Source organism: Schistocerca cancellata, chromosome 4 (assembly GCF_023864275.1).
Source record: "Schistocerca cancellata isolate TAMUIC-IGC-003103 chromosome 4, iqSchCanc2.1, whole genome shotgun sequence".
Lineage (NCBI taxonomy): Eukaryota > Metazoa > Arthropoda > Insecta > Orthoptera > Acrididae > Schistocerca > Schistocerca cancellata.
Window position 1 is genome coordinate 335,674,434 of NC_064629.1, and position 288,358 is coordinate 335,962,791.

General features: G+C 39.9%; 1 protein-coding gene across 1 annotated transcript; it reads right to left on the minus strand.

The window, feature by feature from the left end:
• Positions 1–14,031: 14,031 nt before the first annotated feature.
• On the minus strand, positions 14,032–145,626 carry LOC126185060 (uncharacterized). Its single transcript, XM_049927817.1, has 5 exons — positions 145,509–145,626; positions 121,219–121,288; positions 97,603–97,675; positions 38,289–38,364; positions 14,032–14,143 (listed from the first exon to the last, which is right to left on the minus strand). The coding sequence occupies exons 1-5, from the start codon at positions 145,534–145,536 to the stop codon at positions 14,064–14,066; spliced, it is 327 nt and encodes a 108-aa protein (XP_049783774.1). The 5' UTR covers positions 145,537–145,626; the 3' UTR covers positions 14,032–14,063.
• Between the last annotated feature and the right edge of the window lie 142,732 nt (positions 145,627–288,358).

The window sequence follows — 288,358 nt, forward strand, 5'->3', positions numbered from 1 at the left end:
GGTACACAATGTGGCGATCCGATGGTAGGGTATGGGTATGGGTGTGGCGAATGCCCGATGAACGTCATCTGCCAGCGTGTGTAGTGTCAACAGTAAAATCTGGAGGTGGTGCTGTTATGGTGTGGTCGTGTTTTTCATGGAGGGGCTTACACCCCATGTTGTTTAGCGTGACACCCATCACGGGCCTACATTGATGTTTTAAGCACTTTCTTGCTTCCCACTGTTGAAGTGCAATTCGGGGATGGCGATTGCATCTTTAAACACGATCGAGCACCTGTTCATAATGCACGGCCTGTGGCGGAGTGGTTACACGAGAACATTCCTGTAATGGACTGGCCTACACAGTCCTGACCTGAATCCTATAGAACACGTTTGGGATGTTTTGGAACGCCGACTTCGTGCCAGAGTGCAGCAGTCCTTGAAGAATGGGTTGCTATTCCCCAAGAAACCTTGCAGCACCTTATTGAACTTATGCCTGCGAGAGTGGAAGCTGTCACCAAGGCTAAAGGTGGGCCAACACCATATTGAATTCTAGCATTACCAATGGAGGGCGCCACGAACTTGTCATTTTCAGCCAGGTGACCGGATACTTTCGATCACATAGTGTATCTGTGAACCTATTTCACATGCTCGTATATTCAGGGCGCTAATGACCATTGAAGTTGTGCGCCCTAAAACCACAAAAAAAAAATGCTCGTATCCTCATTAGCAGCCTGCCATGGTTCACCGTGTCAAATGCTTTCGGGAAATTTAGAAATGCGGAATCTGCCTGTTGCCCTTCATCCATAGTTCACACATCATGTCAGAAAAGACAAGCTGAGTTTGCCTTCTAAAACCATGCTGTTTGGTGGACATAAGCTTCTCTGTCTCAAAGTTTATTATATTCAAACCGAGAACATGGTCATGGATTCTGCAGCAAACAGAAGTTAGGGATATTTCTTTGTAGTTTTGCGGGCATGTTCTTTTACGCTTTTTATTTACTGGAGTCACCTGCGCCTTTTTCTAGTCGCTTGGAACTTTGTTCTGGGCGAGAGATTCGCGACAAATGCCGTAGAGTACTCTTTGTAAAATCGAACTGGCATTCCATCCGGACCTGATGATTTGTTTGCTTACAGACCTTTCAGTTATTTTTCTATGCCAGGTATGCTTACTACTATGCCTTCCACACAAGAGTCTGTCCGATGATCAAATAACGGTATGCCAGTATGACGTTTGTAGCTTACTGCCAGTGTAAGCCCTTCCGTAATCTATGAGCTCATTAAATTGTTGCAACTTCTCTTCCCTATAACTGCTTTAGCGATCAGGAAATAGTTGTTAAGAAAAGTATTCGATACGTTGCACCATTTCCGAGTTAATTAATGTTGAAGTTGGCAAATCATGCCGTTGCAGGCGAAAATTCAAGCAGCCCGCCAGATACAATTAGTGTCAGTTGTTCTCACAGAGTAGATGACAGCGCACTAGACCGCTCAGCGTTTGGCTCGGGTTAGAGCCTCACTACCGTCCCACGTCCAGTTTTTGTTATCACTCTCTTCTTCAGTGTTAGGAAACCAAAGTAACCAAGCGTTTGGCGACACCGTCATTGGCGGGCCGCTCGAAGTTGCGCGCACAACCGCCTGATTGGCTAACTTCAGGCCTAGGTAACTCGGAAACTGCGTAACGTATCGAATTTTTTCTTAACAATTATTTCTCAGCACAACCTACCGTGCAACATCCTTACAAGCTTTTCAGTGTCTTTCTCATCACTCTCTATACTCGGAACCGGACGGGGAAATGTATGGACGAGACCGTAGCCGACATAACCGCTAACTTTTTAAGAAAAACTATTTACAGTCTGAAGGGACAGCCGACAATGTCATTTACAACAAAAATTGTCAATGACATCTTAACCCTGTTGAACACCACAGGAGACATCGCTGTTACGAACTCAGAATTAAATATTATGCACTATAAAACAAATTGATGAGTAAGATCGAAGTAACTAGTTATATCAACTTTTAGACGTTGCAAGAAAGGCAAAGGATTGGATTCACAAGTTCAGAATTTTTCGGAAACCTGAAACCAGACACATTAATCAGTAACGGATAGTGAAACCAAATTAGCCACAAAATGGCACTTATCACGCAACGTTAAGGAGAATGATAAATTTTCGGGAGGATGAAGACGGGGTTAACAATGGAACAGAAATCGTAGAAAATTCACCCAAACCAAACGATTTTGAGTCGCAAATAATTAAATAACTGTATGAAAAGAAGTTAAAAAGTTAAACAAAGGCTGCCAATGACACAATTCTAGAGAAACATAAATATAGTGCGTGCAAAATATACTGGCCTCTAGATGCGCAGTCGGCTGGGGAAGCGTGGGGAGAGCGGCAGTGGTGTGGTGGTAGCTCAGAGCGCAGTAGGGGAAATGCATACCGCTGGAGAGGAATTGCCGTTCTAAACTGAAGCCTACGCTCACATTTTTTCTAAATATCAAGTGGAGCCCCTCAACAAACACACACACACACACACACACACACACACACACACACACACACACACACACACACACACACACTTGCATGGTAACCATTCAAAAAGGTCTACTGTCATCTCTGCTGTCGTTAGTTTCTAAAAAGAATTCCGCCGAACATGCAGCGATTTATTTTCGACTGGAATGTTAACTATTTGTAACTTCCAGAGAAGCGTCATGAGTGGCGAATTTTGAGTAAACCCTACACATACCTCTGGTTGCCATGTCAAAATTTGCTTCCTTTGCGAAAACAAAATGGAGTTTACACTGTCTCACCTCACTAACATCTTTTGCAGACGAAATTGCGACAGAATTCTGAAAGAGTGGTTCATTAAGGTTATTAAGTCAGATGTTCAGACTGTGAGCTCCTGGAGGTCGGTGTTAGTAGTGTTAGTGTCGCGACTTGGGTTAGGCGCCGGTAGCGGAATGGCGACGTAGGATGGAAACACAAGCATCAATATGCATTACAGTCGCAGACAGTCAACATAGGTCTAGACAAAGTGAGCACGCCTTTAGTTGTAAAACTGGTTTATCAAAACATCAATAGTGCTGCTGCTTTTCCCGAGTATCAAAGCATGAAAGGAATACGGAGAGGTCCTCCTTCCGCACCGGGGTTGAAGAATATGCTTCGAAAGTTCAAATTAACTGATGACTTGGGTCTTGCTGCTGGCAGGGGCCGATGGTATATTGAAGAATATACTGTACCCATGGCTCAGAATGCTGGGCGCAGTGTGCGATGTTCAAGCAGTGTACGAGCCGTGTCACGATAGTTGAGCGTTCCATGGTCCAGCTTTCGAAAAGTGCTACGAGCAACTGGGAAGAGGTATCTCTAGTGCAGTTCCAGACTGTCGTGGAAGTAGATGGACGTCACATTGAGAAATGTTTGAAACCTTCAACGCAAACATGGTATGCAATTAGCGAATGTTACCCTCTCATGTAGAAATTAAAATTTGTTTCCTTCAATCATTTATTCTATATTTCTCTTGTCCTTACAAATGTTTCCATAAAGTTTCATTGTCCTACAGTCACTCGTTTTTCATGGAGGCCATCTTAAGTAGCGAAAGTTTAATTATAACCACCCTGTACTGTTAACAAAATACTAAATCTTTTAAAATCAAGAGTATCAAAATTGGTCTTCGCACCGAAAATAAACAACGTAAGAGAATAAGTAGGACACAGCAGACATGGAACGGAACTATTAAATACACTGAGATGACAAAAGCCACTGGAAATCTTCTAATGTCGTGTCGGACCGCCTCTACGTGGCATGAACTCAACATGTCTCTGGAAGTCCCCTGTAGAAATATTGAGCCAAGCTGCCTCTGTAGCCATAATTGTGAAACTATTGTCGATCCATGATTTTGTGCACAAAGTGACCTCTCGATTGTGTCCCACAAATGTTCGATGGGATTCATATCGGGCGATCTGGGTGGCCGAACCATTTGCTCGAGACATGACGTATTGTCCTTCATAAAAATTCCATCGTTATCTGGGAACGTGAAGTCCATGAATGGCTGCAAATGGTCTCCAAGTAGCCGTATAAACAGAGGACAGAGTCCATTCCATGAAACACGACCGACACACTCTGGAGCCGCCACCAGCTTGCACAGTGCCTTGTTAATAGCTTTGTTCCATGGCATCGTGGGGTCTGCGCCACACTCAGACCGTACCATCAGCTCTTACCTACTCAAATCGCGACCCCTCTGACAAGGCAACAGTTTTCCAGTCGTCTGCGATCCGGCCGATAATGACACGAGCCCAGGAGAGACGCTGCAGGCAATGTCGTGCTGTTAGCAAAACACTGGCGTCGATAGTCACCTGCCATAGCCCATTAACACCAAGCTTTTCCGCGCTGTCCCAACGGATACGTTAGTCGTATTTCCCAAATTGATTTCTGTGATTATTTCATACAGCGTTGCTTGTCTGATAGCACTGACAAATCTATGCACACGCCGCTGCTCTCGGTAGTTAAGTGAATGCCGTCGGCCAACGCATTGTTCGTGGTGAAAGGTAATTCCTGAAATTTGGTATTCTCGGCACACTCTTGACATTGTGGAATATTGTATTCCCTAACGATTTCCGAAATGGAATGTCTCATGTGTCTAGCGCCAACCACTATTCCACTTTCAAAGCCTGTTAATTCCCGTCGGTGGTCATAATCACGTCAGAAACTTTTTCACATGAATCACCTAAGAACAAATGGCAGCTCCCCCCGTGTACTGTCCTTTTATACCTTGTGTACGAGATGATACCGCCATCTGTTTATGTGCATATTCGCTTTCCCATGACTTTTGCCATCCCAGTATGTGTCAGCTTGGTACAGAATTTGCCGCGACGATTATGACGTTGTACAGATCGGGCTATCCGGGAAGAGCTTTCGGGTTCGTTTTAAAGAAACACTCGAAACCTAAAGTGAATAACGTGCATCTCGTGAAAACGGTACATACGTATAGAAATATTATTGATAACCTCCAAATCCTCCACAATGCAAAGAAAGTGAGCTAAATTAACGTTCTAGAAGATATCGAAATATTTAAAACCGAATTAACAGTTCCACTTTTAGTTTATAATGTGATAAGTGGCATTATTATATCGTACATACTAGGCTGAGACGTTCAATCTTTGAATATTTTTATGTTGCACATAGAGATGTTCTTATGTCAGCTTCCATAGGCATATGTGCAATGTGTCTGCTATGCAGCGGACCCGCGTTCAAATGCTGATTTGTCGCGCGGGGTAGCCGTGCGGTCTATGCGTCTTGTCTCGGTTCGCGCGGCTCCCCTCGTCGGAGATTCGAGTCCTCCCTCAGGCATGGGTGTATGTGTTGTCCTTAGGGTAAGTTAGTTTAATTAGTGTGTAAGCCTAGGGACCGATGACCTTAGCAGTTGGGTCCCATAGAACCTTACCACAAATTCGAAATTTCCAATTGCCGATTTCTGGTACTGCCAGGAAGTTATTCTTGGTGAGAGGACTGGATTTGGGTGCACTCAGCCTCGTGATGTCAGTTGTATGACAAGTAGCGGCCCCAACTTCTAAGAAACTGATAACGGCCGGCAATCTGTGTGCTGAGCCCATGCCCCGCATCCGCACGACGCCTTTGGCAGGGAATGACACGACGGCCGGTTTTCATTGGATGGCTCGTAGGGACCAGTATACGGAGCTGTTTCCATTTTTAGTAGCTCTTATTCAGGTATATGCATAAATAGACGTGTACAGACCTTTGTAACTTTCATCATATCATCAGTTTTATGCTTTAGCTAGTGTTATATCTTTCTACATTTTACCAGCCCTAAATGCACCTAATATGTGTCAAACTTTCAAGAACAGTAAAATTTGTTAACCAACACGAGGTTGGCACATTGTGAGAATACGCTGCCATTTTCATGGATATGGCAGCTTACACTATACCTCTGACAAGTTACGTGCACATAATCGAGTTCTCGTTTCGTGGCGGTAATGTAGCGTGCTTTTTGTAAGTTAAACACAAGATAGTTGCTTAAAAATTGTTGTTTGACAAGGAAGAAGACTAAAATCCAGTCGTAAGTGGAAAACTAATGGTTGTGGCGCCCACTGTGAAGCAGTGCGTTAGTTCCGTGATTGGAAGCAATGTTTGTAACCACAACTTCGCTGACATGGTGAGAAGCAATCGTCACATGGTCACATGACAGCAGCCCTAGGGTGATGGCGACACTGAGAACAGCGGTTGAATCCTCGTCTAGCTACTAGACACACTGAAGGCTTTCTTTGTTTCTTGAAATCGCCGAAGAATACTCTCGCGATGATTCCTTGGAAAAGGAAACGGATGTTTTCCTACCCCACGTGAAAGTCTGATGACCTTCCAGCAACGTGACACAACCAAGCATTATACTCGCTATGGGCATCACAGGCCCCTTGTCTCCAATATGCCGTCTACCTGCAGTGCTGTTAATTATGAGTGCACATGATCGAATGCTGAGCCTGATGACACCAACAGTCTGTTTAATGATGCGCCCGGAATAATTTCGTCACATGGCGTGTGTTGATACTGCAAGGAAAGCACTTCTCAATGATACGTGACTATTGTTTGTGGCTATTAAGGTCTCTAGAAATGAAAAGGTGGTGGGTGGAGTGTTTTGTAGTAACATTAGTGTCAGTTTTTTAGGAGTGCATATGCTTCAAAAAACGAGAGCTATTTGTTTTTTAACCTCCGATCGGTCGTGAAATTAAAACCGCAGTGAAAATCCGATGAAGCTTTGCGCAGGTAAGTTGCACAGTGTCTATAGTTGGGTTGGGTTGTTCGGGGGAGGAGACCAGACAGCGAGGTCATCGGTCTCATCGGATTAGGGAAGGAAGGGGAAGGAAATCGGCCATGCCCTTTCGAAGGAACCATCCCGGCATTTGCCTACAGCGATTTAGGGAAACCACGGAAAACCTAAATCAGGATGGCCGGACGTGGGATTGAAGCGTCGTCCTCCCGAATGCGAACAGTGTCTCAAGTATGTCTTTCGATCGTGTCATGTCGCACTTTTCAGTTCGGAGCTCATAGTGAACACACAAACGTGCTTAGAAAAATTATTTCCCGCAAACTGTGAAGAGCCTGCTGAGGTGTTCCGCCTGTTATCATGCAGACCACATAAACAAGCTGTCGTGCGTTTCCATATTCATGATAATGCTTGGACGCACACAGCAAGTGCAACAATGTCGCTCCTGTAGCGTTTCAGACGCGAAGTATTTGATCACCTACGAAATAGCCTAGACTTGGCTCCCCCCGATTTTCATCTCTTCACCCATCTGAACTGCTGGCTATGAGGACATCATTTTGGCATACACAGCGAGATGAAGACTAGCGTAGGAAATTGGCTGAAAGAACATGGGACTGCCTTCTATGACGAGGGTATTGGAAATTTGGTACCATGCTACGACAAATCTCTTAGTCAGAGCCGCGACTATGTAGAGAAGCAGCTGGAAGGTGTAGCGAAATGTTGCAAATAAAAATTATTATTTTCATTGCGGTTTCCATTTCGCGACCGATTGCAGGTTGAAAAGAAATTGCCCCTTTATAAACACAACTTCGCGTCATAATATGCGAAATGTACAATGTAAGAGCAACTGACGCTCTATAGTCACATAGTGCTGTTATTTTTAATCAAAGGTCTAATTACAAAGCAAAAAGTAAACAATTACATAAAACTGCAACAGTCATCTTCGAGTGGTATAAATAATTTTACAGATATATCTACATAAATAATAAGGAATATTGGGGGAATCAGGTGTCATAGTGATACAAAAATATCCAAGAAGTACATTTTATTAACAAAAATTTTACACTATAAAAATGACGTTGAACTGTATATTTTCCATATTTTCTACCGACTGTAGTAATAGCCTGAAAAAGAGAAAGAAGTGTATAAGTACACAGCTTTACTAAATTTTTCAAATACACTAAAAAAAGACTTCATAGGCCTACTTCAGCCAAAGCTTAGGAAGGTGTGTGTATGTGTAAATCACTTCTGCCTGTATCACAAATGCCCGCAGGTGTGGGCGAGCGGTTCTAGGCGCTACAGTCTGGAACCGCGCGACCGCTATGGTCGCAGGTTCGAATCCTGCCTCGGGCATGGATGTGTGTGATGTCCTTAGGTTAGTTAGGTTTAAGTAGTTCTAAGTTCTAGGGTACTGATGACCTCAGACGTTAAGTCCCATAGTGCTCAGAGCCATTTGAACCATTAAGTGCACTTGTCTCATTCAGCTTACACAATGAAGGCAAGACTTTGGAGGAAAAAAAAGTTTGATACAATCTGTGGACAGCTCACCATTCGGTGTATACTTAAATGGCACGATGTCCACGGAAAATAAGTTTTAATACCCTGTTAATCAGGAAATAAATGATGCTGGAATATTTTCACTTGCTGTGCGAAGCTGCTCTTTTGATTTTTAACTCTACTTGCTTCTTCTCCAATTATTTCTTCCCAGTTGAATTTGATATGCAGATAAAGAAGCTATCAGTTTTCCCAGAATAGCTGATGACGTTATAAGGAATACAGCGTCACAACAGAATTTAAATCGAAACCCTTGTTTTAGCTCTAAAATCTGAACATTGCAGCTCTCAAGTCTGAAGTTCCATAGATAACTGTAAAATGAAATCGAATATTTAAGGGTTGAATTACGCTTAAGTATCCTTGCCATCTTTCAATTATTTGGTGGACAATAATATTCTAACAAGCAAACACATTCGTTTCTGACATCATATAGTCTTTTGAGTATATTTCTCAATTTCGATGTAGGCACAACTCGAGGAAACTGAATGCAACGTTGTGCCTTAAGCTCTTGTCATCATGAGAAGCTGAAGTAAGTAAATAAGTCTGCACCGATGCTTTTGTAGATTTTACTATATCTTTTGCTTAAATACACTCCTGGAAATGGAAAAAAGAACACATTGACACCGGTGTGTCAGACCCACCATACTTGGTCCGGACACTGCGAGAGGGCTGTACAAGCAATGATCACACGCACGGCACAGCGGACACACCAGGAACCGCGGTGTTGGCCATCGAATGGCGCTAGCTGCGCAGCATTTGTGCACCGCCGCCGTCAGTGTCAGCCAGTTTGCCGTGGCATACGGAGCTCCATCGCAGTCTTTAACACTGGTAGAGTGCCGCGACAGCGTGGACGTGAACCGTGTGTGCAGTTGACGGACTTTGAGCGAGGGCGTATAGTGGGCATGCGGGAGGCCGGGTGGACGTACTGCCGAATTGCTCAACACGTGGGGCGTGAGGTCTCCACAGTACATCGATGTTGTCGCCAGTGGTCGGCGGAAGGTGCACGTGCCCGTCGACCTGGGACCGGACCGCAGCGACGCACGGATGCACGCCAAGACCGTAGGATCCTACGCAGTGCCGTAGGGGACCGCACCGCCACTTCCCAGCAAATTAGGGACACTGATGCTCCTGGGGTATCGGCGAGGACCATTCGCAACCGTCTCCATGAAACTGGGCTACGGTCCCGCACACCGTTAGGCCGTCTTCCGCTCACGCCCCAACATCGTGCAGCCCACCTCCAGTGGTGTCGCGACAGGCGTGAATGGAGGGACGAATGGAGACGTGTCGTCTTCAGCGATGAGAGTCGCTTCTGCCTTGGTGCCAATGATGGTCGTATGCGTGTTTGGCGCCGTGCAGGTGAGCGCCACACTCAGGACTACATACGACCGAGGAACACAGAGCCAACACCCAGCATCATGGTGTGGGGAGCGATCTCCTACACTGGCCGTACACCACTGGTGATCGCCGAGGGGACACTGAATAGTGCACGGTACATCCAAACCGTCATCGAACCCATCGTTCTACCATTCCTAGACCGGCAAGGGAACTTGCTGTTCCAACATGACAATGCACGTCCGCATGTATCCCGTGCCACCCAACGTGCTCTAGAAGGTGTAAGTCAACTACCCTGGCCAGCAAGATCTCCGGATCTGTCCTCCAATGAGCATGTTTGGGACTAGATGAAGCGTCGTCTCACGCGGTCTGCACGTCCAGCACGAACGCTGGTCCAACTGAGGCGCCAGGTGGAAATGGCATGGCAAGCCGTTCCACAGGACTACATCCAGCATATCTACGATCGTCTCCATGGGAGAATAGCAGCCTGCATTGCTGCGAAAGGTGGATATACACTGTACTAGTGCCGACATTGTGCATGCTCTGTTGCCTGTGTCTATGTGCCTGTGGTTCTGTCAGTGTGATCATGTGATGTATCTGACCCCAGGAATGTGTCAATAAAGTTTCCCCTTCCGGGGACAATGAATTCACGGTGTTCTTATTTCAATTTCCAGGAGTGTATGAAACACTTGTTACGTAGAATGTAGACATTACTCGCGAAAACAAATCGTCAACCATCCAATGATCTACCTTATTCTTTCTAGAAATAGGTCATAAGAATGTCATTATTGAGATCAGTGTCAGTAAAAAGGTGAAATATAAGGGGCAGTCAAATCAAAACGAGACATATAGAAGAAAAGTGGCTCGTTCATTATTTGAAAAGTAGTCGCCATAAGTGTCAGTGCTTTTATCCCACTGTGCGAAAAGACGGTCAATTCCTTCATGTAAGAACATACGCAGCTGCCTACAGAAGCATGATTCTATCCGGCAGACGTGCGCCTCTTCAGCTGAAGCAGATCTATGGACACGAATGTCTTTTTTTCAGGGCCTCCAAAAATATGGAAATTGCATGGGAAGAATCGGGCCTGTATGGATGATTTGTTCCCAGTGAAACTTGGGCAGCATGGCCACGTGCTCCGGACCCACATGCTGCCAAGGCTGTGCGACTATGCTGTAGTACACACACAAAAAAAAGTTTTGCATCACCTCGATTCCCAGAGTTCCGAATACCGTACAGAAAATTGGAATAGAGATCAACATAAACATCATTTCCGCCCTTTTTGTTGCTCATGAAAACCACATATTGCATGTTGTACCACCATACAGTGAGACCTTCAGAAGTGGTTGCCCAGATTCCTGTGCACACCGGTACCTCTAATACCCAGTAGTATGTCCTCTTGCATTGATGCATACCTGTATTCGTCGTGGCATACTATCCACAAGTTCATAAAGGCACTGTTGGTCTAGATTGTCCCACTCCTCAATGGCGATTCGGCGTAGATTCCTGAGAGTGGTTGGTGGTCACGTCATCCATAAACAGCCCTTTTCAATCTATCGCAGGCATGTTCGATAGGGTTCATCTCTGGAGAACATGCTGGCTACTATAGTCGAGCGATGTCGTTATCCTGAAGGAAGTCATTCACGAGATGTGCATGATGGGGACGCGCGAATTGTCGTCCATGAAGACATCTACATCTACATCTACATTTATACTCCGCAAGCCACCCAACGGTGTGTGGCGGAGGGCACTTTACGTGCCACTGTCATTACCTCCCTTTCCTGTTCCAGTCGCGTATGGTTCGCGGGAAGAACGACTGTCTGAAAGCCTCTGTGCGCGCTCTAATCTCTCTAATTTTACATTCGTGATCTCCTCGGGAGGTATAAGTAGGGGGAAGCAATATATTCGATACCTCATCCAGAAACGCACCCTCTCGAAACCTGGCGAGCAAGCTACACCGCGATGCAGAGCGCCTCTCTTGCAGAGTCTGCCACTTGAGTTTGTTAAACATCTCCGTAACGCTATCACGGTTACCAAATAACCCTGTGACGAAACGCGCCGCTCTTCTTTGGATCTTCTCTATCTCCTCCGTCAACCCGATCTGGTACGGATCCCACACTGATGAGCAATACTCAAGTATAGGTCGAACGAGTGTTTTGTAAGCCACCTCCTTTGTTGATGGACTACATTTTCTAAGGACTCTCCCAATGAATCTCAACCTGGTACCCGCCTTACCAACAATTAATTTTATATGATCATTCCACTTCAAATCGTTCCGCACGCATACTCCCAGATATTTTACAGAAGTAACTGCTACCAGTGTTTGTTCCGCTATCATATAATCATACAATAAAGGATCCTTCTTTCTATGTATTCGCAATACATTACATTTGTCTATGTTAAGGGTCAGTTGCCACTCCCTGCACCAAGTGCCTATCCGCTGCAGATCTTCCTGCATTTCGCTACAATTTTCTAATGCTGCAACTTCTCTGTATACTACAGCATCATCCGCGAAAAGCCGCATGGAACTTCCGACACTATCTACTAGGTCATTTATATATGTTGTGAAAAGCAATGGTCCCATAACACTCCCCTGTGGCACGCCAGACGTTACTTTAATGTCTGTAAACGTCTCTCCGTTGATAACATGCTGTGTTCTGTTTGCTAAAAACTCTTCAATCCAGCCACACAGCTGGTCTGATATTCCGTAGGCTCTTACTTTGTTTATCAGGCGACAGTGCGGAACTGTATCGAACGCCTTCCGGAAGTCAAGAAAAATAGCATCTACCTGGGAGCCTGTATCTAATATTTTCTGGGTCTCATGAACAAATAAAGCGAGTTGGGTCTCACACGATCGCTGTTTCCGAAATCCATGTTGATTCCTACATAGTAGATTCTGAGTTTCCAAAAACGACATGATACTCGAGCAAAACACATGTTCTAAAATTCTACAACAATGCCTCGCCAATATGCTGCCGATATGGTGGTTGCAATATCGGTCGGAGGATGGTATTCAATTATCGTGCAGCCGTTCCAGCACCTTCCATGACCACCAGCGGCGTACGTCATCCCCACAAAATGCCACTCCAAAACGTCAGGGAGCCTCCACCTTGCTGCAACGGGACTGTGTCTGTGATACAATATCCACAGTCAACGTCTATCTTCAGGAGTTCTTGGAACCGAGGTGATGCAAAACATTTTTTGATGTGTGTATTTTCGCAGCCAAGCTTTTACACATTCTTCTTACAGTCCCTATCTCTCAGCATGTGATTTCCGTAATTTTGGAGCGCTTACGAAAGACATTCGTGCCCACTGATGTCTGAACAAGGACTTAGATGCCTGGGTAGAATCAAGGCTCAGTAGGCAAATGCAAACAGTGTAGTCAGTGTAAATGTTTGGATGTTATGAATGTTAAAGCTCGTTACACTCCGCATCCGCGGATTACCTCCTCTGCGTAAAGTTCCCTTGCCAATAATGATATTTATTGGAAAAACCACCTCACTTTAAGGAAGCATATCAATAAATTGCTTCTGCTTTTATTATACAATGAGCAGATTTCCCCACCATCTGCACTCAGACATCTTCCTACATCCCCTGGATCACTGAAATTAGCCCATCCTGCGTGAGAAATGATTACTGAACGTTTGATATAATCCATTCCCAGGACCATCGTATTAAAATTGTGATATAAATTTGGTTTGCTCAGCTAATATAATAAAATGGGCTATAATCTTTTAACCATTTCAAACAATGTTGCACTCAGTACAATCACGATATAATGAGACTTCGTCTATTCTCAATAGTTGAAAAACGAAAATGAGGACACCATTCAGTTTTCATCTCAGTCTGCTTAAGTGACTGAAGCCTCTGCCTTCACGTTTACCAGTACATTTCTTTGAAGAGATAAATTGACAAACAGCTGTCCTTAACATGTGTTGTATTACCACGTCATTTGAAAAACTATTATCAGAGTAATAGATATATCTTAGACAATGAATAAAGCATTTCAGTTTCTCCACTGTTAAAGACTGGATCTATGTGCAGTCCATTGCTCTCTGGAGATGCTGATGGAGATGCTGCTTCGAAAGACTCCATATGGATATAGCACTGTAGCTTGAGATACTGAAAGATAAATATGACGCATGCCTTTCTAAATGACTGCAAACATGTCGATCATGTATGCTGATCTACTTGCAAACCATTGATGTTATGTGATCTCAATGATATCCACTTCAGTTGATCCCTAGTCTTTATGTTTATATGTGAATGACTGTGAAAGGAGTTGAACTTCTTTGTCTTGATAGCGCTCAGGGTACACTAATTACAACATTTCAGTTCTGAAATATGTACTATGACTGCCACAAAATTAACGTTTTTAGTACTGTTTGTAAATTACCTGTTTGTTTCACATCCTTCTAGAATTGTCTTCACTCATCCAGTGGTGTCCGAATAACTTCAGGAAATACTAGAATGATACTGACTCCATAAACGTAGATGACGGCCAACACTGCAACAACATAATTTACTTCTTACATTTATGTTAACAAAATGTCACATATTCCATAGATGTAATATTAATTATTTGTTATAGATGCTATTGCTGTACTTGTACTCTTAATTATGAATTATAAATATGTTTATGCAAAAGCAGAAACAGTGAAAGGTCTCAAAAGTAACCATCCTGAAGAAAAACCATTTTATTACTGTCTGCTGCTGTAACAGTGTTGATATGAATTTAAACAACCATGCAGAACTTAATGGAGTGATGATAAAGGTCAACAAGAGGGCTAGAAATGAATTCACACTTGGTTTCTATTTTACTCTGTCTCACTTTTTGTTGTGTTAACCTATTGTGTAGTGCTATGAGGTCTAAGATTCACTGACACTGATAAATGCAATGCTTCTGAGTTTCCAATCGTTTAGACTATTCAATTTTCTGCCCAATATTTCCATGCCCCATTAGTCGCTTTTTTAGATGCTCTGAACAGTGGTTTTATTTGTCGTTATACCCTGAAATCAAATCAGGGTTGCAACTGATGTCTTGATCGCCCACAGTTGAACATCAGACTCCTTTATCAATGTTTAACAATTTCTCTTTCATTCTGACTTCCATCTCGAAATATTAATCAAATAACTTATCAAACAGATTTCACAAGCTCCTCTTTATCCTGAAATCCAATCAATCACATAGTGAAACGTCTTGCTGCTGATCAATTGGACTATCTTCAGCAACAAGACCATAAACAACTGAAACCACACACACACACACACACACACACACACACACACACACACACACACACACACACACACAGAGAGAGAGAGAGAGAGAGAGAGAGAGAGAGAGAGAGAGAGAGAGAGAGAGAGAGAGTGTGTGTGTGTGTGTGTGTGTGTGTGTGTGTGTGTGTGTGTGTGTAGTAATCTGATCCAACTTAAAATGTTTTTCTGTTAACATTAGAGTGCTGCAACTAATTTACTTCCCATAGCTGAATAAAATAAAGATGCTGCTATGGTTATGGGAGAACCTCATGGGAGCAGGTAACATTGGAGCTGGCCAGGCGCTTAAATAGACGACAATTGGCAATAGTACCCCACTTTTTATGGTACATGGAGGGACCCCAAATATCGTCTATTAATACCAAAAATAATTCAACCAAATACCAAAACACTGCTACAAAACCAAATTCAACCAAATCGAAATTCAAATTTTAATGATTTTATCATAAGTTAAATTGTAAATTGTAAATTTAACCAAATATGGAATTGACTGAAAATCAGATAATTATAAATTTTTTACTGAATAAAAAAATCATGTGCCTGAAAAATGTAAGAAACATAAACACTGAAAATATAAATATATAAATAAATAGAAAATAATCTTGTTTTCATTCTTTAAAAATTTATAATTTTTTCGTATAAATTAGCTTAGATATTCACAACCATAGTGGGAATTAGTGAAGTTCGGTGGCAGGCGGAACAAGACTTTTGGTCAGGCGAATACAGGGTTAGATATACAAAATGAAATAGGGGTAATGCAGGAGTAGGTTTAATAATGAATAAAAAAATGGGAGTGCGAGTAAGCTACTACAAACAGCATAGTGAACGCATTATTGTGGCCAAGATAGACACGAAGCCCACACCGACTCCAATAGTACAAGTTTATATGCCAACTAGCTCTGCAGATGATGAATAAATTGATGAAATGTATGATGAGATAAAAGAAATTATTCAGGTAGTGAAGGGAGACGAAAATTTAATAGTCATGGGTGACTGGAATTCGAGAGTAGGAAAAGGGAGAGAAGGAAACATAGTAGGTGAATATAGATTGGGGGAAAGAAATGAAAGAGGAAGCTATCTGGTAGAATTTTGCACAGAGCATAACTTAATCATAGCTAACACTTGGTTCAAGAATCATAAAAGAATGTTGTACACATGGAAGAATCTTGGAAATACTAGAAGGTATCAGATAGATTATATAATGGTAAGACAGAGATTTAGGAACCAGGTATGAAATTGTAAGACATTTCCAGGGGCAGATGTGGACTCTGACCACAATCTATTGGTTATGACCTGTAGATTAAAACTAAAGAAACTGCAAAAAGGTGGGAATTTAAGCAGATGGGATCTGGACAAACTTATTAAACCAGAGGTTGTACAGAGTTTCAGGGACAGCATAAGGGAACAATTGTCACAAATGGGGGAAAGAAATACAGTAGAAAAAGAATGGGTAGCTCTGAGGGATGAAGTAGTGAAGGCAGCAGAGGATCAAGTAGGTAAAAAGACAAGGGCCAGTAGAAATCCTTGGGTAACAGAAGAAATATTGAATTTAATTGATGAAAGGAGAAAATATAAAAATGGAGTAAATGAAGCAGGCAAAAAGGAATACAAACGTCTCAAAAATGAGATCGACAGGAAGTGCAAAATGGCTAAGCGGGGATGGCGAGATGACAAATGTAAGGATGTAGAGGCTTATCTCACTAGGGGTAAGATAGATACTGCCTACAGGAAAATTAAAGAGACCTTCGGAGAAAAGAGAACCACTTGTATGAATATCAAAAGCTCAGATGGAAACCCAGTTCTAAGCAAAGAAGGGAAAGCAGAAAGGTGGAAGGAGTATTAGAAGGGTCTATACAAGGGCGATGTACTTGAGGACAATATTCTGCAAATGGAAGAGAATGTAGATGAACACAAAATGGGAGATATGATACTGCGTGAAGAGTTTGACAGAGCACTGAAATATCTGGGTCGAAACAAGGCCCTGGGATAGATAACATTCCATTAGAACTACTGGCGGCCTTGGGAGAGACAGTCCTGACAAAAATCTACCATCTGGTGAGCAAGATGTATGAGACAGGCGAAATACCCTCAGACTTCAAGAAGAATATAATAATTCCAATCCCAAGGAAGCAGGTGTTGACAGATGTGAAAATTACCGAACAATCAGTTTAATAAGCCACAGCTGCAAAATACTAACGCGAATTCTTTACAGACGAATGGAAAAACTAAAGTGCGCGTCATTTATGTTAGCGGCCGAGTTTAGGTTCGTTCTGCGCATCTGACGTCAAAAAACACAGTCAGCCAATGAACAGAGAACGATGTTGCCACATCTCGACTGCAGTGCAGAGCATGGACGAGTGTCTTCAGTTTTAGAAACGTTCAGTCATAAATAAAGTAATAGAACAAAAGCAATGTCTTGATAGCAGACATTCTTTTATAGAAAGTTTGGAAAAAGCATTCTTTATACCAATTGCTTCATATTCTATTAATTAATTAAACCAAACAAGCAATAAGACTCCTAATTCAGGTGATAGCAAGGAATGGTGTTTGTATCACTCTCATGAACCGCTTTTTCGCAATAAAGAACAGCGGTAATTGTTTATTTCCTATTGTACTTCGACGAAGCGTGAGTAATTCATAGTCATACCAACAGTGTTTGTCAGTATTTTGCATGATGTGTTATAGTCCTCATGGCGTAATGTAGTCAGACGAGGTGCGTTAGCGTAACGGTTAAGGTGTTGGGCTGCTACGCGAAAGGTAATGAGTTCAAACCTTGTGCGGTGTTTAATATTTTCATTATTTAAAAACAATATCGAAGTGCCTTACTTCACGAATTATATTCGTTTGAATGCAATTTTTTTGAAATTTCTAGTGCTTTGTCTCTTCATTAACCCTTTCGCTGCTGCAGACACGTGCTCGCCGCATTCCTCGCTGTGCGCGATTTTGTTATCACTGCACTGCTCGCATGTACAGACACAAGGTGTCCCCACTGCTTTGACACACTTATCATTCGATCTCACAAAAACTATTTGGCCCAAAAATTTGATTTTTACATGTCTTCTTGACTGATACCTTCCCCCCATAAATGACTTAATTTTGTTTCAATGTTCAACGCAGTTATTATGCAGCATTAAATGTAGTAAACCATTGCACGAAATTTTGAAGAGTTTGCAGAGGTAGAAGTCCATAGCGTATACTTTCCGTATGATCGATTTTAGTTGCCACAATGTTGAGAATGAAATGTGGACAAGATACCTAAATTTCATATGAAATTTACTGTATGTAATATTGAGAAATATTCCATCTTTCACGACTGTAATAAAAGTATTATTTACACCGGACGCGTTTGGCTTTATTTTAAAGCATTTCAATCAAGGAAAGGTATGGCACATACACAACGGTACTCATGTTCTCTTTCTTGTTTTTGTTCCACAGTCGCAGTTTTACCAATGGTACTGAAATATATTCCTCTTCTGCAACTGTAATAAGGGGCTTATTTAGACCATATGCGTTTCTCTCTTTTGAAGCATCTTCAGTGGACAGTATTTTGTCTCCTCCATTGCCAAGTCACCTTTCGTAGTTTTGTGCTGCAGTAACACAATATTCAACGTTTGTGTTGGCAGATCAGTGTTATAGCAAATAAATGATGTTTGTGTGTGCCACACACAAAAATTATATTTGACATAGCTCAGAGCACTTTACTGATAGACGGTATATTCAAGTCCTAATGTTTTTGTAAGTCCACAGTTTTGTTTAATGTATTTTGTCTACTTCCTTTTGATTGATTGAAGTGCTTTAAAATAAAGCCAAACGTGCTCAGTGTAAATAAAACTTTTGTTAAAGTCTCAAAAGACGGAATATTTCGCAATATTACATACGACACCTATGTGGTACTTAAATGAGCTATTGTTATACAGTAAATTTTATATGAAATTTAGGTACCTTGTCCACATTTCATTCTCAACATTGTGGCAACTAAAATCGACCATTCTGAAAGTATACTCTATGGACTTTTACCTCTGCAAACTCTTCAAAATTTCGTGCAATGGCTTACAATATTTAATGCTGCATAATAACTGCGTTGAACAACGAAACAAAATTAAGTCATTTCTGGGGGGAAGGTATCAGTCAAGAAGATGTGTAAAAATCAATTTTTTGGGCCAAATAGTTTTTGTGGAATCGATTGATAAGAGTGTCAAAGCAGTCGGAACACGATGTGTCTGCACAGGCGAGCAGTGCAGTGACAAAATCGCACACAGCACGGAATGCAGGGAGCACGTCTTTGTAGCAGCGAAAGGGTTAATGCAGCCGAGGTGGCTTTGCTTCATGAACTGCACGCTCCCCCCTAAACATAAGCTTGCGAACTGTGCTATACTACGGCGCTGCTTCTATTGGCGCGTGCGTCGTGTGAAACTGGCAATGCAGCAATCTCCCGTGTCTGGGCGGGCATGCGAGAGCCGCCGAGATAAAAGAATTGAACTATAGTAGAAGCCGACCTTGGGGAAGATCAGTTTGGATTCCGTAGCAATATTGGAACACGTGAGGCAATACTGACCTTACGACTTATCTTAGAAGTAAGATTAAGGAAAGACAAACCTACGTTTCTAGCATTTGTAGACTTAGAGAAAGCTTTTGACAATGTTGACTAGAATACTCTCTTTCAAATTCTGAAGGTGGCAGGCATAAAATACAGGGAGCGAAAGGCTATTTACAATTTGTACAGAGACCAGATGGCAGTTATAAGAGTCAAGGAACATGAAAGGGAAGCAGGGGTTGGGAAGGGAGTGAGACCAGGTTGTAGCCTCTCCCCGATGTTATTCAATCTGTATATTGAGCAAGCAGTAAAGGAAACAAAAGAAAAATTTGGTGTAGGTATTAAATCCATGGAGAAGAAATAAAAAATTTAAGGTTCGCCGATGACATTGCAATTCTGTCAGAGACAGCAAAGGACTTGGAAGAGCAGTTGAATGGAATGGACAGTGTCTTGAAAAGGGGATATAAGATGAACATCAACAAAAGCAAAATGAGGATAATGGAATGTAGTTGAATTAACTCGGGTGATGCTGAGGGAATTAGATTAGGAAATGAGACACTTCAAGCAGTAAAGAAGTTTTGCTATTTGGGGAGCAAAATAACTGATGATGGTCGAAGTAGAGAGGATATAAAATGTAGGCTGGCAATGGCCAGAAAAGCGTTTCTGAAGAAGAGAAATTTGTTTACATCGAGTGTAGATTTGAGTGTCAGGAAGTCGTTTCTGAAAGTATTTGTATGGGTGTAGCCATGCATGGAAGTGAAACATGGACGATAAATAGTTTAGACAAGAAGAGAATAGAAGCCTTCGAAAGCCTACAGAACAATGCTGAAGATTAGATGGGTAGATCACATAACTAATGAGGAGGTATTGAATAGAATTGGGGAGAAGAAGAGTTTGTGGAACAACTTGACAAGAAGTGGAAACCAGTAGGTAGGACATGTTCTGAGGCATCAAGGGATCACAAAGTTAGCATTGGAGGGCAGTGTGGAGGGTAAAAATCGTAGAGGGAGACCAAGAGATGAATACACTAAGCAGATTCAGAAGGATGTAGGTTGCAGTAAGTACTGGGAGATGAAGAAGCTTGCACAGTATAGAGTAGCATAGAGAGCTGCATCAAACCAGTCTTAGGACTGAAGACCGCAACAAAGTTCAATGTAATATTTGCAATTATTATTTTAAACAATAAATCATTACAAAGTTTGAAAAGCACAAAACATAATGATGCTATTGATTATTTGAAAGAAATTTATGGAGAGAGTAAGAATACGAATTTTATGATTATGTGGATACATATACATATAATTGGGAAAAAATTGAAGAAAAAATAAATTTTCTCTTTAATATGACAGTAAAAAATTGCAAATAATTATTATGAGGTAATAAATACAAAAGTTTTATAGATATTTTAAAAAATCACTTATATATACAAATGAAAGAAATTGCTAATTTTGCAATTCACCAAAAATATGCAGAATAGATTTGTTTATATATTATTTTTAAAAGTGTATCACTCTACTATCCTAAAAATAAAACTATATTTGATAATATTGTATGCTATAAAAGCTAAAGTATCATTAGGAATTTTCTTATCGAAAGTAGCATATAATTTCATATTAGTTTATTTTGTTGCTACAATAATTTTTTGAGTCATATATATAACACAACTGGAATAATTTGTAATAAAATTATGTGGGTTTGTATCAGTGTTACTCTGTTACTCTGTTAAAATCACAAAATGTATCATAAGCTTTGAAAAGTTCAGTAATTTGATATTTTCTAATAATAAGTAACCAACAAACCAATTATTTCTTTGATTTATTTGAAAAACAGCAAAAATAACACAAGGCATAATAAACTCTGCTGATTTATAATGATTTGTTACATCTACCACAAAATTATTTGGAGTACTCAATCCAGCGATTTCAGAACTTTGTCATTAGTAGAAAAATATTTTACGATTTTTTATCTTTCTTCCTCGAATTTAAGTTCATTTCTGTTTCATCTTTAACAATAAGTACCACAATTTCTACATTTTCAACAGTAATTTAACTTTGTTATAGTGAAGCACCTATTATTTGAACTCCAGAGTTATTTAAAGTTATTTATATCAGCCTGTGTCAGTATGCAACCTTCAGCACTTGAAGACCATGTAAAAATTATAGTTAAAACTCCTTCCAACATTACTTTTTTATGATATTTAAAAAATCAACCTAATATTTAGAAAGGATAAAGAACTTCTATCTTATTTTTTATTTTATCATTATTAATAACATTTCCCATATACATTTTATCAAAAAGGGACAAAATTAATTTAATAAAACTGATGAAGGAATGGAAGGTTCTACCATTCCTGATAAAATATGATTTCCTTTTTTTTATAGTTATAAAACCAAATAATTTTCTGTGGTTTATCAGTTAACTTTTTGTTAGATTTTCCATCATGTACAGAGTAATCTCAACCATCGGCATGAACAATTTTGATGCTCATATGCAATTGAGATTGATTTGGGTAAACATTACCATCACAAACATTTATATTAATTTCAATATCTTAATTAAGAAGATTTAAATTTTTTTATTTTCCTCATTCACTGTAAAAGAATAAAGTTGATAGATGTCAGTCTTGATCATTCATAAAGATTAAAATTGAAAAGGATTAAATGTTTGGTTTGGTTATAAAGGTTAAAGTTTTTTAAGTTATTTCTAAAGATAAAACAATTTTAATCATTATAATCCATTTCTAAATTAACTGTCACATCAGTAACAAAACATATATCAAATTATTATTTTTGTTGGTAATATTTATTTTTAAATCCTTAATTGTTATGAAATGAATTGAAACAGGATTTAAATAGAAAGGGACAGGAATAATGAAGAGAAGTTTAAATAAATGAGGAAACAACTTAGAATATGACAGTTATAAAAACCAATTACTAATGCAATAGAAAAAGATAAAAAAGGAATTCACAGTCTTGGTGCGAATATCTTAAAAGTTACAGAAGAAAACAGAAAAGTCCCTAATCAAATAATTACTTACAATCATCAGAAGTATTTAGAAGAATTAAACAACATGATATTTGCATTGTAAAAATGATGAATTGAAGTAAAAAAATAAATAAAGAACTTTCAAAAAACAATTGCAAACATAGTAAAGATTTATTAAATTTAAACATATAACATCTTGCTGAGCAGTTAAAAATTTGGTTAATTTATTTGTGGTCATTTGTGTTCATTTAAGTAAAAACTACTATGAGATAGTTACGGATACAGTCCTAATACAGCTTTCGCTGTTGCTATATTTCAAAATTTAAATTTAATAATGGAACAGTTTCCGCAGTTTGAAAAAAATAAATTTATGAAGAATGAGAAAAATTTACAGAATCAGAAATAAATTAGAAACAGAACCAGAAATCAATAAAGAATTAGAATAAAAGATAGAAATCATAACTAAAGTGTTTTACAAAGAATTATCTAACGTTTTTAAGTAAACTAAAGGTTATATTGATTTCAAAAATAAATGGTCAGTAGATGTCAGTGATCCAGCTGATGAAAAGCTTGTAGTGAATGCGAAATATTGAGAAACAGAATTAAATAATCTTGTCATCAAAGCTCAATTCACAAATATATTTACACAATTTAACAAGCATGTTGTTAAGAAGTATATGAAACTGAATTAAAACATTTTGTTATAAAATCTTAAATACAAGTATTGTAATACAATTCAATTAAAGAAATACAATTTAGAATAGTGCTACAGAACATATAATAATAACTTAAATAGCTTCAAATGAACATGTACTTATTCTTTAGTTGAATTCAATGGACGAATAGAATGAGCTACAGGATAAACAAATAATTTAATTTTTATTTATAACTGGAATTAAACAAAACACATAATTTTGAATATGGATTTATTCTTAATAGTTTTGTTATTGGTAAAAATATGGATCAAGATTTATCATATTATGATTTTGATATTTCATTAAGTGTGTATGATGATATTTGTCACATAACTACTGCTAATCGATAAGTAAAAATATTGCATAAACAATTGTTTTAACCATAATATTAAAAGATTAAAGGAGATGAAACATCAGTTTTAGTTGGTGAAATTTAATTTTATGCTGATGGATAATCATGCATAACTTGTCCTTTTGTACAATTATATCTGGTTTCTGAATTCTAAAAATTTAGTGATATACATCTCTCACGCAAAACCCAACAAAAGTGGAAGACAAAGAAGTAAAGGGATTTGTAGTTTGTAAAAAAAAGGAAATAGGTTAAAAAATTGTAGATGCTGGGACCTAGTCTAATATAATTAGTGAAGAAATACTTGATGAAATATATAAACTGATAAAGAAAAGTTTTAAAAGAAGAAAAGTTTCTTTTGGTGTACATGGATTATAGCAGAAATATCTTCTGGTGACTTGATAGGTAACTCAGATAGAAATAAGGAATATAAATATTTACTAATTACAATTGATGTTTAATCAAAATTTGTTCCATCTATCACTATTAAATATAAATCAGGTTAAAGTATTTCAGAAGCTTTTGGGAAAAAGCATTTTTCTCAAAAAGTTTCCAAACTGATAATCATAAAGAATTTCATATTAAAGATTTTCAAGAACTTATTAAATTCATTTCTTATGTTTTTGAAAATTAAAGACTTCAGTTGTTGAAAGATTTACTAGGGCATTAAAAGAAAACAATTGGCAAGGTTTGCACTAAAATTAAAGAAACTGGTTGCTGAATATAAAAATAAAAAAACATTCAACATTAATAATGAAGCCTATAGAAGTTACTCACTCTATTATGGCATATTATAATGAACCCAGATATAAAATATGTATCAAAGCTTCGCTCACATATATATCTTGTAGAAAGAGCTATAAAATTGAAAGACAGTGAAGTTTTTGTTAACTGATTTGCTTTTGGCATATCATCTAATTGTTAGGCATCAAATAACAATGTTAATACATGAACATGAACCATGGACCTTACCACAACAGAGGGGTATCAGTAGAGAGGCCAGACAGACATGTGGTTCCTCAAGAGGGGCAGCAGCTTTTTCAGTAGTTGCAGGGGTACCAGTCTGAATGATTGACTGATCTTGCCTTGTAACACTAACCAAAACGGCCTTTCTGTGCTTGTACTGTGAACTGCTGAAAGCAAGGGGAAACTACAGCCATAATTTTTCCCAAGGGCATGTAGCTTTACTGTATGGTTAAATGATGATGACGTCCTCTTAGGTAAAATATTCCGGAGGGAAAATAGTTCTCCATTCAGATCATCAGGTGGGGACTACTCAGGAGGACGTTGTTATCGGGAGAAAGAAAACTGGCGTTCTACGGATTGGAGTGTGGAATGTCAGATCCCTTAATTGGACAGGTAGGTTAGAAAATTTAAAAACGAAAATCGATAGTTTAAAGTTTGATATAGTGGGAATATGTGAAGTTAGGTGGCAGATGGAACAAGACTTCTGGTCAAATGAATGCAGGGTTATAAATACAAAATCATATCATGCTTGAGTAGGTATAATAATGAATAAAAATAGGAGTGCAGGTAAGCTACTACAAACAGCTTAGTGAACATATTATTGTGGTCAAGATAGACACAAAGCCCATCCCTACCACAATAGTAAAAGGTTATATGTGAACTAGCTCCACAGATGACGAAGAGATTGATGAAATGTATGATCAGATAAAATAAATTATTGAGATAGTGAAAGGAAACGAAAATTTAATAGTAATGGGTGACTGGTATTCGATAGTAGGAAAAGGAAGAGAAGGAAACGTACTAGGAGAATATGGATTGGAGGTAAGAAATTAAAGAGGAAGCCATCTCGTAGAATTTTGGTCAGAGCATAACTCAATCATAGCTAACACTTGGTTCAAGAATCATAAAAGAAGGTTGTATATATGGAAGAGGTTTTAAATTGTAAGACATTTCCAGGGGCAGATGTGGACTCTGACCACAATATATTCGTTATGACCTGTAGATGAAAACTGAAGAAACTGCAAAAGGAAAGGAATTTAAGGAGATGGGATCTGGATAAACTGACTAAACCACAGGTTATAGAGTCTCAGGAAGAGCATTAGGGAACGATTGAGAGGAGTGGGGGAAAGAAATACAATAGAAGAAGAATGGGTAGCTTTGAGGAATGAAATATTGAAGGCAGCAGAGGATCAAGTAGGTAAAAAGACAAGGGCTAGTGGAAATCTTTGGGTAACAGAAGATATTTTATAATTTAATTGGTGAAAGAATAAAATATAAAATACAGTAAATGAAGCAGGAACAAAGAAATACAAACATCTCAAAAATGAGATCGACAGGAAGTGCAAAAAGGATAATCAGAGATGGGTAGAGGACAAATCTAAGGATGTAGACGCATATCTTACTAGGGGTATGATAGATACTGCCTACAGGAAAATAAAGAGACCTTTGGAGAAAACAGAACCACTTGCATCAATATCAAGAGCTGAGATGGGAACCCAGTTCGAAGCATAGAAGGGAAATCAGAAAGGTGGAAGTAGTATATAGAGGGTCTATACAAGGGCAATGTTCTTGAAGACAATATTATAGAAATGTAAGAGGATGTAGATGAAGATGAAATGGGAGATGTGATACTGCATGAAGAGTTTGACAGAGCACTGAAAGACCTAAGCCGAAACAAGGCCCTGGGAATAGACAACATTCCATTAGAACTACTGATAGCCTTGGGAGAGCCAGCCCTGACAAAACTCTACCATCTCGTGAGCAAGAAAGGCGAAATACCCTCAGGCTTCAAGAAGAATATAATAATTTCAATCCCAAAGAAAGCAGGTGTTGCCAGATGTGAAAATTACTGAACAATCAGTTTAATAAGCCACAACTGCAAAATACTAACATGAATTCTTTAGAGACGAATGGAAAAACTGGTAGAAGCCGACCTTGGGGAAGATCAGTTTGGATTCCGGTAGAAATGTTGGAACACATGAGGCAATACTGACCCTACGACTTATCTTAGAAAATAGATTAAGGAAAGGCAAACCTACGTTTCTAGCATTTATAGACTTAGAGAAAGCTTTCGACAATGTTGACTGGAATACTCTCTTTCAAATTCTGAAGGTGGCAGGGGTAAAATACAGGGAGCGAAAGGGTATTTACAATTTGTACAGAAACCAGTTAGCAGTTATAAGACTTGAGGGGAAGGAGTGGTTGGAAAGGGAGTGAGACAGGGTTGTAGCATATCCCCGATGTTATTCAATCTGTAAAGGAAAGAAAAGCAGTAAAGGAAAGAAAAGAAAAATTTGGAGTAGGAAGTAAAATCCATGGAGAAGAAATAAAAACTTTCAGGTTCGTCAATGACATCGTTATTCTGCCAGAGACAGCAAAGGACCTGGAAGGGCAGCTGAACGGAATGGACAGTGTCTTGAAAGGATGATATAAGATGAACATCAACAAAACGAAAACGATGATAATGGAAAAGCAAAATGAGGATAGTGGAATATATTCGGATTAAATTGGGTGATGCTGAGGGTATTAGATTAGGAAATAAGACGCTTAAAGTAGTAAATGAGTTTTGCTATTTGGGGAGCAAAGTAACTGATGATGGTCGAAGTAGAGAGGATATAAAATGTAGACTGGCAATGGCAAGGAAAGAGTTTCTGAAGGAGTGAAATTTTTTAACATCAAGTATTGACTCAAGTGTCCGGAAGTCGTTTCTGAAAGTATTTGTATGAAGTGAACGTGGACGATGAATAGTTAGGACAAGAAGAGAACAGAATCTTTCGAAATGTGGTGCTAAAGAAGAATGCTAAAAATTAGACGGGTAGATCACATAACTAAAGAAGACATATTGAATAAAATTAGGGAGAAGAGATATTTGTGGCACACCTTGACTAGAAAACTGATCGGTTGGTAGGACATGTTCTGAGGCATCAAGGGGTCACCAATTTCGTATTGGAGGGCAGCATGGAGGGTAAAAATCGTAGAGGAAGACCAAGGGGTGAATACACTAAGCAGATTCAGAGGGATGTAGGTTGTAGTAGGTACTGGGAGATGGAGAAGTTTGCACAAGATAGATTTGGATGGAGAGCTGAATCAAACCAATCGCTCGACTGAAGGCAACAACAACAGCAAGTAAATATTTAAAATTTATTTGTGAAAGGGAATAATATTAGAATTAAAATTTTTGAAGATGAATAACATTAAAATTAAAAGCTAGTATCATAACAGATTAGATTTGCTATGTCATCAGTAAATTTTTGTGGCTTATGTAACATGTTAAATTTGGAATGATATTCAATTCTTAAATTTTCATCTGCTCTTTGATATAAATTCATTGAATTCGGGAAAGAACGAAGTCTTAACATTTTTTCACATTTAGGCAGTCTGTTTCTATCTTTATTTAATTGTTTTTGATATCTTTTTCTTTGCCTCCTAATGATATAATAATTATATCTAACATTATAATAATATAATATTAAAATAACAATGCTGAACCTTAATCAACAGTATTTGTTAAGAAATCGTGTTTGGCAATATTCTTTCTATTTAATCATTTTCTACATCTATCTTCTCTGAAGTGGTATTAACTGTTTCTCTTTCATTTTCAATTTTTCGATCCACTAATTCAATTACTTCTTCATTCTTCAATTTATTTATTCATTGTTACTTATTTCACATTTTATTTACTTTTTGAATTTGTTCTATAAAATTATGTGTGTTCTATTTCGTTTGTTTATGAATTTATTATTTATTTTCTAATTTTACATTCACCATGTTTTCATAGGGATCGTAAGATATCATTAGTAACCCATTATGTAATATATGTAGCTTCTTTTTTTCTAGAAGATAAAATTAAAAGATACATATACTAGATTCATTAATGAACATAGTTTTTTCATTACTTTTAACTCTGTCTGGTGGATGCCCTTTAAATTTTCTTAAATAGTCATATTACATTCAGCAATATTATTGCTACCATCTTGATTTTTATCTTTATAATTTAATAATTCTGCTACTCCCTGTGTTTTAAACCAAGCATTATTTCCATCAGTTAACATCAATAATTCTTCATTACTAAATACAAATTTATTGCCTTTAATATGTTAATTCGTTTATTAGATAAAGTTATTTGAAATTTTTATTTTTTATTTTTCTCCTTCATTATTATTAATGTTTAAATTTATTTTTTATCGTTTCTATTAAATATTTTTCTAAATAAATGTAAGCTACCATTAAAAGAATTTTGGGCTGAAAATTGAATTGAAAATCTTACAGCATGGAAATGCACAAGAAATGATTCTAGAACACAGTGTTCAATTTTTTAAAATAACATCACAAAAACTGTATGATAAATGTTGTGTGTGTGTGTGTGTGTGTGTGTGTGTTTCTAAATATCATTACAAAGAACAATTGACATTAATTCTGAATGAAGTACACAGAAAAATATTATCATCAATTAAAATTCATCAAAACATGTACAAAAAAATGAAGAAAACAAATGCATAATCGTATAAATTGTCTAGAAATGATAGATTTAAGTTGTTGTTGTAAGGTAAAATACATATGTAAATAGAAAAAATACATTCTAGAATATAACAAAAATGAGAAAATGTACAATAGCCTTTAATTGTGATTTCTTATTTTATTAATAAAAGTTAAATGGAAAATTCTGTCAGGAAGAATTATTTATTTTATAGTGTCCATATGGTAATGCATCTCTTTTATATTCCAAGACACAATTTTTGCAAACATGAGGACATAAAGATTTTCTGCAAGTCTCAAAGGAGTAAATTTCATATTTCAGGCTTCCATATTAAAATCATAATTCTATCCTTTTTTATTGTTCAATAAACAAACTTTATAATGTTCCAAACTTACTTGATTTTAACAACACATTTCTGTCCTCCTGACTTTTTCTCTTCTATATCAGCTAGTACATAAGCATACATCATAAATCTTAAACCAGGAAATTCTTCTATCATTTTTCCACTACATTCATCTTTCATTCTTTCTATTACTTTGTCTATCTTAGGTATTTCATAAATATTTTCTTCTGAATAATCACTTGTATCAAAATAATCAATTATTGATATCCTGTCTTCATAAAAATCTTCAGTTCTTACAGATACAACTGTAGGTGCCTTGATAACAATATTCAGCATTTTCTCTATAATTCGGTTTCATAACATCACAAAGAAAATCATACTTTAATTCTTTTGATAAATCAAATACACACATTCGAATATAAATAGGTTTATTAACCAAAGTTTTATTTTTATTTGTATGTTAGCAACTATGTTTTCATTAAACATTGTCCTGCCTTTAATCTTTTGTTTTGCTACTAATTTACAACATTTATCCTAATTTGAAACTAATTTTACATCTACTCCCTTTGTTATATTTTCTATTGAGTTCACAAGTACAGAATTATTCATCAGTTTGTAGAAATCTCTTTCAGAATCACTTTTTGCTTTAGTCCTCATTTCCTAATTTAAAACTATGTACTTTTTTAACCAACCAGATGGTTAAAATTTTAAAACATTATGTTGTTGTTGTGAATTTTATCCCTAGACATAATTTTTAAAATTTCTATAGTGAAGTACATAATTTTTTTAATGTCTCAAGTCTTTAATAGTTTTGTTCCTTTAGTTTCCGGCACAAATTTATTTTGGGGGAAAGAGTATAATATTAACGTTTGTCATGTAAATTTTTTGGGTATTCTAAATCTGCTTCAAGTATATAATCAATTTTAGAAGTGTCTGAAATTTCACTTAACTTTTTAGAGTCAAACGAAGTTGGTTCATCCCATTCAAAACCTTCATATGACAAATATTGACCCATAGGATAACAATGTAAAGTATTTATGTCTAAATATATTATAAAATCGATGACATAGTTTTATCACAATGTTCCATGTATTAATTATTTGCTGTAGGGGATATACAATATCTTATGCCTTTTTCAATAATTACAACCATATCATAATCTTCTAAAAATTTAAGTGGTTTTAATGTTACTTTTAGCTTTGAATCTACAGATGAACCTTGAGCAGTAAAACAACAAGAACAGTCTAAATCATGAGCTTTTATACAAGTTTTTCTAAATCGTGATATTCTCCTAAATTTTTGTATTTAAGTTTTTCAAAATTAATTTAGCATGTTTATAATCTTCCTCACTAATGTTCCATTCATTTAATTTATTATTCAATTCTTCTTTTCATGGAAATTCTTTTTCTTAAAATTTTTCTCAGCTATATATACACAATCATAAGGATAAGATCCTTTTAGTTACTAATTTATTAGATATTCAGGGAAATGTTTTTAAATATTTCATATGTTTTTTATAGTTGAAGTTAGTTTCTCAACACTTGAAGCCCTAAATTTAAACGTATCAGTAAATCTCATTTTGAAATTTTCTTTTTCTTTGCTCAAGCTAATATATCTACTTCCATTATTTGGTGCTAAATCTCTGTTTCATTGTAGCCAATTTATTTTCAAAATAAATGAGAATAATAACCAGATAAATTATGTACATATATTGGTTCATAATTTGGACTGTTTAGTTTTAGATTTCAGTTATTACATTACATATATTTACAGGTTTTTCTTAACAATTTATGTGTTGAACAAATTTTAGATTTATTAAATGTTGACTGTTTGTCATACGTTCAAGATTTTATTCCTTTTCCTTTGGAATAAAGTCCACCTATTTCTTCAACTTTGTTTTGATACATTCTACATATTTGTAATGCAGTTTAGTTGTCAATATACTACATGATTTTCATAATGATCATTTATTTAATATAATAACATAAACCACTTTGTTCATGTTTTTGAAATGTTATAATTTTGTAGTATAAGTTTGTTTATTTAATCTTAATTTGATAGATTTACTTTTTCAACCATTTAATTATTTCCTGTAGAAGCCATTAATAGTATCACTTGATGTCAATTCTAGATATTTTATCATTTATTTTAATAACAATCCTTCAAATCTGCATGAATAACAAAATTACCTTTTTGTGTACTTTGATAATTTTTTAATTTTTTGTATTCACCATTTCCTAATTTCTACTTTTACTGGATCATTAATGAAATAATTTCTTGAGTAATCATCTGCTACTACTTTATCATTAAAATGAAATAAACAGAAATTCCCAAATAATATCATTGCTGTTAATTTGTCTTCAGGCAACTCTAACTAAACTTTCTACCAACAGTAGTGTAAGGTACATTTCCTTCTTTAAAATATAATAAATTAAGATGTTTTTTTCTTTTTTACATTTTTTTATTTTCAATGGGTGGGCTAGATATTTTTCATCAATGATATAAACATTAATAGATATATTAATTACAATTATTACAATATTTTGAACTGAAAAAGAAACAAAATGTTAGGTATATTTTCTTCATGCTTTGTACTGAAGTTTTTATAATCACTTGTTCTGTCTGCATTTTTACTGTCTACTGTATTTAATGTTATAGACCATAGGAAACATTTCGATCATTAATTTTATATTAATATTAAATTGCTTGGCCCTTTTTTTATATTCAATATAAGATGGACCTCTTAATGGAACATGTCTATTAGTTGCTAAATGCAATCCAAAAATACTATTTGATGTCCATTCTGATCCATGTATTTGAAAATTAGACATTTGTGTTAAAATATTTTGTTTCCTTTCTTAAATTTTTTAGATATATCCTTTTTATTTAATTTTAAAAATGAAAAATTTTGAGTTAATTTTTTGTATAGGTTGTGAATATTTGAATGCTAGAATGAGGAGATACTTATAAGATAAATAAATTATTAGATTTTTAAAATAAAAAAACGAGGTTGTTTTTAATTACGTTTATATTTTTTTTAAAAATTTATGTGCAGGTTTTCTTAATTAAGTTAAAAATTTATAACTAACTGATTTTCAAATTCAGTTTAGAATTTATAATCAGCTCATTTTCAATCATTTCCAAAATGAGTTAAATTTATACTTTTACTGACTTTTTTAACAGATTTGTTGATGGGATTCAGTTGAAATTTTTTTAGTAATAGGTGATATTTGGGTCCACCCCAATTATCATAAACGGTTAAAATCTATGAAAGTGGGGAGGGATGCCAAATATCATCTACTTGCTTACATCAGAAGTGACTTGCTGATGCAACAAGCACTGTCCCAACACATCAACATTTTACCATATGTCCTGGACCATCAGAGGAAACAAGCCATAATATCATTGACACAGCAGAAAGGCTGAGTCACTGTAATGTTTGTGGTATGGTTGTTTCACATCTGAGCTGTGGCTCTGTTATGGCTTCCATGATAGGAATGATGCCTTGGTGAAACAAGGACAGGCCAAGTCCATATAAATATGACTCATTTCTAGTTAGCAGTATGCAGTCTGACAGATGCCAGCAATGAGCGGACATCTCTGCGAGTCTTTGAGTCGAAATGAGTCTGGAGGCTGCCACCACCAGACTCTGCAGCTGCTAGCTGTGGCCCTGCTGCTGACTTGAAAGAAATCCCTTGACTGTGAGGTCAAAAGTGTAATTCCGGGTGTCTGGTCATTCCTTAGTAGTCTAAGATGAACAAGTCACATCTATCTAAATCAATATTTTATAGTTACATATATTTAAATATTTTTATTATAATTTAGATATTAACAAATACTGTTCCCTTTATTTAAATTCTTGTCAATTTGGTATTCATACAGTAGTCAAAATAAATGATGTACAATGCTTGAATGGCAATACTGAACATAACAGGTTACAAAACTGATTTTATTCTGTCATGTGCAGTCATAAGGAAACAAAAATAAAGAAGATCCAGATTTCTACTTGATAAACACAAACAAAAACCGAACCCTACAAATGATTTCACTCTAAACTCTACAGTTTCTTTTCACTTTCATCTTGCTCAACTCATTATTTATAAACCAATTGGCCCTCCTCATAATTGGAGCCACTTTTGAATACACATAGGAGCACTTCTTACCAAATTATCCAGGTGGGATATTGTACCATTCCATTGGCCTCTGTGAATCCCTGTAAGGTCTCTGGTGGGACAGGAAGATTAGAAAACTGCCCATTTTAGCATGGGCTCAGTATTGTCAAAGCTATTGAGATCTGGAGAATATAGAGGCCATTCATTCCAACTGATCATGTGCTGCACTAGGAAAGTGTTCACAACGTTGTGATGATGGGGAGGTGCATTGTCGTCCATAAGCGTCAATCCTGCTCCAATATGTTCACCAAACGGAGCCACAATGTTCGCAAGAATGTTGTCCTGATACATGAAACCAGTCGCCCTCCAATGTACTGGCACAAGGGGTGTCTTGCGGCCATACATGATTCCACCCAAAAATATGACAGAACCACCTTGATGAAGGTGGTGTTCTACAACACATTTAGGGTGTAAATATTGCCCAAGTTGCCTCCACACACGAATACCAGTATTGTCAAGGTTTACACTGATGTTGATCTCATCAGAAAAGTGCGTTGTTGTGTTCCACTGCTCCCTAGTCCACAACTGATTTCATGACCATGAGACATGAGCTCCTCACCAAATCCAGTTTAGTGGGAGGGCCTTGAGAGGTCTCATAGCACTTAATTGTTATTCGTGGAGCCTGTTTATCGTTTGTGTTGACACTTGCTATCCTGTAGCTCAAAAATGGTTCAAATGGCTCTGAGCACTATGGGACTCAACTGCTGAGGTCATTAGTCCCCTAGAACTTAGAACTAGTTAAACCTAACTAACCTAAGGACATCAAAAACATCCATGCCCGAGGCAGGATTCGAACCTGCGACCGTAGCGGTCTTGTGGTTCCAGACTGCAACGCCTTTAACCGCACGGCCACTTCGGCCAGCAATCCTGTAGCTGATTGGAACTGCCACCACAGACATGTGGCATTTTACTGTTATATACAGACATCGGTCCTGCACACCTGTTGTTTTCCTTCTGGGCTCCACTTCTGTAATTATCCGGAACTGATCCTGTCGAAGGTGACATGGTTGCCACAGATTGCACTTACTGCCCCCTCACAATAGAAAAAAATATTGTTTCTTCTATAATTACATTACAAACAAACCAATGTGTTCACATAATAACGTATATCTGGGTGTCAATGTTCATTAATAATGTTTTGGCAATATGCAACAGTAATTATGACTACTGTATGTAATACTGGATGACGCTTGCACAAAAGAAGACACATTTTGTCGTGTTTTGCAACTTCTTATATTACGCCACCATAGTTTCAGCTTACATTCTGATTTCACACTATTACTGTATTACTCTCTCAAAGATGTTAGTCGTGCGTTCTGGTGTGCTATGAAATAAAGTGATAAAAGGTTTCCGTTAGAGGGCTTTTCTGCAGCGTATATGCAACTCAGCACAACTCAGATAATGGTACAGAAGCACCGACACGTTGGTAAAAGATTAGTGTGGTCTTCGAACGGAAACTTTCTGATTACCCCTTAGACGTCAAGATCTAACATACAACAGCTAGATTAAGTGATGATATGGCACATAGATGATGAAACTTAAATAGATTACATGCTCACTATAAAGTTTCTCAGTGCACAATACTGACAATAGGACACTCCTTACTACAGGACAGGCTGTTTCTGTAATTTTTCACAGTATTTAAGGATGATATTTAGGTACAAATTGCAGGAAAGATCAGCATGGTTTGAGTGGGAATAGCGGACTATATCACCCAGTTCTTCCTTTAGCTTTTCTAGCTGTATCCAGATGTGAAGAGAGAAGAAAAATCGTTTCATACTTCAAGGATTATAATATTTGTATTTTCTGTCCTGAGTGCAGTATTTAGACATCCCCAGAATATTATGGTTGGTTTCTAGACAGTAACATTTAAAGGTTGTGTTTGTTTTAAGCTATTTCCAGCGTCAATGATGATCTGGTTAATGTCTCCCCGCTCTCTAACGCACTATGTGCCCTTCAGTTACATAATCTATACCTAAAACTCCATCCTTACATATTGTCAAAACTAATGAAATGCCTTAGATTATAGTTTTCTTTACATCGGCTTAAAAGCCCAAACAGTCATCTAGTGGGTGTTAATGAATGTTTATTTTTGACTAGCAGTTTACACGCTTGTGGTAACATGGTTTTAACCATTTAAGGATACCTTGACCCTCTGTTGTGTTGTAAATAGTGCCCTGTTTTCAACAAATGCGATGAAAAGCTCTATGTGTAACCTGGAATTTAATTAAAACATTTCCAATATAGTGCAGTGAGAAATTGTATAAATCATTAATTTACACTGTGTAACACAATTAAAGGATCACTTTTTGAAACTCCGTAATTGTCTTCCACTGCAACGCAGAAGTTAGAAATTTTGCTCAAACGTGCTTACAACCTTCCTCTGTGATGATACAAAAGCTAGGCACCCTGCGGCGCCACACTCAGGTTCGGCGTCTCTACAGACAGCAAAGTTTCCTCATATGCGAAGAAAAGGCCGTACCTCAGAAGTTTATGTATCGTGTAAGGTGTGTTAATGTCACATAAATGGAAGGGTCGTCACACCCTCTCTTGCCAACATTTCGTCCTTTCTTTTGATGCCTCCGCAATGTAGGTCAGAACCGCGACGCCCAGCGTTGAAATCACGCGGTGGCCGACATACGTATTTCAGACACTTTGCCGCTCAGAATCGACACGAAAATGTCTTAGGAAGTCGCATAAAGGACGTCACTGGAACCACCCATACCATGAGCCGCTGATTCCCACATAGTTTAGACTGCAACCTAATTAAAAGTGATCTATTTAGTTAGGGTTGTAGTGCGACCGCAGTTTTTGTCCCGGGATACGGGGTGGTACTACTGGGGGCCGTTTGAAATCCTTCCACGAAATTTGAACGTGATCTAATGCGGCAGATTATGTTATTGCTTTTTCAACCTTCCTGTGTTGCACGTTATTTCATGTAACAACTTAAATTACATGATGGTTGCACATACTTCGTTTCACTGTAGTCCTGAAGAAATTAATAACATCTTTTAAACAGCAACACCAGACATTGTGTTTGTAACGAGTAATCGAGGTTGTGTAAAAGAGAAATTGTGAACCAAGGTCAAAAGTCAAAAGGCTGTACTTTCTTATCTAATAGTTAGAAAGATTGATCAAGAACTCAGGCAACTTGGTTTTCAAATTTTTTTTCACTATCTAGGAGCACAGTCGTATTTGTGTGAATGCAGCACACGTGCTGGTACTCAGGCTGCCGTGTACCCCAATTTCAAAATCATTATCAACTTCATATGGATAGCTTCAAATTATTCTTTTAGTTTCTTCTAAAGAAGTTAAAAGGTGTTGGTTATAAGTGACGTGAACTCTGATAACTGCCTTTTACAGGCAGTGTACCAACACGTCACTCCATCTCGCTGATTGACCCGAAGCTTCAGATTGCAACAGACTCCTCCATATTCGTTACCAGACTGCATATACACATTCTCTGGCTATGGGCCAACACTTACAACAAAATGGATATAAAAGTGCTTTCTCAGTCGCCTTGGACTGGCTACTCAACATTGCGTAGAAGTGCGAAAGGGAACATGAAAACATCCAGCCTACTAAATGTTACCCCTTGAGGTGGGAACGGCAAATTCCATAACCTGATCTCCCACAAACTTGGCTCAGTGGAAGAGGAGTCCAAATAAGTGAACACGTATCTCGACATATCCGTATATACTAGAGTATTTCTGAGAAAAAGACAGTCAAAGCTTTCGAGGTAATTTAGGACTGTTTTAGTCGGAAGTAATTTCAGACTGTTTTATGGTACAGTGGCTGGCGTCGCTGCCTCTCACTTGTGCGCCCCATATTCTAAACTCGATTATTATTTTTATTTTATTTTCTTCATTTATCTGTCCATGTCCATAGCAGCTTACTACACGAATGTTGCTTGTCAAGTTGTAAAATTACAAGAAGTCTCACAGTAAGTGTCATACATTTATTATACAGTATATGTGTGTATAGTATTTTCAGGGGTTACAATCTTTCTAAAATCTCATATCCTTATATTTCATTCTCAAGTTCTCAAATTTTACATTTTAATCTTATGTTTATCTTCCAAGAAGATTTGGCGCATTCCCATGGAAGATACTGACCGCAGAAATATTCGAAAATAGAAATTCCAAACACCACGACCACTGCTTGAAGGCAGGCTCACCACGGTGATATTTCTTCGTATGAATCTCATTTGGAAAAGAACCGTCGTTAAAATTCCTGAAGATTTCAAGCGTTGGCTATAATTTCGCGTCAAACCACGCATAACTTTATCGAAAACCTCGAGGTTGCAACTGATTATGAATCAACATACAGTACAGGAATTTCACCGAAAACGATCGCAAATAAACATGGATAGATAAATGAAAAACAAAAATAGTTATAATCGGGTTCCGAACATGGGCCGCAAAAGCGTGAAGTCGCGACGCTAGTGACTGTGCCATCGCATTGGCTGAACTGTTTATTCGCTAAAAGGCGGACAAAGTACCTCAAAAATTTTGACCTGCGCTTTCTCAGAAACAGTCCTGTATCTACGTGTAAGCCAAGACATACTTTTGCTTATTTTGACCCCTCTTCCACTAAGCCAAGTTTCTGGGAAATCAGGTTGTGGCACTTGCCGTATTCTTCACGACAGTGGTGACGTTTATACTCACCACTCTGAACGTAATCAGACTGCAGTGGTGGTGCAAAATATTAATACTCAATAATAATAATAATAATAATAATAATAATAATAATAATAATAATAATAATAATAATGGTGTGGTGATGATGATGAAATAAAATACAGAAGTGCAAGAACAAGAAACTTATTTTTAAGAACAGTCGCTATATACTTACTAATCATTGTTCCTGAAAACACGTCCTCTGCTACTTCTGGTGCCAACGACATAAATGCGATAGTATTTATGACAACCTATAAAACAGAAAAGATGATTGCTGTGTTAAGCCACACACAGTCATTTCAATGAGGATAAAGGCAGTTAAATAGGAAAAATACCGGTCAGCTAGTGCTGGAATGTTAACATTAATGAAGGGCTGAGCATGTGTTGGGTATTATAATTCAAAATAACACAATAAGCCATGAATAAGAATGTACGCTACCATTTGTGAAAATTATAACACCAAAAATTAAATAGAATACGGTATCAAACGTACAGGATACTGAAAGGAGGTTCTGGATATAAACAGTCAGAATTATAAAGTCACAGCAGTTATGTGTGCTTATCAGCGTTGTTAGGAATGACGTTGTTAGTTGTACATCTTGAGGTCTCTGGACATCAATAACATCTAATATAAGGTTGAACGTATCGAGACAAAGATTTCGCCAAACGTTTTTTTCCACGGGACGGATAACTTTGTGTGTACAGAAAAGATATGAATATAAATCTACCAAGATACTAGAGCAACAATGAGCAGACTCGTGCATGTTGCTAATTTCTGCTAGTGTCTCGCGGCCTGAATGGGCTGGCTGATGCCTCTCAACAGCTGTAGAGAGGTGCAAGGGAACTTGGCCTGGTAGTCAACGTCGAAAAGACCAAAATATGGCAATGACCAACCAGCGAAACCTACCAAATCTCAGGATAGCCGACAAGGAGTTTGAAAGGGTGAGAGGCAACAAGTACCTCGGATCGACTATCACTGAGACAAATGACATCAGCAGCGAGGTGAAAGCTAGAATAGCAGCAGGCAACAGATGCTACTTTGCCACACTACCCATACTTAGGAGCTCACTTCTATCACGAAAATCTAAAATCTTCATTTATAAACAATTATAAGACGAAGTTTTATGTATGGTACCGTGACATGGACCATGACTGCAAATGGGGAAAGGATCCTTAGCATTTGGGAGAGAAAGGTTCTGCGTAAAATATACGGCCCAATATACGATCAAGAAGGTTGCCGCATCAGTAGGAATGCAGAATTAGAACAACTTTTTGAAGAACCTTACATTGTCACTACCATTAAAATAAGAAGACTGCGATGGACAGGACACATGGTCAGAATGGAGGAAGATAGAACATGTAAGAAGATTTTTGATCGCAGGGCTGGAGGTACACGATGGATGGGACGTCCCAGAGAGATGAGTGGACGGAATTGAAGAAGACTTGAAAAAGCTGGGTGTCAGAGGATGAAGACGAGAGCCATGGACCGGATAGAATGGCAGGATATTGTGATGGAGGCCAAGGCCCTCCAAGGACTGTAGAGCCGAGAAGAAAGAGATAGTTGTGTGTGCTTATCAGTGTTCTTAGGAATGACGTTGTTAGTTATAGACCCTGAGGTCCCTGGAAATCAATAATATCTAATATAAGGTTGAACATATCGAGAAAAAAATTTCGCCAAACTATTTTAGTCCACGGGACGCGTCACTATATGTACAGAAAAGATATGAATATAAATCTACCAAGATACTAGAGCAACAATGAGCAGACTCGTGCATGTTGCTAATTTCTGCTACTATCTCGCGGCCTGACTGGGCGGGGCATGGTCCAGCTCGCGTAGATCGCCGGACTACATAGCTGACAAGGGAACGGCCCAATCCGACATGTAGAAACCCACCCTGAAATATTTCATGCAGGAAATTCATTATCAAAATTTTAGGTGCTAAGGGGCACTGCAAGTATTTTTATAAAAATATTAAAGTTATTAATTTTTACTGCAAGAAGACCTCTTATAACAACGCACACTCCCACTCCCCCCCCCCCACACACACACACCACACCCCCAACGTACAGCCATGGTGTGCGAATCAGCGAATAAGCAGACGTACCGTGACAAAAGGAAGTAGCGCTGCATAGCTCAAAGCCAAAAGTGCACACGTGTGAATTTTGTGTACTTCAATCAGACCAGAAATATTTCAGACCATAATTTTTTTGGAATAATTTGCAGTTCATATAGACATATAGACAGCTGAACCGTTGTAGATGCAATTATTACACAAGTGACTAGTAGAGAAAAGAAAGAAAAATGTTACATTACAGACGACTCCCATCAATCGAGGCTTTAATCTGTTGACATTAAATAATTTACAACAATTCCTGTAGAACAGTTCTTCATCGTCAAACAGGTGAGCAGTTATGTGACGTGAAGCCTGTGCTTCTCTACATCACTTCGCGAACGCAGACGCTTCTGCCAACGTCGAAACACGAAATGCTGCCTTCCACCTTAGCATCTGAGCGCCAGGTGCATCCTGAACTTGACAGTCATCGCAAGGATATGACGTGAGGATCCAGCCATCTCTGCCCTCCGTGGGTTATCAACAGAAGATCAGTATGCTTTGGAGCCTGGAGCATGACGCAGCCCAACGACTTTGTAACCGCCGCCGTCAGTCTCATTCACTACGGCCAAGAGACACAGGAACTTGATGACGCGGCAGCAGCAACAGAACGTGTTGTCAGCAGCCGAAGACAGTCGCACTGTAGAAACTCCGTCATATTCATTGCACCGCCAACAGCTGATAGCGAACGAGCCTCAATACAGAATTCATTGTAACCATCATCGGGGATTCTTCACCTGTACCGCCAGCAAATGATAGCAAACAAGTCTCAATAACAGTCATTGTAACCATCATCGGTCTTTCTTCAGCTGCACAAAACCCAACCTCAGCAGACACTCCTCACTCCCAGCCCACACTAAAGTCATCCAAGAAACATGGGTAGGTAGGCTCCAGAAGACTGTCTTTCACTTCCAACTGCTATCAGACCGACTTCTGAGTATGAAGATGACGATAGATCTTCTGCAATAGAACAAATCAAGTAGCTCAGAGATAAGTAGAGTTACGGTAACTAAGGGAGGAAAGGAAGGAATTGTCACTTCATAATAAACCTATCCTGGACATCAACACCGTTGCATTGGTCAGCCCTTTATTTATTTATTTATTTACACGTCAAGTTCCGTAGGACCAAATTGAGGAGCAAATATCCAAGGTCATGGAACGTGTCAGTACATTAAATTACAACATAAAAGTAATAACAGATAAAAATAAATGTTTATGAACCAGAAAAAAGTCAGTCCATAAGTTAAAGCAAACGCAGTCAACAATACAATAAGAATCAGCTTAATTTTTCAAGGAATTCCTCGACAGAATAGAAGTAGCGACCCATGAGGAAACTCTTCAGCTTCGATTTGAAAGCGCGTGGATTACTGCTAAGAGTTTTGAATTGGAGTGGTAGCTTATTGAAAATGGGTGCAGCAGTATACTGCACACCTTTCTGCACAAGAGTTAAGGGAGTCCGAGCCAAATGCAGGCTTGATTTCTGCCGAGTATTAACTGAGTGAAAGCTGCTTATTCTTGGGAATAAACTAATACTGTTAACAAGAAATGACACTAAGGAATAATTATATTGAGAGGCCAATGTCAGAATACCCAGACTCGTGAACAGGGGTCGACAAGAGGTTCGTGAGATTACATCACTTATAGCCCGAACCGCCCGTTTCTGAGCCAAAAATATCCCTTTAGTATGGGAAGAGTTACCCCAAAATATAATACCATACGACATAAGCGAATGAAAATAAGCAAAGTAGACTAATTTTCGTATCGACCGATCACTCACTTCTGATACCGTTCGAATATTAAAAATTGCAGTATTTAATCTTTGAGCAAAATCCTGAACGTGAGCTTCCCACGATAGCTTACTATCTATCTGAACACCTAGAAAATTGAACTGTTCAGTTTCACCAGTCATATGCCCGTTCTGTAAAATTAAAATGTCAGGTTTCGTTGAATTGAGTGTCAGAAACTGTAAAAAGTGAGTCTTACTGTGATTTAGCGTTAGTTTATTTTCTACAAGCCATGAACTTAGCTCATGTACTGCACTATTTGAAACCAAGCCATTGTTGCACACAACATCCTTTACTACCAAGCTAATGTCATCAGCAAACAGAAATATTTTAGAGTTACCCGTAATAGTAGAGGGGGTATCATTTATATAAATAAGGAACAGGAGTGGCCCCAACGCTGATCCCTCGGGCGCCCCCCACTTGACCCCACTCAGACCCCACAACACAGCCGTTATCAACATTGTGAATAATGACCTTTTGCTGCCTGTTGCTAAAGTAAGAGGTGAACCAGTTGTGAGCTACTCCCCGTATTCCGTAATGATCCAACTTCTGGAGCAATATTTTGTGATCAACCCAATCGAATGCCTTAGTTAAATCAAAAAATACTCCAAGCATTCGAAACCTTTTGTTTAGCCCATCCAGTACCTCACAGAGAAAAGAGAATATAGCATTTTCAGTTGTTAAACGACTTCTAAAGCCGAACTGTACATTTGATAGGAAATCGTGTGATTTTTATAAAGCGGCTTTGCTAGTGAGTACTTTAATCGCTCAGGAAACTGACCATTCCTAAAGGAAAAATTACAAATATGGCTAGATACAGGGCTAACATGTGCAGCACAGTACTTTAATACTCTGCTAGACACTCCATGATAACCATGAGAAACGTTAGTCATCAGTGATTTAATTACTGACTCAATCTCCCTCTTGTCTGTATCACAGAGGAGTATTTCAGACATCAATCTCGGAAAGGCATTTGCCACGAAAGCTATACGATTTCTTGTAGAAACTAAATTTTTATTTAATCCACCAGCAATGCTCAGAAAATGATTGTTAAATACCGTAGATATATCTGATTTATCAGTAACAGAAATAATTTTACTGCGAACTGACTTTATATCGTCGACCTTGTACTGCTGACCAGACACTTCCTTCACAACTGACCATATGGTTTTAATTTTATCCTGTGAATTAGCTATTCTATTTGCATACCACATACTCTTTGCCTTCTTAATAACATTTTTAAGCACTTTACAATACTGTTTGTAATGGGCTACTGTAGCTTCGTTGTGACTCCTTCTAACATTTTGATATAACTGCCGCTTTGTTCTACAAGATATTCTTATCCCTCTAATCAGTCACCCAGGCTGCCTATTACTGCTAGTAGCCCGTTTAGAACATTCTAATGGAAAACAACTCTCCAAGAGCATGAGCAATGTGTTAAGGAAAGCATTGAATTTACGATCTATGTTATCGGCACCCTTGTTCCTTGACAAGGTTTTAAAAACTCTCTATTGCTGCTGGATTAACTTTCCTACATAGTTCGTGATTAAATATGACATTGGTTTGAGTACCAAAGCCTTTTAGTGTTAAAATTTGTGCACGTGGTCTGGAACTCCATTCTCGCTTTTACTACCAGAATGCCCATCTAGTAATGAAGAATGAATAAAAATGTTGTCTATGTCTGTGCTACTGTTCCACTGCACCCTAGTTGGAAAAAACACAGTCTGCATCAGATCATATGAATTTAGGAAATCTACCAACATCATTTTTCTTGCGTCATCATACACAAATTTAATATTTAAGTCATCACATATAACTAATGTCTAGTACTTCCTAAAAAGTGAATCAAGTACCCTCTCTAGCTTGAGCAGAAATGGTATGAAGTCGGAGTTAGGGGCGTATAAACAACAACAATTAGAAGTTTAGTTTCACTAAATTCAACTGCCCCTGCACAACATTCAAATATCTGTTCAGCGCAGTGTCGTGATACGTCTATGGACTCAAATGGAATAGTGTTTTTTACGTACATAGCCACTACCCCAACTCGCAAGGAGCTCCTAGAGGAACAGCCAGCTAATCTGTATTCTGATAAAGGAAGCCTCTGAATTGTCAAATTATTCAAGTGTTGCTCTGATATACCAATAATATCAGACTCAACACCTATAAGCATTTCACTAACTTTATCTGTAATACCTCGCGTATTTTGATGAAATATGCTAATGCCTTCTCTACTTGGAAACTTTACATCCTCGGAAGGTGAGCCCTTAGTTAGAGGGACTTCCTTTAAGCAGGTATACCTATCAGTTGACTTCAGTCTGAAAAAGGTGCAGCTCTAACACTAACTACTACAGGAATTTTTCCATGTGTGACCCCACCACCACAACCCACTACACTGTCACCTATAAGCTTAGCTGGCCTTCCCTTCCCATACCTATTGAGGGGCAGACCATGCCTAATGAAACTCGATCTACTGATAGACCCAACTGGCACCACTGAGATGTGACCCAAGCCCTCTGCCATCAGCGTCACTCCCCACCCAGTCCCATGTTAACGCGCCTAATAGCCGCATTAAGGTGAGGTCGATCATGACGCTGAAACAGTTGCACGAAATGAACATTAGTGCCACCAGTCTGAGTTGCTATCTTTATCAGGTCACCACCTACATCATATTCCCTGTCCCTATCAAGACTGTTCCCTGCTCAACCCACTATCACTATCTGATCCTCCTTCGTAAAATTCCTACATAATTCCCTTATGCTGTCAATCACTTGAGCCAACCCTGCACCAGGCTTCACAATGCTGGTGACCTGGTACTCACTCCCCAACACTTCCTGCAACTGCTGGCCCACACCTCTACCGTGAGAACTACCTAGCAGTAGAACCTTCTTCTTCCTGTTAGACTTTTCAGCTAACCTAGACCTCCCTACATCTACAGCTACACGAGGCTCCTCTCCACTCAACCCTGACAGTGAGTCAAATCTATTGCATATATGCAAAGTAAACCTGTGTGGATACCTCCTCCTCCTAGCTGCCTTCTTGCCAACAGCCAGTTCCCATTTCCCACCACCGTTCACCCGCCTCAACCTATCTAGTTCCTCCTTTGCGCGTTGTAACTGCACCTGAAGGGTACAGACCTTACGCTCCTGCTCCTCTATCAACTTATTTGTACTACAGATTCTGCATTACCAGGAGAGGATCTCAATAAAATGACCACTGGCTTCCCCACTGCATTCCCCCCAATGAAAATACTTTGAAGGAATCCCTTACCGTAACCCACTACTCATAAACCTACGACAGAGCGCACACTTCTCCCTTATGGTAAAATTTTACAGTTACTGAAAAAAACTATATATGTACGTTACCAAAGTTCAGTTACACCAGTACAACTATTTATAGAACTAATAATAATGGTCTCGAAATTACCTGCCTACTAAGAAAGCAAGTACTTGTATTAATACTACTAGACCACAGCTGACACCAATACCAACAAAACTTTACAAAATTATTAGCTAAAACCAAAAAATTCAAACGGACACTGGAACACTAAACGAAGTTAAAACACTGAATGAAAATTTTACTGAAATATTTCACCAGGAACAGTAAGAAACGTCAGTTGAAAAATAAAGCACGAAATTCACTAAACGACTTCAACGCCCAGAGAATTCTAAAAAACACAGCGAACGAACGTTTCCAAACTCACGGAAGGATGTCCTTGTATTTTCCTGTAATTTAGACACAGCCACTAAGTTGGAATAATGAGCAAATGCTAAGTTTGGTGAAGCTAAAACTAGCAGAGGGCGCTAGGACATATGCTATGTGACACAAAAAGTTGAGATGTCTTCAGGGAAGCGTTGGTCGGAAGATACAGGAGAAAGAATACGTCGAAATACTACCATAAGCATCTTAACAGTATGTTTCAAAAGCACAGGGAATCAATAGAGAGTTTTGTAGACTGTATTTGTGAAATTAATTTCAGTACATATGATATCACGGATGATGAAAATACCATCAAGGTCACCTTGCAGGAAGCTGAACAGAGAGCACGTGCCACGTTTTTACAGGGGTTACAGCCACAAATGTCAAAGAATTCTCATGGAATTCCCAACGACTCTGAGTGAAGCAACAGAAACCGCAGTAGCACAATCTGAGACAGATATGGTCACCAAGACATGGTGAAAGAAGGCAATATTTAATACGGGTGTTAAATGTTTTGGACGTGGTTGCACAGAGTATATGGAACGTAATTACAGAGAACAGCAGTGCCCTATATGCAAACGACTGGGACATTCCGGGCAGAATTGTAATGAGAGACATTTACAGAGTCATGGAAGATGCTCACACGGCGGACCTCGCACGTCGCAGTTAAATGGAGCGAGGGACATTGTGTAAACCGTACAAAGCTCCCAGTAAGAGTTAGCACAAGTGTGAAATCAGTGACAGACTTTTTCTGATTGGTTACGAAACTGAAAATTGTTTGAAATTTTATTTGACACTGGATCTCAGCTATGGGTGGCAACCAAAGGCATATTTGATAAAGTAAAAGTAAATCAGCGATGCTGGGCATTAAGCAGCCATAGGTGGTGGTCATTCAGATCCGCCCAGTTCAGAGGTAATAAGTTTCGGAGTGGGGGAAAGTAACTTGAGTGTTGATGTAGAAGTTCTTCCTACGGTTGGAAGTGGCTATAAATCATTCTTGGATTAGATTTCCTGGTTGCACATAACGCCAAAGTTGACGTGAAACGGCGTATAGTAGAACTGAATGGAGCACCATTTCACACTGGTTCTATGACCAGAAAAGCATAACTATCACAAGGTTCACCCCTAGACCAGGTACAGCTGCCTAAACTGCGTACAAAGCCTGTTAAAATTTCTTGAGATATTGAAAGGTACTGGAAAGACCTGAGATGATATAGGAGCTGATCTGCAAATGAATTCTTTATATATTATTGAGCCTTTGTCTGAAAATGAAGTATTGGGTAAGGTAAAATGCCTTGCATGGCGTAGTGTATCATATGTACAGGAAATTGATGGAAGCAAAGTAGTGCCTGTGGAATAAATATATAGCGTTGGTTGATCCTCGTGACCCACGCCAGTCACACCACTAGTTCAGCATTGAAAACGAAGTTCCTTTTCATAAGGAACACTATGTACCTCCTCAAAACGTAAAGCCTGATGAGGAATATTTTGTAACTCAACGGCTTCAAGATGCGATCACAGAAACAAGTAACGGCCGCTGGTCAGCACCTGTCAGCATCGCACCCAAAAAATCTCAGATGGCAGTGCAGCATAGCTCGATGCCAAATGTATCTGGGCCATTGTCAACATTTTACAGCTATGGAACTATGAAGTGGTACCATCAGTTACAGGTAGCACCTGAAGATCATCCGAAGACAGCATTCTCGACACCATCTGATGATCATCAATATCGCCACATGTCTTTTGGCTGAAAAACACATCACCTACTTTCCAGCGATTATTAAATGGTGTATTGCGAGGATTAGAACCGTAAAAATGCTTGGTCTATTTAGACGATATAATTGTGTTCTCCAACGATATAAAATAGTTCAAATGTCTCTGAGCACTATGGGACTTAACTTCTGAGGTGATCAGTCCCCTAGAACTTAGAACTACTTAAACCTAACTAACCTAAGGACATTACACACATCCATGCCCGAGGCAAGATTCGAACCTGCGACCGTAGCGGTCGCGCGGTTCCAGACTGTAGCGCCTAGAACCGCTCGGCCACTCTGGCCGGCTCCAACGATATAATTGTATTCTCTAAAGATATTCAGGAGCATATAGTGCGTTTACATGAAATTTTAAATCGTCTACGTGCAGCACAGTTTCGCCTCACTCTATAAAGTGCCATTTCATTTTACAGGAAGTCTCTTACTTGGGCCATATTATCCACCAAAATGGGGTCCGCGCCAATCCATGACTTGTGGATTCTGATAAATACTTTCCGACGACCACTACACTAGAGAAACTGCATTTACATTTAGGCCTCGTAACTTTTTATCTAAAACTAATGCCAAAATTTTCTGAAACTATGAGACCCCACTCTGTTGTTAAGAAAGGGATAAAATTTCATTGGTTTTAAGATTGTGAAGGAGAATTTCTAAAACTAAAATATTTATTCACGTCTACTCCAGTTCTTGCCCTTTTCTCACGTGACATACTGAGAACAATGGACGAAGGGCAACAGGCAGATTCCATATTGCTAGATTTCCGGAAAGCATTTGACACGGTGCACAATTGCAGGCTGTTAACGAAGGTACAAGCATATAGAATAAGTTAGCAGATATATGTGAGGCTCTTCTTAAATAATATAACCCACTATGCTGTCCTCGACGGCGAGTGTTCATCAGAGACAAGTGTATCGTCAGGAGTGTACCAGGGAAGTGTGATAGGACCACTGTTGTTCTCTATAAATATTAGTGATTAGTCGGACAGGGTGGGCTGTAATCTACGGTTGTTTACTGATGATACCATGGTGTATTGTAAGGTGTCAAAGTTGAGTGACTGTAGGAAAATACCAGACGACTTAGAGAAAATTTCCAGTTGGCATGATGAATGGCAGTTAGCCCTAAATTTGGAAAAATGTAAGTTAATGCGGATGAGTAGCAAGAACAAACCTGTAATGTTCGGATACAGTATTACTCGTGTCCTGTTTGACACAGTCAAGTCGTTTAAATATCAGGGCTTAGCGTTGCAGAGCGATATCAGGTGGAACGAGCGTGTGAGAACTGTGGTGGGGAAAGAAAGTGGTAGGCTTCGGTTTATTGGGAGAATTTTGGGAAACAGTGCTAGCCTGTAAGGTAGACCGCATATAGGACTCTAGTGCGACCTATTCTTGAGTACGGATCGAGTGTTTGGAACCAATTTTAGTTCGAATTGAAGGAATACATCGAAGCAATTCAGAGGCGGGCTGCTAGATTTGTTACCGGTAGGTTTGAACAACATATAAGTGTTACGGAGATGCTTCGGGAACTCAAATGGGAATCTCTGGAAGGAAGGCGGTGTTCTTTTCGAGAAATTATTGAGAAAATTTAGAGAACCGGCATTTTAAGGTGGCTGCCAAACGATTCTACTGCCGCCAAGACCATGAAGAAAGATACGAGAAATTAGGGCTCATACGGAGGCGTACAGGCAAGTCGTTTTTCCCTCACTCTATTTGCTAGTGGAACAGGGGGGAAATGACAAGTAGTGGCACAGGGTACCTTCTGCCACGCACCGTACGGTGGCTTGTGGAGTATCTATATAGATTTAGATTACTAGGTACAGTTTATACTGTCCTGCAACTCCTGCAGTTTGACCTTACGCTGTGTATTGAGTCAGGAAATACGTCGTCAGGAACACTGCACAGCATATACAACTATGAAACGTCCCCTTAGAAAAATTAATGAATTACTGTGCTGATAAACCTCTTACATTATTTGGTTTTCAAACTGCTGAGCAAAACTGAACGTACTCAGACATTTCGCTCTTTACTTATTCTGATCAACACTAAACTGACACACAATATTTTTAGCGCAACGCAATTTGACTTTCAAAAATCCTTACAAAAGAATGGCCCTGACTAACATTAACCTATACCTTTCACAAATCACTTACCTCACAAAAATCTTCGTTACTCGAACTACTGCAATACAGCGAGCACCACTACTGCCAGCTAAATAAAAGATTCTAACTACTGAATGCACTAACTACTGATAGGCATAGTTAGCAAATGAAAGATTTTGATAGAGAACAAACAATGAATTTACCTTAATAGTATTCAAAGGTCATAATATATAGCAGTTCATGACATCCAGTCTTGCAAATTTACTGTCTCTGATGGACACACGTCCAGATCATCCGCTCTCAAAACTCCGCCATCTCTCTCCCCACATCCACCACTACTGGCGGCTCACCTCCAACTGCGCAACGCTACGCGCTGTTAACAGCCAACAGCCCAACACTACAATAGCGAATATTACAACAATGCCACCCAGCCACAGACTGCACACAGCACAGCCAGTGATTTTCATACAGTGCGCTACGTGGCGTTACCAATATAAAAACCTAAACAGCCTACTTACACAACCAGACAGCTTATTTGGGCAGAAGAAAATTATTCAATAGCTGAGAAAGAATTTCTGACTTTATGTCTGATATTATTTGTAGATATGTCGTTTTAAGCAAATAACCGATTATGCAGCACTCAAATGTAGTCCAATTAGTAGGTTAACTAGATGGATACTGGATCTCAGCGAGTTCGATTTTGAAGGAACACACTGTCCTGGAAGGACACATGCAAATGCAGATGGCCTGAGTCACAAAGTACACATTGTGGATTGTGCTGGCATAGACGAGGATGAGTGGAAGGAAGCATAAAGGAATTATCCAGATTGTCAACAGTCTGTCAGACAGCCACAATTCATTATGGAGCACAGAGTGTTGCACAGGAAGACAAGGTGCGGGCTATGCATAGTAGTACCAGAGAAATTGTGAAACGAAATACTGAGTCAGGCCCATGACTGCATTTTAGAATTTGGAAATTGGTGGTAAGGTCTTATGGGACCAAATTGTAAGGTCATCGGTCCCTAAGCTTACGCACTACTTAATCTAACTTAAACTAACTTAGGCTAAGGACAACACACACACCCATGCCCGAGGGAGGACTCGAACATCCGACGGAGGGAGCCGCGCGGACCGTTACAAGACGCCTATGACAGCGCGTCTACCCCGCGCGGCTGTATTTTAGCAGGACACACAGGTTGGAGGGCAACATAACCCAGAGTAATTAAAAAATACTGGTGAGTAACACACGGACATGAAGTCGATTTTCACATACAGAATTGTATACTATTAGCACAAAGGACAGAGCATAGTCACCAAAGTTCTCTGGTCCTAAGGTTACTCAAGGCAGATAAATCATCTGAAATGATTAGGATGGATATTAATAGCCCATTCATGCAAACACAAGCAGGAAACCGTTACGTGTTCATAATAATCGATCGTTTTTCATGTTTCGTTCCATGATAGTCGTACCAAACAAACAGGCCTAAACAGTAGCACACGCAATGGTGAATCAGTAGATACTGAAATACAAAAAGCCTGAGACGGTTATAACTTAACAAATTACACTCCAGGGGGATAAAAATTAGTACGCCCCTTTAGAGGCTGTCAACTCACTCAAGATTTATTGTCGCCACAGTGCATATGGAGCGCATGAAATCCAGAACAATAGCAAGCGGGACTGAGGTGCCAGATATCGTCCCACGCTGACACACCAATATTAGTACGTGGCGTAGCCTTCAGGGGCAGTAGTGCAGGCACTCACTCTCGCATCCAACCGATCACATATAGTGAATACTGTCCCGGGAAATGTAACGCCATGCCTACTCAACCAGTTCACATACTTCTGTAAGAGTTGTTGGTTGACGAGTCATATGAGCCACTTCTTCTCCCATCATATCCCACACATGGTCAATTGGAGATAAGTCTGCAGGTCATGCTTGCCAGGGAAGTTGCTGCACGCCTTATAGTACACGTCGAGTTTCACGGGCAATGTGTGGACGAGCATTATTCTATTGGAACAACACATCACCTTACCGTATCAAGAATGGCAAAAGAATGGGTTTAATAACATTCTGTACCTACCAAGCGCTGGTTAGCGTCCGCTCCAGGAACACCATAGGCGAACGAGAGTTGTAGCTTATCACACCTCAGACCATAGGGCCTGGGGTGGGGCCAGTGTGTCTAGGATGAATACATTCTAAAAGACAGCACTCACGAGGTCTTCGTCGTACACACAAACGACCATCACTTGTTTGCAGGCAGAATCTGCATTCATCGCTGTAGACCACATTGCGCCATTTCATCTTCCAAGCGATCCTCTGACCGAGCCATGCACGTTTTGCCGTGGCGTCAGTGGGAGACGTGCTAGAGGTGTGCGTGACCTTAGCCATACATCTAATAAACAGCTGTAAGAGGTGCCATTGCTGCCGTTACAGTACGACGATCCTGGCGGGGGTCTGTGCTGTGTGGACGTCCAGAACATCGTCAAAATAGTATGAGAATGTTCACATGAGCACTGATAACAGCGTTGTTGCACAACTGACGCAGCATGTGCAACTTGTGTGGCAGTTCTCCAAAAGGACCATCCCGCCACACAGAAGGCCACAATTTGACTCCTTTCAAACCCTCTCAGTTGGTTGTAGGAAGCACTAGTGCATCTCTGTGGCATAGTTGCCTGCATGCTTCACATGTTTGCTTCACACGGAGGTCTCTGGCTGTGAGCAGTCCCTATCAAAGGATGGACACAAATGTCGCTCTGGTAGCTACGCCACTGCTCTATCTGTTGGCGTACAACGTTGAAACAATTATCAGTACTTTTACTACCCTCAGGTGGTATATGCCGTCATCTCATCAAAATCGAAGTCGTCTTTCCTGATGTACTAACTTTTTTTCCGGTGGTGAACATGTCCGAGCAGTTATGCCGACCATTGCACATTAAGTGACTTCAGACCAGTGCTTCACATTCACAGGCAAACGGTCGAACAGAGAGCGTTTAATCGACAACTGCAAAGATGCTAAGCTGCTGTGTTAACTTGCGGCATTATAACTGGGACGCTCTAATTGCATACGTAATGGGAGCGTATAATGCGAAAACCCAAGAGGGAACACGGTTCTTCCTGTATGAGATTGATTCTGGTCTGAGAGAGCTGTCTCCTTTTGAGTGTTGTAAGTGGCAGGTGGAAAAGATGAACAGCACAGCTTTGGAATGGCAAGACAGGATATATAATACAAAAGCAGTGTTACCTAGGTACCACGTAGATCAATGGATTATGATGACCAACCCGTATGTCCCGAAAGGAAAATCTAAAAAGTTTGTGACACGTTTTCAAGGCCCGTTTCAGGGGATAGAAATAATATTGTATGTTAATGCCAAGCTACAACTTCCATCTCTCCCCATCATAGTTCACGCCAGTGAACTTCGTCCCTTTAACGGGACCATAGAGGTTCTACCTCCACTGTCAGCAGCGTCCTAGAAAGAAGATGATAATCGAGGGAAAAGGGAAGGAAGAAAGGGAAAACAAAATGAAAAGCCTCGTCATAATAGGTCTATTGTGCTGGTGCAGGGGGACGGAAGCAATCAAAGTAAGTCCTCTAACATGTAGTGTCTGGTTTACATGACAAAAGGACGTGATACTGTCAGATCATCAGGATAGATTACAATATTAGGGTGTAGGGAACGAAATTAGGAGGGTGGAAGTTACAGCTCATGGACGTTACAGCTCCTGGTAGATATGGAGTGTGACGAAAAAGAGTTGACTAGGCGTGGCAAGTCGAATTTCGAAAACAGTTATCGGAATAGCGAGAAGCAGAGGACCTAGAAACTACTAATAAGGCGTAACAAAAAGTACAGGCCAATATAAAAGGCAGCAAGGATAGTGGTCTTGCACATTGGCCACCTCGCCAGTCTGGAGAAAGCCAGAATAAACATTGACGGCCGGCCGCTGTGACCAAGCGGTTCTAGGCGCTTCAGTCCGGAACTGCGTGACTGCTACGGTCGCAGGTTCGAATCCTGCCTCGGGCATGGATGTATGTAATGTCCTTGATTAGTTAGGTTTAAGTAGTTCTAAGTTCTAGAGGACTGATGACCTCAGATGTTAAGTCCCATAGTGATCAGAGCCATTTGAACCACTGACGAGACCATTAGGCATTTTGGCCGTAACGCTAATGACCCAAATTGAGGCAGCAGCCGATAGTACTAATCATGGCTTAGGCATACTCAGGGACCGTCTGGATATCATAGATACCCAGTTAATTTTTGCTAAATTACTCCATCACCTTGCCAATAGTGTTACTGACGCGCACACTGAGACCACAGCATTACAGGAAGCCTTATTACCCGCTGTTTGCGGGGATTTAACACCAATACTGCTATACAGCCTTGGAAGAGCCAGGCCTAACAAAACTCTACCATCCAGTGAGCAAGATGTATGAGACAGGCCAAATGCCCCCAGACTTCAAGAAGAATATAATAATTCCAATCCCAAAGAAAGCAGGTGTTGTCAGATGTGAAATTTACCGAACTATCAGTTTAATAAGCCACGGCTGCAAAATACTAACACGAATTCTTTACAGACGAATGGAAAAACTGGTAGAAACCGACCTCGGGGAAGATCAGTTTGGATTCCGTAGAAATGTTGGAACACGGGAGGCAATACTGACCCTACGACTTATCTTAGAAAATAGATTAAGGAAAGGCAAACCTACGTTTCTAGCATTTGTAGACTTAGCGAAAGCTTTTGACAATGTTGACTGGAAGACCCTCTTTCAAATTCTGAAGGTGGTAGGGGTAAAATACAGAGAGCGAAAGGCTATTTACAATTTTATAGAAACCAGAAGGCAGTTATAAGACTCGAAGAGCATGAAAGGGAAGCAGTGGTAGGGAAGGGAGTGAGACAGAGGTTGTAGCCTATCCCCGATGTTATTCAATCTGTATATTGAGCAAGCAGTAAAGGAAACAAAAGAAAAATTCGGAGTAGGAATTAAAATCCATGGAGAAGAAATAAAAAATTTGACGGTCGCCGATGACATTGTAATTCTGTCAGAGACAGCAAAGGACCTGGAAGAGCAGCTGAACGACATGGACAGTGTCTTGAAAGGAGGATATAAGATGAACATCAACAAAACGAAAACGATGATAATGGAATGTAGTCGAATTAAATCGGGTGATGCTGAGGGAATTAATTAGTAAATGAGACGCTTAAAGTAGTACATGAGTTTTGCTATTTGGGGAGCAAAATAACTGATGATGGTCGAAGTAGAGAGGATATAAAATGTAGACTAGCAATGGCAAGGAAAGCGTTTCTGAAGAAGAGAAATTTGTTAACATCGAATATAGATTTAAGTGTCAGGAAGTCGTTTCTGAAAGTATTTGTATGGAGTGTAGCCTGTATGGAAGTGAAACGTGGACGATAAATACTTTAGACAAGAAGAGAATAGAAGCTTTCGAAATGTGGTGCTACAGAAGAATGCCGAAGATTAGATGGATAGATCACATAACTAATGAGGAAGTATTGAATAGAACTGGAGAGAAGAGAAATTTGTGGCACAACTTGACAAGAAGAAGGGATCGGTTGGTAAGGCATATTCTGAGGCATCAAGGGATCACCAATTTTGTATTGGAAGGCAGCGTGGAGGGTAAAAATTGTAGAGGGAGACCAAGAGATGAATCCACTAAACAGATTCAGAAGGATGTAAGTTGCAATAGGTACTGGGAGATGAAGAAGTTTGCACAGGATAGAGTAGCATGGAGAGCTGCATCAAACCAGTCTCTGGACTGAAGACCACAACAACACTGCTATACCACCGGATCAATTCCTCGAAGGTTTGTGGAAAATCCAAGCTGAATTACCCACACCATCAGAATTACTAACAGCAGTGAGCAAAGAATTTCTGTCACTATAAGAACAAGCCATATTCAGCTACCATGAACGTGGAAGATCTGTAGATTTAAGTGTTATATTTTTCATGTAGACCTCTTGGCATGAAAGGCTCTACGAAAATTTGTTCAGTTAAAAGTGCAGAAAGCACAACTGATGGCATCGAACAGACATTCCCATCTCCTGCTCTTCACACAGGAATTACTACACCGGCAAGCTGGGCCATTCACCATCTGCTCTGCGAAACAGGTACATAACGGTTCGAGTTCATGTGAGTTTTCCTTGTTAAACAGCCAAAATTATGCTACAAAATATCTGAAAGATGTCATGTTGGACGAAGCAGAGCTTTTCCAGAGTTGGTCTATACTGGCTATATTCTGTAGCAAACCACAATGTCATTATCTGTCCTTGTTAAGAGCGAGGTCGACAAACTGGCACACAGCGAATAGAACTACATGGTCAAGTGTTGTTAATTAATGGTACCCAATGTGACAGACACATCGAGAGAGACATCCCGATTACGTGGCACCGTGACAAGAACCACTTCCCTGAATATAATCTACACAATGACTTATGTAGCCCACCTACCCCTTGAAATTTTACCCGCAGCAAACCTAACGTTTCTAAATAACACGTTAGACCCGACCCTACATGCCTCCCTAGATCGAATGTTAGCTACGAAGCATGGCTACATGTCAGTGGAACTCCATTTGGAACACAAAGAAAGGTACTGCGATCCTCATCCTCAGATGCCTGTATAATGTTCGCAGTAATAGGAATCGTGCACTAGCAGTTCAATAGGAAAGTAGACCAAATCCCATCCCTGACCGGCTTCACCTTGAAAGTTAAAATTAGTCATGATAGCACCAAACAGAAGCAATTTGACGACGGATGAAGTGAACCATAAACAATGATCTCTGTGTAGAGCTAAGTGGTAGTGAAGTCAGACGGCTAATGTACATTGTGCAAAGGACAAAGCGAAACCGTAGATGGAGGTGGAAAAGGGGAGTGTAAATAAGTTCCCGTCAGACCACCGAAGTTAAGCGCTGTCGGGCTGGACTAGCACTTGGATGGGTGACCATCCTGTCAGCCGAGCGCTGTTGGCAAGCAGGGGGCACTCGGCACTTGAGAGGCAAACTGAGGAGCCGCTTGATTGAGAAGTAGCGGCTCCGGTCTCGTAAACTGACATACGGCCGCGAGAGCGGTGTGCTGACCACATGCCCCTCCATATCCGCCTGTGGACTGAGAATGACTTGGCGGCCGGTCGGGACCGTTGGGCCTTCCAAGACCTGTGCGGATGGAGTTTTAGTTTTTTCAACAAGTGTTCGTATTTAAAGAAAATTCGAGGGAGAATTTTCTATGTGGATGGGAGAAATGTAACGTGGAAAAGTTATAAACGAGACTTAGGACCGGTAGTTGCAGTGTCAAGGCAGAATCAGGATACTGCATGGTCAGCGGCTTCACAACCACCTCTGTGCTGACGGAATACAAGCAATGAAATAGAGCGAGCTTTCAGGGAGGTATTGCAGCTCAATTAAGACACCTGAGTCGTCGGCACCAGCACAGAACAATCGGGGCGACTGACTAACGCCAACGTTACTGTGAAATCAGCATGAGAAAGGAGTATTTAAAGACAAAAGAACCAACTCGTCATCATCGAACAGCTGGCAGTTCTGTGACACCCACCCTGTGCTTCTCCACATCGCGCTGGTGACACAGACGTTTCTACCAGCGTCGGGACACGAACTCTGTCTGCCACCTAAGCATCCAGGCGCCAAGGGCAGCCCCACACTTGACCATCGTCCCGACAGTATGACATGTCTCGAGAGTATGAGAGTATGATGTGAGGATCCAGCCATCTCCATCCTCCCTGGGGTACCAACAGATGGCCACTACGCTTCAGACACTGGAGCGTGACGCAGCCCGACGACCCGTGGAGCCCATGGGAAATACGGGCCCTGCAACGAAATTGTCACGTCACGTTAGTTTCCTTGACTGACATATTTCGCGAACGTTTGGCTATGTCCAGGTTCAGGCGAGAAATCAGTATGTGCATGAAAAGGCACAAAATAAAGTCCTTTACTTTGTTATGTGTTATCGAGAGCTTCAACGTGTAGCTACGAATTATTAAATTGGTGTGAAATAGTACCTCGTTCCCCGCCGGAGACGGTCACTGCAACTCGTAAGACCTATAGCGTCATGTGAAGTGACGCACGCCATAGGGCCCGTACATTTCATGAGTCCTGGGGACCTCGTAACCGCCGCCTCCGGCACCACTCACTACGGCCAGGAGACCCAGGAATCTAGCGACGCAACAGCAACGACGGCGACAACAGCAGTGTATGCTGTCAGCAGTTGGAGCCAGCCACATTGGGGACACGCCGTCGAACTCACAGCACCACGAACCAATGGTTGTAAACAAGCCTCAACACAGAAGCCTTTATAACTGTCATCTGTCTGTCTTCAGCTGCGCGACATCCTTCCACAGCAAAGAATCCTAGCCTACATTAAAGCTATCCCAGACACATGGTTTTATAATTAACCGCAGAAGTGGTACTCTTTTATAGTATACAAATGCATATCGTATGAGAGAAACATACTTTGCAGCTAATCGATGAAGTTTACTGAAGGCTTATTTACATCGTATAAATTTATAAAGCTTTGCAGAATAAGTAATTAAAACATTGTTAATCAGCAGTGCATCTTATGTCAGAATGGAAAATCAGCACTGTGAATATTTAAGTCCAGCATGAATGCGATGCCGTATAGTTTTGTGTCTGTGATATGGTATGTTATTAGAAAGGAGTGAATCTTAGTCTGAGTGCAACGTGTAACCTGTCTTTGTTACACGGTGCTTTCTAAAACTTCGCACGAGGTGCAGTTGTCACCATCGCCTTCGTCATTTGTGTCTGTCAGTAGCAGTGAAGGAAAAGTTAGCGAAGAAAGAATTCTTTCTGTTCTCAAGGGACAATCAGTTGTCAGCTATATCGAAATATTCTTCGACCGTACATTGTGTACAGTCGAACGAATATGTTAGTTTTGTGCGATACAAATCATGTGATTTTGTCTATTGTATCAAGAAAGGGTCGTCGTCATCAACATTAATCACGCACAAATGCGGTAAAAGTGAAAAACTCTTGAGAGACACCTAGTTAATTACACCTGAACAAAACACACTGTTAGTAGTAGCAGTAACGCTCGACTCTGTACCCTGGACCTACCTTCGTATAATATTGTTAAAAGTGAATGGCTGAAGATGGCTCTGAGCACTATGGGACTTAACATCTGTGGTCATCAGTCCCCTAGAACTTAGAACTACTTAAACCTAACTAACCTAAGGACATCACACACATCCATGCCCGAGGCAGGATTCGAACCTGCGACCGTAGCAGTCGCGCGGTCCCGGACTGAGCGCCTAGAACCGCTAGACCATCGCGGCCGGCGAATGGCTGAAGAACTTTTAGACATACGTGCACAACATGTGGAATATGCCCGCATAAATATTTATGATCACGCACTGTTTCCGAAGCAGCTGAAATAAATTAAAGCAGATGTCCAGCAGGAAATCAAAGGTTCCTTAGTGACCAATTCACCTGCTTTTGAAGTATACTTAATGGCACGATACTATACTAAAACGGAATGTGTTACCATTGTTGGGCAGACTTCCGAAATGCAAATAAAATTACACGTTTTCCGCAGTATGGAGTTTCCTGTTAAAGTTACCAAGTCTGAACTCAATTTTCGGAAAGAAATTTTGTCTGCACTAGAAAGTTACAAATTTCTGTCACGAATTTAGAAGGTGCAACATTTGTAACAGACCAAGGCAGCCAACCAATATAAAGGCTGAACTTTTCCCTTTATAAGCGGCTCTTCTGTATAGCTCTTTTCATTGCAACCGTACTGCAACACGTGTTAAACGAAAACAAGTTTCTCAAAGAATTTGCACCACAGACAGTTAAATTAATAACTACTTCAACGAGTATCGCTAATTACCTTAACAAAACTGGTCTGAGTAAGCTTTCTACCAAACTGGTACAGCTCAGCATAGATGTTTGCTGGAATACTGTTGTCGATATGACAGCGTCGGTGGCGAATCGTATTGACGAGATGGGTGTCATATTAACACAACGAAAATAAACTCGACGATTAAAAGGACGGAATGGGGAGTTTGTTACCGCATTGACTAACTTCGAGACGTTTCTCATGAGCTTCAAACAAAGAAACACCCGGTACAGCCTTTTGACCAAGGCACGACAATATGCTAGCTCATTGCTCTGTTCCTGAAACTACAGAGTCAGTGCAATCGGAACTAGAGTTCTTGGTAGGTATTCAGGCTGATTCCTTATTTACGAGCATTTACTGCTGCCAAAGTAGATTATCAAGTTATACCGTATTTTGGACAGAGACAGCATCTCTTTAGCTAAGAACAGAAGCGTTATTGATAGGAACATCTTATTGCATCAGTTTTGTGCCCAGACGTGCGAAATTTCGAGAATCTGAAGCTAGAAGAAAGAGAGGAAATGCGTAGTACTGTGGGCATATCGTCTGATGCATAAGAGGAAGCTACGCAGTGCAAGGAAATATTTCCTTTCTGTTTCCTTTCCTCTAACTTTCTCCATAATTCCTCCCGTTTAACACCCACTTCGTTCTTTGTTACTTTTTTCTCCTTTCCTCCCCTCACCCTCTCACCATCTCCATATATTCGTACACTTTTGCGTTTCTTTCACTTGTAAACTGGTTGCCACAAACAGCCTCAAATCCGAAAAGAGTGAAGTTCTGTGTAATGTTCAGTTTCAGTGTCAGAAAGTGATTTGCCCTGCGCAGCGCCCAATAAAAGCAGATTTAGGAATCGGGTAGATGAATGAGATGGGTTGGGGGAACCCGGACACTCAAGACCGAGAAAAACTGAAGAATTATGCTCCGTCTGCATCCAGTTTTAATCCCCCCTCCCCTGTAAACTACGTGGGTTTTCGTAACACATACTTCAACAAGGGCGATATAAGTATTACACAGAGGCGCTGTAGTAAAGCAGACGGTACATTTGTATCCCAATCCAGGACTGTGTTCTCACACATGCAGCCGAATATCGGTATTACTGGTTATGGTTGGTTCTCACGAGTAATGTTGTTCCATAAGTGTTTAGGAGAAGAAATAATGTGTTTATCAGACTTTGTAAGTAGGCTGTTTATGTTTTCTTATTGGCAACGTTACGTAGCGCTCTGTATGAAAATCACTGGCTGTGCTGTGTGCAGTCTGTGGCTAGTTTGCATTGTTGTCTGCCATTGTAGTGTTGGGCAGCGGCAGCTGGATGTGAACAGCGCGTAGCGTTGCGCAGTTGGAGGTGAGCCGCCATCAGTGGAGGATGTGGGGAGAGAAATGGCGGAGTTTTGATATTTGTAAGAATGGATGTTATGAACTGCTATATATATTATGAATATTAAGGTAAATACATTGTTTGTTCTCTACTAAAATCTTTCATTTGCTAACTATGCCTATCAGTAGTTAGTGCCTTCCGTAGTTTGAATCTGTTATTTAGCTGGCAGTAGTGGCGCTCACTGTATCAGTAGTTAGTGCCTTCCGTAGTTTGAATCTGTTATTTAGCTGGCATTAGTGGCGCTCGCTGTATTGCAGTAGTTCGAGTAACGAAGATTTTTGTGAGGTAAGTGATTTGTGAAACGTATAGGTTAATGTTAGTCAGGGCCATTGTTTTGTAGGGATTATTGAAAGTCAGATTGCGTTGCGCTAAAATATTGTGTGTCAGTTTAAGCACAGTCATGTATAAATGTTCAAAGGGGACGTTTCAACTTTACCCCGCGGCGGGCGTGTGAAGGCATACAGTACCGCCAATTCAGTTTTCTTTCCATAATTAAGTTATTGCGCCAAGCACACAATTATGGTGCTAGATATGCTTCGACGGCATTATCAAGCGACAAGTTTCACTATTGTTGGATTATAAGACTCTTCATAATAGCCGTGGCTGATCTGTGGAGTGGACAACTACACTGAGGTGGGACTGCGTACCGCACGCGCCTGGTGATGTAAGTAATGTGGCGTAATGTCTGCTGTATGTTTTGAAGATCAGAAGCTATATTTCCCAAAAACATCCCACGTGAATGATTACTTAGTTACTGTGGATTAGTATTATACTTTTCCTATTGCTCTGAAGGATCGCACAAAGAAAAGCATTGACGCCACGCCTTCTGGAATAATCTGACGAAGAGGATTGTGCTGATTTCTTTGAAAGCGATGTTGAAGCGGAAATAATCGAGGCTGCAGATTATTCCAGTGAATCTGAACAACCGTACGATGGCGGGAGTGAAGTGAATGAATTACCAAATGATGAGTGCCACTTTTATATTGGTAAGGACCAGGAAACTTTGTGGATAAATAATCCGTTGGCGGTGCCGGGTAAAACAAAAGTTTATAATCAAGGTCTTACCTGGCCCGAAATGCGATGCTACATGAACTAAAATTGAAATTTTTCTCATTTTTTTTATTCTGAGATAATTGATTGTGTTGCTTCGAACACCAATAGGTACATAAATAACGAGAGATCATCATCGGGGAACTGAGACTGCAGAAATACTTCTACTTCTGAAGTAATTGCTCTTTTACGAGCACTGTTTCTCATTGCTGTACAAAAAGGAGGACGCGCAAACGCATTAGAGCTGTGGGCATCAAATGGCACAGAAATAATTATTCTCAGGGTGGTATTTAGCTACAAGTGTTTTCTGTTCTTGCTCCGGTCATTGAGGTTTGATGATACTTCGACGAGAAAAGAGCGACTTGCAATTGACAAAATAGCTGCCATCCGTGATCTCCACTCTGCATTTCTGAACAATTGCGGAAATAACTACAGCCCAGGTTAGACAATCATAGGCGAAATGCTTGTTCGTTGTCGCGGACGTTGTGGTTTTGTGCAGTACATGCCCAATAAGCCTGCCAAGTATGGTTTGAAGTTGTACCCATTGTGCCATAGCAAGACATTTTACACTTGTACCTTTGAAGTATACTGTGGCAGACTGAATCGTGGACCACATCTTGCCTCTAAGCAGCCTATGGATATTGTGAAGAGATTAGTTGAACCAATGAAGAGCACTCACAGGAATGTAACTACGGACAGCTATTATGGTAATCATCAAAAATGGTTCAAATGGCTCTGAGCACTATGGGACTCAACATCTTAGGTCATAAGTCCCCTAGAACTTAGAACTACTTAAACCTAACTAACCTAAGGACATCACACACACCCATGCCCGAGGCAGGATTCGAACCTGCGACCGTAGCAGTCCCGCGGTTCCGGACTGCAGCGCCAGAACCGCTAGACCACCGCGGCCGGCTTATGGGAATCATCCTTTAGGACAGTATGTTCTAGGAAATGAGCTAACCTTCGTACGGACACTGGAAATGAACAAGAAGGAAATTCCTCCGGAGTTTTTGCCAAAAAGATTGCGAGAAACTGGAAACTGTTTTTTTCGGATTTCAGGATGACTTTTGTCTTGTTTCGTGCCAAACGAAAAGAAGCAAGGCTGTACTTTTTCTGTCGTCACTGCATGAAACTGATGAAATAGACACATCTACAGGGCAGTCTGTTGTAAATCTGGACTACAATGCAACCGAAGGCGGCGTACATAATGTTGGTTACATGTGTACATCCTACTCCACTCAGGGGACAACAAGAAGATGACCCTTGGCCTTATTTTCCGGTATGTGGATATTGCTGGAATTAATTTCCAAGTGCTGTTCTTAGCAAATAATCCAGATAAAAGTTTCAGAAGAAGAACGTACCTAAAAAACGTGGCCTTGGCTCTAATGAAGAGCCAGTTGAGAGAAAGGGTTCAACTCTTTACTTTAACAAGGGACATCCAGGGACTTCTGTCACCCTATTGATCAATCCTGCAAGTAACGTAGAGGTTGTTAGGTGTGGAAGGGGCTATCTTTGTGGTGGTATGAAGAATAACAAAACCACCGTCACTTGCAATAGTTGCAAAGAATTTGTTTGCAAGCAACACAGCAACAATATCCTTTCTTTCAGGAGTGCTAGTTCTGCAAGGTTCGCAGGGGAGCTTCTGTAAAGTTTGGAAGGTAGGAGACGAGATACTAGCAGAAGTAAAGCTGTGAGGACCGGGCGTGAGTCGTGCTTCGGTAGCTCAGATGGTAGAGCACTTGGCCACGAAAGGCCAAGGTCCCGAGTTCGAGTCTCAGTCGGGCACACAGTTTTAATCTGCCAGGAAATTTCAACACAGCAACAACATTGTAACTTGTAATGAATTCAGAGCTTCTCCAGAGGAACAGTGTGTTCATGATTTTTTTTCTTAATTGGAAGTCTTGTTCTTTATTACGACTACACAGTATTTCCGTTTCTCTTCACTACACATTTTTGTAAGACTTGCTTTAATAAAGGCCTATAACAGCACTGAAATCTGCTGTTATAACTATCGTACTTGTGGCTCAAAACTTCTACTATAAATTCTACAAGAAAACTAAAAATATTGCCAGTTAAATCGTAATTGATGTTGGGAGGCACTGAGCGCCGCACCCGCCCGCTGTCGTCATTACCTTCAGCGCGCCTGCCACAGAGTTAAGCCGCTCCCAAACGTGTTCTGTAGGAGAGTGGGCTGATGCCTCATATATTTGCCTTACTAGTACGAGAAGAGTGTCCTCTAGATATGTGGTGTTAGGACGAAATTGCTATAATATCCTAAACACGAGCAAAACTACCTATCAGAGTCGTATGTTACATCTCCTTTGGCTACTGATTGTGGTGCTTACTCACTTGTAAGAAGTCACTGTTTCTTCATGTGCATTTTCGTGCAGCAGGGTGTGCGTGGTAACTCAATGTATCAATTATCGAAAATATTCATGTCGTTTTTTCCTCCCTCTATTTCCTAGCGAGACATAGCCCATCTATCAAAACCGCTACTACTATTAATAAGCACGACTGACGCGGGAAATGTGATTGAGGGTACCACGTTTCCGACTTAAAAAGACGTATAAAATCCATCAACTTCCTAAGAGACAGAACAGCAGTCTCCCCACTTCGTTCTAGTAGGTTTATAAGCAGCTTGAGCGGCGGATATACACCAATGATGCCTTCGCAGCGACGAACAGCTTGGTCACTCTGTAGGACACCAGATTAGTGTGGAAGGAAGTAGTTTTATCGTTGTAAAGTTTGTTCACGTGGTGATTGGGGTAGAAAACTTCGAGGGCGGTTACATGTCAGATGTTTCACATATATGTCCTGCATTAGAGCAGTCCGCACAGCTAATACTTCGCAAACCATATGGCTTTAACAATATATTGCTTTTAGGTGCAGAACCCTGCAGCCATAGCAGTGTGTGCTTACGCTCGGTACTGACTCCAGACGCTGGAATGATACTCCAGAATTCATAGCACAGTTGATTTACGTAAAATGTTTCAAACTCCATCCACCTGGAGTTCCAGCATGTACAAACAAAACATTTCTTCTTAACTGTCTTTCATATCGCGACACATTCTATAAGACTGATGTGGGACAGTCTTCAATGAACAGCAGTTACGGAAACAGCTCACTCTGGTGCTTCACGAGAGGTAGACTGTAGCAAGTACTTCTGGTCAATTGCCGATTAAATCGGCGACCATTTTGCAGGGACGGTTGGTCAAGAAAAATTTGGAGGGATTTGTCAATCTCCGACTTACTCGTATGAATGCGAGAATACTCTGTGACTCTCATCCACGCAGTGAAAGACGACCAGTCGTAATCGTAAATTACGCACTATGATCGATGTGCCAGAAATTAATAGATAACCCAACTGCATCGGTATAGGACGCTGCATGGTATACTGGTATACTTTGATGTAAATGACCGAACGTACGCACTCCGCGGGTGTCTATCTGTATTTGCAGTCTAGTATATGGTACTTGAAGAGTAGTGATGGGATGGTTTAGTGATGATACAGAAACTGGAAAGCTTTCTGCTGTGTCACTGGCTGTTGTTGAAACTATGGAAGAACTGGGAAAATTGCTAGAATTGATCGTGCCATCAACTGTATTGCTGATTACAGTACATCATCCCTTATTGAAGGTTTATTTTCTATCCCATCTGTCCACCGATACGCTGTTGATTACCGCATAACGATTGAGTGACACCAATTGTTTGAGATGGAGAGAGCCTTGGCGGAACATTGGACATCTGCTACTTGTCACCGTAGAACATGGGATTAAATGCCTATTGTGTCACCACCTTCAGACAGTTGTTCGGATGCATTCCTGAATAATGCAGATTTGTTCTATTTCCATATGCTGCGATGCCCTCCACAATTTTTTTTGTTTCACCAGTAAGATAACAGTACCTCTTTTTATTTCTACTATCCCGCACATGTTGTGAACAGCACCTTTCCATGACAGTAAACAGTGCCCGCCGCTCCGCTGCTCGACTCGCTGCGGCTCACTTCGTTACCGTCGCTCGCGCACGCCAACGCCACTAGCCCAACGCCATGCCGAGACGTAGGAATGGAGGAAGAGGCACGATTGCTGCTGCTGTTGAGCTCCTGCTAAACGCAGTCGGGAGCAACGGTTGCGGCAACAAGAAGAAGAAGCGGAAGCCTGTCGCACAATTACAGTGCTATAAGTGTCAAAAGCTGGGACACATAGCCAGGAAATGCGACGGCGTGGTTACGTGTGTTAAGTGCGGCGAAACCGCACGACACGCGAAACTGCACCAAACCAAGAGGTACTGCAGCGGCGTGCGTAAATTGTGGTGGCTCGCACGCCGCAAACGCGCGCAGCTGCAGCTGTCTGAAGACGTGGAAGCAGCGAAAGTTGGCCACCACACACGAAGAGGTGGCCCAACAAGAAGAAAAGGTGGACCTCCCGCCCTCCTACCTTAGTAGGGGAAGCGGGCTGCGCCACAAAGACGACGTGGACGCCTTCCGCCAAGCACTGCGGGAAGCCAACGAGGACGCAATCGCCGCGCTGAAATCCGCCATGGCGGAGGAGAGTGCGGCCCTGAGAGCGGAACTAGGAGAGACGCGTCGGGAGGTGACTCAACTAAGGGTCGCCTTGTACCTTGCGTCTCGCACGACGCCGGACGTGGCACCGACCCCCACCAGTACGGGGGTAGACGCGGCAACACAAACGACATCCTCCCTGGCCGACGCGGCAACGCAGGTTGCTAGGGAGGTGGTCATGCACTCGGGGAAAACCACCGACAACAAGGAGACTGCTCCCTCGGAAGCAGTCGTCACTCCTGTCTCTGCGGAAACGCAGACGACACAGGAAATGCCGATGGAAGCCGAGGGAGAAGGAGAAGACGAGCCGTTCGAGTGCCTCCCCCTCCCCAACAAGAACTGTGTGAGGGAGGTGCTCACCAAGATCGCAGATTCCCTGCGCGACGGTAGCTACCCCCACCATGGCCATCCCTACCCTTTCACAGTAGACAACATCCCTCCCCTACCTCATAAACCATATCCATTCCACTGGCGGTGCGAACCCTTAAATCAGAAGATTCACGGGAGGGAACTCGTCAGGCGTGCAGATCTGGAGCTGATAAATAAGCACCCGATCTTCACCGACGAGTACTGGCAGTACATGACTGACCAAGCAGTCCTGTACATCAAACAACTGACGCCACCAGTGGACTTCTCCCGCCTGAAGAAGATAGAATTCGGGCAGCCAGGAAGCAGCAAGAAAAAGAAGAGTAAGAAGCCGCCGGAAGCATCCGGCAGATAATTCTTCATCTACAGACACCAGAGACCAATCCAAACCGAGAAGAAAAACATTCCCAACAGAGAGGATTCAGGAGGAACAGTTTATCCAAGCTTAAACTCCTATACCTCAGGCCAAGGCAGGCCCGTCAATATAGTGAGTGAGTGAGTGAGTAAACAGTGGAACAGTGATCATGTACATGACTGCAAAATGAAGCAACAATGCTCTTCAAAACGGAATACCAAGACATCAGCTACGCTGTGACTCTGGAAGATGAGATTAACTGTATACATCATCACCTTTTGACATCTGTTTGGAGACGCTCCACAATGCAGCAAACTCTTCCAGTTCCTGTATGTTGTGATGTCTCAAACATTTTTGTCAGTAAGAAACATCGCCTCTGAAACTTCCTGACAGATTAAAACTGTGTGTTGGACCGAGATTCGAACTCGGGACATTTGCCTTTCGCGGGCAAGTGCTCTACCAACTGAGCTACCAAAGTGCGACTCACGGCCCGTCCTCACAGCTTAACTTCTGCCTGTACCTCGTCTCCTACCTTCCAAACTTGTCCAGAGTTCGAGTCTCGGTCCGGCACACAGTTTTAATCTGTCAGGAAGTTTCATATCAGCGCACACTCCGCTGCAGAGTGAAAATCTCATTCTGGAAACATCGCTTCTGTCTTTCATTTGTACCATCCTGTGTGTTGTGGGAGCAGCATAGTTTACACTATGCATGTCCAGATTTCTGTGAGAGCCAATGAATAGAAATGTGTTAATGTTGTTTTAGCAACTGACAGAGTCCTTGAAATCATGATAGAAAAACAAAATGTGTGATGATGTACAAAGCTGAAGTTACACGCTGCTTTGTTGTGTTATACTTGAAAAACAACGTATTAATGAAAGAAAAAGACAGGAACCCTCTCTTGTGAAGTATAGTCGTCTGTGCAAGCGACTTCGATCACCAGCCACCTGCTCCACTGCAGCAATACGTGTATAGGTAATATGCCAGATGTCAGCACACAGCCGGTATTTGTTTTTCGATGTATCGTAAGAGAGAGGAAAACAGTAAAATCTTATAGGATGTGCTATTAGAAGGAATGGTATGATTAAACTTCGGATGCAGATTGTTTATAGTTTTTTACCTACTCTGGATATTGAAAAATAACGATGATGAGTGCTCTTGAACATACTAAATGACTGCATAGATGCTGATCTGTATCGGTATATCATATGTTTGAATTGGATGTAATGCCCTTATGCATACTAATTTTTAATTTGAAGATGTGGAATGCTCTCAATCTACACCGATTTGGCTTATAAAACTAATAGAAATCGATTTACCTACTCTCATGGAATCATGATTTTTTAAATTATTATCGTCACTATAGCATGTTTAAAAATATATGTTACACTTCATAAGCTCTAATTAAAAATACCCAACACTTGAATTATAGCTGATTGTGGAACCTAGATATGATAGTGTTTGTCCCCACATGTGAGTAGATTACGTGAAACAGGCTGTTCTGTGATGACCAAATTGCTTACAAAACTACAACACAAGAATCTGCTGCTGTTGTGAATGATGGTCTGCTGGATGACAGAAACTTTACATACAGGTAGCTAGAGGCAACTTATGGAGCAAAAAATGTCAGAAGTCACCACGCATACGGTCCGGTGATGTTAAATACAGCTGTTATAGTGATTTCCTCGCAGAATGGCGATTGTGGTATGCTGGAGTCACGGGGGCGTGCTGCAGTTTAGACAATCAAGTAGCGGTCGGAGTAGCTGTCATTTATCTTACTTTGTTACGTGGCTCTGTGGTGTCACGGCATATTGTGTATGTCGGTATCGTTAGCCTAGACCACCAAGCCATGTGCTCCGCTGGGTGAAGCCACTGTCCACTTGCTGGGCCAATGCTGGGGCATGCAGAAGTGATAGCAGCTGTCGTTTTGAAAAAGCGGTCTGGAGAGTTCTCCAAAATTTCGTTGCTCTTCCAGGGGGGCTCCAGTCTTTCTGAGAAATATATTTAACAGATGGCAGGAGTCATCTATCTGTGACTGAGTTCTGCAGGCTGGAGACAGAATATCACTGCCACCAGATGGATCTCTTTGTCGGCCATCAGCGACGAGATAGAACAGGTCTGTATCCCTATCCCTACCTATGGTGGGGAGAGAGAGGGTTGAGGGGGTGTAGGGGGAGGTGGTAAGACTGGCTCTAAGTTGATTAGTTTGTGTGCACAAATCAAGGAGAACACATTTGCAACTACTGCCCTTGTCTCCTGGTGCCATCTTTTGGGACTACAATTTTTCCCAATCCCCAGTACATGTGCTGCATTGTGACCCAACGTTTACGAGTGCTGATTTGTTTCAATACGATTTTGATGTGTAATTACAACAGTGAAGCATTTTCCACCAGCTGTGGTAACATGTATTGGTATTCCTGAATTTAGATCAGCTGTGCTCCAGGGTGATTGCCAAATAATGCACCTGGAGGCGTCTGTAGGGAACTCTGACGTCAAACAGCGATAGACATAGTCCTCGGCAGTATGGTTACAGGTAATACACTTATTTAACTCCTCTCTGTCCAACAACAGCATCTCCTCAGTTGAACACAATTCTCGCCAAAAGTAAAGATAGTACAACTCCAGCCTTTTTACCTCCAGCTTGTAGGTGAGGGGATCATCCTATGTAGAGGTTGGCCAAGTCTGCCACTAGTTTCAACTGGTATTGTCAAAGTTTCTTCCGGCAGGATAACACCAGTTGTATGACATCGTCAGTTTTTGAGCTGTACTGCGATTTTAGGAGTTCCTAGTGTAGCTCCATGCATATAGTTCTGTAATTAAGACCAATATTTATGATTAATTACGTAATTAGGACCGATCTTTACTTCAGTTTTCCACCAAAAATAAATAAACTACAGTAACCTAATCTTCCTCTAATGCATCTGGACAGTTTCCATGTGTAGGGGGTGCATTTCAGCTTTCCACCCAAGAGGACTGGGATTTGAGTCCCAGAAAGGGCATCTGCAATTTTGAATTTCACGCCAATTCCCGGGTGGGGGATGGGGAGGGACATCAGCACAGCCTTGGGATAAAGAAATTTCCACCATTTTTGTAATTCTCGCCAGTTTTTGAATTTACTGCCAGAATTCGAAATTCCCACAAAAATTCCAAATTACCACCAATAGGATGGGTGTGGGAGGGGTAGGAGTGGGGATGGAGGAGGAGGAGGGGGCGGGGGCGTTGACCCATGTGCTGGCTGGGGAAAACACATGGCATAACCTGGGGATGGGGTGAGTGTGTCAGGGTAATTAATTGATCAATTCAATTAATTTGCATATCAGTTTGATATCAAAAGTGCACCAGGAGCCCCATTACTGCACTACTTCCCATGGTACAATGTTTGTTCCCCAGTGGATGCTGTGTTCCAAGAAGACAGGGCCCATGTTCACACAGCTCACATTGTCCAAGGCTTGTTTTGTGAGCACAAGAATGAATTTTCCCATCTCCCCTGGTTACCACTGTCACCAGATCTCAATGCCTTCCTGATTTGCATTGGAGACAAGGGTGTGTGATATCAGTCCACCTCCATCATCGTTACCTCAGCTTCCTACTATTTTGCAAGAAGAATGGTATAACAAGATCAGTATGTATCCATCCCAAGACGACTGGAAGTTATTATGAATGCCAATGGTTTCCTATACTATATTAGGCATGGTAACGTGTTGTTTTTTCACAAATTCATCCAAAGTTTTCACCAAGGACCTAACGGGGATCAGAAGGGATAGACTGAATTCAATTGGTGACGGTATGTTTTTCACTGTTAGTAGTAGTTGATCTTATAGAGAAATTGAACAAGATAGTTGCTGTTACACTGAGGAGCCAGAGAAACTGGTACACCTGCCTAATATCGTGTAGGGCCTCCGCGAGCACGCAGAAGTGCCGTAACACGACGTGGCATGGACTCAATTAATGTCTGAAGTAGTGTTGGAGAGAACTGATACCATGAATCCTGCGGGGCTGTCCACAAATCCGTAAGGGTACGAGGGGGTGGAGATCTCTTCTGAATAGCACATCGCAAGGCATCCATATATGCTCAATAATGTTCATGTCTGGGGAATTTGGTGGCCAGCGGAAGTGTTTAAACTTGGAAGATTGTTCCTGGGGCCACAATGTAGCAATTCTAGACGTGTGGGGTGTCGCATTACCCTGATGGAATATCCCAAGTCCGTCGGAACGCATAATGGACATGAATAGATGGAAGTGATCAGACAGGATGCTTATGTACGTGTCATGTATCAGTCGTATCTAGACGTATCAGGGCTCTCATATCACTCCATCTGCACACGCCCAATAACATTAAAGAGCCTCCACCAGCTTGAACAGATCACTGGCGTCATGCTGGCTTGCAGGGTCCATGGATTCATCAGGTTGCCTCCATACCCGTCCACGTCCGTCCGCTCGATACAATTTGAAATGAGACTGATCCGACCAGGCAACATGTTTCTAGTCATCAACAGTCCAATGTCGGTGTCGGCGGGCCCAGGTGAGGCGTAAAGCTTTGTGTCGTCAGTCATCAAGGGTACACGAGTGGGCCTTTGGCTCAGAAAGCCCATATCGATGATGTTTCGTTGAATTGTTCGCACGTTGACACTTGTTGATAGCCCAGCTTTGAAATCTGCAGGAATTTGTGGAAGGGTTACACTTCTGTCACGTTGAACGATTCTCTTGAGTCGTCGTTGGTCCCGTTGTTCCAGGATCTTTTTCCGGCCGCAGCTATGTCAGAGATTTGATGTTTTACCGGATTCCTGATATTCACGGTACAGTCGTGAAATGGTCGTACGGGAAAATCGCTACCTCCGAGATGCTCTGTCCCATCGCTCGTGCGCCTACTATAACACCACGTTCAAACTCACCTAAATCTTGATAACGTGCCATTGTAGCAGCAGTAACCCTTCTAATAGCTGCGCCAGACACTTGTTGTCTTATATGTGCGTTGCCGACCGCAGCGCCTTATTCTGCCTGTTCACATATCTCTGTATTTGAAAACGCAAGCCTATACCAGTTTCTCTGGCGTTTCAGTGTAGTATGGTCAGAGTTTATGCTTGACAACGAGAACAAATTAATGACTGGTACGTTTTGCTGAATCGTGGGCTCAGACGATAGTGTTGCTGGAAGGTTCAACGAAAATTTGAGACTCCTTTCGTACAGATAACCGATTTACACAATTCTAGTGGGCAATGACTTCAATCTACTTTCGAAATGTTGAAAAAAATACTTGTTTAAAGTCGATGATAGACAAAAAAATTGTACTAAATGCTTTCTCCGAAAGTTAATTTGAGTCATTAGTTCAGGAGCTCACTCTAAGTGCAAATGGTTGCGGTAACATAACTTGATTTGTTAGTGAAAAATAATCCTGAACAAGTAGGGAGAGTCTTGACAGATATGGGGATTAGAGACCACTAACTAGTTGTAACGAGACTGAACACCGTCGTCAGCAGCTTGTGGTTAACGTTGCTCACTGTCGATTACGAGATTCCGGGTCCGATTCCCGGGTGGATGGGGCTTTTTTCATCATCATCCATGCGCAGTTCGCCGACATGACGTCACACAAAAAGACGCAGCAGGCGACCGAACATCCTAAACATAGTCTCCCACCCAATAATGCCATACGCACGCTTTATTTTTTTTTAACACCATAATAATCAATTCCACCGAAAATGAACGCAAAATGTATCTACACTCCTGGAAATGGAAAAAAGAACACATTGACACCGGTGTGTCAGACCCACCATACTTGCTCCGGACACTGCGAGAGGGCTGTACAAGCAATGATCACACGCACGGCACAGCGGACACACCAGGAACCGCGGTGTTGGCCGTCGAATGGCGCTAGCTGCGCAGCATTTGTGCACCGCCGCCGTCAGTGTCAGCCAGTTTGCCGTGGCATACGGAGCTCCATCGCAGTCTTTAACACTGGTAGCATGCCGCAACAGCGTGGACGTGAACCGTATGTGCAGTTGACGGACTATGAGCGAGGGCGTATAGTGGGCATGCGGGAGGCCGGGTGGACGTACCGCCACTTCCCAGCAAATTAGGGACACTGTTGCTCCTGGGGTATCGGCGAGGACCATTCGCAACCGTCTCCATGAAGCTGGGCTACGGTCCCGCACACCGTTAGGCCGTCTTCCGCTCACGCCCCAACATCGTGCAGCCCGCCTCCAGTGGTGTCGCGACAGGCGTGAATGGAGGGACGAATGGAGACGTGTCGTCTTCAGCGATGAGAGTCGCTTCTGCCTTGGTGCCAATGATGGTCGTATGCGTGTTTGGCGCCGTGCAGGTGAGCGCCACAATCAGGACTGCATACGATCAAGGCACACAGGGCCAACACCCGGCATCATGGTGTGGGGAGCGATCTCCTACACTGGCCGTACACCACTGGTGATCGTCGAGGGGACACTGAATAGTGCACGGTACATCCAAACCGTCATCGAACCCATCGTTCTACCATTCCTAGACCGGCAAGGGAACTTGCTGTTCCAACAGGACAATGCACGTCCGCATGTATCCCGTGCCACCCAACGTGCTCTAGAAAGTGTAAGTCAACTACCCTGGCCAGCAAGATCTCCGGATCTGTCCCCCATTGAGCATGTTTGGGACTGGATGAAGCGTCGTCTCACGCGGTCTGCACGTCCAGCACGAACGCTGGTCCAACTGAGGCGCCAGGTGGAAATGGCATGGCAAGCCGTTCCACAGGACTACATCCAGCATCTCTACGATCGTCTCCATGGGAGAATAGCAGCCTGCATTGCTGCGAAAGGTGGATATACACTGTACTAGTGCCGACATTGTGCATGCTCTGTTGCCTGTGTCTATGTGCCTGTGGTTCTGTCAGTGTGATCATGTGATGTATCTGACCCCAGGAATGTGTCAATAAAGTTTCCCCTTCCTGGGACAATGAATTCACGGTGTTCTTATTTCAATTTCCAGGAGTGTATTTAAAGAAGCGGATAAAACTGTCGTGAAGTATTTCTAAGAGACAACCTCTAGTACTATGTAAGCGCAACTAATTATATTAGCGTAGAGCAGACGTTAGCTTAAATTATGGGAATTGGTACTGATGGAAGACGAGAGTATCACACTAAGTAAATTAATAAGACACGGAGCAGACGCTCCGTGGTACACAAAATAGGTCAGGGAACAACTGCAGAAGCAACGAAAAGATTATGCCAGATTTAAAGGAACGTAGAGCCTCGGAGTTGACAGCGGATTTCAATGTGAGATGCCTTTAACAGTTTCCACAACGAAATTCTGTCTCGAAATCTGGCAGAAACTTGAAAGAAACAAGTGTTAAAATGTATGTGAATTCCTAAGGGACCAAACTTCTGAGGTCATCGGTCCCTAGACTTACACACTACTTAAACTAACTTATGCTAAGAACAACACACTCACCCTTATCCAAGGGAGGACTTGAATCTCCGGCGGGAGGGGCGGGCCATCCGTGACAGGGTACCTCAAACCATGCGGCGACTCCGCGTGCCGAAACTTCAAAGAGATTCTGGTCATAAGTAAAGTATACCTACCCCAACACACAATCAATACCATCACTGCGTGATAGCAATGGTAAAGTTATCGATGACAGCGACACTAAAGGGGAGCAACTAAATGCAATTTTTCGAAATTCTCTTACCAAAGAAAAATTCAAATGAAGAAATGCTGATAATATGAGCACCTTAGAAGTAGATAGCCTCGGTGTAACGAAGCAACTTAAATCACTTAATAAGGGCAAGTCTTTCTGTCCAGGTTGTATACCAACTAGGTTCCTTTACGGAGTATGCTGATGTTATCGCTTCATAAGTAGGTATCACATGCAACCGCTCGCACGACTAAAGATCCCTACAGTAACTGAAGACTGGAAAGGTGGGCAGATTGCATCAATACACGATAAAGGAAACAGAAGTATGGACTTACGTTATAGACATCGTTTCTCAGTAGCACTATGGAACATATACTGTGTTAGATCGTTATGAAATTATGATGAAAACGATCTATTCTCAAATATTCTGCACTGATTCAGAACTTAAGTCCTGTGAAACACAGTTGGCTCTTTATTTCCACGAAGTAATGTAAACGCCGTATGTCGTTATTGGCTGGGATATCCCACAGCGTAGGTTCAGCCGCTTTTCGGAGAAGTGTTCATAAATTGATTCAACATTTCTAAATTTCCAGAGAGCTTTTGACAACATTCCTCACAAGCGATGGCCGCTACTGAAGTGAGTGTCTATGGAGTATCATAGCAGTTGTTCGACAGGAATCATCAAGGAGGTCGCTGTTCGTAATAACTGACGGAAAGTCATCGAGTAAATTGTAAGTGATACCTGGCGTCCAACAAGGAAGTATTATGGGCTCTCTACTGTCCACTAGGCTACAGGCATATACCAAGTAACTAAAAATTTGGAGGGCTATTATGCTAACCGCATCCTGGCGACCCAGATTTAGATCTGCCGTAGTTCACTCAGATCTCTTAAATCAAATGCACATGTGCACCTTTGAACACGACAAGGGCAATTTTCTTCTACATGCCTGCTCGACATAACAAGCTCTTCGTCTTCGATGACATCTTATAAGCCAGAACATTAACCTATAACGTTATTTTCTTCCTTTTGCTTACGAACTAGTGTCCCACGTTAGCATATAAAAGATAAATGAAGCAGGATAAGAAACTTGAAAGGTAAAAGATCAACAGTCAATACGAATGACCAATGAAATTACCCCAAAATCATAACGGAGACGCCTATATAGTGTGGAGCGGTGTCTAGATGACTTGTAGTGAGACAGAGATACTCTACCGGAGATTTACCGTCTTCGGAGATTTAACCAATCAGGTCATCAAAATCAATTGCAAAATCATCTAGACAAGCTATCTGTATGGACGAAAAATGGAAGTTGACCTTAAATTATGAAAAATGGGAGGTCATCCAAAATGGTTCAAATGGCTCTGAGCACTATGGGACTTAACATCTGAGGTCATCAGCCCCTAGAACTTAGAACTACTTAAACCTAACTAACCTAAGGACATCACACACATCCATGCCCGAGGCAGGATTCGAACCTGCGACCGTAGCGGTAGCGCGGTTCCAGACTGAAACGCCTAAAACCGCTCGGCCACGGCGGCCGGCGAGGTCATCCACATGAGTACTAAAAGTAGTCATCAAAATTTCGGTTACACGATAAATCACAAGACTCTAAAGGCTGTAAATTCAGTTGGATACAATTACGTCAATTACAAATACATTAAACTAGAACCATCACATAGATAACGTTATGGGAAAAACCAACGAAAGGCTGATCTATTGGCAGAACACATACAACATGCAGCACGTATACAAAACAGACTGACTACACTATACTTGACCGCTCTCTTCTGGAGTATTGCTACGCCCTGTGGGATCCGCATCAGGACTGACAGGGAATACAGAAAAGATCAAATAAGGCAATTCGCTTTGTATTAGCTAGAAATAGGAGGAAGATATGATATGCAAGAAGCGGTGGCACTCATTAAAACAAAGGGGTTTTTCCTTAGAACTGGATCTTATCTCAAAGTTTCGAACGCCAACTTCCTCCTCCAAATGTGGAAAATATTTTGCGGGCGCCCACCTAAACAGGGAAAAACAATCATTGTAACAAAAATATATTAGAGGTCGCACGGAAGGATTTAAATTTTCGTTTTTCCCACGGACTATTTGAGACTGGAACGACAAGGAAAAAGCTTCAAGAAGTTGGTTCCATAAAAACTCAACTGGGCACTTAATTGTGAGTTCAAGAGTGGTCATGTATGTCGATGTACAGACGGATGTGGATGCAGACTGCCAGTGGATATCATTCAGCCTTGTTTACCACGGGTGTTGATATCTGTGACCTCGGTGAGTGCGATAAATAAATCCGCTGCCACAGCGTTGCTCAGTGTTGCTCTTGCAGCATTGTCCCTGTCAGTTGTAACACCTATCGAGCGCCCGATGACATTGCGACAGCCCCAGTGGACGTCTCGTTGTAACCGATAACGTAGCAGTCCCCGCTGCGGCATCCGCTGTTGTCCAAAAAAGGAGGCCAAGTGACGGCAGTGCCACCCATTGCCACGAATTCCAAATCAGAAGATGGGCAGGTACAGCTGGCTGCATCAGGCCCCAGTGGTATAGGGTTAGAGTGACTTTAGTTGAAGCCCCGGGACATCTGAAGGTGGCTAGACTTTGGCCAGTAGACCCATCGACACAGCAGAGTACACGGATGAAAAGAGTGTGGGCAGTCAGGTACACTATTTGATCAAAAGTATTCGGACACCCCCAAAAACATACGTTTTTCATATAAGGTGCGTTGTGCTGCCACCTACTGCCAGGTACTCCATATCAGCGACCTCAGTAGTCATTAGACATCGTGAGAGATCAGAATGGGGTGCTCCTCGGAACTCACGGACTTCGAACGTGGTCTGGTGATTGGGTATCACTTGTGTCATACGCCTGTACGCGAGATTACCACAGTCCTAAACATCCCTAGGTCCACTGTTTCCGACGTGATAGTGAAATGGAAACGTGAAGGGACACAAACTGCACAAAAGCGTACAAGCTGACCTCGTCTGTTGACTGACAGAGACCGCCGACAGTTGAAGAGGGTCGTAATGTGTAACAGGCAGACATCTACCTAGACCATCACACAGGAATTCCAAACCTCATCAGGATCCACTGCAAGTACTATGACAGTTAGGCGAGAGGTGAGAAAACGTGGATTTCATGGTCGAGCGGTTGCTCATAAGTCACACATCACTCCAGTAAATGCCAAACGCCGGCCACAGTGGCCGAGTGGTTCTAGGCGCTTCAGTCCGGAACCGCGCGACTGCTACGGTCGCAGGTTCGAATCCTGCCTCGGGCATGGATGTGCGTGATGTCCTTAGGCTAGTTAGGTTTAAGTTGTTGTAAGTTCTAGGGGACTGATGACCTCAGATGTTAAGTCCCATAGTGCTCAGAGCCATTTCAACCATTTTTGAAATGCCAAACGACGCCTCGTTTGGTATAAGGAGCCTAAACATTGGACGATTGAACAGTGGAAAAAAGTTGTGTGGATTGACGAATCACGGTACACATTGTGGCGATCCGATAGCAGGGTGTGGGTACGGCAAATGCCCGGTGAACGTCATATGCCAGCGTGTGTAGTGCCAACAGTAAAATTCGCTGGCGGTGGTATTATGGTATGGTCGTGATTTCCATGGAGGGGATAAACCTCTTGTCGTTCTGCATGGCACTATCACAGCACAGGCCTACAGCAATTTAGGAATGGCGATTGCATCTTTCAACACGATCGAGCACCTGTTCAAAATTTTTTAAATGTTCAAATTTGTGTGAATTCCTAAGGGACGAATCTGCTGAGGTCATCGGCCCCTAGACTTACGCACAACTTAAACTAACGCATGCTAAGAACGACTCACTCACCCATGCCCGAGGGAGGACTCGAACCTCCGGCGGGAGGGGACGCGCAATCCGTGACATGGCGCCTCAAACCGCGCGGCCACACTGCGCGGCGCACCTATTCATAATGCACGGCCTTTGGCGGACTGGTTATACGACAGTTACATCCCTGTTATGGACTGGCCTGCACAGAATCCTGACCCGATACCTACAGAACACCTTGGGATGTTTTGGAACGCCGACTTCGTGCCAGGCTGCACCGACCGACATCGATACCTCTCCTCAGTGCAACACTCGGTGAAGAATTGGCCTCTATTCCACAAGAAAGCTTCCAGCACCTGACTGAACGTATGCCTGCGAGAGTGGAAGCTGTCACCAAGGCTATGGGTGGGCCAACACCATATTGAATTCCAGCATTACCGATAGAGGGCGCCACAAACTTATAAGTAATTTTCAGCCAGGTGTCCGGATCCTTTTGATCACATAGTGTAGCTCTACTGGCAGCTGGGATATGATTGTGTCGTACCACAGTGGTGCCACAGTTGATGAGAATTCTGATTCCCTGACTGCCTGGAGTGTTGGCTTACGGCCTGTTAATACACTCATTACCTTGTTCGACTGAATCGCCATTAACCAGCTGTCGAGAGTTCGGGAACTGGCTACGATGACTGCAGCTGCGTCATACGTACGTCGCTGTCTTCACAGAACTATCCGACACAGGGTTGGGCATCATAACATGGCCCAGCTATTCGCCGATGACTGACTGGCAACGGGGTATAAATATTGCCCTGTGGAAGCTGGTCACACGGAATTTTCTGTCACGTGGAAGATATCGTAGGGTGTTCAATGTTCGAGGACCCGGTCATTGTCTCGTGAAAGCAGAGTGAAGACTGGAAGCAGCTCGCAGTTGCTAGGGGTACTGTTTCGGTACAGGTTAATGACTGCTGCTGCGAGTGTCCGAAAAATGGCGCTGCCGATACAGTCATCATGTGGTTCATTACAATAGGAATGAAAAACTCTTTGCTTAAAATAGGAACGTGTTTTAAAGATAACGAAATCAGTATATTACACCCACGATGTGTCAGTCAAATTTCCACTATCGTTGTACGTAGTGTATTGTCTCTTGGTGAAGCTTCCTTATTTCATTTCTATCTTTGGTTGTGAGTTTTTTTTAATGTCACGTTTTGCACATAATTATTTGCAGAATGCCTTGTTATTAACATGTACCTTGCTCTGTATTCCTTTCTACATCCTGCTCATATGCTCGCATTTCTTTAATATGGTACTGGGAACTGATATACTTCATACATTACGTTGCCCTCTATTTGTTGTTTTATACGTTACTATTTATCTGCTCGTTTCATAAGCGAATTTTTTTTGCACTGATCAGTGTAAAGAAATGTATCCTTTAACGTTGTGCTTGCTATCCATGAGCTTGTAAAAATTAAATGAAAGATCATTATGTCTCGTGGACCAATGTGAATAAATGTAATTGACATGAAATGAAATCGTAGCTCCTATGGCAGGTAAAGCTGCTATAGTGATGACTGTCGGTAGCCATGGGCCCCATAAATGGAGAGGTGTTTTAAGACTGGCCATAGACTATGAAACAGGGTATCAGCTCAGGATGAAAGAAACTTAATCTGCATAGAAGTGGGGAACTGCAGCGCTTCATTTCCAATGTAGATCACTATCTGATCAACAGCAGCCGGACACTCATTTGTGGTCATCAATATGGGGTGTGTCCACCTTTCACATTTATGTTGGCTTGAACTCTGTCCGGGACACATTCAGTGAGGAGTCTTAATGTCTGTAGAGGAGTGGCAGCCTATTCTCCTTCAAGAGCCGAGGCCAGAGAAGGTAGTGATGTTAGACACTGGGGGCTCGAGAGAAGTCGCCGTTCTGACTCACACAAAGACGTTCCCTTGGAACCAGGTCAGGAATACTGGCAGGGAAATCTATTTCTGGAATTTTATTATCCACAAACCATTCCTTCCCAAATGCTGCTTTATGACCGGGTGCATTGTCATGCCGATATACACAGTCATCGTCTCCGAACTGTTCTTCTCCAGTAAGCAGTACACATTGCTGTAAAATGTGTTTACATCCTTCGGTATTTCGCGCTTTTTTAAGCGCAACAAGGGGACCACATCCCAACCACGAAAAACACGCCTATACAATAACACAACACCAGTTCCATGCTTCACTCTTGGGACTACACACGATGACAGGTAAGCATTCATTCGCCAAAACCCAAATCCTTCCATAGGATTGCCACAGCGTACAGCGTGATTCACGAGTTCCAAATCTCTTGTTTCCAGTCACCCACTAGCCAGTGGCGTCACTCTTTACATCACCTCAACCGTCACGTAGCACTGACTGCCAAAGCTCATCGTTCAATGTTTTCATTTAATTTCATGCGAATTTTTAAAACCATATTCCGCAAGGTTCAAAAGTCCCTGTCCATCAGTACATGAGAGCTTTTTGGTTTTGGTTTAGCTGTGGTTATTCTTTCGAGTGTCCACTTTACAATCGCATCACCAACGGTCGACTTGGGCAGCTTTCGAAGGGCTGAAATGTTTCATGTATTTATTACGTACAAGGGGACCATACGACAACCGGATTTTTGTGTTTTGTGGTAAATAAAGTTCAGAAGTTAAATATCAAACAGGCTCTGAGCACTATGCGACTTAACTGCTGAGGTCATCAGTCGCCTAGAACTTAGAACTAATTAAACCTAACTAACCTAAGGACATCACACACATCCATGCCCGAGGCAGGATTCGAACCTGCGACCGGAGCCGTCGCTCGACTCCAGACTGTAGCGCCCAGAACCGCACGGCCACTCCGGCCGGCTAAATATCAAACAGGTAAAGCATGTCAATACAACTCTAAAAAAATTCTCGAGAATATCGACCCAGTGTCTTTAATTTACTAAAACTAGGAAAATATTACGATGGTTCTTTTTTTTTTCTCTATGGGACTTAACTTCTGAAGTCATCAGTCCCCTGGAATTCAGAACTACTTAAACCTAACTAACCTAAGGACATCACACACACCCATGCCTGAGGCAGGATTCGAACCTGCGACCGTAGCGGTCGCGCGGTTCCAGACTGTAGCGCCTACAACCGCTCGGCCACCCCGGCCGGCACCCGGTTTTTTGACAAGGACAAATCCGCCATCTTACAGGCTGGGCACAGAAGCCGACCACCTCATACAGAGTGGCCTCCGAGTGTAACAGAACACGAAAAACAAGAGATGTACATTTTTGCAGATACTCAGATTATATGTCAAACGAACTGGAAAATTAGAATGCGCTTAATACTGAGTACAATATGGGAACATCGAAAATGGCACATGGATCGCTTAGAACTAGTGCACTTTATAAATACGTTTCTGTTATTCAAGTTACAACAGGTAGCGTCCCTCTGCCCCATAGCAGCTAAAAAAGTAAAGCAAATTTTTTCAGCCGGGGCATGGAGCATATGGTGAGCAAATATCCTTAAAACACCCTTCCAGATTACATCGACAGCAACCACAGTCAGATGCACTGCTCTACAAAATCCGTGGATTCATTTTTCGCATCATATTCGTAAAAGACACGTATTGCATTCTTCAAGCGAGAACAAATTCCGTCACAAAAACTTTAATGCTCCTGTTTAGACCTGCAGATGTTGCGAGAGAAACGCTTTAAAATCGGAATGACACCAGACCCGTATTGCACCAAGTGTACTCAAAAAGACACCATAAACAATGTTTCGTGTGCGCCTACCATAACAAAACGTGTTCGTGGGTTCGTGAAAGATTGACCCATTTACCTGCATGGCATCTTCAACAGTAGTAATAGAGAATTTACAATGAGCCGCCAAATGAAAACGAGTCGCGGAAAAAAAAGTAAGTGCGGGCGGGCCCAAATGTTGAAATGTTATTTCGATTGCGCTGCAAAAGTTTCGCAACGAAACCCTCACACATTCTTCAAAATGTACCGATCTCTCCTCACGTGATTTCCATATATTTAGAGAGCCCTGCCGAAAGACATTCGTGGCTGTCGATTTGCTTCGCACGGAGACATACACGTCTTGGTACAGTCATAGCTCCGTAGGCAACTGCAAGCATTTTTCATGAAAAAATTGACCGTATTGTCTCACATTGAGGTAAATTTAACAGGTATGCCGATTACTTTTGAAGCAATAAACAGTTCATTCACTGTTTAGATTTCTGTATTTCAATCGGTACAATCGGACCCCTTATGTGCTCACTTTGTTGTCCGTCTGTCTATCTTTCCGATTGTTATGACACCTTTTTATCAGGAATGGATAGAGGTAACACGCTGAAATTTATGTCACATACTACAGTCTACCCCGAGCGAGGTGGCGCAGTGGTTATCACACTGGACTCGTATTTGGGAGGACGACGGTTCAATCCCGCGTCCGGCCATCCTGATTTAGGTTTTCCGTGATTTCCCTAATTCGCTCCAGGCAAATGCCGGGATGGTTCCGTCCTTCCCTAATCCTATGAGACCGATGACCTCGTAGTTTGGTCTCTTCCCCCAAAACAACCAACCAACTACAGTCTACAGTTCCTTGGCGGTGTGAAAAAGTTAAGCTGCTAAGTCAATGCAATCAAAAGACGCGGCCATTTATGTCTCCTATTTCGACACCTGGAAACTCCACCATTAAAACCTGTGGGATACTGTCCATTGACCAACATAAAATTTAATTTACTGGAAAATTGTTATTTTGTGATTGTATCACTTTTCTTTTGTCATTTGTCGTCCGCCATTCTGTCTGTTTGTCTGTCTGCCCATGTGTTAACACCCCTTTTCCTCAGAAATGGTTACAGGTACAAAGTTGAAATTTATGTCAGATACTGAGGTCTACGGTTACTTGGATGTGTAGAAAATTTAACGCTCTAAGTCAGTGCAATGAATAGATACGGCCGTCTGTAAGGATCTCTTTTTCTCAGGTGTGGCTTTAGGTAAGAAATAGGTAACAAACTGAAATTTATGCAAAATACTAAGACACAAAATATTTAATGACATTATCTGCCAGTGAGTATGATTTAAATCAATGGGGAAAGCTGAAAATTTCAGCAAGACTGGAATTCGAACCTAGGCGTCAGGCTCACTTTTCTTTTACTGGCCTCCTTCCACCCGTTCAGCTCTTCCTTAACGCCTGCCAGAAGTGCCTACGTTGGTGTGGCTTTTTCGCCATTATTATTCATTTTTCTATAACATAAGCGCCTTGACAGAAATACTAAATTATCTCTTCTTGAAATAAAGAGTAAAGTCGTAAAAAAACGTAAACGCCTTCTTCTTGAGTAAATAGTTGCTGGTATAATGCTATAGCAAATAAAATTCTCTATTGCTTGAAAATAAAAAAGGAAGTTTTTCTTAAAATAAATAAATTCTTGAAAAAGTTGAAAAATACTATTACAATACTCTCGCTGAATGTAACAAAGAATGTAACCAAGAACTTCTTGCTATTCCATGAAATGAAGGAGCTTCTTCTCGATGTCCGTTCGTTCGGAGTTTACATGAAATACTTCGATTAGTCAGTACTCAGTCCAACATTTTGCTAACATAATGACTAACATATTCCCATACTTCTAAGAGTAGTACAGGTCAGGTTGGATTTTAAAATGTTCATATTCAGTATAAGAGCAGTAGTCGGTGAAAGTCGCTGTTAGATTTCGAATGACGTGAGCAATAGTGCGTAACCGTTTTTCTTTGTTCAGGGGTAGCGTAACTTCTGTGGCTTCTCGGTGGAGCGATAGATGATTGCGAATGCCCTGGATAAAAGAATAGTAATTTGTTTAGCAGGCCCACAGCTGAGTCGATGAATTATAGTGCCCACGAATCCTCAGGTAGTACACACAGGAGAAGCCGTGTTGCAGTTTGTCGTTAGTAGGTATCTTGTCATTGGCCGCTATGTACCAGGTGGATTTGACAGCGCTAGGCAGGAAGTCACTGAAGATATTCATCCAAATAATGTTCCATTTGTAACGCGGACATTTCTGTTCAACAGGGTTTCTTCTAGTAGTTTTTGTCAGGAAGTCATATATTACCTTATTCATCAGACCGGCGGAACTTGAATGGGGACGACAGTCTTTATACATGCAACTGAATTCTAAACAGTACGCTCTTACGTATGGCAACATACGAGAAATCGTTGATACATCAATGGAGGGTTCAAGTCGACTTGGGCCCCATCTTTCTAATAAGATACTGGTTGTGTTGTCTTTAGGGGTCTCAAGAGACTGCCTGAATCGATTGATTAAGAGGACCGTACTTCGCGTTCTTGCGTCGAGTAAGTTGAGACGTCCCTACGTATTTAGCAAAACCAGAGTCTCCAAGCCGACCTTGAAGATGTTACTCCTCGTGACAAAACCCAAACGCCGCGCGAGGTAGCCGCGTGGTCTGAGGCGTATTGTGACAGTCTGCGCGGCGCACCCCGTCGGAGGTTCGAGTCCTCCCCCGGGCATGGGTTTGTGTGTTGTCCATAGCGTAAGTTAGTTTAAGTTAGATTAAGTAGTGCGTAAGCTTAGGGACTGATGGCCTCAGCAGTTTGGTCCGACAAGATCTTACCACAAATTCCCAATTTTTTACCACAAACACGAACCAGCAGAAGGCCTTCTCAATGCTGGTAATTGCAGTGGGTGGCACGCGAAGGAATTGCACCAGGTAACTAAATTTGTTGGTAACTGTAAGTTTAATGTTTTGAACTTTTTGCGGTATAATGAGTTGCTTGTCCCCATTCGTTTAGTCGGCCACGGTGGCCGAGCGGTTCTAGGCGCTTCAGTCCGGAACCGCGCGACTGCTACGGTCGCAGGTTCGAATCCTGCCTCGGGCATGGATGTGTGTGATGTCCTTAGGGTAGTTAGGTTTAAGTAGTTCTAAGTTCTAGGGGACTGATGACCTCAGATGTTAAGTCCCATAGTGCTCAGGGCCATTTGAACCATTTTGAACCCATTCGTTTTAAGGGCAGTCCTAAACTGAGGTAACACGTCTGCCCTGTTTCTGGTGTTCATCCTCGCTGAGTCTGTGTCCAGGGGCATACCCAGTGACTTAAAATAACTGCCGGCGTTCCGCCAATCCATGTCCTCAACATTTCAGATGTGCATTTCGATGTCCATAAGAACGGTTTTTGTATCGTTTGATTTGGCCTCAGATGCTATCGCGAACTCCTGAGTGGCGTGGCCAACTGTTTCAAGGTCTTTTTGAGTTGTTACTCCAAGGCACAGGTCATGTGTGTAGAATATACATTGATACCTGATATTACCAATCACCAGCCCTGAAGTTTCTTCTGGTAATATGGTCAGGAGGGGTTCTACAGTGATGGCGTACAAAGCCGTCGATAAGGGGCGTCCCTGATGGATACATCGCTCGATTGTTACCGGTTGGCTTAAGTGTCCCTTTATCATAATGCGAGATGTTGCATTCGTGGTGACATTTCGAAGTATGTTCATGAACTGGAGATCAAAACTCACTGCTTGCATGGCATTTGGTAATTAATCATGACTGATGCGGTCAAAAACTTTGTCGAAGGCGAGGAAGAGCAGTGTAGCAGATTCCTTGGACTTTGCATAGGCGCTGGTAATGTCCAGGAGGGTACAGGCGGCGTTTATTATGCTCCTTCCAGGAACAGCACCATGTTGACGGTCACCCAGAACGTACATAAGACCCTTTGCATGCGAGTCTTCAAAGCTCTTGTCATAATTTTAAAATCACCATTCAATAAAGTCGCATTTTGTTTAGTTGTCTGTTATTACCCTTCCTCCGCACGTGTACGATAATCCCTTCTTTAAATTCTGGGGATATATCCCCTCCCATATGGAGGTCGTTTTCAATGGCCCATAATGTGTTCCCGAGAAGTTCTCAGTAATACTTGTAGAAATCCGATGTCAGTCCATACGATCCTGGAGTTTTCTTGTCTGTCGCCCTGTTAACGGCATAGTAGATGTCTTCTTTATCAAAAGGAGATTCAAGTGTATCTGCATCCTCCACAGTGAGACGGATGGATATCCTACACGTCAGGGCATCACACGTTTGTGCATCTACTGGCTGTTTCCGGTTGAGGTCACTGAAACGCTCTGAGAAGGTGGTATAGGGAGGCGGTTTCCTGAGACGCAGCGTTCTAGGATTGCCTGCGGACTAAGTGGCCTTCAAGTCTTGTCCTCTGAATTTACGTTATTCTTGCTTTACACCTCTTACTGTTGCGAGAAATTTCGGAACTGGGGCGGCTAGCGTCTTGGTATAGTCCTCGTAATCATTGGTAATACGTTTCAGTTCTGTGATTCCACCAAAATTTCTTTTATCTGGCATAAAACATAGTCGTGGATCTTTGTTTAGGCTCAGCTACCTTGAACCACCATTCAAGTGTCGTATTGTAGCAGGGGCGGGATCGGAGAGCTTGCTGTCAGAAGCGGTCTCTCTCCACATCCAGCTCCTCATGCCGTAAAAATCTAACACCGAGCTTCCAGTAACCCTTTACCCGGTGGAATGGGGAGCAGTGGTGGTTCACGTAGGCATGGTAGGTGCTGTGGTCGGAAATACTGTGAACTGTGCGAAACGTAAATTTTATCAATACGTCTCGTCGAGTCGTAGGTCACATAAGTGTAGTTTCTCCCACGCATCACTGAGCTGGAGGTCGAGAACAAGACACCTGAGTTCCTAGCAAATGTTGGTGTGAAGAATTTCATCCTTGGCATGGATCATACAGTTATAATCCCCTCCGAGAAGAACACTGGCGGTGTGCAGGCCGATTAACTCAGGTATATCCGCCCGAAAAAAATCATCCCACTCCCGCCGATGGCCACTACTAGAGGACGCATAAATATTTACAATTAATAGTCCGTTAGTTTTGCAGGATATTCCTCTAATACTGATTTCGGTGACATGTATACTCTCGCGGTACGTAACTGCGGTGTCAGCTGCGTCCTCTGTATTGATGTTAGTAGTTGCAACATAAAAAAATGGTCCAAATGGCTCTGAGCACTATGGGACTTAACATCTGGGGTCATCAGTCCCCTAGAACGTAGAACAACTTAAACCTATCTAACCTTAGGACATCACACACATCCATGCCCGAGGCAGGATTCGAACCTGCGACCGTAGCGGTCGCGTGGTTCCGGACTGAAGCGCCTAGAATCGCTTGGCCACAGAGCCCGGCAGTTGCAACGTAAACGGGAATGAAAATTTCAGTTAGAGCTTCTTGAAGGAGTACAGTGTCGACATACGTTCTATATAAAAGTTCCTGCGGGACACAGACCTTTACGGCATTCTGGATGCGATTGTTGTTAACTGTGGTTACCTTAAAAGTTTGGGACCTGTTCACCTGATCACCGATGATGAGGTTCTCAGTATCCACCCGTATCATCATCAGCTCACCAGGCCTCATCGCCTGGGGCTGGAGGTGGAGATGGTGGCTTAATTTCGGTTTCCACAGCCTTTGGGCAGTCTTCGCGGGAGCCTGGCGCGTGGCTGGTTCCCCGTCATTTAAGTTTTTCGACAACCCTGCTTACTTTCTTCTTTAGCTGTACCTGTAGCTCCGGTTCCTATTTTATCGCGACACGACTCTTCTTCGTAGTGGACGAAGATTGTGTGTCACGGTCCTCGGATTTTTCTTTTGTGGCTTTCTTGGGCATATTCAGAGCTGGAGCAGCATCCATTGGTGCGTACGTAAATTCGGAAGAAATTTCTGTGGGTTGCTGAATTCGTTCAGTCATGGAAGCTTCATCAACGGCAGTTGTGAAAACTGCTGTAGTCTCAGAAGGAGACGTCTTCTCGGTGTTCACTGACTATGAAACTGTTACTGCACTGGCATTGTCAGAAGGAGATGAACTTTTCAATAAGGCCGCGAATGTCGGTGGGACAGCGGCTGGCGCACCACTAATGACAGCATCAAAATACACTCCTGGAAATTGAAATAAGAACACCGTGAATTCATTGTCCCAGGAAGGGGAAACTTTATTGACACATTCCTGGGGTCAGATACATCACATGATCACACTGACAGAACCACAGGCACATAGACACAGGCAACAGAGCATGCACAATGTCGGCACTAGTACAGTGTATATCCACCTTTCGCAGCAATGCAGGCTGCTATTCTCCCATGGAGACGATCGTAGAGATGCTGGATGTAGTCCTGTGGAACGGCTTGCCATGCCATTTCCACCTGGCGCCTCAGTTGGACCAGCGTTCGTGCTGGACGTGCAGACCGCGTGAGACGACGCTTCATCCAGTCCCAAACATGCTCAATGGGGGACAGATCCGGAGATCTTGCTGGCCAGGGTAGTTGACTTACACTTTCTAGAGCACGTTGGGTGGCACGGGATACATGCGGACGTGCATTGTCCTGTTGGAACAGCAAGTTCCCTTGCCGGTCTAGGAATGGTAGAACGATGGGTTCGATGACGGTTTGGATGTACCGTGCACTATTCAGTGTCCCCTCGACGATCACCAGTGGTGTACGGCCAGTGTAGGAGATCGCTCCCCACACCATGATGCCGGGTGTTGGCCCTGTGTGCCTCGGTCGTATGCAGTCCTGATTGTGGCGCTCACCTGCACGGCGCCAAACACGCATACGACCATCATTGGCACCAAGGCAAAAGCGACTCTCATCGCTGAAGACGACACGTCTCCATTCGTCCCTCCATTCACGCCTGTCGCGACACCACTGGAGGCGGGCTGCACGATGTTGGGGCGTGAACGGAAGACGGCCTAACGGTGTGCGGGACCGTAGCCCAGCTTCATGGAGACGGTTGCGAATGGTCCTCGCCGATACCCCAGGAGCAACAGTGTCCCTAATTTGCTGGGAAGTGGCGGTGCGGTCCCCTACGGCACTGCGTAGGATCCTACGGTCTTGGCGTTCATCCGTGCGTCGCTGCGGTCCGGTCCCAGGTCGACGGGCACGTGCACCTTCCGCCGACCACTGGCGACAACATCGATGTACTGTGGAGACCTCACGCCCCACGTGTTGAGCAATTCGGCAGTACGTCCACCCGGCCTCCCGCATGCCCACTATACGCCCTCGCTCAAAGTCCGTCAACTGCACATACGGTTCACGTCCACGCTGTCGCGGCATGCTACCAGTGTTAAAGACTGCGATGGAGCTCCGTATGCCACGGCAAACTGGCTGACACTGACGGCGGCGGTGCACAAATGCTGCGCAGCTAGCGCCATTCGACGGCCAACACCGCGGTTCCTGGTGTGTCCGCTGTGCCGTGCGTGTGATCATTGCTTGTCCAGCCCTCTCGCAGTGTCCGGAGCAAGTATGGTGGGTCTGACACACCGGTGTCAATGTGTTCTTTTTTCCATTTCCAGGAGTGTACGTCGTTTGCACACGGCACTTGCGTGGACAATCTGCGCGGAAATGAAAGCCATTCTCTACATTAAAGACCCTGTTATTGCTAACGTTCACGTGTAATAGTGTACAGAGTACTATATACCTATAGAGCATCGTTAAGCCGCTGGTCTGCAATTTCAAAGGACAGGTTGCAGATCTTCCCGTTACGGAAGCCCAAACCAACAAAGGTAATTGGAACGGTACTCGTCACACCTTTACTTGACGTGTAACCAGCTGATCCGTTTGTCAGATTCATGACGCGAAGACACACTTCTCATTTCGTAGTTTCACGTAATATGCATTAACCAGGGAGTCATATTGCATACCAGTAACGTCTTCGTCATGGACACTGTAGCAGGATCTAATAAGAATGTAAATTATAAGAAAGATTGATAAAGGGATGTTATTTGATTATATAAATGAGAGTATATGTCTATATTTAAATGTATGGAGTTGGAAGTTGTGATACCTGTGGATAGTCCTATAATACCATCATTTAGTTCCCAATCGTAGCGTAATTAAACGGGCTTCCTACAGAGTATCTTTTTATACAGAGCTGTTCTTTAAAGTTTTGCTGATCAGTTACGACAGTACCTTGTATCTCTTATTTGTTCTAAGAGGGGATGACATATAAATTGTGCGTCGGATCCTGTGTGGAAGTTCGGTAGCCGTGCACTTATGCGGAGTTCATTTCCTCGTTGCAGAATCCTTTTTATGGAAGGCCCTTTTGGGGGACAACTTGAAACAATTCTTGATATGCATTTTTCTATTCTGTAACTTACTTATTATTTCACTTCATGGAAATACAAACTTTTAACATCAACTTCAAACCAGAACGCGCAATTGCAATTATATATAATACCAGGCGACATTACCTCCTATCTCCATACTACCGTGCTAACTGACAGCTCACGACTGACAGCCCGTGACGTCTGCCTGGTCTCAACAATCCCAACAAGAAGAGCTAGGCTCAGAGATATATCTGCCTTATTCAAAGATTACTCGTAAATCGTTCTTAATCCATGACAGCGTGGTTTTCCTGGGCGTCCTCGCGCTCAAGTTGATTATATCTACATACTATTTCGGATTATTTAATTTAATTACATTTCATTGATAAAATAAAAGTAATTATAGGAAGAATTACGTAGATAATTTGTCCTTAACCTATCTCAGCTATCCAGCGGCGGTTAGTGGACGTACATTTCAACTTGGAATCCGAACCACGCGTTACTTCTGCCAACTCCTCAACAAGTAAAGGCTAGGTTAAAGCGAAAACTGAAAAATTCATGGTCCGACCGATATTCGAACCTGCGACTCCTCGGTTTCCAGCAATTCACTTCATCGCTAGGTCAACGTCATGTATACAGGTTGGTCCATTGTAGTGACCGGGACAAATATCTCACGAAATAAGCATCTACTCTACATCTACATCCATACTCCGCAAGCCACCTGACGGTGTGTGGCGGAGGGTACCTTGAGTACCTCTATCGGTTCTCCCTTCTATTCCAGTCTCGTATTGTTCGTGGAAAGAAGGATTGTCGGTATGCCTCTGTGTGGGCTCTAATCTCTCTGATTTTATCCTCATGGTCTCTTCGCGAGATATACGTAGGAGGGAGCAATATACTGCTTGACTCTTCGGTGAAGGTATGTTCTCGAAACTTTGACGAAAGCCCGTACCGAGCTACTGAGCGTCTCTCCTGCAGAGTCTTCCACTGGAGTTTATCTATCATCTCCGTAACGCTTTCGCGATTACTAAATGATCCTGTAACGAAGCGCGCTGCTCTCCGTTGGATCTTCTCTATATCTTCTATCAACCCTATTTGGTACGGATCCCACACTGCTGAGCAGTATTCAAGCAGTGGGCGAACAAGCGTACTGTAACCTACTTCCTTTGTTTTCGGATTGCATTTCCTTAGGATTCTTCCAATGAATCTCAGTCTGGCATCTGCTTTACTGACGATCAACTTTATATGATCATTCCATTTTAAATCACTCCTAATGCGTACTCCCAGATAATTTATGGTATTAACTGCTTCCAGTTGCTGACCTGCTATTTTGTAGCTACATGATAAAGGATCTATCTTTCTGTGTATTCGCAGCACATTACACTTGTCTACATTGAGATTCAATTGCCATTCCCTGCACCATGCGTCAATTCGCTGCAGATCCTCCTGCATTTCAGTACAATTTTCCATTGTTACAACCTCTCGATACACCACAGCATCATCTGCAAAAAGCCTCAGTGAACTTCCGATGTCATCCACAAGGTCATTTATGTATATTGTGAATAGGAACGGTCCTATGACACTCCCCTGCGGCACACCTGAAATCACTCTTACTTCGGAAGACTTCTCTCCATTGAGAATGACATGCTGCGTCCTGTTATCTAGGAACTCCTCAATCCAATCACACAATTGGTCTGATAGTCCATATGCTCTTACTTTGTTCATTAAACGACTGTGGGGAACTGTATCGAACGCCTTGCGGAAGTCAAGAAACACGGCATCTACCTGTGAACCCGTGTCTATGGCCGTCTGAGTCTCGTGGACGAATAGCGCGAGCTGGGTTTCACATGACCGTCTTTTTCGAAACCCATGCTGATTCATACAGAGTAGATTTCTAGTCTCCAGAAAAGTCATTATACTCGAACACAATACGTGTTCCAAAATTCTACAACTGATCGGCGTTAGAGATATAGGTCTATAGTTCTGCACATCTGTTCGACGTCCCTTCTTGAAAACGGGGATGACCTGTGCCCTTTTCCAATCCTTTGGAACGCTACGCTCTTCTAGAGACCTACGGTACACCGCTGCAAGAAGGAGGGGCGGGGGGGGGGGGGGGGGGGCAAGTTCCTTCGCGTACTCTGTGTAAAATTGAACTGGTATCCCATCAGGTCCAGAGGCTTTCCTCTTTTGAGCGATTTTAATTGTTTCTCTATCCCTCTGTCGTCTATTTCGATATCAATCATTTTGTCATCTGTGCGACAATCTAGAGAAGGAACTACAGTGCAATCTTCCTCTGTGAAACAACTTTGGAAAAAGACATTTAGTATTTCGGCCTTTAGTCTGTCATCCTCTGTTTCAGTACCATTTTGGTCACAGAGTGTCTGGACATTTTGTTTTGATCCACCTACCGCTTTGACATAAGACCAAAATTTCTTAGGATTTTCTGCCAAGTCAGTACATAGAACTTTACTTTCGAATTCATTGAACGCCTCTCGCATAGCCCTCCTCACACTACATTTCGCTTCGCGTAATTTTTGATTGTCTGCAAGGCTTTGGCTATGTTTATGTTTGCTGTGAAGTTCCCTTTGCTTCCGCAGCAGTTTTCTAACTCGGTTGTTGTACCACGGTGGCTCTTTTCCATCTCTTACGATCTTGCTTGGCACATACTCATCTAACGCATTATGTACGACGGTTTTGAACTTTGTCCACTGATCCTCAACACTATCTGTACTTGAGACAAAACTTTTGTGTTGAGCCAACAGGTACTCTGAAATATGTTATCGCCACGAGTCGGTTCTCTGTTTAACTGCTCAAGGTAGTTTTCAGATAAAGCACTTTAAAAAATTTCACTGGATTCTTTGTCCCTGCCACCCGTTATTAACGTCTGAGTCTCCCAGTCTATATCCGGCAAATTAAAATCTCCACCCAGAACTATAACATGGTGGGGAAATCTACTCGATATATTTTCCAAATTATCCTTCAGGTGCTCAGCCACAACAGCTGCTGAGCCAGGGGGCCTATAGAGACATCCAATTACCATGTCTGGGCCTGCTTTAACCGTGACCTTCACCCAAATCATTTCACATTTCGGATTTCCGTCAATTTCCTTCGATACTATTGCACTTCTTATCGCTATAAACACGCCTCCCCCTTCACTGTCCAGCCTGTCTCTGCGGTATACATTCCAATCTGAGTTTAGGATTTCATTACTGTTTACGTCTGGTTTCAGCCAACTTTCTGTCCCTAGTACTATATGAGCGTTGTGACCGTTTATTAATGAGAGCAGTTCTGGGACCTTTCTGTAGACGCTCCTGCACTTTACTATTAGCACATTAATATTGTTATTCCCTGTTGCATTTTGCCTACTCCTACCCTGCCGCGTCTCAGGAGGCGTCTTGTCGGGCCTAGGGAGGGGATTCTCTAACCTAAAAAACCCCCATGTGCACTCCACACGTACTCCCCTACCCTTGTAGCCGCTTCCGGCGTGTAGTGCACGCCTGACCTATTCAGGGGGACCCTACATTTCTCCACCCGATAGCGGAGGTCGAGAAATTTGCACCCCAGATCTCCGCAGAATCGTCTGAGCCTCTGGTTTAAGGAAAAAACTACAAAGAACGAAACTCGTTTAGCTTGATGGGGGAATCCAGATGGCGCTATGGTTGGCCCGCGAGATGCCGCTGCCATAGGTCAAACGGATATCAACTGCGTTTTTTTGAACAGGACCCCCATTTTTATTACATATTCGTGTAGTATGTAAAGGAATATGAATATTTTAGTTGGACCACTTGTTTCGCTTTGTGATAAATGGCGCTGTAATAGTCACAAACGTATAAGTACGTGGTATCACGTAACATTCCCCCAGGGCGGACGGTATTTATTCGTGATACATTACCCGTGTTAAAATGGATCGTTTACCAATTGCGGAAAAGGTCTATATCGTGTTGATGTATGGCTATTGTGATCAAAATGCCCAACGGGCGTGTGCTACGTATGCTGCTCGGTATCCTGGACGACATCATCCAAGTGTCCTGACCGTTCGCAGGATAGTTACGTTATTTAAGGAAACAGGAAGTGTTCAGCCACATGTGAAACGTCAACCACGACCTGCAACAAATAATGATACCCAAGTAGGTGTTTTAGCTGCTGTCGCGGCTAATCCGCACATCAGTATCAGACAAATTGCTCGAGAATCGGGAATCTCAAAAACGTCATTGTTGAGAATGCTACATCAACATCAATTGCACCCGTACCATATTTCTATGCACCAGGAATTGCAAGGAGACGACTTTGAACGTCGTGTACAGTCCTTCCACTGGGCACAAGAGAAATTACTGTACGATGACTGATTTTTTGCACGCGTTCTATTTAGCGACGAAGCGTCATTCACCAACAGCGGTAACGTAAACCGGCATAATATGCACTATTGGGCAACGGAAAATCCACGATGGCTGCGACAAATGGAACATCAGCGACCTTTGCGGGTTAATGTGTGGTGCGGCATTGTGGGAGGAAGGATAATTGGCCCTCATTTTATCGATGGCAATCTAAATGGTGCAATGTATGCTGATTTCCTATGTAATGCTCTACCGATGTTACTACAAGATGTTTCACTGCATGACAGAATGGCGAAGTACTTCGAACATGATGGATGTCCGGCACATAGCTCGCGTGCGGTTGAAGAGGTATTGAATATCATTTCATGACAGGTGGATTGGATGTCGAAGCATCATACCATGGCTCGCACATTCACCGGATCTGACGTCCCCGGATTTCTTTCTATGGGGGAAGTTGAAGGATATTTGCTATCGTGATCCACCGACAACGCCTGACAACATGCGTCAGCGCATTGTCAATACATGTGCGAACATTACGGAAGGCGAACTACTCGCTGTTGAGAGGAATGTCGTTACACGTATTGCCAAATGCATTGAGGTTGACGGACATAATTTTGAGCATTTATTGCATTAATGTGGTATTTACAGGTAATCACGCTGTAACAGCATGCGTTCTCAGAAATAAGTTCAAAAAGATACATGTATCACATTGGAACAACCGAAATAAAATGTTCAAACGTTCCTACGTTCTGTATTTTAATTTAAAAAACCTACCTGTTACCAACTGTTCGTCGTATGTTTGTGACTATTACAGCGCCATCTATCACAAATTGAAAAAAGTGGTCCAACTAAAACATTCATATTTCTTTACGTACTACACAAATATGTAATAAAAATGGGGGTTCCTATTTAAAAAAACGCAGTTGATATCCGTTTGACCTATGGCATCGCCATCTATCGGGCCAACCATAGCGTCATCTGGTTTTCCCCTTCAAGCTAGACAAGTTTCGTTCTTTGTAGTCTTTTCGTTTGACGCTTATTTCGTGAGATATTTGGCCCGGTCACGATTAATGGACCACCCTGTAGGTACCGTACATGTCATATGTAGGTTCTGATGATGAGTGAGTTTGCAAGTGTCATAACATTTAAGTGGCCATATCTTCTGATTGCATTGATTTAGAGGCTTGTGTTATTTACACCGCCAAGGGACCATAGACTCTAGTATTCCATGTATGTGGTATCTGATCTCTGTGCATGTTCGAAATAACAGGCACGGTTTGATCCTGCAGCCACTATGAAACAAGACACAGCGGAATTAATGACGTTAGCACCCGGTGGGCATTGATTTAAATCAATGGGGAAAGTTGAAAATTTGTGCCAGGTGGACATTCGAACCCAGGTTTCCTCCTTACTACGCAGATGCTCTCACCACAGCGCCAGCTGGACACAGTGGTCAAGATAACTGTAGTGACTACGTTACCAAAACTTAAAAATAAAAGGCGCTTATATGGCGTCCAAAAGGAAGACTTGCACCAGGCTGATGAGCTACACGAAATTATTACTATTATTATTATTACAATTATCTATATACATAACGCATGGGTGTCTGGATACTTCTGATCAGATAGTGTAGTTCCCACATTAAGTAAGAGTGAGAAGATGAGAGTTGCCAATGCACAGAAGGATGTGCTGATCTTTGGCTGCACCGTATGATCTGTTTATGAGCGAAACGGAGGCACTATATTTCTTATGCTGGAAAATGTATATAGAGTCTTCATTATGTGACCAATAAGATCTGTTAAAAATTTTGACAGTAAATGAGTCAATCAACATAAAAAATTGTAAATAAAAAACATAAACATAACAAAGATAGGCTAGAGCACATAAACATTTTTAACTAAAGACAGTCAAACCTTTTGTGAAATTATTTGTCTATAAGTAAGAAATAAAATAGATTAGAGAAATATTTGACACGTCTTTGAATGATGCTCAGACTCATACAGAGCAGCTGAGATGCTCTTTCATTAGTGACGTGAAATTTCACAAGATAAATATCTTCTAGTAATCTTCAAAATTCAAATTTTTACGTTGACCAGCACCTCATTTGATGTAAGTGGTTTCGAACATCAGTCAAAGGCGCATCAAATGGCTCTTTAACAAATTTTATTTTTTATTTTTGGACAAATCATTTCATAAAACATTTCACTTATTTCAATTTTCTTTACTTTTAAGTTTTGTTCAGAATGTATGAGATATAGTACATGTCAATATCGATTGGTATTCAGTAAGTATTAACAATATGTACATGAAGAGAAGATAGACAGTTTCAATTTATGTTGTGATTTGATATGTTTTGACATTTCATTTACATAACTAGCAGCAGCTGTTCATGAAATATTTCAAATTTCCCTCAAGTCAATAAATAAGAGGTTCTTAATCACCCTGATTGCTTTCAAACAAATACAACTGGTCCATTTGATACCCCCATTTGTCCATTTCCCACTAGCATTTTTCTAAATTCAAACAAAAATTCACTGTGTAATTTCTGTGGGGTCTTGTTTTCGCTCCAGTCGAACATTTGACTAGTATGAGGGAGCATGGGGTACTTACCCATTTGAGGATTATCCCACGTCTTGTGATCAAAGACATGGCCAGACCCAGAATTACGCCTGGCTTTGGGTATCTGTCAACAAACATACGCAGCATGATGATGAAAAGTTAGGTCCAAATTATGCACATACACATACATGAAGTGTGTTACAAAACTGTATAGCACTAATTGCAGGACGCGTTCCTCACACGCAGACGAGGAAACTATATCGTATGAAAATGGGTCAGCAAACGTTTTGTTTCTATGTTACAACTCACTTTCTCCATCTCATTAATCATGGGAAACAAACAAGAACAGAACCTTAGAATCATGGGGAACATGCGCTCTTGGTGACGTCTGGTTACGTTGTGCACCGCCAGTGTCTCGTTTTAAATATCCCTCTTGCCATTGTTTATTTACGGGTAACAACTGTCCCAGCAATCAATATGACCGTTGCCAGCACACAGATTGCTACGTAGAGCTAATCGCTGACTTGGCTGGTGCTATGGCAGTGTACACAGACACAGAGGAGGCAGATGCCCATTTGATTTACGGATTAACTGATGGCAATGACGCTCACGCTCAGTGTTTATACCTGGAGAGATTTCCAGGACGACGGTTCCCCGACAGGAAAACATTTGAAGTTACTGATCTTCGTCTTAGGGAAAATGGAGCATTTAAGCCTTATTCTCGAGACCAGTGGAGGCCTAGAGGGACGAGGACAACGATGTGGGAGGCGGCAATTCTTCATACAGTCGACGATGAATCCAGCATCAGTACAAGACTTGTAGCTGCAACACTGAATATGACTGTCTGGCGAGTGTTACACAAGGACCAGCTGTATCCATACCACTTGCAGCGTGTGCAGGCATTATTAACAGCTGATTTTCCTGCACGGGTACCCTTCTGCGAATGGTTTATTCAACAAAGTGTCAACCCTAATTTTAGTGCGACGGTGCTGTTCACAGATGAGGCGTCGTTTCAACGAGATCAGATCGTAAATTTTCACAACCGGCATGTATAAGCAGACGTCAATCCTCACGCAACTGTTGAAGCAAATTATCAACAAAGATTTTGTCATTGTTTTGGCCAGCATTGTTGGTCACAGTTTGCTAGGGCCTCTCTTTCTTTCATCCAGGCAAAACATGTACTTCATGCACGATCGAGCATCTTCTCATTCTAGTGCTAATGTCCCTCGCTTCTAAATAACAGATTCGGTGACAGATGGACAGATAGAGATGTACCAGTTGCCTGGCCTCCACCACGCTCTCCGGACCTAAGCCCACTGGAGTTTGGGTTGTGGGAGTATTTGAAAGCTCTTGTGTATAGAACTCCAGTACAAGATGTTCAGTGTCTCCGTGTCCGTATTATGGAACGATACGAAACCATACGAAATACTCCATGGATACATCAGACACCCGAGATCCACTATGACGTGGGACTGATACATCTGTCAAAGCGCATGGAGGGCATATTGAACATCTCCTGTGAGAAAGAGTTGCATGTGGTTTGGTGGTGTGTCCTGTTCGTGTGTGTTTCCCATGATTAATGAGTTGGAGAAAATGAGCTATAACATGGAAACAGTTTCCAGACCCATGTTCATATAACATAATTTCTTCGTCTACGTGTGAGGAATGTGTCCTGCAATTTATGACGTACATTTTTGTTACACCCTGTATAAGACAAACTTTTCGGAAAATTTGTTGACACACTTGTTAGTGCATTATTGTACATTACATATCTGGGTTCCTCCCTGTCAAAATCTAAGCAAGTCACTGCCGCAAACCATACTGAGTGTGGGTAACAAGATGGACGCTGAGTCGATGGCCGAAAAGGCTGTAGAGGGTGAATGTTACATCTGAACGTAACGTGAATTTAAACCAGTGCCGACGAACAAAGACAGGAACGTAATAAACAATAACACACCACCAAATCGATCGGAACTATCCGTCGCGCAAATAGTATCGCTGCCATTCTCTGAGTCTGTTTCTACACTGCTAGGGTAAAGAACTGGTACATTACAGGCGAGCACGTAGTCACAGTATCCAACGAAATTTTTTATGATAAACTCATCCCATTTGCGTTCACTGATGCGGTTACCCTGCGGAGCTCTAAGAGAAGTAAAATGAACGCTATTTTGGCGCCAATTGACATGCTAATAGGCTGGCTCCATAAAAATACAGATTAATTGTTAAAGTAAAGTATATACAGAAACGAGCCATTGCTAAAATGGTATTTATGAAGAACAAATTATACTGGTACTGGTTTCAAAATGACAGGTTCATCGTCCTACAGTTGTTCACATTTAAAATTGCATTTACCTGATGTAAGTACGATGTTGGCAATTTTTCTTTGGGTCGAAAGTACCTTAGGGTAGCAGTGTTATCAAAGAAACTTTCGCCACAGTGAAAAACCATCATCGGTAGCAGTGTATCTATGCTGCTTCTGGATAACTTTGTTTGCAAGTGTAAAGTTGTAATTTAGTTGGTGAATGACGCAACCAGCCATAAATACTTTTTAATTATTGTAGTACCACAACCAGTTTCAGGCTTCCATGTTCATCTTCAGATGACTGTTATTTTCCATTACATAGATGTTTTGGTCAACAGCATGTCATTTGCTCCACAATGGCCAAGAATATTTCAATACTTAGTGCCACTTTACGCTAAAGTGCTTCATTTTTTATATGTGATACAAAATAGTTGTGTTCACCTATGTCAGTTACAGCCGCTGGCGATTTGTTCTGTTGTGGTCCATGTTTTTAGCGTTTTCTTTTTTTTTACTTTCAGTGGAAATTATTGACAAAATACTTTAAAATCAACTGATTGCTTATTATAATGTAGACATACACGTGCACACGTTTATATACCCATCAAACAAACGTTAAGGATATAATTGGTTCTCGTATCTTAAAAAGAGATTGATGTCTTATACTTTATGTTTTGATAATACAGAATACTACGCAAAGGTAAACTACACTGTATGTTATCATTGAACCGATTGTGAAATGCAAAAGGAACGTTATTTGAAAAAACAAAAAAATTGCAATGCCCCACAACATCAAAAAACATAAAATGGCTTGTTCATTGCAGTGTTCAATAACGTGTAGGTCCTCCACGAACCCTCAGACACTCTTGAAGGCAACGGGACATGCTCAGTACAAACTCACTGCAGGCCTCTTGAGGCACAATGTTCCACTCTTCAATGGCAACATTCCTGAGAGCTTCAACAGTTAACTGAGGATGCTGACGACTAGAAATCGCTCTTTTGAGCACGCTCCATGCATGCTCTATATAATTTATATCCGGTGAGCATGGTGCCCAATCCATTCTTCAGATTCTACGTACTGTCAGATATCGACACACTCTGCGAGCACGATGGGATCTGACGTTATGACCCAGAGTGAATCCTTCCCCTACAGTCTCTGGAAAGGCACTCACTATGGGTGGAAGAATGTTGTTTTCGTACACTGTAGCAGTCGTGTTGCTTTCAATTGGAACGAGTGGTGTGCGGCGGCCGTACATGATACATGCCCAGAATGCAATTGAGCAATCGGATTGCTGGTGACATTCCACAGTCAATGAGGGATGATGGCGTTCCCCTGTTCACCTCCATATCCACAGTTGTCGTCAGGGTGCAAGGCTATTCGTACCTCGTCTGTGAACAGCATTTTGGTCCACTGGTCTCGTTCCCAATGTTCATGTGCTCTAGTCTATCTTACACGAGCACCCCTGTGATGTGGACAGAGTGGTGTAGTCTTGAGAGGTCTTCGGCTGTACAACCTCCCATCATGAAGTCTGCTACGCACAGTGTAGGTACTTACGGTAACCGCTGTGTCTTCTTGAAGCGCGAGCCGCATAGTATTCGCTGTCTTTGTAGGGCGTCTGTGCAGATATCGTTACATACCGGTCCCTAGAACCTGATGTTTTGCCTGGACGGCCTTCGCGTTGTCGATCCGCTATTGAATACGTTTCCTGGAACTTTTTCCACAGTCTGGAGACAACATTTTGATTAACGTGAACAATATTTGCATTTTGTTTCACGTTTTATCCCATCAATCTACATCTACATCATACTTCTCCAGTCATCTAATGGTGTGTGGCGGAGGGTACATTCGGTACCACTATCTGATCCCTCCAACCCTGTTCCACTCAGGAATACTATGTGGGAAGAATTATTGTCGGTAAGCCTCTGCATTGACTCTAATTTCTCGAATTTTCTCCTCGTGGTCAATACGCGAGATGTAGGTAGGGGGAAGTAATAAGTTGTCCGACTCCTCCTGAAAAGTGCTGTCCGGAAATTTCAATAGTAAATCTCCCCGTGATGCACAACACCTCTCTTGTAACGTCTGCCAGTGGAGTTTGTTTAGCATCTCCGTAAAACTCTCTCGCCAGCTAAACGATCCCGTGATAAAACGCGCCGCTCTCCATTGGATCTTTCCTATCTCCTCTATCGGTCCTATCTGATAGGGATCCCAGAGAAGTTAACAATACTCAATAACCGGGCAAACAAGCGCCTTATAAGCCACTTCTTTCGGGGATGAGTTACATTTCCTTAAGATTCTTCCGACGAATCTGAGTCTAGTGACTGCTTTTCCCACTATCTGTTTTTTATGGCCATTCCACTTAAGGTCGCTGTGGATAGTTACGCCTAGACATTTTTTGACAGACGCTGTCTCCAGCTCAATAGTGTAGCTGTACAGTAGTGGATTTATTTTCCTATGTATGCGCAGTATGTTATATTTATTTACGTTCAGGGTCAACTGCCAGAGCCTGCACCATTCACCAATTCTTTGCAGGTCGTTCTGCTAATTCTTTCTATCTTCTGGCGTTGCTACTTTGGTATAGACAACTGCATCATCTGCGAGTAGCTTTAAAGAGCATCCGACGCTTCCTACTAGGTCATTTATATACGAGGGTAAGTCAATTATTATCCGCAGAGTAGTTATAAAACTTTATTGTAATCAAATAGGAATCCCCTAGAAAAACATAATTTTTCGACATAATCTACTTGCGTTTCAACACACTTGATCCATCGTTGTACAAGCTTCCTGATGTCCTCATAGAAGAGGGTTCTCGGTTGAGCCGCGAGCCAAGAATGCACCGCTTCTTTTACTGCTTCGTCCGAGGCAAATCGACGGCCCCTTACTGCCTGTTTGAGTGGACCGAACAAGTGACAGTCAGAAGGGGCAAGATCGGGACTATATGGACGATGATCCAGCAGTACTTCAAATTTGAGTTTCTGGAGCGTTTCAGCAGTGTGGGCAGCAATATGCGGACGGGCATTGTCGTGCAACAACACAACACCTTTTGACAGCAATCCTCAGCGTTTGCTTCGAATTGCAGGCTTTAGCCTGGCAGCAAGCATCTCTCTGTAAAGTACACTGTTTATTGTTGTGCCCCTTTCCCCATAATGTTCCAGTACTGGACCTTGTGCGTCCCAAAAAACCGTAAGCATCAGTTTTCCTGCGGACGGCTGGGTCTTGAACTTTTTCTTGCAAGGCGAATTTGGATGTTTCCACTCCATACCCTGCCGTTTACTCTCCGGCTCGTAATGATGGATCCATGCTTCGTCACCAGTAATGATCCTGTCTAAGAAGTTGTCCCCTTCGTTACCATACCGATCCAAATCTTTTTTGCAGGTGTTCAAGCGCGTATGTTTATTCAACTGTGTGAGTTGTTTTGGGACCCATCTTGCACAAACTGTATGAAACCCAAGTCTGTTGTGGATGATTTCGTAGGCAGAACCGTGACTAATTTGCAACGATGTGCCACTTCGTCAATAGTTAATCGTCTGTCTAAGAGGATCATTTCACGTGAACGCTCAGTGGTTTCTTCATTTGTGGCGGTAAACGGTCGTCCGGCTCCTTATTCGTGCGTAATACTTGTGCTACCATTTTGGAATTTTTCAGTCCATTCGTAGATACTCCGTTGTGGCAAAACACTGTTCCCGTACTGTTCAGAAAGTCTTCGATGAATTTCGGCCCCTGATACGCCTTCTGACCACTAAAAACGGATCACTGAACATTGCTCTTCTTTGGTGCAAATAGACAGCGGAGCAGCCACAGTAGCAATAACGAAACTAACCTAACAGCTTGAAAATTGCAACGATATAACAACAAATAAACAAAGCATGCGTCATCAGCGTAAAACGACAGTACTACAAAAATAAACAAAAATATAACTAAATTGCGGATAATATTTGACTTACCCTCGTGTATTGTAAACAGTAACGGTCCTATCACACCTCCCTGTGGTACTCCGGATATTACCTTTACGTCTGTCGACTTAGTTGCGTTAAGAGCGACGTGTTGAGTTCTATCTGCAAGAAAGTCTTGCAGGTCTGCTGCGATACTCCGTAAGCTCGTATTTTCTTCATTAAGCGGCAATGCGGGACGGTGTCAAATGCCTTAATGAAATTAAGGGACACGGCATCAACCTGAGCGCCGTTGTCCGCTGCGCTGTTTGATCTCATGGAGGAACAGAACGAGCTGAGTTTCGCGGGATCTCTGACGATTTTTATAGAAGAGATGTTCATTTTCCAAAATGTCATAATTCTTGAGCATAAAACATGTTCCATATTTCTACAACAGATTGATGTCAACGATATAGGTCTATAATTGTGTGGATTCGTCTTGCGGCCTTTCTTAAAAACGGGAATGACATGCACCTTTTTTGCAGTCGTTAGGTACCTTTCGTTGCTCAAGCAATCTACGATAAATTACTGCTAGAAGGGGAGCAAGTTCTTTCGCATAATCTTTATACAATCTTATAGGTATCTCATCTGGTCCTGAAGCCTTTCCGCTACTAAGCGAATTTAGCTGCTTTTCAATTCCGCGATCGGTTATCTCAATACCTGCCATTTCGATGTTCGTACGACGATTGACAGGAATGGTAGTGTTACGATCTTCCGCGATGGAACAACTTCGGAAGACCGAATTCAGTATTTCGACCTTCTCTCTGATATCTTCCGTTTCAGTGCCGGCGTGATCGCTAATAGATGATTTTTACCCATTTTCTCATTCCCTATACGACCAAAATCTCTTACAGTTTTTGCTCAGATCGGTAGAAAACGTCTTACTTTCAAAATCATTGAACGCTTCTCTCATTGCTCTCCTTACGTTCATTTTCGCTTCGCTTAGCTTTTGTTTGTCAGCTAGGTTTTTACTTCTCTTGAATGTGAGATGAAGTACTCCTTATCTACGTTTTCTAACACGGTTATTAAACCATGGTGGACCTTTCCCATCCCTTAAAACCTTACTTGGAAGATACTTGTCTATGGCATGTTGAACGATGCCTTTGAATTTCTTCCGTTTGTTCTCTACATCTTCGTCCTCATCACCGAATATTTGATGCTGGCTGCTGAGATATTCCGAAATTTGTATCCTGTCGCCCTTGCTCAGCAAATATATCTTCCTACCTTTCTTAAGATTCCTTGTAGGACCCGTCGTCACAGATGTTGTCACAGCCTTATGGTCGCGCTGATGATTTTGATACGGTCTGCCATGGAGAGCCTGTTCTGAGGCATTGTGCTGCACTACGAGGCAGACAGACAAATGTGAATTCACAAGAATTCAGCACTGGTGTACTATGTTTGCTTGGATGCCGTGATTGCACGGTCCCTGGTAAGGCAGAGTAGCAACGACGAAAGAGTTCGCATTATGTACACGACCACCTCCCTACGTAAGCACAAAAGGAACGTTCATAGTGATTGTTGGTGGGTAATTTGGAAATATGCTCAACTTTTTGTGATGAATGTAGATAAATTAGCCGGCCGGAGTGGCCGAGCGGTTAAAGGCGCTACAGTCTGGAACCGCACGACCGCTACGGTCGCAGGTTCGAATCCTGCCTCGGGCATGGATGTGTGTGAGGTCCTTAGGTTAGTTAGATTTAAGTAGTTCTAAGTTCTAGGGGACTTATGACCACAGCAGTTGAGTCCCATAGTGCTCAGAACCATTTGAACCATTTTTAGATACATTTATTTGATCATAACTACAGTTTATAAATGAGTTGCAAGAAATATAAAATTAGAAAGTTTGAGGATGGGATGAGAGCAACACATTTGTTCATCATGGTAGTTTATGTCTATACAATTTTATACTGGTATTTTGAATTGCAGTGCTGTGACTGTTAGGGTTGCAGTTTCTGTTCAATTTCTGTGAAGAGCCCTTGGAAATTATTTAGAAAACGTTTACTGGCTAGCTCCAGCTGCTCTTTTAGAATGTATGGGATGAGCTGAGGGTGAAAATATATATTTGTAGTTCCTCTAAGAGGTCCATTTTCTTGGCTTGCCTTTGTTAGTGATATGCAATATCTGTAAGTTGCGTAGACGTTAAAGACAGCGCATCCATATTCATTCATTTGGGTGGTTATTGCAGATTTATTTAAATTTTATAGTCTAAAGGCATCCATGTGTTCGCCATATCTTATACTGAAGCTTCTTCCGGTCTGTTCAAGATAAAAGCAAGGGCACTTGTCACAAATAATCTTGTAAATTCCTGATTTTTCTATGCCGAGGCTGGTGGTTTTGGTCTGTGGATAATGTTACGTTGCACAGTGTTATTGCAACTTATTTGAACGCCTGTCCTTAGGAAAGGATTGGCAATTTGGTAGAAAACTGTGCTCACCCCAATACACTATAAATGAATAGCTACAGCTAGCCAATAAACATTTTCTAAATAGTTTCCTTGGGCTGTTCACAGGAATCATACATAAGCTGCACCCCTAACAGTCATATACTGCATTGTAAGATACCAGTATACAGTTTTATAAATATAAACTACATCCAACTTTTTAATTTTTTATTTCCTGCAACAAACTCATAAACCGAAACGATAATAAAATATTTGTATATATAAATGTGTTTACATATATGTCTACGTTACAATATGCAATCAGTTAGCTTTAAAATATATCGTCAATAATTTCCACTGAAAGTAAAAAAAAACCACTAAACCAAATTGTTCTATTGTATTTTAATAATAACTCTTACAATGCAAATATGTTTCTGCTATTAACATGTTACATTTTCCACATCCCACTCATCATGTTTGCTCTGTTTATTCCCGTTGTCAGTATTTAATGAATGATAGCTTTGTATCTTTGATTAATGATAATTTTTCATTATAAACAAAAACATCAAGTATATATGACATGTATGATGCTCAACAGTCATTTTAAGAATATTATGAAGTGTGCCAGAGTATTTTATTTACAATATATGTGCTGTGTGGAATTCAACAATATAAACTTCGAGCTAGAAAAGACCCAGAACTCTTCTCTTCAACATGAATGTTTTATCTACCACTTGGAAAAAGTCATACTTATTGCCACCCAACGCCTTCACTTCATAACGTGTGGGCCATATACTGCACACAACTGATGATGAATGTCTACTGCTTAAACGTTTTGCGCCGAAAGAAATCTTATTGCTGCTCGCACTTCGAATTTCACGACATTTTGTTTTACAGTACTCACGTTTTGAGGTAACAACAAGCGAATACACGAAGAACAAGGTTCTTTCTTTCACAGCTGGCCACTTACTGAATTAAAGTACATGCTGATGTGACAATGGTGGCGCTCCGCACACAAATACTATTGCCATACTTCAGTGGTGGCTACTTTCCGAACTGCCCTGGTAACTGCTTTTTGTGAAGATATGATGTTTTCATTGTATAATTTGCTAATTCGCGGTGTACCTTCTGCTGTAAGTTAAATTACAGTAGTATCCATGTGCGTGTTTTGCAAACAATTTTTAAAATATTTAGATGAAATTTATGCTTGATGCAAAGATCTAAGTACAGTCGTCTACTAACTTATTGTTTATTTCACTAGGTCCAATAAACAAGAGAAGTGCATTTCAATAAGTTTTGGAGGCAATTTAAATGCAGAAATATTTACTTTGAAGGTCCATTGAGCTTGCAGATGTGTAGAATCTTACGTATTTCGAAAAGTAATACAATTTTATTTTGCTCGGATTTTCGTAGAAAACTATGCTTATACCTGCATATTATGATAAGCAGTGTGTGTTTAAACAAGCAGTCGTTCTCCAGTTTAAGTGATGTATCATAAAATACACCTTCTTGCTTGCTTCGTTAAATCATGTTTGACTATGTTATGTGTCAGTGTGTGTCTTACATCACATATTTTTATTATATATTGGTGTTATTTAGTAGCTGATTGTACGAAATACAATCTGTAAATAGTTTTGACGGTCATAGTTCCGAACTGGTACACGTTTTAGAGAAGCTTGGCACCATAGTTCTAACAACAACAGTTTGTATCGTACTTAACCTCGACTAGGCCCATTTTTTTTAAATTTGTAATAATTGCCCATCAGTATCATCGATTATATTTTTCTAGTGTACATTATCTTCAACCCCCCCCCCCCCCCTTACCTAAACTGGTAGTAATAAAGTTAGGTGATGAAAGTACACAGCATCAGAATGAACACACTTTACATTTTTAGTTACTGTAACACTTAAATATTTAATTTCAGGATGTTCTATCACGCAGAAGTAACGAAAATTGAAAATTATATTTGCTATTCAATTCCAATGTCGCATTTAAATTTCAGTTTCCGAATGTTACGTTCCGAATCCACTCAAAAGTGTGAATAAAATAACATATTTTTATTCATGTGGCGTTTTGTTCCAGTTTTGTACACTACAGTGAAGGGAATGTTTGCGTAGTACAGGATGGTTAAACTTCCGCCATTTGACAGGACCCTCGTGAGAAACGAGTGATCGTACAGCAATGAGACTTTGTGGAAATATTGGAAAGGACATGCGGAGGGGAAATAATGAATAAACGATTGAAAGCGATACATTTTAGTTTCCACATGAGAGGGTGTCATTTGTTAATGGCCTGCCATTTTTACGTTTCCGTTTACAAACGTTGCTCAATGTCACGACGATCTGCATCCACAACAGCCTGGAACCGCGGTTGAGATACCATTTCACAATTATTCGTAGCATTTGTCTATCGGTGGACCATGCAGTCGTGACACAGCTCGTGCACTGTTTGAACATCCCACATTGTCCCCTTCATTCTCAGCCATACCAACAGTAACTTCTTCAACAACTTGTGATGCTATTGGCCGTCAGCCTCTCCCTGAAGCAACTGCCAGTTCGCCAGTTAATTCAAACTTCTGAACCATGTTCTTGAACTCCATTACGGAAGGAGGGCATCTCCGTATTCCTTTAATGCGTCGTTACTCGCGTGGGGCAACAACACTACTGCTGTTTTCTTGATAAAACAGCTTTTTAAGTGAAGCCCTGCTCACCTTGCCCAGACCTTTGCTGACTGTCTGCAACTGTAATACACAAATGCTTGTGTTTCAACCCTACGTTGCTGTACCAGTGCCGGTGCCTAGAGGCAATTCATGGGACTAACACTACTAACAACGCAAATCCTGCAATGCCCAGACTTAGCATCATTACTATAAAGTTTGGTACCGCTGTGGTAAATGGCTCAGGCAGCGAAAGTTTAATAATAGCAACCTGTACATCAAGAAAGATGTGGAAGAACATTGCTGGTACCAGTGAGCTCTGTGCAGCTTGCATGTTGAACTTCATTTGCGGAAGTGCATTGGGAAAAGATCCTTATACTTCGTATCTTACCAAGTACAAAATAACGGCCACGAAGTGACACTAGAATGCAAAAGAAAATACTTTCCAATTCTGCGCTCGTAAGAGCCTGTTACGCTGCATCTTCCAGACTTTTCGAGAAGAACAAGGTGATATGTTTCAAGACTTCAGAAAGAAAACACAGTGATCTTTCTAGTGTATCTCTTGAGTTCCGAACACTAACAGATCAGAAAATTGATCCTGCATTATCTCACGTATGATTTAGTCACACATTCCTTTACTATGCAGAAAACGTCATGAGTTGCAGTAGAAACTAATAAATTAGGTACTATATCAGCCACACCTTTAAATAGGTGTAATTCGTAAAATCATATGTTGTAAACAATGCAGACTCCTCTTCAACAAACTAACATCTTTTCCTCATACATGTTACTACTAATAACTACACTGGAGTCCAAAATTAAAGTAAAAAACGAAATTTTTGCAAGGTTGCGTTTATTTTGCCATAAAACAGTGTAAACAGGTGCTAGTAATGCAGAAACAATGTAAAGAATACAAAACGTAAACAACTACAACATGCACAACGGCAAACAAAAATGGTCTTCGTTTTTTCCAACTTAACGGATTTGCACACACATTCCGACAACAGATTAATGTGTTCACTATGGGATGTGACCACTCTGGCAGCAACACAGGCCTGAAAACGACGGGACATGCAGTGAATGGTGTCATCAATCTCATGTTGAGGCAATAACGCCCATTCTTCCTGCAGAGCTGCTCGCAAGTCTTGGGGAGCGGTTGGTGGATGCTGATATGATGCAGCCGTCCCTATGGGATTCAGCGAGCGAGCCATGCAACATCTTCCGTTTCCAATAAAGCATCAACCATCCGTGCTCTATGAGGTCCAGCGTTATTGTCCATCGATACAAAGTCTGGGCCCATAGCACCTTACAACAACAGCGCGTGAGGTCCCAAGATCCCGTCACGATACCTGACAGCAGTGAAACCTTACCGACTCACCCGTAAAATTTCATAAAGAACTGTTCGGGAGGCCAGCATAATCCCTACGCACACTTTTAGGGATCCTCCTCGATATTGGTCTCTTTCCACAATGTTTGGGTCACGAAATCGTATTTCACGTTCCCTCCAGAGACGAATCGGTCGAGAATCACCCTCCAGACCAAATCGAGGCATCTATGAGAAGAACATTGGACCACTGTTCGACCGTCTAAAAATGCTTCAAATGGCTCTGAGCACTATGGGACTTAACTTCTGAGGTCATCAGGCCCCTAGAACTTAGAACTACTTAAACCTAACTAACCTAAGGCCATCACACACATCCATGCCCGAGGTAGGATTCGAACCTGCGACCGTAGCGGTCGCGCGGTTCCAGACTGTAGCGCCTAGAACCGCTCGGCCACACAGACCAGCGTTCCACTCTCTAGTTGGCATGTTGACGACTCCGCTCTAGACGTTCCCTTCTGTGAAGACTCGTCAGAGGTACAGATACAACAAGTCTCCGACAATAAAGGCCTCTCTGCCGAAGCCTTCTGTACAGCGTTTGCCTCGATGCGACGCATCCAGTGAATGCTGCGAGGTCAGATGCCAGTTGCCGTGCAGTACTAAGGCGGTCCATTGTACCCTTACTGCCAAATAATGGTTTCTCTTTCTGATGCCACATGTTGTCGGCCCTCCCCTGGTCTTTGGGATACAGTTTCGGTCTTTATAAACTGTCGCCACATCCGAGAAACAACAGAAAGATTCACTTTAAGGCATCGGGCCACATCATTTTGCCGTGCAGTTGCCGTGCAGTACTAAGGCGGTCCATTGTACCCTTACAGCCAAATAATGGTTTCTCTTTCTGATGCCACATGTTGTCGGCCCTCCCCTGGTCTTTGGGATACAGTTTCGGTCTTTATAAACTGTCGCCACATCCGAGAAACAACAGAAAGATTCACTTTAAGGCATCGGGCCACATCATTTTGCCGTGCAGTTGCCGTGCAGTACTAAGGCGGTCCATTGTACCCTTACAGCCAAATAATGGTTTCTCTTTCTGATGCCACATGTTGTCGGCCCTCCCCTGGTCTTTGGGATACAGTTTCGGTCTTTATAAACTGTCGCCACATCCGAGAAACAACAGAAAGATTCACTTTAAGGCATCGGGCCACATCATTTTGCCGTGCAGTTGCCGTGCAGTACTAAGGCGGTCCATTGTACCCTTACAGCCAAATAATGGTTTCTCTTTCTGATGCCACATGTTGTCGGCCCTCCCCTGGTCTTTGGGATACAGTTTCGGTCTTTATAAACTGTCGCCACATCCGAGAAACAACAGAAAGATTCACTTTAAGGCATCGGGCCACATCATTTTGCGACTGTCCTGCTTCCATTCTTTTTACGCCTCTCCACTCCAGAGTCTGGGAGGCTTCTCTGTGCCATAATGCACCGTGTGTGATTGTGTACACAGCGATTGTAGATGTGAAACTACACGACAAATACTACCCCGTTTGATGGGTGCCCTGACGGCACCTCTGGCGTGGTTGTCCGTTGATCGGAATGCCATCTTCCGATCGTACGAACACCTGTTGACAGTTTGTACGATTATATCGCGAATCACATAAAAGAAGGGGAAATAGCGGTTTGTTGCTTTAATTTTGGACACCAGTGTATGTCATATGAACAAAATGGCTATTACATCTCTATGTTAAGCATACTACATTTTTACGTATTTTGCATCTGAATTCCGCATTGCCTGCTAGCATTCATATAACTAGTCAGTCATAGAGACATGTACTTCAAATGCAACAATATACTTCCCTCAACAGAGCTTAAATAACAATTTTTAAGAAGTACTATCTGCATTTATGGGTGCTCTATACGTAGTCTATTTTATACAGTTACTTGTACAGAGTGACAGATTCCGGAAATGTTGGAATTGATTGTCAGCTTCCTGCAGGGTATAGGATACAAAGCACACGAATTATTTTTAGAGCACTAAGTTTCCTTTTACCATGTGCAGGAACGAAACCACAAGGGAGATTGTAAAATTCGTAGCATATGTAAAGGAAACAATTATTCTGCTTATGTACATCTCTTCTAATGAAGTACTGCAATATCCTTCCGATCTGTCAACTGTCTATTTGTTAGAAATGGAGTCGCTGACACAAGGTTTTTAATCTAAAGAATTGTACAAAAGAACTGTACAGAAAGACGTGCACTATTAAACTGGTTTCATTTTCAATGCACTTTCAACAGATCTGAAAAAGTGGTCAAATCCTAGCTGGAAGATTTCCTTGTGACACACTCCTATTCTGTAAAAGAGTTTCTAGCAGTAATAGATGACTTTTCTTTGTAATGTGTTATTCATCTGTATACTCTGCTTCCTCCGTGTTTTGTTAATTCTTTAATTATCTGTTTAGAAATTTTCTAATCAGCAATCTGTTAACTGTTTACTGATTTATTACAAGACGAAGGAGCTTTAGCTCACATGGTTCCACGAAACCAAATGAATAAATAAATAAATAAATAGCTAAATTATTCATAACCCGTACGGACCGATCGAAATTTTTGCCCAACTACAACATGGCGGACGATGTAAAGCAGATAAATCGGATGGTATGCGGAGTTCTATGCCCAGAGATGAAATTTATGTATCCAGATAATACAGATATCACTAGGTGCTACTGATTTTTTTTCTTTGCTTTATTGTGCCTGTTTACAAGTGGTTGTAAAGGAGTATCTTTTACAAAAATTGTGTGTGGACTATAATCTGCAGCTTGCCTTGTTCTATTAAAGCGCTTAGAAGGGTTAGGAAGTTTCGTGCTTTGATGTCATAAAGACTACTTGCAATCTAATCCAATAACCATGAATGACTTTCATTTCAAGCAAGAAAACTGCCTCGAAGAGGAAAACTGGTTATGGTATATCACTTGATGAGCGTGGCTCAGATGCTCAAGTTACTAGTTGTTTTAGGCTTCTTGATCTGAAAATATTATCCAGTGTTATATTATCTGTCTATGTAAGTGTTGCCTGTGGTACAAGAACTTTCAAGTTATATGACGGAGAAGACAGAATTGGAATAGTGTGTAACTTGCATGTCATTTGCGATTGCTGACATTCACAGACAGCTTTTAGAACTTCAGCACCAAGTAACTGGAGATATGAAGCATATATGGGATTACTATGCGTACGAGATGTTTAGGTGTAAGCAGAGAAGGTTCAGACTTTTTGTGACACTATTAATATGTCATAGCTTCAGCACCAAGTAACCTGAGATATGAAGCATACATGCGTTACTATGTGGTATGAGATGTTTAGATGTAGACTGAGAAGGTTCAGACTGTTTTCTGAGACTACGAATATGCGACAACCCAATGCTAGGTAAACCGATGGAAATAAAGAATTTCTACATGCTCTTCAGAAGAATGCGGGAAAAAACTTGAAATCGTCAGTACAGGAACCTGAAGAGGTTTTGTGTAATGTTTATCAAAAAGTCCAGTCCTAGAATCGTATGGTACCCCTCACCAACATGTGGCACCACTTCCATATGCTACTAAAAATTCTTAGTTCCAACTCTAAAACTGAACAGGATTGTCCACAATGACGTCACATCATTGTCCCCTACACTTTGTAAACTATATTGAGGAGACCTCATCCTCTTTCTGCCCACAAGATCGAGACTGAAGACCAAACATGAGTACTTGTATCCACCAAAATTTTATGTTGCATACCGTTTACTGAGCCAGCAAGCAGCATTCCATCTCCACATACATTTATACAGTATTCTGTTCTACTGGAAATGCCATCCAATGGATCAGGCATCCCCATTCCCATTTTAAGGAATATTTACTTGGATGTTATTTATCCCGTTTTTTACTCTGGTAATCGCGCGCCTTGCGTCGCATCTCTCCGCACTCATAACATTCTAGCTGGTGGATTTGCTTTCAGATGTGACCCATTTGCCCACACCTATAACACTTTGCCTTGGAGGAGAAAACACTACAGTCACTCTGTCTTCAAGTTGCATATGGTGATCCTAATAAAGCACACAAATCATTTCGGTTCTCCACCCTGACTCTTCTTGACATGTTAACAGCAATACCTCTCCCACATACATCTAAAGCCTTCTTCGCCTCACACTGGATGATTTTGTCAGTCTCTGTGTTCTGCATTAGTTCATAAGTTTGTGCATTGATCTGCCTAATCCTGTCCGAGGAGGACTCCGCCAATTCATCATTTTTCTGTTGCAGACTACTGAGTTTCTCCTTAATAAGCCACACACTGTTTTGTTTACGACAGCCCTGGACATGTGCCTTAGTCAGTTCATTAAATGTTTGCACTTAACTCAGTGTCTCATGATACATAATGTACGTCTTTGTGTCACTCGCTATACATAGTCTAGCCATAAATAGGTAAGTTTCATCTGCCCAATTTCTCAAATTAGCTGCAGCCTTCATATCACTAATGAATAATAGGCCCATCTCAGTTGTTTTCGGCCGAGCAGTTCTAGGCACTACAGTCTGGAACAGCGCGACCGCTACGGTCGCAGGTTCGAATCCTGCCTCGGGCATGGATGTGTGTGATGTCCTTAGGTTAGTTAGGTTTAAGTAGTTCTAAGTTCTAGGGGACTGATGACCTCAGAAGTTAAGTCCCATGGTGCTCAGAGCCATTTGAACCATTCACTAGTTTTCCCTGACAAAGAAGTGGGTCTCTACTGCCTCGCCTGCTGTCACTCAACCACCTTCCTGCTCGTGACATTGTTCTGCTATCCCTTTCATTTTAACTATGGAGTACCGCTTTTAGCATGCTATTTGTTTAAAATCTGATGTGAATGGTGAGTAGTGCCTCTAACTCAATTATCTTTCCGCTATGACTTGTTAAAAGTAATGTACCAGCTGAAGATCCGCCTTCAGTTGACCCCAAACCGGTTGTGACTTCTACTAAAAAATATTTTACAGCCAGTGGGATCATTTGATTCAATACTTGCTTCACAGTTATTACTAAAGATCAGGATGAATCAGCGTTCTGTTCTTGTTCACTCTGTTACCACAATATCTGCAGCATTCCGCAAATTTGGACCACAAACGCCGCTGTCTGTATATGCCTATCCTTCCCAGTGACCTCGCTTTCATCACGTCTGCTAGTGGGACGCACAGTCCTATGGGTAACGTCTTTACTCCATTCTGACGTCCATACTCTTTCACACAAGACGATTTCACGAGAACTACATCATTCTACCAAGAAATGCCATTAAATTTTCCGAACATTTCTGTTGCACATTCGTATGGGAGCTCTATCAATGAGCTAAAATCCTACTAGTGGGTGTCTGAATTCAATGCCTGTTGTCAAGCATTCTTAATAAGGGCCCTAGACACTTGGAAAATACTTTAGAATTGTTGGTAATAGCGCCTTGTGTACTATTTCTTTATGGATACATTTGATTTTTGCAGAACACTCCCACTCACCTTCCCAGTTGCTTGAGAACTGAATCAATACTCCCCAACAGATGTCGTTAGCATCTTGTAGGCGATGTCGTTTACAGATGCATTGAATTTTCCCATAACACATGTACTTGCCTTCCATAGTACTGATTTTAGTTGGTTGTTCTGTTGAATAGTATTGTTCCTAAATATCTGTACGATGTTCACTGCTAATCTTGTAATTAGATACTATCAGGTTCTTCCTGTACGTTATAACCAATGCCATACATTTAAAATTGGCATATTTCATTACAATCAGAGGAAATTTTGACCTCAGTCTTCCACGTTTCTTACAATCGTTCAACAATGATACTTTGCTCTGCACAACAGCAACATCACCAGTCGTATAGAGCTGCTGACGCTATCTGTTAAATCGTTTGTATATAGCGGGATGTGTGGCATTTGCATTCCAGTACAAGGCATTGTGTTCTATTAGTTAAATATTCTTCGACTAAAGACTTAAAATGTTCCAAATACGCTGGCTGTAGAATGCCTGAAACTCAATCCACATGTTGCACACAAAACGACAAAAGCAATTGGGTGTTTCATGACGACACCATATGTCTTTTTCCGCCTTATGTAAGGTTTATACGCGTTTGATTCCATTCTACTGACACGTATGACAACCGTTCTCACATTTATGTTGGTAATATATGACAACAGTTAGCTGCTAACGAGTGGCCATGTACTTCCAAAGACAAATGAAGTCTCCGTCAACCGTTTTCTCCAGAAGGAAGAGGGACTTTGTCTTTCGACAACTCTCATCACTGGTCGCTATGGTGTTCTGACCTTGCAGTCACCACTAGCTCGAATGACTCTACGTTAGCGTGATGCAGTAATCGTTTCGGATCTGAAAAATGGGCCAATGATTCCTTTGGAAGAAATGGCGGCTCAGACCAGTACTTTTTGAGGATGCAGGGACGATGGGACTGCAACATGGGGCTTTTCGGTTCCCCATATGCGCCAGTTCTGTTTATTGACGAAGCCGTCCAGGTAAAAATAAGCTTCGTCAGTAAACCAAATGCTGCCCACATGCATATCGCCGTCATCAATCCTGTGCACTATATCGTTCGCGAATGTCTCTCGTGCAGCAATGGTAGCGGCGCTGAGGGGTTGCCGCGTTTGAATTTTGTATGGATAGAGGTGTAAACTCTGGCGCATGAGACGATACGTGGACGTTGGCGTCATTTGGACCGCAGCTGCAACACGGCGAACGGAAACCCGAGGCCGCTGTTGGATCACCTGCTGCACTAGCTGCGCATTGCCCTCTGTGGTTGCCGTACGCGGTCGCCCTACCTTTCCAGCACGTTCATCCGTCACGTTCCCAGTCCGTTGAAATTTTTCAAACATATCCTTTATTGTATCGCTTTTCGGTCCTATGGTTACATTAAACCTCCGTTGAAAATTTCGCCTTGTTGCAATAACACTGTGTTCTAGGCGGTGGAATTCCAACACCAGAAAAATCCTCTGTTCTAAGGAATAAACCATGTTGTCTACAGCACACTTGCACGTTGTGAACAGCACACGCTTACAGCAGAAAGACGACGTACAGAATGGCGCACCCACAGACTGCGTTGTCTTCTATATCTTTCACATCACTTGCAGCGCCATCTGTTGTTGAAAATTGTAACTACTGTAATTTCGAAAGTTTGTCCGCCTGAAAATGTACTGTTGTCCCAAGCATATTGCAACAAACGATGTATTTCTATCGCTGCCCGTTTAGTTTTTATTGCCGTTTCAAATATACCGGTCATTTTTGAAACACCCTGTATATTTGACAGTTAACTAACTGCATATCTCCTGCGATGCTGCCGAACGGATAGAATGGATGTACTGCACCATCAATTATCTGCAATCGCAACCCATTCCCTGGATCCTCCCAAAAAAAATTACTCTTATGTCTTCCTTTAACTGATGAGAATTGGAGACACATTGCTCACCGCTGCTGCACCAATCCTCTGCTCGCAGAGCGTTCACCGTCACTGGATCAGCGTGCCTCTTACCCGCCTCTCAGCCGCCACCAGATGGTGCCGACTCCTCTGCCTAGTAGAGCTGACTGTTTTTTTTACTTCGAAATGACGTACACAACTAGGCTGAACCACTACTGTAGTACCATATAATTCTTTCTCCGTAACCTGTATTTTCAACGTTTTTGACGATCGTGATTCCTCTTGTCACTTGTTTAACTCTCAAATGTGGTGGATGCATGCCTAGTGCATATAACTTCACATATTATTTTGACGGAATTGTGAGCTGCCTTTTGACAAAAGCGGTCCGCTTAATAGACACTATCCCTCCAACACAATAATTTCTTGGCTGTGAATTTTAAAAGCGTAGAACGTGAACCTTTCGGCTCCTGAGCCAGTACACATGTCCATGTACCAGAGAACAAATGTGTGTCTCTTATTTCTGAATTTCCCTCCAGCACACGCGAAATAAAACTGTGTTGCAGGGCTTACGTGTGCGGCATTGCACAACTGAGATCATTTTAACCTGTGACAGCTTTTACTTTTCCAACGTTTTAAATATGAACTAAAACATAAGTGTGCTTCTTGAATTTTCAAAATTTCCCACCATTTTAACTCAGTCATATGGGCAGTTATGTCAGAGAGGTTGTGGGAGAGGGGTCGGTGCTTGCAGTGTTATCATAAACAAAGTACTAGTGGTGGCAATTAGAACTACCATCTTGGATTTAGAATTTTCCACAATTCTTAGGATGAGTAGGCTCTTTGCTTCTAAACTTGAGACTCAATGTCCATCGCTCTATGGCTACACAAGGGCAACTGAGGCATCATGTGAGGATGATGGCAAGTGGCATGAAAGACGCCCTCCCGATGCAACAAATGTTTAAATAAAGACGCAGCTATTTCTATCCCACCCAACTACACACAACAGTAGCTGTTTAAACAACACAGCGTTTTAACGATAGTGTGACTCACGTGGCGTAAATTGTTTAAACTCCCTAGCTGTGTCAGTGGGCTTCACAGTTTCAAACTTAGAGTGAGTTCATTTTTTAATCTCCCACATTTAGCACTTAGAACAGAATTTTAAACTTAGAACACATGAAATCTGACAACCATGCAGGCTGCACCCATACCACATCTTAGATTCTATACATAGCTTCTATGATTCGCAATCAGGAAGACTACACCCATATGCCCTGGTCCACCATCTTGGATTGTGACATCATAGTACTGGGGAAAATCCAATAGCACAAACAGCCTATTACTGTCACTTTGGATTTTATACTTAGGGCAATTTAGCTGGATCTGCCACCTTGGACTTTTAATTTCCCGCTGTTTTACACTTACTACAACAGGGCTAATTTGAATTTCCTGACATTTTTTGAATTTCCCACCATTTTACACAGCAGATGATTGGCCTATGGTGACATACAAGTGGAGGTAGAAATCTGGCAACATTGCATGACATCGTCGGAAAGCAGGCAACAATAAAGACTGCACTCGTACTGGCAAAGCCATCCTACTACCATGCACGCATCCTTTTCTTTCATTGTAAAGTTTTCATTATGAGAGCAAAGAGGGAAACACGCCGCAGCAAGGAGAATCTAGCGTGGAAGGAGCATCTTGCACATCGCTATACGACAGGAGAGGTCGCAGACGGTTCAGCTGGTACTGGCACCAACTCACAAGCGAAAGGGTTCATAAAAACCAACTTACCGATTGATTTTACATTTGCATCTATTTATTAGAATATAGCTATACGTTATATTTGTTCCATTTAACGTATAATTAGCTTATGACATATTAGTTTTATTTCTGTGAATGCGCATGTATATGCCCATATTTTAGTATTAGATATACTATGATTGTTATAATCTTCCAGTCGAAACAACTGACGGGAGGAAGCCGTTTTTCTTTTTATTCTTACGTTGTACTACGTTACATTAAATTTAAATGGCTCTCCTCTTCCTGCCCCCTCAATGTCAATGGTTCAATGTAACATTATTAATGTTTTGCCTCAATATTATCCTGCTGCTGTCCCTGTGTCCACAATAATACTACATTTAAGAATATGGGGCTCTTTCACAAATGTAGCAGACTAAATGGTTACTTATACGACCTGTGTTGGTAATTTCCAGGCGGTAGCTTTGTAATTTAAAGTATTAAATCTGATATTTAAATCATATCAATTGTCTGTAGATCTCAGAGAGAGATTGTTAAATGCACATATTTGTGAAATGAGATCACCAAGCTATTGCAGATTCTCATGCCTTTAATTTAACACGCAAAGAAGTTATATTGATGTTTTTATTTGTATGTGGAGACTTCAAATGGTTATTATGAGAGGCCAAGAAACTTTTATTGGATTTTACACTATCCTTCAAATTGACACAAATAAATGACACTATATTTCAGCAAAGTCACCAAGTATTTGTATACGACGGTCGGAACGTTCTATCAATCCTTCAATTCCTCGACGATATTACTCTGCTCCTCGTTGACGGAGCTATTTCAGAACTGCTGTGCAAACATCCTCATCGTTCAATAATGGTTCAAATGGCTCTGAGCACTATGGGACTTAACTGTTCAGGTCATCAGTCCCCTAGAACCTAGAACTACTTAAACCTAGTGAACCTAAGGACATCACACACATCCATGCCCGAGGCAGGATTCGAACCTGCGGCCGTAGCAGTCGCGCGGTTCCAGACTGTAGTGCCTAGAACCGCTCGGCCACTTCGGTCGGCATCCTCATCGTTGGAAAATCTCTTTCCCTCAGATGTTCTTTCACCTTGCCAAAAGATGGAAATCGTATGTTGTAAGATCAACACTATCCGATCAGCATCATCCTCGTCTGTGCGGCCTTCGTAAAATTGTTGGCATCGTTTCACTACGACTGGACGTGACATTGCATTTGGTCCTAACACCACCAGAATTTCACATTAATCTGTGTGCAGTCTATACTCTTTGCTCACAATAATCGCAGTGTCCCATGTATTTAATGTTTGGGGTACCTCCCCAGCTGAAGCGCCATTTCCATTTTTTTCCATAAACTGAAATTAGTTCGTATTTTGTTGAAGGTTTATAGCTTAATAAGAGCACCTAAAGCTTGGCTTGAGAAAAACCTACCATAGAAGTGATAAATGCACAGCAATAATTTGTTACATGCGAATGAGAGGATTTTTAATCTCACTTATGATATATTGAGATTTTACTGGTTTGTATGAAAACACATATCTGTGGGAGAATGAGGTTTTATAGGTTTAGATTAAAGCATATGATTAGTAACTGGAATCAATGCTTGCTTCTCAATGTTACGTGGCACTGAAAGAAGTACTAAAAAGCACATGTCATCAACGGAGTTTAGTAGATTGAACTGAAATTTGGATGTGCCTGATCACACTACAACATGAAGAACTTCATGAGACAGTGAACTATTAAAGTGCCACACAAATTGTACTCTGCTGCCTAGTACAATGGCTGCTATAATTTCCCACTTATCTCCTGAATTAATGCACGGTGTTTGCACTTTTCATTGGTACAGTTTAATAATCTACAAATAAGATTTGCAACATAAATGGGTTCTAAACACAAAAGTAATGAATTACTTACTTAAGAATTAGGAGCTGAATTGCAAACACCAGTTCCGATAGTCTTATCCGATTGTGCCGATTCTCGAAACCTGAAATAAAAATGGTCACTGTTAGTTTTCTGTAAAAGTTTCTGAAGAGTAATTGAGTTATTCTATTAGCCAGTCAACTAGCAAAAGAGTCCTAAGCCATATCATTCACTCATTAATATATCCAGATATTAGCATTTCATTCATAAAGCATGACGCAGTTTACTTGTAAATGCTGTATTTGGTTGGTAACATTGGTTGCAGTGGACAATTTGCTCACAGACTGGTGAGCTACCACTCTCCACCTTGTTAGTTCCATAAGGTTAGTACCTGGGCAGACTTGTCTGCAAAAGATGGAGGTGTCTAACTGTTTGACTTTCCTAAACACCCTTCGGTATCCAACACATCAGTTGTTGCATCGCTGTAAAGTAAGACATTCAGAAAAAATTCAATTTCACTGTTACACCAGATAAAGACAATTATTCCGCAACTCTAGCGGTTTTGTATAGTCAAACGATTGTACCGATTGGTCATTAGAAAACTTGCAAGGAACTTACGTTATGTGGGCTGTATGCAAATCAGGAGGAATGTAATTCTAGTCGCTCGGATACTTTTGAGCGTGATAGAACATTCTTTCCTTTTCGTGTTTAAAGACTTCATTAGTTTGGTCCTCATCATTATAGCAATCTTTGTAGCATTCTTTCGAGCTACTGTGGAGATCACATGTTCCCTCACCAGCGTAGCTGCGCCGCCAAAAGAAGCTGCGTAACACTATTTTCCTTTGTGTCTCTGTTCTTTCAAAATACTGCCTTGCATCCGATCTCTGTTTTGATATGTCTAAAATAAATATTTATTTTCTGATTACGAATTTAATAATACTGTCAGATAAAGCACTCACGCCAGAGGAATCCGAGATTCTACATAAACTTCAATTCACCTGCTTCTTTGGCATGTCTATGAGAACTTCATGTGGTCCATTAAAGGTATCTGGTGTGAGGTTTTTGTTCAGATGGAAGATTAAGGAGCTTTTGACACGGATTCTACACTTCTGGTGTTTTTTTTATCTCAAGATGGTCTGAAATACATAAACTGGTTGTAAAATAAAAGCAGTTAAATCAGAAGCGGCCAGTGTACCTGTACATTATGAGTTCACACAGTTGCTAAAAAGAATTTCTAGCAGATACAAGCACTGGCGACTTCTCTCATTTCATCCACATGGGTCCTCTGCCCAATAATTTGGAACTGTAGGATGGAGACATTTTATCAGCGAGGTTTCTTTATGCCACTCACTTTGCTGTTTAGCTTATTATCGACAGTAAAAGAAAGGCAGAGATATTTTACGTTTCTCTCAGGCAGATTTCCAATTCAGTGTCTCTGGTAAACGTATCCTCCCTCGATTTCCTCTGTACAGATAAAGCTTCCTGTCGTTTGTAATGTATTTATGATCTCAGTTTTCTTTGTTGGAATGTTTTGAAGGAATCCATCCACGCAAGTGCACTTGCTAGTGCGTGTATTCCTGTTAAAGTTATTTTCTTATGCTGGATGGAAACGTCGACTTCTTAATTGGATTTTTACTTACTGATGCTGCTGCTGATCGGTTGACTGCTTAGTGACAGTCTCTCTCCGACCCCTGAGCTTTGCGTACTGCGGGCATATGGATACCAGGGGATGGGCGTGCGGCTGCCGGCATAGCTGATACATATGCGGATCTCTCCTCATTGGCGCTCGCAAGATGTTGCGATGTCCCTGCCGGAGGGGGGGTAGCGTGTCCGCCACTCCTGGCAATCGGCAGACTCGTCACCGCGAGTTTATGTGATCGGCTGGATTTCTTTCTCCTGATATATTTAGTGGATATGTTACAGTGGAGGAGGGAGCTTGTGTTCTCAAATGTTGGTGCACACAACACCTCAGATATATTTCGTGCTACTATGTATTTGTGGCAGAAATTTCATTACTTGTTTTCCATACTGTTTGTGTTTGATACACAAACGTTAAAAAATGTTTTAATACAATGAAGGATAATTGTGTGATGTTGGCGAGTGTTTTAATCGATCTATTTGACTCCTGTAATCTGTTAAACAATTAATTTGATAGGGGATATCGAAACTGCGTCAGCTCTTCCTTTAACCCAGCAACCAGTTGATACTTGGGTTTAAAATAAAAGCAGCTGAAAGACAAACATGCATTTTATACATTACTTGAAGCCTGTTGATAGTCACCTTCCAAAAATTTTTAAAGATTTTTTTACCTGGTGAGAGAATACGTAGAGGAAATATAATCTATTCCATACTGTTACATGATTTTCAGCACAAGTAACGATACTTCAGCGATGTGAAAACGCAGGTTACCCGTGATTTTTCCTGTCTTCGAAAATAACTTGTATACAGGGCGTTACAAAAAGGTACGGCCAAACTTTCAGGAAACATTCCTCACACATAAAGAAAGAAAATATGTTATGTGGACATGTGTCCGGAAACGCTTACTTTCCATGTTAGAGCTCATTTTATTACATCTCTTCAAATCACATTAATCATGGAATGGAAACACACAGCAACAGAACGTACCAGCGTGACTTCAAACACTTTGTTACAGGAAATGTTCAAAATGTCCTCCGTTAGCGAGGATACATGCATCCACCCTCCGTCGCATGGAATCCCTGATGCGCTGATGCAGCCCTGGAGAATGGCGTATTGTATCACAGCCGTCCGTCCGCAGCTCGTTGTCGTGCAGTAGCGTTCTCGCTTCCCGCGCCCGGGTTCCCGGGTTCGATTCCCGGCGGGGTCAGGGATTTTCTCTGCCTCGTCATGACTGGGTGTTGTGTGATGTCCTTAGGTTAGTTAGGTTTAAGTAGTTCTAAGTTCTAGGGGACTGATGACCATAGATGTTAAGTCCCATAGTGCTCAGAGCCAAGGATTTTATCACAGCCGTCCACAATACGAGCACGAAGAGTCTCTACATTTGGTACCGGGGTTGCGTAGACAAGAGCTTTCAAATGTCCCCATAAATGAAAGTTAAGAGGGTTGAGGTCAGGAGAGCGTGGAGGCCATGGAATTGGTCCGCCTCTACCAATCCATCGGTCACCGAATCTGTTGTTGAGAAGCGTACGAACACTTCGACTGAAATTAGCAGGAGCTCCATCCTATATGAACCACATGTTGTGTCGTACTTGTAAAGGCACATGTTCTAGCAGCACAGGTAGAGTATCCCGTATGAAATCATGATAACGTGTTCCATTGAGCGTAGGTGGAAGAACATGGGGCCCAATCAAGACATCACCAGCAATGCCTGCCCAAACGTTCACAGAGAATCTGTGTTGATGACGTGATTGCACAAGTGCACCGAAGTCAACATTACCTTCCTTCAATTGGGCCAACTGGCGGTGAATCGAGGAAGTACAGTACATACTGACGAAACTAAAATGAGCTCTAACATGGAAATTAAGCGTTTCCAGACACATGTCCACATAACATTTTTTCTTTATTTGTGTGTGAGGAATGTTTCCTGAAAGTTTGGCAGTACCTTTTTGTAACTCCTGTATAAGGGAGAAATTTACATTTAGCATGAGAAATTCGAGGTGTATGGTAAGCAACATCGCTGTCTCGGATTGGATGAAATGGATTTTTTTTAAAAAAAGGGATCTATGTTGGGGTGGAATCGGTTAGAACTACTGTATGCATCCAAGCTTCAGCTGTCTGATCCACAGTGTGCCGCGGCGGGAGTGATCACGAGGAGTTGGAGACCGGAAGTCACGGATTAGCTCAGCCTGTGACGGGCGGTTAGAATGCGCCAACCTGTATGCTCCTGTCCGCAGTAGCGGGGGCTAGAGAAGTGACTGGTGTTCTGCGCGAGCGGCAACAGAAGCAGATGTGTGTGTTGTGTGAGAAGGTTCAAAATGATGGTTTTTTGCGTAACTTGGTCGGTTGACTGCTTAGTGACAGTCTGCCTCCGACCTCTGAGCATTCGGTGTGGCAGGCATGTGGATGCTAGCGGATGGGTGTGCAGCTGCCACCATAGCCGATGTGTGCGCCGGTCTTGTGGTGTCACCGCCAGACACCACACTTGCTAGGTGGTAGCTTTTAAATCGGCCGCGGTCCGCTAGTATACGACGGACCAGCGTGTCGCCACTGTCAGTGATGGCAGACAGAGTGCCGCCACACGGCAGGTCTAGAGAGACGTACTAGCACTCGCCCCCAGTTGTACAGCCGACGTTGCTAGCCATGGTTCACTGACAATTACGCTCTCATTTGCCGAGACGATAGTTAGCATAGCCTTCAGCTACATTTGCTACGACCTAGCAAGGCGCCGTATTCAAGTGATATTGAGATTCTATTAATGTATCATCAAGAGCGATGTTCTACAAATGTGGATTAAAGTTAAGTATTCCAGAAGCTACGTACTTTTCTTTATAGCATTCATTACGTATCCTGTTTCAGACCTCACGCCAGCCTGCGTGAGTTTTAGCGCGTGCCTTTCGGCTTCCTCTCATTGTGTCTAGGCTGTCTTGTCTAGACACAACATATTTGGCGACGAGTCTCAAAAAGGGTCTTCTTCTTCTTCTTTCTACTTGCTTACTTTACTTGTGTAATGGCTTCGCCACAATCTCCAGATGTACTGTCCGAATTTTATCGCTTGCAGAATCAGCAGACGCAGGCCTTATTGGATGCCCTTGGACAGCTCGTCCAGGGTCAACGTGCACTGCAAAACGATGTGGCCGCCGCCGCTCCACCGCTACATCAGCCACAACATGCTGTTGCACCACCTTTTCGTCCCTTCAAGGCGGAAATGGAAAGCTGGACGGAGTGGTCACGCCAATTTGGATTTCATCTCGCCGCCCTCAGAATTCAAGGTAACGAGCGGCAGCCTCACTTATTATCGTGTGTCGGCGTCCAGACGTACCGTGTGATAGTGAAATTGTTTCCCCGACGCGACGTAGCACCTCTGTCCTACGAAGAAATTTTGTCTGCATTGAACGCCTATTTCAAAGAATCAGTTAATATAGTTGCAAAAAGGTATACGTTCTTTCGTACGAAACGTACGGCCGGTCAGACTAATAGGGAGTGAGTTGCCACTTTGCAAGGCCTTACAAGGGATTGTGCTTTTGAGTGTGACTGTGGACTCCCTTATTCAGATACTATGGTACGTGATGCAATTGCACAGAACGTGTCTGATGTTCGTAACCGGGAACAGATTTTGAAACTAGTCAATCCCTCCCTTCAGCAAGTGATAGACATATTGGATCGGCAAGACACACTTGACTTTGCTCAGGAATCATTTGAAACTTCGCCAGCCGTGTGTCACATTAACCGGCCCGCCGGGCGAGCTGCACGGAAATGCAGTGAAATCATGCCCGCGGTGTGCTACTAGACATTCGCGTGAGAATTGCCCGTCACGCCAAGCTATTTGCTTTTTCTGTAATAAGAAAGGTCATGTTCAAAGTGTTTGCCAGAAAAAGCTCCAATCGGACACTCATAACCATTCCAAGCCCTTTGCTTCGCGCTGAAATCGAACCAAGAATACTCAGGCTCGTGAACCTTCGCCCATGGAAATTCATGTAGTTAATTCCACTCCGCCCAGTGCCACTCTCTCTAACAGTGACTGTGTTCGTCCCACAAAAAGTGTGCGTCGACGTCGACGGAAATCCCGTCACGTCGCAAGTGATTCTGTACCAGTGTCTGTTCACGTTGCACAAAACAGTCGCTCTTGTCGTCAGCAGGACAATAAACTTTTTGTAGACTTGGAAATTAATGGCAACGTGATACCATTCCAGCTCGATACCGGAGCTGCAGTTTCTCTGATCAATAAAGACATGTACAAACGTCTGGGCAAACCTCCGTTGCGTGCCGCAAATGTTAAGTTACATAGTTATTCCGGACAGCATATCCCCGTGTTAGGACAGTGCAGCCTTCTTGCAACATACAAGGGACAAACAAAACTTGTGTCATTTTACGTCCTTCGTTCTTCTTCTGCAGTGAACTTGTTTGGTTTAGATTTATTTCAGTTGTTTAACTTGTCTATAGTCAATCAGGTCCTATCAGAGAACCAGACTGTGCCTTCAGCCAGTGTTTCTCGTCTATGTGAAGAATTTGCAGACTTTTTGCACCGGGCCTTGGTTGCGCTAAGAACTATGAAGCACATTTGGAACTGAAAGTAAACGCGCAACCGAAATTTTTCAGAGCGCGCAATGTTCCCTTCGCATTGCGTGATGAGGTCGTAAGAACATTAAATGATTTAGAATCACAAGGTGTAATTGAACGTGTGCAGGCTTCTCTCTGGGCATCACCCTTAGTAATTTTGCAAAAACCTTCCGGAAAATTGAGACTTTGTGTAGACTTCAAGGCAACAGTGAATCCACAACTTGTGACTGCAACTTTTCCCTTGCCCCGCCCGGAAGATCTTTTTGACAAACTGTGCCCGGGTAAATATTTTTCGAAGTTGGACCTAGCAGATGCGTACTTGCAAATACCGGTGGACGAAGAATCCCAGCGCGTATTGGTAGTTAACACGCATCTTGGTTTGTACCGATTCAAACGACTGCCATTCGGGTGTGCATCCGCCCCTGCATTGTTTCAGCAATATTTACAAACTGTTTGTGCGTCGGTCCCTACTGCAGCAAACTATCTGGACGATATTGTGATCTCCGGAAAGACGGCAGACGAACATTTAGCCAATCTCCGAACATTATTTCAGGTCTTGCGACAAAATGGTCTTCGCTTGCGGAAGGACAAATGTGTGTTTTTTGCTCGTGATTTGCCATATCTGGGACATGTACTCAATGCCCAAGTCATACATCCCAGTCCAGAGCACCTCCGTGCCATACGAGACTTGCCTTCGCCGCAGAATTTGAAGCAGCTACAGAGTGTGCTGGGAAAAATTAATTATTACAATAACTATATCCCCTATGCCTCTTCCATTTCAGCTCCGCTTCATCGCTTACGCCGTAAAGGTGTTCCGTTCGTCTGGTCGACGGAATGCGAACGCGCCTTTCGCCAGTTGAAATCGGCGTTGCTTTCTAATACTTGCCTTACGCCATTCGATCCCCAGAAACCCCTTTTGTTGATGGTAGATGCATCGGATTTCGGGATCGGAGCTGTGCTTGCGCACAAAGATGGTTCGCATGATCGCCCTATTGCCTTTGCGTCCAAATTGCTCACAAGAAATTATTCACAGATAGAGAAAGAAGCTTTGGCTCTCGTGTTTGGTGTTACAAAGTTTCATGATTTCTTGTATGGTCGTCACTTTACCATCATCACAGACCACAAACCTTTGACATCGCTTTTTCATCCGACCAAGCCTGTACCTCCACGTACAGCGCAGAAATTCATTCGCTGGTCTATTTTCCTCTCGCAGTACCGCTACGATATCTTGTATCGGTCCACTGCTAAGCACGGAAACGCCAATGCGTTGTCCCGTTTGCCTGTTGCTGAGGATAGAGCATTCGATTCTTCCGAACTTGCTTACATGTTCATTGATTCGGAAACCGATGACGTGGTCGAATCGTTTCCGATTAATTTTCGTCGTGTAGCTGCAGCCACAGCTGCTGACCCTGTCCTTGCTTCCGTTTTGCGTTTTGTTGCTACTCAATGGCCCTTGTCCAAGTCACGGATCGAGGATCCGTTGGTTCGCCGATTTTTTGCTCACAAGGAGAGACTTTTTGTACGACGTGGTGTTTTGTTGTTGCGTTCTGATAATGATCAGTCCAGGGTCGTGGTCCCACGTTCGTTACAGTCCTCTGTCTTGCAGCTTCTCCATCAAGGACATTGGGGTATAGTGAGAACGAAACAACTTGCTCGTCAGCACTGTACTTGGTTCGGAATCGATGCTGCGATTACGAATATGTGCTCTTCTTGCATGGCGTGTGCCGAACGACAATCCGCACCTCTGCGGAAATTCTTTGCATGGCCGAAAGTCACTTCCCCTTGGCAACGCTTACACATAGATTTTGCTGGTCCATTCGGGAATGCTCGATGGTTGGTTGTGGTCTATTCCTTCAGTAATTTTCCTTTTGTTGTCCGGATGTCTCCCAGGACGTCTTCTGCCACAATCCAAGCGTTGTCCGCTATCTTTTGCATTGAAGGTCTACCACAGACTATTGTTTCCGACAATTGCCCACAATTCATGTCTGCAGAATTTCAGTCATTCTGCAAGGCCAATGGTATTCAACATCTGACATCCGCGCCGTTTTCGCCTCACTCCAACGGTGCCGCTGAACGATTGGTCCGGACTTTCAAGTCACAGATGTTGAAGTTGAAAGAGTCGCATTCTCGGGAGGACGCGTTATTGCTCTTTTTGTCTTCGTATCACTCTCAGCCCCGTGATGGTCGCTCGCCGGCTGAGTTGCTCCATGGTCGCCCTCATCGAACCTTGATGTCTTTGCTGCATCCGCCGCATCAGGTTCCTGTGCAGCGGCAGACACCTGCTTTTGCTCCCGGCGACGTTGTATACTTTCGCAACTATCGCGGTTCACGGCGTTGGCTCGCAGGGCGCATTCTTCGCTGCCTCGGCCGCTCTATGTATCTGGTTTTGGGGGCCTCTGGTGAGGTGCGTCGGCATCTCAATCAGCTGCGTCTGTGTCGTCGCACGGGTTCTGCCGCTCCCCGTCTGCTTTCAGCGACGGTGCCGTCCGGTCAGCGCCCTGGGGACCCATCTACTGGCTCGCTTCATCCCCAGGTGTTACCGACGCTGCCTTCCATTTTGCCCCATGGCGACGCGCCGCCGCCGCCGCCTGTTCTCCCGCCGGCGACGCCCGCAGTGGACGCGTCGCTGCAACCGCCGGGAGCCTCTCTGGGTCACGCGCCGCCGATAGCTTCCCGTGACCAGCTGTCCTCCGCCAAGGAACTCGTGCCTGCTCCGGACCATCTGTCGTCTTCGTCAGTCGGGTGCTCCGACTCGATGGAGGTCGACCCTTCGGCCCCTCCTGACTATCTACGGGCGCATACACCGCATGTTGGCGTGCACCCTGGACTAGGTTTTCAGGCGTTTCCTAGCTCCCCTCGGACCGAATGGCCGGGTGCGGGTGGCACAGCCTCGCCTGTTGTTCGGCTCCCCACCTCGTCGCATACGTCAACATGGGGTCCTCCCCACGGCGGGCGGAAGCCTTATAACACAACCGTTCGCCGATTTGCGGGGGAGGAATGTGGTGTCACCGCCAGACACCACACTTGCTAGGTGGTAGCTTTTAAATCGGCCGCGGTCCGCTAGTATACGACGGACCCGCGTGTCGCCACTGTCAGTGATGGCAGACCGAGCGCCGCCCACACAGCAGGTCTAGAGAGACGTACTAGCTCTCGCCCCCAGTTGTACAGCCGACGTTGCTAGCCATGGTTCACTGACAATTACGCTCTCATTTGCCGAGACGATAGTTAGCATAGCCTTCAGCTACATTTGCTACGACCTAGCAAGGCGCCGTATTCAAGTGATATTGAGATTCTATTAATGTATCATCAAGAGCGATGTTCTACAAATATGGATTAAAGTTAAGTATTCCAGAAGCTACGTACTTTTCTTTACAGCATTCATTACGTATCCTGTTTCAGACCTCACGCCAGCCTGCGTGAGTTTTAGCGCGTGCCTTTCGGCTTCCTCTCATTGTGTCTAGGCTGTCTTGTCTAGACACAACAGGTCTCTCCTCAGCAACACTCACGAGATGATACAATGTCCCTGCCAGTGGCAGATGGCGTGACCGCGGCTTCTGGCAGTCGCCGGACGGCGCGCTGTTTGAAATCGCAAGTTTATGTGATCGCTTGGATTTTTTTTACCTGATATATTCAGTGGAAACGTTGCATTGGAGAGGGTGCTTGTGTTCAAGTGCATACAAGACCTCAGATATATTTTGAGCTATTATCTATTTGTGGCAGAAATTTCATTACTTGATTTGCATTATGTTTGAGTGTTGATACTCAAATGTTGAATAAATGTTTTACTGTGAGGAAGCATCATCGCAAGTTGGTAGTGAGTATTTTAGATCAACTGTTTGACTCCTGTAAATTGTTAAACAATTAATTTGATAGGGTAGGGCAAATAGACTAATTTTGATATCGAAATTGCGTTAGCTCTCCGCTTGCCACCGGCATTAGCCAATAGGAACACATTATTCTGAGGAGACATGAAAACGTCCGTCTGCGTATTTGGAGATGTTGGTTCACACAGACAAACAGGAAGGGTCTTGAGAGACATAGAGACAGGTAGCGAATCTGAAATTTCCCGATCAACAGAATGCCGCCAGCTGATGCTTTGTTTTGGAGCCGCAAGATCAGAGGAGTTCGATATCTGGTCTGTGATTGTTGATATTTAGTATCATGATGTGTACTTAGGGGAAAAAAATTGAAATTTGTGGTAAGTTCTATGGGACCAAAATGCTGAGGTCATGCGTCCCTAGGCTTACACACTACTTACTCTAAGTTAAACTAACTTACGCTAAGGAGAACACACACACCCATGGCCGAAGGAGGAGTGGAACCTATACCGCGTGGTATGTAATTAGGATACCGGGCAGTTTTCGATCTTCATGGAGGCGTCCAGACGATAGACGCACATGCAGGAGACCCCAAACAGTGGTTGCTTTCCCGCACTTCATTCCATTCCTTGGCGCTTACAGTTGTCATGTCATGGGATGTGGGGGTGGGATGCAGATGAGAGCCCCACCCGAGCGAGTGAGCTTTATCTCCCGCAAACTGATTAAATAAAGAATGTGCATCAATATTTTATTGACACTGATTTGAATTTCGTGTCATGGGATTCTTCCTCTCCAGCACAGAGTGAGTCTTTTCCCAACAATTTTTTCTGGGAGGGATTGAGGGCTGTGACGTCCTCTGGTGGTGGCATTGTGCGTTATCTCAGTCGATCCCTGCATGTCAAGGTGAGCACAAACTCGAAAATTTACCAACGAGGCACATCTCCTATCTGCAGCAGTGTAGTTATGTAATTCGGACATGTAGTTGCTGTAGGTGAGCTTTTCCCACCAAATAAAAAGATTCGACCCCTGAAAATAGAATTTCATAAATTTTCAGTATTTCCTTTGCTATGTAACTGAATTTCCTGCCGTGAGATTCTTCCTCTCCAACAGAGATTGGCTTCTTTGCATGCCAGTTTCCATATGGGGGAAGGAACAAGGTGGGGTGTGGGGTGGGAGTGCTGTAGGGATTTCCAAGGAGGGAATAATTCATTTTTCGATTTAGTTAATTGGTCAGTTAATTTGATATAAAAAGTGTGTGTGTGCATCAGAGAGGGGGAGCAAGGAGGGCTGGAGGTTTACAGAGGGGTGGGGAAGGAGGAGAGGGAGGAGGAGGGCTTTCTCAGAAGGATTGATTATCCCCAGAGATTCATAAGTCAACCCCAAGGGGTCACAAACTACTTAGCAGAAAATTAGGTTAAGGGGTGGGGAAGGGGATCATAAATCACTCAAGGCTGCCCTTGAATGTATGCAGTCAGCACTAACGAAGTGTGCCAGAACGACGTTCATCCCACTGGTGTCAGGCTGTATGGTGGGTGGCAGTCAGGCTGTTATCTTACCTTGTCAGTGGTGTCTCTAGGCACGTCTTCACTGGCCATGAAGAGGACATGCAACAACTCTATCAGTCAATGCCAAGCCGAATAACAGCTTGCATAAGGGCCAGATGTGGACCAACACGTTATTGACTTTCTCAGTTTGTGAACCTTTTTCTCTCATCCAGTTTTTTTCTGAAAAGTTGCAATCATTTATTTGCAGTGTAGGTTTCCGCATGCTAGAGCTTGAAAAGACATGAAAACTTTTATGTTGCACCAGCAGTCGAACCCAGACGGCCGCCTTACAAGGAGGGCTTGAGGAGTTTGAAATATTGAGTAAACAACGAACTGATGGAACTGTATCGTCAGGAAGGGATCAAATCCCGCGAATGGGAAGATCCGAGATCTAATCTCAGTCCAGAACCAATATATTCAACAAATGAAGCTCAAGTAAAAGTTTAAATAAGTGCTCTATGACCTTAGATGGCGTTTGATTCATAATTCGAATCAAGTTAATGTGTGTTACAAAGCTTGCTGGTGACAGACTTTGTACAAGTCGCCATTTCCGCCTCTGTCGGGGCTTAACCTAATCTCTAGTTGGTAGCGAAGGGATATCATGTTTAAAGCAGTGGCGAAGCTCTTCAGAGGCTTCTGAGGCTTAGCCTACCAAAAATTTGAAAAAATCTTACAGGTAGAATACAACAAGGCATTGAAAATAGTGTAAGTTTGTTTTGTATGTTACCATAGTTTCATTCGATCCTTCCGTGAGATGAGACTTCACTGAGTTATGCATGCTATACACTTTAACAGTTTACTGGAGGCTTGTACATATAGCTTCTTCTTTCTACGCAACAGCTGGCGGGGCAGCAGGCAGTCATGTGTGTCGTAAGGAAATTGTGTTATTTAGCCCTCTTTTCAGTCCTCGTTTAACAAAACTTGAACTTGTGTGTCGTAGCAGTCGCTGTCACTATGGGATGTTTATATTTTTGTTTACTCGTTTTTGATTATGATTGAGGAAAGCATAAGGCTGGCTAGCTATGTAGGAAGGTTTCAGTTTGCCTTGCTGAAAAGCGAGTGGGCTGAGTGGCTACGTAGCGATTCCGGCGTGACCACAGGAGGTCTGTCACAAAGGCTCTAATGGAAGGAGACCAGATACATAGGTGCTGATTTTCGCAGAAGTGTCTATAGTAAGCTCCTGGCTGTCCATGTTGGCTACTATTACAGTTTTCTTCTTTGAAAGGAGTTACCGACTAGCCCCCACAGAACTGCCATGTGTGACGAATTCACACAGAAGAGAACGATATGGCGCCGCTAGCCTACCGTGGAATAACTCGTTGCCTTCCCTCCAAAATGGGATTGTCCAGTCATGTAAATCTTGTCCAACATCGTGCTTTGGCGCGAAGGACTCGTCCAGTGAACGGAATCTGGCTAGGAGTCAATATCAACCTTCTGCATATTAAAATGCATTCAGTGAGCCATGAAATGTAAATTTGTATAGGGCGCCCTGTATTCTGGAGAAGAAAGCGTAATTCTCGCTGGTCATTGTGGCAATACCTGGAGATCCTCCCCTCCAGACTGAGTTTATCGAGAGGCAGACAGGAGGAGACGAGGATTCAGTTTCGCAACTAACCGTGGAGAGGTCGTCTGGACCTGTCCTGACATCGGAGGCAGCTTTTCTTGGCCACCATCTAAGCCATTTTGCATCCCGTGCTGATCTGTGTATTGGGGCACATGTTCGCTCAGTTCTAAGCAAATTCCGCAATTAGCGCTGTCCGTTATCTGGGAAGCTGGAAATTTGCAGCGAACTTAGGTTGCTTGATTATTCTTCTTCTTTCGCGACTCTTGAACTCGACTGCTTTGAATCTGCGAGCTGTGCAGATTACTAAAGTTTGCTGCATTTACCAAGCAATATCCTACTTCGATTTGACGTATCCTCCAATGTGTTGGGGGTGCATTAAGATACAGATAAGCTTTTAGTGAGCCACAGTTTGCCGTTAATGTTCAGAGAACTGATTTTTCTTACGATAGTTAACGGGTTAATAATTATTTTCTTTGGTTCATGTAGACGACCCGTAAATAATAACTATAATTAGTTACGTGTATATATAATTTGTTCTTTCACTGTGATGGTATTTTCGTTGAAATACAGGTGCCCATGCTTCGGAGATTTTGATTCATTTCTTTAAATTAATGCATAACGAGCATTGCACTCATCCGTCTAGCATTTTGGTTTGGAGGTCGTAAGAGAAGTAGGCAGAGAGCACCCACAACTGCCGAGCCCCAGCACTATCTCACTAGAACGCTACCAGCTGAACACCGTAAAAGGGTTAAATTTCACTTATTTCAATAGAATAGTTCGCGAGTGTATGTGATGGCTTGTGAAGAGAGAACACATGTATCTTTATTTCGATAATTAGGTGACAACCCAGCTGCAGACTGGACTTAAGAAAGCAAGTGCTCTTTTAAAGATACGCCATTCACAACAAACTTAGACATTAAAATAGTTGATGGGAAACACAACAGCAGAATTTCAATTTTCTTAGTATAAAAAGTATCCTTGGCTTACAGGTTGCTCTCTAACAAATAAATTATATTGCTACACATATGTTTTGTTTAGATAGTCTGGGACTGAAAAAGAATGGATGTCAGATTCTTTTGGAGTATGTGTGATAAAAAAAATTTGACAGAAAAGCCAAGAAACACCAGAATCCAAGTAGGCATCTTCACAACCAAAAGAGTTTCCAGTTGTTGGGGCATGGACAAACTGAGCATTCAGTTTCTGAAGGATCCAAACATCTAGCCATAAAACATAATGTGCTGTGAAACAAAATAGATTCGTAATTGAGAGCTTTATTGATGTTGTTTGTCTCTTGGGCAAGCCAGAACTTGCATTCAGAGGACAATTTGAAGATGGAAGTTCCGACGACAAAGGGAATTACTTTCAACTATTGTAACTTTTGTCCGTAAAGGAACAGTTTATTCGTGATAACTTCAGGGTTCAAAGGAAAATCAAACACAATTCAAAACTAATTAGTTAAATCGGTTATCGATGTCATTAACAATCGTATTAAAAAAAAGTTACAGTCGTGTATGTTGGAGTGTAGGCCGATGAAACCATGGAGGTTTCTTGTAAGCCTGAAATGAATATTATTCTCAGGTTTTGTATACAAGATGGTCACACAGAAAGATTTATAGGTCTTCACAATGTTTCTATTGACAAAACTGCTCAGGTTTTATCACCAATTGTACTCAATGCACTTGATTTTGGGGACAAAATAGTGAGCCATACATATGAGATCACAACTCTTAGAAAGTAAAGGATTCAGAATGCCTCAAACGTGTACAACATGCTGAAATTTCATTCACGAGCTGTTTACACAATATATCTTACATACCATGAGTTGAAATACATTTTACAAAAAATAAACACAGATGATGAAGACTGGGTTGCAGAATCGTTCAACAGTGCTTCTGACTTGCTTAGCATTCTTAATGAAACTCAATTCCTTTTCCCACTTTGCCTTTACAAAGAAATATTTGTATATTTTGACCATCTGTACGAACTTCTTCAACACAAAATTGCATGGTATTAGTATGTGCAGTGCTGACACAAAGAAGACCATCAGATTGGTAAATGATATGAGGTCAGGAAAAAAGTGTTACCTCATGTACTGAAAGCTGTAACAAGAAATTTCACAGTGAAATAAGTGCTACTGAGCCTTACTTCCAGTCCCTTTTGATGTTACCTGATGAGGTCTTAGACAGCATGACAGTGCAAATGGACATGCGTTCTGGAGATCTTCAGAATATTCAGTTTGTAGCGTTCCTTGATAAGAAACAGTTTGGAAATTGTAATTCAAATTTCCCAACAATCAAACTGAACGGCCATCTCACAACTATCCCATTCTTTAACAAAGAACGACTGGAAAATGAGTCAGGAAACATTTATACTGACAACAATAAATATTCATCAACTGCAGATTTTCTTATATTCACAATGGACAGTGATCTTCAAACTATTTATAACAAAGTAACAAAACTTGTCAAATTTATTCTTACATTCCGTGTGTCTACAGCATCTCCTGAAAGAGGTATGAGACCCTTAAGAGAATTAAAAATTGTCTACAGATTTCAATGACAAATGATCGGTTAAATTCTCTTTGCATAGTTGCCATAGAGAAAAACCTGGGAAAACAACTTAAAAGTGATCAGAAATTTAAAGATAACGTGATTGATAACTTGTATACCAAGAAGAGTAGACGCTTCGTTCTCCCGTGTAAAAATATATATATAAGGTAAGCCTACCCACAATTAACGCATTAGCTTCGTTACTGGTTTAAAGTGATTTTGGTACCACGGAGCAGTTGTACGATCTTCACATTGCGGAATCAGAGCTGAATAGAATTTGTTTGTGTCTATTAAAAACAATTGCCTGAAGTCAGACTTTAGATGCACCAACTTACCATCAAATCACCAGACCACCGAACTCCGCTGGTGACAGGATCATGATTTTGTCGACTCTGAAATCAGGAAATGAGTTTTGCTACTTGGGCAGAAAATAACTGATGATGGCCGAAGTAGAGAGGATGCACAGTATAGACTAGCAATGGTAAGGGAAGCGTTTCTGAAGAAGAGAAATGTGTTAACATCGAATATTGATTTAAGCGTTAGGAAAATTTTTTTTTAAAGTTATTTGTCTGGTGTGTAGTCTTCTATGGAAGTGAAACATGGACAATAAACGATTCAGACAAGGAGACAATAGATGCTTCTGAAACGCGGTGCTATAGAAGAATGCTGAAGATTGGATGGGTAAATCAGGTAACTAATCTAAATAGTATTGGGGAGAAAAGATGTTTATGGCACAACTTGACTAAAAGAAGGGATCTGTTAATATTTTGAAACATCGAGGCATCATTAGTTTTGTATTGGAAGGAAGTGTGTGGGGGAGGGGGGTAAAAGTTGTAGAGGAAGACCAGGAGATGAATCCAGTAAGCAGGTCCAAAAAGATGTAGTTTGAAGTAGTTATTGGGGTATGATGAGCCATGTAAAGGTTAGGATAACATGTAGAGCTACACCAACCAGTCTTCGAACTGAAGAACATAATAACACCAAAGATATGAGACTATGATGTGGTTGTGTGTGGTTTACAAAATTATTGATGCCGCTCACACTCTTTTTGCATGTAGCAGTAATAATTAGGCTGACAACGAACGCTGTTAAAGAATCTTGGTAGTTTGACTTGACGAATCACCAGCACGTGGATAGTCTTCACACATTCCAGCACTATCTATGCATCTGTACCGTCGCATTCGTAGCCCAAATGTTGCTGTGAGTCGCTGTGTATAAATGCAAATACAGGCTACTTTCTTAAATTTCCTTTTATTTAAAGACTTGCTGTTATCGAGCCATGCATTAGAAAGATTTTCAAGTTATTTTCTTATTTACTTTTAGCGTAGCAGTCTTTTCTAACAATTACTCATCGTTTTCCTCATATAAATAGTCTGATAACAAAAATAAAATTACGACAGCTGTGACGCGGGTGGCCGTCCTGTTAATTTCACGTGCTCATAATGTATGGTCTTTCGGTTGTCTTATACACATTTGCTTACAAGTATCGCATTTCAGATATCTGATAACCTGGCGGCTGTTTCCGCTGCATCTTTGAAGCTCTAGCTTTACTCCAGGATTGCTACCCCACTCAAGAAACACATCGGCTCTAGAAACGAATCCCTTCTGCGCAGAGGATGATTATGATCTGGAAACATTTTAGAATATCCTGTGAGAGTCGAGTTGCTTCCTAGAGTGACACAGATTTAACCCACTAAATTCACTTGATATTTTCTTAAGCTCTGAACGGTTTTCACTTATGATGTGTCATGTAACTTTCAAGTGCATACTTTTAGTCCAGGAATGTCATTCCGCGTGGACACTACAACTAATTTTGACTTTTCCTTACTAATTATCTGTCCTAGCCATCACTAGTACAATGAGGGAGCGCTAAACGCCACAAATAGCTCACTAGGTCTGTGGAGACGTCATTGCGCTGTAAAGCTATGGCTGTGTTGGTTCCACGTTTCAATGTCAGGGGAGACCAGCGTTTCATCTCTTACAGGACAGAGCTACAGCCATTGGAATTCCTGAATTGGACAAATAATCTTCTCAAAATGATCCTACATGAAGCGAGAAAACAATTTCCTAGCGCGACTCCTTCGATAGCACTTATCTCTTACACGGCACAAATGTTTGAGCTTCCCCCACAGCCTTCACTCCTCCATTAAATGCAAACGGAACAAAATGTCACAACTGTTAAATTATTTTCCGTTTAAAGTTCCGTTTCCTTACCCATAGCAAACACAATCCACAACATTTAAATATGCAACGTTCAAGATGTCGTCACCGGAACATAACTGGAACTTCAAACTACAAATGACAATTGTAAATACAATTAGAGCAACCTGCGTACCAACACAACAAATAAAATTGCCAAGAATATATGCGCCAACCACGTTGTTTCGGGTAAATTTTGCCAGAAACTGTAGATTACATACTCAGTATTGGCTCTGAGCACTATGGGACTTAACTTCGTAGGTCATCAGTCCCCTAGAACTTAGAACTACTTAAACCAAACTAACCTAAGGACATCACACACATCCATGCCCGAGGCAGGATTCGAACCTGCGACCGAATCGGTCGCGCGGTTGCAGACTGTAGCGCCTAGGCCGGCCGGATTGGCCGTGCGGTTCTAGGCGCTACAGTCTGGAGCCGAGCGATCGCTACGGCCGCAGGTTCGAATCCCGCCTCGGGCATGGATGTGTGTGATGTCCTTAGGTTAGTTAGGTTTAATTAGTTCTAAGTTCTAGGCGATTGATGACCTCAGAAGTTAAGTCGCATAGTGCTCTGAGCCATTTTTTTGTAGCGCCTAGAACCTCTCGGCCACTCCAGCCGGCTACTCAGTATTCCCCACGTCATATGATGTGTGAGCACTGGTTGCAACATAGTTGTTACTTCATGGGGTACACTCAGTTTATAGACACTATTTCACGTTGAAAAGCAAACTAAGGTTTTAACGAATCTTCTGCTTGCCAATGCAAGTACAAAAACGTCTGTTGTAGCTAAAAGGCTACGGTAAAATGCGTCGAGATCGCCTGGGCTGACACTGGATAGCCGGCTATCGTCTGGCAGTCGTATGACGATGGGGCAGAGATTGTTCTGATAAAGACAAACAGCCACGAGCTCTTTTACGGAAATTTTTTGCACGATTTTTCTGTTACTGGCACTTTAGAAAATGAAGAAGATTATCTCTGATCTTTCAACAAAGCGATTCTGTTAGTAGAGAGAAGAGATGACGTTTACTAAATTACAGAAAAATAGGGTTCACTTATTTGGTATTTCGTTTGCGCTGCGCGACGTTTACGGCCAACAGCTTGTGCAGCAGGAAGACCAATGGAAGGCAACACTTTTTGTGGAAACTTTACGAGCTACGATAATGGCATTTATGCGATTTTATTTCAGTGATTACAAAATGAAGTCAAATATAATCACTGGTTAGGCAAGGCAGCTGGTTAATGGCGATTCAGTCGAACAAGGTAATGAGTGTATGAACAGGCTGTAAGCCACTCCAGGCAGTCAGGGAATCAGAATTCTCATCAACTGTGGCACCTCTGTGGTACGACATAGTCATGTCCCAGCTGCCAGTAGAGCTACACTAAATGATCAAAAGTATCCGGACACCTGTCTGAAAATGACTTACAAGTTCGTGGCGCCCTCCATCGGTATTGCGGGAATTCAATATGGTGTTGGCCCACCCTTAGCCTTGATGACAGCTTCCACTCTCGCTGGCATACGTTCAGTCAGGTGCTGGAAGGTTTCTTGGGGAATGGCAGCCCATTCGTCACGGAGTGCTGCACTCAGGAGAGGTATCAATGTCGGTCGGTGCAGCCTGGCACGAAGTCGGCGTTCCAAAACATCCCAAAGGTGTTTTGTAGGTGTCAGGTCAGGACTCTGTGCAGGCAAGTCCATTACAGGGATGTTATTGTCGTGTAACCACTCCGCTACAGGCTATGCATTATGAACAGGTGCTCGATAGTGTTGAAAGATGCAATCGCCATCCCCAAATTGCTCTTCAGTAGTGGGAGCAAGAAGGTGATTAAAACATCAACACAGGCCTCTGCTTTGAGAGTGACACGCAAAACAACAAGAGGTGTAAGCCCCCGCCATGAAAAACACGAGCACGCCATAACACCACCACCTCCGAATTTTACTGCTGGCACTACACATGCTGGCAGATGACGTTCACCGGGTATTCGCCATACCCATACCCTGCCATCGGATCGCCACATTGTGTACCGTGATTCGTTACTCCACACATCGTTTTTCCACTATTCAATCGTCCAATGTTTACGCTCCTTACACCAAGCGAAGCGTCGTTTGGCGTTTACCGGTGTGATGTGTGGCTTATGAGCAGCCGCTCGACCATGAAATCCAAGTTTTCTCACCTCCCCGACTAACTGTCATAGTACTTGCACTTGATCCTGATGCAGTTTTGGAATTCTTGTGTGATGGTCTAGATAAATGTTTGCCTATTACACATCATGACTCTCTTCAACCGTCGGCGGTCTCTGTCAGTCAACAGACGAGGTCGGTCTGTATGCTTTTGTGCTGTACGTGTCCCTTCACGTTGCCACTTCACTATCACATCGGAAACAGTGGACCTAGGGATGTTTAGGAGTGTGGAAATCTCGCGTACAGACGTATGACACAAGTTACACCCAATCACCTGACCACGTTCGATGTACGTGCGTGCCGCGGAGTGCTCAGTTCTGCTCTCTCACGATGTCTAATGACAATTGAGGTCGCTGATATGGAGTACCTGGCAGTAGGTGGCAGCACAATGCACCTAATATGAAAAAAGTATGTTTTCAATGAATACTGAGGTCGCTAATATGGAGTACCTGGCAGTAGGTGGCAGCACAAAGCACCTAATATGAAAAACGTATGTTTTTGGGGGTGTCCAGATACTTTTGATCTCATAGTGTGTGTGGTCTGGCGGGTTGATTTTATGTCGGTATACGTAAGGTCTAGGTTCGAGTCCCACTTTAGACGACAGTTTTTAACAGGCACAAACTAATCCTATTCGCCTCTGTCTCCGCATGTGAAAACGTACGATTTCCCTTCCGAATTCACATTACAACATGATGTTCCTTCGCTATCGATAGAGGCGTAAGTGGCGGCATATAATATAAAGTCTGTCATTAGTAACCTTTCTTACACTAGTGATTTCATTTTAATTAAAGAACCACTTTATAAGGTGACAGAGCATTTCTTAAATCTTTTGTTTGAGCTTTAAGTGTTGAATACACTCCTGGAAATTGAAATAAGAACACCGTGAATTCATTGTCCCAGGAAGGGGAAACTTTATTGACACATTCCTGGGGTCATATACATCACATGATCACACTGACAGAACCACAGGCACATAGACACAGGCAACAGAGCATGCACAATGTCGACACTAGTACAGTGTATATCCACCTTTCGCAGCAATGCAGGCTGCTATTCTCCCATGGAGACGATCGTAGAGAGGTTGGATGTAGTCCTGTGGAACGGCTTGCCATGCCATTTCCACCTGGCGCCTCAGTTGGACCAGCGGTCGTGCTGGACGTGCAGACCGCGTGAGACGACGCTTCATCCAGTCCCAAACATGCTCAATGGGGGACAGATCCGGAGATCTTGCTGGCCAGGGTAGTTGACTTACACCTTGTAGAGCACGTTGGGTGGCACGGGATACATGCGGACGTGCATTGTCCTGTTGGAACAGCAAGTTCCCTTGCCGGTTAGGAATGGTAGAACGATGGGTTCGATGACGGTTTGGATGTACCGTGCACTATTCAGTGTCCCCTCGACGATCACCAGTGGTGTACGGCCAGTGTAGGAGATCGCTCCCCACACCATGATGCCGGGTGTTGGCCCTGTGTGCCTCGGTCGTATGCAGTCCTGATTGTGGCGCTCACCTGCACGGCGCCAAACACGCATACGTCCATCATTGGCACCAAGGCAGAAGCGACTCTCATCGCTGAAGACGACACGTCTCCATTCGTCCTTCCATTCACGCCTGTCGCGACACCACTGGAGGCGGGCTGCACGATGTTGGGGCGTGAGCGGAAGACGGCCTAACGGTGTGCGGGACCGTAGCCCAGCTTCATGGAGACGGTTGCGAATGGTCCTCGCCGATACCCCAGGAGCAACAGTGTCCCTAATTTGCTGGGAAGTGGCGGTACGTCCACCCGGCCTCCCGCATGCCCACTATACGCCCTCGCTCATAGTCCGTCAACTGCACATACGGTTCACGTCCACGCTGTTGCGGCATGCTACCAGTGTTAAAGACTGCGATGGAGCTCCGTATGCCACGGCAAACTGGCTGACACTGACGGCGGCGGTGCACAAATGCTGCGCAGCTAGCGCCATTCGACGGCCAACACCGCGGTTCCTGGTGTGTCCGCTGTGCCGTGCGTGTGATCATTGCTTGTACAGCCCTCTCGCAGTGTCCGGAGCAAGTATGGTGGGTCTGACACACCGGTGTCAATGTGTTCTTTTTTCCATTTCCAGGAGTGTGTATTGGATCTGCACCGTAATTAGAAGTAGGATATTCCTGTTCGCGGTATTTGACTCTTTCATGACGATATGCTTCCTTCAATTCGTTGTTTGCTTAAGATTGCAGCCTCCTCAAGCCTCCACGTAAGGTGCGTGTCGGGGTTCGGATCCTGCTCCGGCACATATGTTTTCATCGTGTCTTTTCAAGTTCTACCATGAGCACATGTAACTGCTGGCTGGAAAGTACTTTTGATTTTTAATGTCTCACCATTCGTTTTCAAAAATAACTATATGTGACGCTTTCGATTCCCCATGAGATCCAGAACCTTTCGTTACATAATTTCAAGTTCAAATATGTCATTCCATACTACCGGTGAAAAAGAATTCGATAGTTAACGTCTCTTCGTGTACAGTCACTGACGATCTGTGCCGGATTCCATTCCCAATCAGAACTGAACTCTTCATAACGTTGTTTATAGTTCAAACATGCGCACATCTCAATATTGGTGAAAGCTATATTTAATGTTCATTCGTAGCTAGAAAACTGCAGCCACAGGTACCGGGTATCGATGTCGGGAAGGCAGAAATTATTCATTTCTGTCGTTACACACATCTCGCTACTGGTGGGAAAATTCGATATCTGACATTTAATTTTGCTTAGTTAACAAATTGGTTAGGTATTTGGTTCGAATCCTCGTGCGGCACAAATATTTCTCACGTCATTTCAGGTTTTTTTACCCGTGAATCAAATCATATTTAATATCCTTAGTGATTAGTTAACAAGGACAATAGTTGCTGGACAGGAGTCAGGACCATTACAAAAATTTTCCTTATGTAATATCAGTTTCATATTTGCTAACTAATGCGGTATATCGCGTCTCTTTATGCCTAATCAGCAATGAAAGTCAGTCTTGTGTTCAAGTCTTGGTCAGGTACTGAAGCGTTGCTTAGTTAACATTGCATACAGTTGGTAGGTTTTAATCCAGATCCAGAACAATGCAGTTCGCCATGTAATGTAAAGTGAGGCAATCATATCACCAAGGTACCAGGCTGAAGATACTCGTTTGGTAAAACACTGTGTCCTGCTTCGTGAACAAGTCGGTAACTGCCTCCTGCACATCCTCGTCGCCGCGCAGGATTAGCCGAGCAGTCTAAGGCGCTGCAGTCATGGACTTTGCATGCAAGAGGAAAGACCAGAATTGTATGCTGGGTGCTCGAGTGTCCCCCATTCGAGTTTACATAACTTCTGCTTTATGACATTCGCGATATGGGCGTGTTGCATCGAATCACGACCAGCGCTGAATTTGGCTGACTATTCCACAACGGTGGTTTTCGACAGACATGCTGCCACAAATGCGATGGATATCTACCGGTGTTTGTGCTTCGGCAGCAAAGAAAGGACTAATAAACAGCATGTTGGTCCCGTTTGTACGCATTTGATAATAACGTCGCCATATTTCACATTTCCATATTTATCGCACGCACGTCGGAAAGAAATGAATACCACACTGATCCCTTTCCTACATATCAGCGCTTATATATCCGCATCGGAGTCGCGATACGTTGCATACACGCTGCAGCAACACCCTCTAATGGAAAGTTTCTAATCTCCCTTATTGTATAAGGGGCATTCAAAAGAAACCCGGTCACTAGTGTAAAGTAACGGTAACGCTTTTATTAACTCAAAAATGTAGTTATACGCAGTACACTTTCTGAAAAATGGTCACCAAAACTGTTGGTACATTTATCCCATTGCGTCGCTAGCCAGTCGATTCCATCCTTGAAGAAGTTAGTAGCCTGCTGCTGGATCCAGGCCTGAACCCAGTCACACACTTCGTCGTCCGTTGCAAATCGATTCCGCTAATAGCTTGTTTTAGATGTCAAAACAGATGAAAGTCACGCGCTGAAAGGTCGGGACTGTACGGTGGATGTTCCAGCGTTTTCCACCAAAACTACTGCAATGTCGTCTTCACCACATTGGCCATGTTTGGGTGGGCATTATCATGCAGGAGGATAACGCCATTGGACAACATGCCTCGGCGTTTCGACTTGATGGCTCGTCTAAGGTTCTGTAAAGTGGCTTGATAACGCTGGGTATTGATGGTGGTTGCCCGTTAAAGGAACTCGACGAACAGTGGGCCCAGTGACTCACGCCCCTGAAGGACTCGTTTGCGCCATTCCACAACACTTGAACGACTCAGACTGTACTCACCGTACACAGCCTTCATTCGTCGATACATTTCACGGCCGCCAAAAATCGAATAACTCCTCGTTGTTCCTGCTTACTCGCCCGCATGTTCGGTAGCGGACCTTAACTTGCGTGATCACCTTCTCTTTGGCGTGAAACCACACTGGCGTTATGCAACATCAAACGGTGCGCACGCGTCAGTCTCTCTAACAATAGATGGCGCCACCATACACGCAGTTACGTGGTGCCACCTTGCGTGTAAGGCAAAGGTAGACGCACTAATCAGGTTTCATTTGAATGAACCTCATACATCATCATAGCTTATTCACGCGAGGAGCGACAGGTGCCTCAGAGGTGCCCAATCGCAACTGTTGCGCCTTAGCAGCCATGCGTCCCAGTGTCCTGCAGCACAAATTCGGTATTATACGGCTTTGTCCCGTTTTGGCATTCCAGTCGGTTAAGCAAGACCCACACTCAATGTGACAAAGCGTTCTACAGGCGCAGTGCCAGGTGGTCGCTGGTGTCAGGTGAGGACCGCCAGTCTTCTACAACTGTAAACTCATGTTGTAAATGCTGTTCATTTTTGGAACACAACATACGACCAGCTTAGAGACAGAAGTGATGACACTATCTGCAGAACCTGACCATCATTTTGCAGTACAATGCTCAAGCACGTACAGTGCACGCTGTTACTGATTTGTTTGACTGATGGTGCTGCTAAGTGCTATACCGCCTACTGCACTCCCCTGACTTATGCCCTCGCGAGTTCAACTCGATTTCTAAACTGAAGGAAACACTTCACGGCATTCGCTCCAGAACTGCTACAAATTCGTCGGGCAATAGACCGCGCCGCTCGAACTGTCAACACAACTGGCACTGCCAAGAGTATACTACGACTTCCACATCATTGGCAGCGGGTTATACGCAATGCTGGTGACTACTTTGAAGGTAAGTAAAACTTTGAAACACATATCTATTTTGTACGAGCTATAAATAAATAGTTCCCACTATTAAAGTTCCAATCTTCGTATAATACCTCACTGCACTCGCCTTGACCTCTAGTGAAACTGGACCATGCGGCATGCTTTCTGTGATGGAGGGTATTGATTACTTCACAGGCATCAATAGATCATTTTGCATACTGTGGAGGCTGAGTTCACTAACTTTGTCTTGGGTCATAGAATTTCACAGATAGCTCTTTATGAGTGTGAGCTTCAAAAATAAGCGTTCAGTCGAAGAAACAGCAACAGGAATAGTTAAAAACAGTTAAAATTTTGTGCATTAATCTGGAACGTTACAGCTACGTTTGAATTGTCTGTTACTAATTGTTTTGTTAAGCAGCTACCGTGGTTAATGAGGCTGTTTCTTTTTTCAGAGCTTTTTTGATCTGGGAATTTAATGGATAAATTCTCCTCATATTAATTTTGAAGATTTACAACTGCATGGTCAATCTCTTCGTCGGAAGAAGAATTAATAAGTTTTGGGAAAATCATTTTGAAGAAATGGTTAACATTTGCATACCCTCAAATCTGTCCTTTTACTTGATTGCAATGATGTCCAAACAGTCATTAAAATGTCCCATTTCTTTGCCAAAGATTTAGCCGATGACATTGCTTCTTAAAAATTGTGTCGATAGCAAGATAAATTATCAGCTGCATCTGAACAAGAGAACACGCTTTATCAGGCTCTACATTCTCCGAATGAATAATTTGAGATGCTAAATTGCAAAGCTTTGATTGCAGCGCTATCTGAAAAATGAATTCACATTTCTCTTTCTGGTTTTCTCAAACAACGGTTTGTACTCTCTCTTCTCTTTACTTGGATGTCAATATGATTTTTTGCGGAGCCTTACGTAGCCTAGTAGACGTAAACGTGATGAAGGGCTTTTACAGACTGGTCTCTCGAAGACGACCGTGTAGGGCAAAGCTATTTTAAGATCCAAGAAGATACCAGAAGTTCCCATCTTTTAATTCTATCACTGAAGGAAAGATACAACGTTTCTACTCCGTCGTAAAAGGATGTGACTCCTTGAATTCCACATGTAGTGCCGTTAAGTGCAAGACTTAAGGTGATTACTGCACACTGCACTTATTTTGCAGTCTCTTGTCTCTGTTTAATCCTCATTCTGATAGCTTTGTGTTGCATAACATGTTGGCACAACCGTCCTAACCCTGACCACAGAATTTAGTTAAAAAGTCCCTTTTCATCTATTGCACTTGGTATTTATTTCTCTGTTCCTAATGATCTTTGATCTTTTATTTCACAAAAACTTAAAAAGCTTTCATTTATCTTCATGTCACACGGCCTTCCGCTGTAACATATCAAAATATCTAAGTTAACTGATCTCTTTTTGTGATGTCCTATGTTGCATGTGTAATAATAGAAAATAATGAGGCTGCGATAATGTCATTAGTAACTTCTTTTTCAACTGCACGGGATAGGACATTTTGAATTGAAGGTCTAAGGTATTTTTGCTTATAGGCCTATTTTGGTTTATATATTAGATCGCGTAATACCGCATTGTGCTTTGAGAGAAGTTTGACGGTAGCTAAAAATTTTCCACTGTTTGATTTTCCGATTTTCTCCCTATGTCCCCGAAAAGCTATATTACTGGATTCCAGAGTTATCATCATATTCACAATAAACTCTAGCACCTATTTTCACATATTCTCACTTTTCCTTATTTATGAATGCGTCAACTGTGTACACCACGAATTGAATACAACATGCCTATAGATATGCATACACTATACTTTTGATTAGTCATCTGCAGTCTCGAACCATTTCCCTCCAAGCTGAACGATTTTGACACACAAAGAACTTTTTACTTTCATCATTTACATCCAACTGATAATCTACGCTAAAATTTGAATAGTCTGCGATATTAACAGACCTAATTACATATATGGCGATTTTGCTACCATCTTTTTGCCTTGATAATTATTGTTATAACTTTTCACTTCAGAATAGCACTCACTTGTGACACTCCAAACTTCTGTAACCATTGTGCTAAACTAAGTAGACTGACCGTTATTGCACCATTACTTCTTATTGGATAATTGGCAGTGTTGCCGAATAAAGATATGACAAAAGTTATGGATTGAGAAAAATGTGCATTATACAATCTCGGGTACACTAAACATCACAATGGATAATTTTCTGCCTAAATGTAATATTTTGGTATAAATTTTCAATGTTTTGTAATAAATAATCTGCAGCGCACTTTTACGAGGTCCAAGTAACATGCTGCAAAGTGGTGCTTAAAGATCTTTGTTGATTGAAGAGGTACCCTTCTAGATCTGAGATGGGCAAAATAGTTAATCACTTCTTCAAAATCTATATTTTTGATCATATCACGTTCTATGGACATCGGGGATAAACTGTTTAATCTCTCTTGAAGCATTATACTTCTTAATTCATTTTTTATTCTTTTCAATTTGGAGAAGGAGTGTTCCGCACTGCAGTTAGTTACCATCATGCTTAAAAAATATTCTCAATGCAATTTATACAATTGGAAATGTGTCTTCAATTTTGTATTCTTTCAAAAGGTGATATATTTCCGATATACTATTAGTTCCCTCATTTTTACTATGGGCAATTTTCAAGTATTCTGTTAAAGGCAGAGATTCCGTTTCCAACTCAAAATCTCTCTGAGCACTATGGGACTTAACTTCTGAGGTCATCAGTCCCCTAGAACTTAGAACTACTTAAACCTAACTAACCTAAGGACATCACACACATCCATGCCCGAGGCAGGATTGAACCTGCGACCGTAGCAGTCGTGCGGTTCCAGACTGTAGCGCCGAGAGCCGCTCGGCCACTCCGACCGGCGTTTCCAACACCTGCACGTTAACGTCTTCATAATAAATTTCAGCAAATTGTTTGCAACTTTGTCTCAGCTCTTCGGAATTCAGAGTTTTCAAGCGAAAAATAAACCAAAACATTGACTAATGTTCTGATACGACCTTAATCGCTGTTTTAGATGAACGCACAGGGTATCAATTATGGGAAGAAAGGTTTCTGCTTTGAATTTCTCTTTTCCATTCAGTTGGACTAACGGTGCAGAGCCATCAAAAAAACTTTGTTCATCGAGATAGGTCCTTGTAATTAGATTCCGGGTTTCTTTCTGTAGCGAACCATTCGAGGCCATCAAATTTATCCGTGAGCTTAATGATAAAATCATCAAGTGAAGCGAACAAATGCAACGTGCTGTGTTATTGTTTCATTCTGAAGATAATTACTTGTTTTGCATATTCTTTCCAATACATAGCTCAAAATTTCCATTAGTATAATAAATTCTAGCTTTCCCATTTTCACTAGTTTCTCTTCCCTCTTCTGTATCTTCTCTGATTGACATCAAAGTTTCTGTAATTTGTTTATGACCCTCACGCAAGGCGCTTAGTGCATCAGCTCAGGTTGACCAACTGGTGTATGAAAGACTTTTAACAACTTTTTTTGAACCTAATGTTCCGTCAGTATATTCCATCGGTGGGTAGAGCTCGACAAAAAGCTGTACAGTTCTGAACCATTTCAAAAAACTTTGTTGCCTCTGATACATATACTGCAGCTTGGACACCAACCAAATGTGAATTTCTCCTTGATTCTTGCTTGTAGACCAGTATACTTCCCCGACCTATTTGAAGCATTGTCGTAGCTTTTTCCTCTGCAATCTTTTGTGGGAATATCATGATTCTCTGAAAAATTCAAGATGGTTTCCGCTAAATACTCAGATTTATGGTCTTTAATAGGTAAAAATTTCACTAGCCTTTCAACAGAAACACGATCTTTTACGCATCGAATTATAAAAGTTGGCTGGTCAGCATGAGACTGATCGGGCGTACTGTCAATGCTGATGGAAAAGTATTTTGCTAATTTAACTTCATTTATAATTTTGTTTGAACTTGTTTTCCCATTATCTCAATACACTCATTACAGTAATTCGCTGATAAATAAGAAGTGTTACCTTTTCCAGGATTCCCAAATTTTTGTAAGTGATCTGCAAGAAATGGATCGAATCCTCTCAAAAATTCCACACATCCCAAATAATTTCCATTGTCGGGAGATCTTAGAATTTCATTGTCACCGCGAAATGGAGGCCCTCTCGATCCCAAATATTTTATAACAGCTACAATTCGTTTAAGTACATTTCTCCAGTAATCCACTTCTTTTTGATGTTGAGATAATAAGTCTATATCTGTTCTACCAAGCGCTTTACTTCGTGCCAGATAAGTCATCATAGATCGCCTATCTGCTGGGCTATTTTCATGTGCTAAAATTGTGTGATTAATGTGCTTCCAAAGGCGAGTACAACAACCATTTTCTTTCGACGCTTTCATTGTTCTTTAATTTGTGAATAAATAATGCTTTGTTGAAATACCTAGTTATTGATTTATTACCATTTTTGTAGGTTCTGGAAGGGTCGGAAAAGTGAGAATCTTTATTTTGAAAATATACAAGTCCCTTAAGAATCAAAATTTCGCGATTTCTATCTGTAAAATTTTCATGAATAATCGGCGGGATCGTGTGATATTTCTTCTGAGATTGAAACCTGGTGTTCAACTGATACAGTTGTCGGTGTTGGTGACGTCACCAAAGTTGTTGCAGTTTCGTCATAGGGACAGTCGCTTTCTGATTCAGTCTCATTTCCTAAATTGGTAGAAATCTGTAACTGGTGTAGAACATGAACATTCAGAAATTCCCGCAATTTGTGATCGACACGACTCATCATGTGGAAGATTTATTATTTGATTGCTACTTACAGAAGTTGCTCCAGTATTAGTAGTAAAATATGCTGTTAATTTTGGTTACTTTTAGTTACTTCCTTCTGATGTACACCTTTTTTTCCTTTTTGCAGATCCACTAGGATATGACCGTTTCGATATTTTATATTATATTTCAGCATTTATTTTTACACCGAAAATAGTCGCTAACACAAAACACAGGCAAACCAAGATTTAACAAAGAATACCTCAGGGCACAGTCAGTAACAACTACAAACAAAACAAACGTCACAACACCGCAGACAAATACAGGGGGATTCCCGATTGTCGAGTCGGTTTATTTATGTCCGTCGGTCACGTTTAATTTTACTTCGCTATTCGCCGCGCGCAGAACTGAGCACTGTGCAAAGCTAATAAGCAAGTAGGTATTGTAGTCAGTCATTATTGTTCGATTTTTTGGAAATAAATTGGTTTTTCGGTAACAAACATCGGTTATGGTTTGGTGATCTGGCAAGAACTAGGGGGCCCCTATCGATCGCAGGGCCCTGGGCAACGCGCCCAGAGTGCCCAGTGGGAAAAAGAGGGGCCTGTCTGTATCAGCTATTGTATACTTTAAACAACTGACATGCACAGTGACTGCAAGTTATTGAAAGAAAATAACACATTCGTACAAACTAAAATGAAAAAGTGTTCATAAAACGGATTGTTTTAATTTATTGGAGAAAGAACTATGCAAAGATTTATTTGTGAACAGAACTACAACATAATTCACTTTATGTACCAAATAATAATCATAACATATTAACTTTCAGTATAAAACACTTTCCTTCTTAGGTCATTTGCACATAAGAATTTGTTTGCAATTTTAGTAATATCAAAATTTTTAGTCATTTCTATATGAATATGCAAAATTGCCAAATCATCCATTTTTTTTGTCACTATTGACGGCAAAAATGTTTTCAATCGTTTAGGTGCTGAAAACGAACGGTCAGGGGTACAAGAAGTAACAGGCATAGTTAAAATCTTGCGAACAAACTTCACAAATTCTGTGAACGTATCACGCATGGGACCGCTGTCTTCTCTACTTAAAATATTTGTAACGTCTTACAGGTTGGCCACTTCCTCTTTATTCGTTCTACACACATCTAGAAACATGTCCCTATGCAATGTTAGCTTGTCTTTATCAAAGTCTTCCCCATAGAACTGCAAGATTCGTTCAGCACCATTTTGACCGGTAGCGAAAGCTTCAAGTCTGAAATAAGTTCCAGAAACTTTGAGTCAAATCTACGGTTTAGGGAATCCACAGTCACATCAATTATCTGTCTGTACATTCCCTTCGGCGTTTGATAGATATGCGGATCACTACCTTCGTCGTAGTGTTTTGGCATATTCCTTCTAGACAAAACTGGTTCATCAATGTTCAGTTCCTCCTCTTTCCTAATGGCTTCATTCCACAACTCAGAAAATATATCCATTTGTGAAGTTAAACTTGAAGACAAAGTTTCCATCAATGTTTTGATTTCTCAGTATGACGATGATTTCTTCTGAAAAGAAGAATGAAGTTGCTCAGTCCTGCCGAAAACTGAAATTAACATTTTCAGGGAAATAAGAAATCTGAATTGCTGCAGGTTTGAAAAATATCCACTAGCCTTCCTACCGACTCCACTATATTCTTCTGACAGTTCTTCCCGTAATTTCAAGAGAACGTCATAGTTACTTTTCAACGATTTTAGTGATTGCACCCTGACACATCACCTCGTAGGAAACAATGGTCGCAAAGTCAGCCTGTGAATGTTTTTTACAACACCACTTCGTTGTCTTCTTGTAGCGATTGAAAATCCGCTAGCTTCTTTGGCGAATGTCTTACAAATGATATTAATTCACGAAGAATCACTATAAAGTCTCTCACATAACTAATACCTTGCATCGCACCTTGTACCACCAATTCATATTATGCGCCGAACAATGAACAAATATAGATCTTGGCTCCAACTGATTTATCCTACTTTTTAATCCTGTTAAATAACCACTGACATTTGTCGCGCCATCATAACTTCGACCACGGCAGTATTTTATGTCGAGAGATAAACTACTTATGACATTCTGGACGAATTCAAACAATGTCCCAGAACTTGTTGAAGCTACTTCATAGAAGCCCATAAAACTTCTTCAACTTGAAGATTTTCATCGTCATATGTGAAACATATGGATAGTTGTTCCTTCACTGATATGTCGGAAGTCTCATCTACAATAAGAGAAAAATATAGTGCCTCCTTAATAGATTTCACAATGTTTTGCCGTACATCGTTGGATAATAACGAGACAACTTCATTCGATATATCGTGAGAACCCCACTTATATACAGTTCGTTGCAGCCACGATTTCAAGTCATGAGCATCTGCTCTCAGCAACAGCAACTAATGAATATTTGATGCTTCATCGGTGTCACCACCAACTGTTTTTCCTTGCTGACTTAAAAACGGAAAGGAGGTTAATATCTTTAAAATTGCCTTGCGTGCATTTTTCATATCTTCTAGTTTACGTGTTGGGATATGGGATCACACATTGCCACCGTGTTTCGTCGTTGCCAGATCAGCCACGGACGAACGCTGAAGGGTACATTTTTCATGAACCCTGAAACGTTCATTTGCCTTTTGCCATTGGGAAAATCCATTTAGAACAAATGTATTACACGAATCCCTATCTGCAGCAGTAGCAGTTCCCGAGGGAAGCACTATACTGGAATCAAAAACTTTTTTACACACACTACAAAACACTTTGTCCAATTATTTGTCGTAATAAATACAAGGAAATAGCTTTTCCATCCTTCATGGAATGATGTACCTGACGCTTTCTTGATCCATATTGCTGATGTACTACAGGCACTGGCAGAAGACACATTCTCGGGTTCCTTAGTTTTTGGCTGAACATGCTTTTCACTATTGTCGGTGTGAGTAATATCTATCTGTGATGATGATGATGATGACAAACGCATGACGAATTTATCCATTGCGACTAGGAAACTGTTCGAATTCGAAAGTATGTATAGAAGCAATACTCACTATTGTCTGTCAGCTTTCCACATGCGCTCAGTAATCGCGCGACGCTTAAAAACTGCGAAAATTTTTGTCCGGCGAAGAACTTTTGCTCCATGCATCCCGTCAGCAGACCCTCTTCTTTGTACTAGCTATTAATGCGTCAACACCCATTCGGTCTAAAATATAACCTCCCGTGTCCTTCAAAGCCAATGTCTCAACAAACAAAACGATAACAATGCAGATTACGTGAAAACAACTTCGCTGAAATTTTAGACGACACCTCTACTATATGGAGGGGAAAAAGCTATTAAGGTAGCCCCTTACAATCGGCTTCCCTGTATTACTGATTATTTTTTCTTATTGCTCAATTTTCGTAAGCGGATATTTTAAAACAATTATTGACCAGTGGAGTGGGCGTATGGTAGCGTGTCACTTGTAAAGAATCATGAAAGTAAACCGAAAAGACGGGATTCCATTCACTATATAGTGCGTCTGTTGTTCTGGGGGGTGCCTTTGACATGACCAGAGAAAGGCAAGGAACGGGAGAGTGTGTTGCTTGGTTGCCTGTGCACAACGACATCTGAAATAAACATATATGTTTTAGAGATCATAAATTTTAACTTCCATCTCAGTGTTTTAAGAGTTCATTAGTTTTTGATAAGGGCAAGAGAAATATTTATTTTATTTTGATTTTATCAGACTAAAATTTTTGTGGGTGCGGCACACGCACAAGATTATATATGTGGCTGCTCGAGCCCTGGCTCACCCACGTAGTCTGCGCGCATGTCGGTGAGTCTGTTTGCCTCTCACCATTCCGGTGCTGTATTTCGGTGAGCCCCATTGCCTCTCCACGATTGAGGTGCTTGATTTCGGTGAATCCCCTGTCTCTCACCATTGGAGTGCTTAATTTTTGTGACTGTCGATGACAGGTGCGCCTGTCACTATCACTTCATGGAAGTTTCGTCGTATTACAATGGCTGTGATTTCTATTTCACCGGTAGCCACCCAGCGGCCAGCGCGAGAGTTCAGGCGGTTGGAAGAAAACAAACACTGAAATCAGTTACCCCATTCCAGGAGTCGGGGGCGACCAACGAAATCAAGTATTCCTATTATTTGGGAACTCACCGTAAACAACCACATAGTGAACAGAAAACTTCGTCACTATATAAGTAGCTCATTTGCCAGTAATGTCAATGTCTACCCATACTATTTACGCTGCACAATCACATTTGCAACAATAAAGTAAATATCGAAGATAAATGTCAACCATTGGAACACAAAGGTTTACATTTACATCGAAAACGACATTTAGAATCAATTGCGTCGGTTCTTAATTACAAAAACAGGCACACTTGATATTTGTCGATTACAGCGCTATCTAAGACGAGTGATTTTCCCAGGTCAATGCTTCGCTAGCGGAAGCGCTACTGAGAAGGGCTTCTCAGAGGCTCCGCGTGAAGGGGCTCAGAATTTACGGGTGCCATTGTGGCTGAAGGGCGGCTTCACAAGAGCCACGGAGAAACGCTTCTCTGCAACGCACTGAGCCGTCACACGGCGCAACCGGAAAGAGAAGCGGCTCCCCAGTCGTCTCGCTGCGCCACTTTGATCTTCCGCGCCGCCGTGTTTCGGTTCCATCATGGAGTCTGATGAGTAGGATGCTTCTCTTTTAGTTCTCTTACTGAATTACAAACTCAAAAAAGATGTAATTTAAAAGTAAATCCAGGGTCGCACTATTTCTCGAATGAAGAGCAGTTAAAGGTTTACTGACAAGGTAGCCTATTTAACTAACTGTGTGGCGTCTACAGATGGTAAACGTAATACAAGTGATTAAAACAGCTGAACGTGGGTCGCTTTATTACAAAAACAAAAACATTTTCTCCATGTTGTTGCTGGCCATGTGTGATTTCCCCCACAGACTTACGTTCATTGACATTGGAGCAAATAGTTGATCTCCACACTGATTTGTGTTCAAGAATTGCTTCCTTCATAAAAAGTTAATTCACAATGAAATTCAGTTTCCTTAAAGATGGCAGTTGTATGAAGTCTGTGATTACTTTTCTTATGGAATTGTTGATGATTAAGGTTTCGGTATGTAATCTTTCTTACTGCAATAAAACTGGGTAGGCAGGTCAAACCGGGGACCTCGCAAGTTTTGTGACGAGTGCTTCTATCTAGCGGTTGAACACTGGAACTACTAGCGGCAGCCATTTCGTGCAGTTGGAGAGAACAACAGCAGCAGAGAAGCACGTTTTCTTGCTTCTACGAATTTTTAAAGTTTTAAGCTGTAATTTTTTCAATTTTGTTCTGTTTGTCTAAAGATAGAGGTAAGTGCAGATCTCGATTAAGTATATTTCACTGCATATTTTGACTTTCTTTTCATATGCCTACAGCAACACATAACGTAGTGACGCCATTTTCAAGGAAAAAAGTAGCTGTTGGGTCAAACTGGGTACCTAAGTGTGGGGCAAAACAGGTTAGATTAGATTAGATTAGATTAGATTAATACTAGTTCCATAGATCATGAATACGATATTTCGTAATGATGTGGAACGAGTCAAATTTTCCAATACATGACATAATTAAGTTAATTTAACAACATACTTAAGTTAATATAACAACTTTTTCATTTTTTGTGTTTTTTTATTTTTTTTATTTTTTTTTAAATTTATATCTAAAAATTCCTCTATGGAGTAGAAGGAGTTGTCATTCAGAAATTCTTTTAATTTCTTCTTAAATACTTGTTGGTTATCTGTCAGACTTTTGATACTATTTGGTAAGTGACCAAAGACTTTAGTGCCAGTATAATTCACCCCTTTCTGTGCCAAAGTTAGATTTAATCTTGAATAGTGAAGATCATCCTTTCTCCTAGTATTGTAGTTATGCACACTGCTATTACTTTTGAATTGGGTTTGGTTGTTAATAACAAATTTCATAAGAGAGTATATATACTGAGAAGCTACTGTGAATATCCCTAGATCCTTAAATAAATGTCTGCAGGATGATCTTGGGTGGACTCCAGCTTTTATTCTGATTACATGCTTTTGTGCAATAAATACTTTATTCCTCAGTGTTGAATTACCCCAAAATATGATGTCATATGAAAGCAACGAGTGAAAATAGGCGTAGTAAGCTAATTTACTAAGATGTTTATCACCAAAATTTGCAATGACCCTTATTGCATAAGTAGCTGAACTCAAACGTTTCAGCAGATCATCAATGTGTTTCTTCCAATTTAATCTCTCATCAATGGACACACCTAAAAATTTGGAATATTCTACCTTAGCTATATGCTTCTGATTAAGGTCTATATTTATTAATGGCGTCATACCATTCACTGTACGGAACTGTATGTACTGTGTCTTATCAAAATTCAGTGAGAGTCCGTTTACAAGGAACCACTTAGTAATTTTCTGAAAGACAGTATTGACAATTTCATCAGTTAATTCTTGTTTGTCAGGTGTGATTACTATACTTGTATCATCAGCAAAGAGAACTAACTTTGCCTCTTCATGAATATAGAATGGCAAGTCATTAATATATATTAAGAACAGCAAAGGACCCAAGACTGACCCTTGTGGAACCCCATTCTTAATAGTTCCCCAGTTTGAGGAATGTACTGATCTTTGCATATTATGAGAACTACTTATTTCAACTTTCTGCACTCTTCCAGTTAGGTACGAATTAAACCATTTGTGCACTGTCCCACTCATGCCACAATACTTGAGCTTGTCTAGCAGAATTTCATGATTTACACAATCAAAAGCCTTTGAGAGATCACAAAAAATCCCAATGGGTGGTGTTCGGTTATTCAGATCATTCAAAATTTGATTGGTGAAAGCATATATGGCATTTGCTGTTGAAAAACCTTTCTGGAAACCAAACTGACATTTTGTTAGTACTTCATTGTTACAGATATGTGAAGCTACTCTTGAATACATTACTTTCTCAAAAATTTTGGATAAAGCTGTTAGAATGGAGATTGGATGGTAATTGTTGACATCAGATCTATCCCCCTTTTTATGCAAAGGTATAACAATAGCATATTTCAGTCTATCAGGGAAAATGCCCTGTTCCAGAGAGCTATTACACAGGTGGCTGAGAATCTTACTTATCTGTTAAGAACAAGCTTTTAGTATTTGCTGGAAATGCCATCAATTCCATGTGAGTTTTTGCTTTTAAGCAAGTTTATTATTTTCCTAATTTCAGATGGAGAAGTGGGTGAGATTTCAATTGTATCAAATTGCATAGGTATGGCCTCTTCCATTAACAGCCTAACATCTTCTAATGAACAGCTGGATCCTACTATATCCACAACATTTAGAAAAGATTATTAAAAATATTTTCAACTTCTGACTTTTTGTTCGTAAAGTTTTCATTCAATTTGATGGTAATACTGTCTTCCTGTGCTCTTGGTTGACCTGTTTCTCTTTTAATAATATTCCAAATTGTTTTAATTTTATTATCAGAGTTGCTGATTTCAGACATGATACACATACTTCTGGATTTTTTAATAACTTTTCTTAATATAACACAGTAGTTTTTATAATGTTTGATAGTTTCTGGGTCACTACTCTTTCTTGCTGTCAGATACATTTCCATTTTCCGGTTACAAGATATTTTTATACCCTTAGTAAGCCATGGTTTGTTACAAGGTTTCTTACGAGTATATTTAACTATTTTCTTGGGGAAGCAATTTTCAAATGCATTTACAAAAATGTCATGAAATAAATTATATTTTAAATTGGCATCAGGTTCACGGTACACCTCATCCCAGTCTAACTGCTCTAGGCTTTCCCTGAAATTTGCAATTGTTAAATCGTTGACTGAACGTACTACTTTGGAGGACTGTTTAGTATTGCTGAATGGAGCTATGTCATATATTGTAACTAGCTGTGCACCATGATCAGAAAGACCATTCTCAACAGGCTGAGCATTTATCTGGTTAAACTTATCTTGGTCTATAAAGAAGTTATCTATCAGTGAGCTGCTATCCTTTACCACCCGAGTAGGAAAATCAATAACGGGTGTCAAATTGAAGGAACCGAGTAATACTTCAAGGTCATTTTTCCTATTACCCTCTTTCAGAGAATCTACATTGAAGTCCCCACAAATAATAATTTGCTTCCCCCTGTCTCACAGATAGCACAACAAGGAGTCCAAATTTTTCAGAAATAGATGAAAATTTCCTGATGGGGACCTATATACAGTTACAATTATAAATGTGCCTTTATTTAATTTAAGCTCACAGGCACATGCTTCTATATGTTTCTCTACACAAAACTTTTTTGTTTCTATACTTTTTGCACAATGATAGCTTTTGACATATATGGCAACTCCTCCTTTCTCCATATTTTCTCTCATTACATGTGCAGAGAGCTTATATCCACTTACATTTACCTTATCCATATCAGTAACAATGTGATGCTCAGACAGGCAAAGTATATCTATTTCATCCTCAGCTTCTAAATCTTCTAAACAAACCAGAAGCTCTTCTATTTTATTCTTTAAACTCCCAATATTTTGATGAAATATACTTACATTATTTTTAATTATACTTTTATGAGAACCTTTCCTTATTCTAACATTTGCAGTACTCTCCTGTCTGAGTTTCTCATTGTGCTTAGGCCTAGTTGATATACCAGTGGTCACATGGTGTTCAGAGAGGCAGATTATGTCAACTGGGTTGGGTGACTTTAATTCATCAATGCAATTACCTAGGACTGAGATACAACTTGCTGGAGATAAAATTTCTGGTGATTGGTGAAAATTTATAGTTGACAGCTGTGATTGGTGATCCAAAGTGCTAGAATTGTGCTGTTTAATTTCTTTCCTAAACTGAAGATTTGTTTCAATCCTGACCTCTCGTAGAACTTGACATCTTTCTGTCTTACCTATCCTAAAAAAGGTGCTGCTCCAACACCTGTAACCACTGGTATTTTACCATTCATGGCAGTGCCTCCCCCCCCTTAAATTTCCTGCTATTACCCCAGCCAGTTTCCCCTTCCCTTTCCTGTTGAGATGTAGGCCGTGCCTGGTATAGTCCCACCTACTGAAAGAATCAACAGGAACCACACCAATATGAGCCCCCACACCCGATCCAAGCAGCCATTCCAAATCCATATTAACTCTCCCAACAGAAGAGTTCAAATGAGGCCAGTCATGGCGTCTCAGGACAGATACAAATTCAACGTTGGTGTGTCTCGATGCCGACGCAATCTTTACCAGGTCACACTCTATACTGTACCCAGGATCTCTGTCGATGCTGTTCCCTGGCCCTCCCACAATAACCACGGTGTCTTCCCTGGTAAATCCTTTACAGAGTGAACCTAAATCCTCTGTCACCTGATCCAGACTAGCACTTGGTTTGAAAAAATTTGTGACCTGGTATTCTGGTCCTAATTCCTCCTGCAGAAGTTGGCCTACACCTCTGGCATGAGAACTGCCTAACAACAAAACTTTCTTCCTTTTCGATGGCTTTCCTACATTCTTTTTCAATTTCCTATTGAAAGTTTGTTGTGTCCTGTCTACACCTACCTCTGCTTGAGGCTCATCAGTTTCTAACTGAAGCAACAGGTCAAACTTATTTTTGACATTCACCACAAAACTGTCAGACTTAGTTCTAGGCCTGTTCCTTCTGCTACCTGTTGCCACTTCCCACCTCTCTTTGCCCTTCTCCCTCCTTAACCTGTCCAGATCTTCCCTAGCCTGATCTAGCTCAGCCTGAAGGGCAGCAATTTTCCCCTCCTGTTCCACTATCTTTCTATCTCTGCTGCAAATACTACATAACCACTGATGAGCCTGATCCACTTTCCCGACACCCACGCCACTGCAGTCCCCCCAGTGAAAAAAACTACTGCATCCATCACACCAAATCCCGGAACTAACAATTCTACGGCAAGTCAGGCACTTCTCACTCATGGCAAAAATAATACTTTAGCTAGAATAAATCAATTAAATTACCGAAAATAAAAAAAAACGTTACAAGAATTAAGCCTATTCACAAATGTATATAAGCAAGTTTCTGATTTAAAATTCCGCTGTTTATCTGAGATCTGTATTAAAACAATGAAGGTATACGCTATTTATTTTATATTTCACTCGATGGAATGAAAAAAAGGACAATTAAACGAGATACTTTAACTTTGATTCTCCAAAAACGTTACGAGAATTAGGCCTATAAACAAATGTATATAAGAAAGTTTCTGATATTAAGTTACGCTGTTTTTCTGAAATCCGTGTTAAAAGAATGAAGTTATACGCTATTTACGGTAGTTTACTTATTTGTTACCGAGAAATTAGTTAAATTACCGTGAAACAAGAAACAAACACGTTTACAAAATTTAAGCCTAAGCGCGACTTCACGAAGTTACGATCTTTTCGTGTTTTCTGAAAAAATACGCAAAGAAAAGTCAAACCTTTAACGGCAAGGCTAAATGATACACTAATGCATGTATTTAATTTGTTGTCGGCATTAAACTAAATTATATTCCTGTCTAAATCACTTAACTTTCTGGAAATGGTTTCTGGCGTCACTTACTCGGCGGCCATCTTGATTTTCTCATGGGTACCCGGTTTTACCGCCTATGTGGTACCCGGTTTTGCCCCACACATCAGAAGTAATGTAACATTATTGTTTTGATTGTGAAATAGTAGTTAAAACACGTTGAATGAAAAAAAAAACACTTAGCTAAGAGATTGTTATTATTACTGGTCATGATAATATAAATATAAAAAAACATAAGAATAAAAATATAGGCCCATCATTCTCTTCCATAAATACACAATACGTACGTAAGGCCTATTTGGTGAAATAGGCCTTACGTAGGCTACCTAAATAATTTAAGTGCACATGTAAGTGAAGTAATACATAACTGAAGTGTTACATAACTGAAGTGCGTTCATTTGACTGTTTAAATTAGGTTATTATTTCTTTCAAGCTTTTTAACATTATTTCTTGAACAAACAAGTGTAATGCTTCGATAAGCTGTCATCTGTTGGCATACAGGTCCTCGAAACATGTTCGAATTCTTAAAGAAACATTGAAAAACTGCTTGACTGAGGTAGTTTGGCCTACCTAATGTAAACAATATCCTTGTATTCCACAACTGGTTTTTAAAAAAAGTGTTTTGTTTGTCAGTCAGCAATGTTCAGGAATTATCTGATGAAGATGCAGAGGCAGAGCTGGAGCTTGGAATCCATCACTGCAGCAGTTGAAGAGGTTTTAACCCAAAGAATGGGTCACAAGAAAGCTGCAAGAGCATTTGGTGTTCACAGTCAACACTAGAGGATAGGGTCAAGGAAGCTCGTCCTCAACATCTGTCTTTGGAGGAAGCAGCAGCAAAAGCACTGGGCAGAAACAAAAATGTTTTTTCCCAAGAACAAGAAAGAGAGCTGGTTAACCACATACTTTTTCTTGAAGAAAGATTGTTTGGAGGCACCCTACATGACCTTTGTAGACTTGCATTTGAGCTTGCGGAGAAAAAAAAAATCAGATACCCAACACTTTTAACCAGTTGAGAAAAATGGCTGGAAAAGAGTGGATGCATAGTTTCCTGAAAAGACATCCATAACTGTCTTTGAGAAATCCAGAAAAAACTTCTTTGGCTAGAGCGCAGGGATTCAATTGGGTGGTTGTCAACTCTTTCTCTGATCTATTGGAATCAACTCTTACTCAGCAGAAAATGAAGGATTTGAATAAATTTTGAATACCATTGTAGCGCTGCACTTCTGAAGGTGTCGATTTAAATCAATGGTTTGCCAGTGGATGCGCCACTGAGAAATGCTTCTCACTGGCTTCGTGTGAAGGCAGTCTAAGTGAGAGAAAAATATTGATATGTTAAATATTCAGTAATAAAAAATATTATTGCATGCAATCACAAAATGTAATTTGACGTCATGTAAACGGTTTTCATTACGATGGTTACATAAACTTTCGTTATTATGACGACGTCTCTCGACGTGCGGCGTCTTACGTCTGTCTGATTTTCGTCGCTCTCTGCGGTGGTGCAGGTTCCCCGCTCTCTCCGAGGCACCATCGTCACGGTTCTGTGACCTACATATGCCGTGCATCATTCGCACAAGAATTCAGCGTAAGAATAAAAAGGAAGTTCACTTATGAAGCACGATCCAAAGAAAAAAGTATAAGACATATTTTTCTAAATTTTACAATCGTTCTAGCGCTAAATCAGGGCTTAACAACTGGCCGGTTTTGAGGGCGAGTACTTGCGTCTGCTCAGGCACGTGCTCGCGAGCAGGTGCAAGGTTACGGAGTAGGGAGGGAGGGGAAATGCGCGCGCACGTTTGAATAGGGCCGCAGCGTGCCTATTGAATTCGCGCCGATTGTGTTACGTTCAAAGTACTGCGATCAGCTCTAACAGTCACTGAGCTGGTTAAGAATCTTGTCATGTCGCCGTTGTGTAACCCCAGCCATGCTTTCGCACTTCAACCCCCATTGGGAGGAATTGTATCTGTTTATAGAAGACGATGGTGTTGCAAAATGTTTAGTATGTCACAAAACGCTGAATTCTTTTAGGAAATTTTATTTGCAGCGACATTATGTGTCGTACCACGCGAAAGACTATGGAAGTGGAAAATGTGATGGACCAGATCGTGCACAGGAAGCTATTAAACTTAAAAGGAAGCTATCCGAAGAAGATCTGGACGACGAAGAAAAATCAACTGAGGCAGCTCTCAGAGTGAATTACAAAATTGCTTCGCTTTTAGCAAAATCCCTGCGCCCCTTCACTGATGGCGATTTAATAAAAGAATGTTTGTTTGTAGTTGCAGCGGAACATTTGTGTCCATCTCTAGTTGAACAATTTCGGATTGTGCCATTATCTAACATGACCATTATACGTCACATACAGGACATGGCAGACGATGTCCAGAGCCAGCTTGCAAATATCTGTAAAGATTTTATGGCGTATTCTCTAGCTCTGGACGAAAGTGTTGATATCACTGGAACAGCTCAGCTTGCCATATTTATTAGAGGTGTTAATAGAGATCTTCAGGTGAGGGAGGAGCTCCTCGATGTAGTAGCCGTGAAGAACACTACAACCATAGGTGATATTTTAAGTAGTGTTGAAGAAAGTGTTGAAAATATAGGATTGTCGTGGAGTTCTTTAGTTTCAGTGTCTACAGACGGTGCACCAGAGATGACAGGGAAAAAATCAGGTTTCGTTGCGCTGTTGAAGGAGAAAATGCAAAAACTGACCGTGCCGAATGAAATAAGGGGCGTTTACTGTGTGATCCACCAGGAAAACTTATGTGCAAAGAGTATCACTCTAAAAAATGTGATGAGTGTTGTTGTTCGTACAACCAATTATATAAGGAAGCATGGGCTACAACACAGACTATTTAAAAGCTTTTTTGAGGATGTAGAAAGCCAATATGGTAGCCTGCCTTATTACAGCGAGGTCCGCTGGCTTAGTCGTGGCGAATTATTAAATCGATTTTTTTGCCTATTAGATAAGATAAATATGTTCATGAAAATAAATAACGTGTGTTCCTGAATTGAAAGAGCCTTCATGGAAATGTGATCTCGCGTTCTTAGCAGATTTAACTAGCCATCTGAATGGTTTGAACATTTCACTACAAGGTAAAGATCTGCGAATTACTCATTTCATAGATCGAATACGAGCTTTTAAAATGAAATTGCCACTTTGGGTGCGTCAGCTGGCAACAGGAAATCTAGCTCATTTTCCTAAATTATCATCCATGCAAGATGTTCACAAAGACTGTGAACGTTATTCACATAGTTTAGTTGCCCTTAAGGAAGAATTTGACCAACGCTTTCAAGATCTGTCAGCACTAGACAGTGATTTTGATCTGTTATCCTGTCCATATTCAGCGAATACTGAAGAAATTTGTCCTGAGCTGCAACTAGAAATTATTGACCTGCAGTGTGACAGAGAATACAGAGACAAATTTCAGAACAAGAAAAACATTTTGGAGTTCTACAGACACTTCCCTCAGGATAGATTTCCTCGTTTGCACAAACTGGCGGCTACAATAATATCAATGTTCGGTTCCACGTATGTTTGTGAACAACTGTTCGCTGCAATTAAATATAACAAGACACGCCTGAGAAACGCATTGTCTGATCGAAATTTAAACTGCACACCGCGCCTACAATGCACAAGAACAATTACTCCGAACATAGACGCAATTATAAAGGGCAAAAAGTACAAGATAACCGAGAATCCCACACTTCAGTGACACCTTTTATTGTGTAAGAGTTCACCAATTAATACGAATGTAGAGGCATACACTAAGCTAATAAAATTATGTGGCAAGTGTACATTCTCCTTTATTTGTTTCAATTGTGGCAGTAATAATTCGTGAGTGATATCCCTGCAGGTGGCCGCGGATTTACATTGACTGGCGGCAGCTGTTGTGTACCCCACGTGACTCTCCCCACTCTCTGCTCTGATCCGGTAGTGGGGGTAGTGTGCTCGCGCTGCTCTGTGCTCGCGTCTTGCTGCTTACAGCTTGCTCCGTGAGCACATATGTCGTGAAGCCCTGCGCTAAATACACTAGATAACGGCTTTGAACAATGTAGAAATCATAGTAACTATTTTCATTCCTTCTATAATGTATATGATTGAAACATCGCATCCAAGGAAATGTTACAAAAAAACACTGTAAGCATTTAAAATGTCTTTTAACTGATAATGATTCCGTTGACATAAATGAGGTTTAATCGGCAGAGGAAATTTCAGCAGTACCTGCGTTTTTGGGCTTAAGGCCTAAGTAACGTACCGAGTTTAATTCCAAAGTAAAATTTTAGCCCAAATCTTACTACTACGACACCAGTAACTGAAGCAAGTGGCGAAATGACTTTCTCTAAGTTAAAATTAATTAAAAACCCTTCACGTTCGACTACAGAAAATCTTCATAACAGTTTGCCCTTTCTGGTAGCTGATCACGAAATTGTTGAACAAGTAAATTCAGAAGATGAAGTAAGAAAGTTGGGAGAACTGAAAGTAAGAAATAGGTTTTTGTGCTTATTTGATATTATGTGGTTTTATTTTCAAAATAATGGCATTTGAAAATGTAAAATTTAATGGTTAATAATTTGTGTCTAGGTACAGACATTTGTTAATTAATTTATATCGTTTTGCACTGCTTGATTTTCAATGTTATGTTATATGTTTCATTATAAAAATATGCTTTTATTAAAATCTAAGTAAAATGATTTGATTTTTACTGGAAATAGTGTGTGTGTGTGTGTGTGTGTGTGTGTGTGTGTGTGTGTGTGTCTACTAAGGGGCGGCAGCTTGTCTTTTTATAGGTGGTGGGTACGTAACTACTAGAGCATAGAGTGTCTCTTGCAGGGAGAGACTACAATCCTGACTCACTCTCTTCTCAGTTACCAGTATTACTTCATTTTCATGTCCTGACTCTTATAACTGCAATCTGGTTTCTGTACAAGTTGTTAATAACTTTTCATCCCCTGTACGATCTCTGTAGATACCAAACACGGCTCTGTGGCATCTATTATGTTTGTGAAGTGAAGGGTGTACCCAGGGAGGGGCAGGAGAGGGTAGTTCCCCCCCCCCCCTCGCAGTCACCGCCCCTCACTGCACACAAACAGGAAACAGATCATGAGAATCCAAACCCATGTCTTGGCCTGCTAAATAGAAAGCTATAACTATTCTGCATCGATTATGAAGAAAGCCAGAACGTATAATGACTACCGACAAGTAGTGAGTGTACCCGACTCACTCTTGGTAAAATTGCAATACTGTTTCATTATTCATCATGAAACTATCATGAGTTGCTGCCCCTCTAGCACAGTTCCTGGGTAGGCCTACATTTTTCAATCAATCAATCTCTTTAGTCATCCATTAACAATATACATTGTATGGATGTAGTCAATTACAATATAGTTTCTTATCTTTAATTTGTTTCAAAAACTTGGATAATAAATTATTTTATGTCAGTATATATAAATAATTTTAGTTTTTCATATTCAGATATTCTTCAATGCTATAAAAACTATGTGTTAGTAAAAATTGTTTAAGACCTACCTTGAATTTATGAAACTCTTTAATTTTCTTTATTATAGAAGACAATGCACTAAAAAGTATTTTGGGCTGGTAGTTTCACTTTTTTGGCAGAGTGCTCCTTTGTGGGTGTCTCTGTGAAAATCATCCCTGTTCCTTGTTTCATGGTTATGAACCCGACTATTTAATGTTGAAAATTCCTGTTGAGTTTGTGTCACAGACTAATAAATATACATAGTTTATGGTTATTTGGCAATGAGAAAGGCTTCCAGTGAACTCAAGAATTTACACTGAAGGAATGATACAGGTAATGTTGCTGAAACACATCGAATAAATATCTGTTTACATGCTTGCATGTTTAAAAATTGTTCTTTTATTTCATTGTAAATTGAAATTATGTGGGAGTTATGTGAACCTATAAACTCGAAACCTAACAGATCTTTGTTCAACGTTGTACTTTTGGATACACACCAAGGTCAGTGAGTGAAGTTCAAATGTTTTTTGCACAAATGGCTACAATTATAATCCAAAACAATGAATTGGTCTTTTGTGTAAACATTAGTCACACTTACCCATGACCACCAGATTCCAGTCGTTGATTGCTAGGCACATATGGGCCAATGCAAACTGAAGACATGTCACTGCCTGCAAACGAAACATGTAACATGACGAACTTTACTCCACACAAACTTCTATTTCACCACAATTTAGACGTTGCAACATGACATAAAATAGCATAGTACATAGTAAAAATTGATCATTTAGCCCTCACGCCTTCATTTTATCCTCTACCTGCTACTAGCAAAAGTAATCTCTCACTAGCATGATAAGTTACATCCGACTAATAAGAGGTGATAGTGTTTTCTGATATTCCACTTGTTTCAAAGAATTTTACTATATACCATAACAAACTATCACAATGTAATCTGCCCTCATTAGACAATAAAGACATATAATATTTTTTTGTAGTTCAGCATAATGAATATTTCATAAAAAGCTCAAAAATGGTTCCTTTTTTGTTTCTCTATGAGAAGTGGGCAGGAGGAGAAACAGACACAGAACTTTTATTCAATATTTTACTTAATTTGCAGTATCATAATGTGAAAGAAAGGTTCCATCAACATGAAGTTTAATTAACAAAGCAGTTTTCCAGAAATGGTTTTATAAGATATTAAATACTTACATCTGCTTCCAAGGTAGATTAAAACAACGTAATATTTCCTACAGATGATCTTATAGGGTATTAAACCCTTATATGAGCCTCAAAATTGTTAACTGAAATATCATCTCTGATGTGGGAGGCAGGCGTGAGTGATCTATTGGTAAATGTGTAATCCAAATTATGGCGCAACTTGGCTCTTTTCATACACACACAGATATTCCAGGTGAGAAACTACTTGCAACAAAATATCCTAAAGCTTGTAATGGTTTAAGTACTGGTATAACTGTTGCTCTATGCCACTTTACCAGAGGGGCAACAGATCAATTATACTTGTCACCTATAAATACACAGCTTATATTACCTGTAATGACACGAAACATTTTTATTTGCTTTCTGTTTCTTTCACATATTGAGACAGCATTCCATTACCATTAGAGCGGAGTTATTTTCTAGTAAAACTGAATTTGTTTTATGTTGGTGTCTGTAGACTCACAACGTTGGCAGTCTAGTTGTGAGGTAAACAGTTTATTGATTATCATCAGTTAGGCAAAAAGAAACTTATTTTCCAAAGAACATGTTAATCACATTGCAAATTATAGTTATGAATGTTTACTATGCAGCTTTAAATGGCTTCCAGTCTCGGCACTCACAGTTTTACACAGTCAGTTCATAAAACACAGGACAGTGACATTGCAACATCTGCCAGCTTTGTGTTCAATGATCTCTATAAATGGTTCAGCTGCAATGGCCTGATTTAAAATTTTTTGTAAAAAACAGTACATTCATTTCCATGGGTCTCAGAAACTGCAGAAGGACATAAGTCTAAAGGCTAATGATCGAGATATACATCAATTATAATCTAAATTTTTACACCTCCACATCAAAAGTAAATTAAATTGGTTGTGCCATATTCTGGACTTAAGAAAAAGACTTAGTTCATCAACTTATACTCTAAGAATTATGCAGTGACTGCAAATGCAGACATTTTTAAGCTGCTTACATTTTCTGTGTTGTCATATGGCATAACGTTTTCGGGAAATCAACCAATGGCAAATAAAGTATTTGTCACTCAGAAAAGAGCAATCCGAATTCTAAGTGGAATGACTAGAAATTATTCATGCAGAAATCTTTTTAAAACACACAAAATATTAGCAGTGACCTTATAATACATCCTATCCCATATGTCCTTTATGTCCTTTATAGTTAAGAACCTACCCATGCACAAAACCAACAGTGACTATCATGACTATGACACAAGATCGAAACACAACTTGCATGTGGATGGAAAAAACTTGAGCCTACTACAAAAAATTGCACACTACTCAAGCAAACAGGTGTTTAATGCACTTCCTGTGGACATAAAAAATCTTACTTTTGTAGTGCCACAATTAAATGTAAATTAAAAGAATATCTTCTGGAACACTCTTTTTACTCTCTTGATAAGTTCTTTGACATAAACACTTCTGTACTGTAAGTCAGATATAGCACACTGACTTGTAATATACGCTGTTATCACTTTGTAACTGAACACGATGAAATATGTCAGAATAACAATGTACTTCACTTCTAGAAAAGTTATAACTTAGTATGGAATACCTGTAATTTATTATTGTATTGTTTTACACCTCTGTTTTACTTTAGGAAGAGCTTAAGCTTGTAAATGTTAACATATTATATAACATGTTATTCCTTTACACATATTGCAATTTGTATCTATTAGCATCTATAAGAAGCTACTGTTCTCATGTACAATTATGACTCATTCCACATCCATGAAGTTCTCTTGTATATTGGATCTGTGGAACATGAATGAATAAATAAATAAATAAATAAAAAGTACAATATCATTTACAACTGTGGCAGCCATTCTCAGCTTAGTTTGCTCTTCATGGCTACCACAGTCTATGATTTGAGGTACATATTAGACTTAAAATTTACAACTGCATATGTGATGGATATAAATATAACTATGGAAGACCTCTCTTGATTCCAACTTTTGACCTGGAAGTTCCTTTTACATATCTCCTATGGAAAATGAAATGGGAAGGAAACTACAGTTAACATCTGAGAGGTATCCATTCATAATAGGTACTGGTACTTGTACCTTACATGACAACCTGACTTTTTCAGATTTGTCATAACCACACTACAGCTGGCATAAATTCATTAATAGACATATCTCTACAATAAATGAATCCCAGTATTTAACTCTGACACTGTAATGTATACTTTATTTTCTTATGTCATTTATTGTATGTAATTTCATCCAATCCAACAAGTGCTTCATGTTATTTTACATATTTAGGCCAATAAATCGGGATCAATTTGTGGATCTTGTTGCTGTTTCCCTTGACTTTCCTGATTTGTGTGAGTTTAACAGACAAAATACCACTATCTGCATTCGCTGAACAATGTGGGTCTTTAGTTGTCTCATAGGAGTCCTGCATCTCATTTTTGTTACAACATCATTGTTACCACCAAACATTTTTTTTTTTTCAGATAGCTGTTTTCTGAGTCTTTGGTGTACCATTTATCTTGAGTATACGTACAAAAGTAAACAGCTGATCTTGAGAGGATGGTGTATTCAGTATTTTCCTATTCTGAGATTAGTCCCAGTTGATGTGAAATAATTCAGCATCTTGTTATCTATTTCTTCCATAAAATATTATGTGATTAAATATGTAGCAACTAATCAAACAATATTTAAGCTTGCCTTACAAAACAGTTTGGCCTATATAATCACTGTAACATCATAGTAAATATCAAAATATCAGTGACATGTTTATTTCATTATAATTGAAGAGTGTCTTAAACACCTCTTTGTCCCAAATCTAAAAAAAAATTAGAAAAAGTTCTTTAGAGAGAATATTAATTGCTTTCTCTGTTGAAAATTTGTGTGAAACAGAAATTATGAGTGTACTCATTTACTTGATGGCTCTCAGCTTAGAAAGTCTGGCAGAAAGGTGACAAAAGATGACAGCAGTGAATTTCATTTAAATGTTACACCTCTTCATGGGGCTCACTTACCAGGATACCTGATAAATACCTCCAAGTTAAACTCATTGGGAATAACAAACTGATAAAATAAAGTATACTTTTAAGGACAGTTTATTATTTTGAATGAGGATTTTGAAGATATCATGGTGAAATTACAATTGCCTTTGTGCCATATCCACAGTACTGCAATGTCACACCCTTATTTATTTCTTATAAATTCTGTGAAAGTGGTAGTAGGCAAATAATGTTCCCAGTGACTTTTATTTTCTTATATGCTTTTCACATTCTATTTTAGTTTTCAATTTTTTTATTGTATTCAATCTTTTCTTTACACTAAAATTTTGTTCTATCATTTCCCAACTTACTCGAACATTTGTGTAGTTTTACCATGAAGGGAGAATATTATATATATTCCAGTGTGTTTCTGAGGTTTACTATTTTAAGATCATGGTTTCAACTCACATTTTTTTAATTTTCTTGCATTTCATAGATAAGTGATAAAAATTTAGTTGTTAAGAAGCAAATTTGTTCCAGTACAGTTCTAGTATATGGTCCTCACATTCAGTATTTCTTTGTGGACTATAGATTTTTACTCCTTTCTAATAAAATTATTCAATAGTAGCGTAGAAGGTAGAACAAGCAAGTACATATACAGCACTATTGTTCGTAGCTTTAGTTACAAATTATAAAATGTTCATCACAACAGTAATAGTACAACAACACTGTTCATACAGGACATTGTAAAATTTATGAAAGAAGAATTTATCTAAATGGAAACAGCTGTAGGTTACAAAAATTATAAACCAGGAGAAGATCTTCAGAATGAGATCAGATATATGTTTGCTTAAGTTATGGTGGACAATTTAGTAAACTATTTGACTGTCAGAAAGAAAGTCTTCTCTACTGGAGAGTAGTAATAACACATGCCATCTATATTTTATATTTATAAATCAAACTAGAAATAATTATTTTCAGGGATTTTATACTCTCTTTTGAAAAATGGACTAATACCATTGCATCTGAAGTCTCACATTAGTGGTAGTAAGAAAATTACCCTTACATAGTGACATAAGATTTTATTTTCAAGCTTTTTGTGTACTTTCTCTTATGAAAATGAATTGTGTTACCTGCATACTTATCTTTTCAAAATACATTTAACCATGGACATCAAGTCTATTTCAAGAACAATTTGCAATCTCTAGTGGACTCCCTCACCATACAGAATATTTTAACAGCAGTACGTGTATTCTTAGTTTGCATGCCTGAAGAACTGAGTCAGAACTTCAATGAGTCACTACTTCCTAGGCAGCCCAGGGGTGCCTGTCCTGCAGTATTGCAGGAGAGTGTCTGTGTAGTTTGCTAAGTATAGGATTACCAGATTCTTTTATGGTAATGTAGGGCACAATGATAGAAAATGTAGGACACTTGAAACAATGTAGGACATCATCAGTCAATGAAAAAATAATATAAAGTATTTCTTTAAAGTCTAGTTATGTATATCCTAAGCATATTCATTTATCTTTCCTGAAAATTCTGACACATACAATGTTAAATGTGGTCATCAACAGTAGCCAGTGTTAAACTTCACTGAAGAACTAATGTCGCCCAAAACATCTAGCTTGTTTGAAATATAATCAAGAAATTCCACACAACTGAAGAAAAAAGAAACAATTTTATAACTTTATCTTTGTGTGCAACGGAAACATACATTTCTGGAGGACAAGTAAGATACTGTGCTTCATGTTTGCTTCTTGCCGCCTTAGAAACTTATACTTTAATAACAATGCATCACTGAATTTGTATTTTCATTCCAACATTTTGGCTTGCAACAAAAGCATTGAAAATTAACTATTAACTTTCCACTATCTATTTCTTTGATAACGAAAATGCAAACTAAGAGCAAGAGTATAGCATAGCATTGCTTTGCCTCAATGTGCAAATGCTCCATTGCAACATCTCTCTTTTGATGATACTAAAGAATGAGTACACTCTTTGACTGTAGCCAGTGTAGCCACATTGCCATAGTGAGTTGCAGCTGTGGCTAGTAGCCACTTATTCATTTCTAGTTTACCAACTGCCAGTTCATTTTCTGACAACCACTCATTGTTTCTGAAAATATAGAACATCAGAAACTTTTTCAAAAATGTCTCCCAGATACCTCACAGTTGGTTCAAGTGTAGGGCATTTCCAGGTATTTCCAAATGTCTGGTAATTCTAGGTAGGTAGCGAGAAGAGTTTTTGACAAGTTCAAATTCTGAGTCAGTCTGTGAGATATTCTTGGTCAATCAAATAGATTGTGAATGTCATGGATCTGGTTTTGTTCCCAGTATAGCATAAAATTTTAACTTGCCACAGTAGCTGTAATGTGAAAAATAATCCTCTAAATAGTAAATACATACAATCTCATTTTAGAAATAGTTTATTTTAAAGAACTACGCTGTCCAATCTAAATAGTGTGGTCACCAGTCAAAAGCCTTTTTAACCACTTTCTGTACTGTAGACTGCTGCAAGACATGCAGGAAGAGAGTCAATGAGGTTCAAGAAGGTACTGACATGGATGTGGAGCCATTTGACTCAAATGCCATGGCCAGCTGCACTAGATCTCTTAGTTAAGGATTCATGGTGTGAACAGCCTGGTTGATTCCCTATTGTGTTTCAATCCAGGGAGTTTGGTGGCCAAGGGAGTGCAGCAAATGTATCCTGGTGCTTTACAACCCACAAATGTGCGCTGTAAGCTGTGTGACACGTTGCATTGTCCTGCCAGTAGATGCCACTGTGCCAAGGAAAAACAAACTGCATGTAGGGGTGGACATTATCCCAAAGGGTAGATGCATACTTGTGTAGATTTTCTGTGCCTCCCAGAATGATGAAATCACCCAGGGAATGCCCTACAGCCTGGACCTTTCCAACAATTGTTGCAGGGTGTTTGCCTTCTGGCGTTTCACATTGTGAGTGCCAAAGACCACCTGCCTGATGGAGCATAAAAGACACCTGTCCTCACTCAGTGGACATTCAGTTGTGGTACTGGCATGCACATTCCAGTAGTCATTGCCAGTGTACAGAAGTCAACAAACTGCAGGCTGAAGAGGCCCATTCACAGCAGTATTCACTGGATGTTCATTGAGGAGACACTAGCCCATTGGCTCTTTTGAGTGGGCAGCTGGTCAGCAGTTGCACATCTATTTGCCTGTACACATATCCGTCATTCACCCATGTTATCTATGGCTTGTGGTGCACCTTAGTTGCCTCAGTGCTGGTTTAGATAGTGCCATTTTGCCATGCATGGTATACTTTAACCACAGCACCATCTGAACAGTTCACAAATTTAGCTATTTCAGAAATGCTTCCACCTTTGGCCTGAAAGCTCTTGATCATGCCCTTTCTGGTGTCAGATAAATCAATCTGTTTCCACATTACAACAACAACTGCACTGTTTTCCTCATCCCCAGCCATGCTATATAATCCCCCCACTGCTAGTGCTGCCACCTTCCCTCTGTGAGTGGTCATTGAATGTTGACATCAAACATAGTTGGTGGTCACATTAATATATATTAATATGACTGGAGTGTGTATTAATTATATAGGTTTCATGAATGGTATTGCAATGTAAGAAAACACCCAACAACATTTTCTGTCATTACAAATACTGTTTAGTAGAAATCATCAAGTTCATCCTATTTTTTAAAATATTATTTTGAACTTGCTATCATCACATGTAGGGGTCATTTTTCAAAGGCATGCTGAAAATTAATGCCTCGAAATTTTTTTTTATTCTTTTCTCAATATCAACTGCAACATTACATATTGTAAGTCATAAATGGTTGACTTTCACACTTCACTGACACAAGCTGCAGCTCTGCTACTAGAGAGCTCCAAATTGTAGCATGTGACATAGCAGTGTTTAACATAACTATGTTGGTGCATCAGAAAGGTAATGCAAGATCCTCAGAAAGCTGAAAGGATGAATTTGAAGAGTTTGTCCATACGTGAAGCACCTTCTCCTTCAGCATGGCAATGCAGTGCTCACTAGCACTGCAACATCTGCAACAATTTAACACCTTACATTCCTTGTCATGACTCATTTTCCACACAGTCCAAACATGGCCCCATCTGATTTCTGTCTGTTTGCAAAACTTAAGGAACACCTTTAAGGCCACAATTTTGATAGTGATGAAGTGTCTTAAGGAGAGGTAAAGTTGTAGCACTAGCAACAAAGTGAAGCATTCTACAGTGATGATATCAACAAACTGGTCTCTTGGTGGGAGAAATGTGTTTGTTGCCAGGGTGATTATGCCAAGAAGTAAATATGTAGATGTGAAGAATGAAGATGTAGGATGTTAATGAAGTTTGTGTTATTTAAAAAGCTTTAAGAGTTTTTGCATAATTTTTTTTCAGTACACCCTCATACATAAAATAATGGAAAAAAATCATTTTATGATAAGAGAGACAGCCATGATAGCCATTTCATGGAACATTTTGTAGCAGGATCTGTAAATCTTTTTCAGTGGTGTAGTTATGTTTCAGTCATGCATGAACTCCAGCCATACACAAATGTAATAGATCTTCATCCTACTTCAGTAAAGTATGTACCAGAAGCCTCCTGCATTTGTCACACTGGACATTTTTGCTTTCATATCCATATCAATATATCTATGAAAAGACTAAGTGATTATAAAGTTCTCAACATACTGATATGCAAAAATAATTAATCATTTGGGAACCATGATGATTTTCTTGTAGTCATGTCACTCTCAAAATTCAAGTAATGCATTTTTTCCCTCTCCTTAATGTGTTATGTGACTAATGTCACTTTGATTCAGAAATAATTAGTTAGTGAACCAAAAAAAATTTGAAACTAATAAGAAACCACAAAATAGCTGTCTGATAATGTGCTTCTTTTTATTCAGTTGATGCAGGTGTCTGAAACAAAACTGTAAATTAGAGGATATAGAGTTCTCACTTTGCTCAATATGCTTGATACTCTAATTTCTTCAAACTAATTGAAGCTATGTCTCTCATGGGTATGGGCATGGGCATCTTCAGAAATTTTCCAAGGGGGGGAGGGAGGCAGTAGGGAGGGAGGGTGAAGTAAGACTCTAAAACTGCCACTTACACCACTAATCTGTTCCTCCATGATAGGTACAAGCAACATGTAGTTTCCAGTTCATTGTGCCAATTGCAAGCGGACTACAAATGTGGTGTGTTAATACTAAAGTTAATACTAGAGTTGGTCAGTTTTGAGACACATCATGCCATAACAAATAAATTTTATGGCTGACAGAAAACAGTTGTGTTCCAGAGAACTGATAGTTAGCCAATAGATATATGAGTAAAAACTCTATGCTTTATATTTTGCAAAGGAGGCAGGGACAAGTGCCAACTCTGGACTCCCCCTGCTGATACCTATGCTCATGTGCCTTCTTCATTTACACCATAATCTATTTCTCTCTGGCGGACACAAGAAACCTATAGTTCTACCAGTTTATAGTGCCAACTGCAAACTAACTACAAACATGGTAAGTTAATACGAGAATTGAACATAATTCTCATTTTAAATTTTTTGTACACTTCTTTACCTAGGTTCTGTAATGTAGATATGTTTGTCCCTATTTAGAGCTGATTTTTTTTACGATTGACTCATACATTGGCAATTAAGATATATTTTTACAGAATATAAATGTAATCAAACAAAAAATTAATAATTACTTGCAAGAGGCTTATTTGTGTGTCAGTTTTCAAAACAATGATAACTGAATGATTCAGCTGCACACACATGTGTGGAAATATGTGTCACTCTCATATATTTTCTACCTCTTCATTCAGATTTTGGAGAGACTTTTCAGTTTTTTCATAAGACAAACAAAATTCTCCATTCTTAATCTTGATCACTATCTTCTTCATATTTGAATTGATTTATTTATTTAAGTTTTTAATGATGAGGTGCAAGTTGCACTAAGTTTTTAAAGTTTTGTACATCAGTTATACCATTTCTAAGCGACTTGTAAATAGTGTTTCCTCAACCAACACAGACAAAGCTTCTTCTCAGAATAGTAGGTACATAGAATAGGCATAAAACATATTCATAGTTACTAAATATGTCGTATATATTCTCTTATGGATGTCTACTGGGAATTACACCATGTGATCAAAAGTATCTGGACACCTGTCTGAAAATGACCTACAGATTCATGGCGCCCTCCATCGGTAATGCTGGAATTCAATATGGTGTTGGCCCACACTTAGCCTTGATGACAGCTTCCACTCTCGCAGGCATATGTTCAGTCAGGTGCTGGAAGGTTTCTTTGGGAATGGCAGCCCATTCTTCATGGAGTGCTGCACACAGGAGAGATATCGATGTCAGTCGGTGAGGCCTGCCATGAAGTCAGTGTTCCAAAACATCCCAAAGGTGTTCTATAGGACTCAGAACAGGAGTCTGCACAGGCCAGACCATTACATGGATGTTATTGTCATGCAACCACTCTGCCGCAGGGTGTGCATTATGAACGGGTGTTCAGTCATGTTGAAAGATTCAGTTGCCATCCACAAATTTCTCTTCAACAGTGGGAAGCAAGAAGGTGCTTAAAACATCAATGTAGTCCTGTGCTGTGATAGTGAAACCAACAAAGGGTACAAGCATCCTCTGTCCCTCCATGAAAAACACGACCACACCATAACATCACCACCTCCGAATTGTATTGTTTGCACTACACATGCTAGCAGTTGACATTCACTGGGAATTTGCCATACCCACACTCTGCCATCAGATCGCCACATTGTGTACCATGATTCTTCACTCCACACAACGATTTTCCACTGTTCAGTCATCCAATGTTTACACTCCTTACACCAAGTGAGGCATCGCTTGGCATTAACTGGTGTTATGTGTGGCTTATGAGCAGCCACTCAACCGTGAAATCCAAGTTTCCTCACCTCCTGCCTAACTGTCATAGTACTGGCAGTGGATCCTAATGCAGTTTGGAATTCCTGTGTGTGATAGTCTGAACAGATGTCTGCCTATTACACATTAAAGGCCTCTTCAACTGTTAGCAGTCACTGCCAGTCAAGAGATGAGGTTGACTGTACGCTTTTGTGCTGAAGTACGTGTCCCTTCATGTTTCCACTTCACTGTCACATCGGAAACAGTAGACCTAGGGATGTTTAGGAGTGTGGAAATCTCACATACAGACGTATGACACAAGTGACACCCAATCACTTGACCACATTCGAAGCCCGTGAGTTCCACTGAGTGCCCTATTCAGCTCTCTCACAATGTCTAATGATTACTGAGGTAGCATATATGAAGTAACTGGCAGTAAGTGGCAGCACAATGCATCTAATATGAAAAACATATGTTTTTGGGGGTGTATCTCAGTTTCTGAAATATGTAATCAGAAATTATTATTGCTGAAATGCTTATAGTTCATTGGAGAATAAACTTCATTGGCAGCTAGTATATATAACCAATACCAAAGCAGTTGACAGGTGTTCACTTGTAGAAATGATTGGTATCTATCACAAAAAATTACTATGTTCAGTTATTGTAGATATTGTTACTGTGCTCATATTCACACAGGTGTGAGTAGGGAAGGTTGAGAGGGCAGAATTTTTGTTCCATAATCATCTACATATGCACATATGTACAACTGCAGCTACCTGTGAATATAGTAATATGTAGAACTCTATGCTGCAGACAGAAACTGTTTAACTATTGACTCTGTTAATTAAAATTACATAACAGGATTTCTGTTACATATTATAGAACTGCTACGAATACAATTAAGATGTCTTAAACCTCATATAAAATATTTGCCACTAAGACAATTCAGATACATTTTGAAACATCCAATGTTACTTTGGTGCAACAGTACAGCTACACAAATTAAGTAGGGGAAAAGTCATTTAAGGGTCTACCAATAAGAAAAGATTATGAATGTAATTCCTTATTTGGGACCCACAGTTTAATGTTTATTCTTTGTGAGAATATCATGTTCTGCCTCATGTACAAAGGAGAATTATCTACTGATGTGTGTTGGAATTTGACACCAGCAGAATTACGGTCTGTCAAGACTGTGTGTTGTTGATCCACTGTATTGCTATATTTCTGCTCATATTAGCTGGTATACCATGATTGTCTTACAAATATAGAATCAATGGGTTCAGAAGTGCCATACCAAATACCATGAAGGATCTTAATGACCAAAAGTGACTAGTACCTGACAGATATATTTGACACATATATTCTTCACATATATAGGTTATATAGCTTCATCATGAACATTGATACAGAAAATGGGTTAGTCTGCAGCAAGACAAGAATCAAAATGGACAGTGTCATGATGTCTGGAGTACCACAGCCTGTCAGCATGGTGGCCATTGTTGTGATTTCCCTACACACAATAACAGAGAGAGACGTGCTGGTATTCATAAGCTTTTCTGCCCAACAACAACACTAAACACAGCAGTAATACCACATCATATCTTCAGACAAGTTCCAGTTCTGAGCAGAGTAACACAGTGAATGTACCTGTGAGAGGAAGCTTTGAGGAAAATGAAGACTGTCGGATTCTGGTCATCATCATCATATTGGCTCAGCACCTGTCATGGGGCACCACTGAGGACACAACACCCTGTTCCACATAGCCAATAATTTGGACAGCAAGCATGATATATCTGATATATTAAGGCCAGCGGCTGCACTCTGTCTTGGGGTCTCTGTGACATTATCTTCTAACAAGAAAACACACGACTGTATGTTTATTATGCTGCATTGACCTACCACAATACAATTATGAATAAATCATGATATCTTACAGAGAACAGAACTTCTGGTATGTAAGAAAAGGATAGATGCACAAGAAAGGGATGTTATGCTTACTAACAATGTACCAATGATCTAGGAAGCATGCTCCTTCGAGCAGATAACATAGATCACTTAAAAAATAAAAAATAAATAAAAAATAAAAAAAAATTAAGGAAGACACATCATGCTCTGCATCCTTTATTTAGATGGGAGAAAATATATCAGTCACAAAACCAAACAACTTTGTCACCATTTGTTTGAGTGACCAAAATTTCTCTTCATAATGGATTTCATAGCATCCAAATTAGCCACTCAAACTGGCCCACACAACTGCTTCAGGAACTACAGCTGTACTGCAGAGTGTAGAGAAGAAATGGTGCCTCCACAAAATTATCAGCAAGATCTTAGAATAACACAACACCACAAATGAAGGTCCATTTGCTGCAGACAGAGGAAAAGCATCAAAATGGTGCTTACCCAGTAATAATGGCTCCAACATTCACTTTGAGGCGAAAACTCATGGAAAAACACACAATAACAAGAAATCACATATGATCATATTTATTGAGCCATTCAAGGGAATTAGATAGTATCAAATTAACTGAGAACATACACTGATATTGCCTGATGGAACCATCTTGACTCTGAATCAACCATTTAATCAAAAAAGCCACCTTACCCAAGTAGTGTCAGGTGGCATGACAACCATCACCATAGCTCTGCTGCTTGCAGTAATGAGTAGACACAGAATTTTGCCATCACAGTTGGTACAACTACTTAGTCAGCAACCAGTGTTGTTACTGAAATCCAGAATGCTCATACAGTGCTCCTGAAGGGGAGTTACTAGATGGCTGGGGGATCTGTGTGTTGACACACCTGAAATACCATATTTTTAATACTGGCCACCCAGCCAATAGAAGGCATCAAACTAGCAACCACTGTGGGGAGGGCTACCACCTTCTTGTCCTGAGAAGAATCACAATTGCTTTCTGGTGGAGCAGCCAACAGTGTCCATCATCCAACAGGATCACCTGCACTATGGTCCAGCATCAGCTCCAATGAGCTAAGGGTAAAACTTGAACATGTCTGGCCACCAACCCACTTCACATCCGCCATCACCAGGCACCACCAGTCAGACAATGAGGAGCTGGTATTCACTCTCTGGATGTCATTGTATCCATCACTAGCTGCTGCCAGGGCAGTCATCTGGTACACACTGCCCATGACATAGCCATGCCAATCTGCAGTGCCAGCACCTGATATAGTTTTGTCAGTTACTGGGAATGTCTACCATGCAAGATCCCTTGGCTCCCAGATTGCATTGCACTACATCAACCACAGACAACCTAATAAATAAATAAACTACTTCCAAGCTGAGTGTGACTGCATTTGCCCATTGCCTACACTCCAGAAAATTCTATGCCACTACAGTAGGAAAACAGGGAATGGGATAGAACAAATCCTCATTAATAAATGGCCTCCATGCTCCAGTGTAACTTATATACATTCAGGAGTCATGTGGATGTGGAGGAACTAGGCCTATTTTTCTTTTTTTCCAAGATTTCATGAGACTCATTTGTAATATAGTGATCTTCCTGTAACTCAGGGATTTATCTTACACAGCCAGGACAGGCTAAGAGGGGAGAGGGCTAAAAGCGGTCAGGGCACATTTGTCCATAAGAAATACCACTCCATAAGTCTCACCTTGAACATCAGCATTGAATCAGGTGCTTAAATAGTAGACTGCACAGTGTGGTAGGGTGATGTAGGTCTATACAACACTCCTAATTAAACAACTTACAGTAAGCTTTTCACAAACCTATCAGCCAGCTCTCCTTTCCATAATTACTTCCTGGGGACATGAATGCATACAGCATGCTGTGTGGCTCCACTACCACCTACTCTCAGCATTTGGCTGCTGATTTCCTCTTATATAGAGAAACTTGTGTCTTATAACCATGAGGTGAATCACATGCTTTAGAACTGATATGGGGTCATTCTCCACCATAAATCTCTAAATATGCCCTCTAACACTCACAGACAATGTTTAGTGGGAAGTGGTTGATGACATGCACTGTGGTGACCAATTTCCAATATGGATACTCCTAGCACACTGGGCAGTACCCCCCAAAAAATCTATGAAACTGGAAGCTCAGCGAGGCCAACTGGAAACTGTACAGACATCTGGATGCATTTGGAAAATGAACAGTCTCTAGGAGTGTGTGTATCACATTATGACTGTGGCCTACCGAGATGCTGATACTTTCTTTCCAGAATTCAGGCCCCTAATAATTACCAGTTGTCCATTGGGAGAACAATATGTGTGCTTTGAATTAATGGGTAGGCATGCAGCTTGGGCCAGACTGAATTGTCAATCAACTGGTGTGAATCTAACAGCCATTGGTGTAGTAGAAGTGTAGAATGTATTTAGTTACAGGTGTGGGCTTAAAGTAAAATGCAAGTCTCGAGACAGGTCTAGGAGATATTAATTATCACAGAACTATAACAGAGAGAGGTAGGTTGGATTTTGCTTGCAAAAATGAGGAATTCTATGATAATCCCTTCTCCATATGTAACTTGACCCATGACATGGCAGCTGGTCATGATAAGGTGCATCACATCATGTTGAGGTACCTCACACAGAATCCAAGAGAATCCCAACTTTTTTCAAAATCACTTGGGAAACAGGAAACATCCCTGATTCTTGGAGGAAAGCAATCCTTGTAACCTATCTGAATTCAGAGAAACAATGTATTGAACAATGTATAGGCATGAATGTTTGTCACAGCACTGCTGTCAAGAATGGTTTATGAAAGATCTTATAGCAGATGTTAACTCTTTATGTTGTCTGTATTTTTGAACCCAGGCAGTTCCATAGTCACATCCAGTGCAGGTTCAGAATGTGATATTCAACTACTGTTAATCCAGTCCTAATGACAACTACAGCTGGCTTTCCTAGCCAAGCAACTTCTTTGATAATTAAAATGCATATGGTACCACCTACAGACATGAATTCATCAAACATCTCCACCAATGTTCTACATATGGTCTTCCTTTTCTATACATTATGTCAGGTAGCAAGCCAAAACAGCCATTATCACAATAGTTTTAGGAGGAGATTGATGCCCCATTAGAAAGCATAATAAATATCACTGTCTATGCCATCAGCACTAATAGCATAATGGCTATCGTAGGAGAGCCAGCACAGTCCTCTTTCTTTGACACTATTCCTACTCAGTTCCTACCATCAGGTCAACTGCAACTGGTCACTCAGAGGCTGGAGGAGTTATCATTATCCACAGGGTTCTAGTCTTGGCAGAGGGAATAATGTGCATCAATTTCCAATGTTCCCAGTTCATATTTAATCCACCTAAGTTGAAAATAAGGACATCATTCTAGGCATTAAATCTACAGTGAAGGTCCTGCACTTAATATTTACTAACAAACCAATGAGGTAACCATACACAGAACATCTAAAAACAAGTTACATTAAAGCTCTGAACATATTGATGTGCCCATGCCACATGTCTTGGAGAACAAATAGAGCACATGTGCTCTAGTTTGAGGAAGCCGTTGTGTTGCCCCAGGTGGATTATGTGTGCCAGAAGTACAGTTAAGCAAAAAATGTATGTTAGAGTAGTTGATCACTGCCTGCGAATATGATATTAACAGGTAAGTAATTCAAGAGTGACGAAGCTATTTGGGATCCTCATAAAAGTGTTCCTCTGACAGGTGTTGTGGATACAATCATAAATATGATCCAGGGTTGGAACCAGTTACTATCCTGGTTACCAGTGAGGACCAGTATTACTTCAGGCTTCATAAAATAAGAGAATGGCTGATTGTGTTCCAGTCCAGAAATAGTATTTTAGAACATTTTAAATAAGCACTGTAACTATATGCCAACTAACTTACACAGGTCAAGCAACTGAACAATCTTAGCTGCTCCATGATTTACCATAGGCATGTTCTTAACAAATGAACAGAGTGTCTCACCTGGAGCCTACTAGAGAGAATGAAATATATTTTATCATAAAAAGTACCTCATTTACCATGATTGCTTTAGTTCACAGCAAGGATCCAAGTAATTTATCCAAGAAAGAAATCTGTGTTGACCATTTACAACACTCTCCTTTGTTCTAAGGATGGAAGTCCTAACAAAGCATCTGGAAATTCAATGCACAGAATTGTCAGAAGCCTCACCCAAGGAGGACTTCACAGTACTCACTGTGCCACAATGTTATCCCCTATTGAAACAGTTAACTTTTTTGTTGCGACACAAGATGATCCATCACTGGAAGAGAGTTCCAGTCAACAAGTAGTATCTGGTGACATCAACTATTCAACCAAGCCATACCTTCTTCAAGTAACTGGAGCTAATGAAGTCCTAGGGATATGCAGCCTTATTAGATACAGTCCCCCAATGTGCAGCCCTGCCTCTTGTGAGAAGACCCACCAGTATGCAGAACTTGTGACCTACCACCATCAGTATTTTAGTTGATTATGTTGTATTTGTTGGAATGTGGGTGTCTGTAGAATTACCCATGGATTTGCTTTCAATGTTAGGTGACAACTGAATGAAAGTTTTGCGAATTTCAAAATTTCATGAGGTATGAGAACTCTTGCTATATGATCAGGGCACAGACTTTCACCAGTATCAGGGTGGCTGCCTCTTTTCTATTTTTTTATGATAATGTTCCACCATACACAGTTTAAGATTTTTTACATATATACTGGAGTTTTTCTGTGGATAAGTAGTTCGTCTCCTGACTATTACTGTTATCCTACATGATTCAAAGTAAAAACTTTTATCCATTTTAATCCTCACTCATTAAAGAAGCATTTTGTATGGTACTGATATTGTAATAAAAACGGCAAAATGAAACCACTTCCCATGCAGATGCGGAACACACTTATTTGTTTTAGTTTATTTTAACAACAGTTCATTACTATAAAACCTAATGTTGTACTAAATGATTCAAAGTCAAAACAATACTTGTTAAAATCCTCACTCATTAAAGAAGCCTATTCTATGGCACCGATATTATAATAAAGAAAAACGACAAAATTATACAATTACCATGTCAACACGGCAGATCCTTATTTGTTTTTATTTGATTTAATAATGATTCATTACTATAAAACCTAAATGGTGATTCCTTTTCTAAAGCAAAATATCTAGAACTACATTAAAAATTTAAATACTAACCTTTTTCTTTGTGTATGCAATTCAGGTGAAGCATAAAGTAATATATACTCAGATCTTGTGCATGAAAGATGTGGCACAGTAATGACTATATGAGGACATTTAAATAAAGGGTATTTTGTGTGAAGCATGAGAGTTGCACCAATTTCATACTGTCTGTAGAATTAGTTTCCTAAGGCAAGGTCATTTGTCTGTGTAGCAGTGAGAAAGGATGGTTGCAACCAGAAAACTTAGTCAAATGAGTTAACAACATACAAACAAATCCCTTGTAACTCAAAGCACTAAGATTGTGAGGAACAAATAATGACTAGAAATTCGATTACAAGTAAACATTCATTACCATTAAGTGACTACAAGTTTTCATCTCCCCAAAAATTTTCGACATCCAATCTGTTGCTGTGGGTGTACCTTGGCATAGGTAAAGAAATGGAAAGTAGAGAAGATTTTGTTAAAATTTCATGAAATAGCCAACTATTTCATCCTCCCTGTACCTGTTAAGGTACATTTCTCTTTATGAGACAAGTGTAGTAACTTTACAGAAGAGGCCAAAGTTGCTGCTTCTGCCTGATATAATAGCATATGACCCTGAGTATAGGATAATCTCCCTTTTTTTTCAAAAGGCTTCTTGAGAAGATTTATTTTTAATATTCTGACTAATCATAATTACAAACTGTTTTACTGGCATAAAATATTTGCCTAAAAAGTTAACATTATACCTATTCTAAATTTATGCCATATATTGACTGTCTACATTTTGATAATACAAGGAGAAATAAAATAAATGAAAAGAAATGTTTCCATTAATTTGTGGACCATTTTCTTTTCCACATTTTTCACTTACAAACCCTGTCATCTGTGGTATCACTATTTTTAATCACCATCATCTTCCTAATAGCATAGTGTGTAATTTATATCTGTGTTGTCACAAATATTTGGCTGTTTCTTCCAAATATACTGCTATTTCTGCGGTTGTGGCCACCACTGGACATGTGGACACAGCTGTTTTATCTGAATACATATTGACAGTGCTTTATTTGTGGTGGTATGCTGTACAGATACCTCTGAAAAAAAGAAACATTAAAATAACATTTTAAGGTGTCTAAATTTCAGAATCCCCCTGGAAGCCTACATTACCAGAATGTTTCCTGTTTTAGCAACTCAATCAATGCAATTTCACTTTTGTGCTAACATAAGTACAATACAATGTCTCTTGCTTCCTGACTTATTGTCTGCCCACCACTCTCTAATTGGCTGTGTGTAATAAGCAGCTGACCCCTCCCCTTTTGTTCCCATCATACGTCATTGTGAGCATCGACAACATCGCAGCATGAAACAGTCAAGTATACCACTGGCCCCTATCTGGATTTTTACCATTCCCTGCAGAAATGAATATTACTGCTAAGTATTTGTCAAATTTTGAAGTCAGTTCAATTAAGACTACAAACGGATTCAGGTAACTGCTGTTCACAAGTGACAGATATTTCTCAAAAAGCCAAAGTATGTGGTATTGATTCCCATAGTTGGGAAAATGATGTAATTTGCTGCCCTTCCGCTACTTCCTTCGCAGCACCCATTTAGTTCTCAGTCAATGTGGTTTCACTGTTCCCCCTCCAACTCTTCCACAGTGTTGTGCTCGAACAAGGGTAGAACATAGACTACAATATCTTCTAGAGTGCAAGTCATAGGTAACAACATCAACTAATACATACATAAAAGATCACAATCATGAGGCAGTCCAATTTTTTAACTTTTCCTTGTCCCACAGTCTACTGACATCTGCACAACAGGTCTTGCCACTGTAATTTATTCTGGTGACAACAATGATAGTCACTTTGATATGACTTACTTCGTTTGTCAGACATTTCAGCCTGGTTTAATTTTTGTTCTTGTTTCATCTTAATGTCACCATCATCTTCTAAATCTGATTAAAAGCTGGTAACAATTTTATCCAGTGTTCTCACGTGTAAACAGCAACGAAATTTCTCATTTGCAATCCACTTAATAAATCACTGCAGTCTCTCAGAAGCAATTAAAGTATTGATTTGTGTTCAGAATCAAGCAATGTTTTTTGAAAGACAACATTTCCACTTTTGAACTATACCTTTACTTAAGAAGCAGCATTAATCCAGAATGAAACTTTCACTCTGCAGCAGACTGAAAGTTTCATTCTGGAAACATCCCCCAGGCTCTGGCTAAGCCATGTCTCTGGTATATCCTTTCATTCAGTAGTGCTAGTCCTGCAACTTCCACAATCGAACTTCTGTGAAGTTTGGAAGCTAGGAGACGAGGTACTGGCGGAAGTAGAATTGTGAGCATGGATCGTGAGTTATGCTTGGGTAGCTCAGTTGGTAGAGCACTTGCCCGCGAAAGGCAAAGGTCCCAAGTTCGAGTCTCGGTCCGGCACATAGTTTTAATCTGCCAGGAAGTTTCAAGCAGCATTAATGTTTGTACATGGTATCCATACATGCATGACCAACTTTTATTGCAGACCTGTTCAAATACAAGAGTTTATTAGATGACATAATTTAGCACTGTTTCTGCCTGTGTTTCACAAAATTGTTAAATTTTAAGCAGACCAATATAATGCCATAGTGGGTAGTTAAGTTTTTTTTACTATTGCCACACTAGTCAAATGTCACATGACTGTTCAAGCAATGCCAATACTGCATGGTACGCTTCAGCATATTGGCCAATCTTGACTCTGCTTGAACACTAGTATCATTTGCACAGCCCAAGCCCCTCTGAATCCTTCAAAATAAATCTGCACATAACCTCAATTGCCAAACCTTCATCTGTAAATGTAAGATGACCCCTATATATGCTATGAAACAACGTAAAAATGTTAACCTAGGCAGTAGTTTAATCTGGAACATAAGGGAACCCCATATTTTTTTAATGACAAATTTGGGAAAACCCCTCATCCTATAATTGAGTAAATACAGTATATCTTGAATCATTCCACATTACTGAAGCACCTCCTTTATGATAGGATTTACGGAACACAATGAGTGCATACGAATGAATGAGTGACTGAGCATATGAGTGAATGAACTGAAAGTGTTACTGAATTGATGTAGTACCTTTACAGTATACAACACTGACGTTGTTACTATGATCTTCAGTTTGAAGAATGGTTTGATGCATCTCTCCCCACTAGTTTATCCTGTTTGAACCTCTTTGCCTCTGCATAACTACGGCATCCTACATCCTTTTGGACCTGCTTGCTGTATTCAGGCTTTAGTTTACCTCTACAGTTTGAATCACTCACCCTCTCCACCAACCTCATAGTTCCCCCTGTTAATTACCATTAATTATTTAACTATTCCTTGATGCCTCAGAATATGTCTTATCAACTAAGTCATTCTGTTAGTCAACTTGTACCATAAATTTCTTTTCTTACCAATTTCATTCAGTATCTTCTCGCTACATATTCAATCAAGCCATCTAATAGTCGACATTATTCTGTAGCACCACATTTCAAAAGCCTCTGTTCTCTCCTTGTCAGAAATACTTAGCATTCATGTTTCTTATATGTACAAGGCTATAATCCAGACAAATACCTCCATAGAAAACATGATAACATTAAATTAAAGTATTAGGAAATTTCTCTTTTTCGGGAATGTTTCTCTTGACATTGTCCCATACTAGCAGGTAGAAGTCGTCAATCGATCAGCTGATCAGACTACATTTTGTATCATCTCAACCTGAGCTACCACCAGTTATTTTATTGCCAAAACAGCAAAACTCATCTACTACTTTCAGTCCTAATCCAATTCTCTTGACATCAACTGAGTGGATTTGTCTATATTCCAATACTCTAATTTTAGATTTGCTGATATTCATCTCATAACCTCTTTTCAAGACAATATATGGTCCATTCAGCTGATATTCTAAGTATTTTGCCCCTGTGGTAGAATTTCCTTTCCAAATTTCTTCTGGAGTTCCTTTACTATTTTCTAAATATATAGATTAAATACGATTGGAGACAATGATGAACATTGGACCATTGGTTCTACATCTGAAACATGATGTCTATTCAAATTTGTCATCAGTTGCATAAAATGGTGCTAGTAGTGCCAATATGGTGGTGCAAATCAGGTTTGCTTTAAATACATCTGCAGTGGTCACGAGTGTTAGTTACTGTTTAGACTGGACGTGGTGAGTTGATGTTAATCAAGAATGACTTTAAGGCAACAAAGGTACCATTATCAACACCACTTCACTGAATTTGAACAAGGCCAGGTAATAGGGCTACAAGGAGCTGGATATTCCTTCTGTGATATTGCAGAACAACTGATAGGAATGTAACCACTGTACATGACTGCAGTCAGCAGTGATCACATGCATGTACAGTCACAAAAAGACTGGGCTCCAGACAGCCACATGACATTGCCGAGAGAGAAGATGATCGTGTTAAGCATATGGGTGTGGCACATTTTATAGCATCTGTAGCAGCAATCTGAGCAGCAGGCAGCACCAAAGTGACACAACTAACTCTTACACATTGATTACTTCAAGGACAGCTCTGAGCCAGATGCCCTACAAACAGCATTCCACTGACCCCAAACCACTGCCATTTGCTATTTCAATGATGTCAAGTGAGAGCTCATTGGAGGCAGGATGGAGGTCTGTTGTTTTTTCTGATGAAAGTTGGTACTGCCTTGGTGCCAGTGATTGCTGTGTGTTGGTTAGAAGGAGGCCAGTTGTGAGCCTGCAGCCAACCCGTCTGTGTGCTAGACACACTGGATCTACACATGGAGTTATGGTCTGGGGTGCAATTTCCTATGACTGCAGGAGCACCCTCACGGTTATCTCAAGCAGTCTGACGGGAAATTTTTATGCCAGTCTTGTGATTTGACCTGTTTTGCTGCCATTCGTTAATGGCATACTAGGGGCTGTTTTCCAACAGGATAACACTCACCCACACACCACTCTTGCAAACCATCATGCTCACCAGGGTGTCCACGTGTTCCCTTGGCCTGCTCAATCACCAGACTGTCTCCAGTTGAGCACATACAGGACATCATCAGATGACAGCTCCAATGACATCCACAAACAGCAGAATTGCCTTTCCAAATTTCTTCTGGGGTTCCTTTACTATTTTCTAAATATATAGATTAAATACCACTGGAGACAATGATGAACATCGGACCATTGGTTCTACATCTGAAACAAGATGTCTATTCAAATTTGTCATCAGTTGCATAAAATGGTGCTAGTAGTGCCAATATGGCAATATGGCCAATATGGCCAATATGTCCCTGTATTGACTGAACAAGTGCAAGAGCCATGGAACTCCATCCCACAAACTGACATGTGGCACCTGTTCATCACAATGCATGCACATTAGCGTGCTCACATTCAACAGTCTGGTGGTTACACTGGTTCTTAATGTACAGCATATTGTATTTACACTGGCTTATCTCGTGCTTAATTAACCTGTGATCATGCAACGTTAATCACTTAAATACGTTACCCAGACAAATGTAATCCCAAAATTTCATTATTTACCTTAATTATTTTTTGGCATCACGATTATTTTTTTGTTACTCACATTCTACAGTGCAGTGTGGATATGTTTAGGATGTTTGTGAAGTAATCTCCTAACACAGGAGAGTCCGTTTACCAGTGTGTGTGAGTGTGTGTGTGTGTGTGTGTGTGTGTGTGTGTGTGTGTGTGTGTGTGTGTGTGTGTGTGTGTTTGCTTACCTTTCTTCAGTCTGCAAAGACAACTACCAACCACACTCATAGAATTGTACACTCTACAGTTGACTCCCAAGTGGTGCTAAATAGTATGCATCTCAGAAAATTCTGACTGTTATGCTTCGTTGAACTCTGTGTTCTAAAACTGGTGCCTGGTCATAACAATGTGTCTTCCACTACTGCTAACTTTATATACAGTACTATAATGTTACACAATATAGAGACTTTGACTTAAGAAAGAGCTACATCTTTACATTGAATAATGCTCCTTAGAGGTGACAGGATACTCTTTGTTGTGCAAATGCAGAGATATCTGCTGTTGTTCAGTCCTACAAATCCCTCCCGAAGTGGGGATATAGTTCCTTATCTGTTTATGGGAAAGAACTAGTTCTCATTTTGCAAACCACTAACACTCCCAACTGGATAAGTGTACCACCAGTGTGTTTCCACATTCGTGAACTATGAGGGTTTCAGACAATCTGTCAAAATAAATAGGTAAAAAGTTGTTATAATTTCAATTTATGCTGCCATTCTACATACAGACAAAGTTATACTGGGTAGAACTCACTCTCTTGAAAGTGAGCTTCACAGGGTATGGTGAATCTGTGTAATGACAGATGTCTCTCTCAAATACAGAAAATTAATATTGCTTTACAATTAACCAGTAGCTAAGTTTTTTACCAAAATTTTGAATACAGCAGCAAGAATGCCTCAATGAGAGACCTGATGCTCATCCACTGTGTAAATTTAAAACACAAATGCGAAGAATAATAAATCAGAGATGTTAAAGACATAATGAAGTAGAACATTGTTGACCAGAACCAAAATGCACTACTGGTGTTGATATTCAATTAACTGGTGTTACGTGACATATACTAACTGCTTTCCATTTCCCTAAAGTGTAACCTAGATATGGATATAGCACCATATCACTCTGGGGACAGATGACGACTGGAAATTGAAGTCCACCTGCACAGCAAAGGAATATTGCAATCATAAACAAAAATTTGTAAGACCGATACCAATTATAACCTAGGTTCAATGGTAGAAATTTGGCTTAGAAAGGAGAAGACAATAGATAATGATCACAAAGGAAGCACTATATTCAGATGTGAGGTAGATTTATCAGGTTCAGGGAACACTGCTACAAATACAATAATTTTTCTACATAGACAATAAAACTTATGGAAAATGTGATCCATCACCACAAACAATCTGAACATTAGTCAACTTGAAGATATAAAGTCTGTAAATGAATTCATGATCATGTTGTGTCACTTTACTTGCAAAGATCACATAAATTGTACATTTCACATTTACTGGTTTTGGCCATTGCCACCTTCAGATCTGTTACAAACAGAAAAACAGTGGTGTAAGAACGTAAGTTAAATTAGCTGAAGCAATTTCTACAACAGCCTTAGTGATACAGAGGAAAAATATAAAATACTTACATAATTAACAGCCATGTATATTAGACAAACATACCATAAAAATATTTTGTTTTAAGTATCAATATCAGTATCTATATGTCTAGGTATATAGTAGGTGCTGGTATTGTTGTGGGGGCATCCTATATTTATATAAATAACAGAGGCCAACAGAGAGTATTAGGGTATATGAGTAACCAGTGTCATAACTAATAATGAAAATGTGCTATAAATAGTCATTAACTAAATTATTTCATATGGAATAAAAGACACCTGACAATAAAACATGAACTGGAATACAAAATGTGGAAATAAAATCCATACTTAAACTCCGTATAAAACATGTAATGAGTAGTCATAGGAAACTTAGCCTGACTATGTAAACCACACATAAATGTGTAACTGTGGTGTCTCTGTAAGAAGTTTTTGTTTTTGTGTGGTGGAGCTTGTAGAAGAAGGCCCAGTCTCCTCACTTCTGGTCGCCTGTGCCCACAACTGTGTGTCAAGCTGCTGCGGCATGTGATACTGCTCAGACTTGTAAGTTTCAGAATACATCAAAATAAGCATTCAAGTTAAACTCAATCTGTTCACTCAGCAGTAATCCCGGTTGCCACTTTCTATGTACATGAATTTTCATTTCTTCCAGTAGATTCAATTCTTGTTCTTTTGCCACCTTATGAATCACTTCCATATTATCCACTACATTCCCAATCACATGATTTTCTTTATCCAAATGTGTACTGAATGTGCTTTTGGGAACATCAAGAGCTTTGAGAAGTTAACCTCTCTGATGTCCCAGAGAGAGCATCTTTGGTGGACGCAAAGCAGAGACTAGCAGTGCGTTCTTGATGCTGTAGTGGTGTGGAAGCTCTGTGACTTGCTCTATGCAATAAAATGCTTAATGAAACTTCCTGGCAGATTAAAACTGTGTGCTGGACCGAGACTCGAACTCAGGACCTTTGCCTTTCGTGGGCAAGTGCCCTTCCATCTGAGCTACCCAAGCACGACCCATGCTCCATCGTCCCAGCTTTACTTCTGCCAGTACCTCGTCTCCTACTTTCCAAACATTACAGAAGCTCTCCTGAGAACCACTTGCCCACGAAAGGCAAAGGTCTCGAGTTCGAGTCTCAGTCCGGCACACAGTTTTAATCTGCCAGGAAGTTTCATATCAGTGCACAGTCCGCTGCAGAGTGAAAATCTCATTCTGAAAATGTTTCATGTATAACCATGTCATACATTATTCAGAAGTGGTTAAAATATGCCTTATTACCCTACTTCCACATTGGTGATCCCGATGCGATATGAACACACAACCCTCTCTTATTTTGGAATGCAGGTTCTATATATTTGTTACTATTATTTCCAACATTGTAGTGTACCCTAGATGCAATCTCACATCTTACATTTGAAATCCAGTTTTTATGTTCATTTCTTCTGAAGGCTTGTGCAATTCTCAATGGACCATTGTATGAAAATAATAACAAACCTCCTGCCCCCTGGACATATTGCCTCCTCCTTGTCATGTATTTTTGACTTTAGCTCATTACAAAGTTTTGTTACATCATGGTCCTTATACCCATTTTCCATGGTTACTAATGTGGTAAATAATGAACAGAAATTGACTGCAACAAGACATAGGAAGAAAACCTTTTAAATTTGCAGACAAAGTGTAATGGAATAGACAGGAAGCAGGAAAACAAACATCAATTTGCATGCAGGGTAGTCAATCTCACAATATAAAAATGACAGACAATAAAATGCATCTTCTAAATAAGGGTCTACATTAATTATTACCCTGAAATTGAGCCCTGGAATTATCAAAAAAACTACTGCAGAAGCAAAAGTTACATGTGACATACACAAATGCAGTAAAGTCAAACAAATGTTTATCCAAAGTAGGTTGTTATGAATGTAAAAATGCAAAACGTATAGAAGCACATAAAATCTAAATCATAAATCAGAAATGGGAAGGACTATAGTTATGAGAACCAACAAATGGAATGCTGCTATAGTGATTTATGACTACGGCTACATCTAAAAAACTGAAAAATGTCTTGCAGATACTGGCATAGTTGAAATCAAGACAAATCCTGTGAACAAATTTTAGTCAGAAATAAGGGAAAAATTTAAAATGATAGCTTTTTGTTTACAGATGAGAGACTTGCAATGGGCAACAGTTTGTCAAGTACGTTAGCTGATATCTTCATAAATGAGCTGAACAAAATTCTAATGTATATGATTAAACTATCTGTTACAGGCACTATGTGGATGACATAATACTACTGTACAAAGGTGATAAACATTAAATATATGAGGTAACAGAAAAAATGAGTGGGATGCATGAAAAAATTAAATTAACAGCAGAATTGGAAGAAGAGGGAAGTATAAGTTTCTTGGATCTTATATTAACTAAAACCGATGGAAGACAAAAAATTACTGTACTTCTGTACTTAGGAAGGCAACGGCTGCTGACACAATTCCTGTCACCCTAAAAAAGTATATAAGGGCATAGTTTAGAGCCATGACCATTAGGATGCTTAAACGATCACTCATGCCCAATGATGAAGTGGAAGAATTATATGTGGTTAAACAAGTAGTCAGGGCTAATAGATATACGGACAGTAATGCAACGAAACTCTTTAAGAAGCTAACGTCAAACACACATGACAAGGCGGATGCAACAGGTCAAGAAGGCATGAGGTTTGTTGCAGTGTCATACAGTGGCACATTTTTCGAGAGTCTTGCACAAGCCTTCAGAAACATGAAACTAAAAATTGGATCTCAAATGACACATATGAATGAATATAGGCTACACTGTAAAGATGGCAACAATAAAAACACTATTTAGAATCTGATGTCTACAGCATCAACTCCCAAGGCCTCAAAAAGTTTATACTGGGTAGGTGGGAAGGCATTTCAAGACTCATTTTAGAGAACATACACATATCCAAAACAAGAACACATTTGGTATATATCTGGATAAAGGAAAACACTTGGCAGTGAATAAAAGGAAATATGGAAGTGCTGCATAATGTACTAAAAGGTCAGTTATTGAACGTATTCAAAGAAATGGAAATTTACACACATTACAAATGGCAACCGGGATTGCTGCTGAATGACGAGAATGAGTTTAACCTGAATGCTTAGTTCAATGTATTCCTAAACTTACTAGTCTGAGCAGCAACATGCAACACAGCAACTGAATGTGCAGTCATGGGCACCAGCCACCAACAGTGAGGAGACCAGGCCTGCTTCTGCAAGCTCCTCCAGAAGAAAATAAAAACTTCTTACAGAGAAGCCATGGGGCAGCGCCACATGGATTTCACTCTTAATGCGTGATCAACTAGTGAGATTTTAATTAATAGTCTTTGTTTTTGTTAATTATATGTCACTTGTCATTATGTTTAATTTTGTCATGTGGTTTTTAAACTTTTTATTCTAACTTTTATACAGTTATGTGTTATTTACTTTGTCTGGCTAAGTGTTCTATGATTAATCATTACATGTTTTATGTGGATTTTATGTATGGATTTTATTTCTACACACTGTGTGCCAGTTCATGATTTATTATTGGGTGCCCCTTTTGCCATTTGAAATTATTGAAATTAATAACTAAATATAGCAAATTTTAATTATGAATTATGGTACTGGTTTCACATGTACCCTTGCATTTAGTACTATCTTCTGGCCTCAGTCATTTGTATAAACATAGTATGCACCCAGAACAATACCAGCACTTATTATGTAACTACATATATGGATGTCAATATTGATACCTACATCAGAATATTTTTATGGTATATATGTCTGGTATGCATGGCTGTTAATTATGTAAGTACTTTTTTACTTTTCTTATCTATGACTAGACCTGTTGTAGACATTGCTTCATCTAACTGAACTTAAGTTGTTAAACCACTGTTTTCCTATTTGTAACAAATCTAAAGATCGCAATGAATGAAAGCAGTAATTGTGTAATGTACAATTTATGTGATGAAGATGGACCTCTACAAATAATCTGAAGATTACACATACAAATCTACCCAGCTGTGCTTCTGAGAACTCTCTTCAAAATCCGTAGTCTTCTCCGCATTTGAAAAAAAAGTGATAATCATGGATAGGGGAATAAAGGCAGAAACACTGCAACCAAACAGTGTACCCACAGTAATGAAGTCATCATAATTTTCACCAAAGGAGAAGTATGCTATGATGGTACCAATTAGAATAAAGTCGTATGTGAAGCATACATGACAAGCATTACATGCAAAGGATATCTGCTACTCTACAGAGAGTTTATACCATGTTAGTCACATGTGAGAAGCTAAAACTGTATGTCAGGCTAGTATTAAAAACCAGAACCCTTCCCTTCATGAGCACTGTGCAGGAGCATGCCTCACGGACTGATTAAGTCAGTCTCCTCCCTTCCTTCCTTTTCAAACTCCACAGAGACTTTTCTACAGTGCTGTTAAGACAAGCAACTTTGAAAGAAAGGATTGTATAAGCAGACCACTATGTCCACTCTCTCAAAGGTGCTATACTCATATCACTTGAAGAGAGAGACAGAGAGAGAGAGAGAGAGAGAGAGAGAGAGAGAGAGAGAGAGGCTGTAGTATTAGGAAGGAAAAAGGTAAAGTTTTTGTGAAGTTGAATATATGAGTCAGTCTGTGAGGCATTTTTAGATAATGTTACTAGTTGTGCATTACCCAATGAATATGGAAATCTGAGCTCAAATAGCTGCCTGGCACACAATTTCAACTTGCCACACATCACCAGTATCAGATCATTATTTATTTGCCATTCTTGGTGAGCCATAACAGGGCCCATCTACAGATGGTATGGAATTTTAAGACAACTTCAGGAAATGAAAAAGTGACCACCACCCTGCAGTTATTGCAGTTTCCCCATGTCCAAAAGAAGATAGAGTGAAATATATGATATTTCACCTGTGGTGTTACTCACATTCTACAGTGCAGTGTGGATATGTTTAGGATGTTTGTGAAGTAATCTCCTAACACAGGAGAGTCCTCTCTTTATAAGAAATTAACCTTGTAAATTCTGCTGTGCCCCTGCCATAAGGAGCATTATGGCCTCAATAGAGAACTGTATTATGTGCAATGTTAGTCTTCATCCAATACAAACACAACACTTCACTACATACACCCATTACAGTTACCTACACCTATCAGATACCCTTAAACACATAATTCTTACACTTCACAAATTAAAGGTGTCATTGTGTCTGAGAGATGGAAAAACCTTTCCAGTTAGTCAGCTGAACCCATCATTTGTGGACTCCCAGCCAACAATGTCATATGACTTTATTTTATAACCTAAAAGATTCTGTGATTTAATCTTACAAAGGCTTAACTGCTACTTGAAGAAGAATATCCTTCTCCACTTACATGTCTAGAGATACCTAACTATCTCATTTTACCTACATTATGTTAGACAACAAAATTCAATAATTTCAAGTTTCTTCATTACTTAATGCCATCGATCAATGTTATTTTAATTGTGCAAATTTTTGAATTGCTGTCTAACAATGCAACATTCATGGTAATGTGTCCCATTCAACACACTTGAGTTTTGGACAATTTTTCCAGTTTTCAGGCTTTTCAGCTAGACTTCAAACAAAAATTCATCAGTTGAAACTGGAAATCGTAGAATGAATAAATGGCGAGAAAAACTCATTTTAAATATTTGAATAATTAATTTGCGAACGATATTTTTAATGATTCACCTGACTGTAAATTTTGTAAACTGAAACTTACAGTCATTGTTCTGGCCTTTAAAAACAAGGATAAGTCATGATCTGATAACAGGGGTTAGTTTCATAGAGCCTTTTTGAGTTTTCTGACCTGTATTACCTCAGTGTACATGTCTACTAGAAATGAGTGTTAGCAACTTCCACTCAAATGAAGGTATCATCATGTGACCGAATGTATAAGAGCTCCATGTAAGTAATTCACTGATGAAATAGCAACATTGGATTAGACAGAGAACTAGACAGAGTGCTGCAGGTGCTCTCTTAAATGTGATAACTTCCTCAGCATGTTGGGCCAGTGGTAATTTTGTTGGACTGCCCTGTCATCATGATCCACCATTTATCAAAAATGTGAGGCACATCAGTATGAAGGCTATGACACAAATGATGGTTGACTCATTATATACTTATATAGTACTTGTTGGGATTGTTGTCATACAATTTTTCTGTCAGGCATAGTCTGTACTACACAGATCAGGGAAGGAGAAACTGGCAGAGACATTTGGTGAAGATGGAGTGGGTGGTTCTCAGCACACAGATGAGTGAATTCAAAGAATTATAGGTAGATTAACCAAGCCCTTTTTAGGATAATATCGAGTGTGGGTAGCCATACAATTAAGATCTTCGCAACATTTTGCACTAACACCAACATCAGCAGAAGCAACAATAACCACTAAAGCTTGAATTTTTAGCTTCAGCTAATAAATTTTGTGAAGTTTTGTTGGTATTGGTATTACTTGTGGTTTAGTAGTATTAATAAAAGTTGTTGCTTTCTTAGTAGAGAGGGAATTTCAAGACCACACTTGTTCATTCTATAAATAGTTCTACCGATGTTACTGAGCTTAGGTAAAATAGGTATTTAGTATTTTTTTAGTAACTGTAAAATTTTACCATGAGTGAGAAGTATGGACTCTGTCATAGGTTTGTGAGTAGTGGGTTACAATGTAGAATTTGTTCAAAGTATTTTCATAGGGGGGGGGGGGGGGGGGATGCAATGGGGAAGCCAGTGGGCATTCTAGCGAGGCAGAATCTGTAGTAGAAATAAGTTGACAGAGAAGCAGGAGGATAAGACCTGTGCCATTTGGGAGCAGTTACAACATGCAAAGGTGGAACTAGATAGGTCAAGAAGGATGAAGAGTGCTGCGGAATGGGAACTGGCGGTTGGCAAGAACGTAGCTAGAAGGAGGAGGTATTCAGACAGTTTTACTTTGCATATATGCAACAGATTTGACCAGCTGTCAGAGTTCAGTAGAGAGGAGCCTCTTGTAACTGTAGTTGTAGGAAACATGCAGCAGTCCTCAGCAGTTAGGAGCCCTAAGTCAGTTGCAACGTCTAATGGAAAGAAGAAGGTTGTGCTGCTAGGCAGCTTATATGGTAGAGATGTGGGCCAGCAGTTGCAGGAGGTGTTGGGGAGTGAGTACCAGGTCACCAGCATTGTGAAGCCTAGTGCAGGATTTGCTTAGGTGACATGACAACAAAGAGGAGTTATGTAGAAATTTTACTATGAAGGATCAGGTAGTGATGGTGGATGGAGCAGGAAATAGTCTTGATAGGGACAGGGAATATGATGTAGGTGGTGACCTGGCAAATATAGCTACTCAAACTGGTGGCACTAATGTGCATTTTGTGCAACTGTTTCAGCATCATGATCAGCCTCATCTTAATGCGGCTGTTAGGCATGTTAACATGGGGCACTGAAACGTGGGGCACTGATGGCAGAGGCATGGGTCACAGTGTGGTGGTGCCAGTTGAGTCTATCAGTAGATCGGGTTTCACTAGGAATAGCCTGCATCTTAATAGGTATAGGAAGGGGAAGCTGGCAAAGCTTATAGGTGACAGTGTAGTGAGTGGTGGTGGAATCACTCATGGAAAAATTCCTGTTTTAGTTGGTGTTAGAGCTGCTCTTATCTTAGATTGAGGTCAGCTGATAGGTATACCTGCTTAAAGGAAGTTCCTCTAACTAAGGAATCATCTTCAGAGGATGTCATGTTTCCAAGTAGAGAAGGAATTAGCATATTTCATCAAAATATAAGGAGAATTAGAGACAAAGTTAGTGAACTGCTTATAGATGTTGACTCTGAAATTATCTGTAAATCAGAGCACGACTTAGACAATTCAGAGGTTTCCTTTACCAGGATACAGATTAACTGGCTGTTTCTCAAGGAGTTCCTTGCAGGTCAGGGAAGTGGCCATATATGTAAAAAACAGTATTCCCTTTGAGTCCATGGATGTATCACAGCACTCCACTGAACAGATATTTGAATGCTGTACAGGGGCAGTTGAATTTAGTGAAAATAAAATTCTAATTGTTGTTTATAGGCCCCTAACTCTGACTTCAGAGCATTTCTACCCAAGCTAGAGAGGGTTCTTGATTCACTTTGTGGGAAGTACTAGATATTAGTTATATGTGGTAATTTCAATACTGTTTTTGTATATGACGGTGCAACAAAAAGGATGTTGGTAGATCTCCTAAATTCATATTTGATGCAGACTGTGTTTTTTCCAACTAGGGTGCACAGGAACAGTACCACAGCCATAGACAATATTTTTATTCATTCTTCATTACTAGATGGGCATTCTGTTATTAAAAGTGTGAATGACCTTTCAGATCATGATGCACAAATTTTAACATTAAAAGGCTTTTGTATTCAAACAGATGTCACATATAGTTACAAACTATGTAGGAAAGTTAATCCAATGACAGTAGAGAGTTTTTTTCAACTCATCAAGGGTCAAGAGTGGCAGGATGTTTATAGTGCTAATGACATAGATGACAAATATAATGCTTTCCTTAACACATTTCTCATGCTCTTTGAGAGTTGCTTTCCACTAGAACGTTTTAAACAGGGTAATAGCAGTAAAAAACAGCCTGGGTGGCTGATTAGTGGGATAAGGATATCGTGTAGAACAAAGCACAAATTATATCAAAACGTTAGAAGTAGTCACAGTCAAGCTACAGTGGGCCATTACAAACAGTATTGTAAGGTGCTTAAAAATGTTATTAGGAAGGCAAAGAGTATATGGTACACAAATAGAATAGCTAATTCACACGACAAAATTAAAACCATATGGTCAGTTGTGAAGGAAGTGTCTGGTCAGTAGTCATAGTAAAAATATTTCTATTACTGATAAATCAGATATATGTACAGTATTTAATAATCATTTTTTGAGCATTGCTGGTGAATTGAATAAAAATTTAGTTACTACAGGGAATCATATAACTCTCTTGCCAAATGCCTTTCCGAGATTGATGGGTGAAATACTCCTCTGTGATACAGACAAGGAGGAGATTGTATCAATAATTAAATCACTGAACACTAAAGACTTTCATGGATATGATGGAGTGCCTAGCAGAATATTGAAGTACTATGCTGTACATGTTAGCCCTGTACTTAGCCATATCTATAATTTTTCCTTTAGAAATGGTCAGTTTCCTGAACCACTAAAGTACTCAGTAGTAAAGCCGCTTTATAAAAAGGGGGAAAAGGACAATGTAGACAATTTTACACCTATTTCTATGCCATCAGTATTTGCTAAAGTTACTGATAAAGCTGCATATGGAAGGATAATTGATCATTTTATATCACATAATTTGCTATCAAATGTACAGTTCGGCCTTAGAAGTCATTTAACAACTGAAAATGCTATATTCTCTTTTCTCTGTGAGGTAGTGGATGGGTTAAACTAAAGGTTTCGAATGCTAGGCATATTTTTTAATTTAACTAAGGCATTTGATTGTGTTAATCACAAAATATTGCTCCAGAAGTTGGACCATTATGGAATACAGGGAGTGGCTCACAATTGATTCACCTCTTATTTTAACAACAGACAGCAATAGGTCACAGTGCTGAGAATGGCTGTGATGTGGCGTGTGAGTGGGGTACAGTCAAAGGGGGGGGGGGGGGGGTGCGGGTTGCTCCAGGGATCAGTGTTGGAGCCACTCCTGCTCCTTATTTATGCCCTCTAGTATTATGGGTAGCTAAAAAATATTTCTGCTTGTTGATGACACTAGTTTGGTAGTAAAGGATGTTGTGTACAACACTGGCTCTGTGAAACTGAACAGTTCAAATTTCTAGGTAATCAGGTAGACAGTAAACTGTCGTGAAAAGCCCACAATCAAGATCTTGTTCAAAGACTTAATGCTGCCATTTTTACTATTCGAATGGTATCTGAAGTAAGTGATTGTTCGATACAAGAATTAGTCTACTTTGCTTATTTTCATTCACTTATGTCATATGGTATTATATTTTAGGGTAACTCTTCCGATTCTAAAACGATATTTTTGGCTCAGAGAGGGTGGTTCAGTCAATAAGTGGTGTAAGTTTGCAAACATCTTGTCGACCCCTGTTCACTAGTCTAGGTATTTTAACATTGGCCTCTCAGTATATATATTCTTTACTGTCATTTCCTGTTAAAAATATCATATTATTCCGAAGAATAAGCAGCTTTCACTCAGTTAATACATGGCAGAAATCCAACCTGCATTTGGATCGGACTTCCCTAACTCCTGTGCAGAAAGTTGTGCAGTATACTGCTGCATCCATTTTCAATAAGCTACCACAAGAATCAATAATCTTAGCAGTAATACATGTGCTTTCGAATCAAAACTGAAAATTTCCTCGTGGGTTACTCCTTCCATTCTGTTCATGAGTTTCTTGACAAATTAAGCTGATTTTTATGTTATATTGTTGATTATGTGTACTTATTTGACTTTTTTTGGGTTCATAAACATTTTATTTTTATCTGCTATTACTTTTATGTTGTAATTTCATGTACTGACATGTTCCATGTCCTTGGAGAATTTGCTCCTCAATTTGGCCCTATGGAACGTGACATGTAAATAAAGAAATAAAATAAAAAATTAATCAGGAGAAGAACAGTGCTATCAGCACATCTAGAGCATAACCTACTACCAGAAAATTACTAAGTCCCATGGGAAGCTGCAGGTTTGGAAGGAGTTACATGTACATGCATACTACTGAACAGAATTTCTAGTGTCCAAAGATATTAAAAAATCAACACAGATATAAATAATTACAGTACAAGAATTCAGAGCCAAAATGGTAAACACGTAGAATTAGAAGAAACAGAAATGTTAATAGTTAGAGAGGTACCATATAGTTTCACTGCTGTACTGTATACACTAAAGGAAAATTAAATCTGTACTTATGACGTCTGGATCTGTAAAAAACTGAGACAATTCCACACAGCTGTATATCAAAGCATGCAATGCATGTAAACAGTGAAATTAATGTCAGCAGAACAAGAGTAGTGATACAGCTTTCAGAAAATCTTGTTTTGGGCTAACTGTGGCTGATGCCTTTCAGCCCAACCACCAACCACCCAGTGGAGCACTACAGGTTGATGCCCTGATAAGGTGCTTGCAACTCAACCACACTACATTATGCCTGCAGCAGCCAGTATGCATCCTGGTGGCACCACCTCCACTGGACACAGCACTGTTACTGCCAGCACAAACTCACCTCAGTAAGCCATGGGACACTAACATGATTTGCTATTATTCTTTTGCCACATGGCTTTATAGGGCACTACCCACATATTTGCCAGTCAGTTGACATTGAGAGTTCACAGCTACAGTTCTCTAGGTCAGGAATTGACCACACAAGCACTCCCACAGCATTCCATTTGCTGGAGTGCAGTGCATACCAGTCAGACCCAGCACCCTCACATACCACATACAAACACCCAAGTCTTCACAAGTGCTTCAACCACAGACTACGCCCATGTACAGAAGTTCCTGGTCTATGTCAGTGCTATCAAATTTACAATGGTCACAGTACTTAATTCAGTGACTATGTTAGCAAAATGTTGCAGCTTATACATTCAAGAAACTGTCATTGTGTTTGGTATCAACACTCATCAGATTAGGACAATCTTTAGTTGTATTACTTTGGGAAATGTTTTCTGTTGTACTTCCTTTAAGTACAGAGTCATAAAGTTCTGTTATTCTTTTGGCTACTTGGTCACACCTATTCATTGTAATGTGCATCTCCCAGAATGTCAATGAACAGTGATGATGAGGTAAAAGATTGTTTTCTGTCATGCTCTGGTCCCAACAGTGTTGATGAGGGTACACTTTTTAGCAATGGCTGTTTTGATTCTGGGACTTCATTCCCTGTGTCTTTGTGCTTCACAATGTAGCCTTTATCTCAGTGTTCATGGGTTCCCACATGCCATTTTTAGTGGTTCTGCTCCCTGTTGCTTCTGAGTTAGACATGGTCCTTAAATTTTTCATGCTTTCCAATTCTTTGCTAACATAATTTTCTGTGAGAAGCGTCTTTGTGTGCATTACCTATTATTTACTATTTGCTTTTTGGTCTGAGTGCTCAGCTCTTTATTCATGTGTGTACAATTTTCATTCTATCACATTCTGTGATTATACAAAATATTACTTATTTTGCCTTGTTTCCATCTAGTGGTAGTGAACAGTATTTCATTTGTTATGGTGTTTTGCCAAGTCAGTGTCTCCATCCTATTGCTTTCCTGTAAATATTTGGAACTCCTCATGAGTGATAATGTTGTTTGAACATATTTCAATTTTATGGGATGCATGGAAATGGATTTCTATGTAGTCTGTACACTATTCCTTTGTATTCTGGAGGTCACTGTCTGTGGAGAAACAGTGTCAAGTGAGGCAGTTTGTTACTGGTAGCTGTTGATGGTCTGACATTAGTTGATTTTGAGATAGTGTTTGTGTAGACAGTTAGATTGTACAATGGTTTTCAGTTGCATCATTGCATATATCAGGCACTGTGTTACTCAGTAGGTGCAGAGGAATACCCCTGTTGGTCAAGTTGACTGTTATTATTTGCTCATTTGTCATGGCTGATCCAGCACCATAACTGTCATGGAGAACAATAACAGGAGCAGCTGACACATTTGTTGCTCCATGCCATTTCTCATTTGGTTCAATGTGCAAGGAGCACCAATGCTGCCTCAGCCCCAGGGTGGATGACATAGACTCCATCTCCTTCTGGGAGCAATGATGTCTTAGATTCATGGCCTTTTTCGTGTGGCTCAGACACTTCTTCCTCACCTCTGCATTTGTTATCAATTGACATCTGGGTTCTCCGGCATATCAGTCTCCTGCCCTGACTCATTGGCTACAATACCTCCACAGGCCTCAGTGCCTCTACAGGATGTGGCACTTCCACTGACCCCAGTATTTACATGACCCTGGTGCCTCCACCAGTGCCACTGCCTCCCTAGGCTCCAGTGTCCCTTCTCAGGCTACAGTTCTCTCTACAGCTGTATCTTTTCAGGCTCTCCTGCTTTCCTGGATTCCAACACCAGTGGCACCCATGCCACGAGCACTCACATCACTGGCCCCTTATGTGCCCCCCTCCATCAGACCCTCCCTTGTGCTTCCTGTGCCCAGATCTCCTGCCTCTTGATCAGTTTGGGGTACCATTCTATCTACTGTTGTCTCCTTTGATCACACTTTGTCTACTGTGGACATATTGTCCTTGGTTTGTCCATCATTTCTGCCTGTTTCCAACATTCAGCTTACATCCTTTGAGCCCTGCTTCCTCATCTGGGCTTCTTCTCTTTGGAAAGTGGGTCACACTTGCCTCATACACTTGGTTTCTCCTCCAGCAGGCACCTTCATGGCATGTGGCTTACTTTCTCCTGAACCATGCTCTATGCTGGTCTGCTCTGGCCACTGGCCCCAGACACATCAGAGTGCCATAGATTGCTGCCCTGTCAAGGCACCAGAAATTCAGTCACAGCACATCACGCCTGCAACAGCTGTTGCAGTATCAGCTGGTACCACATCTGCCAGATACAGTGCTGTTGTGAGTGCCACTAGCTTGCCTCAGTAAGTCCTGTGATATGATCAGAACTTCCTAGAATTGTTACAATGGACAGCCTTATAGAATGCCAGCTAGACACTCACCAGTCTGTCAAAAACAGGAGTTCACAGTTACAGTTTTCTGGGCCAGGAACCAACCACACAAGTGGTCCCACAACCAGAGTTCCATTCATCAGAGTGCAGCGCAGACCAGTTGGAGTCTGCAGCCTCACATACATCATCCATACTGCCACAGCTTCATGAGTGCTTCAACCACAAACTATACCCTTGTATAGACATTTCTGGGCTATGTCACTGCTACCCATTTTACAATGGACATTGTACTTAAGTCAGTGGCTACATTAACATAATGATGGAGCTTGTACATTCAAGAAACTCTCATTGTGTTTGGTGTCAACCCTTATCAGATCAAGATAATCTTTAGTGATATTACTTCAGGAGCCATTTTCTGTTATACTTGCTAATTTATGATGTAATAAAGTTCTATTATTCTTTTGGCTACTTGGCCACATCTGTTCATGGTAGTGTGCACTTTCCACAATAGGAGTCAACAGTGGCAAAAAGGTAAAGGCTTGTTTTCTTAGCATGTTCCTTTGGCTACTTGGGCCAAGGTATTCATTGTGGTGTGCACCTTCAATGATAAAATTCAACACTCTTGATTGTATCAGTACGAAAAAAATCCCTAAGAGGAAAGCGTGTAACACTTAATCTCCACCAAGCAACTAGTTTCCTGATAAACACATTTCCAAATAAGTATTAATGTGTAGCTATATTAGTCACTAACATATAATTCTACTGGGTTATCATTTGATATAAACAATTTAATAATCTGATAACAATTCCAGTATCATTCTAGAGGTACATTATAACAAAGGGTAATTAGGTGTCACACAGGTTAATAGATTTACAATTTATAATACACCTTAGAGCAGGCAGAAATCTTAGACAGAAAATTTCTATTAGAAGAGTAAGACAAACAAAACTGAAAAATTATGCAAATAGAAAATTACACCTAACAAGCTCTGGCAATAAATTCATTCATCTGTAATTAAAGAAAAAAGACAACAGAGAGATTTAAGCAAAGATTACAGTATCAAGCATATCACAGCATGGAAAGATTTAAAAAAGCACGTAAAAGCAGTTAGTTAAACAAATCCCAGGGTTTGTCTGTTACTTGCAGGAAGAAGAAGAAAACATATACTGAAGTAATAGGACAAATCAAAGCAGGCGTATACCAAAAGGATCATCTAGGTACAAATATTATTTCTAAACAGTCACAAATTCATTACCAAACATATAACTTGGACACCTTGTTTGATACCACTACATTAAAAACCTATGCACTACTGCCTTCCAGTACAGACAACCTTCTCACTCTGACCTAAGGTTCTATTGATCATTCTAACACAAGTGAAGTTCTGCTGATTGTGTGAGAATGAAATTCATTATTATTATACCTGACTTCTGTAATCTGGAGTAAAATCCATGAGCAAGATAACATTTATAGCCAGATCATATCACCATTGACTAGTAGTTATTTATTTTTCTACTTTTGACATGATACAGCTCTTGTTTATGAGCATAGATTCTTCTATATGGCTACTTTTATGATTATTAAAAATGTATTAATATAATAGGAATTTTCTTTCTGTTTGCATTCATTGGAGAAAAGAATTGAGGGATTCATGTCACTGGCAAATGATATCATAGAAAAATCACAGTAAACTTTGCATCATAATAAAAATCCTGTACCATAAAGTAGACGATGAATAAATTAGCTCAGCTTTGAGAATTCATTCCTCCTGGATATTACTACACATGAATCACTTAAGGAAAGTCAGGCTGTTTAGTAAGGACATTTTTGACAAAATGCACATGCTTGATCTAGTAGCTGGGGAGGCACATTAGTCAGCTATAACTGTAGGTTCTGTGCGTGGTTCAATAACTAAAGCGCAGTACAACATTGGCAAATTCCGTGTGAGAGGAAACACTAACCCTATGTTAACAAACCTGACCACAAGACTGATACAGACTACTGATAAGGATTCTCATCCTGTAAGCATATAACATACCTATGGGATGAATGGCTGTTGAGGAGGAACAGTTGATATTACTAACACCTTGGATACCAACTATACCACAGGAGTAACACACTTTTCGAGGTAGTACAGGGATTTGTATGGATTTACCTTTATTTCCTGAATTTCTTGTGAGACAAAACAACTCAGTCATAAACACTACCAGGAAATAAAAGTCTTGTGGGCCATAATTACACCCAAAGCGGCAAGAGGAATGTGATATTCCAAATGTGAAGTCTTGGAAAGTTAAACAATCAGCATTGGTAACAGACAATATTATGTGAGAGATAATATGTTCACCACTTTTAAAACTCTAATATGGTACATTAGAGAAAATGTTACCTTTCTATTTACATCAATGATTAGAAGGCCTTTGAAGGTCACTAAAGCCAACTAGTGACCATACAATAGTACAATGCTGATACAAGTAGTGAGAATGTCTCGAGTAAACAAGTTTTAAATGTCAGATGACTGGGAGTGTGTATCACACATTCTGAGTTACACAGATTTCTAAATTATAATAAAGGGGTTGTAAATGTCAGAGACACAATACATCTTGACATCAAGAGCACAACAGGATGAAAGGAAACACAGAAGTATAAATTAAAATGGAAGCATACTGAACTGACTAGGTGAGATGCTCCTAAATGATATTGCCTTTTCTTAAGTGTCATTTACCAAATTATCAGACTGAATTCATAAGGGTTTATTCATTCTGGAATTCAGATACCAATAGTCATTAGTGCTATGCACCATGTGATGTGGAGCTCAACCACAACTTTTCACAGAGACTGAGTTGTTAAGAATCCCTTTCCATCATAACAGTTATATCTAATTAATAAGAGGCATAGAATTCACTCCATCATGGTAACAAAGCTATTTACCTCTGCACACATTGCTTAGTGATAAGTGGACGACAACCTGTACCCCAGTGATCATGGCCAAATCTGGATTCAACCTGCCAACCATAATATTGTTCCACAGTACAATACACTTATCAGTGCTTATTAAGGGAAACTTGCTGTATAAAAATATCGCAACAGTTTTCAGAACACAATAAACTATTGTAAGGGAAACCATCACAATGATTTTCAGCAGAAGCTGGAGATAAGGAGCTGCTTCTACAGAGAAAACTACAAGATTGCATACCAACCTGCTGGACAAAACCCAAAAATTCTTGATCATTTTCTACCCAAAAATGCTTGAATGTTTTCTAAATGTTACTGTTTCTAATAGTTTTGAACCAAGAATCTGCAGCCATTCAGAGATCACAGAACAATTATGACATTTAAGTCCATGAACTATGAAGCATAGAAGTGACTATTCCACTTGTGGGAGGATAATTTTGGACTGTTTGAGGCACATGATGTATCATCTGGTTAGGATAGCAACAAGTACAGCATGGTGTAGCATCTTATTTATTTATTTATTTAATTTTTTTGCATAGAGCCAACAAAAATGATGACTATTGCAAATGTCAGTGTTATTTACATAATTATGAGAATGTGCTTAAAATACAAACAACACAAGTAGTTGATATAAATTAGCAAGACTATAATACAAGCACACAAAGGGAATGTAGTGTCACAGAAGTAGGTATATGACTAAAATATTTCTAATTTCTAATGCAAACTATAAGATCACATGTTTTCAACTTAGAATTCAGACAGGAATAATTTGAGTTTCGTTTTAAAGACATTTCCATCATAGACACATAAGTCCTTTAGCAATTTGTTAAACCAGATTTCTCCACAGATGTATGGGCTGTGATCTGTTATTTTTAATTTTGTTCTTTGACTAAAGTAACTACCGTATTTACTCGAATCTAAGCCGCACTCGAATCTAAGCCGCACCTGAAAAATGAGACTCGAAATCAAGGAAAAAAAATTTTCCCGAATCTAAGCCGCACCTGAAATTTGAGACTTGAAATTCAAGGGGAGAGAAAAGTTTTAGGCCGCACCTCCAAATCGAAACAAAGTTGGTCCATAGTAATATGAGACACAATTTAGGTTGAATGAATGACGATACAGCTACAGTAGTTTGGTTCGAGTCGTAAGCTTAGCAGTTAAGCTTTACCAGGTAGCCATTGCTATGCGTCAGGCGCTCCGTCCGTATTTATATGGGTACCCTTCCTTTTTCACGTGCTTCGTCTGGTTTGAATTGATTGCTTATTTTTCTTTGATCTGATAAGTGCCGTTCTCTTTGTTATATGTGTTTACGTCACTCAAAGCTGAAAATGCATTATTTTACTGTGTCCTGCATTGTTTGTCGCATTCTGATAATGAGTGTTTATGACCTGCCGCCGCTCGCGGCATGGCTTGCTTTTGTGCGCGCTACCGCCGCTGAATCGTCTCATCAGCGAAACAATGGCAAGAGACTGCTATTTGTTTTCTTTGCTGCTTTCTTTGATAATGATCAGCAAGAACCAAATAATAGACTGCATATGATAGAAGATGTTCTGAACGAGAGTTAGCGAAAATTTTTCTCCGTTTGAAAATCTTTGCAGACGCCTCTTTCGTACATTACATTCTGCACAGAAATTAGAGTCGTCTTAGATTTAAAAATCTAGTCAATTGCCATGCTTCATTTCTGACTGTATCACTATTAGGCATAAGAACAATATGAATATAAACATGACATGATATGTATATTCTTCCACGTTTGCTGTTGTGTCACTCTAGTTTCGTAGTTTATTAGGCAGACAGGATTTAAATGAGATAGCAGCAAACACGAAGGAATACATGGCAAAATGTTTATATTCGTATTATTCTTATGGTGAAGAGAATACTGCATGTGATTCACAATTCATAAAAGTTCCTATTTGCAACCATCTCTTTTCACATGTAGGAAAAAAATTCAGAACGTAGAGTTGGCCATATTGACAAACATCCCAAACAGTCTTGCCAGTCGGATTTTCGTAGTACATTGAAATGCTGCCACATTCGAAGATGAACAATACGGCATTTGTATTTACTTTGTTGGATAATGTATGAAAATGCAATGGTCGAAACTCGGGGCGGAGAAAAAAAGCTCGTCTTCCACCTTTTTTTAAATTTATTTACTGACGCAAAGGTTTTGGCTCTAGTATATATCTTTCTGCCTGCAAAGCAGTGTAGCGCTACATATATTTGACGGCAGAAGTTTGTTGTGGCGGCACCTACCAACATTTTTCAGAACTTCCGCTTACTTTGCACTCGATTTTAAGCCGCAGGCGGTTTTTTGGATTACAAAAACTGGAAAAAAGTGCGGCTTAGATTCGAGTTAATACGGTATTTTTATTTCTAGTGTTGTGGTCGTCTATGTCATTGCATCTTATTGAAGCTTTTTGATGATTTACAAAAAATAAAATTATCTTATATAAATAATGTGAGGTACTTATGTTGCACAAAAATCTCTCTAACAGAATCATTATGACCCAGATCAATTATTTTTTTAATTGCCTTCTTCTGGAAAGACATTAATCTATTGAGGTTTGTATCAGCAGCACAGCCCCAAAGTTCAATGCCATAATTTAGCAAAGGATACATTTTTTCATAGTAAATAGTTTAAATATTAGGGTTTTTAACTATTTTTGCAAAATGGCTGAGTAGATATAATCCACTACTTATCTTTCCACACACAAATTTAATATGCTTTGACCACCACAAGTTTTCGTCTAATTATAGGACCAAGAATTTGCAGCTATTAGTGTCTGCTTCCTCAAAGGAGGAAGTGAAGAAATCATCCCCTACTCTTTTTAATGTCATCTTGGTTACTGAACAATCTCCTGACTAATAAGAGTAAGGTATTTTGTCCCTTGTTTGGAACATGTGAATAATCACACATGCCCCAAAAGCTGTTGCAGTGTTGTCCTCACCAGGAGTATAGGGAGTAATGTTCCAGAAGTTAGTCAGCTGCTACCTTTCATGGATTTTTAATCTAGACTGTCCATAAATCTCCTTTCATTTGGATCCTGGATAAAAATCATCCAAATATACCTGCATGTGCACCTAATAGGTGTTATTGTGACATCAAAAATGCCTGTGATACTCTGATGAAATGTGAGGCACCCAGAAGAGTTGGTCAGATGCGAATGTAATTTCATAAATGTACACATCATTGATAAGTGTAGAATGGCCATCAGATTGCATTAGTGTTATCTGTGTTTGATGTTGTTACAAATCCTGTTAGGATATATAAGGGATGTGAAAGACACATATATGCAGCATACTTGTGTGCAACAATGTTATCAGCATCTGACATAGTTTGTGGGTCTCCATGTGGCTGGATGGTTGAATCATGCAGTATTCAGGTTTGTGGCACATTCACATGTGACAGTGGCCTCATGTTGGATGCATGGGAACATAATGGTAGTCAACTGAGTGTGAATGCCACAAGGGAGGATCACCGTTTCATTCACCAAGCAAATCATAACCCCTCCACATCTGCACCTACCATCTAAGAACAAGAAATGGACTCTCCCACCCATACTGCTCCAACCAACACCATTCATCAGAGACTAGCAACAGCTGGACTAGGGAATTACTGTCCCTTGCATATGCTGCCAACACAGTCAGCTGTATTTGGGGTTGTACCGTGATTGGGAAATATGGATTGCTGATGAATGCTGTCACACTGTGTTCAGTTATGAATTTGAGTTCTCCACTACACCAGATGACCATCATCAGTGAGTATGGCAGTGACCTGTCCCATTCATCCCAAGTGTTGGAGGGACAAAGTGGTGTTATTACTGATGTCAGGGCATGGGGAGTAATCGTATATGACTTTATGTCACAACTGGTAGTGATTGAGGGAACTTTGATGGTAAAATGGTAGATCACAAACATTCCTCTTGTATCACCTCTCATGCAACAGTATTATCATGGTGTTATTTTTCAACAGGACTCAACTGGACGTCACTCATCCACACATGACACGTGTCTCCATGAAATTTCTGTTTGATGCCGATGTACTCCTGCGGTCAGCAAGCTCTCTAGATCTATCCCTGCTAGGACATGTGTGGTGCTAGGTCAGATGTTAACTCTACTGCAGTACCAGTATCCAGGATAATGAAGACCAGTTACAAGAGCTGTAGGCCAGCTTGCTCATGAGAAGATGTAATGGCTTTAAACACCCAACCCAACAAAATAAATGCATGTGCCCTGGCCAGATGCAGTGCAACATTACACTGATAAGTTGGCTCATCCCATCAAGTTCTCTGTGAATTTGTCTCTATTTTGTAATCACTGCAATAACATCACGTACACTTTCAACCAATAAAGTTTCACTTTGTTACCTCGTCTTCTTCTGTGTTCTTCACTCTTTTGACAGGCAGTGTACTTAGGGATGCATTGCTCCCAATTGTTCCATAAATGGTGCTTCTGAAGGCATTTTGCCAGATTTATATGGCACATTATCTTCCCATATTGTTCTAAAAAACAATAGAATGGCATCATGTGTAACAACATTGAACAACAACATGGTGTTTTTTAATGCAGTTTCAGCTTTGACTGTCTTTGATATCTCTAATATTACTACAAACCCCAAAGTTAAAAGTCCTAAGAACTTAATTTGTAAACAAATTTGTCATCATCTGGTCTTCTTTCGAATCACAACTACAACCCACCTCTAGCAAATGACAATTATCAAGCCAGAAAAAAGGACAGAGACAAAAGCTTTTCTCACTCTGTTGGTAATCTCCTGCCATATTTCATCTTTACCTTTGCTGTCTGTGCAACTATGCCATAGGTGCAAGTGTTGCTATGAATACAGAAAAAGATACAGATACATGGACACTTACTCTTTTGCATGTGAATAAACCTCTGTACGCGCATCTAGGAAACACGACTAAGTCACAGGCAGCTTGGGATACCCTGGAAAATCTGCTTGCTGGTAAGATTAAAACTTGATGCATGAATCTCTGGAATGCTCTGTTGAACATTCAGAAGAAATGTTCAGAACGGCATAACTTATTTTCTGGATGTAATCAATAAATTACAGCATATCAGCAAACCATCTGATGATGGACTAACTGCACTCATTATGCTGAGAGGTTTATCTAAAGTTTGTCTGCATTACTGGATGGGCATTGAAGCCAGTACAATGAATTGAAATTTCACATTGAAAACATCAAACAAAAGTTGCTAAGAGGAACTGTGGAAGGTACCTCAAGTTGGAGAAGGGTAGTCATAATAGTGCTTTATTCACTAAACATTACAAGAAATCAAGGCAAGGTTTTTCGAAAGATAAACAAGAAAAGACGAAAATAAAATGTTTCAATTGCTGGAGGTATGGCCATTTCAAGTCCAGCTGTCTCCAGAGGCAATAATCATCAAAGATGGATTCCAAGGGAGGAGACAAATCATTGTTTTATGCACTTGGTGTGTTACATTTCAACCATAATGAGTTGATCATTGATTCTGGAGTGACACCAAATGTGACTTCAAGAAAGTTATAGTTTCAAGATATTTTACCAGGGAATTGCAAACAAAAAAAGAATGAAGTGTGCTGACAATGTTGAATTGACAGGAAAAAGGAAAGGGAATCTCATTTTCAATTCTCTGGGTATATGTTCAATCAGAAATTTTATTTGTGTCCCTGATCTGTCATTAATTTGTTGTCAGTTTTTAGTTTGGTTAAGAAAGTCACAAATGTTGCTTTTGACAAAGACAGATTGAAGATGTTGAACAAGGATGTGCCACTTTATCCTGAATCAACGTCAAATGGCACTTATAATCTAAAAATGTCAAATTCATGTCAGTTTAGCATGCTTTAGCTGTTTGAAAAATTGGTAAAATGGAAGACTTACAGCATCAAACACATCGTCATGTTAGAACTACCACTGAACTTAATACACCCAGGAACACTGTCAAATATAGTCATTTTGGTGGTCCAGATATTATGATGTTTGGAGACATAATGTTGTATGGGTATATTGATGTACAAATCTTTGAACACACTACACTCACCAGTCAATGTTATTGTGACACCACACTCCTTTGTCATCATGGTCATCTTTTCAAGGGTATGTTTGACCCTGACTTCATTTTTAGGGATGACAGTGTGTGACGCCATTGAACAGTGGAGGTGGAGGACTTTAGGAACAAGAGGATGTTCAGAAAATGGCCTGATCTGCTCTTTCCCAACTTAAATCCCATCAGACACATGTAGGATGTGTTGGGAAGACATATTTCAACACATCCACATGCACCAACAACAGCCCTTTAACACTCAACTGGCACTTTGGTGCCAACATGGAAGCATGTTGCAGAACCTGCAGTGCTACCAGTGGTGTTCACACAGACACTATTGAGAACCATGTCCTGCCTTTCATAATGTCCAGTGGACTATGATAAGCTACATTCTCTTCAACATAATTATTGTCTTTGAATAAAAGTATTATTTCTGTTCATCTCACTGTATATTTCTTTCAGTTACATTATATACTATAGCATAGTAATTCTTCCTATGTATGGCCCAAGTTTCATCCAACTGTGTTACTTTGCAGTGGTCTATCACGTGAAAATTACTTTTGTCTGTAAGTTTTGCACACCAGTGTATAATAGTCATCAGCTGTATTACCAGATTTTGTTCTGCAATACACCAGAAAAATGTGTATGTGTGTTTGTTTATGGGCTGGTTCTTGTGTGTGTGTACCATGTTTTGTGCACACATGAACACATTTCTGGATGCTGTAGAAAAGAACACAAATCTGAGTGTTGAATATTCAACTTCTTGTTTATATCTCTATCCATTAATCATTGTCTCCACTGCAGCTAAAGGTGAAAGCCTTAGGGTAAAAATATTACAGGTATTAGAGGCCTGGAAAGTGAATTTTCTGAGATATGGAATCAATCACTGAAGGTAAATTATCAGGTAGTACAAAGTTCTTAATGAGTAGTGGAAAGTGTTTGTAAACTGCATTTTTCTACATGAGTGTCCATGAAACTACCATGAAATAGAATACACAGCTGTATGAAATGGATAAATTGCTACTCACCACTAAGGAAGCACTGAGTGGCAGTCAGGCATATTGAAGAGACTGCTAGATACTATCAGGCATTGGACTAATCTGTCAACCACTCAATGCCTCCTCAATATTGTGTGTACCAATCAATCCATTCCATTTTATTGTTATTCTATCCTGGATTTCCCAGTGTTTAATATGCAGCTGTTTGTGGTGTATCCACTATGGATTTTTTTGTAGGATGATACAATAAACCCTTCTGGGATGAAATGCTAACAAGACTAAAAACAAACAGAGGGAATGGAAGGAAGAAAACTGAATCAAATAGAGCACAAAGTGAAGTAATGGAATGGAGAAAGATAGTAGAAGAATTTAAAAAGACAATAAATGAATTCATAAGAAGTATTGTAACAGATTAATTGAAAAATATATTGCAGAAAAGACAGTGGCCCTGTCCACAAATTAATTCAAAAAGTGGAAAACAAATACATATGTAAAAACAGAAAAGAAACAATAAAGGTCTCTAATACTAACAACACATTACATACAAATCAAAATATAGTAAAAGTGTTCAATAAATTACATTATCAATTCGAAATTATACCCTAAGAATTTAAAAGAAAGAAAAGCAATGAAATTTCTTGAAGGAAAAGAATGTTTAGATACATCTAGTAAATTATGTAATGATGATTTTCACATTAGAACTTATACAACTTTGAATGACAGGGAGAAACTTGGACAAGATAACATAACATTTGGATTCTTAAAACATCCTGGTCCTGTTGCAATTGGAACATTACCGCAATTAATGAACCAGCTATGGATGCACACATGTCATCTGGAAAATGGCCATCACTACAACAATTTAAAACCGGAAAAAACAGCTGCCAATTTACATAATCATAGACCCATATCTTTAACAACCATGTTAGGTAAAACTGTGGAGAAGATGATAAATTTTCGACTGATGTGGGTACCTTGAAACAGAGAACCTTCTTTCTGTAAACCAATCAAATTTCAAACCTCTCACAAAAAAACAGAAGATGCCTTGAGTAACAAGAAAACTTCTCTGGCATGATTTGTTCATTATAAAAGAGCCTATGATAATACATGGAAAGTAAAGTTGCTAGAGAAAAGTAAGAAACTTAAATATTTCAGTAAAAATGTTCCAATGGATATGCATCTTGACACAACAAGGATTATATACAACTAATATAATCTATAAATTATGTAAAAATACTGAATTGAGTAAGGGACCTTATCGAGGTGATATGGCCAGTCCAATGACATTTAATATTTTGAGATGGTACATCACAGTAACTGCAATGACAAAGTTTATAAACAGATGCAGCCATGTGCACATGTCCCATTGTGACATTAGAAGCAGGCACAGCCAAGCCAGCATGAGTGTTTGACAGCTAGGATAGTGCGGAGGCCAAGCTGAATGGCTCGAGATCTGTGGTGTCATCAATAGACAACAGGACCCTTAAAGCTGCAGTGATTGACAGACACTATGAATATAGGAATTTTAGACCACTGGTCAGGTACACACATTCTCTGACTTTATTGTTGTCAGGAAAACCTGGGTTTCTGGCAGTTGGAGTGAAACATGGAGGGGTAAATGCCATGTCTAGATTGAGCATCCAGAATAAAATAGCAAATAAGACTATTACCAATAAAACCAGAATCCAACTAGTGACAGACAAGCCAGTAAAAAGGTAACAAAAAAAATTAAGCTGAGTGCCTGGGTCAAAATATGCACTTGATTTAAAGTGTAGTTTTTAAGTTATTTCATGCTAAATATTTTATATTTAAAATGAAATTTAAAAATTAATATGTCAACAATGCCTTAAGTGACATTTACTGAAAATATGTCTACAGATAGGTCTCATTAAGCACGATCAGACTACAGTAATAGATTTTTTTTAATAAACATTACCTATTTTTGATTATGAACCAAAATACACATTCTGCATGTAAAATCCTGAATTTTTAAACAAATAAGATGTGAACCATTCAAAGTAGTGGTAGCATTACTAAGTAGATGCAGTTAGGTATATATATATATATATATGTGTACCTAGTTTTAATTGTTTATAATCATTAGTAACAGAGCAGTGTAGAGCAATGTTTTCCTGGACAAAATAATTATTTATTAATAAATTATTTAAGGTAGAAATACATTAAGAAAAGCACTGGAAAGCTAAGGAAATTCATGATCAAATTCATATACACTCCTGGAAATGGAAAAAAGAACACATTGACACCGATGTGTCAGACCCACCATACTTGCTCCGGACACTGCGAGAGGGCTGTACAAACAATGATCACACGCACGGCACAGCGGACACACCAAGAACCGCGGTGTTGGCCGTCGAATGGCGCTAGGTGCGCAGCATTTGTGCACCGCTGCCGTCAGTGTCAGCCAGTTTGCCGTGGCATACGGAGCTCCATCGCAGTCTTTAACACTGGTAGCATGCCGCGACAGCGTGGACGTGAACCGTATGTGCAGTTGACGGACTTTGAGAGAGGGCGTATAGTGGGCATGCGGGAGGCCGGGTGGACGTACCGCCGAATTGCTCAACACGTGGGGCGTGAGGTCTCCACAGTACATAATTGTTGTCGCCAGTGGTCGGCGGAAGGTGCACGTGCCCGTCGACCTGGGACCGGACCGCAGCGACGCACGGATGCACGCCAAGACCGTAGGATCCTACGCAGTGCCGTAGGGGACCGCACCGCCACTTCCCAGCAAATTAGGGACACTGTTGCACCTGGGGTATCGGCGAGGACCATTCGCAACCGTCTCCATGAAGCTGGGCTACGGTCCCGCACACCGTTAGGCCGTCTTCCGCTCACGCCCCAACATCGTGCAGCCCGCCTCCAGTGGTGTCGCGACAGGCGTGAATGGAGGGACGAATGGAGACGTGTCGTCTTCAGCGATGAGAGTCGCTTCTGCCTTGGTGCCAATGATGGTCGTATGCGTGTTTGGCGCCGTGCAGGTGAGCACCACAATCAGGACTGCATACGACCGAGGCACACAGGGCCAACACCTGGCATCATGGTGTGGGGAGCGATCTCCTACACTGGCCGTACACCACTGGTGATCGTCGAGGGGACACTGAATAGTGCACGGTACATCCAAACCATCATCAAACCCATCGTTCTACCATTCCTAGACCGGCAAGGGAACTTGCTGTTCCAACAGGACAATGCACATCCGCATGTATCCCGTGCCACTCAACGTGCTCTAGAAGGTGTAAGTCAACTACCCTGGCCAGCAAGATCTCCAGATCTGTCCCCCATTGAGCATGTTTGGGACGCGGTTTGCACGTCCAGCACGAACGCTGGTCCAACTGAGGCGCCAGGTGGAAATGGCATGGCAAGCCGTTCCACAGGACTACATCCAGCATCTCTACGATCGTCTCCATGGGAGAATAGCAGCCTGCATTGCTGCGAAAGGTGGATATACACTGTACTAGTGCCGACATTGTGCATGCTCTGTTGCCTGTGTCTATGTGCCTGTGGTTCTGTCAGTGTGATCATGTGATGTATCTGACCCCAGAAATGTGTCAATAAAGTTTCCCTTTCCTGGGACAATGAATTCACGGTGTTCTTATTTCAATTTCCAGGAGTGTATATGGAACATGTATTTGGCATTGAATTTATAGTTCTAAGTATGCTGAGGAAGTGTGTGCGCTTGCATCTCATCAAAGTGAGGTTTAAATAGTGGGAGCCATCTTTGCACAAGGCTCCTATGGTTGGCATTCATTCAGCAGTCTGGCTTTAGATCTTGAAGTGTCACTTCTCAGTGGTGATAAAATCATTCTAAATACTGAGTTGTTGACTTTTGATATTTGTGTGTCCAATGTGGAGACTTAGCATATTTCCCATCTGATGAGCTAGTCTGAACTTACATCTTTACTATGGTTATTTAGGCAACTGATGTGCACTTGGAAATTATTTATCTTGCGACTGCAGAATTTTAACTTTATATTTGTGGTAAAGGAACATTGATTATTTTATCCCGATTATCTGTAAGTTTATGTGAATGTGTGGTACTGATACATTTTATTTAAGCTCTCACTCAGACACTTATTATTTCTATGATGAACAACTATTAACTGTGGTACATGTTACTTTAATTGAAATAAATTAAATTTTGTTAACATTTAAAATACTATGAGTAGGGAAAATTACTTTCATCACAAATGACTGTTAATGTGAGAGATGCACCAAACACAACCATGTATTTCAGAGCCTCTTTATACAGTGATTTCCTGATTTGCAATCATATTAAAAATTCTTTTGAACATTTTTATAGGAAATAAACATAGCTGTGATCATATTTAAGTTGTTTATTTTTAGTTTCAGATAACTGGTTTTGATCTAAGAGATTATCTTCAGATCCTAGATTCTGTGAAGAGGAATAAAACATAATGTCACAGTTACAATCTAAAAGGACACTAAAATAAAATAATGTAGTAAACAGTGCAACTGATATACCCTTGATGACAATAAGAGTTCGTTTGTGTGGATTAAGTCCATCTGAGCAGGCATGGAGGACACTGCTAAATACAACTCATCTGCAAATGTTGAATAGTGGAAGCCACATCCATTGTTTCTAACATAATGTCACTGGTAACCAATGGTGATGAGATTTGCTCATACTGTGCAAAGGACATGTATTAGAAGTGTAATTATTAGAAGTTTGATCCTTGAGAAAACAACAAAGTATATTTTGATGTTATAAGGAAGAACATACATTGTAAAAAGTGATGAAATAGAAAAACAGTTACTACCCAATGACAGAGCTCATTTAAACTTGGAATTCTGTGTACAGGGCATTCTGGTAAATGTAAGCATAGCAAAGACAGTTAGTAGGATGCCATCTTTGTAACCAATAAGACACTATACATTCCATCATTAGTGACAGATATTATGACTTCCCATTGGCAAGAAGCATGCCAGCTAGTAATCATGGAAACAATGTGGAATTGGTAAGTTCCATCATCTGCCAACAGATGTACATAACCAACTATTGTAATACACTTGTGTAATGTGTATATCATGTGAATTAGCTGCTTGTTATATTGGTACATTTGACCAGACATAATTGTTTTTTGTTTAAATGGCCAAGTCACTGTTTACAAGGAATACACAGACCTCAAGCATAGATTACAAGACATACAGCAACTTTGTACCACTGTAAGATATATGCATATATCAAGGATGCTCTTAATGCCAGATCAAAATAAATTTTAGTCACACAGAGTGATAAAATGAATGTGGTACAGTTAAAAATATCCTGTGTGGCCAGTTGCTAAATATTTACTTATGTACATATAACTGGCAATTTTCTATATTATTACATTTGCACAGACATAATATTTATCACTTAAATGGTCACATCACTGTTTACAAATATAATAAAACAATCTTACAATATGGATAACAAAATATACATCTAACTTCCATACAAATGTAAAATACATGCATGCATCAAGAATCCAAATCACTTTAATCTACAGATATCTTAGCCACAATAAAACGATAAAAATAATGACATTGATGAAGTGGTATACTGAAAGCAGTTCTGCATGACTGTTTGGTATATGTTTAGGTTGCTACTTATGTCAGCCAATGGCCTTGCCACAGTGTTAACACCAGTTGCCTTCAGATCATCAAAGTTAAGTGCTGTTAGGCTTGACTAACTTTTGGATGGGTGACTGCCTGGATCTGCATGGCGCTGTTATCAAGCACAATGCACTCAGAAGTTATGAGGCCAATTGAGGAGCTACTTGACAGAAGTAGTGGCTCTGGTCACAAAAACTGACAACAGCCAGGAGAGTGGTGCACTTGACCACATACCCCTCCAAATCCACATCCAGTGATGCCTGTTTGCTGGGGATGACAGCAGTTGGTCAGTACCATTTGGCCTTCCAAGGCCTGTTCAGATGGAGAGAACTTGTAATATCAAAGATTGTATACTAGAATGCTGTATGTTACATAAAATGTAAGTCATTTATTACACGCTAAAATTCTGTAACAGGGGATTACAAAATGTACTAGTATTTGCTAAATATTTGATGTTTGTAATATACATATTGCCATAAGAGTAAAATATTTAAAATAGTAAAATAAGCAGTTGCACACGAGTTACACAACAGCTGGCCCTTATGTAAACTGAATTCTGAAAACATACATATCCATACCATAGGGTAATATCTACAATCCACAAATCATTTTATGAAAGGTAAAAAACTTTATACAGGTGGCCAATGAAGACTACAATTGACATCAGGTTATACATAACTCTTAGTCACCTATGAATGACAAATTAATAACAGTGAAAACGTAGAGCAGAAAAAGGCTAATTGTAGCCATTATGCACTACATTTATCTTACATGAGAAATAAAAGCAAACATTTATAGCTGAAATACAGTAATGGGCACCTTTTGATACACAGTATTATATGTGAAATATTAAGTGGATATATGTGGGGTGCCAAGAAAGTAATACACTGCATTTTTTTCCTTCAACAATTCTTTATTGAACATAATTAGAATTACACACATAAAATAATGGTGTTCTACACACCCTATTTTCCCATGTAATCTCCGTTCCATTCTAAGGCCTTCCTCCAGAGCGAAACAAGGGTGTGTATGTCCTATCAGTACCAATCCTTGTCCTGATGGCCGAGCCAGTGCTTCACTGTATGAATCACCTCCTAATCATCCTCAAAATGTCTTCCATGAAAGGCATCCTTTAATGGCCCAAACATCAGCTTGATGCAACATGTCAGTTGTGACAGCTGTGGATGGTCTCCCCAACTGCATCAAATTGTGGAGCTCTGCCAAACTGCCTTCTGATGACCTCACCCTCCATGCCCAGCAACTCACAACACTTCTGTCGACAGCAGATGCTCCATAGACTTCGCTCAAGTGTTTGTGATTATTCCCCACAGTTTCTCTCTCAGCAGTGAGAAATTCAATGATGGCATGTTGCTTGTAATGTACATCACCTACAGACGCCATTTTTGAAACTGTCCTGCAGCTATGTTATCTGTCGGAAGTGACAGAAAGTTGGCAAGCTCACTCAGGAACTTCAAATAATGCAAAAGTAATATTTTGCTCTCGTTGCATTGTTTTCGCCTCAGAAAAAAGATGTGGTGCATTACTTTCCCTTGTAATATACATACTGTTATGAATATAAAAATATTTTGTGACAGTGCATTGTAAAGTATTCAGTAGTACTAAAAAGGATTTAAAAACTGGAGCATAATGCTCATTTGTCTACTGGTGTAATTGGTAACATGGCCATTTAAATGATAAATACTAGTATTATGTCTGTGCTAACATAATGACATAAAAACTGCAAATTATACATCCACATGCAAATATTTACCTAATGGCCATACAGGATAGGTTTTACTGTACCATATTAATTTTATTACTTTGTGTGACCAAAATTTACTTTGGTCTGGTATCGAGAGCATCCTTGATACATGCATATATCTTACAGTGGTACAAAGTGGCCGAATGTCATGTAATCCACGTTTTAGGTTTTTGCTTTTCTTGTAAGCAGTGACTTAGCCATTTAATGAAGAACAATTATATCTTAGCAAACATAATGACATGACAAGCAGCAAATTATCTAAAATACACATTATGAGGTGTATTACAATAGCAGCAGATGGTTGCATGCATCTGTTGGCAGATGATGATACTTGTCAATTCCACATTTTTTCCATGGTTAATAGTTGGCATCCTTCTTGCCATGAGAAGTCATAAAATCTGTGACTAATGATGGAATGTTACAAAGCTGGCAAGCTACTAACCTTCTTTGCTATGCTTACATTTACCAGAATGCCCTGCATATGGCATCCCATGTTTAAATGAGCACTGTTACTGGGTAGTGGCTGTTTTTCTATATCATCACCTTTTATAATGTATGTTCTTCTTTGTAACATCAAAATATACTTTGTTGGTTTCTCAAGGATCAAACTCCTAATAATTATACTTCTAATACACATTCTTCACACAATATAATCAAGTGTCATGGATATTCGCTGCAAATTTCTTTATGCTAGAGACAATGGGTGTGGCTTGCACTATTCAGCTACTGACAACTGAGCCATATTTAGCAGTGTCCTCCACAGCTTCACAGATGGACCTGCTCCACACCAATGGTTGCTACTGTCATGAAGGATACCTCAGCTGCACGTTTTACTACATTATCTTATTTTAGTGTACTTTATTATTTTAACTGTAGCATTATGTTTTATTCCTCTTCATAGAATGCAATATTTGATGATGATCTCTTAGAAGATCAAAATCAGTCATACGAAAATAAAAATAAACCAAGACACAATGGAGTTAAAGGCATTGGCTGTAAGAGGGCATTGATTTAAATCAATGGGAAAGTTGAAAAATGTGTGAGACCAGGATTTAAATCTGGATCTCTTACTCTCTTGGCAGATGCTCTAACCACTAAGCCATCCAGACACAGTGGTTACTGCAATTGCATGAACTACTCCAGCACACCTCCCATCAGACATAAAATCTGATGTTATCAATCCACTACAAATGTAGTGCCCCTTGCCCATTATCCTCATTACTCTTGGCATTTCACTAATTTTCATAAGCATTCAAGTCTGGTGTGCATCTGCACTGATGACATCACTGGCTGTTCTTGTCCTAATTATATATGTGTGGTGTGTCTTGTTTCACATATGTCCAAAGGAATGGACACCACATTTATAAAAATAAACAACTTATATGTGATCATGGCTGTGTGTATTGTAATAGGTTAAAATTTTATTGTCTGTAAATTTGCACATAGGGTCTCATGAACTAGTGACTGAACAATTTTTTGAGGAAGTGATAAGTTTTAGCTTCTCTCATTCTCCATTTATTATCCCTATACTCACATATGGTTGGTCTTGTCTGAGAACATTTGCCATCATTGTTAATATCCATCACATTTCATATAGGGGCTATTCTGGGATAGTCCACAGGGAATTGTGTTGTTAGGTAGTGCAGGATTGCATGTGAAGCCAATTCAGTGATCTGTAAGAAGTGTGTTAATGAGGGCTGAGCAGCAGCATCAGGCAACAATCATCCAAACCCTGACCATCCAGCCAGGAATTGCAGCTGCCACTGCCACCAGGTCATAAGCTCTACAGCACCACTTTGCACTTTGCTGGCACATAAGGAACAGCTGATGGCAACAGCCCACAACTTTTCTACAGGCATGGGGGTACATCTAACCATAATGAAGCAGGATGACAGCAGCAGTTGTCAGCAGCAGCAGAAGAGTAGTAGTCACACCATCTAAAGTTAAATGTTTGCAGCAGGTGCATCAGTTGTGGTTTTCAGCTTCCTTGTTAGTCACAGAGATGGATCATGAAATTAAGAAATCACATAATGATTGTGAGTCCATGGCTTGTGGAAGTAAGCCTCAAAGCCCAAAGAGGCAGAAGGTAGAAGCAGAAATGCAATTTTGAACCAAGTGTGGAATTTACGTAATAATATGGGCACTAAGAAAACTGGCATCAAAAGTTCTATGGGGAGTCTCAAAGATGATCTGGGTGATGAAACTGGGGGTTTTGGTAATAAACTGGAGGATCTAACTGTAAAGTTTCAGTTGGTAGAAAATAATTTGCTTGCCAGAATTGATATGGTGAAGGCTGAATTGAGGGGTGATATTGGTTCAGACAATCAGTTATGTAATGTAAGGGATGAAGAGACAAAGCAAGCTCTGATTGAGGTGTATAGGAGAATAGTGGCTAGCAGTAGTGAAACAAAAACTTTTTTGGTGAGTGATTTGGGAGGCACAGTAAGCAGTGTAAGAAAAGACATGGAAAATGTGGTAGCTGTGAATAGTGGTGAAATTAGTAGAGTGAACAGTAGCATAAGTAATAAAGAATCATACAATGGATCTAGAAATGTGGGGTGATCTATGATTCCAGCATCTAGCAGACAAACTTTTTTTAGGTGAAAGCAAGTACCATGCTGTGGATTTCCTTGTAACATGAAGAGACTGTGTCACTGAAGGGATGAGTAATCAAAGTAGAATTAAGTTCATTAAGAGATTAATACAAGGTTCACCTCAGACACGTGCGAATCAATGTACTGATCAGTTTGCTTCATATGATGTGTTTGAACAGTTATTTTTAAATACAGTAGGTACTGGAGCCAAGCCAAGTACTGTAGAATACAAAATGAGTTTCTGAATGGACCAGTGTACAAAGGGTGCAGGTTTACAGTGAAGTAGTTTTGTATGGAGGCGCTAAGAAAGCTGGTACACTTAGATAGGCATTGGGTCCACTCTCTGAAATTTCCACATCAAGAAGAAACTTACCAGAAAATTTACAGTGGGAATTAACACACAGCACTACAAATTCCATTGAAAGTTTCCTGGATTTTATAGAGAGGATGGATCAGACATTGTGTGATAACCCAAGCTTTTGGGGTAATAATCAGGGGAACAGTCAGAGGAATTCGAAGATAATAGGAATAACAGAAATTGGAGGAACAACCAGCAGGATCAGATGAGAAATAGGAATCAGGATGAGAACTGGAGAAGAAATAGAGGAATGTTTAATGATGAGAACAGGAATCAGAGATATCCATGGGAAAATAATTACAGGAATGAACTAAAGCCAATGCATGAAAACAGAACTGGGATTGTAGAACTGAAAGATAGAGGACAACAGGAATGGAACTTGGAAAACTGAATTTTGTTTCAACTGGGGTCCACTTTGGGATAAGAAGTAATGTGTGACAGAGGACCAAGACATGAGAAAATGATTATAGGCATAACAGCACGGAATTTTACAGTAAAATAAAAGCAGAGAAGCAAGGGAAGAGAGGATATATGGAATGGATGCATTAAAGGGAAATGATAATTTATTTGGAGGCCGGTTTAAGCAGTATGACAAAAGGAATGCTAATAAGAAAAACTTTTGCAGAGAAACAAATAATAGAGGGGTATAAATTAATATTGAGGGACTATTTAACAAAGGGGATGATAGTGTTATGAATCTAGAAGAAAATAGTGTTGGTTTGGCATCTACATTAAATAATGAAACAGGTTCAGCCATGCAGCCCAAGGCAGTAAATGTATGCTATAGTGCTGAAAGTGAGAGTGCAGTTTGCAACAGTAATAATAATGATTTGGGTGAAATGGAATTTACTTCGGTGCAAGTCAGAATTAATTATTTGGAGACAACAGTGCCTGAATCTAGTGCTTGTGTGAATGGGGATGTACAAGAAGGTACACACTCCATTAATGTAGGTAAGTTTCATTATGAGCAGGTAGTGGTTCCTGCCTCAGATAGTTTTGTTGATGCTGGTTATAATGTGCAGAATGGAGATACAGATGTGGTAGAAGCTGTGAGCGACACTACACTGTCCAGTTGCATTAACAAGACCACCGGTGGAAAGCCTGAATAACCATCTTTTGCAGTGCGGACCACTGCAAGATGTGCAGGAAGAGAGTCAACAAGGTTATGGAAGGTACTAACAAGAGTGAGGAACCATGCTGGCTCCAGTGCCATGGCTAACTGCTCTAAGTTTATTGGCTGAGGATCCATGGATTCAAACAGTGATTCACAATTGAGTTGAAGTCCAGCGAGTTTGGTTGCCGGATGAGTATGGTAAACTCATCCTGGTCTATTTCAAAGAATACATGTACAGTGTGATGTGTGTGACATGTTGCATTGTCCTGCTGGTAGATGCTATTGTACTGAGGGAAAACAAACTATATGTAGTGGTGAACATGGTCCCCCAAGGATAAGCACATACTTCTGTTTGATCCATTGTGCCTTCCATAATTATGAGATCATCCAGGAAATGCCATGAAGACATTCTTAAGGCCTTAATGTTCCCTCCTCTGGCCTGAACCTTTTGGAAGATTGTTGGAGGGCGTTTGCTTTCAAACGTTTAATGCCATACATACCAATGGCCATCTATACTTGATTCATCTGAAAAGGCCACCTGTTGCCACTCAGTGGATAGCCAGTTGTGGCACTGTGATGCTGATGCTGGCCTTCATTGCGATGAACAGCAGTCAGCGTGGGTACATGAACCTGGCATCTGCTGCAGTGGCCCATCCGCAGCAACAGTTGCTGAACAGTTGTTGAGGAGACACTGTTGGTAGCCCCTTGTTACAAGCTGCTCAACAGTTGCACATCTATTCACCGATATGCATCTCCGTAGTTATAATCTGCCATCTGTCACCTGTGGCCTGGGGGGCACCACAGTTGCCTTGGCTCCAGTTTTGGATAGCACCATTTCACCATGCATGATATAATTTAACCACAGTGGCACATGAAAAGTTTATAAATATAGCCATTTTGGAAATGTTTTTACCCTTGGCCCAAAATCCAGCAATTATGCCCTTTTGGAATCAAATAAATTTTTCTGTTTCCATATTACAACAATGACTGCACTGTTCTCCGCACCCCTCCAACATGCTTTATATACCCTTCACTGCCAGTGCTGTCTGTGTGTGGTTATGGCACACTGATGTGAAACAAAGGCAGTGGTCACATTAATGTGACTGGAGTATGTATAAATCCTGAAAATTTTGTTTCAAATTGTATGAATGAAAGAACTGGGCAGGCACCTTTACTTACTGAACCTTGGCAGAGTAAGAAGGAGAGGGATTCTGATTCAAGTGATCGGGTAGCCAGGGCCAGTTGGTTTTAATAGTAGACACCTGAGGATGGGGAATTCAAAAGCATGATTACTCTAGGCAATCAGGAGCTGAGTGAAGAGGATTATGAATATAAAGATGTATTTAAAGGAATATTAATGAGAAAAAAGATTCTGAGTTATTGGGGAAGTATATTCATTTCTGATAGGAAAAGGTAGCATGGGAAATAATTGTACTATGAATAATACTCCAGTTAGTGGAATTGATGAGGATGATGATGAAATTCAAAACTTCTTGATTTTTAGTAATGAACAGTAGAGGGGTGTGGGAGAGAGTGATTCAGATACTGAATGGGTGGGGAATGTAATTATGAAGCCCAGGGCTTGGTAGACTTTGCAAAATTTCATCAGCAACTGATACCAGAAATGTGTGAGAGCGAAAATATAGATTTTACAGAAAAGTAGGGGGAAGGGGTGAGGAGGGAGATAAATATAGAATATTTAGAATATAATTTAATATTTGTGGGAGATAATGAGGTTGAGCAATTTAGCAGAAGTTAGATGTGTACCATGATAAAAGACTGTGCACATGTGGTAGAGGAGCAACTTTTAACTGAAACAGAATTAAAACAGAAGTTCAGTGAAACGGTTCAGCCTACAATAAATATTAAAGTGGGAGAAGTATGTGAGACTGCTTTGGAGGATACTTGGAGTTCCATCAATGAGACAGCAGAGAATTTTTATGAACATATTAAGAATAAGGAAACAGTTGAATTTTCACTCACAGGAGTGAGGATAAAAATGCTACTGGGAATTTCAGTAAGCCAATGAGGAAGGAACTAGTTTTAGATGCAAAAATTGATGGAGAACTGTTTAATCATACATTCCTTGTGATACAAAAATTGAACATAAATGTGGTGCTGGGCATAGATATGAGGCATAAATATGAGGAAGTATGTTTTGTAAGGAAAAGCTACTTGAACATATGCTGAAGATGACAGGAAGAAAGTTAAGTTAAAGAGTGCTTTGATTGGGAAAGACTTGGTGGCCAGTTTGTGTGTGGAAGTGATGAGCAGAGAGGAGGTAGTGAAGAATGGAATAGGTTAAGATGAATCAGAAATGTGTACCACCACATGTAGTAGATTAAGTGTTAATTTACAGGTTAACTGTATTCTTTTGGTGTATTATTATGTAGATGTACTTAGAAATAAGATTTTGGATGGAACAATTAGAGTGAAGTCTTGCTATACACACAGCACATATTTATAATTGGTGAGGTAGCAGATACATTTGTATATGTGTGGTATACAATTACCTTTGTTTAGATATATATATTGTATTTAGTCTACAGTTTTGGAGGGGTATATTTGCTTTGAGTATGTGTATATTTAAGGGGTACATTTATTTGGGTTGTTAGATGTAAGAAATTTTGGATGGGTTAACCATGTGCATCTTGCTTAATTGTGGGAGCTAAATTATGAGCTAAGATGACAGGAAGAGTCAAATTGTTGTTGAACAAGCTGCAACAGCTACAATTACTATATAGTGTCTAAATGTGTTTAATTTGAATATATCAATGGAATGGGTTGAAACAAGAGACAGACAATTTCATGTAGTTTTGTTTCATTAGTGATTTTGTTTTGGTCACATACTACACTTCTTTTGGTGTTAGGGTGTAACTGTTAGCTGTGAAAAGAAAGACTGATGATAAAATTGAATTAAAATGGTACAAAATTAGTAATATGAGATGACAAGATACTTTCATTTCTACGTAAGTTATTATTGTGAACTGTGGAGTCATTTGGATCTAGACTATTTGTGTGATGAACAGAATTTTGAAGCAACTGGTATAGTTAGTGACAATTTTAATTTAGTGATATTAGCCTTATACAGAGCACCTATGTGTAACATTAGTGTATTTTTAGAAAAAAACTGGACATGCTGTTAGATGTATTTAGAAAGACAAAATGGTTACATTATGACATTGTAACAGGTGGAGTTTTGAATGCAGATCTTGATGTAACAATAGCCAAACAGTGTCACTGAGCTCAAAAATCTTCTAAGACAGTACAACCTGCACTCTATCAATAATAGACCCACAAGAGAAGAAGCATGTGTCAACAATATCTTTGTCAGTTTCAATACTACAGAAGAATCATGTGATGTGACAGTATTCCCATTCTCAGATCAAGTTTCTGTATCATTAAATTACATAATTATGTTCTGTGCTGATAAGAGTAACATTGATAAGTCTGTCACAAAAATGGTAATCACTAGACCGGTCACAAATGATAAAATTGACAGGTTTTGTAAGTCCCTTACTAGCATAGACTGGTTTGGCCAATGGTCTGGTGACACAAATTATAGTCTATGTAAAGATATATAAGCAAAACAAATATTTGAAAGGTTTATCAAAGCATTTTTGACACAATTTAATGACTTCATTCTGATAAAGAAATGCAAAATAATCAACAAAGGCTCCAAAGGCAAGGGTATAAACAAACAAAACCCATGGATACTGCACAAGTAACAAATCGGAAAAACCAAGTCATGTTGTTGCACAGTTTACATAAAAATCTGAAGACTGACCACGCCAGATCAGCCTATGTTCAATGTAGGAATAAGTACAAAAAAGCAAAAAATGCAATTAAAAGTGATAATAAGTGTAAAGTGTGTGCTAAGAAGGTGATTAAAAGGAGTTCAATGTCAGAATGTCAATGCAGGTTCAATGAGAAATGCTTGAAAGTGTGTGTAGAATTTGTAACGAACGACTTTAATAGGACATGCCGCACCTGTGTCGCCGAAATTCATGAACAAGAAATCTTAAATGCCATAAGGAACATAAGACGAAACAATAAAAGTGCTTCAGGCTGATATCAATGCTTTACACAAAAGGTACATTGCTCTCAGTGAAAACTACAGTGACTTAGGAAAGAGACTATGTGGAAAAGAATCCCATCCGAATGACTTCCACCCTTCAAGTACGGACACATGGCACCGAGCAAAAAAAATCATCTCCTTGAGTATAGTGCAGGACAAAAATCAAAAGGGTAAGCAAAATAAATGTGACCAATAAATTCACAGCACTGGATTTTGAAGAACGTTACAAAATATCGCGTGAAAAAAAATACTGTTCGGCACTCGATTGCTAATGAATACAAGATGTCTGACATGAAAGTGCAGCAGTGTCTGCAGAACCATGAGGTGAAATTACTTGGGGATAGCCACGCATGAATCATCTCAAATCTAATGTTAATGCAGGCCAGAAGCAGTATAAGTATTTACAGTGAAGTAAAACTAGGGACAACTTTCAACACAGTTACTGCTGGTATCAACAATGAATGCTCCAAACACACAAAAAAGGACTGTGTAGTCCTGATAGGAGGTGCACATGACGTAAGCACAACAATGCCAACAGATTCTTCAAGGAACTGATCTTAGTAATACAGTACTTACACTTCACCAATGTTATTGTAGCCACTCTACCACTCAGGTATGACCTGCCTGACTGGTCATGTGTCAATACAGAAATTAGGCAAACTAATGATAAACTGAAATACTTTCGTGCAAAATTTACAAATGTAAAATTATTAGATATTAGTGGCTACGAAAGGAACAGTTTCACTGGACATGGTGTGCATCTGAATCAGCGTGGCAAAAGGTAACTTATCACAAATATAAACCAGGCTACAAAAGAAATATTTCACCAAAAAATATCATTATTAAGCCTATAACTGTGCTGGATGCTACTTTACAGGAAAACTGCCAAAATGGACCAAATCTTACAGAGTTTGGTCCGAAAATAATGACAAGCTTATTGAAGTGGAAATTAAAACACACTAAAATAAAAAACATGATCTTAATGGCAAAGAGAATGCACAAAGTAAATGTAAAGTAGGCCCTCTTACCATCGTGCAAGTCAAAATTTGCATCATTAGGAACAAGCTGTTAAAGTTGGAACATTTTTCTAAAATAAAAAAAAAATGTGATGTACTGTGTGTCTCAGAACATTTGCTTACAAAATATCAAGTAATTTGTTCATACCTAACAAGTGCATTCTGGCAGCTACAACGTGTAGAAACGAGAGAAGAAATAGAGGGGCCGCAATATTTCTCAGACAATATATACAATTCTCTAAAATAGATGTAGGTCCATGCTACTCAGAAATAAATATCGAATTTACTTGTATAAGACTGAGAGACCAAAACAATATAATTGTTAGCTTGTATAGATCTTGAAATGGTAATGTTAACTTATTTTTCGAGAAATTTGAACAGATTATGAGAAAAATCTTAAAACTCAAACCAAATGTAGCAATATGTGGTGATTTCAACATTGGCTTGCTAGACATGGAGGCACTCAACACAAAAACATTCTTAAACCTACTCATATCACTAAATCTACATTATACTAACAATAGTCCAACACGTTGAAATGCCTGTTTGGACAATATTATACTGTAGTTAATTTTTCAAGAGACCTATATAGTGTAAGCATTGCAGATGAATGTTTTGTAGATCATGATCCTCTACTCCTAACATACCAGTGTACACAGTCGGATAAGAATAATAATGTTGCAAATAAGAAGCCAAGCATGACATGGGTTAGAGGTCAGAACGAGGAATATGTTGAGTTATTCACCAACTCCCTCAGAAAGGTAAACTGGGACTTTGTTTACGAATATGCCGCAGATCAATCAACTGTTGAAACTCTATTTAATAATTTCCTTAAGACATATACTGACTTATGGTACTCTTGCTCACCAATGAAAAGAAACAGTGCTAAACCATATAGAAAAGATAAAAAGCTTAAATGGTACACTGATGACCTTGTTAGTATCTGGGAAAAGATGCTTTCATTGTACAAAACATATAAAAACAATGGCAAATGTGGGACAGAACAAAATGATACTTATTAAGACTACCTGAAATGTAAAAAAACATAACATAGCCAACCTTAAACTTGCCAAACAAGCTGCCTATGAAAATTACATGGAAGGAGGCCCAGACAAATGCAAGTCCACTTGGATAATATAAAACAAGAACATACTTGTACCCAAACACAAGCCAAAGAGCTCAATAAATATTTTACAACTACAGTAAATGAATTAAAATCAAAAACTAACCAGTCAGACATACCATCAGTTGATATACTTGCTGATCATACCGTCAATTGATCAGCTACCTAAAGGGCACGTATTTCACTGGGACCCTGTCACACCCAAAGATATAGTAAATATTATTAGAAAATTTTCAGACTTGAAAAGCATGGCCTACTTTTGGCTATCTAACTACACAATAAAAAGGACAATACACCTCATTTGCAATCCACTTGCTTTTAATATGAATGAATGACTAGAAGTTGGAGCTTTCCCTGATCAGCTCAAAATTTCCAAAGTCATACCTGTATACAAAAAGACACCTCCCCGAAAACTATAGACCAGTGTCTACTGTACCAGCATAGTCCATATAAATTCAGGAAGGCTAGGAAAAAATCTTGCCTTCACAGTCTTGGATGTTATTGAATTTAGCATATGTTAAAACAAAGGACTAAGTTAGGAATACATCTTTGTTGTTTTTCCCAAAAAAATTTCTGCTCTGAGACACAGCGCTCCAAAGATGACATTGCACATACCATTATGAAGCTGCAAATTTTGAAAAAAAATTTAAAATGCTGTATCTCTGGAATAGTTCTAGATATTTTGTTGATTATTTTTATTCATAAGATAACTGCTTTATGATCCCAAATAAATCCTCCATTTAGACTTATCTGTCAAAGTTCTTTTACTATATAGCATTCTGAACTTTTTTTTATAATTTATGGATTTTTTTTTCAAAATGCCAATCCATAAAATTTTGATTTTTTACTGTTGATTAGTACCACATCGTTCTACATTCTCTGCAAAGGAGAGCTTCCACTTTTAGACTGAACAGCTTTTATGAACCAATGAAATTTTTGCCATACATAAACCCTGTTTTACTGCTACATTATCACATAACAGGCTCGTATACAATGTGTAAGATTTCACAACCCTTGTAAAATTCTCAGTGTTCAGAATCCTAGAAGTATTTGGTCTGGAAAGATTATGTTTTCTAGCATAGTGCTTCAGCAGGCCTCCTACACCTGTGACCAGTAGCACTGTACACACAGTCCATTGGCACAAGTGACATACTCAGTTCAAACAGCTGGTAACGATTTTCAAAAAGACTAGGAGTACAATCAGAAATAATGATGATCATCTCTGCCCCTGTTTGCATGAGAAGAATTTTGTGCATTGCTAGCAAAGCATGTGCTGAGTTTATGTCCTGTATCATCACTTATAAGTGCAACACTTGTGGTCTTGTTTGAAAATATGTCACTCCTGTAAAAATTGAAACCTGGTCATTACTCCAATGATACCCTTGTACTTCTTGTGGGAGAGTTACGGATCAGTTCTCAGAAAAATCACATTGAAGCACTAAATATAGTTCTTCATCCTGCACACACCCTTTCACTTTTGCAAAGTGGTGTTGCAATTTCTTCAGATGCTGGTGTGTTACTGCTTTCACTGACCATTTACCAAGTTCATCAATGAAACTGTCAAAAGCAACAGTTTTCTTAATAATTAGTTTATTTTCCTCCCAAGTCGCATATGTAATTTCTGCAGAGTTGTCTGATACATCTTCCAGTCCAAGTGTCTGTAAAGACAGTCCTCCCTTTCCAGGGCAGGCACCACATTCTTGAAACAAAGAAGTCTCTCACTTTACGTCACAGACTACTAATGACTTCACACACCCAACCAAGGGTGTCATATGTCAGGTGCTCAAGTAAGTTCTTCAAAGTTACCACACGAATTTCAATATTTGTGCAGTACACACACAAATAGACATCTCTAAGTGGGTGTAGAACTACCCACTTAGCTCGTACTGCACAAAATTTTCATCTTTCAATACATGAAGTTGTATAGTTGCTCTTATAAATTGCAAAAGTTTATTTAATACTGCGAGTCATGTACCTCTTCACTTTCACAACTTTTTGACCTTCAACTGTTACAGTTACAGTGCCTTTTTGTTGGCACTCTGGCGATAACAGTTCCATTTATCTTCCAGATAAAATGACTGCACAATTTGAACTTGACCTGCTTCCACAGGATGACCATAATAGGGATCTGATCTTCCAAAGACTCATTTTAAAGACTTCACATTACTTGATTTGTCTATCATGTATTTTGATACTGATGGAATGTGGTTCAAATTTGTTTTCTTTGAAAACATCTCTGGAATAATAGTTAAAAGTTGCACCTTTTCACTGTAGGATGCACAGTATTCAAAAGCTGAATTGATATTTGTGAAAAATTTCTGGCAAGAGGTGTGAGAGTGCTTTGGTTCATTTCCTTCTGAAGAGTGTGGTCAGTTTTGCTGTAGTGTATTCATCCATAGTTTTAGTAATTTCTCCAGTTTTTCTTCATGCATAGAGCTTATGACTCAGCTTCACTGACCACAGTTTCTTAACCTCTGCAGTTGACTGATTCAGGATATTTAATTCTTCCTCTATTGATACAAAATTTGCATCATCTGCATGCTGGGAGGCTTCACCTTGTTCACATACTATCATTGTTGCTATTCTGTAAAAACATTTAGAACACAAAAAGTCATCACTGGAAACATCTTCCCTTTGAAACAGAGTCTTCAATTAGAACACTTATTCCCAACCTGAACTAAGTCTGTTTTTTTTGTTTTTTTTTTGTTTGTCTTATATACCACCCTTTTATGGATACAAATAGTCAGCACACTTCACTCTCCTGTGGTCCCAGTCAGAAGGCATTAGAAACAGCCCTTTTCACAAAGCACAGCAACTGTGTCAACTGCCAAAATCCTCACGAATACACAAATTTCTTAGAAGCTTTTTCAGTAAATAAGTTAGCACTGAACAACTTCAATACAGAAACATGTAATGAACAACCACAATAAGGAAACTGACAACAAACTACAACAAAGTGTAAGATATATCTGCAACAATGAAAGTGAGAAGAAATAACTGCAACAAAGAAAGTGATAAGAAATAACTGCAACAAAGACAATAAAAATAAACAGTGTAACAAAGATATTAGTAAGAAACAACTTCAGTGAAGACATACATTACCTTTGAAGGTGAAAAAAAAATGATTTTTTTTTTTAAATAAAACCTGTACAACTTAAAAGTGGAAGCTCAGTTTTTCAGAGAAGTACTAATCAACAGAAAAAAATCTGACTTTCCTGGATAGGCATTTTTGAAAAAAGATTTTTTTCTGTAAATTAATAAGAAAATTCAAAAGGCTACAGTAAAAGAACTTTGACAGATAGGTCCAAATGGAGTATACCACTGTAATCATAAAGCAATTAATTTTCAAATAAAAACACTCTAAAAAATATCTAGAACTGTTACAGAGATGTAGCAAGTTCTAATTTTTTTCTGAAATTCGTATCTTCAAAATGGTATTCGCAGTGTCGTCTTTGGAGGCCTGTATCTTGGGGCAAGATTTTTTTTTTTTTTTTTTTTGGAGAAAACAAAAAAATTCATATTTCTTACTTACTTCTGAATTTCAACATATGCTAAATTCAATAATATCCAAGACTATGTAGATAATTCCTCTGCCTGAATTGATACACATTATGCCTACCATTCTTTTCCAAAATATTTGATGTAATATTCCACAAACTGCTAAGCTACTATTCAGAAAAGTATGATCTTATCTGTAATAAACAGGATGGCTTTTGACAAGGGAAAAATACCACCTTTGCAGTCCTTGAAATAGTTAATCAGACATTAACTGCATTTGTAAATAAACAAACAGTCTCACTTGGACTTTCTGATCTGAGTAAAGCATTTGATTGTATCCCCTTTGACATCCTAGTAGCCAAACGAAAGCATTATGGTATAAATAAAACAGAGTTATAAATAAGCAAGTTTTATCTAAATAACAGGAGACAACTTGTGTCAATTCAAAATAGACACTCTTCTATGAATAGTGTCACATCTAGTGTACCTCATGGCTCTGTTCATGGTCCTTTGTTCTTCATTCTTGTAGTTATTAATTTCCCATCTTATGTTGGGCCTGAGTAAGTTTTCTGCTATTTGGAGGATACAGCCTTAATCAGCACAGACCGTGACTTATCGAAGCTACACCAGAAATCACAGAACACTCTCACCTTAACACTAAACTGGTTCTTGGCTGACAAACGTCTATGTAATCCAGAGCAAATCCAGCATGTGCAGTTGGGACTGGCTAAAGAGGTAGAAACAAAATTCGTAAAACTCTTGGAATACACATTGATTCCAAACTTAACTGGCAACCCCATATCAATCAGGTCTGCAAAAAGTTATCAAGGGTGTCCTATCTCATCTGGAAACTGTTTGATCTAGTGAGTAACAAATATCTCAGAACAGCTTACTTTGGACTTTTTCAATCTCATATATCTTATGGGCTGTTACTATGGGGTCACTCATGTCATATCAGCAATGTACTACTGATGCAGAAAAAGGTGCTACGAATAATGTGCAAGGTTGGTCCAAGAGAACACTGCCGTCCCTTATTCATCAAAATGAAGACAATAACAGTGATAAATCTTTATATTTATGCATCACTGGTATATGCCAAAAAGAACAGAACACAATTTAACACCAGAGAGAACATATACTTTCATGACACCAGTAACAAAGGGAGTATTGAGATTCATAGACGTAGGCTGACAAAAACAGGCAACACTCACAAAGTGAACTGTTTGAAATTATTTAACAAATTACCACATACTGCACTCAATACACCTTTCAATAATTTTAAAAGTAAACTGCACAAATGGTTAACAGGCAATTCATATTACAGTCTTACAGAATTCTTGGATGCTTGTAACAGAAATTGAGTTTTAAGTCTATGATCGCAGAACTGTACAGTTGATTAATGTAGCATAAATAATTTGTACTTGTAATATAAACACTAACTAATATAGTAACTTCTTATGTATGTCGACATCTTATGTATGTTGACAAGCATATTTGACTATGGCAGATAAAGTATCTGAATAGAGCAGAGGGGGTTACTTATGTTCCAACCAGTCTTTGGTATTTTGATGCATGTGAATAATAGGTGACTCCCTGGGTGATATTTGTTCCTTGTTAGAATCACGGTAACTGGCTGATATGAGAGTTGAAAACAGTGCCAATGATTTGAGCTGCATTGTTGTAGTAATAAGCTTCGGAGGCACACAGTGAAGATAACAAAGGTATTGTGATTAGTGTTTGTTTGTGGTATGAAAAAGTACATAAAAAGTGTGACAATGCAAATGGTCCAATTCCAAAGCTATTATAAAAAGTTAAGAACAAAATACAGACAGTGAAGTTTAAAAAATTTGATGATGGGTCTGTGACCACTGAAGTCTACTTCTTTATTTTCGTTTTGTTTTGCAGACAGGCTGTACTCATGCAAACACATAAAAACACAGGAGTTTAGAATCATTAGTTTACTGTGATCTATTTTGTTGTTTATGTTTTCATTTACAGATATGTAATGACTTTTTTACATTCACAGGGATATGGATGTTTAGGATAATGTTTAGGGTAGAAGATGCAACCACGTAAGTTAGACAATATATTTTCCTTGAATTTTTGTGACTAAAGATACGGAAATAAAATTTTGTAAGTTTACCACCACATTTGGTGGTACTGGAATATAATTCACTAAGTGTATGGAGTAGACAGCAGAGGAATTGAGACAGTACATCCTGGTAAATGTGAAGATAAGCTTTAAAAACAGATGTGGCCATGACATTAGGTGCAAGTGTCACTGAGCCAGCATGGGCGTTTGAGAGCCAGGAGTGCATGGAGTCCAAGTTGGGCTGCACACAAACAGCAGTGTCATCTATAGATGGCAGCACCCTCTGAGCTGCAGTGATAGGTAGATGTCCTGTAGATGAGAATTTTAGACTGCTGGTCAGGTAAATCCATGCCTTTGCTGTGAGGTCAAGAAAACCAGGTTTCTGGCAGTTGGAGTGAAACATAGAGGGGTAACAGCCACGTCTCAGTTGAGCATGTTGTTGTTGTTGTGGTCTTCAGTCCTGAGACTGGTTTGATGCAGCTCTCCATGCTACTCTATCCTGAGCAAGCTTCTTCATCTCCCAGTACCTACTGCAACCTACACCCTCCTGAATAAGCTTGGTGTATTCATCTCTCGGTCTCCCTCTATGATTTTTACCCACCACGCTACCCTCAAGTACTAAATTGGTGATCCCTTGATGCCTCAGAACATGTCCTACCAACTGATCCCTTCTTCTAGTCAAGTTGTGCCACAAACTTCTCTTCTCCCCAATCCTATTCAGTACCTCCTCATTAGTTATGTGATCTACCCATCTAATCTTCAGCATTCTTCTGTAGCACCACATTTCGAAAGCTTCTATTCTCTTCTTGTCTAAACTATTTATCGTCCGTGTTTCACTTCCATACATGGCTACACTCCATACAAATACTTTCAGAAAAGACTTCCTGACACTTAAATCTATACTCGATGTTAACAAATTTCTCTTCTTCAGAAACACTTTCCTTGCAATTGCCAGTATACATTTTATATCCTCTCTATTTTGACAATCTTCAGTTATTTTGCTCTCCAAATAGCAAAATTCCTTTACTACTTTAAGTGTCTCATTTCCTAATTTAATTCCCTCAGCATCACCCGACTTAATTCGACTACATTCCATTACCCTCGTTTTGCTTTTGTTCATGTTCATCTTATATCCTTCTTTCAAGACACTATCCATTCCGCTCAACTGCTCTTCCAAGTCCTTTGCTGTCTCTGACAGAGTTACAATGTCATTGGCGAACCTCAAAGTTTTTATTTCTTCTCCATGGATTTTAATACCTACTCCGAATTTTTCTTTTGTTTCCTTCACTACTTGCTCAATATACAGATTGAATAACATCGAGGAGAAGCTACAACCCTGTCTCACTCCCTTCCCGACCATTGCTTCCCTTTCATGTCCTTCAACTCTTATAACTGCCTTCTGGTTTCTATAAAATTGTAAATAGCCTTTCGCTCCCTGTATTTTACCCCTGCCACCTTCAGAATTTGAAAGAGAGTATTCAAGTCAATATTGTTGAAAGCTTTCTCTAAGTCTACAAATGCTAGAAATGTAGGTTTGCCTTTCCTTAATCTAGCTTCTAAGATAAGCCGTAGGGTTAGTATTGCCATATGTGTTCCAATATTTCTACGGAATCTAAACTGATCTTCCCCTAGATCGGCTTATACTAGTTTTTCCATTTGTCTATAAAGGATTTGTAGTAGTATTTTGCAGCCATGACTTATTAAACTGATAGTTCAGTAACTTTCACAACTGTCAACACCTGCTTTCTTTGTGATTGGAATTATTATATTCTTCTTGAAGTCTGAGGGTATTTCACCCATCTCATACATCTTGCTGACCAGATGGTAGAGTTTTGTCACAACTGGCTCTCCAAAGGCTGTCAGTAGGTCTAATGGAATGTTGTCTACTCCCAGGGCCTTGTTTCGACTCAGGTCTTTCAGTGCTCTGTCAAACTCTTCATGCAGTATCGTATCTCCCATTTCATCTTCATCTACATTCTCTTCCATGTCCATAATATTGTCCTCAAGTACATCGCCCTTGTATAGACCCTCTATATACTCCTTCCACCTTTCTGCTTTCCCTTCTTTGCTTAGAACTGGGTTTCCATCTGAGCTCTTGATATTTTCTCCAAAGGCCTCTTTAATTTTCCTGTAGGCAGTATCTATATTATCCCTAGTGAGATAAGCCTCTACATCCTTACATTTGTCCTCTAGCCATCCCTGAATAGCCATTTTGCACTTTCTGTCGATCTCATTTTTGAGACGTTTGTATTCCTTTTTGCCTGATTCATTTACTGCATTTTTATATTTTCTCCTTTCATCAATTAAATTCAATATTTCTTCTGTTACCCAAGGAATTCTACTAGCCCTCATCTTTTTACCTACTTCATCCTCTGCTGCCTTCACTACTTCATCCCTCAGAGCTACCCATTCTTCTTCTACTGTATTTCTTTCCCCCATTCTTGTCAATTGTTCCCTTATGCTCTCCCTGAAACTCTGTACAACCTCTGGTTTAGTCAGTTTATCCAGGTCCCATCTCCTTAAATTCCCACCTTTTTGCAGTTTCTTCAGTTCTAATCTACAGTTCATAACCAATAGATTGTGGTCAGAGTCCACATCTGCCCCTGGAAATGTCTTACAATTTAAAACCTGGTTCCTAAATCTCTGTCTTACCATTATATAATCTATCAGGAAACCACTGGAGTCAAGCAATAAATAATTCAGTCACTGTTAACAACAATGTTTGCTGTAGAGGTATTCAGGAGCATCTTGTCACTCATATGTCCAAATCAGCAAGATCTGTGAGGAGCCCTGAATTTTACTGGGGTTTAGTAATCTAGGGTTAACATCCATCACATTCATTACTGGCCTCCCCTCATATGTATCTACAACAGAAGAAGTAAAAGTCACACTGTATGTAGATGATCTTGGTATTAGGATTTCATTAATAAACAACCACTAAACTACCACATGAAAACCCCATGGAAATAAATACTCAGAAAACCCACAACCATTGTTTTTATGTGACCATCAACCAAAAGTAACTCTAAAAATCAAAGTGGAAGAGATACAGAAGAATGGACATCATAAATATTTTTCAGTGTATATGGATCAAAAACTAAACTGGTAGACCTACATAAATAAAACTACTGAAAAAAAGGAAAAAAAGAAAAAAAAACTGACTCGGTGTACTCAAGGGATTAGCTGGTGCTAAACAAGAACATGCAAGAACGGTGCTCAACAAGACCTACATGTCCTACAGAAGACCACACAATCTAAACTTCGACCGCTGGTTATTAACTTCACTTAAAATTTCTGCATTGATAGGCCACAGTCAATATGTAAAACTTTTCCCTAAAGTTTCATCTCTTACTCTGATTGGCATCCTCAGAGTTGAAGTGGTTAACTGCAGTTAGAACTCAAGGGAGCACCAAATATACAGGCAGCATAGAGCTGCAGAGTGCCAGTGAAATGTCAGCTAGGTGGTACACCTATACCGAAGAGACTTTTGTAGTACAGACGCATGGTGTTGAAGAATCTGATGCCTTCTTGGTACACCTTACTAGTACCAACCAAAAAATCCAATTTGCTATGGAGACAGAGAGTAATGAGCAACTTAATTTTCTGGATGTGTCTGTAATCAAATGAGTGGATGGGACATGGGATCATAAAGTGTATAGAAAAGCAGTGCATTCTGATTGCTACCTTCATAAATATTCTCACCACCAACCCAGACATAAAAGAGGAGTTATGAAAACCTTAGTGGACAGGGCCAACAAAATTAGTGAACCATTTTACAATATGAGGTTAACCAGCTATGGTCAACTTATAAGAAAAATAGTTATTCTAACAAGGAGGTGGATTGAGCTCTTTGCTCTACAGAAAGATTTTGGATCAATGAGGAACAACACCTGCCCAATGGGGAAGTTTCCTTCCATTTATTCGTAAGATTACAGATTGCATTGTGAAAAGTGTTGGGCACGAATGGAGCTGAAACAATTTTCAGACCCACTAGGAAAGTAAAGAGTAAGAAAGGCAAAAGATACGTGGCATGCTTTGGCTATACTGGGTGTATATAAAAACTCCTTGTGGGCTAGTATATATTGGTACCATGAAAGCAAATGTTAACATCTGTTCAACTGATCATAAGAGGAACATGTGTACCAAGAGGATATAAAAAATGTTGCATTATGGTTCATGCATCTATTGACATCTACATCTACTTGGATACTCTGCAAATTACATTTAAGTGTCTGGCAGAGAGTTCATCGAACCACTTTCACAAATCTCTATTATTCCAGTCTCATATAGTGTGCGGAAAGAAGGAACACCTATATCTTTCCACACAAGCTCTTATTTCCCTATTTTATTGTGGTGATCATTTCTCCCTATGTAGGTTGGTGTCAACAAAATATTTTCACATTCAGAGGAGAAAGTTGGTGATTGGAATTTCGTGAGAAGATTCCATTGCAACAAAACACACCTTTGTTTTAATGATGTCCAGCGCAAATCCTGTCTTATTTCAGTGACACTCTCTCCCATATTTCGCGATAATAGAAAACGTGCTGCCCTTCTTTGAACTGTTTTGATGTACTCCGTCAATCCTATCTGGTAGGGATCCCACACTGTGCAGCTGTATTCTAAAAGAGGACAGACAAGTGTAGTGTAGGCAACCTACTTAGTAGATCTGTTACATTTTCTAAGTGTCCTGCCAATAAAACTCAGCCTTTGGGTAGCCTTCCCCACAACATTTTCTATGTGTTCCTTCCAATTTAAGTTGTTCATAATCGTAATTCCTAGGTATTTAGTTGAATTTATGGCGTTTAGATTTGACTGATTTATCATACAACCAAAGTGTAATGGATTCCTTTTAGCACTCATGTGGATGACATCAAACTTTTTGTTATTTAGGGCCAACTGCCAATTTTCGCACCATTCAGATATCTTTTCTAGATCATTTTGCAATTTGTATTGATCATCTGATGACTTTTTTAGTCGATAAACGACAGTGTCATCTGCAAACAACCTAAGACGGCTGCTCAAATTGTCTCTCAAATCGTTTGCATGGATAAGAAACAGCAAAGGGCCTCTTAAAACTACCTTGGGGAACGCCAGAAATCATTTCTGTTTTACTTGACGACTTTAAGCCCAGGGTGACCTCCCACTTTACCATAGGTGAGGGCTCAAGGTCAGTGTGAGGAGTAACTGTGCTGGCAACCAGTGAGGACCAATCGGAGGGCTCAGACATGCTGGACATCCGCTGGATCCCCACGGCCAGCCCACAACAGTGGTGCCTATCATTGCAGCCTCAAGCTGTATAGCCAAAACCATCACAGCCTGGAGCTGAGAGTGAAGTGTCACCAAATCGGCTCACATCTGCACACAAAAATCTCAGTCCCTGTCCATGCTAAAGACTGTAAAACTAAACTATGAGACAAATGGACTATCGGAACCTCTACTGTAGACACTGATGAAAACGCATGAACTGTGTCTAATACATTAGATTAACATGCAGAGATTCAAAAACCTAACTACCAAAGTACTCAAGTGAAAACTAAATAATTCACCCCTGATTAGGAAGTTGTAATATGTCATAAAATCAGTTTACTTTCTGACGCAAATGAAAACATGAGATCAATAGGCAGACTGTTGAGATTTGTAACCATGATGATAACTTTAACAGAAAAGAAGGTGTGAGAGCAGATAAAATATGGATGTCGACATTGTACCAACAGAATGTCAGTTAATTACTTTCCATCCAGACTGTTGGCACTACCAGAGATAGTCCTGTAGCCAGCATCACATGATGGATTGTGGTGCACTCTGTACTTCCTATATATTCTGCACTCCCTTGAGTTCTGAGTGCAGTTTTCCTCCATTTTTAAGTGAAGCTACATCAGATCAATTTTAACATATGCTAGCAAAACACTTTTCATGGCTATTATCAGGAGTATCACCAGTTTATAGACAGTTCAGAACCAAGCACTAAGAATTTTAACTGGTGGAGTAAAATCAACACCTTTAGTATTCACGAGAGTTATAATTTGTTTAGAATCTCTTGAAGTAAGTACTAAAAGGTTAGCACAGCTTTAGTATGAGGAACTGACTTATCTACCCAATTATATTAAATAGGTAAAATATAGAAATTCTTATAACAATAGTAGTAAGCAGTTGAAAACACAGATAGCATTATCCAAAAAGTATAAGATATAAGATCACCATATAAGATGCCGAAAGTTGCTGCTGAAAAATTTATTTTCCCACTTTCATTTGTCCTGCCTCAGTTACAATACAAACTAGGCATAATCTATAATTATGAAAAAATGAAATAGATAAATTAATACTGTGAATTACAGCACTGGAAACAAAAAGAAACTGAGATACCCTGATGATCAGTGGCTCCACATCTACAAAGAGATGGCTCATTAATGCAAAAAGAAGGGAATGTTGGTTTAGGAATTTTCTCTTTTATCAGATTTTAGGGCCACACCGCTCAAATTTTGAAGGTGAAATTGCAGCTATCAGAATTACAATAAGTGAGGTAAACAACTACTGATGAAGCAATCACATGTTTTGATTCCAGAGCAGGAATATAGGAAATTATCAATATACAGGATCCAAAAATCATTCAACTCATATTAGCAAGGCAATTGCAATTCAGTGGATATGATATCACTGTGGCTTAGATGGTGATGAAAAAGTAGATTTTCTAGCCAGAAAGGGCATAAAATTAAACAGATTGGAACAACTAAGATGTCATGTTTTGCAGTGAAACACGCTGTTAATAACATATTTCAAGAAGAATTAAAATGATCTCATACAATTTCATGTGAGGGAACGATATGGGAAATCCTCATGGGTGACACGGTAGTACCTGAAGGACCAAGAAGAGAATCAATAGCCATATTCCACTTGCCTATTGGACATGACTGTTTGTATGGCCACCAGCAAAATATCTCCATCTTGTCACCTCCAAGATGTATTCTTTGTCATAAGATGGGTTTTATCATGAACAAAGAGCACTAAAAAAGTATACAAAATTAATTGACTGTTACTCAGGCTTAACAACATTGTACTGTGAAGCAAGAACACAAACCACAATAGGTCAAGTGTCATAATATTAAAAGAAGGATAACAGTACAATGAGTTAGAGGTATATGATATCCCAGTAGAAGCTGAATAGTAAGTAGTTAGAGGATTCAAGTCACCTGTCTTATTGTACAACAGCTGTAACTTTGAAGTGGTTTATATTAAAATTAAATATAATTTCTGGTCATTAGTTCTTTTCAAAGTATTCAGTTCAGGATTCTCTACCACATGCATAATTTAGAACCAGATATTTGGGATATTGTGCACAAGATGAGTAATTGTCTTCAGTCATTTCATAATTACATTTCATTGAAATATGTAGAAAGCATGTTCTTCCTCAAGTATTTATGAGTGTGCTGCAATTGGAGCGAAGATTTATGCTTGCCATGCCCCTGATCCACATATTTTGATTGTCATTTGAATCATAGAAATTAAAGTCTCTTAGTGGTTTCAGACATGTAAATACATTCTTAAATACACTACTTAAAGTAGGAATGGGATAGGTCAAATAAAATGATTTCCTAGTTAGTGCAAATAACAGTTTCAGTATGTAATGAAGTACCCCTTGTTTTAAAGAAGACTGGAATTCTGTGCAATGCATACCAGCAATAAATTTCAGCTGTATATTCCAGCATAAAAAAATAAAAATAAAAAAAAAACCACATACTTTGAAGACAAACATGACGAGATCAATAGTGATAATCATACTGTAAAGACTGTTTCTGAATTTGATATGCTAGCTATACTGTTCTTGGGTTTACAAGTGGTGACCACTTCAATCAGATATCCCAATTTCAAGGTTTTTCTTGTTGTTCTTTTTTTTATTGCAGCAACTTGGCTTGAAATACTTTGGTTAAATGAGGCCAGTAAGGACTTATTTAGTATCTAGTACAAACTGTCATATTAAGAATGTAGTTTGATGTAATAACAATTAAATGTTTCAGTAAAGATTCTTACAAGTAAATGAATATCAGTACTAACTGGTCACCACATTTAACTGAGTAGATCAAAGTGATACTTTCCAGTTCACTAACACCAATCAAGGAAAATCATACTATATAGGTGGAAAGTAAACTGCAGAAAAGGAGGTGCAAAGACAGACAGCTAAGAGTGTAAATGGAACAGTCAGCTTGCACAGTACAGTTGAAAACATCTACTGTAATACCATACAGTAGCTGTATACACACTGTAACTAATTGACAGCAGTCTGTGAGAATGCATAGAACTCAATTACCACTGGTAAAAATTTATTTAAGGACATGGAATGGCATTGAGAAATGAATATATGTATTTGATTAAGGTGTTAACAATAAACTAAAACTTTGAGAAAAGTTGTAAATAATTCTTTAACTTTATAGTAGTGAACAACTTGTTCTAGCTTTGAGGAGATACCAGTGTTTATAACAGGTATCAATATGGGTTACAGGATAAAGAAATAGGTAGTAAATGTGGATTCAACCCCATGAGAAATCCTGCAAGCATTTTGAGTTATTCCTCAAACTGGTATCACAAGTGTGCCCTTGCGTGGTGTGAGTGTTTGGACTGATGGTAATCTGACCATATAGTCACCACCTGCAGTCTTGCAGGTAACACTGTTATTTCTCTACTGACTGTTGGTGATAAGTTACATGACTTTATCACTTAAATGTAGAATATCTGTGCTAATGTGCTGTTACAATATTTACCAGGAAGTAAGTGAGTTAGGAACAATCAGAAAATGGAAACTTGTCTCATCAAAACGAAAGGTGTAAAACAGAATATGAATATGTTAAGGAGATTAATGAATATTTCAGCACATACTGCAGTTATTGTGTATTACTCTAAAAAGAAGATGGAGAGAAGAATCACATGTAAATTTCTTCTAGTAGAACTGCTGGGAACTCAAAGAAAGAAACTGCACAGTAGGCCCCTGTTCCGTGTTTGCTTCAAAGTATATCATACTGAAAATTCATTTTAAATGACCACCAGCACTTAAAATGTAATAAATGTCTGTTGATAACAATGTCTGAAAATTTCACTCATTTTAGAAAAATGATTCTTGCAGTATACTGTTGAGAAACTACATCCCATTACCAAGAAGGTGTAAAACTACTGCCAGCAAGCTAGGTGTTAGCATGGAAAATCCTGGACTGAAGTGTTACATATAATATCATCATCAACACAAAGGTTGGTTTAGAAACTACTATTCTCTGCTTGGAGATTGAATCAGCTTACTGTCCTTACATTTTATTTCAAATATCCAATCCTATAGAATTTACAATTTAATTTGCAGTTCAAAGCAATGTCAGGTGCTGGTGTATGAAAGCATTAGATTCACACACACACACACACACACACACACACACACATATATATATATATATATATATATATTTGAAACCAGATTATAAGTCATGATTTCATTGGTGTGTGTATATATATATATATATATATATATGCACACCAATGAAATCATGACTTATAATCTGGTTTCAAATTCCTAACACCTGTCACTTGATCTCTACATTACTATGGCTGCTGTTATACACGTCTTTTGTCTAGTTCCACTTACTGTAGTAGTTGCAATTTAACTTCAGGTACTGTACATACAAAGGTGTTTTTCAAATGAAAGTGGGCTTCATAATATATTTTAATATTATATTACATACCTTCCTTCATCATCTCATCCTATACACAGTTGTTCGTTGTGATAGCATGAAGGGTAAATGAGAGTAGGTGTAAATATGTAATTATGTGATGGCAGAACTTATATTCATAAAAAATTAATTATATATATATATATAGCCTAATAATTAAAATGGTGCTTAGTTTGGACATATAAAATATGTATCAACTGATGAACAATTAATTATTAGATGCAAATTTAGTACATACATTTATTTGCTTCACAGAAGTAAAAAATTAATTACAGTTGTTTGTTGTAACAGAAAATGAAACTACATAACATCACCAAAAATTAGCTTTAGTTCCAATAATTTAATTTTTTTACTGGGATCAAAATTTTGCAGCTAAGCAATGTTTTGGTAACATCAGTAATGGATCATAAACTAGGAGTTAGGTTCGTAACCTTCAATACCAATGCAACTTATAACAAATAGTACCAAGTGTACATTAATTAGATATAACCATACGTTGTTTGTTAGCTGCTGTAGTGGTAGTGCCATTGTTTGTTAGCTGCTGTAGCAGTAGTGTTTTGATTTTCTCTGTGTTCAGTTAAACTATCAATTTCAGGCGAGATATCACAATAAGAAGTTTAACTTCCCACTATAGGCAGGTCAAGTCACAACTCTATATTTTATTAGAACATCTGTAAGAAATATTCATGTACTTTCTGCTGTGGTTACAGATATTAGACTCCACATGAAAAACTGTTAAATGTTGGGATCAACTTTATGGAGTTATTTTAACTAATTCAAGTGTAATAAAATGTGGCATTATACAAGGTCCAGTGACCACCACCTATGTTCAAAGTCAACGTGCAGTAACCACTCACAGATGGCAACAAGTGGAGGCACTGGTAGTGGGTGGCATACAAAGCAGGTTGAGGGATGTGGAAAACAGTGCAGTCATTGTTGTAATGTGGAAATGGAATGATTTATCTGACTTCCAAAAGAGTATGATCATTGGCTATCTGGCCAAGGGTGGAAGAATTTCAGAAACAGCTAAGTTTATAAACTGTTCACTTGTCACCATCATTTAAGTATACCATGCATGGCAATATGCCACTATCCAAAACCAGCACTGAGGAAAATGTGCGCCACAGGCCACAGATGACAGATATGAATAATAACTTCAGCGAAGTGTACGGGCAAATAGATGTGCAACTGTTGTGTAGCTGATTGCCCTGATTAAACAAGGGCTACCCAACAGTGTCATCTCATCAACCATTCAGTGAGTGTTGCTGCAAATGGGCCACCACAGCAGGTGCCAGCTTCATGCCCCCATGTTGACTGCATCAGCAGTGAAGGCTGGAATTTACATGTCAGTACTGTAACTGGCCATCCACTGAGTGGAAATGGGTGTCATTTTCAGATGAATGAAGTTTTATGCTCCACTGAACAGATGGTTATTGGTGTGTATGGCGTTAAACATCTGAAAGAAAACACCCTGCAACAATCATCAGAAGGGTCCTGGCCAGAGGAGGAAGCATTATAATCTGGAAAATGTTTTCGTGGTATTCCTTGGACAATCTTGTCATTCTGAAAAGGACGATAGATCAACAAAAGTATGCATCTATCCTTTGGGACTGTATTCACCCCTACAAGAAGTTTCTTTCTCCTAGGCATGATGGCATCTACTAGCAAGGCAATGAAACATGTCACACCACTCGCAGTGTACGTGCACTGTTCAAAGAGCACCAAGATGAATTTACCACACTCCTCTAGCCACCAAACTCTCCAGATTTAAATCCAATTGAGAATCTGTGAGTCCACCTCAGTCAGGTTGTACAAACCTTGGATCCTCAACCAAGAAACCTAGTGCAGCTGGCCATGGCACTGAAGTTGACATGATTCCACATCTCTGTGGACATCTTCCAGAATCTCACTAACTCTCTTGCTGCACATCTGACAGCTGTCCACACTGCATAAGCTGGTTATTCAGGCTTTTGACAGGTGGTCACAGTAATGTGATTGGACAGTGTGTAAGAGTCTCACTTCATCACAAAACTTTTGGAACTTTTGTAAATAACTTATTTAATTTGGCAGAGCAATGGAATAATGTAATAAAATACATTTTCATTAGAATTTTTTCTGTTGAAATGCAACTATAATGCAATGATTGGCCCATCATGTTTATAGACAACCAAAGAGATGAAAACTGAAGCTCTGGTTTCTGTCAAACGGTTGGACACAAAGTCAAATAAAGTCCCAACATTAGTGGCAGAATATTTTGGTGCATGAAAACGCTATGATGTGCAGTCAAGTTCTATGGACTCCACCTTCTTTTCTTCACAAAACTGTCACACAAAAAATATTCAAAACTTTTGTCATTAATTGACACAGTTTCCCTGCAGCCATACACACTGTTCACAGTGTTGATGGCACTGTTGCATTGCTGTTAAGAACACTTCTGGAGCCTAGTTTGACCAATGGCAAATCACTGATGCAATTGTGTATGAAATGTTTTTGTGTCCATGAATCATGCTGCTTCCACTGAAGTGATTGAAGCTTCATTACTGGTTTTGAAAAATGACATACATGTCTCATTGACTGTCACAATTATTGAAAGTTAGTCCCATTCATGCCATCATAACATGTCAACACAACCTAGCCAACTTTCATGCACACAGCCTTAAGGTTGTCCACTGGCATTTGTTGCACACACTTGGAGGATCCTTTCCACATTATCAGGTCAGCATTGAAGATTTTTTGCACATATCCAAACTATAGACATGATCATTCTCATTTAGTTCTCAGAAATGCCAACTGAGAAGCGATATCTTTTACACTCAACCTGTAACCCTCATGACCATGCTGTCAGACTAACGAATGTGAGGCCAAGAATTTTTTTTGTTCACTGTCATATGACATTCAGTCTTCTTCGAAAATATCATAGTAATGAATGCTCACTTTTCACATTCATGGCAGCATCACTCTTCATACTCATGAAAGCATCACCACATATCTCATTCAACTGGGAATGAATTCCAATGTGTGACACGCAATGCAAGTGGAGATAGTGAATGATTACTCACTGGTCTCGTAATGAAACTATCATTATTTCAAAAATCACCATCAGTCCTAACTCTTCCAGCAACCCCAAGAGTTCTATCTGCTTTATAGTGCTGCCATCTGTGTCACTCACACGTACACACACACACACACACACACACACACAAACACACACACACACACACACACACACACACACACACAGACACACACACACACACAAGTGCCCATATATTTTAAACTGAATAGTATATTTCCATCTGCTATCAGCCCACAGAAAGAAAATTGGAAATCTTAGAATGTGGACACTCCTTATAATTCCAATGTTGTTTAACTTTCCTGACAATACTTTATAGTATATAAAGTCTCAGTACAATAGTATGAAATACTAACACATTTATCGCTATACAAGTCTTTTAGAAACCCAGGATGTCTCTTTTATGAAATTATGATATTCACTCTCACGTCAGTAACATGCCTGAATGCTCACAACTTATAAACATACTCATTTCCGGGTTAATTATTAAGGGGTCTAAAGTGAGTTATTGTGAACATTATGTAGCCCCATGAAATAACTTAGAGTTTTATTAGATATTCAAGAGTTTAGTTATCCAGTATTTCCTTAAATCTATTAATGCAGCACTCAGCATGTTTTCTAGAAATTTCAACGGCCAACTCATTTCTTCATCCTATCACATTCTGGCTCTGATGATTTTGGTGTCAATTGCTTTCACAGACTGCTACTATCATTAAAAAATCATGGAAGGTGGAAAGCTGTTGGCAAGATTTTGTGGAAAATGTGCTGTATGTTCTCAGTAGATAATGTGTTGACCATACCATTATTTCAATACGTTTCTCCAAGCAGTGATCAACATGACATGTAACCATTATAAACTTGTAAAATGATTTTCCCTACTTGTTTTTTCTATTGCAAATTTTCAAATACAGTGATGGTGGATTCCTCCCAATATTTATCAGTAGTCACAGATCTGCAAGGTGTACAGATGTCCTGTATATCCTTAAGGAGGTGTACCACACAATACAAGCATACGACAAGGAAGCACAGTGTTGTATAGTGATTTACACATGAGTAGAAATGATCGTTACTTATTGGGGGTTCAATCGAGATTTGATCCAAACTAATCACTCTTTTGTAGTGGTGAGATACTGAGCAAATAGAAGACTTGAAAGACAATAATAATAATAGTAATAATAATAATAATAATAATAATAATAATAATAATAATAATAACAGTCAGAGAAAAAATGTCAATAATAATAATAATAACCCCCGTGGAGGCCCGGGAAAAGAATAGGCCTCCGGTATGTTCTGCCAGTCGTAAAAGGCGACGAAAAGAACAAACCACTAATAGGGCTAACCCCCCTTTTAGTGTGATTACTTGGTTCAGGACAGAACTAAAGAAGCCTCGCACAAGCGCCGTCATGGACGGGGACGACGCTTGAACCCTATGCCCACCCACAATGGTAACGACACCGCTAGCCAACTGGAAAATAATTTAAATCCAAATAGAGGTGTTTTGCAGGATATGCTTCCTGCAACCACCCTAGAAGGAAAACAAAGACAGAGGATGAGATGGTCAGACGAAGTTAATCGACACCTCACGTTCTGTTATTACCAAGCAACAAACCTAGGAACCAACACAAATGGATACAGATCACAAGTATACACAACATTTATTACCAGATACCCGGAATTAAAATTTTTAACAGAACAACGACTAGCTGATCAGATCCGTGTAATAATAAAAAATAACAGGATACCCCAGTCAGAATTAGAAAACATCAAACAACAAGTACAACAAATACTGGAACTAAATAATGTGCAATCAGAAGAAGAAGAAAATACAGTAATGGACTCAAACATCCCAGAGCAAACAAACAAAGACCAACATGCATCAATTAAACAATCAGAGGAAAACGAAATCTTAAGACAGCCACCAGAACAAGCACAAATAGAACACGAAGAGACACCGTGTTAGATACAGAAGAGAAACTTCAGCTGACATATATAGAATACAAAGACACAAATACAGACATTAGACCATTCTTGCATAGACCGCCAAATAACCCACAAGTCGAAACAACGATAAAAACTATCAACACAATCATACACAACAAAATAAATGAAAACACAACTATGGAAGAGTTACAACTACTGGTTCATATAGGAGCACTCACTACACTAAATATACACACTAGGCAGAGATCAGAACAAACCAACACACAGAAGAAACCCACAAAACCAGCATGGCAACACAGGCTACAGATCTGAATAGAAAAACTGAGGAAAGACATCGGACAGCTAACACAATTTATAAGAAATGAAATATCAGACAAAAAACGAAAAAGGTTAGGTAAAATCTCACAACAAGAAGCAATAGAGCAATTAGATGAAAAAAGCAGAAATTGCAAGCATTGGCCAAACACCTTAGAAGATACAAAAAAAGTGAAAACAGAAGGAAACAAAACCAAACATTCAACACAAACCAAAAGAGATTTTACCAAACAATGGATACCACACACATTAAAATAGACAATCCACCAAACATAACAGACATGAAACACTTATGGAGCAACATATGGTCAAACCCGGTACAACATAACAGGCAGGCACGGTGGGTACAAGCAGAAACAGAAACATACAAGATGACACCACAAATGCCTGAAGTGATAATTTTGCAACATGAAGTCACCCGAGCAATTAATTCTACACATAATTGGAAAGCCCCTGGAAATGATAAAATAGCAAATTACTGGCTAAAGAAGTTCACCTCAACACATTCACACCTAACTAAATTATTTAACAGTTACATTGCAGACCCATACACATTCCCTGATACACTTGCACATGGAATAACCTATCTGAAACCTAAAGATCAAGCAGACACAGCAAACCCAGCTAAATATCGCCCCATAACATACCTACCAACAATATACAAAATATTAACTTCAGTCATCACACAGAAATTAATGACACATACAACACAGAACAAAATTATAAATGAAGAACAAAAAGGCTGCTGCAAAGGAGCACGAGGATGTAAAGAGCGACTGATAATAGATACAGAGGTGACATATCAAGCTAAAACTAAACAGAGGTCCCTACACTACGCATACATTGATTACCAAAAAGCCTTTGATAGTGTACCCCACTCATGGTTACTACAGATATTGGAAATATACAAAGTAGATCCTAAATTGATACAGTTTCTAAACATAGTAATGAAAAGCTGGAAAACCACAATTAATATCCAAACAAATTCAGATAACATCACATCACAGCCAATACAGATTAAGCGTGGAATATACCAAGGAGACTCATTAAGTCCTTTCTGGTTCTGTCTTGCTCTGAACCCACATTGCAACATGCTAAATAATACAAATTATGGATACAATATTACTGGAACATACCCACACAAAATCACACATTTGCTATACATGGATGATCTAAAACTACTGGCAGCAACAAATCAACAACTCAACCAATTACTAAAGATAACAGAGGTATTCAGCAATGATATAAATATGGCTTTTGGAACAGACAAATGTAAGAAAAATAGCATAGTCAAGGAAAAACACACTAAACAAGAAGATTACATATTGGATAACCACAGCGACTGCATAGAAGCGATGGAAAAAACAGATGCCTATAAATATCTAGGATACAGACAAAAAATAGGAATAGATAATACAAATATTAAAGAAGAACTAAAAGAAAAATATAGACAAAGACTAACAAAAATACTGAAAACAGAATTGACAGCAAGAAACAAGACAAAAGCTATAAATACTTATGCTATACCAGTATTGACCTACTCATTTGGAGTAGTGAAATGGAGTGACACAGACCTAGAAGCACTCAATACACTTACACGATCACAATGCCACAAATATAGAATACATCACATACATTCAGCAACAGAAAGAATCACATTAAGCAGAAAGGAAGGTGGAAGGGGATTTACAGATATAAAAAAACCTACATTATGGACAGGTAGACAATTTAAGAAAATTCTTTCTAGAACGAGCAGAAACTAGCAAAATACACAAAGCAATCACCCATATAAATACATCAGCTACACCATTGCAATTTCATAACCACTTCTACAACCCTCTAGATCACATAACATCAACAGATACAAAGAAAGTAAATTGGAAAAAAAAACACTACATGGCAAGCACCTGTATAATCTAACACAGCCACACACAGATCAAGACGCATCCAACACATGGCTAAGAAAAGGCAATATATACAGTGAGACAGAAGGATTCATGATTGCAATACAGGATCAAACAATAAACACCAGATATTACAGCAAGCATATTATTAAAGATCCCAATATCACAACAGATAAATGCAGACTTTGCAAACAACAAATAGAAACAGTAGATCACATCACAAGTGGATGTACAATACTAGCAAATACAGAATACCCCAGAAGACATGACAATGTAGCAAAAATAATACATCAACAACTTGCCATAAAACATAAACTAATAATACAACACGTTCCCACGTACAAGTACACACCACAAAATGTACTGGAGAATGATGAATACAAATTATACTGGAACAGAACGATTATAACAGATAAAACAACACCACATAACAAACCTGACATCATACTCACCAATAAAAAGAAGAAATTAACACAACTAATTGAAATATCCATACCCAACACAACAAATATACAGAAGAAAACAGGAGAAAAAATTGAAAAATACATCCAACTGGCTGAGGAAGTCAAGGACATGTGGCATCAGGATAAAGTCGATATTATACCAATTATACTATCAACTACAGGAGTCATACCTCACAATATCCACCAGTACATCGATGCAATACAGCTACATCCAAACATATATATACATCTACAAAAATCTGTAATTATTGATATATGTTCAATGACCCGAAAGTTCCTAAATGCAATATACCATATACCGTACAGTTAAAAGGAAGTCACGCTTGATCAAGGTCCGCGTCACTGTCCATTTTTGACCAGACATAACGTCTGAGAATAGAAAGAAATAATAATATTAATAATAGTAATACCAAATTTCTGGCTAAAGAAGTTCACCTCAACACATTCACATCTAACTAAATTATTTAACAGTTACATTGCAGACCCATACATATTCCCTGATACACTTACACACGGAATAACATATCTGAAACCTAAAGATCAAGCAGACACAGCAAATCCAGCTAAATATCGCCCCATAACATGCCTACCAACAATATACAAAATAATAACTTCAGTTTTTAACAGAACAATGACTAGCTGATCAGATCCGTGTAATAATCAAAAATAACAGGATACCCCAGTCAGAATTAGAAAACATTAAACAACAAGTACAACAAATACTAGAACAAAATAATGTGCAATCAGAAGAAGAAGAAAATACAGTAATGGACTCAAACATCTCAGAACAAACAAACAAAGAACAACACGCATCAATTAAACAATCAGAGGAAAACGAAATCTTAAGACAGCCACCAGAACAAGCACAAATAGAACATGAAGTGACACACGTTAGATATAGAAGAAAAATTTCAGCTGACATATATGGAATACAAAGACACAAATACAGACATTAGACCATTCTTGCATAGACCACCAAATAACCCACAAGTCGAAGCAACAATAACAACTATCAACACAATCATACACAACAAAATAAATGAAAATACAACTATGGAAGAGTTACAACTACTGATTTATATAGGAGCACTCACTACACTAAATATACACACTAGGCAGAGATCAGAACCAACCAAGACACAGAAGAAACCCACAAAACCAGCATGGCAACACAGGCTACAGATCTGAATAGAAAAACTGAGAAAAGACATCGGACAGCTAACACTATTTGTAAGAAATGATATATCAGACAAAAAACGAAAAAGGTTAGGTAAAATCTCACAACAAGAAGCGATAGAGCAGTTAGATGAAAAGAAGCAGAAATTACAAGCATTGGCCAAACACCTTAGAAGATACAAAAAAAGTGAAAATAGAAGGAAACAAAACCAAACATTCAACACAAACCAAAAGAAATTTTACCAGACAATAGATAACACACACATTAAAATACACAATCCACCAAACATAACAGACATGAAACACTTCTGGAGCAACATATGGTAAATCCCGGTACAGCATAACAGGCATGCACGGTGGATACAAGCAGAAACAGACACATACAAGATGATAACACAAATGCCTGAAGTGATAATTTTGCAACATGAAGTCACCCAAGCAATTAATTCTACTCACAATTGGAAAGCCACTGGAAAAGATAAAATAGCAAATTTCTGGCTAAAGAAGTTCACCTCAACACATTCACATCTAACTAAATTATTTAACAGTTACATTGCCGACCCATACATATTCCCTGATACACGTACACATGGAATAACATATCTGAAACCTAAAGATCAAGCAGACACAGCAAACCCAGCTAAATATCGCCCTATAACATGTCTACCAACAATATACAAAATATTAACTTCAGTCATTACACAGAAATTAATGACACATACAATGCAGAACAAAATTATAAATGAAGAACAAAAAGGCTGTTGCAAAGGAGCATGAGGATGTAAAGAGCAACTGATAATAGATGCAGAGGTGACATATCAAGCTAAAACTAAACAAAGGTCGCTACACTACGCATACATTGATTACCAAAAAGCTTTTGATAGTGTACCCCACTCATGGTTACTACAAATATTGGAAATATACAAAGTAGATCCTAAATTGATACAGTTCCTAAACATAGTAATGAAAAATTGGAAAACCACACTTAATATCCAAACAAATTCAAATAATATCACATCACAGCCAATACAGATTAAGCGTGGAATATACCAAGGAGACTCATTAAGTCCTTTCTGGTTCTGCCTTGCTCTGAACCCACTATGCAACATGCTAAATAATACAAATTATGGATACAATATTACTGGAGCATACCCACACAAAATCACACATTTGCTATACATGGATGATCTAAAACTACTGGCAGCAACAAATCAACAACTCAACCAATTACTAAAGATAACAGAGGTATTCAGCAATGATATAAATATGGCTATTAGAACAGACAAATGTAAGAAAAATAGCATAGTCAAGGGAAAACACACTAAACAAGAAGATTACATATTAGATAACCACAGCGACTGCATAGAAGAGATGGAAAAAACAGATGCCTATAAATATCTAGGATACAGACAAAAAATAGGAACAGATAATACAAATATTAAAGAAGAACTAAAAGAAAAATATAGACAACGACTAACATAAATACTGAAAACAGAATCACTCATATAAATACATCGGCTACACCACTACAATTTCATAACCACCTCTACAACCCTTTAGATCACAGATCAACAGATACGAAGAAAGTAAATTGGAAAAAGAAAACACTACATGGCAAGCACCCGTATCATCTAACACAGCCACACATACATCAAGACGCATCCAACACATGGCTAAGAAAAGGCAAAATATACAGTGAGACGAAAGGATTCATAATTGCAATACAGAATCAAACAATAAACACCAGATCTTACAGCAAGCATATTATTAAAGATCCCAATACCACAACAGATAAATGCAGACTTTGCTAACAACAAATAGAAACAGTAGATCACATCACATGCGGATGTACAATACTAGCAAATACAGAATACCCCAGAAGACATGACAATGTTGCAAAAATAATACATCAACAACTAGCCATACAACATAAACTAATAAAACAACACGTTCCCACATACATGTATGCACCACAAAATGTACTGGAGAATGATGAATACAAATTATACTGGAACAGAACCATAATAACAGATAAAACAACACCACATAACAAACCTGACATCATACTCACCAATAAAAAGAAGAAATTAACACAACTAATCGAAATATCCATACCCAATACAACAAATACACAGAAGAAAACAGGAGAAAAAATTGAAAAATACATCCAACTGGCTGAGGAAGTCAAGGACATGTGGCATCAGGATAAAGTTGACATTATACCGATTATACTATCAACTACAGGAGTCATACCACACAATATCCACCAGTACATCAATGCAATACAGCTACATCCAAACTTATATATACAACTACAGAAATCTGTAATTATTGATACTTGTTCAATTCCCCGAAAGTTCCTAAATGCAATGTAACATGTACCGTACAGTTAAAAAGAAGTCACGCTTGATCAAGGTCCGCATCACCTTCCATTTTTAACCAGACATAATGTCTGAGACAGGAAAGAGAAATAATAATAATAATAGTAATAGTATACAACTACAGAAATCTGTAATTATTGATACATGTTCAATTACCCGAAAGTTCCTAAATGCAATATAACATATACCGTACAGTTAAAAGGAAGTCACGCTTGACCAAGGTCCACGTCACTTTCCATTTTTAACCAGACATAATGTCTGAGACAGGAAAGAGAAATAATAATAATAGATGGGTAGTGGTAACCACAGTGGGTGCTAATGACTGTTTAAATGTAATCGACTAGCACTCATGGAAAGCACTTAACACCAGTATATATTGTTATACAAGATTCGCCACTGCATTATTAGGAAATAATAGCCTAATGTGTACAATGGTACCACTGCAGTAAATAATATGGCATAGATCCTGGATATGCATTCACTGGGCTAGTTATTTCCCTAGAGCCTAATTAATTTTGTTTTGGTAAAACTTATCTCCTTTAATTCATGTCCTTTAGTTTAGGAGACAGACTTGTACAATGTTATCAGGAACATACTGCCATATGTTAGGCCCTCTAAAATATAAGATCCATTGACGAACCATGCCAACAGTAGGATGCATCCATCATTTTGTGCATGTATCAAGTTAAGGTAGTTCTTGAATGCATTATGCAATGTACACTTAGATGATAGGTTTAAAATTTTTGGAAAACAATTATGTTTATGTGGAGCTTCCACGGAAGTAATCTGATTGGTCAAATTGTTTTGACACTCTCTAAGAATTGCAACAAGAAGACTATAAGAAATTATATGACATGGTATGCATCTGACCTTATTAACTGTAATCTGCACAATGCACATCCTGACAAATGTCTGCATTTGCACAATATACTGTGAGACACACACAATGCTGCACAATGCACAATGACAAAAAAGAGTCCCTTGATATTTATTATCAAAGGGAAAAAATGAGTGTTTGCCACTTTCAAAGCATTCAACTCATTGATATTTTCTTGTATCAGGAAATGTCTATCTGTCCAAAATTAAAAAAAAAATCAGGAAATAGTAATTTGTTGATGAGTCACACAGCACCCAGATGTGAGCATATGCTTCAAGAACAATGACATTGACTGATATAATGTGGGGAAAATGGTGCAGATAAAATGACAAAACTGTTAAATGGATTATGAGAGTGGACAACAGAAAACTGTTGAAGACAGACCATAGCAATGTGCGAACCATGATGTCAAGTTCGTGGAAGAGGATCTTGTCTATGAATGTACAGCTGACAGATAATCATCTGGCTTGGAGTCAGTGGTATTCCTTCATTATGCTGCATAAGAAATTTCATAGTTCATAAGCTTATACGCTATATGTCTCTTCATAACTATAATCAATTGATAATCAATAAGCTGGACAAACTACTACTGGTTAACCTTGATGTTTGTCATTGGTTCCAGTCCCACTGTTGTTCCACCTCAAAGATCTCCTTTATTACACTCATAATTCAGAAACAGACTTCTTTGGTGTTTGTATAGGTAAATTATACAGGAAAACCCATGTTTATACAGGAAAACATGTCATTCAATTCTGTACAAGGAAGGACACAAAAAAAAAAAAAAAAAAAAAGAAATTGAATACACAAGATCTGGGGTGTATATGTTGATAACATGAATGAGTGTCCCTTACCAAAAATCTCAGATGTGTTAAGTTCAGCTATAATTGCTCCTCATGTGATAACTGTGTTGGTGAAAGCATCAGAAAGGTAGCTTAGATTGTATGGATTTTTTAAATTAATTTCATATGAAGTACACACTTGCATACTTATTTAAACTGTCGACTACACATTACGCTGCCTCCATGACCAAGGTCACTAATGCATGCTTGTGCAGTGGTATATGATCCAGGTGTAAGATGGTTTGAATCCTTGTGATAGAAAAAATTTTCATTGCCAATATTTGGCTTGCAAGGGGAGGAGAGGTGGTAGTGTTAAGTTCCTGGTCACCAGACTTTGCACCAGTGTCCTCGTTTAAATACTAAACCTCTCCACAATGTCTCATAAAGTCAGGACATGTGACACTGTTGATGGTAATATACCAGTCAGATGGGAACATTAAGCTTGGCGGCCACCTTGGTCCTATTCACAAGGAGTAGGCTATGTGCTGGCACCTGGTTTCACCCTCCTCTCATCATCATCACACACACACACACACACACACATATGCAATACATACATGTAGTATTTCTAATATTGTTATGGAGCACATTGTATATAAACAAAAAGACAAACAACACTGTAATACGCACTAAGTAAAAAATTTTAGTATATCTTGTCTGTCAGGAAGGTAAATGTTTAAAATTCTAGTTATACTACTAACAGCCTCTGCCCCATAGTGTGATAACTCTCATGAGATACTTGTTGTTAATAATCAGACACAATTTTTAAATAATAGTAGCATCCATAAAAATAAGACCATGGAAAATTGGGTTAACTATCTATAACTTACTCACTCTTGCATAGAAGAGAACAAATTACACAGTAATAAAATATGTAACTACTTCTTTAATGAATTAAACGCAGGACATGAAAAAATAACTTAACATTGTTTCAAAAATGAATAAAAAAACATTTTTGCTTTGTAACTTCTTCTGATCCTTTGACTAATTTAAGTGAATGACCTCTTTAAAGAATGATATAGATTAAAATTAATGTTAAAGTCAATCATGCCAATCTTTGGCAAGGAGTTATACTTTTGTGAACACAATTTACTGTATTTGTATATTGTACACGATCAGCTAGCTACAGTTCCATGACTTGTCATTTTAGTCTTCTCTACATTTCCCCGTACACATTTTTAGCTTGTTTCAGAATGCAGACCATATTTAAAGTTCCACCATTTGAGAGACAGAGTGTAAATTCATATGAGAATCTGAACGAAAGTTCAACTGAAACTGCATTTTGTGCTTTTCAAAATTTTAGTGCAGTTGCTGAGAATTTGAAGTTGGCTACATTGGACTAATTATACATAAGCATTTGGGGAATTGCTTTTCCTGTGAACTTGAATAGAATGAAATACTAACATGTCATACAAAGGGAAATATCCTCTGCTATGCACTTGACTGTGATCTGCAAAAAATGAATGTAGATTTAATAATAGATTTCCTTAGACCAGAGCTGGTGACAACATGCCATAGGGCACTCTTACCCAATGTACAGGCCACGTGCAGGCTGAGCTCAGTGTGTTTTAGCTATGCTTCATATGTTTCAGAAGTACTCAGTACAGCATGATATTTCATGTAGTAGTATGATGCAGTACTGTTTCCTCTGATGTGTGGGGTGGTATTTTTTGAAGTGCCAGTGCTGTTTATTCCTCACTATTTGCATGTGGCGTAAAGGAAGTGTAAAAGAACAGTTGTTATTGCAGAGGCACTTACATTCAAAATGAGTCAGCTGGTGAAGTATTGTCATAACCATTTAAATACGAATGAAAATCACAGTACTTTTTCAAAGAATGTTGAAAATTCTCAGTGTCATTATGCAGTCACATAACTGCCAGCACTGCAGATATGCTACAGAATGGCATTACACCACAATGTACTATAAAATTAAAGATTTAGTTGGTGCGGAAAGTGGAACCAAGCTGGCAGACCAAAAAAGGAGAAGTGCAGCACAACAAGTCAATCTCAGTGTGATGAAAATCACTGTGCTTGTGCTGTTCGTATTTGTACATATTTGCTTGCAGACATCCAATGTGTTTACAGTTTGTTCTGCTGTTTCTTATTTTCAGCTGGCAATCAGCTGTAGTGGCCCATCATTAAAAGCAAGCTACAAAATAGTGCGCAAAATTTCCAGATCTAATAAACTTTTCAGCAAATGAAGAATTCATTAAAGAGTGCATTGTTGAAGCAGTGAAATTTGTGATGTCACTTGAGGTATAGAAATTTTCTGAAATTAGTGTTTCTCGTCAAACAGTAACTTGCCACATAGCTGTCATAGCAGCAGATGTCTACAGGCAGTTAACTGACAATGCCAGCAATTTCGTTGCATTTCATATTGCTTTGGATGAGTCAATTGACATTTTGGACATGGCACAACTTTCAATTTATGTTTATGGAGTCAATAGTAATTTACACATGACAGAATAACTGTTAGATTTGGTACCAATGAAAGATACAACAAGAGAGATGGCCTGCTGAAAACTGATGGAGCAGCAACAGAAGCTGTTGGCCTGAACTGGGACATGTCAGTCTCAGTTAACACCAATGAGGGACCAGCAATGCAAGGGACATAAAATGGGCCTGTACCATTGTTGCACAAAAAGCTACAATGAACTACATATGATTTATATGGACTTTATTCCTTTGTACACAAAGAGGCAATTTGTGCTAAATTTGCAAGGCTGGAGTACATCATTAATCTGGCGGGCTGAACAGTAAATTATCTAAAGTCACATGTGTTTATACTTCGGTTTCAACAATCTTCGGTGCAACTGAACAAACAGTACAGAGCATGACGTACTACTGTGAAGCAGCCTATGATGGTTAACACAAGGGGAATGTCTGGAGTGATTTATCAATTTAAGACCTTCTATTGTTCACTTTATGAAGGGAAAAAGGAAGCAGAAACCAACATTAGAAAATCTTGAATTTATTGGAGATGTTGCATTTTTAGCTGACTTGACTGCACACTTGAACACTCTCAATAAGATGTTGCTGGGTGAGAGGCAGTAAATATCTGATTTAATTGGAAATGTGGATGCATTTAAAATGAAAATCATGTTGTGGAAGTGACAATTTCTGAAAAAGAACTCTACCCATTTCCCTAAGCTCTTTGGTGTTAACCAAATTGTGAATTTAGAACAATTTATTTCAGTTTTGGAAGAAATACAGGAACAGTTGTCAAATTTTTTCAGGGCACTGTTAACCTCGCATCTGTTCTCAAACTGTTTTCAAGACAGTTTGGGGTATCAGTTGAAAGTGATTCTGTTCATTTGTAGATGGAACTGATAGACCTGCACTATAATTCCTGATTAATAGGCTAATTCTGTTACATTTAAACTGTCCAGGAGTTCCCCAAAAGTTTTCCTCAGGAACAATTTCCACATAGCCACGTCAAGGCTGAAGAAGTGATAACAGTATCCATGTTTGGATAAGCTTATGTATGTGGATGATTTTTTGTTTTTATGGTAATGAAACCAAAGAATGTAAAGAAAACTCCAAATATGAAGTTTTCATAGCCATAACTGCATGTAAGTATACTGACTTACTAGTTTTGATAGGTCTAAGCTGTCAGGTTCAGATCCGTGAGGTTACAAAAATTACAAAAATATTATACTGTTGTTACTGTAACTGAAAATGTATGCTTTTACATAAGTTCTTTTTGACATACCCTCAATGTACAAGTTATGAAATAATGTTGTGCGATAAACTGCATGCTTGGTTTTGTATCATTGCAACAGACTGTGAATTTTAAATAAAAATAAAATTACCTGTACATAAGTTATTATAGTAAATATACAAATTCCAATATATGCCAAAGACAACAATCCTCATGATGAAAAGAGAGTAAAAATTTAAAACAGTAATTCATCTGTGTATTATTCTACAAAGCCAGAAAATGTCATGGCATTTCTCTGTAAATTATTATAGTATCACATCTAGGTAATCACACTGTTCAGTTGTTACCTAGACATTGTTGACATTGATAAACAAAATTTAATTAATTCAATATCTTCCTTTATTTCCTTGCTGTAGATCTCATATTATTATCACTGCATAAGAAAATGTGTAGGCTTATGTGTGCACTCATTCTGAAGTATGTAATTGTCCAACTTAAATCAGTGACCTAGTCCTCAGGTTGTGACATGTCCTTCTTTATTCTTTTTTTATTTGTCCATGGATCATTTCTTACAAAATCTACATCTACATCTACATCTACATTTATACTCCGCAAGCCACCCAACTGTGTGTGGCGGAGGGCACTTTATGTGCCACTGTCATTACCTCCCTTTCCTGTTCCAGTCGCGTATGGTTCGCGGGAAGAACGACTGTCTGAAGGCCTCTGTGCGCGCTCTAATCTCTCTAATTTTACTTTCGTGATCTCCTCGGGAGGTGTAAGTAGGGGGAAGCAATATATTCGATACCTCATCCAGAAAAGCACCCTCTCGAAACCTGGACAGCAAGCTACACCGCGATGCAGAGCGCCTCTCTTGCAGAGTCTGCCACTTGAGTTTGTTAAACATCTCCGTAACGCTATCATGGTTACCAAATAACCCTGTGATGAAACGCGCCGCTCTTCTTTGAATCTTCTCTATCTCCTCCGTCAACCCGATCTGGTATGGATCCCACACTGATTAGCAATACTCAAGTATAGGTCGAACAAGTGTTTTGTAAGCCACCTCCTTTGTTGATGGACTACATTTTCTAAGGACTCTCCCAATGAATCTCAACCTGGTACCCGCCTTACCAACAATTAATTTTATATGATCATATATATATATTGGACACTTCATGTTTACATAAATTTTGCATATACATAGTGGAAAAATACAGTGATATATATCAATTTATGATTGCATTTGTAGTCTTTCTGTTACATATATTTTCTGGTTACAAAAAGGTAATACATATACATACATTTTATAGAATTTTCACAGAAAATGTCATTAAAAGTACATTTTAAAAAATGTATACTGACACATTATTTAATTTTTATTTCAAGATATTCTTTAACACTGTAAGGGCAAATACTGATCAGAGGTCTTTTTAATTTTTAAAAAAAATAGACATACTTTTGATCATCTTTATACATTGTGGCAAACTTTTGTACAGTATGTGCCCAGCATTTACAGGTTCTTTGTTAATTTTAGCCTGCTTCCTTCTATAGGATAGTCATTTTTTACTCTTGTATTATGTTCATGATATTCTACATTGAGCAATGCAGTGTAGACAGTTTTTAAGTGGATAATTGTTTCATGTATATATACTGATGCTACTGTTAAATTTTTTAGCTCCCTGAATTTATTTCTGCAGGATTCTCTAGGTGATACTTTTGCGATGCATCGTATGGCTCTCTTTTGTAATCTTAATACCCTTTGTGTGGGCACATTTGCAGCATTTCCCCAAACCAGGACACCATATGAGAGGTGAGAATGGACTGGTCCATAGTACATTGTTTGTAGAGTGTGTCTGTTGACTGACTTTGACATTTTTCACATCAGAAATGTGATTGAACCTATTTTAATGCACATGTTATTTATATGGTTCTCCCATGTCAAATACCTGTCTATTGTTACACCTAGAAATTTATAACTATTTCTCTCCTTTAGTTCTAGGTCTCCAAGCCTGACTGTGATGTCCAAAGTGTGTTTGTGTTTGCATGTATCTGCATATATGTTGTTTTGTTTGCATTTATAAAGAAATTGTTTACCCTGAAATAATTGTTTCTACTTTTCATATTTAGTGAAGCCTTCTCTTGCACATCATTTGTTGTAGAAGTGGTAACAATGAATGAAGTCTTATGACTACACTATCGGATACTGCTTTGATCATCTCATTGACATAGAGAATGAAAAGTAGTGGACCAAGGACAGATCCTTGAGGAACCCCATATTTCACAATTTCAAAATTTGAAAAGACACTTGTAATATTATTTTTCACTTTTTGCTTTATTTCTACACACTGCTTTCTATTTTTGAAAAACAACTTAATGACATCTACTGCTTTTCCCCTTATACCATAACAATGAAGCTCTTCTAATAGGATGTCATGGCATACACAATCAAATGCTTTAGGTAGGTCCAGGTACAAACCACAGACTTCCTTCTGTTCATCAAGTGCTTTGCTTACAAGTGTTATGAATTCAGCTATTGCTGTTTTGATATATTTGCCCTTTCTGAATCCATGTTATTCACCATTGAGAATATTGCATGTTTGTATAAAATTTAATATTCGGTCTTTTATTATTGTTTCTATTATTTTAGAGAGTACAGATTTGATAGTTATATGTCTGTAATTTCCTGGGTCTTTTTTGCTGCCTCCTTTACGTGTAGGGATTACTTTACTCTCACATTGGAAATATTCCTTTTTCTATAGATAAGTTTATCAGTCAGGCTAATAGCTTTACTACCCATTGTAAACAGCATTTAATTAGTTTGGTGGAAATGCCATCCAGTCCCTTAGTGTCTTTTATTTTAAGACTCTATATTATTTTTACAGTTTCTGATTCATTAGTTGGAGTCAGGAATAAGCATTTTTTCTCATATGGAATGGTTATTGTGTTTATTTTGGAAGTATTATTTTAAGTTATTAATTTGTCCACAGCTTCAGTATAATAATTGTTTAACATATTGCTGACATTTTGTGCATCCCTGAGTTCCCTCCCATTTATTTCAAGTGTTATGTTATCAGTGTCTTCCACACCTACACCTTTCCTCTTTTCATTTATGGTCTTAGTAATATTTGTTGAGGCTGCTATCTTGTTTCATAATATGTTGATCCAGTCTCTTTTACCAGTTTGGTGTATGTTTGCTTCTTTTCCCTATATGCATCCCTATTTTCTTCAGTTGGCCTTAACCGACAATTTTCATACATACTTTTTACCTCTTTCCTCTTCTCTTTCACTTCTACTGTGACCCAATTTTGCTTCTTATTTATTCCTCTATGCAGTAGTGGACACGCAACATTTATGTAATGACCTCATGTATTGCAGCATGATTCCCATCCTTTGTCTAGGTTTTATGTTAAGTATACTTCACTAAAGTCTTCAGTTTCCAATAGCCTTTGTAGCCTATCTTTGTTTGTTTCCTTAGTTTGTCTAAACTCTTTAAATATTTTTTCTTGCTTTCCTATGTTGCCTGCTAATTCAACTACTACCCAATAGTGGTCTACAGTGGTTGTGTATATGACCTGTACTGCCTACCTATTCCATTGTACATTAGAGCTCATGTGACCTATCAACGTTTCTGTGTTTTTACAGTATCTTCTGGTACTGTCTACTGCTAAATAAAGTCCGTAAGTTGTAATCAGATCTTGAAAATTCCTTGTATAATAGTTGTCTTTTAGTGTGTTAATATTTAGGTCGCCAGCTACAGATATGTATACATCTGTTACTGTAATATGCCAATGCTACCACTTTTACTTCATGTTTTGTGTCTCGATGTATACATTACAATTAAACAAATAAGTAAAATAGACTTGTAATTGGAAATTTAATTATGCTGTCTACTGTGAGACAAAAAGTATAATACATGATATTACAATTTTGTAAAAATAGGCATTCTGCTATAGTCCTATAAAGTGAATGACTCAAACTGTTATCTGTACTATACCTTTTTTCCATAGAACCAAAAATGAGATGATTCTCATGGGTGTGGAACAAGTCAGAAAGTATAACATAAAAAACATAAAACATCTGAATATAATACTCACAACACTGATGATTTGTCAGGAGATTCTCAAAATAGGTGAACCTGACATTGGTCATTCAGTCTTGACAAAATATTAATATATTTATCTATTGTATTTTCCACTTTATATGACTGATATTGTACTATTTTCCATTTTAAGTAATTAAGTTACATGTACATATATGTCATTAAAAATATCCATACTCTTTTTTCTTCGATGAGACTTCTGCCATCTGGTGGTACTGCACTGTAGTATTCTATTACCCCAACCAGTATCCAGCACTATGTAGCTGTCATTCAAATCAGACTCATGCAGCACCTCTTGATGTGCAGCTTCCTTTCCATCATAAGGTAATGTTATATTAGACATATACTGGAATTTGTATATTTACTGTAACACTTATGTAAACATAATTTTATTTTGTATTTCACATTCTCAGTCTGTTACAATGGTACAAAACAGATGTGCAGTTTATTGCACAGCATGATTTCATAAGCTGTCACTGAGGGTATGTTAAAAAGAATTTATGTGTAATCATTAATTTATTATTACAGCAATAACAGTGTAATATTTTTGCAGTTTCTGTAACCTTTCAGATCTAAAGATGGCAGCTTAACTCTGTTGAAACTAGTAATCCAGTGTATCTACATGCAATCAAGGCAATAAAAATTTCACATCTGATGCTTTCTTTACATTGAATTTATGATTGCTCTCCAGCTGACAATGTCACATATTTATGAAACTGAATAAGTCATGATTACACAGCAGCCTGAGTGATGACAATCTGATGAACTGCATGTACCTGTCAGTCTACTGACATTTTGTACCATCCATCAACTTTATTATGCCACAAGTAATTGAACCAAAAGTAATTGAATAATGATGAAAAATTTTTGTTTTATATTTGGTTGTGAACTGTAGCATGGCACTGCCAGAAGGGAAGTGCTAGGCAAGGTTTTTTCCTTTTCACATGTAGTTACGATAATTTAGTCCATCCCTAAAGACATGTTATAGAGACTATTTGTTTTTGTCTCTTTTTCTACACCTCAGTTGAAATGTTGTAAGAATTATACATAGAGCAATGTGTATCACATAATATTAGTGGTATAATGCAGTCGCAAACTCAATTTTATTTTTTTTTATATTTAGAATGTGTGCTCTTGTATCAACAGTTGTAATAGTATAATGGATCCTAACGCTCTTCATTATACATAGCTTACATTTATCGAATTTCTTAATGTAGCATAATACGAAACCAAGTGACATGCAAGCCAATGCACAAATATTCTGCCATCTAAGTGGCACATTTGCAGTTCCTCCACCATTCCAGCCAGACAGCATAGTAAGATAAAGGGTGCCCATGCCAGGGGGCAAAAGGGGGCTGTGCCATTCCCCACCCCCTACCCCAATCTCTCAGGCAAGGGAAAATAATGTAGAGTAGTCAGGTATTTTTCCTTTAAGAAAATGATCAAAAAGTCAGTTTTATGTAGGGGTTTAACTTGGCTCTAACCGGAAATTTTTTATTGGTAGTTACAAGTCACCATTTGTCTTCCAAAATACTAAAAACATGCCATGCCTCTAGGTCTAGCCCTCCTACAAACTATTTTGTGGGTGCCCTTGGGTAGGATGGTGGGGAAGGTGTGCAGTTAGGCAAGAGAGAACAGCCCACGTACCATAGTGCCACCCGCATGCCAAGATTTTGGATGCCTTTGCTTTAGTTCATCTGCCATCCATCTGTTTGGCTCAATGTTTTGCCGACTTCAATTTCGTTTTCAAAACAGTAGTACTTACATCTTCCGCTTCAGTCTGTTCCTTAATCCATTTGTTTGTCATATATTTTCTCTTAGTAATTCCTGTTGTGCATGTGACCATTACTTACTGAGCAATCCACAGTAGTGAAAGTAGTTCTTTCTTGCATTAACGATGAATGTCCCATTGGTGTAAGCCATCACTGATAATCTGTACACATTATAAAGATGTTTGTATGCAGGCATATGTGTGTTCCACATCTCCTTGTAACCACTGGACCAATTTCAATCAGACTTGGTGTACATGTCATTTACTTGCAAGAAATCATCTCTGATAGGTAAAAACCTCTTACCTATCAAAGGGGTGGGGGTGAAAAACCAAAGTAGCCCATGATACATGAATATTCATATTTTAGTCATCCAATACTTGAGAATGAGAGCACTTAGAGACTTGCACCAAACTTCACACATAATTTCAAACCTACACAAAACTTTTTCCACTGACAAACTTCATAAAATGAAGAAACAGAAAAAATTAACTCTTGCCACATTTTCACTATTCATACCGTAAAACTGCTGCATGAAGCTTGACGTTTTGATTTATTACTTCTTTATTATTTGTTGTGTTTGCGACACATTATGCAGACATTAGCCACATATACCACTTGACATACCCACAAAATTATATCATTTAAGTACAAATAGCTCATGAGACAAGACATCATGAACATTGAGCTTCATTCAAATGAAACTGCAGGACGAAATTTTCTAGAGATACAGATGAAATATGTGTACAAATAAGTGTGACATCTGTTAAATATACACAAAATACACTGACAGAAAAAAATCACAACACCAAGAAGAAGCTGTGGTACATAAATGAAAGTTGGTGGGTATGTTTCTACATTTGAAAGATGACATCTATTCAAATTTCACACCAGTCACACAAGACTGGCGCTAGTAGTGCTACTATGAGGATGCTAATCAGGTTTGCTTTCAAAACACGCTTTAATGGTCATGAACATTAGTTACCTATGATACTGGATGAGGTGAGCTGATGTTAGCCAAGAATGCCTTTTAAGCTACAAAAGCACCATTACCTCACTGACTTTGAACGAGTTAGTGTTATAGGGCTACGAGAAGCTGGATGTTTCTTCTGTGACATTGCAGGAAGACTTGTAGGAATGTAGCCACTGCACATGATTGCCAGTAGTGGTGGTCATGGGAATGTATAGTCACAAGAAGACGGGGATCCAGACAGCCACGTGGCATTACCAAGAGGAAAGACATTCATGTTCGATGTATGGCTCTGTTGTATTGTACTGCATCAGCAACAGCAATTTGAGCACCAGCTGGCACCACAGTGGCACTATGAACTGTTTCAAATTGATTGCTTGATGGACAACTCCAAGCTAGATGCTCTGCAGCATGCATTCCACTGACCCCAAACCACTGCCATTTGCTATTTCAGTGGTGCAAAGTGAGAGCTTTGTCTGGCTGTTTACGGGACACACTGGACCTACACCTATAGTTGTGGTCAGGGGTGCAATTTCTTATACCAGCATGAGCACTCTCATGGTTATCCCATGCACCCTGACTGCAAATTTGTATGTCAGTCTGTTGATTAAAACTGCCCTTAATCCTTATGATTGTGATGTAGGTGTCCCACAATAAGTTAACAAAGTACCACTGGGAATTTTCTGTATATTATTGCTATGTATCATGTGTCAAATTTCTGTGTACAAAAACTGTTTCACATCACTTCATCACCAGAGGATCAGTGTGACTGTCACATGAGACACTCGAATTTGCACCTAATGCAAAGAGCTTGTTATTTGGAATAATCTATTAAATTCTCAATTTTTTGTAATATATGAGACATATTGGGCCATTGTTAAAATATCAGTGGGACACATAGGTCAAACCCATCAGCATGTTGGGAAACAAACTGGCAGGAAAACCCTTTTTTCATTAAAATAACTATAATTAATGTCTTTCACTCCAAACTAAAATGCGGATGAAAGGATTGAGATGCAAATTCATAAACTGGTTTCATAACTTCAGAACCAATACTTATTTGACATGTTCACTTTTTGATGTGATGATCATCTATTATTTTGGTTTTATGGAAAATGTCATACATTTTCTTCCAACTTAAATCATTTGTGTGAATATATTCAAGAAGATGGAGAACTATGTGTCTTCAGTCATGGAAACGGGTACTAACATTGAATATGCACAGCCTGACACAAAAAAAAAGCACCAGAGGGAGAGCAAGACAACAAAATTAAACTTTACGTGCTGGGATGGCATTTTGATGTTATTTCAGTGATTACAGAACTGAGCTAAATTTACAAAGAACTTGGCAATATTACATTGCACCACCTCTGGCCTGGATGCATGCACTAATTCCATTGGGAATGTTGTCATGAAGCCACTGTATTCACTCCTGTAGCAAGCTGACCCATAACTGTTTTAACTGGTTCTAAATATTACTGATATTGTAACTATGATGGAGCTCACATCTGAACTGGCCCGATTCATGTTCTACCAGGGACAGATCAGATGATCCCACTGGCCATGGGGAGTACTGAAATATCACACAGACAGTTTACAGAGACATGTGCATCATGTGCACAAGCATTGTACTGTTAAAAGATGGTGCTGTGATACTGTCTCGTAAGTGGTAACGTATGAGGACACAGGATGTACTACTTGGTGCACCGTGTGCAATCAGAGTTCCCTCAATCACTACCAGCCATGACCTGAAGTCATAGTCAATGGCTCTCCCCAACAGAATTCCAAGAGTAACACCACCGAGCCTGTCCATAAACAGTGGAATAATGGGACCTCTTCCCAACTCGTTGGCATACTCACCAATGACGACCACCATGGTAATGTGAAACAGTGATTCTTTGCTGTTGCACGGAGTCCACTACCTGTTCTTAGGTGTCAGGGGGAAGCAGTTATGATCTGCTTGGTGGAGAATATCGGGATCATTCCCCATGGTGATCAGGTATGGCAGGCTGGAATCTTGACAACTAGTACTCTGTTCTCACATTTGCATACAGTCCAAACTGGGCCACTATCATATATGAATGTCTCACAAATTTGGATTCAGCATGATTCAATCATCTGACTCCTTCAGGTATTGGTGATGCTGTCTCATGCAAGTGTGTGGTATTTCCATGTCCTTCACAGTGATAATTCAGCATCTGATGCTGTTCATGCCACTTATATAACCTACAAAGCCATGTGACAACACTAAACATGAACAACACTACTGCACTCTGGACACTCTTCTACCTGTCACGTGGCATTGCTACCTTAATCACTTACAAAATCACCAATTGTGTGTACATATATGAAGTTACAATGACATCCAACCATATCTTCACTCTTTTATATAATGACAAGATTATGAAAAGGATAGATTGCTACTCACCATATAGAGGAGACTTAGGGACTACTCGAAAGATTTCTTCAGAATTAGACAATGGACACACACACACACACACACACACACACACACACACACACACACACACACACACACACATTTTCACTATACAGGATGTCCCATTTATCTTAACCACCCTAAATAACTGTTTGTCCAGATGCAAATTACACAATGTTTCAAGCAAATGTTCTTTAGCCATCAAGGGGACATCAATCAGCATGATTGCCTTCATTGTAGCTTTGTTTTTTACAAGCATTTGAACAGCGGTATGACTTTTTTAAATGACACCCTTTATTTTTTATTCAGTAATTCATTTCCTCTTCTAAAGACTTATTAAAAAACGTATCACAGTGTACCATTCACTGAAAAACAACGTTATTAATTACATAACACAACAATGACTTTGAGCCTGGGATCACAAACTCATCCACTTGCTGGAGTTGTCAGAAAACAACTGAAAACCAAGTAAAAACATAACACAAAATTACTTTGACTCTTCTGTACCATCGCCCAGGAGCAGAACATTCAAAGGTGCTCAAAGTGGTGACCCTGGACACGGATACACTGGTGCACTCATTGAATGAAAGAATTATTAACTGCTTCCAGTGCTGCCTGCTGAAGAGAATTACAAGCAAGCATGATACGTTCCTGCATGTCCTCTCCACTTGTTGGAATATCACGATAGACAACATTCTTAATGCATCCCCAAAGAAAAAAGCCCAGAGGATTTAAATCAGGAGACCTAGCAGGCCAAGTAACTGTTCGTCCATGACCAGTCCATCTGACAGGATACCCTTGGTTCAGAACACGACGAGCACAAAAGGCATCATGTGCTGGACATCCATCGTATTGATACCACATCAGTCACCCACTTTCCACATGGAGCACGTCCATATCTCACCACTGATTTGTAGTATCAGCCACATGCAGTTGATGTCAACAAGTGTATGGGCCTGAAGATGACATTGTTACAATGTTGAAACTAGTTGCCACAATAAAATTGACACCATAAATACAGCTGGAGGAATTTCTTCATTTATAATATGCCAACTTTGTCACAAAGAGTCATTAATGAAGAGAACAATATGATTTTCAACAGATACTACAAAAAATATCTTGGAAAAAGGTGTGCCAAGATATTCATTCATAAGCAGGATTCAGTTCATAAATGTTGTTTCGAAGTAACATTTCCAATGAAGAAAATAAAAGTTAAGCCCAGGCAAGATCTTGCCCTAATCAGACTGTTTGCCATAATGAGCTGGCAGTTTCACCACCATACCAATTTCAGTACATCGGCATGATTGATCAGTCAAAAAGCCAATGGTATTTCTGAGACCAGGGATGCTGCGGTGGCATTGTGGCAAGTTGAGTCTGTGACACTGCTCAACATCAAGCCAACCCCCTGCACATACACGGCGTGATTCACAAAGATAGGCAAATGTTTTAATATGTTATCCTACAAGTAAAACTAAAGAAAAAAGTTCATATAAACATAGGTTCACAAATGTTTAGATATGGAGTTAAATCTAATAAAATATTTTGCCTTAAATTTAGCAACTTCGCTAATATGAAGCCATTGCAAAACTGTACAAGGTTAAAGTGAGGCACAATTTCCATTTATTTTGTTATTAATGATCTGGTGAATCTAATAAAAACATGTCCCATATGTGTATCTGCAGTAGTTTTCCAGAACATCCAGAGAAGCAAAGACATAATTATGTATTTTTTTTAAAATTTATTAACTACCTGGCCCAGATTGTTTTTTAAATTCCAGACAATTGCCCAATGTTTTCAACAGATGTTGTAGAGGATTTAATTTTGGAAAAATGATAGTAATAGCATTAACTGAAACTATGAATGTGTCAGATAATCTGCTTTTATCAATATCATAGCAAACATCAATTCATGTTAAACCAAAAAAAAGGATCAGTGTTAAGGAAGTTTTACAGTGTACATACAGTTTCACAATACATTCACAATAAATGTTCAAAAATGTCTCCACTGAGTTCAATGCATTTAGTTCCATGTATATCAAGAGATTTTGTTGCTTGTTTCAGTTTCACAGGGTTGTTCTTAATTTTGTCTATTACATTCATAATACGAGCAAGTAATGCCTCATGTGTATTGAATTTGTCCTCATAAACTGTGTCTTTCATCCATCCTCATACACAAAACTCTATTGGTTTTAAACTGGGTGATATGGGTGGCTACAGACATGTAGCACCACGACCAATCCATTTCTGGGTAAAATGTTCATTTAAATGTACAGTAATGGCATTGGTGAAATACGGAGACACACCATCACATTGAAAATACATTTGCAATTGCATAGCAAGAGGGACATATTCAAGCAAGTGGGGCATTTCTTCTTTAAAGAATTGTGAGTACATCTCACCTGTTAGAGGTCCTGTGAAAATGAATGGTTCAATAAAGTGTTTGTTGATTATAGCACACGAAACATTTATGCTCAATCACTGCTGAAAATTGTGTTGCATTGTTGCATGTTGGTTTACTTCAGACCATACTTGCTTGTTATGTAAATTGTTTATACCATCTTGAGTAAACTGTGCCTCATCAGTAAATAAAATGTACACTCCTGGAAATTGAAATAAGAACACCGTGAATTCATTGTCCCAGGAAGGGGAAACTTTATTGACACATTCCTGGGGTCAGATACATCACATGATCACACTGTCAGAACCACAGGCACATAGACACAGGCAACAGAGCATGCACAATGTCGGCACTAGTACAGTGTATATCCACCTTTCGCAGCAATGTAGGCTGCTATTCTCCCATGGAGACGATCGTAGAGATGCTGGATGTAGTCCTGTGGAACGGCTTGCCATGCCATTTCCACCTGGCGCCTCAGTTGGACCAGCGTTCATGCTGGACGTGCAGACCGCGTGAGACGACGCTTCATCCAGTCCCAAACATGCTCAATGGGGGACAGATCCGGAGATCTTGCTGGCCAGGGTAGTTGACTTACACCTTCTAGAGCACGTTGGGTGGCACGGGATACATGCGGACGTGCATTGTCCTGTTGGAACAGCAAGTTCCCTTGCGGTCTAGGAATGGTAGAATGATGGGTTTGATGACGGTTTGGATGTACTGTGCACTATTCAGTGTCCCCTCGACGATCACCAGTGGTGTACGGCCAGTGTAGGAGATCGCTCCCCACACCATGATGCCGGGTGTTGGCCCTTTGTGCCTCGGTCGTATGCAGTCCTGATTGTGGCGCTCACCTGCACGGTGCCAAACACGCATACGACCATCATTGGCACCAAGGCAGAAGCGACTCTCATTGCTGAAGACGACACGTCTCCATTCGTCCCTCCATTCATGCCTGTCACGACACCACTGGAGGCGGGCTGCACGATGTTGGGGCGTGAGTGGAAGACGGCCTAACGGTGTGCGGGACCGTAGCCCAGCTTCATGGAGATGGTTGCGAATGGTCCTCGCCGATACCCCAGGAGCAACAGTGTCCCTAGTGGCGGTGCGGTCCCCTACGGCACTGCGTAGGATCCTACGGTCTTGGCGTGCATCCGTGTGTCGCTGCGGTCCGGTCCCAGGTCGACGGGCACGTGCACCTTCTGCTGACCACTGGCGACAACATCGATGTACTGTGGAGACCTCACGCCCCACGTGTTGAGCAATTCGGTGGTACGTCCACCTGGCCTCCCGCATGCCCACTATACGCCCTCGCTCAAAGTCTGTCAACTGCACATACGGTTCACGTCCACGCTGTCGCGGCATGCTACCAGTGTTAAAGACTGCGATGGAGCTCCGTATGCCACGGCAAACTGGCTGACACTGACGGCGGCGGTGCACAAATGCTGCACAGCTAGCGCCATTCGAAGGCCAACACCGCGGTTCCTGGTGTGTCCGCTGTGCCGTGCGTGTGATCATTGCTTGTACAGCAATGTCCGGAGCAAGTATGGTGGGTCTGACACACCGGTGTCAATGTGTTCTTCTTTCCATTTCCAGGAGTGTATTTGGCATAATCCATATGACTTCAGGCATGGGGAGTATCTTCATAGTCTTGGATGTTATTGAATTCAGCGTATGTTAAAATTCAGAAGTAGGTAAGGAACATGTGTTCTTTTGTTTTCTCCAAAAAAAAAATTCCTGCCACGAGATACAGGAATCCAAAAATGATACTGTAACCGCCATTTTGAAGATGCAAATTTTGGAAACATTTTTTAAATGCTGCATCTCTATAACCATTCTAGATGTTTTGTTAAGAGTTTTTGTATTTGAAATATAATTGCTTTATGATTACAATGGTATCCTCCATTAGGACATATTTGTCAAAGTTCTTTTACTGTCGCATTTTGAATTTTTTTTATAATTTACAGAATTTTTTTTTTTTCGAAAATGACAATCCAAAAAATTAGATTTTTTTCTTTTGATCAGTACCATGTAGTACTATATTCTCGTTAAAGGAGAGCTTTCACTTTTATGTTGAACAGGTTTTATTTTAAACAATCTATTTTTTAACTTTAAGGGGTAATGTATGTCTACACTGAAGTTGTTTCTTACTAATTTATTTGTTACAAAGTTTATTTCTGTTGTCTTTGTTGCAGTTATTTCTTATCACTTTCTTTGTTGCAGTTATTTCTTTTCACTTTTATTGTTGCAGATATTTCTTTTGCTTTATTGCAGTTTCTTGTCGGCTTCTTTGTCGTGTTTGTTCATTGCAGGTTTCTGTATTGTAGTTGTTCAGTGCTAATTTGTTTACTGAAGAGAGTTCTAAGAAATCTGAGACCATCCAGTGAGTTCTGTGTTTTCGTGAGGAATTTGCTAGTTGACACAGTTGTCGTGCTTTGTGAAAAGGGCTGTTTCTAATGCCTTCTGGCTGAGACCACAGGAGAGTGAAGTGTGCTGACTATTTGTATCCATAAAAGAGTGATATATAAGACGAACAAAAAAACAGACTTTGTTCCAGTTGGGAATAAGTGCTCTTATTTGAAGACTGTTTCAAAGTGAAGATGTTTCCAGTGATGACTTTTTGTGTTCTAAATGTTTTGACAGAATAACAACAATGATAGTATCTGAACAAGGTGAAGCGTCCCATCATGCAGATGATGCAAATTTTGTATCAATAGAGGAAGAATTAAATACCCTGAATCAGTCAACTACAGAGGTTAAGAAACTGTGGTCAGTGAAGCCGAGTCATAAGCTCTATGCATGAAGAAAAACTAGAGAAATTACTAAAACTATGGATGAATACACTACAGCAAATCTGACCACACTCTTCAAAGTAGAAATTCCATCTTCAGAAGAAAATGAACCAAAGCACTCTTGCACCTCTTGCCAGAAATTTTTCACAAATATCAATTCAGCTGTTGAATACTGTGCATCCTACAGTTAAAAGGTGCAACTTTAACTATTATTCCAGTGATGTTTTCAAAGAAAACAATTTTGAACCACATTCCATCAGTATCAAAGTACATAATAGACAAATCAAGAGATGTGAAGTCTTTAAAAGGAGTCTTTGGAAGATCAGATCCCTATTATTGTCATCCTGTAGAAGCAGGTCAAGTTCAAATAGTGCAGTCATTTTATCTGGAAGATAAATGGGACTGTTCTCACCAGAGTGCCAACAAAAAAGACACTATAACTGTAGCAGTTGAAGGTCAAAAGTTGTGAAAGTGAAGAGATACATGACTTACAGTATTAAAGAAACTTTTGCAACTTCACATATTGGAAGATCAAAATTTTATGCACTACAAGCTAAGTGGGTAGTTCTACACCTACCTAGAGATGTCTGTTTATGTGTGTATTGCGAGAATTTTGAACTTTGTGCGGTAAATTTGAATAACTTACTTGAGCATGTGACATACGACACCCTTGGTTGGACATGTGAAGTCATTAGTAGTCTGTGATGTAAAGTGAGAGATTTATTTGTTTCAAGGATGTGGTGCCTGGCCTGGAGAGGAAGGACTGTCTTTACAGACACAGAAGTCATATCGGATAACTCTGCAGAAATTACATATGCGACATGGGAGGAAAATAAACTAAGTCTTAAGAAAACAGTTGCCTTTGACAGTTTCAATGATGAACTTGTTAAATGGTCAGTGAAAGCAGTAATATACCGACATCTGAAGAAACTGCAACAACAAAACACTGCGGAAGCGAAAGGGTGTGTACAGGCTGAAGACCTATGTTTAGTGCTTCACTGTGATTTCGCTGAGAACTGGTCTGTAATTCTCCCACAAGAAGTACAAGGCCATCATTGGAGTAATGACCGGGTTTCAATTTTTACAGGAGTGACATATTTTCAAAACAGGGGCAGAGAAGATCATAATTGTTTCTGATGGTGCTCCTAGTCATTTTAAAAATCGTTACCAGCTGTTTGAATTCAGTAAGTTACTTGTGCCAACTGACTGGGTATACAGTGCTAATAGTCTTGTGATGGTATTAACCTGCTGAAGCACTGTGCTACAAAACATTATCTTTCCAGACTGAATACAGCTGTGATTCCGAATACTGAGGATTTTATGAGAGTGTTGAAATATTACACATCCACAGCCCTCATTCTTTTGTCCAAAGAGGAAATTTAAGAATTCTGTGATCAGAAAACAGAAGAATGGTCCAAACAAACTACTCTGGTGAAAGGAATTCAGAAGACACATTTTTGGGCTCAAAGTGATGGGCGAACTCATATTGCATGCACTTTAAAGAGCAAGAAAGAAGAAATTTTGTTCATTTGGCCAACACCTCAGAAACAGCAGGATAATATTCAGATTCACAACCTGAACAGGGTGATGTTTGTGGCATGTGTGTATGACTGGCTGGTGAATTGCAGAGATTATAGACACCACGTATGTGTAAAATGAAACTGTAGTGAACTTTATGTTACCACATGAACTAGCTGCTGGATATAGGTTTCCAGCTGAAGGACAGCAACAATTCCATCGGTGTTCACTTCCTGTTCACAATGTTTTGAAGATTGTAAGTGCTCCAGTTCTTATTGGTTCAACAGGAAGGCATCACTCTATATCAAAGTAAGATACTGAAGCAGTAGAATACATTTTTAGTTCACTGTCTGGCTAATTTGAGTACAAAATAGAGTGCACCGAAATTGTATAAATCAAAACCTTGTATAAGCTGGACCTTTCACATAAATTTTGCAACCATTTAAATTGCTTGAGAAATTAGACTCTTACTCATATTTGTAAACTAAAATTATGTTAAATAAGGCTAGATTTTGGCCTTTTGGAGCCTGTTATGTGATAATGTGGCAATAAAACAGGTTTTATGTAAGTCAAAAATTTTAATTGTTTATAAAACCTGTTCAACCTAAAAGTGAGTGCTCTCCTTTTCAGGGAATGTAGAACAATATGGTAATAATCAACAGAAAAAAATCAAAATTTTATAGCTTGGCATTTTTGAAAATAAAAATCCATAAATTATAAAAAAGTTCAGACTGCTATAGTAAAAGAACTTTGACAGATAAGCCCAAAAGGATAATTTCTTAGTAATCATAAAGCAACTATCTTTCAAATTAAAAAACCAACAAAATATCTAGAACTGTTCCAGAGATACAGCATTTTGAAATTTTTCCAAAATTCACATCTTCATAATGGTATGTGCAATGTCATCTTTGGAGGACTGTATCTGAGAGCAGACTTTTTTTGAATAAAACAAAAAAATACTTGTTGCGTAGTTAGTCCTTCATTTTAACAGATGGTAAATTCTGAGACTATGAGGGTAAGATTTTTTCCTACCCTGCCTGAACTGAGATGGAGTATGCCATTTTTGTAACTGCCAATTAGTATTTAACAAGTTGCACAACTACAAGTGAGGGACAGGATCTACCGGATGTAAATGATGCACTTTTTCTTTATGGTGAGGGTATAGATTATTGTACTTCAGTGTACACCATACCTTAGATTGGGAAATGCTCAATAGTTGTGATATACATCATGTACTAGTATCCGTAATATCCTCATCATCGTCTTCATGTACCAAGTGCTTGTACTAATTATGAATGCTTGGTAGGGAACCTGCCTCCCGTAACATTCTAAATACTCCTCTAATGGTTCGTGCATTTGGAATTCTCTGAGTTGGATAACATAAGCAATATTCGTTAACTGCAGCCGTAGCATTACCATCAGATTTGCCATTGATAAACATCATACTGGCATCCCTATTTCATAAGTAATGTAAAAACTACAACAGTTACTACGTGGTTTCACTTAAATATGCAGTTGTTATAATGTTCTTTCAATGAACAATACAGAAAACTAACTCATTTCAAGATTAGGAAATAACTTAAACAACTCACTAATGGGCCAACAATGATATAAACTTTTCTACATTTTTAATGGAAAGTAAAAAAATTTACTTGTATAATAATCTTTGCTTCTCTGGATGTTGTGGAGAACTACCACAGACACACATCTATGACATATTTTATTAGGTTCACCAGACCAATAACAACAAAATAAATGGAGATCATGCTTTACTTTAACCTCGTACAGTTTTGCAATGGCTTCATATTAGTGAATTTGCTAAATTTCAGGCAAATTCTTTTATTAGGTGTAACACCAAAACTAAACATTTGTGGACAAGATTTGAAGCCTTGTTTAACAATCCACAGGAAAAGTTTCAGGAAAGCTATACTAGCAGCAAATCAGTTTGAAAATGACACCATTATGAAACAAGAAAGTGACAATATGTAATCAATCTGGGATGTAGTTAATAATAAAATGGACAGAAAGAAAGTCACACTAAATTAATCTATAAAAGTGAAGTAAGAACTGTTGAAGATCCGATATAGATTGCTATCTTATTTAATTAACATTATGATGATAGTATAGATTTAAGTGTCAGGAAGTCGTTTCTGAAAGTATTTGTATGGAGTGTAGCCATGTATGGAAGTGAAACATGGTCGATAAATACACTCCTGGAAATTGAAATAAGAACACCGTGAATTCATTGTCCCAGGAAGGGGAAACTTTATTGACACATTCCTGGGGTCAGATACATCACATGATCACACTGACAGGACCACAGGCACATAGACACAGGCAACAGAGCATGCACAATGTCGGCACTAGTACAGTGTATATCCACCTTTCGCAGCAATGCAGGCTGCTATTCTCCCATGGAGTCGATCGTAGAGATGCTGGATGTAGTCCTGTGGAACGGCTTGCCATGCCATTTCCACCTGGTGCCTCAGTTGGACCAGCGTTCGTGCTGGACATGCAGACCGCGTGAGACGACGCTTCATCCAATCCCAAACATGCTCAATGGGGGACAGATCCGGAGATCTTGCTGGCCAGGGTAGTTGACTTACACCTTCTAGAGCACGTTGGGTGGCACGGGATACATGCGGACGTGCATTGTCCTGTTGGAACAGCAAGTTCCCTTGCCGGTCTAGGAGTGGTAGAATGATGGGTTCGATGACGGTTTGGATGTACCGTGCACTATTCAGTGTCCCCTCGACGATCACCAGTGGTGTACGGCCAGTGTAGGAGATCGCTCCCCACACCATGATGCCGAGTGTTGGCCCTGTGTGCCTCGGTCGTATGCAGTCCTGATTGTGGCGCTCACCTGCACGGCGCCAAACACACATACGACCATCATTGGCACCAAGGCAGAAGCGACTCTCATTGCTGAAGACGACACGTCTCCATTCGTCCCTCCATTCACGCCTGTCACGACACCACTGGAGGCGGGCTGCACGATGTTGGGGCGTGAGCGGAAGACGGCCTAACGGTGTGCGGGACCGTAGCCCAGCTTCATGGAGACGGTTGTGAATGGTCCTCGCCGATACCCCAGGAACAACAGTGTCCCTAATTTGCTGGGAAGTGGCGGTGTGGTCCCCTGCGGCACTGTGTAGGATCCTACGGTCTTGGCGTGCATCCGTGCATCGCTGCGGTCCGGTCCCAGGTCGATGGGCACGTGCACCTTCCGCCGACCACTGGTGACAACATCGATGTACTGTGGAGACCTCACGCCCCACGTGTTGAGCAATTCGGCTGTACGTCCACCCGGCCTCCCGCATGCCCACTATACGCCCTCGCTCAAAGTCTGTCAACTGCACATACGGTTCACGTCCACGCTGTCGCGGCATGCTACCAGTGTTAAAGACTGCGATGGAGCTCTGTATGCCACGGCAAACTGGCTGACACTGACGGCGGCGGTGCACAAATGCTGCGCAGCTAGCGCCATTCGACGGCCAACACCGCGGTTCCTGGTGTGTCCGCTGTGCCGTGCGTGTGATCATTGCTTGTACAGCCCTCTCGCAGTGTCCGGAGCAAGTATGGTGGGTCTGACACACCGGTGTCAATGTGTTCTTTTTTCCATTTCCAGGAGTGTAGTTTGGACAAGAAGAGAATAGAAGCTTTCGAAATGTGGTGCTACAGAAGAATTCTTAAGATTAGATGGATAGATCACATAACTAATGAGGAAGTACTGAACAGGATTGGGGAGAAGAGAAGTTTGTGGCACAACGTGACTAGAAGAATGGATCAGTTGGTAGGACATGTTCTGAGGCATCAAGGGATCACCAATTTAGTATTGGAGGGCAGCGTGGAGGGTAAAAATTGTAGAGGGAGACCAAGAGATGAATACACTAAGCAGATTCAGAAGGATGTAGATTGCAGTAAGTACTGGGAGATGAAGAAGCTTGCACAGGATAGAGTAGCATGGAGGGCTACATCAAACCAGTCTCAGGACTGAAGACCACAACAACAACATGATGATGTTGGTTACAATCCTAAATTTGCTCCTCAAGTCAACCTCCATAAAGGCCCAAAATTTACACATGTACTCTTTGTGAGTGAGTGAGCGAGTGTGTGTTGGTGTGTGTGTGTGTGTGTGTGTGTGTGTGTGTGTGTGGTGTGTGTGTGTGTGTGTGTGTGTGTGTGTGTGTGTGTGTTTGTTTGTGTGTAGATGGGCATACTGCAGATAACTTACATGCTGCATCTGGCATTGATTCTAGAATGTCATTATTTTCTTTGTTAACTATCTACCAATCTGAATCATCTCTTAAATTACAATACATTTGAATAATCATTGAAATGTCTGCACAGTCTTACCTCTTTGGTATTGTAGTGTCTGCTTGCTTAACTGATGTCAATACTACTTAAAATTGCATGCTGTTTTTGCTTTATTCCCATTATTTCTCCTATGACATTCTTATTGTCCCTCAAAGATATTTACAAACTGTTTTGTTTAGTTCAGTAGATTCACTTATGACCCTACTAGTGTTTACTAGCACCTATCACCTTCCCTTTGGTCCACTCATGATCGGTTTCATGAAACTCACCTATTGGTACCATGTAACTCTTCCTTTTACCACCATGAGAGTAGCTGTGCACCAAGACATAGACCAAACAATACAACAAAACCATTGGGAAGACATTGTGATGCATGAAACATGAACCATTACTAAGAAGTCACAGAAATTGCTAGGAGCTCACCTCCATTTGATGGCATCACAGTTGTGTTAAATTAGACTGAAGTCAGGTAAATTGAAAGTGCATGCTTACACAGTCATGTGTGTGGAGTTTTCTTGCAGCGGCACTGCCAATATCTGAGACCCAAGCAATTGGGCTTTCTGTGTGTGTGTGTGGGGGGGGGGGGGGGGGGGGGTTTACCCATGGGGCACTATACTGGAACAACAAAATGCACATAATGTGAAAGAAGTATTCTGGATCTTTCACTGGTGAAAGACATTAGCAGATGCATAGGGCACTCTGCTTCCTTCTACATGAAGGTTCCACAGATGATAATGTGTCCACCTCCTGCCTTAACAGTCTTTTGACAACAATGGGGATGAGATGTCTCATGTTTGTTTTGATGAACTGATATTCTTCCATCAATGTACCATAACATGTACCAAGGCTCATTGTTCTAGATCAAATTTTTCTGTGCTTTGAGAAAGCTGAGGTTTTGTTCATGTGCTGTTTGTAACCTCTGTGCCCTTAAGCATGCAAAGAGCAGCATTGAATGTGTAGGTTTAGTACATTGATACAGTAAAAGTAAGGTATGTATGTAATTTGAATGACTGTTCCCTTGGTGTTGTTATACTGCCAGTTCATCATTGCAATATAGAGTGATTTGTGGAAATTTGGCCCATCTCACCACTGCTATGATCTGTGATAGAAGAGGATGAAAGTCTGGCCATTACATTTTTTCCTCTATGCAGTTTAATCTGCCATTGGCAATTTCCTCATTCAAAGTGTTTCTAATTGATGTTCTGTCCTGTAGCATGTAAAAATCCAAGGGTATACACAGCCTTGTGTTATTCCATACATTGTGTTCCCATGTTTTGCTTTAGTAGAAATACCATACACTGGTATAGTGTGGTTTTTAGATGTGTTCAACTGTCCTAGTGATAGTGCAAGGTTCAAAATAACCTCAGTTGCAGGAAGACACATTCTATTCAATTTGTTTTAGTGACAATGGTGCACGTTCACTCCAAAACAGTAGCAATCTATGCACCAATTGCTCATGGCTGTAGCTGGCTTCCTCAATTGGGGATCTCCTTTTCTTGTCCTATGTTATATATTTTAGTACAAAATTCTTTCTGATCTTGATGCTACACACACACATCACACCATATTATCCACATTTTCTACCATGGTATAACCATGTGGACACATTGTATTATAAAATGTTGTCAGACTTTTTTCATTCTCAGGAATAATGTTCTCATCATGTTTTGCAACAGTTCCTTTCCTAGTTGGCAAAAGTTGCAATTTCAACATACTCTAGTCATTCTTTGACCTTGAAGCATATAAAAACCCAACTAAATGAACAAATCTAGAAATGCATCAGATGTATAAGCTGTGATAGGTGAAAATCCATGCTGCCATAAGATGACCCTGATGTTTCATGAGTGCCAGTAAGCATGAATTGAAACACATCAAAATTATAAGTGGAAATATGACCAAATATAAAGATAACTCTATTCCTAAAAGTGAACAAACCATGGTTACATTTCACTGTGTTTCAATACTCTATCATCACAACAGTATAATAGCAAAAGTGGTTTCTGGTAGTGCAATAAAACACATGATTTAGGTACTTGTATATGTAACAGACACCAATATATTACGCATGTATTAACAGAAATATGAGAAAATAAGGCCATTATATAGGATAAAATACTTCCAATAGGTGAAACAGACTACTCAGCAGTAACAAGAGATTCATAGCTGGTAAGCACTAAATAAATATATCTGATGTGATGTCTATAACTTAATGTCATCTGATTTAGAACATGAATTGTAATGTTTAAAAAATATTCTACAGAATAATTTAGTTAGGTAACCAATTTGCAACTTACTAG

What these genes read in the sequence shown, in the direction of transcription:
- LOC126185060 (XM_049927817.1), bottom strand. Translation starts at nt 145,536, where the DNA reads ATGTATCGACGAATGAAGGCTGTGTACG. An exon ending in GTGGGATAATCCTCAAATGG is followed by an intron (nt 38,365 to 97,602) that starts GTAAGTACCCCA and finishes TCTGTTTTATAG; the next exon opens with GTTGTCATAAATACTATCGC. An exon ending in GTTTTCAGGAACAATGATTA is followed by an intron (nt 14,144 to 38,288) that starts GTAAGTATATAG and finishes ATGTTGTTGCAG; the next exon opens with TGTTGGCCGTCATCTACGTT.